The 245135-nt window shown below is 41.0% G+C and overlaps 3 protein-coding genes and 1 gene segment (V, D, J or C); 3 read left to right on the top strand and 1 right to left on the bottom strand.

Annotated features, from left to right (window-relative positions):
- Positions 1-14183: 14183 nt before the first annotated feature.
- Positions 14184-15276, top strand: LOC141803471 (Ig kappa-b4 chain C region-like). The segment is given in 2 exon segments: positions 14184-14220; positions 14913-15276. A coding segment is annotated over 1 exon segment (249 nt).
- A 3160-nt stretch (positions 15277-18436) lies between these two features.
- Positions 18437-22895, top strand: LOC141803552 (uncharacterized). 2 transcript variants are annotated; one of them, XM_074687664.1, is made up of 3 exons: positions 18440-18481; positions 18586-18890; positions 20978-22895. In XM_074687664.1, coding segments are annotated over exons 1-3 (1197 nt in total). In that variant the 5' UTR covers positions 18440-18479; the 3' UTR covers positions 21868-22895. The 2 variants fall into 2 exon arrangements, with proteins under 2 accessions (XP_074543766.1, XP_074543765.1); XM_074687665.1 differs by having other exon boundaries at positions 18437-18890; positions 20978-22894.
- A 958-nt stretch (positions 22896-23853) lies between these two features.
- Positions 23854-27883, top strand: LOC141803553 (uncharacterized). Its single transcript, XM_074687667.1, has 2 exons — positions 23854-24128; positions 26416-27883. The coding sequence occupies exons 1-2, from the start codon at positions 23930-23932 to the stop codon at positions 27045-27047; spliced, it is 831 nt and encodes a 276-aa protein (XP_074543768.1). The 5' UTR covers positions 23854-23929; the 3' UTR covers positions 27048-27883.
- Positions 27884-33075: 5192 nt separating this feature from the next.
- Positions 33076-240657, bottom strand: LOC141802991 (semaphorin-6D-like). Of its 2 annotated transcripts, none has more exons than XM_074686839.1 (23): positions 240440-240657; positions 203547-203669; positions 135998-136118; positions 121002-121221; positions 118587-118701; positions 118174-118231; positions 114879-114935; positions 112329-112430; positions 102286-102376; positions 102087-102209; positions 99971-100059; positions 99757-99846; positions 99546-99673; positions 97546-97677; positions 97299-97454; positions 96032-96205; positions 95803-95943; positions 90833-90910; positions 66366-66424; positions 66111-66164; positions 39978-40228; positions 37303-37434; positions 33076-37227 (listed from the first exon to the last, which is right to left on the bottom strand). In XM_074686839.1, the coding sequence occupies exons 4-23, from the start codon at positions 121138-121140 to the stop codon at positions 35869-35871; spliced, it is 3528 nt and encodes a 1175-aa protein (XP_074542940.1). In that variant the 5' UTR covers positions 121141-121221; positions 135998-136118; positions 203547-203669; positions 240440-240657; the 3' UTR covers positions 33076-35868. The 2 variants fall into 2 exon arrangements, with proteins under 2 accessions (XP_074542940.1, XP_074542941.1); XM_074686840.1 differs by having other exon boundaries at positions 66111-66161.
- Between the last annotated feature and the right edge of the window lie 4478 nt (positions 240658-245135).

The raw sequence follows: 245135 nt of genomic DNA, 5'->3' as shown, positions 1-245135 counted from the left end.
TAAAAGATCAGGACATCATCTGTATAAAATCATATGTAATCCCAAACCAAAAAGAACTGGGACTTGTATAAAATGTAATCAGAGTTAGTATATAATGATTTTCGAATCTCATAAACTATTAATTTATTCACATTGAAGATTACAACATTTCAGATGTTTCAAGATTAACATTTTGTTATCTTGAGCAAAAAATTTTGCTCTTTTTAAATTTTAAATACTGGAAAACTTCTCAAAAAGAGCTGGGACAGGAGCAACAAGAGGCTGAAAAGGTGAGTGGTTCTTTTGAGGATGGTGGCGATAAAAAGATCATGTAAGACAGGCTGAGGTCCTCAGCAGAAAATTAGAAAGACTATAAACAACCCGACATCTGCACTTCATAACATCAACTAACAAATCAAACCATCTGGAGAAATCTCTGTGAGCAAGGAACAAGTACCAAAGGCTAAACTAAATGAGCATGACCTTCAGGTCCTCAGACAGCACCACCTTGAAAACAGACATGACTCTGCAGTGGAGATCACTGCATTCATAAAAACAGACAAGGCCTCGTAGTGGAGATCACTGCATTAATAGAAACAGACATGACTCTGTAGTGAAGATCACTGCATTCATAAGAACAGACCTGACTCTGTAGTGGAGATCACTGCATTAACAAAAACTGACATGACTCTGTAGTGGAGATCACTGCATTAAAAACAGACATGACTCTGTAGTGGAGATCACTGCATTCATAAAAACTGACATGACTCTGTAGTGGAGATCACTGCATTAACAAAAACTGACATGACTCTGTAGTGGAGATCACTGCATTTATAAAAACTGACATGACTCTGTAGTGGAGATCACTGCATTCATAAAAACAGACATGACTCTGTAGTGGAGATCACTGCATTCATAAAAACAGACATGACTCTGTAGTGGAGATCACTGCATTCATAAAAACAGACATGACTCTGTAGTGGAGATCACTGCATTCATAAAAACAGACATGACTCTGTAGTGGAGATCACTGCATTCATAAAAACAGACATGACTCTGTAGTGGAGATCACTGCATTCATAAAAACAGACATGACTCTGTAGTGGAGATCACTGCATTCATAAAAACAGACATGACTCTGTAGTGGAGATCACTGCATTCATAAAAACAGACATGACTCTGTAGTGGAGATCACTGCATTAAAAACAGACATGACTCTGTAGTGGAGATCACTGCATTAAAAACAGACATGACTCTGTAGTGGAGATCACTGCATTAAAAACAGACATGACTCTGTAATGGAGATCACTGCATTAAAAACAGACATGACTCTGTAGTGGAGATCACTGCATTAAAAACAGACATGACTCTGTAGTGGAGATCACTGCATTAAAAACAGACATGACTCTGTAGTGGAGATCACTGCATTAAAAACAGACATGACTCTGTAGTGGAGATCACTGCATTCATAAAAACAGACATGACTCTGTAGTGGAGATCACTGCATTAAAAACAGACATGACTCTGTAGTGGAGATCACTGCATTCATAAAAACAGACATGACTCTGTAGTGGAGATCACTGCATTCATAAAAACAGACATGACTCTGTAGTGGAGATCACTGCATTAAAAACAGACATGACTCTGTAGTGGAGATCACTGCATCCATAAAAACAGACATGACTCTGTAGTGGAGATCACTGCATTCATAAAAACAGACATGACTCTGTAGTGGAGATCACTGCATTCATAAAAACAGACATGACTCTGTAGTGGAGATCACTGCATTAAAAACAGACATGACTCTGTAGTGGAGATCACTGCATTCATAAAAACAGACATGACTCTGTAGTGGAGATGACTGCAAGTTCTCAGGAACTCTTCAAGTCACTGTCTTTGAACACAGCTCATGGTGCAATCAACAAATGTTAGTTAAAGCTCTATCAGACCAAGAAGAAGATTTGAGATCAGCGACATCTTCTTCAGGCCAAAACTGATCTGTGGTCAGACGAACTGAAATGTGAAATTCTTGATGGAAATCATGAATACTGTGTCCTCTGAACTGATCAGCAGAAAAACCTACAGGCCTGAGATCAGCACACTGTTCAAAGACCAGCATCTGGTCTGGGGGATGCATTAGTGCCAAAAGTATGAGCAGCTTTCACATCTGGAAAGGCTCAATCAGTATAAATGTTAAATGATAACATGTGTGCTCCATCAGACGACATCTTCTCAGGGCAGACCTGACGAAGTTCATCATGACAGTGCTAAACCAGAACTGTATCCATGACAACAGCATGTGTGGTGGACTAGACAAAACAAACTGGACTTTGTTTTACTCTGTTCTCCTTTGTAAGACTCAGATATTAAGATATTAAGAAATTATTTTGTTATTTAAGAGGTTGAGAGGATTTGTATAGATAATGTTTGACATTAAAAAATGTGTGTGTGTGTGTGTGTGTGTGTGTGTGTGTGTGTGTGTGTGTGTGTGTGTGTGTGTGTGTGTGTGTGTGTGTGTGTGTGTGTGTCCTCAGTGAAGTGTGTCAGTCTCTGCTGAAGCTTCCAGCTGCAGCTGTCAGTTCAGTTTCTGTTCAGTCTGACTGAAGGAGGTTTTTGTACGACGCTTTTTCACTGTGTGAACACTCCTCCACTGTGATGACTCTGACAGTAGTAAACTGCTGCATCTTCAGTCTGGACTCCACTGATGGTCAGAGCAAAGTTAGATCCAGATCCACTGCCTGAAAAACGACTTGATATCCCTGATTGTCGACTATTAGTGCACAACAGGAGCAATTTAGGAGTTTCTCCGTCCTTCTGTTGGTACCAGTGTAAGTAGTGGCCACAGCTGCTGTGATAATACACATTTGGGCTGCTGGTACATGGGATGGTGAGGGTCTCTCCTGGATTGGAGCTGACTGCTGCAGGCTGAGTCACTGTGACCTGTCCTCTGGACTCTGAGGATACAGAGACAAAAACAGAAAGCAGAGTCAGGCTTTTGTGGGCTTCATTTCAGAGGGACGGATGTTGATAGAGGAGAGGACTTTGATTCTCTGGACTTTACCTGTGAAGCAGCAGCAGAGGAGAGTCCAGATGAGAACGCAGCTCACAGTCATGCTTTGATGATGATGATGATGATAATGAGGAGGAGGAGGATTTGTCTGTCTTGTGTTGTGATGAAGGACAGCTGTCAGTCATCCAGTGTTCAACTCTCAGGACTATAAACTCTCCCAGAGCACTGGAGCATGCTGCTGCTGATGCAAACTCTCTCTATGGAAATGCTCTGACTGAGTCCAGTGAGGTATTTGATTACAGAGCTTTACGATTTTCCAGAAAGAAACACTCTGCTCATCTCTGGACAAACTGTGTCCTGGAGTCAAAACCAGCCAAAAAGAATCCACCAAGGCCATGGCTCTGAAGTTTCAAGAGAACAAAGAGGAGGACTCAGGACAGCAGAATTAAAGTGGCATAACCCCCAAGATCACACTGACGTGTCCTCCTACCAGCTAAACCTTGCATCCTCCACTTCCTGCCTACAGGCTGCACAGAAAGCCTCTGATCCAGCTGGAGCTGCTGGTCAGTCCTCTGTCCTACTTCCATGGATCTGTCTGCTGCCTTTGACTGTGAATCATCAAAGTCTCCTCTTCAGTATCTCTGAACTCAGAATCTCAGGATGTTTCCACTTCTGCTGATGGATTCAATATTTTCAAAGAATAAAGATTTGATCCTGTTGTCTCACCCTGAACAAGGAGCCACAGGATGAGCAGAAGCAGGACCAGTGACCTCCTCATGAAGCTGTGGCTGTGTCAGGGTCTCTGAAGGCCTGGAAACCTGATCGATAGGTCTGGGACGGTATGCTTTGCTCGTAATTCTATCATGATTTTTGGGGTGCCAATCCAACTTAAATTGTGATTCTTCAATATTTACAATTTTCACGATTTTCAGTTTGCTTTTTTTAACACCTGACCATGTGAAAAGGTTAAAAGATGATAATGTCGACAGACTATATCAGGAGCCATATTTTCCTATAAAATGCACATCACATGAGTCAGAGAAACATTTTGCCCCCTGCTGGAGAAAAGTGGTAACTTTTTTCCAATCTAGTTTATAAACAAAGACTGAAATGAAGAATTTGAATTGAAATAAATGACAAAGAATCCTTATTTTGATATTTTCAAACAAAAAATCGCCAAAAATAGTGTTTCTATTTTTTCTTCCACCCCTACTGATCAACACTGTCATCTTAAAGTCTGAGAGCAGAGGAAGGACGTGTATACAAACACACACCTTTTCACTATTTCTTTTTCTTCACTGTTCAAAACCTTCATGTGATATTTGCATTTTGTGTTGTTTCTCTTTAACCAGGAAGTCCAGCACAGTGAGACTTTGACGTGTGTATCTTTAGAACTGAAACCTGTCTGTTTTCACGGCTCAGCGGTGATGAGTTCAGTTTTATCTCATACGTGGTCAGACAAAACCAACAGCCTCCTCTGTTTGAGACAAACAAGTCTTATTACTCTTTAAGTTTTTATACAGCGTCAGTTTTTAATCCAGGATGACGTTAGCTAGAAACCAGATTCAATTTCATGAAACTAAACCCTGAAAAGCCCAACCCATCAAAAGACAGAAAAGTCTCATTCTTTGGAGCTGAGATTTTTACAAACCCTTTTAACAAAACCCACAAAAATATTGCTCCATCATTTTGTTTAGTCTTCAGTAAACCTGAATCTGTTCAATACAGAGAATACTTGTTTTGAAAAATGAGTTCAACATTTTTCCTTATAAGAAGTGTCTGGATGATTTCATGGAAGCATTTTGAAAAAGACCAAATTGCAACTTTACCTGCCTGTAGTGCTCTGAATACAGATTTATTAGTTTATTTACTTATTTTTATTTATTTATTTATTTAATTTATCTATTTATTTATTTACATATTAACTTATTTCTATTCATTTATTTGTTTTAATTTTAACAGGTTTTTAAGTTAAAAAAAATATTATTTTGATGAGTAAAAAAATGGTCTTTGAAACTTATGTAATAAATATGATATGTTAGGCAATATAAGGTTCAAGCATTCTCATGAATTTTGGAAAAAAGTGAAAATATCTCACTTTTCATTAACAAATGTCTGACTTTAAAGACCGCTATAACTGTGTCACAGAACTCGTAAACCAGATTTAATCAGAAACTAGAAGAAAATATTTATCTTAAACTTAATCAGAGAGCATGTCCAACAAAGTGTCATTGTATCATCTGTGAAGGAGGACTGGTTGTGTGTGTTAGCTTCTGTAGTTGCTGCTCTTTGCCTGGTATGATCCGTCTGTTAGTGTGGATCAGACACTGGGATCCTGATTGAGTCTTCTTATTATTGATCTTTTTTGTTCGATTGGGGAAAGAGCTCTTCACTGGACATATTTGAACTTTATTGGTATTCAAGTAAAATTATGATTTGAAAAAAAGAGCTGATAGGGTTGAAAGAACTATGATAATTCAGTGAAGTGTGTCAGTCTCTGCTGAAGCTTCCAGCTGCAGCTGTCAGTTCAGTTTCTGTTCAGTCTGACTGAGGGAGGTTTTTGTACGACACTTTTTCACTGTGTGAACACACCTCCACTGTGATAACTCTGACAGTAGTAAACTGCTGCATCTTCAATCTGGACTCCACTGATGGTCAGACCAAAGCTAGATCCAGATCCACTGCCTGAAAAACGACTTGATATCCCTGAGTGTCGAGTGCTAGCAAAGTAAATAAGCAGTTTGGGATTTTTTCCATCTTTCTGTTGGTACCAGTGTAAAAGCTGATGGTTGTTCCAAACACCAACATCCTGACTGACCCTACATGAGATGGTGACGGTTCCTCCTGGATTGGAGCTGACTGCTGCAGGCTGAGTCACTGTGACCTGTCCTCTGGACTCTGAGGATACAGAGACAAAAACAGAAAGCAGAGTCAGGCTTTTGTGGGCTTCATTTCAGAGGGACGGATGTTGATAGAGGAGAGGACTTTGATTCTCTGGACTTTACCTGTGAAGCAGCAGCAGAGGAGAGTCCAGATGAGGACGCAGCTCACAGTCATGCTTTGATGATGAAGAGGAGGAGGAGGAGGAGGAGGAGGAGGAATTTGTCTGTCTTGTGTTGTGATGAAGGACAGCTGTTAGTCATCCAGAGTTCAACTCTCAGGACTATAAACTCTCCCAGAGCACTGGAGCATGCTGCTGCTGATGCAAACTCTCTCTATGGAAATGATCTGACTGACTCCATCAGGGACTCAGATTATTCTGATGACGTTGATGAATTCTCTTTTCTGATCTGTTCATTTAACAATTCAGAACTCACAGCATTAGTCTCACCTGTAGAAAGTTGGTTGTTCTGTAGTGTTTAGAATGATTTTTTACTGTGAGTGAAAAGTCTGACTGTGAGAGGAGAGGGTGAGGCCAGCATCAGGACCAGGACATTCAAAGCAGAGCACAGGTCCAGACCTGCAGCAACCAGTCTCAGAACCAGGACATCAAACATCAGCAGAGGAAGACGTTTGTCTTCTTATAAATGAGAATCTGAATGATCTCATCACATGTCTCACATTATTTCCAAGACTGGTCGGCTTCTCAGCACATTGAAGATGATCACCTGATGAACCAGCCTATGCCCAATGGATCTCAACCCCAATGAGTTCTTGTTATTAATAATTAAGAGGATGATAGCAGCAATGCAGGTCAGGAAAACTCCTGACTTCTTACAGGCCTTACTTTGAAATGCTCTGCTTTGATGACTGAATGGAGAAATCATGGACAGAATCTGTGGTAATAAGGGTTTGATATGGGGAACACAGGAGAGAATCCCCTCAGTTTCTCAGTTTGTTAGATAAGCTCCAATCATAGAACCATTGAATCTATTACACAGGAACTTATGAAAGAGAAACCATACAGCTGCTCATTTTGGACCTCAAAAAAGAAAAGGTAGCTCTTTTTTACACTTGGTAGACTCATTTTAGTTTTCATTTCTGTGAGAGGAGATTTACCTGGATAGACTCTGAAAGACACAATTGTATCAATAAGAGCAGAAAACACAGAATTAGACTCCAGGAATATTCATCTTTCATCAGTCTAATACAGAAGAACTGGAACAATCACATTATTTCTGCATGTTTGTGTTTTTCTGTTGTTTTGAATCTCTAAACATTTATTCATGCTGCTCTGGTTTACTGACTAAGCTGGTTTAGTGCCTTTACACAGCTGCTGATTCAGATCACTTCCTCTTTATCTGAGGGAGGTTTTTGTACGACACTTTTTCTCTGTGTGAACACATACGGACTGTGATAACTCTGACAGTAGTAAACTGCTGCATCTTCAGTCTGGACTCCACTGATGGTCAGAGCAAAGTTAGATCCAGATCCACTGCCTGAAAAACGACTTGATATCCCTGATGCTCTATGATTAGCCCAGTAAATGAGCCGTTTCAGATTTCCCCCATCCTTCTGCTGGTACCAGGTTAAACAGTTGTATTTCTGGCTAAGATGAAGATGAACATCCTGACTGGTCCTACATGAGATGGTGACGGTCTCTCCTGGATTGGAGCTGACTGCTGCAGGCTGAGTCACTGTGACCTGTCCTCTGGACTCTGAGGATACAGAGACAAAAACAGAAAGCAGAGTCAGGCTTTTGTGGGCTTCATTTCAGAGGGACGGATGTTGATAGAGGAGAGGACTTTGATTCTCTGGACTTTACCTGTGAAGCAGCAGCAGAGGAGAGTCCAGATGAGGACGCAGCTCACAGTCATGCTTTGATGATGAAGACAAGGAGGAGGAGGAGGAGGAGGAGGAGGAGGAGGATTTGTCTGTCTTGTGTTGTGATGAAGGACAGCTGTCAGTCATCCAGTGTTCAACTCTCAGGACTATAAACTCTCCCAGAGCACTGGAGCATGCTGCTGCTGATGCAAACTCTCTCTATGGAAATGCTCTGACTCACTCCATTAAGGTATTTGATTACACTGAGTGTAATAAATTTCATTTGAGCAATTTCCTTAATGTGCTATTACGGAAAACAAAAAAGAAAAAAGGTTTACAATAAATTATTTAGGATTTTTCATTAAACCTTCCGTGGATAGCAGAGATGGTTGGGAGCTTTAAGATTTTCTAGACAGAAACAATCAGCTCCTCTCTGGACAAACTTTGTCCTGGTGTCAAAACCAGCCGAGAAAAATCCACCAAGTCTATGGCTCTGAAGTTCTAAGAGAACAAAGAGGAGGACCTGTTTCCTGCCTTTGAACCGTGAACCATCAAATTTTCCTCACCACACTCTCTGAGCTCAGCATTTCAGCTTCTGTCCTGTTGTGGTTCAAGTCCTGCCTCAGATTGATCCCTCAGAGTGTCATGGAGAGGAGGAGAGTCTAACTCACATGGTTTATCAACAGGGGTACCCCAGGGGTCAGAGCTTGGTCCCAGACTCCTCTTGTACACCACCTCACTTGGTGCAGTGATCTGCTGTCATGGCTTCTTCTACCACTGTTATGCTGACGACACTCAGCTTCTCCTCTTTACCACCTGACGACACAACTGTCTCAGCTCGGATCAGCTTGAGTCCAATCAACTTGTGCCAAGAACTCTGCCAGAAATCTGGGTGTCCTGATTGATGATCAGCTGACCTTTAAGGTTCATGTGACCTCGATGACTAGGTCTTGTGGATCTGCCCTCTATAACATCAGGAGGATCAGACCCTAACTGACACAACAGGACACACAGCTTCTGGTACAGACCCTTGTGATTTCATGCATCGACTCCTGCAGCTGTCTTCTAGCAGGCCTCCCTTCGTGTAAATTTAACCCTCTGCAGATTACCCAGAATGCAGCAGCACGTCTAGTCTTTAACCAGCCCAAAACAGCACATGTCACCCAGCTGTTAATCTCTCTTCACTGGCTTCCAGTGGCAGCTCAAATCAAATTCAAAACTTTTCTTCTGTCTCACAAAACAGAGACAACAGCAGCTCCTGCTGACCTGGGGTCCCTCATCCAGGTCTACACTCCTTCTGACCCACTACACTCTGCTTGGGAAAGACGCCTGGTGCTCCAATACTGTTGATGCTGAATTACTCGATATGGTTAGTCTAAATTCTTGTTGGTGTTGAACGTCTCTTGGGACCAAAGTGTTAAGTGAATTATATCAAAATCTTTAGGGAGGACTTAACAGGAGTAACAAAACTTTCGTCGTAGAAATCTCTGTTTGACTTGAATGACATGGATGTGGATACTGTTAATTCAATGAGGGGTAAGGGGGTTAATTTGGATAGTGTTTGAAATAACAAAGTGTGTGTGTGTGTGTGTGTGTGTGTGTGTGTGTGTGTGTGTGTGTGTGTGTGTGTGTGTGTGTGTGTGTGTGTGTGTGTGTGTGTGTGTGTGTGTGTGTGTGTGTTTGTGTGTGTGTGTGTGTGTCCTCAGTGAAGTGTGTCAGTCTCTGCTGAAGCTTCCAGCTGCAGCTGTCAGTTCAGTTTCTGTTCAGTCTGACTGAGGGAGGTTTTTGTACGACACTTTTTCACTGTGTGAGCACAACTTGACTGTTGATGTCATGACGACTCTGACAGTAGTAAACTGCTGCATCTTCAGTCTGGACTCCACTGATGGTCAAAGCAAAGTTTGATCCAGATCCACTGCCTGAAAAACGACCTGGAGTCCCTGAATATCGAGTGCTGGCATAGTAAATGAGCAGTTTGGGAGTTTGTCCATCCTTCTGTTGGTACCAGTGTAAAAACTGAAGGTTGTTCCAAACAAGAACATTCTGACTGACCCTACATGAGATGGTGATGGTTCCTCCTGGATTGGAGCTGACTGCTGCAGGCTGAGTCACTGTGACCTGTCCTCTGGACTCTGAGGATACAGAGACAAAAACAGAAAGCAGAGTCAGGCTTTTGTGGGCTTCATTTCAGAGGGACGGATGTTGATAGAGGAGAGGACTTTGATTCTCTGGACTTTACCTGTGAAGCAGCAGCAGAGGAGAGTCCAGATGAGGACGCAGCTCAGAGCCATGCTTTGATGATGAAGACGAGGAGGAGGAGGAGGAGGAGGAGGATTTGTCTGTCTTGTGTTGTGATGAAGGACAGCTGTCAGTCATCCAGTGTTCAACTCTCAGGACTATAAACTCTCCCAGAGCACTGGAGCATGCTGCTGCTGATGCAAACTCTCTCTATGGAAATGCTCTGACTGACTCCTGCAGGTTGTTTCATTTCACTGATATTGATGCTCATAGTTCGTCCCCTAAGGCATTACAAGTCAAACAGAATATAATCACAGTTACACCAGATTTTTTTTTTGTTTGTTTGTTTGATCTTCTTGAGAAAAACAGTTGGCTCAAACTTAGCACCAGAGCAGATAGAAATGACAATTTTGAGTCCCCCAAAGTTCCATCCTGGGGCCTCTTATGTCTAAGATCCATATGCCTCCACCTATTTAGATTATAGGAAACAACAAAGCCAGTTAGCCTGGATCTAAAAACACATGAAGACAGTTACAAAGTCAGTCTTCTATGACTTAAAGGCTGTGTGGAGGATTAAAGAACTGATGTACCAACAGGACCTGGAAAACCTGGTCCATGCGTTTATTGTCAGTAGACTTGAAGACTGTATCAGAGTCTTTACAGGTCTACCTACAAAACCAGACAGCTGCTGCTCCAGTCCTCATTAAGACCAAGAAAGAGGGTCACATCAGTCCAGGTCTGAGAGTGACACCCAGATTCAAAAACATTCATACAGGGCATCAGATGATCACTAAGCGACACCTGCTAATCCATCAGTGACACATGACAATGGCCCTGTGACATCTGCCATTCTGCAAATGACACATGCAGGTACAAAGTGACACCTGCCACTAGCACAATGACACTTGCCAACCTGTCAGCTAAACCTGCCATCACTCAGTGGTGGCTACTATTTTCACAGTGACACCTGCCAATCCTTGTGACACTTGTGCATTGTTTATTCCTCCTGTCATTCTGTCAGTGACACCTTCCAATTGTTCAGTGACTGGGGGGAAAATTACTGTAGATCGGTCATAAAGTGGCTGGCCTTTTGGAAGTTTCATGAACATGATCATAGTCCTTCTCTTTCCAAGTGATTAGAAGGTGTCACTATGTGGCTGGCAGTTGTTGCTGAGTGCAAGAAAAGATCAGGTTTACTGAAACTCTCAGCTCCTTTGAATCCAGGTTGAAGACTCATCGTTTCTCAGCTTCCTTTGATCAGAAGATTTGAACCGATTCTTTTGAAATATCTTTAACACACACAACTTCAACCGTAACTTGATCTGATTTGGAATCCTTACAGACAAAATCAATGGGAATGACGGTTTGATATGTGAAACTAAGTATTATCAATATACAGGATGACTCGTTGGAAGCCCCCATCCTCAGTGAAGTGTGTCAATCTCTGCTGAAGCTTCCAGCTGCAGCTGTCAGTTCAGTTTCTGTTCAGTCTGACTGAGGGAGGTTTTTGTACGATGATTTTTCACTGTGTGTACAGATCATACTTGGCCACATCAATATCTGCTTTACAGTAGTAAACTGCTGCATCTTCAGTCTGGACTCCACTGATGGTCAGAGCAAAGTTAGATCCAGATCCACTGCCTGAAAAACGACTTGATATCCCAGATTGTTGAGTGTGAGCATACTTAATGAGCAGTTTAGGCCTTTCTCCATCCTTCTGTTGGTACCAGAATAAGAAGTGGCCCACGCTGCTGTGATAATAAACATTCAGATTGGTCCTACATGAGATGGTAATGGTCTCTCCTGGATTGGAGCTGACTGCTGCAGGCTGAGTCACTGTGACCTGTCCTCTGGACTCTGAGGATACAGAGACAAAAACAGAAAGCAGAGTCAGGCTTTTGTGGGCTTCATTTCAGAGGGACAGATGTTGATAGAGGAGAGGACTTTGATTCTCTGGACTTTACCTGTGAAGCAGCAGCAGAGGAGAGTCCAGATGAGGACGCAGCTCACAGTCATGCTTAGATGATGAAGAAGAGGAGGAGGAGGAGGATTTCTGTGTCTTGTGTTGTGATGAAGGACAGCTGTCAGTCATCCAGTGTTCAACTCTCAGGACTATAAACTCTCCCAGAGCACTGGAGCATGCTGCTGCTGATGCAAACTCTCTCTATGGAAATGCTCTGACTGAGTCCATCAGGGACTCAGATTATTCTGATGATGTTGATGAATTCTCTTCTGTAATTCGTTCATTTAACATTTAAAAACTCACAGCATTTATCTCACCTGTAGAAAGTTGGTTGTTTTGGAGTGTTAAGATTGATTTTTTACTGTAGGAGCACCTGGTATTTCTACACAACACTGACTCATTGATTCATTTCAAACATGTTGAACATCTCTGCTCACATCATCCTGCACATTTGACCTTTGACCCAAAGGAAACTCTCAGCTCTCACAGGTTCAAACTGGAGGAGGGTTCAACAAATCAATATCTTCTCATTCTTTTCAACCAACTTCGACTGATTTTCACCAATTACACTTCAAACTTGTCTTATTTAGGACATGGGGGCTTTGACTTTTCACGACCTTTTCACAAATACTTTCAGAGATATTTCATGTTTTACGTCATTTCAGTCTCATAGAGATGAATGGGAAATTTTCCCCTTCAGGACATTTTTTTACCCTGCTTCAAACCCTTTTCTTTCAGTCATACATTCAGCTAGAAACTTCATTCAAACTTCAAAATATTCAGCGATCTTTTGGCTTTATTTGGTGGGTTTCAAAGTCTTCCAAGCATTCATAGTGTTTTCACAATGACCCTTTAAAGGTCATGATGCATTTCAGCCCTTCGAGCCATTTAACATTGGTGTGTGTTGGCCGGAATGTTCCAGATTAGAATGGGGAGAGGGGGAAACCTGTAAACTTTATGGGAAAACTTCCCCCTTAGCCACACATTTTGAGCTATCAACACATATGGGTAATAAAAATGTAGGAAATCTTGTCTTCCTTCTGACAAAGTGGTTTTTAAAGCAAAAGGACAGAACCCCTCATCACAAAATGGCCAACTAACAGGAAAACTCAGCAACAGCCCCCATCTACTCCAATGTTAATTCCTGAGCGTCTTTCTCAGAGATCAGTGGAGAATCACTCATTTGTATCTCGCTGTCATGTCCACATTTCTGGGTCTACTAACATGAAACTAACATGGACAGCTTCTTCAGGGTCTCAGAATTCAAACGGTCGAGTCCTTTTTCTGATCGCACCTATGGTTTAGTTACAATTGCAGGCAGTTTGAGACCATGTTTTCAGCGGTAAAGTATTGATAATCAACAGACTCAAACAGCTCTCTGATGGCAGTTGGTAAAAAGTGATCACTATGGCAACATCTGTCATTTTTGAATAAATTCAGCCATTTTAACATTTAAATTCATTCCATTTATTAATCCATTAATTTCTTTTCATCCAAGAGTTCATGACAGGCTCATTCAGCATTCTGCTTTCACAATGCAATTTTTTTTAGAGATTCCTTTATAGCTTCTGTTTCTTGTTTGGTTATTTAGAATGATGAATTTACTTATTGAACTGTTAAAAATACATGTTTTATTGACACTTTATTTCAACTTCTTTATTCAGGCCTCTGGTTGAAGTTTGAGAAATTTCTGTTTTGTTCATTCAAAGTTTGTCAAAGTAAATTAAAAAAATATATTTAAGTAAACTAATGCTTTTTTTCAGTTTAGTTTTGAAGTTTTCTAAAAACTCTTTGAGACAGAGAGTGATTGAGGAGACTTTGTTTGTGTCAGAGTCAGAGAGCCATGTCTCTCTACAGTCAGAGGTTTTTGTACGGCGCCTGAATGACTTTGTATCACTGTGGTACACGTTCGGTGGAGGAACCAGACTGCATGTTGGAAGTAAGTCAAATATTTGTCTTTTTAAACATCAGGACCTTCTTTTTCTTTCTCTTTTCTTCCTCTTGAAGACTGAGGATAACATCTGCTTTCATTTCTTTTTTCAAATCCATGTTTTCCAGATAAAGTAGACAAAAGGGAGTTGAAAGGATGCAGGTTTTTAGAAAGAACAAAATGTTTTTAAAGTCATATCTATGGAGAGAAAATGTGAATCAGTCCAACTTGTTTTCATTCTTCTGGTAGAGTTGTATCTTTAGGTGATGGTAGGTTTAGTTCAGTCAGAGTCAGAGAGCCGTGTCTCTCTACAGTCAGAGGTTTTTGTACGGCGCCTCAATGACTTTGTATCACTGTGGTGGACGTTCGGTGGAGGAACCAGACTGGATGTTGGAAGTAAGTTTCTATTTAAAGACTTCATCTTTAAGAGCAAAGAAATGTTTCCATTCTGTTTGCTAACTGAAGCTTTCTCTTCACTTTGGGCTCTTTAATCATTGATTTTTCAATCCTTCTTTCTGTGTCATGGAGCTTCATTCAGGACAGCTACACTGAGCCTATTTGGACTCATTCTCCTGATCAGTTGAAGAAAGTGAAAAAGCTTGAAGTTGATCCAAAGAATATTGACTTGTTTCTATGTTTCTCTCCCTTTTGGAGCCTGCAGTGAGAGCTTTGAAAAAGATTGATCTCATTTGGAGCTTTGAAGACTTTGAAGAAAGTGAAGAGGAAAAAAATCGGGGCTCTCCTTTTGCATTAATGTGACTTGAGATTAGATTTTTGAAGCAGATTGTCTTTTTGATTGACATCAAGTCCAGTTTTTCTCTGCTCTCTGTCATTGTCAGTGTAGTTTGCTGCGTTTGAGCTGCTTGTGTATGATGAGTGTCTCTGTGCTGATATGCATGAGAGGCTTCTTAAAGGGAAGTGAAACAATGTGTGAGTGAGTGAGTGAGTGCTGGAGCAGAAACAACATCTGACAGAAACTCCTTCAAGCACAAATTCCAGGTTGAACATTAAAGCTGTGTTAGTGTCTGCTGGCTGATTGACAGCTGTGTGCTCCCTGTCCTCTAAGCTGATTGCTTTGTCCCTCCTAGGTGATGTCCGTCCCACCCTGACGCTGCTGCCCCCCTCCACAGAGGAGCTGCAGCAGCAGGGGAAGGCCACGCTCATGTGCCTGGCCAACAAGGGCTTCCCCTCAGGCTGGAGTCTGGCCTGGAAGGTGGACGGCAGCAGCAGCATCAGCGGGGAGCAGAGCAGGAGCCCTGCTGTGCTGGAGAAGGATGGTGTATACAGCTGGAGCAGCACCCTGAGGCTCCCTGCAGACCAGTGGGAGAAGGTGACCTCAGTGACCTGTGAGGCCACCCAGGGCTGCCAGGCTCCGGTCTCAGAGACTCTGATCAGAGACCAGTGTCTCTAGTCCTGATGTGATGGACTGGGCCCTGATTCTGTTTGTGCTCTGCTCTCAGTCTAAACTCTCTGTCTCTGCTTCTCTCTTTCTATCATCACGTTTCATCTTTCAACATTTCAATGTTTCTCCTTCTGCTGATGGATTCAGTCTTTTCAGAGAATAAAGATTTGATCCTGTTGATCATTAAAGTGACCTGTGTTTTCACCTCATTTCATTCCTGTCAGATATTCAGAGCTTTAGTTAAATCAGGGAAACTTTTAAATTTAACAGCTTAAGCACCAAAACAAAGTGTTGGTTCATGTGTTGGGGGCTCTGATTGTTGGAGATGAACTTGTAAAGGAGCACTCTATGGGGCACTGCACTGTTCTTAGGATACGTTTCCTTCGTGGTGGAAAAGACAATCAGCTAAAGGGACGAAGGCAGTGGTGGTCATGTATGATAAGGAACCATCACATGACTCACTTTATTTCCAAGACTGGTCGGCTTCTCAGGACTTTAAAGATGATCATCTGATGAACCAGCCTATGCCCAATGGACCTCAACATTATTGAGTTTTTGTGATTAATGGTAAAGTTGATGATGCAATGCAGGTCAGAAAACATCTGACTTCTTCCAGACCTTACTTTGAAAAGATCTGCTTTGCTGAATGAATGTAGACATTTTGGAGAGGAACAGAGTAAATGAGGGTTTGATATAGGGAACTGAATATCATCAGCATACAAGATGATACTATGGTCTTTATGTAAATGAAAGTGTGTGTCCTCAGTGAAGTGTGTCAGTCTCTGCTGAAGCTTCCAGCTGCAGCTGTCAGTTCAGTTTCTGTTCAGTCTGACTGAGGGAGGTTTTTGTACGACGATTTTTCACTGTGTGAACACCCACTGACTGTTGATGACATGAACACCTTCACAGTAGTAAACTGCTGCATCTTCAGTCTGGACTCCACTGATGGTCAGAGCAAAGTTAGATCCAGATCCACTGCCTGAAAAACGACTTGATATCCCTGAATGTCGATTTTTGATGAAGTACATGAGGGGTTTAGGAGTTCCTTCGTCTTTCTGCTGATACCAGTGCAGATCGTGGTTATTAAAAACATTCTGACTGGTCCTACATGAGATGGTGATGGTCTCTCCTGGATTGGAGCTGACTGCTGCAGGCTGAGTCACTGTGACCTGTCCTCTGGACTCTGAGGATACAGAGACAAAAACAGAAAGCAGAGTCAGGCTTTTGTGGGCTTCATTTCAGAGGGACGGATGTTGATAGAGGAGAGGACTTTGATTCTCTGGACTTTACCTGTGAAGCAGCAGCAGAGGAGAGTCCAGATGAGGACGCAGCTCACAGTCATGCTTTGATGATGAAGACGAGGAGGAGGAGGAGGAGGAGGAGGAGGAGGATTTGTCTGTCTTGTGTTGTGATGAAGGACAGCCGTCAGTCATCCAGTGTTTAACTCTCAGGACTATAAACTCTCCCAGAGCACTGGAGCATGCTGCTGCTGATGCAAACTCTCTCTATGGAAATGCTCTGACATTGGTGGAACCTAAAATTCATCTGAAGAACTGAAACCTGTCTGCTGTCATGGTTCAGCAGTGATGTGTTTCTTCTGTCAGTAAGTCCAAAGGAGGAATTTAAAGATTTGAGACCAGGTTCATCTGCTCTGACAGAGACCAGCTCTACAAGCCTCTGCTGCCACCTACAGGACGCTGTTTAGTTTACCTCCCAACAAGAGTTCCCTCTCTTCTCATGTTAACACTAAATTTCTGTGATTTTTGAAAAAAAAAAAAAAAAAAAACTTAATCTAAATTTAACGGATGAAATAGGTCAAAATGGAAACAAAGTGTTATGGTGTAGTGATTTTAATTTGCATACTACATTAGGGGGAGGGAACAGAACAGATGACAATAGAATGATGGTTGAGGATATAATGAATACAAATAATCTAATATGTTTCTATTATTGATAATCAACTAGATTCAGTTACAGAACATTATTTAACAGCTCTGGATTTAACATTGTTTTCACAGAACAGATACAACAGAACAGGTTGTGGAAAAAGAAGCCACTACTGACTGTGATCATTGTCCCCTTTAATTGAGGTAGGTTACGATAAGGTTAAAGGTGTAAATTATTGAGTAGAAAGACAGTGTGCATAACGTTGGAAGCCAAGTGTGGCAGCATAACTTCAGATCACCTGTTTGACTCTGCCGCCCCTCAGTGGTTGAATTAGGAAGTACAGTCAGAGCCATGTATTGAACTCTTAATTGCCCTTACTTACGTCCTGTCTGTAAATTCAAGTTAGAGGCTCATAAACAAAAGGAAATTTAATATAGTAAATAAAATAGGATCCACATAATAATAATTAAAAAAAAAAATCGTTTTTTTCGATTCATTCATTTATTTATTTATTCATTTATTTATTCATCGATTTATCTATGTTTTTATTCATTTATTTATTTACTTAATATCTATTTATCTATCTATTTATTTATTTATTTATTTATTTTTATTTATTTACTCTGGTTTCGGTTGTCATTTAAGACATTGACTAAAGCTCTGAACTTACAGAGCCAATTAAGTGGCCAAATTGTATCTTTAATTGTAATAATAATAATAATAATAATAATAATAATAATAATAATAATAATAATAATAATAATAATAATAATGATAATGATAATAATCATAATAATCATAATAATAAAAAATAATGAAAGACAAAACACACTAAATAGATTATTTTATCAAATACATTTTTTATAAGGATGACATAAAATGTTATTTTTTGATGTTTGGGAAAAGTACAATGTAGAAAATAAAATATTCTGATTTTATTTTTCAAGACTGAATACAGTCCTTTTTTTTTCTCAACAAACGATCAAAAAGTCAGAGTTGTTCTTACTGTTACTTCTCTCTACACCTGTGAGTTAAAATTGATCAAAATTGTTTTAAAGTTACAGAAACAATCTAATCTTTAATGTATTTGACAGTGCTCTTTGTTAAATTACAACTGATTAAATGTTGAAAATGTTACTGTTTCTACATGACGCAGAAGTAAATGTTTATCTTTTTGAAAAAATGCCGAGAAATGTTTCACAGACTTTGTTCTTGATATTGTAATGAATTTTAAAAAGTTATAACCTCAGGTTGAACGTTTTCTAAGCCCGGAACCTTTCATTGTAATCTCGTTCCCCCCGACTTCTCAACAGGTCGGACCTTCACTTTGTTTACATTTCTTCAAACATCCGTTAAAGTCGCCCTGATGTGTGTGTGTGTGATGACTTTATGACACATTTTCACTCATTTTTATGACATTACCTGAAGTTTTATAATTTATTTTTTATTTTTGTTTACCCCGCCTGTTGAAGGGAAGCGAACATGTCCCTGGAGCCGCAGATGTGCCCCCCGCCCTCCTCTTTGTTCCCTCCCGGAGCACTGGACGGTTTCTCGGCTGTGTCCTCCCAGGTCAGCCCGCCGTCAGAGATGGAGACCCTGAAGATGTTCGTGAATGATCGGTTGACTGCGGCGGTGGAGGACGTCCTGGAGGCGATTGGGAAAACGGTGTCACGATACCGGGAGCAGATCGAGGTCCAGCAGCGGCAGCTGGACGCTATGAGGTCCGAGGAGAGCAGCTGGAAGCGGGCGGTTGGTCGGTGTGACTCCCCTGCGCAAGGTGATGGAAGAAATATCAAAACATTTTTTACAAACAAGATTGTATGTATTAAAACAACATCTTTGACATTTAAACTTTTTTTAATTTATTATTATTATTATTTTAGATTTTTAGATTTTAATTGAACCAGCTTCATAAAGCAACATAAACACAGCATAATGGCTAAATGTGAAAATACAAAAAAAAAAAAAAGGTACAAAACAAATCAAGTGTTGAGGAAAATAATATTTGTGATTTCTTTAAAGTATCAACAGAAATGTAGGTGCCCTCTACCCGCAACACCTCATTCACCTGAAACTCCACAGTAGAAGAAAGTACCTTGTATTAATGACTTATATAATAAATTAATGATTTGTATTAAATCCTGTGTCCAAAGTTTAAGTCTGCAACTCAGTGTTTGTCAAAAAAAAATAAAAAAAGAAAAACCCTATAGCCACAAAAATGAATTCCTCTGCTGCTATGATTAGCAAATGTTTAATGTGTCCTGGTTCAGGAAAAGAAACTGAACATATACTAAACCAACACACTGTAAATGCTGTGTAGACCCGAAGGGCTCTAATTTTGTAGACCAGGCGTAGGCGCACCTGCCCTGCGCCGGCCTTCGCCATGTGCACAGGGCATGACCGGCGCACTTTGCAAGTTTCCTGCAGTGCCACGAGAGGTGCAGTCAAGGCGCAGAGGAGCGCAGAGCTGCACGTCCACGCCTCCCTCCGCGCAAATGGCAGAGAGGGAGGAGAAAAGCCGTGAGTGGGTTTAACACAGCCGAGCGCTGTTTTCACCAATCAAATGAGCGCCTCTCCTCGCCTTTAAATGCCCTGCGGCTGAGGCGCAGAGTCTGATTGGTCTGAGTGATCTCCAGCACCGCCGAGAGAGTGCTGGTAGCGGAGACGGTCAGAGCCGCTGTGCCTGCAGCAGGACAATGGACAGCGGGGCACATCGGAGGACACGAAGCGCGTCACCGTGTGGGCCAGCTCCAGGGACAGATTTAATCCGTTCCTTTGTCATTAATAGGAGTACAAAATGAAGAGACAGTTACACAGCTGGCTTATCCATTCAGAATACTTTTGATCCACCTGCACACCTGGTTTGTCATCGCCAAATAGCAGAACCTTTGGTGATATACTGTATACTCTCCCAGTGTCTCCACCTCATCCTCCTTACAATAATGTACTCCATCTTTTTAGATCAGGTTAAAAATAAAGACTAAAACAGAGAAATATGGGAAAAAACGGGTAAATCCTGAGTGACATACATTTATTTTTTCTCTTTTTTTCTTCATCTTTTCTCTCCATCTTTTCTTTCAATTAAATGAAATGAGAGAATCAGATATATACTCAGTATCAGATGTTAAGGCTGTTTATTGTTTAATTGTGAGATGTGCATCAAACTTCCAGCTGCCGTCAGGTTAACTTTCCATTATGACAAACGGCTTTAATCTGACATCAGATGCGACGGGAAAATTAATATAGATACAAATGTATATGCTGGTTCAGACAGTTATATTAAATAGCGATTACTGTGATTGTTTACTGCATTAAAATGTGCTTGACTCTCTGGAAACCTGCCTCTGGGGCTTTGGTGACATGTGCGCACATGTGCCGCTGTCACCAAATTAAAGCTGCGTGGGGTGCGCTCTGCCTTGCGCCAAGGATAGACCAGGTTGGAGCTGGTGAGCTTTCAGCGCACTTTTTTGGCACAAAGTTGTCACTGCGCCAACATGAATCTGCTGACACCTCCCCCTGGTGCGCCGTCAACTCCCCCTGGCGCACAGTCACACCCATCTCTGTGCAGACTGTCTACCAAATTGTCAAATTGGCAGCGCACGGTGGTGCGCCGCACGAAATTAGCACTGCCCAGGCTGCGCCAGGCTTGCGCCACCCTGCGCTGCGCCACGAAATTAGAGCCCAAAATGTTCCCTCTCCGAATTATCTTTATAACTCAGAAGTAGCAGAAATGTTTCAGCTTTATGCTCTGCCTTTTTTAGCTTAAATGTCAGTTTTTATACACTTTTCAATTTACACTTTTTAAACTGACTCCTGGTTTGTTCCTAGCAGTGTCTGATTTCTCTGGGTTCTTTCCTCCCTCAGACCCTCTGCCAGTGTCCTCCTGGATAAAACACTGCCCTGATGAGCAGATGGTGAGCGTCCAGCTGGAGCCTGTGGATGAGACAGACACCAGCGCCTCAGCCGCTCAGATTAAAACAGAGGCTGGAGCTGAGGACTGTGGATCATCAGAGCCAAACGGTGTCTTTGCTCCTGCTGGTGGTTCAGAAGGAGTAAGTGAAGGCCGACTCCTTGTCGACTGCTCTGAGACTGACGACAGCGGAGACTACTGGAGAGATTCAGCAGGACTCTGGAAACCTGAGGAGGAGAAAGTCACAGAGGGACAGAGATCATGTCAGAACAGTGGGATGATGAGCTCCTCTGATCTCTGCCTTGAGCCTGAGGCGTCCTGTCAGCCTGTGCCGATCTCCACCTGTAAAGTTTGTGGAGAGTCTTATCAGAGGACGAGTCATCTCATCACTCACGCGACAGCTCACCTCAGAGACTGCGGCCTGTGCGGCAAACACCTGGAGGAGACGGAGAACCTGAAGCATCACCTCAAAGTTCACAGAGAATCAACGTTCCGCTGCAGGGTCTGCGGTCAGAGCTTCACCCTGCGGGGGAATCTGAGGATCCACATGATGATCCACTCTGGCGAGCGTCCGTACGCCTGCACCTTCTGCGGGAAGAGCTTTGGCAGGAGGGCCACGCTGGTGCGACACGTCCGCAGCCACACGGGGGAGAAACCATTCATCTGTACATACTGCGGGCACAGCTTCGTGGAAAAGGGAAACCTGACTGTTCACCTGAGGACGCACACCGGAGAGAAACCGTACTGGTGCTCCAACTGTGACAGACGCTTCAGTCAGCTGTCCAGCTTCCAGAAACACCCGTGTCAGAGGAGAGGCCTGACCTCAGACTGCTCCAGCACGTGACACGGTTTATGGTCCAAGACAAAACTCTTCAACCACTCAAGACATTCCTCTCTTTCTTGAACATGAAGACACGGCTCAGGAGGAATCATAACCAGTCAGCTGTCAAACAAAAAAAATCTTTAATGAAGAAAAAGGTAGAAATCAGCAAGTCATGAGTCTGAACAGCACAAAAACTCAAACTGTGATCCTACAAAGCCCCTGAAAGTGTTGCTCAGTGGGAGTTTTCTTTTAGTTTATGTTGGCCATTAAACACGTACTGATATTTTCTGCAAATACCGTCCTTGAGAAGCCCTGATGAAAACAGAAAAATGCTTAAAAAGTGATTCAGAGTAATGTAGAGAAACAGGCGTCTGACGTTTTTTTCGAATATATCTTACACTAGATCACAATGAAAGCTGCTCGAAAACTGTTCAACCTGAGCAAAACATTGATTACACTGTTGAGTTAGGTCTGATAGCTGTTTTTAACTGAATCCAAAACTGATCTCAGTTTTTTTCAATCACGTCAAGTTTTTGAACTGCAGGATCCCCTTTTCTTAAAAAAGATATGAAAAATACTTAAACAGATCTGTGCTTGTTTTATAGAAATCTTCAGTTATTGACATGTAGTAAAATATGAGAGAAACAGGCATGACTGTAATGTTTATTTAACACTATTATGTTTTCACAAAGGGTATGGCTACTGGAGGAGCTACAGGAGCAGACATGATCTGGAACAAAGCAAATAACCCTGTGTAAATGAAACACTAAGATGGAATAGTCACAAGGTTTGTGAACTAAAACAAAAAAAATTGTGGAGAAAAAAACTTGACGTGCTAGAAAAAAAACTGACTGCAATTTCGAAATCAGCGTGCCAGTTTTAGTTTTAATCAGAATAAAAATATAACTCAACCAATTTTTTTTAATTGTCCCGCAGTGTTATCTTTTGACTCCAACTCATGTTTACATTTTCTGATGTTTGTTTTCTGTCTCTGCTGAATTTTACACTTAAGATTGTTGAATCAATAAAAATGATAACAGTGAGTCCTTGTTGAGTCACTTTTTCCCTTGTTGAGCTGAATCAAGATCTTCAGACAGCGCTCTGAGTTCATGAAATGTCTGGGGTATGTCTCATCAGGGCTTCCATACTTTTTTTTCCCCACACCAAGCCTCTTTCAAATTCAAACTTCCTGTCACCAAACACTTTTCTTTTTGCTCATTTTTTAAAAAAATATTGTTTGCTTTTTTCATCATTACTGCTATTCCCAGCTTTAATATGTTTCATTTTTTGTGTCTTTGTTTCTGTAAAATTAAAGAGGGGTATTCTCCTTTCCATATTTTAAACATGGATTGTTTTCAAACCACTTCATATTCGTATGTTGGAGGAATCCCTGAATCTGTCAGTCAACTGATTAAATCTTTACAAGACTTACTGGAAAAATGAAGTTAAGACATGTTGGAAGGGAGGGCCTCAAACACCAAGGTCTGTTCAATTTTATTTCATTTTATCATAATTGTTTTTTTTCACTAGTTCATAGTTTATGCTGCAACAAACGAATTCCTCCTGAGGATTATTAAAACTTTATCTTAGCTTCACCCTTGATAAGCATTTGGTGGGTTAGCCAATCAGAGGGAAGGGGGTTTGTGGAGATGAGGAACTTAAAAGAGACAGCAGCTAAAATAGAGTGTTTCAGACACTAAAATTAGGGTTTTCCAAAATACTAGTCTCAGAAAAATATTTATTTATTGGAGCCAGAAGGGACAGAAAAGGCCCCAAAAAGGCACAATAGCCCCGCTTTAAAGTATTTTCTACAGCAAAAATCTCATATGAGTGAAAAACATCTACAACAGTGAACAAAGAAAACACTAATGTCCTGTCAGTAGCTGTAATTGTTAACATGTAGCAAGACACCCACTCCAGGAGATGGCGCGAAATCAGAACGCTTCCCTTAAGAGAGAAACTCACGGCGCATGCGCGAGACTGATAACCTGGAAGTGCAGCGTGTAAACAACTTTCCATCGTGCTGTGGAGGAGAGGAATCCTCCTGTTTTCACCCTCTCTGCGCCCTCACTCCGCCGTTCAGATGTCTAAGATCGAGATGCTGAGGCTGCTCATCAACCAGCGGCTCACCGCGGCCGCGGAGGAGATCTTCGGGGTGTTCGGGAGAGCCATAGCCGAGTACGAGGAGGAGATCTCCCGCTCCAAGCTGGAGATCGACCGCCAGCGCCGGCTGCTGGAGCTCTCCAAGAAGCCGCTGGTGTCCGTGGAGTTCAGCGGCTCAGGTGAGGAAAAACCAACAAAAAACATTATTTAGTCAAAGTAACTGTTGATGGAGATGTGTCTAACTTTTGTTGATGTTTTCTCTTAATCATGACCCCTGTCTCTGATTATTTCCTTCAAAAAGTGTCAGAATATTTGGATTTCTGCGTCTGAGGAAGTCCACTTTAAGTTTTTCCTTATATGAACTTCTTCACTGCAAAAAACATAAATGTTTTCAAGTGTTTTTGTCTTATCTTTAGTAGGAAATAACAAGTAAAAAAATCTGCCAATGGAACAAGAGAAAAGTTACTTGTATGGAGACATTGTTCTAGTTTCAAGGAAATTTTTGTGCAAATCTCTCTTGTTCCATTGGTAGATTTTTTTGTACTTGTTACAAGCAATTCAGTCCTCATTTTTGCTTTTAAATAACTCGAAACAATACATTTTTTTGGACTGATAAGTGGCTCATATCAAGCAAAACAAGACAAATTTTATTTAAAATAAAACAGAAACACTTGATAAGAGTAAAGTTTTAAGCAGTATTTATGCTTAACATGTTTATTTTGTTTGGGCCTGAGCCTGCCGACCAACAGCTGGGCGAGAGCCCTATTGAAATCCTTGTGATTATAATACTTTACGCACCTAGCCCCAAAATTCAAACTTGGCGAAAAATGTATGATTCCACTGCTCGCCCAAAAATTAATGCTGCATAGCGCCCCCTATGGGCTTAAAATTTGAGCCCCTTTAGCTACTTTGAGCTACAGCCCTGAAATTTGGTGTACCAAACAAGCATGCGTGGCTCTACGAAAAAGTTTCTTACGACTATTGTGATTTCCAAACACAAACTTCGCTCTTTGGACCTTGAAGTGATACTCCGGGATGGAACAAGTTGGGTTCTGTCATAAGGTTTAGGGCAGAAATTACCCCTACAGCAGTGATTTTGTGCAGCAGAAGCCCAGGGCGCTCGCACCAAACGCCCCCTCCCTGCTCCTCTGCCGGTTTCCTCTGCACTCAGACAGGGCCATATATTACTTGACCAAAAACACAAATAAACGGACTCCCACCGAAAAAATCTGATATCGGTCTGCATTCAGGCTTTATTTAGAGAATTTTCAGCGCGTTACTTTCACACAAAAACACCGCTAAATAAGGCTCCAGTTCTCATCGTGTCTCTTCGTCCTGGCAGACTACCTGCGTTTGTTTATATCTGGCACGCCGTGCGCGTGGACTGATACACTAAGCGGTGAGCGCCTTGTAGCCAGCTGTGGCTCTGCAGCGGAGGTAGCGCCGTTTTACGACACAATGAGAACTAGAGCCTTATTAAGCGGTGATTTTGTGTGAAAGTAACGTGCTGAAAATTCTCTAAATAAAGCGTGAATGCAGACCGATATTAGATTTTACGTCGGTTTATTTGTGTTTTTGGTCAAGTAAAATATGGCCCCGTCTGAGTGCAGAGGAAACCGGCAGAGGAGCAGGGAGGGGGTGTTTGGTGCGAGCGCTCTGGGCTTCTGCTGCACAAAAACACTGCTGTAGGGGTAATTTCTGCCCTAAACCTTGTGATAGGACCCAACTTGTTCCATCCCGGAGTATCACTTTGCCGATTTATAGACTACGTATTTGAACAAACTAGTCCTAGGTTTTTTCTCTGCACCAAAATGGACACACATGTTCAGTGTTGCACCCGGATGCAGCCATGTCATTATTTTCCCCAGAAAGTACAGCGCCCCCTCATGGCAATGGCCTGAAATTGGGAAAACTTTCGTTCATAGGGTACGTATTTAAACAAACTAGTCCAAGGTTTTTTCTCAGATCAACTCCAAACTTGCCATGCGTGTATTAGACACATTGTAGATTAATACAATTTTGTAGGGTGTGGCCAAAAATGACCGCCAAAATTCACCATTTTACCGCTTTTGAAAAATCTTCATAGCTGTCCTGTACATTGAAGGATCAGGGCCAAAATGCACACAGAGGTTCAGCGTCACAGCCTCAGACCATTTCTATCACTGCTTGCCCTAACATTAATGCTCCATAGCGCCACCCAGGGGCTCAAAACTGCAGCCTGTCCAGCTACTTTGAGCTATGGGCATGAAATGTTTTTGCCATAACTATCACGCCTGGACCTATGGCTTTTGGCTGAGCCCCATTTTGCTGCACATGTGGCGGCCAGGACATGCTCCGATTGGCTAGCACCAGGCGAGGGCCCGCTCATCGCTGCTTGCAGCTTTAATTCTCCATATTTTTGAAAATCTAAAGACACAACTTTACAGTTTCAGTTTTCGTGTTCTCTCTTTTCTCCTCTGGTTGCAGCTCTCCCAGAGCTCCAGGAGTGGTGTCCGAGTCTGAACCCGAAACAGATCGAGCCTCCTGTTGTCAAAGCCGAAGAGGAGGAGGAGGAGGAGGAGGAGGTGAAAGATGAGGAGGAGGCTGATGGGGGGAAGATGTTATTCAGTAACAGCAGTATAAAAAGTGAGGACACAGACCACATGACCTCCTCACTTTCAAAGTTCTTGGACCTGGACCCCCAGCCAGGCACCTCGGTTTTGCACAGCTCCTCAGACCTTGACGGGGAAGCCAACGAGGCGTCTTCAGATCCGGCCTCAGGTAACGGTCTGCTGGACTGTTTGGACATGGAGCAGCAGACATCCGAGGTAGTGGACTCGTACATTTGCACCATCTGCGGCCGAGCCTTCGCGCAGCGCTGTCACTGGGCCAAACATGTGCAGGTGCACCGGAAAGTGGGCTCCAAAGCGGACCGCTCCTTCACCTGTGACATCTGCGGGAAGAGACTGACGCGGTTTGACGGCTATCAGAAACACATGAGGGTGCACACGGGGGAGAAACCGTACAGCTGTCAGCACTGCGGTCGAAGATTCAGCGACAACTCCAACTACAAGCGGCACATTCGCATACACATGGGTCGGAAAGACCATCAGAGCTGAGGCTGACAAACGCACTGAGGACAGACCTGAGGGGACAAATCAGAGGGGACAGACCTGAGGGGAGAGTGATGCTGCTTTTACTGAAAGGATATTTGTTTGAACAGAGCTTTTAAAGGGGCTGTGAGGAGTTTTTAAGTCGTTGTGAAAAGGTCTCCCTTCTAGCTATATGCCTGATTGTAATCCACACTTTAAAAGTAGATTATCAGCACCAATATAAGTTATTCCTAAATGCTATTTTTTGGCTTCCTGATCGCTGGATTGATTTACGGCATGTCTAAGTCTCCATGGCAACACCACGCGGCTGATGAAGTTTAGTCATGAGAAGAGAGATCTGTGAGATAGAGGACGAGTTAAAGGCTAATGGTGCGGCCACACCAAACGCGAATTTGCGGCGCGATTACATACAAAGTCAATGCAAAGACGCGTTTAGCCGCCGATTCGCCTCGGGCGGAGCGATTCGTGCGTTTGGCGCGGCGAGTTTGGAGCGTTCACGCGTTTGGGCGGTAGACGCGAATTCGCTCGAGTTCAAAATATTCCCCCACGACGTCATTGTTTTGACGACGTTGGGGGGCAACTGCCGCCTGCTCCGGCTCCAACTCCGCCGGAGGATGGAGGAGAAAACAATCTGTGCGGTGTGTCATCATCCAGAGTTATACGATACGACGTGTGTACTCTACAGAGACCAGAAAAAAAGGAGCAGGCTTGGTTAAAAGTCTCTGAGGAGACAGGTTTTGAATGTAAGTTCTGAAAACATTCGTTCCCAGCTGGATCTGCCTGTACGGGCTATCACTGAGTCCGACTGTGTTTTCCTCAGCGGAGTTTTGAGCCTGATAGAGAGGAGGAAGGAGTGGGGCAGGGGCAGAGCGAGGGAAAAGATGGAAGTTCTCTGTGCTCCTCTCTTTCCTCCACCCCTTCATTATCCCCAGGGAGACCTCCAGGAACATGGGTCGGGGGTTCGGGTGGTCGGGGGTACGGGGATCGGAGGTTCGGGGGATCGGGGATGAGATCGCAGGGAACAGCCAGGCAGGGCTGGTGGATTACCAGGGAGAGGCAGCAGGCATTGATTGTGATCTCCAAAGCTTTCACACACTCTCCTGTCATGCTTTGAAAACCACAGCTCATTGTTTTTCAGCTGCTCTTTTGGACTTTCGGTCTTTAAATGAACGAGCTCTCTACTCCGCATGCGCAGTAGCGCGCATTAGCGTGTTCGCGTGTTCGCGCCTCAGCTTGTCAAAAAAGTCCAGCGGCGAGACTCGGGCGTTCACGCGGCGCGTGACAGGCCATTCGCGCGAGTAAATTCGCGTGTTCGCGTTTGGTGTGGCCGCGGCATAAAAGTCGTTCCCAAGAGCTAAAATAGACACAAAGGTTCAATGAATCACACATTATGTGGTTAAGATATAACTACCTGTAATTATACATCTGGCCAGCAGGGGGTTTCATGTGCAAATGAAGCTTCAAGAGATGAATCTTTACCTGAACCACTTGGTTTAAGTGGTTCGATGCCCCATGAGGCTTCATCTCACCATCTGGAACAAAGAAAATTTGTTTTGATCCGATCTCCATTCATTTCCAAAACAAACACAAGTCTTGTTAAAGTCTCATCTTCATGATCGTGTGTGAAACCAAAGGGTGGCGCTAAAACAGATCCTCCTCACAGCCTCTTTAAATATATGTCACCAGATCAGATCCCAGTTTTGTTTCTCTGACTCATCCTGGATCCATTAGAACAAACAAACTCTCTTTCAGTCATTTCTCTCAGAGCTTTGGGATAAAGTTTACTGCAAAGTCCTCACAGGTGAAATGTTCCTGCAGAAAAACAAAACCAAACGACTTCTTTTTCCTGGTTATTGTTCCTGGATCCAGAACGTTCTGGTTTTGTTTCCTGTTTCAGAGCGAGGACAGAAAGACAATAATATAAAAACAGTGATACTTCAGTGTTTTCACGACCACAAACCCAGACAACAGAGAGGAAGCATACTCTGTATTTTTATACATATTATATTTTAACAGACAGAAATGGTGCAATAGAAAAACCTGACGCTCACACAGCTTCAGTTTTTTATTTGCTCTGTTGAGGTTTTATTTTTATAAAAATGGTTTAGAATAAAAATCTGTTCAGGAAAGTTCATCAGTGAGGCTTTAACAGCTGTTTGACTTTTCTGAGGAAATAAAGTTAAAGACTCGAGATCATTCAGTCCTGATGACTGCTTCTTTTAACTCTTTATTTGGATTCAATGAAGCACTTTTGATCCAGCTGTGACACAGACTCAGAGCTGGCTCTTCTTTATTCTTAAAGCGGTTCTGTCAGAGCTCGGACTGATGTTTGAGCTCATTGATGTAGGATGATCCCTTACTGCAGGGGGCGCTGCAGAAACTTCAAGAGTCACATGACCAAACCACACTTCAGCACAGTGGCTTGACAAACCTAACACGTGTGTGTCATATCATCAGGTGTCAGAGGACCATGACATGTTTTTAGAGAATTTGGACAAAATTATTTTTTCAAAAGAAACATAAAACTGTACTTACCCCATGTTTTTTGCAGGATTTTGACAAAAAAAAAAAAAAACAAGCAAAAACACAGTGACGCCTTGCGACGCTCCTTGGGCTCTTATCCCTTGTTAATTTTTTGTGCTTTTAAAACTTTTAAAAAATAATAAAGAAAAAAAAAAAACAAGGGCTGACCCCTGATGTTGTTTTCAGAATTTGACCAAAAGTAAAATACCAAAAAACACGCTGGGGAGACACGCATTGACCTCTGATAAAAACACCCAAGGGTAACAAAGCTCTCAAGGTTTGTTTGTTTGTTGTTTTCGCATGCTTCGTCTGTTCCTCTAACTTTGAAAAAAATAAAAAACACAGTCTAAGGCAATTTTTTTTTTTTTTAAAGGACTTTGATCAAATAGAATGGTGAAAAAACACATATGGGACACTCCTAAGGCAGTGTCCTATCCTGAAGGTTTAGAAAAATAACCTAGGGTTCATTTTTTGGTGCTGTAAAAAAATTAAAATTACTTTCTTTATTTGTATTTTTTATTAATCTATTTTTTTTGTTGGGGGAATCGTACCTCCAGGTTTTTAAAGACGCCCCAGAGGGCCGGTTAGCTCTTGGGGATAATTTTTGGTGTGTCTCAAACTTTAGAAAAATGTTCAAGAAAAAAAAGATTAAAAAAAATACCCCCCCCCCCCCTAAAAAAATAATAATAATGAAAAAAATAAAATAAATAAATAAAAGAATTATAATAATAATGATAATAATAATGATTAAAATAATAATAATAATAATAATAATAATAAAAAATAAAAAAAAACAACAACACTAACAGCCAGAAAAAAAAAGAAAAAAAACCCCACATATTATTACCCCTTATGTTTCTCAGTAATCGCAATGTCAAAGTGTTTCAACCAATCAGATCAAAGTATTTAACACAGCTGGGTAATGATACAAGTCTTAACATTTCCAACTTTACTTCATTACACACTGGCTAATATCATGATAGTTTTTAAAAAGAGCTTCAGTCCAAGGATTAGCTGCTTTTTCTCACCAGCAGATGGCAGCACAGCACCGTCTTTATGCTTTCTCAACCCATTCACCCATTCTTTATAAAAACATAATCTTTTTCTAATTTTCAGGAGATTTTACCTTAAAAACTCAAAAATCCAGATTAAAAAATATCATGAATGACTTTTTTGAACCGTGGATGAAGAAGCTAAAATCTGCTGTTGGTGTTTGTGTTCACCCTGCAGAAACAAAAATCACACCCGTCTGAGTTTTATTCCACAGTTTCCTTTATTTACACCGTCATCCACATTGTTAATTCATAGCAGTCAGGTAAACATAATAGCTTTTGACATTATTACACTGTCATTCTGGTGTGGCCCAGCGGGAGGCGCTGTGAGTCCATCAGTCTCTGCGGCTGCCTCCAGTGAGCTCGCTCGGAGGAAACCGCCAAATGAATAAACAAACCATGTTTTCAAGGTTACAAGTGCATCCTAATACAAAAAGCTTTTTTATAAAAGAGCCGTGGAGTTTGTTCAGCGTCTCTCTGCAGCAGTCAGTCCTTAAGGACACGACGGGAGGGGAAGCCGGCCTCAGCTCCCTCTTCTTTTTGGATTCAGACTCTCCTTCAGCCAGTCTGAGATCAGACCTGTTAGGTCTCATTAAAGGTTCCCACTCCTGTTTTAATTTTCACCATTTTCTGAGAAGGTTTGGACCAGGTAGCAGCCCAGGACTGTGTATTAACCATCAACTGTTTCCTTGGCCGTTTCAAATCTTATTTTCTTGCATCAGTGAAGTATACGTGTGTATTTGGCATTGTTTATAACCCTCTTAGCATTGTCAAGACATCAGAAGTTACAAAAAACTTTTCAAAATAAAATACCTTCAAAAGTACGTTTTTTTTTTTCTCTGGTAAAAACATCTCAAATGATGCTTCAAAAAGTTTGATATTGAAGCAAACATGGAATACAGTCAACGTGTGAGTTTGTAAACACACAAAAAACAATCAGAACTCAAGATCTTTCTACATTTTTTCCTCGTCTCCACTTACGTACACAACTTGTTGATTCATAAATAAGCAAATGAGCCCCCTAGTGTCCAATGAGAGGAAGTGTACGCCTTCACAAAAGCAGAGAAACCACAGAAACTACCACAGAACAAACTCATCTGACAATCAACACAGGACGTCGAGGTGTTAGCTAACTAGCAGCCTGTTAGCTTAGCTAGAACATTTGTACGGTTTCTCCCAAATCTGTGAGAAAAGTTGATTTTCTGAAGAGACGATTCCAGATGGCAGAGAGGAATCTTCCATGAAATGTGATCAAGGAGAGAAGCTGCAGATTTCTCAGAGGTCAGAGGTCAAATTGAGTTATTTTAGTTTGCTTTCAAAGGTTTAGGAACTCAAAAGTTAAATCTTTAGAACTAAACGAAAACAGCTGGTTCATGACTTTGATGCCACCAAGGCTCAGAAAAACGTCAAATCTTCCTCTGTAGATTCACAGGTTTTAACCTCACGTCTGTCTCTCTCAAGTGAACACGGCTGTTCAACGTCACCTTTAATTCTCGCTGCAGTGTCTTCCACCTGGTCTGTGCGGAGAATCGCAGCTGCAGTCAGGGAAAAGATGAAAAGGGATGACGTAACTTCTTCAGAAACAAACTGTGACATGAAACAGAAATCAATATCAAGCTGCTGCTTTGTCCTCTCCTATTAACTCTGAGCTACAGCTCAGCCTCTCCTGCTGCAGCGGGAAGTCTCAGCTCGTCTCCTCTGGCAGTCGTTCCACATCACAGACCCCTTCCTCCTCCCTCCTCCTCCTCCTCCTCTCTACGCCCACCCCTGAACCGTCTGCTGCTGGCGGACTCAAAGTTGCATCATTTGGTGCAGAGCTCGCTGTGTCGTCAGCAGACGGGGATCCCTCACTGATGCTGTTATTATTGCTAATGTGAGCTGGGTAGATGAAAGAGAAACCAGACGGATGCTTTCCAGGAATCAAACAAACACAAACTTTAAGACTTAGAGGAAAAAGTTAGTTCCAAAAACTGAAACCAAGCTGTGACCGTTTGGAGATTTCACTCCATTCAACTCGTTTTTCTGTTTCAGTAATTCAGAGGAGAGTCAAAGAGGTCAGGTTACGATGATCAATCACAGCAAAAAAAAATAAATAAATAAATAAAAAAATAAACCGAGCAGTTTGCATGATGTAGCCCAGAAATTGAAATTTTTTTCAGACTTAAATTCTATCATTTTTTTAGGTCTGGAAGTTTACCCTTAATGTAGGGGAGAACAGGGTAACACTAACAAAAAAATAAAATAAAATAATAATAATAATAATAATAATAATAATAATAATAATAATAATAATAATAATCAAAAAAATAATAATCAAAATAATAATAATAATAATATAATAAAAATGAGAGTAATTCCAACAAAAAATAAAAATAAAATAAAATTAAAAATGTCCAAACCAAGAAGTTGACATTTTATGTGTTATTAAAGTTTAAAACATAAATTCTTAGAAAATTAATAGTTTTTCAAAACCCATCAATAAAAAGTCAGCTGAAATGTTCAAATATCTTCATCAAATACTTCCTATAAAAGCTTCTTGAAATTTCTAAAACCTTTTATTTTTATCTTTCAGGTTTCCACAGAATTTTTTTTTCCAAAACAAAGAAAAACCTTCTGAAGACTCTCAGGGATTTAGTCAAAACTGCCAAAAAGTTTTCATCCAAACATTTAAAAAACTCTCTTCAGCCTCTAAAACTTTTTGATAACTCTTCTCAGAAATTTCCCAAAGTTTTCAGAAAACCTTGATTGAAACCATTTTAATCAACTGTCATTCAAAGCTTTCAGAGCTTACAGGAGTTTAGAAAAGTTCCAAATAAAAGAATTGTTTTTTTTTTGTCAGTTTTCAAGTGTTGAGAAAGTTTTGAAACTTCCTTTTTGAAATCTGCAGTTTATAGACACATCAAAGGGCCTTTACAAGGAGTTTTGGATGAACCTTTTCTGAATTTGTTGAACTTTTTATTGGGTGTTTTTTGGAAACATTCAAGGCTGTCCGTTGCATTTTTATTAACTTTTTTTTTTTTCAAGAATTTACGTTGAAAACTTTTAACAACTTACAAGACTGTTTAGTACTAACTTCAGGAAAGTTTCAGGAATATTTTATTTATTTATTTAATTTTAGACAAAAAAAAAACACTGTGCCTTTCTGTAACCCTAAATTTTGGTTTTTAAACAGTTTTAAACTCAATTTGCTCTGTATTCTCAAGATGTAAAAGAAGCTTTAATGCAAACACAGATTGTCTCTCAAATTAAAAAATCTTTTTATGGGTTCTTTCAAAAAATATTTTCTAACTGCTAATAAAGTTTTAAGGCAAAATAACTTTTCATGTTTATATTTATCACCTTTTAAATCATTTATTTATTTTATTTATTTATTTTATTTTAACGTTCAGCCTGTCATTGTCTTTTTCTTCGGATGCGATGGATGATGTACCCGTGACAGCTCGGTGTGCAGATCTTAACCTTCCTCCAAAGAAAAACAGAACTGATACAAAACGATTTGGACAATGGTTGTAAGGAAAAAGATTTGAGGAGCTGAAACTTCCAGAACAAACTGACGACAGTGTGATTATTCACCCTCTCACATTTCATTAACAGGTATTTGGCCCTGGCCTTAAACCTTGGTTGCCGTCACAGGTGGTGTTTCAAACTCATCTAAATCAAATGGTTGTTCTAAGCTCTGCATCTGTTTGGTTTCTCTTTTCATTCCAGCTGCGATCCAAGTGCTGAAGAAACAACTGGAAGATTCAAAAACTCAAATCTTATCAAGTGTTTTTTTTTGTCTTATTTTAGTAGAAAGTGCCTTTTAAGACTTAAAAGTTACTTTTTTGAGACATTATTCCAGTTTTAAGCAAATTTTCTCGTAATTTTTTCCTTGTTCTGTTGGAAGATTTTTTTTTTAATTGTTAAGAGCAATTCAGAACTTATTTTTGTCTTTGAATAACTTAAAAGACATTTTTCTGGACTGAAAAGTTGAATCTGGCTCTCATAAAGTGTGATGAGAAAATTTTACTTCAAATAAGACAAAAAAACTTGATAAAATTTCTGTTTTTTTGCAGTGCAGGGAATACTCAAGGGGAATAAATGTGAAGCAAACTGTGGCCTTGAATCAGACAAATGAACTTATTATACATTCTTTTTAATACTCTGCCAAACTTTTTTTTTTTTAAATAAAACTGAAGTCTTGTTGGATGGGATGAATTTTAGCTGACAGACTCAAGTTTTGGTGATCTTACAGCTTCTGTTACAAACTTTAACTTTGTATCGTTTTTGGCGCCCCCTCTGGAGACAAAGTGGTACCTCTTCCTGGGGTTTGAACTCTTATGGATGGTCTAAAACAGGCTGGACTGAAGGAGTCTTAAGGTGTCCTGGGTTTCGGCGCTGTCGCTCCTACGACTCTTCGTTAATGCTGGGTTTGCGTCTCGGATACCAATATGGTATAAAAACAGGAAACATTCACCTGGTTTGTTCGTTCTGTCGTTCTGTCGCTGCTCCGATCGGAGACATTCATCCCTCAAAAACCTGCTGATGTGTTGATTAAAACTCTCCGTCTCAACCGAGGGCGCTCCACTTAGCAACAAAAACATCTCTCTGTGTGTGAGTGTGTGTTTTTTCTCAGTGTGTGTGAAGAACCGTCTGGTTTATTCGGTGACAGGCTTCCAGAGAAGCGGCTCCTCCTCTGGGCGTTTAACGTGGTTTCTATTTATTCTCCTGTGGAAAGAAAAGTCGTCATTAGACCCGGCTCGTGGTGTCAGTAGTTTGATTCCCTGCCTTTCTAAATCTTGCACAGAAAACTCCGGGCTCGGTGCCAAAGTGCAACATCCAGGGACGTCAGATCAAAGCGCTCAGACGAAAAAACTGCATTAATCCAGAATTTTCCAGGCCACCTCCGGCCCGTGGGACGCCTCCTGCGTCATTAACATCCGTCGCCCCACTTTCTGTGTCTGAGCCTCGCCTGAGCCCGCTCTGATCCGCGGTCTGCGAGGCGCCGTGAGCGGCTGGAGAAATGAGTCAGAGCTCGTGTTTATTCGAGGATCCTCTGAGTGTTTGAGTCTGCGGGGCCAGCTGAGCGGCCGTGACTCAGACGGCGTCCTCTCAGCGGCGGGGGGGAAAATAACCTCTGAAGGGTCGTGACGAAGAGTGACGGGGACAAAAAGCTCTCCAGTCTCTTTTGTGTTCTCACCGTGTCAGTTCGCTGCAACTCTTTGCAGAGACGTCAGCCGCCATGTTGGATTGGTGCCACTTCCCCCTTGCTCTCAGTACTTGTACGTTCCCGCCTCAGCGACAGGTGACCTCGCCGTGTTCGGGAGGAAAAGCGGTTTAGGTGGAACTTGCGGTTTGAGCGACGCCGTTCTCCGCACGATGGCGGCCCGCTGCGCGTGCGGCCCTTCGCTGTAGCTGTGCTGCCGGGTCAGACACGTGCTGGCGATGGACGGCCTCTGGTTGGCGCCGCTGTTGTTGTTGGCGTTCGTGTTGGCCGCCCCACTGGCGCCCGTTGGCGGGCCGTTGCTGCTGCTGTTGGTGTTCATCCTGGCGAGGAAGTGCGCATGCGGCGGCTGTGGCGCCCCCCGCTGGTTGAAGCTGTGGTGTCGCGGCACGGCGCCGCCCCCGCTGCCCATCTTGATGAGAGAGTGGCGCTGGGAGTGGTGGCGGCTCACGGAGACGCCGCTGCCTCCGGGTCTCTCTGGGATGACCTGCTGCTGGAGCGGGGTGGAGGAGGAGGAGGAGGAAGAGGAGGGGATGGAGGTGGAGGAGGTGGGGTTGTTGGAGGACGAGGAGGAGGAGGAGGAGGAGGAGGAGGTGGCAGATGAGGTGTTTTGAGGAGGTGGGTCCATGCACTTGGGGAGGCCGTCCCTGGGGAGGGTGGAGGTGTTGTAGTACGGCGAGGACTCTGTCTCCGGGATCTGCTGCTGGTGATGCTGACCGCCGCTGCTTCCACCGCCACCGCCGCCGCCGCCGCTGCTGCTGTTGTTGTTGTTGTGGTGGTTGCTGTGGTGCAGGCTGTGGTTGTAGTGGTGGGTGCGGGTCTGGCTGTGCTGGTTGGGGTGGAGAGGATGATGAAGGTTGTGATGATGACCTTTGGACCCGGGGAACAGCGAGGAGGAGGAGGTGGAGGTGAGGACCTTGATGCCTCCTGTCCCTGACGCGCTGACCTCATGGATGTGCTTGAGGAGCTCGTCCAGCGCCGACACGTCCACCACGGTCTGAGGGAGCGACTGCTGGGAGTGATGGTGATGGGCTCCTCCTCCTCCACTTCCTGCTGCTGCTGCCGCCGCCGCTCGCTCATCGTTGGAGATCTTCCTCTCCTCAGGGAGGTGGAGAGACGTCGACGACGCCCCGGCTCCGTGCGCCGCCCCGTTGCTCAGGCTGTTGCTGTGGTGATGGGAGAACGGAAACACCTGCTGCGTCATCGAGTTCCCCACGACGGCCATGAAACCCAGACTGGTCCCCGAGCAGCTGGGTCCAGATTTGGGGTGGTTGTCCTTGGCGTTGTTGCAGTTCTGGTTCTTCTCGTACTGATGGTGCCGCAGAGCCTTCATGTTCTTGATGGGGAGCTCGGGGGTGGAGTCAGGCGTGGGGAGGCCGGACAGCTCGCCGTCCCCCTGCGACAGAGACTGAAGAGAGACCAGACCGCGTGTTACCAAAGAGTCATGACGCTCATCATCAGTAGATTGTCGAGGAGGTCGTACCTGTGACAGGTTGAGGTCGGGGTCTCCCAGCTGCAGACCCTGGTGGACCGGCGTGTGAAGATGAGGCTCTGCGCGCCCGTTGGGGATGAAGGAGCTGTACATCTTCGGCGTGGACATGTCCAGTTTCTCCTCCTGACGGAAACAACAGAAAGAAAACAAGAGGAGTTAAATCTTCTGAGAGCTGATTGGTCTATTTGAATCATGTGACGGCGAGACTTAAAGAAACTTCTCCTCCACATGTTTCAAGGAGCTTTTCAATTACCACACTCCCCACAGGATAATGAGACACTCATATAGATTTGATCAGAGGGGTCAGAGGTCAGCAGGAAGCCGGCAGAGACCAGGATTTAAGCTCAAGGACACGTTGGAAGAGGACGGCGCTGGTAATGAAACAGTCGATGTAATGACTGAATAAAAGACCGAAGTGAAGCTGTTAACTTCTCTCGGCCCCGGAGGGACGATGAATATTAAAGCCGCTGCTCAGGATTCTGCTGAATGTGTCCGTCTCTGCCTCGCAGCTCCTCTCTGACAACCTGCTGCAGGTGCGTGAAATACAGAAGAGGGCGAGTATCGACCTCACTTTCTGAGATCCTGCTTCCCTGGAAAGTCTGAAACCTTCACTAATGAGCCTGAGGTTTCCTGACAGAAATCCAGCAGCACAACACATCCAAAAATCATCATCATCATCATCAGCATCATCATCATCGCTGCAATAAACACATCATGAAGCTCAGCAAGCAGCCTCAAAACCTCAGATTGTTAAATGTAATTTTGTTTTAGTTTTCTCATGGCTACTTGATATTAAGATGTGCTCATGAGAATATTTCCCACATGTATTAAAAAAGTTTCCTGAGTTTATTTATTTATTTTTTTTGCCAATTTAAAAGTTTCCACACCTTTTGTAAAATCCTCACTTTTTCTTTTAAAAGTTTCTTATTTCATGAGAAAGTTTCCTGTGATGATAAAGAAACTAAAAGCATGCTCCAAAAACATTACTTGTGTTAATGTGAAAGTTTTCTGAGCTTAAACTAACATTTTCTTTGCATATGAGAAACTTTCTACAGTTTTCAAGAAATTTTCAATCTTCTCATATTCTTATGATAAAAATTTCTAATGGTTATAAGACCTTATGGTGTGCTCATAAGAAACTTTTGTATGTGCATGAGAATGTTTTTCTTGATCACTAAAAGGTTTCCTGAGCTTACATTGACATTTTTTGCCTATGAGAAAGTTTCCATGGCTTTTGAAAAAGCTTCACTTTGTCCTTAGAAAGTTTCACATTCTTATGAGAAAGTTTTCTGTGATGATGAATAAACTAAAAGCATGCTCATGAGAACATTTCCTGTGTTCATAAGAAAGTTTCATATGCTCATGAGAAAATCTGTCATGGCTGGGAGGTATTTTGATGTGCCAATGAGAAACATGTGCATGTTCATGAGAATATTTTTCATGTTTTTTTAAAAAAAGTCTTACATTGTTTGACTCAGAGAAAGTTTCCACAGCTTCTGTGGCAACTAAATATTTTCTTTATAAAGTTTCACATTCTTATGAGAAAGTTTTCTGTGATGACGAGAGAACTAAAAAAAAAAAAGGCTCATACGGAAGTTTCCTGAGACTGGTGTTCATGAGAAAGTTTACAATGTTCACAAGACAATTTCACATTTTTATGAAAATATTTGCCTTGCTCATGAGAGTTTCCTAAGCAAACAAGATATTTATCCTCTTTACGTAAAATATTCTCAGCTTTCATAAAAGGGTTTCCCATGTTAATGAGAAAATCTCATGTGTCCCTGAGAAAGTTTCCTGTGTCAATGCAAAAGTGTAATGTGCCAGTGAGAAAGCTTAATGTCTTAGTAGAAAAACTTCCCTTTTTCTTAGTGAAGTTTTTGATGCCCATGAGAATGTTTCTTGTGGTCATGAGAAAGTTTCTCATGTTAAGGCAAAATTTCCCATGTTCATGAGAATCTTATGCCACTGGCAAAGTTTTCTGCGATCACGAGAAAAACTTTGGTGTGAATGAGAAAGTTTCTTATGCTCATGAAAGAACTCCCCAATTTTCAAAAGTAAGTTTCTCTTGTTCATGAAAAAGATTCATGAGCAAATGAGAAAGTTGAGTGTGGTAATGTGAAAGATTCCAGGTTTTATGAGAAAATTCCTCATGCTCTTGAGCAAAGTTTCTGTGTTAATGGACAATTTTCTTGAGATTCTGATGCCCATGAGAATGTTTCCTGTGTTGATGAGAAAGTTTTTCTGTTGATGAGAAAGTCTCCAGTGCCAATGATAAAATTTGCCAAGTTTCTTAAATGGTGAGCACGTTTCCTGTGTTCATGAGAAAATTTCTCATTTTTTGGCAAAATTTCTAATGTCAATGAGAAAGTTTCATGTGCTAATGAGAAAGCTTAATGTTTAAAAGGGAAAATTTTCTCATAAGTATGAAAATGTGGCCACACTCATGAGAAAAAAATGATATTTTATGAGAATGGAAAACTTCCTGTGAGTACAAACAAGTTTTTTTTGTCATCACAAACTAAAGTCAAAAAGTTTTCTCATGGCCCTGTTTTGGTATATGGTGTGATTTTAACCTGAAGTTATCAAAAAAGAAGCCCTTCAAAATAAAAGCCTGTCCTGCAGCTTTCAGAGATCAGTGTTTGACGACGTTTGAAGGCTCCTCCCACCTTTGGCTGTCCGTCCAAGAGTCCGTTGAGTTTGGCGAGTGACCTCAGCGATAAGGCGTGTGGCAGTGACGCCTCGGGGTCTTTGCCCAGCTTCCTCGCCCTCTGAGCGGCGCTGCGGCTGCAGTAGCACGACACCAGGAAACCTGACAAGATGGCGCCCAGGAAGAAGGCCACGAGCACGCAGGCGATCAGCAGCGTGTAGTGGACGTTAGCACCCGGACGCTGGTCCAGCTCGGGGAGACGCCGGACACCTGGAGGACACGGGAAGAAGGAGGAAACTGAGAGTTAGACTCAGAGACGGAGCAAAGATCAGAAACCGAGGACGAGGAGCAGAAGAAAGGAAGACAGAGACAGAGACGAGGATTGGACTTAACGAGAGAAGAGGTTCACAGGTGAGAAAACAGATCTGAGAAGAAGGGAGAGAAGAGAGGAGGATAAGAAAGAGGAGAGAGATGGGTGAGGAGAGGAGGAGGATGACAAAAGGATGGAAGGAGGAGAGGAGGAGCGATGGAGACGAGAGGAGATGAAAGAGAAAGAGTTTTTTGTTTGGCAGTTTTCACCTCATCAGATCAAAGCTTCACAGATTCATGAGTCATCACAGACACACACACACACACACACACACACACACACACACACACACACACACACACACACACACACATACACACAGGTTAGTGCTGCAGTCATCAATACTAGGATGCACAAATGCTGCTTGTGTTGCGTTCAGGTTTCAAGATGGAATCAGTCAAAAGAGTTCTCCATTCCTTCCTGATTTAATCCTTTTTTTAACTTTCTGTTTTTCTTTTGTGGTTTTTAAAACCTAAAACTTATTTGTTTTATCTGTAAATTTAAAGATTTGATTTGTTGAACTGTTCATTTTCCAGCTTATCAAAAATTAACTCCGTGCTCAGATCATAATTTGCAAAGCCGACAGTTTCCCCATAGGAAAACCAGAACTGATGAAAAAAAACTCCCGCTCTGTTTACGTGTTTCTTGATGACTGCCAAAGCTGCTCTCCCGTTTTTTCCTGACAGCCCCTGAATGCATCATCAGGCGCTGAGTCACCGCTGCAGCTCCGTGTCCATGTGATGAAGCACTTTAACAAATGAAAGCTGCGACTTTCAGGGAGCATTTGTTTGTCTTCAGCACCTCAGCAGCTCTTTTCATTAACACCGTCCTGCTTCACATTCACCAACACACACACTGTTACACACACTGTAACACACACACACTCTCCTGGCAGCTTCCCAGACCTGAGAGTGACAGGTTGATTTACCTGCACACACTCGCAGGGCATTTTACAAATTTTACAGCTCACTTTGAACGTCTCTGCTGCAGGGGGGAAACGTATCCTGTCTTCCTGATCCAGCTCTGAACTCAACGTGAGAGCGGGAACGTCGAGATGATTATTCAGCTAAAGTCAGTCACTGGATCCGTCTAACAAGCAGTGTTGGGAATAATGGTGTCAAAACTAATGCCGTTAATCCTACCAGTAACAGGCAATCTAATCAATCACTATTTCAAACGTTATGACGCCAAAGATCTGATGCTAAAGTAAACTTTTCAGCAACAAATATCACACAGCTACCTGTGTCTGTGTAACCTGCAGTCAGAGAGGATCTCATGCAGCGTATTTGGATCAAACCAACTCCAGGGAGAGGTGGGGATGCTTTTCCAGGTTTGAATGTAAGGCTTAAGTAGCCGACTTGTTTTTAAAACAACTATGTTTGATAACTATGTTTTTAAAAAATAGCAAAAGTGAAAAAAAAAAAAAACTCACACTGTCAGAGTTTTTTTTTAATCAAAATTAAACTGGAGTGCAAAATAAAACAGTTAAACATTTCACTTCCTTTATTCATGTTGTCTAAACGGGACCTGAAGCATATTTGCTGTGGTGTCAAACCGCAGCAATGTAGCGCCAGCTACTGGCAGGAAGACTTACTGGATGTAAGATATTTTTGCTCTGAGTATCAGCTGCTGAAAGCGGCAGCATTTACGGCATTTAAATCAGGCTGTAATGGTCAGATATCAATACTTGGTATCCCTAGTTTTCAGGATAGGAGTAAAGAGACACCGCTTCAACGTTAAAGATGTTAAAGTCAAGAACAGACTTCCCAGAGAAAAACCTACTCAAAAACTGAATTCTTTCTTCTTTACCCAGTAACTAATTACATTTTTAGTGATGATCCTCTCCTGGTTCATATTGGGCTGTAAAACCTCAAACCTGTTGACTCCTGGCTCTGCTCACATTATCTCTGTTTGTTGGTGTAGGTAAGATAAACACCACCTGGTCTGGACAAACTTTGTTTTATCCAGAAAGTCACTGGCGATTTTATGTTTCAATCATTTTTTTTAGCATGGTCTCCAGGAGCCGAATATGCTTCATGTCTATATTACTTTTCAAGGCTAAAAAGAGAAACCAGAATTCCTTTCTCAAACCCCAAGGTGTTATACTCAGATTCACAAGAAAAGGGTTAAAAACAATGTTACATTTCTAAAAGAATTCCGGGTACAGAGTTTTCAAAAATTAGGCCTGAACCACACGTATATGGATATATTCCTAAACGCGCATTTTCCTGTCCGATTGGGCCTCCCAACCACACGAACACGGAGATTTCACCCACGTAAACGGAGATTTTTAAAAATGGATAAAAAAGTGAAGAAATAAAAAAATATCCGGTTGAGTGGATCCGTGTAGCGGTGTTAAACGGAGCTGGTGTTGACATGATGACGTCAAGCGCCCAGCAACAAGTCACTGTGTTTGACTGCGCATGCTCATAACGTTCTTCTTCTATGGTTTTCACATTTTGCTAACCTGCCACTTATCGGCCAGGCATGGCCTTGCAGGCTTCAGAGGTGATCGTTTTCAGTTTGGCCTCTTCGTATGGACAGAGATATTTCTGTGGTGTGGACAGAGATTTTTTGTTTAAACGAGGGAAAAGATATCCGATCAAAAAAATATCCATAAACGTGTGGTTCAGGCCTTAATCCAGCTGCTAAATGGTTCTGTTATCAAATTAAGGTACCTGATTGTTCAAATTCCCATTTCCATCCAGCATTAAAAATAAAATAAAATACAGACCTTTTACCACATCATCATAGTACTCATAGTTCATTGTCAAGTGCTGATCCTTGTACTTATTTGTTTTGATGTAAATATGTAAATAGTAATATTTTTCTACTTTCCTGTACTTCTTTAAATTTGTGATGTCATATCATTATTCTTATTATTTTTATCATTATTAAAGCCCCCCCCCCAAAAAAAAAAAAAAAAAAAAAAAAAAGAAATCGCGAACAAAATTCAATCTCGGTGAGAAATGTATGATTACGTGAGATAAATACACTGGCCAAAAAATGAATGCTGCATAGCGCCCCCTAGGGGCTTAAAACTGCAGCCCTGCAGGCTACTTTGAGTTACAGCCCTGAAACTTGGTGTACATAACTACCACGCATAGCTCTACAAAAAAGTCTCTTACAGCTATTGTGATTTCCAAACACAAACTTCGCTATTTGGACCTAAACATCGGATTTTGACGATTTATAGGCTATGTATTTCAATGAACTAGTCCTACGTTATTTCTCACATCAACTCCAAACTTGGCTTGTGTACACCAAACACATTGAAGATCAATAATCATGATAGGATTTACAGATTATTAATGGGCGTGGCCACAAATGACCACCAAAGTTGACCATTTTGCGCTGACATTAATGCTCACAGCGCCACCCAGGGGCTCAAAACTGCAGCCCGTCCAGCTACTATGAGCTACAGGCTTGAAATGTTTTGGGCATAATTATCATGCTTGGACCTATGGCTTTTGGTTAAGCCACATGTTGCTGCGCATCTGGCGACCAGGACATGCCTGAACGGGGACATGTGGGCCAATAGGCAAGGGCTCGATATTTCTGCTTGCAGCTTCATTTATTATTATTATTATTATTATTATTATTATTATTATTATTATTATTATTATTATTGCATTAATTGCACTTTTTTTCTGTGAGCTGCTGAGGCAAAAAAAACCCCCATAAGTATCAATTCTATCCCAGACTGTTTGTGCGTTTCAACATTTAAACACTGATTAATAAGCTGCACCAATCATTTCAAACTACCTCCAGGATGTTTGTTTAAGCCCCGCCCACACGCTCCGACTGACAGGTGATTGTGTGGCACACACAGCAGTCTCAAAGTAAGGAGTCTTTTTCCTGCCTGGTAGTTCACCTTCTGCAGAGAAACAGCTTCATTCTTATTCCACACACACACATCCACACCTGTCACATGTGTGTAAGTGTGTGTAAGTGTGTGTAAGGTGTGAGTCGCCTGACCTTTAAAAAGAGAGGATGGTGTGTGTTACAGCGTTTTTCCTGGCGAAACGAAAAAGTCAAACTTGACAAGGTTTCTTTTTTTTTTCCTTCTCACTTGCTCTCACTACCCACACACACACACACACACACACACACACACACACACACACACACACACACACACTTACACACACACTATCATTTTAATTTCTAACATTCCTCTCCCTCCTCTTTAATCCTCGTCTGTCACTCCTCTCTCCTTCCTCTTTTCTTTCCTCTCTCTTCGTCTTCGTCTTCGTCTCTTTCTCTCCTTCGCTCTGTCACCGCCGTCTTCCTCCTCCTGAATACCAATGGATCTGGAGGAGAACGGGTGGGCGAAGGAGAAGTGGAGAGAGGGAGCATGCTAATGAGGCAGAAGTTTCTGGAGCTTGACTCCAGTGTCGGAGCGTCGGCCTTAAAGCGACAGTTGGTGTTGAGTGAGCGGCTGAACTCAGACACAGCTGGTGCAAATGTCAGACGGTAATGGAGGGTGAGCATCACACCGTGCTGAAGACTTAAACTAGAGACTAAGACCAGAAATTCACCAGGAAAATATTTACTGAGTATTCAGACTTATTCAGTGACCAGCAGAGTCGCCCCCTGCTGGACAAACAGGGGAGTTCAGCACAAGCTTTCCCTCTAAAACCAGTGGCTTTGTTGAATTTGAAAACGGCCTGTGTTTTCCTTGTGACATCACACATATGTCTTTGTTCCAGTGGTTTCCATGGTGATGGTAAATCTCCATTCATCTAAATGGGAGGGAAATAAAGGAATCCATTCAATTGCTCTGAAACTGACTTCAGATATTATTTCTGTGAACTTTAACTATATATTGTTCATTTATCATGAGCAGAGCTTCCGTTATAACCTTACAGTGACTATGTTGCAAAACTGAAAAAAAAAATGCCTCCAAACTGGCAACCCCCCCTCAAAAAAATAAATAAATAAATAAGAATAAATAAATAAATATATAAATAAATAAAAACCCTTAAAAAACACCCAAAGTGGCAGCCGTCTTGAATTTGAAGGTTAAAATAAGGTCAAACAGTTATGTTACCTAGAAATATGTGTTCCTTAACAAAAGTACAGTAAGTTTGTAATACACCACTTTGGTTTTCAGTTTCGGAAAATGGAGCTACAGCCGATGGATTCACCTCTATGTCGTTAATTATATCATGGGAGAATCATCATATTTGATTTTAAATCTTACACCAAAAGTTAAATCGTTTACTAAAAATAAGCTGGGGGGAAAAAAATAAACGACCTTCTATACAGGGCTTGACATTGACTTTTTTGCTCACCAGCTACTGTGGCTAGTGGTTTCTCAGAGTTACTAGTCACTCAGAATTTTCACTAGCCACAATTTTGTTGTTAGATAATTATGTTTAATATGGTTAAAGCTAATGAAGACATGCTAAAGTTTACTTGAAATAGATTTACAACCTTTTTAAATATAAATGACCCCTGTACACACTCAAATAAAGACTATATAAATTAGGTATTCAGCTCTGAAATGGTTGTGCTCCTTAAATAAATATGCAGACTATTGAAACAAAGTAATAAAAGGAGGACTTTATTACTGTATTGAATGAAAGTTGTGACGGTCGAAGATTAACTGAAAAGATATAAACTAATCTGAAAAATCTAGCAAGAAACACTGTCTGCTTAAATATTTATTTACAACAGGAAATTTACAGTAATAAACTAAGTACCATACTTTCTGGACCATAAGTCACTCTGGAGTATAATCATATGTTTTTTTGAAGTCATATCAGTCAAAAAATGTGTCATGAAGACGAAAACAACAGACATGAGTCACACTGTACCATAAGTTTCATTAATTTAGAATGATTTGGTTTGTTTACTTTATTTTCAGAGTGAACTTTTTAAATATAACTTTGATAAATGTTTGTATATTAGGAGGTTTAAATATTGTTTCTTCAGCTCCTCATATCTGTGACCAGTTTCTCTTCTCTCCTCCTCCCCTCTCCCCTGCTCTAGGTGAGTGTTGCTGGTGATATTGGTGCAGGCGCTAGTTTGTGACTTAAACCCCAGAATCTGTTTACAATAGAGAGTGAAAAAGACGCGTCTGAACTTTTAAATCATGTTTTCAAGGCGCTAAACACGGGAGCTGTCACAGCGTCCAAGACGGAGGCTGGTGACGAGCGCGTCTGAGTGCCTGTCAGTAGAAGCCTTCGCAAATGGACCAATGAGCAAACACTGTGCGCAGGCAGTGCCCATGGGAGTTGTAGTGTCATCGTCTCATAATGCAATGGGTTTAGTATTTCAGATGCTGTTTTAGAAAACTACAATTAAATAATTCAACCTGCCAAAGTGGCGAGTAGGAGTGATGGTGTTACCCATCACAGCTGGAATTCACTTCCATTTGGCAGGTTGGCGGGTGTTAAAGTCAAGCCCTGCTTCAATATAATCCACGGAGGGTTTACCTACTACATACTGAATTTCAGCCAAAATAGTAGGCACTGCTAGTGTCGTAGGGGGTTTGGAACACAGCCAGAATCTCTGTGATGTCATGCATCTGTTACACATACTGAGTTTTGAACCCTATCATTGTGTGACACCAAGTGTTTAAGTTTAGACTCAATCTAGCTTTTTTTTATGTTCAGTTTGAGGTATGGACTTTAGGCTTTTCGCAGACAGCTACAGGGTAGCTCTATATGGCTACCTAGCGCTATTTAGAGTTTAAATATCAATATTTTATCACAGGTCAAAATATCACAACATATAGAATAGAATAGAATAGAATAGAATAGAAAATACTTTATTTATCCCCGAGGGGAAATTCAGGAGTCACCGCAGCATTTAAGAAAACAAAAGTAAGAAAGAGTATAGAAAGTGCAAAAAGGTCCATAAGAAATTAGATGACGACTTCCCGTCCACCACTCGTCCACCACTCTCCAGCCCAGCCAGTCTCCACCTCCACAGGGTCCAGGACTGAGCCTCCCCAGAAGTCTGTTCAGTCTCTGTCTCCTGGATCCTGTCTGCTCACAGCAGGCGAAGCTCCTCCGATGTGTTGCCGGCGTCCGATGTCAGCTCCGTCAGCCACGTCCGTGAACAGCACGATGCCGCTGGGTTAGCACAGCTAGCTCGTCCATCCCCCGGAGCTAGATCCCACGTTCCCAACGATGGATGGAAGGACAGGTCCACGTTGTCATCTCCCAGCTCACATCCGAGAACCAGCACGTCGTCCTCACCTCCTCTTCCTCAGCTCGAGGGAAATCATCAAGCCCTACACTAGTTACAGGCTGCTAACAGCTGAGTTCGCATGTAAACAATGCAGCCATGGTTACATGTAGGATCTCCAGACAAACACAGGAGAAAAGTAGTAAAAAATATCGCCGAAGCCACAAAAAGTTTGGTGTCCGTGACCGACAATGAACCATACAAAGTGATGATCCACTCCAAATACAAAGATTACGAAAAAGAGACAAAAAAAATTACAAGAAACGGACAAAGACGAGAGAGCTGCTGCAACAGGCAGTTACTTGGGCAGCGCCTGTTAGTTATGATTGTTATTGTTGGATCAATATTTTTTCTGGGCCATCTGCCCTCCTTTAACCCTCGTGTTTCAAATAGTTCGAAGGTGGGCGAGACAAACTTCAACAACTACTCCAAAGATTGAATCTTTTTAAATAAACTACAGCTTTATTCACACTGACATGAATTTAGCTCCACATGTGGTGTTTGTTATTCTGAATCATTCCATGCTCTTCTCACTGAATAAACAGTTCATTTCTACATTTCAGATTCAGCAGGAGAGTGACGAGGAAATAAAAACGCAGCCAGATGAAAGAGGAAGGAGATGAAGGGTCGAGCCAGCGCTGAAGGACAGGCGGAGCGTGAGTGAAAGCGTACAGTAAGTCTGAGACTGACAGGAAACACAGAGCCGCGACAGAAGAGCGAGAGAGACTTCACCCAGAAGATTTCAGCCTCGATCCGTAAAAACTTTTACAATCCAGAGTGACAGCAGAGAGAAAAGAGAAAGTGGCAGAGAGGTGGAGGAGAAGGAGAAACAAAGAGGGGGAGAGGAAGACTTCTTCATGTCGGGCTGTAATTAGCATAATGTTTTTCTCACTGCGTCTCCATCATCCTATTTATAACTGTCAGAGTGAAGGACGGAGATGAAAGAGGGGAAATAACGAACATGAAATCGTCTCTGTTAAACACAGGGGGCTGCGTATGTGTGTATGTGTGTGTGTGTGTGTGTGTGTTAATCCTGTGGACGTGTAATGACTGCTTGTTCTACTTCAACACTATTTAGCATAAAAGACACATTTGTTCCGTGCCGTCTCGTATCAAAGCCGGGCCTCGGAGGCCTCGAGGCGACGCCTGCTTTGAGGTTAGACTCAGTTGCCAGTTCGAGTCCCGGGCCGGCGGGAAGCTGGGAATCAAACCCCTGGACGGCTGACAGTGCAAGGCGTGAAATTAGCTTTTTGTTTCTGGGGGTATTTTTGGCGCTTTGATCAGGTTTTCAGGGACATGCTGCTCCTTCTGTGCATGTTTGACTCAGCTTGGCAAACGCATCAGGGAGCTTGCACGCTTTAAAGTATTACTCAGCGTCCTTTAAGTTCAAAAACTCAACTTCTGAGCAAGGATTAACCAACTGAGGCTCAGCTGGCTTTTTTTTTTCTTGTTTGATGGATGTGACGAGTTATCCAAGAGCTCAAATCTACAAGTCTTAGCTCAGACGACAGCAGCTCTACTTGAAGACTGGTGTTTCGTTTGTAGTCTAAGTAGTGTCGACCAATCAGGTGTCAGCTGGAAGAACAGTCAGTATGGAGAGCAACAGCAGGCTGTCTGTGATCGCCGAGTTACGGAACTTCTACAGGCTTACAGTTCTACAGTTTCATTTAGCAGACGCTTTTGTCCAAAGCGACACGCAACACAAGCAAGAATTTTGACAGAAGAGAAAACTTTTGTAAGCGCGACAAAGTGCCACAAATTATTTGGCTGCAGGTGCTACCTTTAAGATCAAGATTTTTTTTCCACATAGAATAATGTGTCTGTAACTAAACAAAATTAAAGCTGCAAGCAGCATCAGAGGGGTCTTTGGGCTCCTGTCGGTCCCTTCTGCCGGTCTGTCATACCTGTTTCCACTTCATCCCTTTCTGTCCCTCTTAATGCTATAACAGTTGATACCATGGCTGTGTCCGAAATGGCATACCAACATACTACATACTACATGGTCGTTGTGTATATACTGTATACTACATACTATAAGTATGATTAGAGTGCCAACCGTTTACACTGTAGTATACTACTCGGTTTCCCATGATACATTTCAAAACCTCCGACGACAAAAATTGGAAGCACACATAAGTCTATGGAAGCACACCAGGCTATCAAATATCTCAGCTGATTCGCCATATTTGAAAGTTTTAAGAACATTTTAGGCGAGAAAGTCATCACGCAGAATACCAAAATGTGGTCATTTGGGCCACAAAACGCACGGATATAAATTTAATTTCGACATTTCGGACATTCTGTTAAGAGCGCCAATATGCTATCGAAGAAACTTCCGGTCCGCTCCAAAACAAGAGCCCAATTTACAAAAGCGTTAAAGAACTTAAAGGAGATAAACGGGTGCTTTTATTTTGAAAACGGGAAGTTCGCTAGTGGATGATTTTTAGCTAACACCGGTCTCAAGACGAATTCATCTCTCTTCAAAAAATTAAAAAATGTTTACTGCTCGCAGACACTTAAGACGATCCGTCCGTCGCCTCAGGCACTTTATTTCTTTGTCCTTACGTTTAGGTTTCCCTGTAGAGCTAAGTCCATTTTAGTCACTTCTCATCTTGTCATCTCATTCTGTATTTACGTTTATAAATACGGGGCTCGCAATGCATTATGGGGCGTGTCAGTGCGACTAGTATGCCCACCTCCCATACTTAAAATTTTTACCAATATAGTATACATCTGGGTATTTCTCGCGCACACAATCTTTTCATACTATTTAATGTGAACGCACTACATACTATTTTTGACGTCACACTTAGTATGAGTAGTACGTTAGTATGCCATTTCGGACACAGCCCATGTATTATTTCCTCTGCTAAGTCCCATGACCAGCTGCACGGAACTCCTAATCAGTGTGTGACATCATCACACAACTGCAGCAGAGTGAAGGGTGAAATTTATTCACACAAATTGTGGAAACAACTCCTCACAGAGGCCACAATTTTACCAAAATCTGTGTAGAAATGTGATATTTCTGTAGGAAATTTTGTCAGGAATCCATTAATGTCATTTTTAGAGCTGTAAGAGTTTCACTTTTTTGTCTAGAGGCCCAAATGTGGAAGCCTGGTGGAGGCTCCAAACCAATGTATTTACATGGAGGGAGCTGAGAGGGCTTCATTGGGGTTTGGCGACTTTGAAGGCTCACCATTTGAAATCCGGCTCTGAAATAAGAACTTCCACAAGAACTTTTGTAGAGCAGGGTCTAGTCTGTAATGTGGGTGATTTTGGAGTCAATACCACTTAAAGTTTCGGCTCCAAGGTTAAAAATGCAGCGAAATCTTTTTTTGAAATGCAAAAATGCCTGCTTCCTGTTTGAGATACGTAAAAAAATACCAGCGTCTCAATTAAATGAACATTGTAACATTGGTTTCATATCTCTACAACCTTCCTACCACCTGCTAGGCGCGTTTTAGTGTGTTTTTTAGTGCCTAGGTGGCGCTAGAGGGTATATTATAGGATGTTGGGGGTTATGTTTGGTATCACATCAAAATTCTTTGCGATTGTGGGGTGTGTGTGTGCCAGATTTGGTGAGTTTTTGAGCATGTTTAGTGGGTCTTGTTAGAGCTCAAAAATCTGACGGAATAATAGAGATCACGTCACACTCCGACATGTGAGCCGTCCCCTGAAGGTGAAATCCAAACTTTAACATGATGCGGCGTCTTTCTGCCTGAGGACACCCCAGAGGGACAGATGTTTGCTGACAGGCAGCTTTATTAACCTCCAAGGTCTTTGCATAATAAAAATCATAAATGGAAACCGTCTCTTGAAGTCTTCATTAAGAGGAAAGGGAACACAGGAAACCTTGAGGAGGACGCCTCACGTCAGACACGCTCGTCCTGCAGGTGACGGTCAGGTGAGTAATTAATATGAGGGAACAGATGCTCATACCTCCGAAGGACGGACGGTGCATTCATGAGCTGTGGGAAATGTGAGTATTTGCATCTCTGTGTGTAGTTACAGTACTGGGGACCATCGCGTCCCTGATGGAGGAGGGTTTGTGTGCGATAAGCTCCACACAGAGCGCTGATTTTAGGATAATGATGATGATGATGGGAGTAAAGACGTCCTTAAACGCTCCCTGGCTGGTGTTAATGGAGTGTTCACCCGACCTTTTAATGCTGCCACTCAGTCATCAGTGAGTTTTTATATCTGTGAGTGTGCTTAATTCAACAGACCGCCTCCGGGATGGGAGAGTTTAACGGCACATAATGTTTAAAGTGTTTTTCTGGAGCTGTTTGCACAAAGCTTCTTTATCCCCCAGCGCCAAATATTCAGAAAAGAGCAAATGAAGCAGCCAGAGGAAAGAAAACCAAGGCTGTGGCACATCATTTTTTAAATTCCCAGATTAATCTAACAGGTTATTATGCATTTAGAGCCAATTCATGCTGCGAAGTTGTAAAAAGTGCTCATCAGAAAAGATTTAAAACCCTGCGTGGGCTCTATCTTTGCTTCCAAAGCAAGAGTCGGATTGAGACTGAGTTTCTGATACGAGACCTCATCTTTTAGACTTAATAATGAAGCAACAAATGCCTGAAACACTCTGTTTGACTGACAGAAAACACATAAAATAAAGCTTAAACACAAGCTTATCAGATCAACTCATGTCTGTAAGTCTCCACTAACATCCCCGACGTTTAATCTCATAAGTTTCCAGAGCTGCAGGCGGACAAAGGAGGATACAAGTTAAACAGAGTGTGTTCTTCATCCAAAACTAAAGCAATTATAATGCATTGTGCTGCACACACACACACTTCTCTGCATGTGTTTGTTTCTCTCTGTAATCCTCCGTACATCTGCAGCACTCTCAGGCTGGATTTAAAAGCAGCCATTTAGCTCTGCATTATCCAGATGCACATAATGGGAGCTGAGGGAGACGCATTAAATGCACTCAGAGGTGGAAATTCACTTAACTTCATGACGTTTTTATTCACAGCGTTCAGAGGGAGCGGGTGTTTAAGTTCAATGTTCTCCTTGGGTTTAACGTCTGCGCTGTAATTTGAGAAACACAATGTGTGCTCTCAGAAACAGAACAAAGTGTTTTTTTTATCGGGGACGTGAACTTTTCAGCACATCTGCAATTTAAATGATGAAGACTGCAGCTCAGGTATCGACCGCTGATGTTTCACCCATCACTTAAAGAAACTCTAACTGCTGACTCTGATTTCAAAGATTTAGTTAAAGGGGCTGTGAGAACTATTGGGGAAAGTTAGAATAAAATAGAATAGAAAATACTTTATTTATCCCCGAGGGGAAATTCAGGAGTCACCGCAGCATTTAAGAAAACAAAAGTAAGAAAGAGTATAGAAAGTGCAAAAAAAGTCCATAAGAAATTAGATGACGACATCCCGTCCACCACTCGTCCACCACTCTCCAGCCCAGCCAGTCTCCACCTCCACAGGGTCCAGGACTGAGCCTCCCCAGAAGTCTGTTCAGTCTCTGTCTGCTCACAGCAAGCGAAGCTCCTCCAATGTGGCGCCGGCGTCCGATGTCAGCTCCGTCAGCCACGTCCGTGAACAGCACGATGCCGCTGGGTTAGCACAGCTAGCTCGTCCATCCCCCGGAGCGAGATCCCATGTTCCCAACAACAATGGATAGAAGGACAGGTCCACGTCGTCACCTCCCAGCTCACATCCGAGAACCAGCACGTCGTCCTCACCTCCTCCTCCTCAGCTCGAGGGAAATCATCAAGCCCTACACTAGTTAGCATTGACATGCTACAGGCTGCTAACAGCTAATTTTGGATGTAAACAATGTAGCCATGGTTACATGTAGGATCTCCAGACAAACACAGGAGAAAAGTAGTGAAAAATACCGCCGAAGCCACAAAAAGTTTGGTGTCCGTGACCGACAATGAACCATACAAAGTGATGATCCACTCCAAATACAAAGATGACGAAAAAGAGACGAAAAAATTACAAGAAACGGACAAAGACGAGAGAGCTGCTGCAACAGGCAGCTACTTGGGTAGCGCCTAGCGAGTTAGTGTTTTTCTCAGATAAAGACTGCATTTCCCATGAGCACTCACACCCACTGTTGTGAGGACATGACTGTTAATAAGGTGTGTGTTTGTTTTGAAAAAGTCCTGGGGACAATAAAGCTCCTTTGAGTTAGCTTGTGCAGAATTTAGCATCTCCCATGGACAAAATAGTTCATCCAATCTCTTTCCCGGTTCAATCAATCAGTAAATCACAAAAAATGTTATCTCTGGACACTTTCCATTAACATAAACAGGTCTAAACAAGTTCCATTGAAGAGGAACAACTTGCCTTTGTTTGTCCTAGTGTCACCTCCATCTTTATATTATTTATATTTCTCGTTGCTAGGCGCTGCCTGATTGTCTGCTCTTCACAGCAGTTGGTTACATCTGTAGCGGTGTTTTTACTAATTTTGCTCCCATATGTGTCCAGGGATCCCCTGTGTCAACATTGTTAAATTTTTTTACACACGAGATCAGCTTTTAAGCAACCTGTAGCATGTCAATGCTAAGTGGTGCTAGGCCCAATGTTCCCCATGAGCTGAGGAGAAGGAGGTGAGGACGACGTGCTGAGGAGAAACTGTCCTTCCATCCATTGTTATGGGGAATGTAGAATGTATTTCTGATAAGATGGACAAGCTAGCCGTGCTAACTCAGGACCGGAGGGGACACCAGAAGGCAAGGTAGCATCAAGCTAATCACAGAGACATGGCTAATAAAGCGAAACACTGGACACAAACACAACACACTGGAGGATTTCACCGTCAATGAAGAGACTGAACAGACTGAGGAAGAGAGCCAGCTCAGTCCTGGGCCCTATCTAGGGAGACCAGGTGTCCCGTTTTGTGTGGGACTGCACAGCACTTTAACCACTTTTCCCACGTCAAATTGAGACACTGTCCTGCATTTGATTGGCTCTTGCTCGAGTCCCCAAAGTGCGGCAGTCTCTTTTCCAAAATCTTAATTTTCATCCAATAGCTGAAAGAGGACTGATGCCATTACATTTGTCCACTGTCAGTCAAACATACATGTGGCGTCAGGAGTTTATCGACCTGTCACCTGCGTTCTCCTGCGTCCACTGACACGAAATACAAAGGTAAAAGCCTCAGACACCAAATTGCAGATTTTGGACAAGAAACATAAAATTCCTGGGAGAAAAAGGAGCTGCTAATATATTTATTTAAGGCTGAAACCATAGACTGTATATAGAGTGGACAGCCTGGCTCTGCCATTTATCATTGTACGGTTATGAAGCAAAATTTCCCCTGTCACAGGCGCAGCCATTTTAGCAGTTTTGCAGCCAGAGTCTGCGCAGTAGAGACGATGAGGGATTTGAGTGGAGCTGGGTGACAGAAAGATTTTTTTTTTCTTTCGAGAGTCTGATCACTTCCTGACTCTACCTCCCAACATATTTTACAATCACCAAAAAAAATACACGAGAATGTCAGCTGTCAGTCATTGTTAAACGTGACGTAAAGCCTTGTTTTTAACCTCTAATAACTAATGAAAACAAAACTTTTCAGAAGAAAAGAGGACCTGAATACAAGGCAGCCAAATGATATCTTCAAATCACCACAACAATTGGATGTGAGAAACGTTTCTACCAGGTGTGTTCATTTTTTAAAGTTTCACTTCACTAAAGTTTCAGTTTCACTAAAGTTCCACTGAGACCACAGCCCATATAGAATGGCTGAGGAGATGGATTTTTTGACCTATACTGCAGCCAGCCACCAGGAGGAGCAGTTTTTGTAAAGACCTCACTTCGAGCCGAGCAAGATGACGTCCATTTTTTTTACAGTCTATGGCTGAAACCAGTGCAGGGTGATTCACAGCCAGTGTTAAAGGATCTTGATTAGTTATTTCTCAGCTCCACATGGAGGAGAGTGCGATGCAAAGCGACACACGTCGTGATGTAAAACCTACAGAAACGGCCTGCGCAGAAAGTTAAAATGTCATCGCCCTTGCCTTGTTGTTTCATTGCACACAAACTAGTTGACCTTTATGAGCTGTGAAAAGTCGATTTATTAACAGTTTTTTATGAGTATCATTTTCCTGTGACAAATGCAATTCTTTGTCTTTTGAATAGGAAAACTTTAATGCCTTGTCAGAAGACTTATTACCTTCATGTAATCAATCTGTGCAATACTCCTTCACTGATTTCTTTCTTTGCACTTTTTACTGTCTTGTTTGCTGCTGTAACTTGGTAAGACTATCTTATCTCACTCAGCCTCTTGCATGTCCTTCTCCTGGGTCCACATCAGTCGGTTGTTGTTATCGAATGTTGTCAACACCCTGCTGACTCTTGGGTAAATTTCCCTGTGAGTATTTTCTGCATCAGATCACTAGAAGAGGAAACAGTGTGGGTGAAACTGGCTGAAGATTTAGGCTATTCACGTTCACGGGGGCTGCTCACCTTGAACTTTTCAGGAAGTTTTCAGGTGTTGTACACTTGTGAACACACCTTCTTTCTCTATCTTTCCCACACACACACACACAGGTGAACAGAACACCTCCAGCTGTGGGCTTCCTTGTAGCTGATTGATTCCCACTGAGCTCCATGTTGTGTTTTTATCGACCAGGTCAATCAGTGTGGGGTCCCACAGCGTGTGTGTGTGTGAGTGTGTGTGTGTGTGTGTGTGTGTGTGGGAGGTGATGGGCTCTTGTTTGGTTGAGCAAATCAAGACTGATGAAGGAAGGTCAGCAAAGAGACACCTCCCACCCACACACCCACACACACATAAAGATCAGCTCTCAGTGTGTGCAGATCAAATGTCACCTTGCTAACATCATGCCGCTAATGCTAATTAGCATGCTAATTTAATAAGAAAGTGTTGGCTCTCTTTTTGAACGCTCTCTCTGGAACAATCCGTTTGTTTAATGTGTTTTCGTTGGACCCGGGCTGGATGCTCCCAAACAACACCTTCACCACTGAGGCAGCTTTTATTCCTCCTTTGTTCGGCTCAGCGCGGGGAGAAGATGTAGATAATTAGTGTCAATACAACTGCTTTTGGCTGCTTTCTACCCCCGCCCCACCTGACACCCCCTCCTCCTCCTCCTCCTCCTGTTCAGCATGGGCCACACAACACACTCAGTCCATTTGTACGAGCTCCAGCTCATTAAAAAACACTTTAACTGGCTATGATGGCTCTTTTGCCCGCTCAATGATCATCACACACACAATAACACACACGGATGAGACAAATCTCACTTTCATTCCGCACACACACACTCACACTCGCACACACGCTCTCCTGGTGTTGAGGGAGGCCGTCAGAAACAGTGGTGTGCTGTAATCACACTCCCTGTCTCTCTGACAGACACACACTGTAATTAGGAAACATCTCAGCAGAGAGGGGAGCTGAAAGTGAGCCGCTTGATTTCAGCCACAGAGATAAACATCGTTTGTTAGCCAGTGTCACAAACACACACCACACACAGGTAGACATGTTTGCTTTAGAGGTGTAGATTTGAGCTCGAGTCAATATTGTGGATCACTGATCTCAGTAAAATGTCTGAGTGAAGTCAGGATGAACTCAGGTGTGAGAGCTGCAGGTAAAAGCTCCAACGCTGCAGGCCTCAACTCCCCGTAAAATGTCAACTCTGGACTCCAGGATCTGAGTTTCAGGGTGTCAATTGTCAAGTTTCTCTTTAGTTTCCAACCAATCAGGTGTCTGTAAATCAGTCTGTATGGAGAGCAAAAGCAGGAAGAAATAAATCCAGTTAAAGCTTGCCTCATGACTCTTATTTAAGCAAACTTAAAGAGGGGGTATTCTTCCTTCCTGTTTTAAACATGAATCTAAAGTAATAATCTAAACGACAGGTTAAGACTTGCTGAAACAAAAGGATCTGGGGCTGGCCTCAAACACCAAGGTCTGCCTATAGCTCCGCCCCAAACAGGCCTCCAGGGGACTAGCCAATCAGAGGAAAGGGGGGTTTATGAAGCAGGGAGCCTTAAACAGACAGAGGCCGAAATAAGTGTTTTCTAAAACAGCCAGGAGAGAAAAATATATATTTTTTATTTGAGCTGTAAATCATGTAGAGATTCTACAAGAACACCAAAGGGAAAAAATTAAGACTAAAAAAGCCCCTCTTTAAGATGCTTTAGTCACAGGAAAATATGTTTCTATTTCAGAGCCATACCCCTGAAGGAAGAGTGATGATGCTGTTTGAAAATGTTTTCAAGGTCAAGTGTGGATGAATTGATCAATTTGTTCCTCAGTATGTTCTGGAATAATAAAATTACAAGATCACATAAGTTTGCATCATTGATGATTATTTCCTGCCCTGTCAGGATGTAAGGGGGAAAAATGAGTGTTTATTTCTTTGTTGTGAACCTTTTACCTTATCGCTCTTGTTACTGAAGCAGAGGATGACAAATGTTACAATGTAAAGAAAGATGTTGACATTTTCAGGAACCCTCCAGAGCTCTGAGATGATTTTCTTCTTCCTATGTAATCCATTATGAGTTCTCCGAAGAGGTCGAGTCTGATTTGAAGCGCTGCTCTATTTAATTCAAATGTCATGCTGGCTGTTGCTGTTGAGCGATAAGAAGCTCGACACTTGAATTTATCGAGCTGTTTAGTATCCTTTAAATGTCAGGGTCTCATTTTAGTGTCATTAAACACAGAGAAGGTTGTTGTGCCAAGCATGATGAGAGTCACACCATCGACTCCCTGCAGCGTCAGAAAGCCCCCGAACGTCTGCGGAGGAGCTCAGGGACCAATGGAGGTCACTCTGAGGGAGTTTGTCCTTCATGATGTTAAAACTGAAAGTTTGCTCATATTCAAGACACAAAACTGCAGGGACAGGAGACAATTAAAGACAGACTTCTACATATTTGATAAAGAACTATAGATTTTCATCACATTAAAGAATACGGTCAAAGTTCAAGATTTGATATTCACAGGATTCTAGAATTTTTTAAAACAAATCAAAATTGAATGTATGAAATGAATTACAGAACTCTAGAATTCTGGGGATGAAGTCAGAGTACTTTTAACATCATCAAGTTCTAGAATTTTTACACTGAGTCACAGTTCCAGATTTAATAACATGATTCTAGAATTCCCTTAATGATGTAGAAACAACAGAATTCCAGACCTTTCCTTTTTTTTAATTAAAAGTCAGAATTTGAATTTTTTATCATACAGTTTTGACTTAAATCTCAGAATTCTTTAAAAACCTGATGTCTGACTTGACATCAAATTCCAGGGAAAAGGTTAGAATTTCATAATACAAGAATGTTGAATTTAATCTTGAAATTAAAAATAAAATCAAATTTGTTTTTTAAATAATGAATAAATTAAATCTAATATCATTTACTTTTTATGTTTTATGTTTAACAACAATGCTTTTTTTTCTTTAACTGGCCTAACCTTAAAAAAAAAGAAAAAAAAAGTGTTCCTTTCTTTTCCAAAGTGCTTTGTTTTCTTTGTTCCAGTTTTAAGGCTGTGAAATGTTGTAAAACTACCCCACCCGACAAACACACAAAACTGTCAAACCCATAAACTGTAAAAAAAAAAAATAAAAAAAATAAAAATGGACGTCATCGTGCTCGGTTCAAAGTGAGGTTGCCATGAAAACTGCTCCCCCTGGTGGCTGGCTGCAGTAGAGGTCAAAAACTCCATCTCCCTAGTCATTCCAGATGGGCTGTGGTCAAACTTTAAAAAAATAATACACCTGGTAGAAATGTTTCTCACGTCTGATTGTTGTGGGGATTTAAAGACATTATTTGGCTGCCTTGAATGCAAGTCCTCTTTTTTCTGAAAAGCTTCTCTGTCATTAGTTATAAGAGGTTAAAAACAAGGTTTCACGCCACATTTAACAATGATTGACAGTTGCCGTTCTTGTTTTTTTTATTTTTTTCAGGGATAGTACATTTGTTAAGAGGTAGATTCAAGAAGTCAAGCATAGACTCTGGCTGCAACCGCTTCAATGGCTGCGCCTGTGACGGGGGAATTTTGGCTTCAAAACGGAACCATGCTGTCCACTCTATGCACAGTTGATGGTCTTTATTACAAGATTTTTGATTTTTAGGGGACCGTTCACACCACCACTACTGTTTCAGAATGAAATGCAAAAGTATTTTGAGTTTTGGCCTCTCATTTAATCGAAAACATCACAACACTACTGCACTTCTCCTGTTTTGTTTGTTAGTAGCAGGTTGGACTTCTTCTGCACGTCTGTTGGGTGTGTGTGAGTGTCTCTACGGTTGTATCGCCAACTACAGGCCTGGCATGCAAAGTACAGCATTTTCAATCTCAGTGTTTCCATGTTAGCACAGATCTTTTTTCAATGTGTTTTTTATGTTTTTAGGTGAAAAGTTGTGTAAATGGGGCCTTAGTTTTGACTAAGAGTCTGCCCTTAATTTGTGTCCTTCTTCTTGGTTTTAGTTGGTTATTTGTTTTTGCAAAAGCATTTCCTTTCTGTTTCTAAGAAGAGCAAACTTGTGCAAACTCCCAGTGGTGAGCAAAAAACAAAATCACAGGGCATGAAAAAGTTTCAGAGTTTGAAAAAGTTTTAAAAATGGAGTCAGTCAAATCTCATGTTTGATGTTCCAGTGAGAACGATAAAAACTCATGAATCTGACCAGCGTTCGAGAACACACAGAGAAGACGTCTTTCTCTTCCACAGTGAGGATCTCGTCAGTCTGAGAGTAGGAGAAGACTGTCTTAACTTCCTCAGAAGTTGACTTCGAGGACATAAAACCCATTTTAATTGCTCATTACGAAGCCGACACTCAGCTGCAGAACAAACTTCATTTCCTGGATCAGCTGCAGTACAATCAGTAATGTAAAGGTCACGGACAGACAGCGCTGGTGTCATCCAGGAACCATCATCATTTGCATCAGCAGAACTCATTCTGCACAATGTCAACTCTCATCTCATAGAAAACTACCCTGTAATGGTGCGCTGCAGCATAATGGCCAATTTATGTCCATTCAGAGCCAAACTAAACCCACCGGGGCCTCCTTTGCACTGCATTAAATAACCAATTTGCAGCGAAAACGTCATTACAGGAACAGTTCCTCGCCAAACGATGTCATTACAGTAACGGCAGCCACTCCAGCGAGGCGCGGCGGATAGATACGCCAACTGAAACATCACTCACTCTTTGTGTTCGGAGCCCTTCATGCCCGACTGACCGACAGCGGCGAGTTAATGCTGCAGACGCCATTATGCAGGAAGTGCCTGCTGCCAGTCCCACTGTATAATCTGAGCGGCAGCATTCACTGCAGGCTTAATCGCTGCATATTAAAGCTGCAGATTCACAATAAAACATGATGCTGCCAATTGGTGCAAACGCTACCTGACGCCGGCGCTGAGTTACAGAGCCATTAACTCTGCGGGTGTTCCCCGCGGGCGTCAATAAAATGTGAAAGTTAAACGACACGGTTAATCAGGAGAGAATTAGAGTGAGTTTAAAGATGAATATGAGGAGGAATGTTAATGAAGCTGCCAGCATCTTTAAAAAGTCCCGCTGCTTCCCATCTGCCGGGGCAGGAATCCCGTCAGTCAGTCGAGGCTAATCACCGCACGGCGAGGGGGCGGCTCTGTCTGCACCGGCTTTATTTATGGAGGCAGGAAGTCATTGTTTTATCAAATTACACTTCCTGCTGCTGCTGCTTCGGTGATTAACCAACAAATTAGGGGTTCAGGTGAAGCAGCAACGTATAAAAACAGCCCAGCTCCATCTGTGGAGGTTAATGTTTCTGTCCTCTGCTCTGCCAGCGGCAAGTGTGCGAATCCTGAAAGGGATGCTACAGAGAGGGAGCTGCGTTAGCATTAAGGGCTCAGTCTGCGTGTTCAGACTGAGCGTGTGCAGATTTACAAACCTCTACTTATTCATATGTTGTAGAAATCCCTGAATCTGTCTGTAAATGGATCAAAACGCTCTGTTATAAAAATAGCACCATGTTAATGAGGTCATCACATAAGGATTGCCTCTCTGGTTTATCTATCTATCTATCTATCTATCTATCTATCTATCTATCTATCTATCTATCTATCTATCTATCTATCTATCTATCTATCTATCTATCTATCTATCTATTTATTTTTGTCCTGATCTCTTCCTTACGACCAAAGCCAACTGATCGTCTGATGTTGCAAACTTCATGGTGTGTGATTTTCCTGTGGTGTGGGGTGTCTTAATTGTGATTTTGTCAAGTCCGAGCCACTCTGAAGGCCTCTGATTGAGCGATCATAGATAATAAACACATTTTCCATAATTGTTTTTTTCTATTTAATGTCACCGTCATTGCTTTTGTCCATTTGTCAGTCTTGTTTGTTTACACCAAAGTCACGTTTCAGTTAGTGTGTGGCGTGTGGTGTCCTCTGGAATGTGCACCCATAAGCTGCGTTTTCACCAAGCAGTCTGGTTCGGCTCAGTACGGTTTGGCACGGTTTGGTACAGTGAAGCCTGATCCCATTTGCGTTTCCACAGCAAACTGTGCCCTCTTGTGGTAGGCGGTGTTTAAGTCACATGCCGAAAGCTGCAGCTGTTAAATAATAGTGTGACGCCCTAGCAGCGTGACACAGGTTACCCCACCAATAAATCCAACGAAGAAGAAAAAAGCGACACAGTAAACAGAGAGCAAAGACGGAAGACATGCAGCATTTCGTTCTCTCTGTGATTGGCATGTAGCTCTTTGATACAAAGAACAATCAAGCTTGTTTCAGAGAAGTCTGTGTGCTGCCAGGAGAAATGCAGCTGCTGTCGCACAGGAAGTGATGATTCTTTCACCAATCAACAGTCTGCAGTGTTGTAGCTCCACCTTCAGAGAGCGGATCGATTTAGTCTGGCACCCATACGAAAGGGTCAACAAACGTGGGATGGCTGGTCTCGGTTATTTGGGGATCTGTGCCAGGATAAGTCAGTGGAAACGCTGTAAAATGCACGCCGAACCGAGACGAACCGAACTGGTCTGCTTGATGGGGACGTGGCTATAGACTGTACATAGAGTGGACAGTGTGGTTCCGCCATTTCCCATTGTACGGTTTTAAAGCCAAAATACCGCCGTCACAGGCGTAGCCATTGTAGCATTTGTGCAGCTAGAGTCTGCGCAGTAGAGACTGTGAGGGATTCTGGGAGAATCTGAGTGAAGCCAAGTGACAAAAATAATAAATATTTTTCTTATGTGAGTCCAGTCACTTCTTGACTCTACCTCCCCACATATTTTACAATCCCCCAAAAAATACACAAGGACGTCAGCTGTCAATCATCATTAAACGTGACGTAAAACCTTGTTTTTAACCTCTTATGACTAATGAAATGAAACTCTTCAGAAAAAAGAGGACTTGAATACAAGGCAGCCAAATGATATCTTCAAATAACCACAACAATCAGACGTGAGAAACATTTCAACCAGGTGTATTAATTTTTTGAAGTTCGACCACGGCCCATCTGGAATGACTGGGGAGATAGATTTTTTGACCTATACTGCAGCCAGCCACCAGGGGGAGCAGTTTTTGTCATCCAGTGTGCTCTCTGAATGTGTGAAGGTTTGAAGAACCCTAAAATGTGTGCTAGCCTTAAGCTAACATAAATGTTGGCTAATGCTAACATAGCAATACAATGTGAAACACATTTTTTTGTTTTGTTTCGTTTAATGTACAATAAAAAAAGTTTTTTATGTTGAGATAATGTCATAAAATCTGTTATCATGAGAAAATCTTTGTTGTATCGAGACAGGATAATTAGTCGTTATCATGAGTTAACAGTGTACTTTAGCTTCTGTAAGGGATTTTGAGCTAAAGTTTTACCCAACCAGCGGACGACTTTTAGCTCTGAGTCTGTCAGCGATACACTTTCTGGAAAGACTCGCAGCTTCTAATAAAACTTCTCTAAAAGGATCTGAGGGAGACTGACTTCCTTTGATTTGATCTGAAAGGCGTCAGCAGCAGCTCTCTCTGTCTTTCTTCTCTCGTCTGTTTTTATTCAGATACTTCTCATTCCAGTCGTCTATCCGAGCCTCATTTAGATGCCAGGTGAACGCAATTAACTCACCTGGCAGAATACAAAACGAGCCGGTCTCTAAGCTCCCAGGACTCTGAGATCCTCTGCTGGAAAAAGAAGCTGCAGCTTTTCTGATCTGATACGAGACGTGAGGCTGAGCGATGACTGATACAAGACAACAGACCGTCAGACTCGTGTTTGTATACGTGCTGAAAAGAGCATCAGAAATCCTCTTGAATCCTATTTTTCACACTGCAGTGACCCTGAACCGCTCACTTCCCTCCTCTTTATCACAGCTGACGTGGAACAGCCTCTCCAGCTTTCTGAGAGTTCTCAAAAAGAGGTTTGAGCTCATGTGAAGTGGTCCACGTATCAGAGAGTGGCTGTATCTGCGCGCCCTCACCGCCTGTAATCACAGAGATGCAGCTTACGCAGCCTTAATGGATTCACCGCATGGGTCTGCTGTCGCCCCGTGAATGACAAACCCGCCGCTGGTTTACAAGCAGGAGTCCTGACAGGCAGGAGCGGCCGTGAATACAGAGCAGGCGGCGCAGAGAGGCGGCGCTTTCATCCGCTGAATCGTAATCTGGAGGAGGGTAATGATGTCAAACTGAGCGGCGAGATACTGGGCGTCAACACGAGCCAATCAGGTCCTGATAATCTGGTATCTCATGCGCCTGGGAGGAAGAGGTCCAGAGCAAAACAAAAACAGTGTCAGGATTGATGGGGCTCTTCAGATAGCCCTCAGGGAGTGATTGAAGCTTTCTGACAGGACTGTCCAAACAGCCCGAAAGCTGAGTGACACATCCCCAGCTTTATGGCGCTTTACGGGGCTTCGTGGTGAATTTCAGCTCGTCGTTCAGCCTCTCAGCCCACAGTGGATGGCTCACTTTCCCACAGGAAGCAGAGCCACTCATACATCTGTGAGATTTGTGTTGAAACACTTCAGCTGCCGCACAGATCGCTCTCCTCTGCGCTGATCTGGTTCAAGGTTTAAAGATTTCTGCCAGATTGATTCCCTGAGTTTAGGATTTCTCTGGACTCCCACGCACTTTATTCTTTGTCCTCAGCCACAGAAAACACAGCTTCATTTCCTCCAACACTGCTCGCAGTGGAGCAAACACTTTAGAGTAATGAAATGTCTTGTTTTGTAATGTCTTTTCTATGCATAGAGGGTATTATATACACTCACCGGCCACTTTATTAGGTAGACCTTGCTAGTACTGGGTCAGAACTGCTTTAATCCTTGGTGGCATAGATTCAACAAGTTTGCTTCATATTGACATGATAGCATCACACAGTTGCTGCAGATTTGTCGTCTGAACATCCATGATGAGAATCTCCCGTTCCACCACATCCCAAAGGTGCTCTATTGGATTGAGATCTGGGGACTGTGGAGGACATTTGAGTACAGGGAACTCATTGTCATGTTGAAGAAAGCAGTCTGAGATGATTCCAGCTTTATGACATGGAGCATTATCCTGCTGGAAGTAGCCATCAGAAGATGGGTACACTGTGCTCATAAAGGGATGGACATGGTCAGCAACAATACTCAGGTAGGCTGTGGACTTTAAACCATGCTCAGTTGGTACTAAGGGGCCCAAAGTGAGCCAAGAAAATATCCCCCACACCATTACACCAGCAGCAGCAGCCTGAACTGTTGATACAAGGCAGGATGGATCCATGCTTTCATGTTGTTTGAGGCCAAATTCTGACCCTACCATCTGAATGTGGAGCAGAAATCCAGACTCATCAGACCAGGCAACGTTTTTCCAATCTTCTATTGTCCAGTTTTGGTGTTGCTGTGTGAATTGTAGCCTCAGTTTCCTGTTCTTAGCTGACAGGAGGGTCACCCGGTGTGGTCTTCTGCTGCTGTAGCCCATCTGCCTCAAGGTTGGACGTGTTGTGTGTTCAGAGATGCTCTTCTGCAGACCTCGGTTGTAACCAGTGGTTATTTGAGTTACTGTTGCCTTTCTATCAGCTCCAACCAGTCTGTCCATTCTCCTCTGACCTCTGGCATCAACAAGGCATTTTGTCCCACAGAACTGCTGCTCACTGGATATTTTCTCTTTTTGGGACCATTCTCTGTAAACCCTAGAGATGGTTGTGGGTTAAAATCCCAGTAGATCAGCAGTTTCTGAAATACTCAGACCAACAACCATGCCACGTTCAAAGTCCCTTAAATCACCTTTCTTCCCCATTCTGATGCTCGCTTTGAACTGCAGCAGATTGTCTTGACCATGTCTACAGGCCTAAATGCATTGAGCTGCTGCCATGTGATTGGCTGATTAGACATTTGTGTTAACGAGCAGTTGGACAGTTGTCCTGGAACCTAGCATTTGTTACGTTCTGCATTCTTTTCCACCATTCGGTCAGCATATTGTTGTGTTTAAATTTCTCTAAACATAAATTTGGATTTGGATCTTATCTCAGTGTAGTACCCCTCATGTCCAGTGGTGGTGCTGTTGAGTCACATTCCCTATTTGTTTTTGGTTTTTTTTGCACAAAGAAGTGCCTGTGTTTGTTTCCCATGAGCCTCTGCTGCTGTGCTTGAAAAAAGACCCAAGCAGAGCTGATATTAAGCAGATTTTCTCACCGTAAGCTGAGTCGGCCGCAGACTCCTGGTTCCGTGTAGTCGCCAAAACATCTGCTGCGAAGAAAAACGACACAGGAACAATCAAACCCCAGAATGCATCCGTGGTGTTAAAATTCATGGTCTGTATTTATGATTCTAGTTTACTGCGTGTATCACTGCTGCTCTTTTCCAACCCACTGGCTCTTTCAGTGTTTACACCTCTTATTATATCTGCTATCATTGTTATTGCTGCTGTAGATTGATAGTTTATCTCACCGTGGCAGCTGTCTGGGTGAAACGAGTGGTCGCCCTCGATATCCTGTTCAAACCCGGCCCTGCAGAGACACACACACACACACACACACACACACACACACACACACACACACACACACACACACACACACACACACACACACACAGGAGGGATTTAAACAAACAGAAGAATAAAACACTGATCGAAGGACAGAAACAGACCCGCAGCCTTCTCTCACGCTGCTGGTTTCTGTGGGTAACTGTTGCCTGGGAAGATGATCGATGTGGACCAGATCAGGCCTTCAGACAGCAGACAGATTATATAACCGGCATTTTCAGCAGCTCATGAATAACTGAGACATATTATGATTTCCCAGGGTGTAAACATGTATATGGAGAAACAATAGATGAACAGACCAAGCCGCAGATTTCTAAACCACTTTTCAAAATGGTCCGATCTAAAAACCAGCTCACGATCTTCATGAGAGTAAATAGTTGTAAATAGTTCAACAAAACGCCTGGGGATTTCTTCATCTTATGTAAAAGTTGTATCAAACTGTTTTTTTGTTGTTGTTGTTTTTTTGCCACAGTATTATTATTGTTATTATTTTTAAAATCTGCAATTAGATTTTGTATTCTAAGTTAGGAACGTGTTTTGTTCCATGTGTTTCTGGTTTTCTTGGTAAAAATTAATGTATAAATAAATGAATAAATAAATAAATGAAACAATAAAAAAATTTAAAAATAAAAAAATAAGAAATAAGAAATTATAAAAAAAAATAAAAATAATTAAAAAAAAACTGATTTTTTTTTTTTTTTTTTTTTTGCAGTTTTTCATCCAATTCTTAAATTTTATAAAAAAAAACAAATAAATACTTTTTAAAATCACACCAGTGAGGTTGTGCTAAAATAATGAATTCCAAGGAAGCCATGGCAAGGTAAACAGTTTTTAAGGTGTAAATATGAAGGGGGGAAAAAAAAATCAAGCTGTCACAAAAGCCCAATTGACCCCTTGACCCCAGAGTGTTAAAGAGACAGCAGCTAAAATGAACCTAAAATAAAATGTTCACTGAAAGATGCTATAAGGAGGATGTGTTTTAATTGGGCAGCTACTGCCACCTCCTGGCCCGGAGTCTCAGGCACACTGTCGTAAAAATGTGATTTTTGACCACATAGCAGTTTGAAACGTGGCTACAAGCAAACACTGTGTATCTTTGTACAGCCAGTCAGCCAGTTATATGTAGTGCTATTGGTAGCCCAGTGCTACAACGTATCTGTAGACTGATGTGACAACAATCAATCAATCAATCAATCAATCAATCGATCTTTATTTGTATAGCGCCAAATCACAACAAATGTTATTTCAAGACACTTTACAAAAACGTTCACAGACCTGTAAATGTTAATAAAATTTTATTAGCAGAAACCCAACATCAAGACAAGATAAGGAGTCTTATCTTATCTTAATCCACCATGAGTACAGGACTTTGCAGCATTTAGCAAGTTAACAAGCTAACTGTCAGTTCGTACAGTTTAGTAGCCGTCCAAGTAAGGAGTGTGCAAAGACACAATGACATATGACACTCCCAACAATGAAAAAGAGAAGAGGAGAAATATGGCCGCAAAGGGTGGCAACACCACAAGCATGTTCCACCACTTAAAGCTGAAACACACAACGGAATACAACCAGGATTTGAAGACACGTGAGGAGACGTGAAAGCTACGTTAGTATTGGTGGATTTTTTTGCTTCTACGACAGACGAGCGGTTCGGCTGAACGTCTGAACCCTTTATCAGCATTTCCCCTGATTCACACATAAAACGTGAGCGCTGCGCAGCACAGATCCACAAATTCTGGTCGCGTGCCAATTTATACTATATGCGTATCTGGAGCGCCGTGCAGCACAGCACAGCGCAGAGCAGCGCAGAGCAGCGCAGAGCAGCGCCCGTAGCAGCTGGATACCTGAGATCGCAGGAGAACCACATGTTCCTGCAGGAATCCACCCATGACAACAAACTTTCATGGTAATTGATTAGAATGTTAAGCTCATCTGGTCCTCCCTAAACTTCAGCTCCTTCAGTCCATGTCTTCTCCTTTCTGTTGGTGTCCTTAGAAAGAATGCGTTGTGTCATAGAGAATTATGAAGTTTTTCACCTGCAAGATTAACTTATCCTCGGATTACCTCTGGATCTGACCTACTGACTATGTTTACATTTCAAGCTTGTGTAGTAGTAGTTAATGATTGGAAGGGTAGCTTCCATACTGTGTGTGCAAAAAAATGCTGTTATTCAGAAGCAGCAACCACCAATAACAATTTTTTTTTTCATATCAACATAAATATCATTATCTCAAATTTCCTTAAAATATCAGGATATAATTTTGAGGCTATATCGCCCACCCCTAGTCAAATGTAGCATTACTAGCAGCCCGGTGCTCTAAGATGTGTCTGTAATGTGTAACGTTAGTGAATCCTGGTTATGTCCTGCCAGTCATCTACCAAGCAGAGCAAACGTAACCTCACTCTTCATTTTATTGATAGACTCTCAAGTTTGAACAGACCACTGCAGAATAACTGCTGACTGTGGGTTGGAATGAACGTTAGCACAAACAGATTAGCCCTTTTAGCCTTTAGCTTGTGCTCTATCTTTCTCCTGTTTATCTTTCTTCTACTCTTCTGTGCTTTTTCTGTCTGACAGTTAGGCTCCAGTGTCCACCATCACTACAAAATTAATCACAGAAATCGTATCTAGAAGGGAGACTTTTTTAGGATCCCTTTAAAACTCCTCACAGCCCCTTTAAACGTTAGGGAGAGAAAAATACGATATTTTTACGAGCTGTAAAAAGCACAGTAGCCCCTCTTTAAAGGTCAGAGGGAGAGAAAATTGACAGCCATGTGACAAACACACACACGCTGAGACTCGGTGAAGTCTCTTCCTCTGCAGCTCTCGGCAAACCAAACAGTTTACCTTCCTCTCGGTGTGTCCGCACACGCTCAGTTTGTGTCCCCGCTGTTTACTGCCCTCTCCCCTTTTATCTCTTAAACTTCATCTGACCTTCAAATCAGTTTTAAAGAGGCTGCAAACCAGCCTTTACTGCCACACACACACACACTCTCACACACAGAGTAGCAGAGATGTCAGAGATGATGATTTGCCCGCTGAAGTTTCTGCAGAATAATCTAGGTGATCATTTAAGGTGTTAAAGAAAACACAGCAAACTCTCCGTTAATGGATTCATCTACCTGAGCGGTGGAGAAACTCAAACTTTAATTTCCCTGATGCAACTTAAAAATAAATAAACACATCATAAATGGATTTTGTAGGCGTGCAGAGGTTTTATAATAACTTTTGTTCCAACAACTCTTTGCCGAGAAATACTGTGATATGAGCACATCATGCTCACTCAGACTCAGGGTAATAAAAGTCTGTTTGTGCTGCAGTTTAAACCTCTTGATATTCTCCAGGTTTTGTGACTAAACTCCGAGCTAGCAAACTCGACAGGTGTGACTTTTTATAGACGACAGATTCGCTCCCCAAACCGTGACACAAAGCGACGCCTTCGCATGAACAGGAGTCTGGTTTCTCTCAGAGAGGATCCAGTCTGAGCTGTCAGAGTCTGACTCCTCCATCTGAAGTCATCATCAAACGAGGAACATTTGGCGCTGTTTAATGAACTAACTTCCTGTCACAAACTATCAGCAGTGAAGGGAGATGATTTAATATTTCAGGAGGTGTATGTTTTTATATTTTTCTGTCTCAGGAACATTCGGAGGGAAATAAAAGGTGCTTTGTTTTCCGAAGCGCGGCGCACAGAGACAGACTCATTCATCAGTCTGATCATGCTCAGCCCACGTTCTCACTTATTTGGCACAAAGTGTTTCCAGCTCTGTTTATCATGTTTTGTCTGAACGGGCGGAAATGCTCCCCTCCCGACTGATGGATCAAGAGAAGAAACGTTTATTCAAACTTTGTGCTTCGGAGATTTTTAGCTGCTCACTGTTTGTCCTCACCTGCCCCTTTGTTTTTGTTCAGGCCTTATTTTTCTTTTCCTTTCTGTCTCTTTGTGCTGATTCTGTTTCCAATTTTCAATTTTATTCTCCATCCCCCTGTTCTCTTCTCCATCTCTTCTTTTGATCTCTATTTTTCTCTGTCGTGATAAGATGGATTGATGTGATGCTCTTATGAAACATGGCTCTGAGTCCAGCTGAACAAAGAGCCAAACTCTGGGATTGTGGAAGATGAACCCAATGTTCCACTGCAAAAACTAAACTCTAGGAAAGTCTTCACAGCTTATTCTTTGTAAAAATGCCTCCCTATAGTTTTTAAGAGCCACATTCACCTGGAAAGTCTAGGAAGTGTTGTATTTAGAGATAATAAAAGACGAACAAGACACAGGAACTGCTTAAATAATCTGCCAATGGAGTAAAACCCAAAAATCTAAGAAGCAATGCAATTAAGGCAACATTTTTATCTTTTGATATCTTGAAATAAGACTCTTTATAACTGCCCCTCTCATTAGCCAGCAAGATGATGACAGGAAGCAGTGCTGTTTGTTTATTTTCAGCTCAATATCAGAGTTTGGTTTCATAAAATGATGGCTATAAAGTAATTGAGTTCTTTACTGAATTACTCATTGATAAATATATTTAGTTACCAGGGAAAGTAATTATTGGGAGACATTTTTTTTTCTTTAAAAACCTTTAACTTTGCTAAAGAATTCAGTTTTTGAGCAGTTTTTGCTCTGGAGTATAATGTTCACTGGAGGTGTGAAAAAAAATGACCATACAATATTGATATCACTACTCTCAACATCAAGTTTTTGTAAAATAAAAATCTAAATCTTTATTTTAGCCGAGTTGGAAGTAAGTGACGACTTCTGCACTTCTACTGCAATAGATGGCGCCAAAGAGCTTCTACCCTGTATGTTGCCAATAGATCAAATAATAAATATTATCTTAAAGTATATTTAAAATTCTTAATTTCCAAACTTGATAATGTGGCTTTTTGTTGTACTGAGCAATGCAGCATGCCATAGACATCAATGTTATCCTTGGTCCTTTTAATTTTGAGTAATACATCTACATCATCTCCATTTTCGACTTACTTATCTGCGTAGAATATTTAAATGTATTACGATATTGTGATATATCGTGATATTATCGTGATATTATCGTATTGTGACCTAAGTATCTTGATGATGTGTACCGTATCTAAAGGTTCTTGCCAATACTCACCCCTGTATGTTTTTGGCTTTTTCATCTATGACCTTGAAGTGGTGTCTGTTTATCTCCATCCTAAAAAACTAGGGACGCACTGATATGAAAATTTGGGCCAATACAGATATCTGATATTAATATTGTGGATATGGCCGATAATTACAGATATCAATATTGGAAAAGAAAAAAAAAACAATTTGAGATGATGTGTTGCGGGAGTTCACAGAGAAAGAGCGGTGAAATCATGAGGAAAGTCGACCATGGAGAGGATCAAAGGATGTAGCGCCTGAGATGAACATGATCAAAAAAGTATGTTTTGTCTGATTTTTGGATCAAAAACAGGAAGTGAGGCATAAAAAAAGAGAGTCCACTCTTCTTAGGTAGTTTTGGTGTTTACATAGTCAGAAAAAACAATATTATTTAGGTCTTGAAAGATCGTTCATAATGCGCTAAAAATGGCTGGCAGCCAATGAGTAAATATCGACCGATCCAGATACCGATATATCGTGCATGAAAACGCCAGTTTTAACCCCACAGACCGCCCGGCGCTTACGCATATTAAATCTGCAGCTCCTGTCCTGTGTCTGTCCGAGCGAACCAGGTCGGACAGGCCTACCAACACTTCTAATTCAAGAGGGATTCTCCCACTTTTAGAGTCTGTCTCTTGACTTGTAATTTCTCTAAATTAACCCCTTATTTTAAGTCTGGTCCTGTCATCTGTTTTTTTTTTTTTTTCAAGTCAAAACAAGTCATCAACTTGCCTTACATTCAATTTGAAATAGTACCCACCCCTCTCCCTGGAGTTGGTTTGATCCAAAGACGCTGCAGGAGATCCTCTCTGACTGCAGGTTACACAGACACACACGTGTAGATGTGTGATATTTGTTGCTGAAAAGTTGACTTTAACATCAGCTCTTTGTTAAAGACGTGTCAACATGATTGTTATCATGCTTACGTGTATGTCTGACGCTTTTCCCCACATTTTATTTACAGCTCCTCTTTTTGTGCCTGGCTGAGCGAGTCAGGTCAGATGCAGAGTAACGCACCACTTTCACTGCTGGTAAGGGTCTTATAACGTTTGAAATAGTAATTAATTATGCTGTAAGTTTTAACGATGTTAGTTTTAATGCCATTATTACTGAAACTGTGTATGAGACCGTGCTTAATCCGAACAAACTGGACCACAGACGGCTGATCGAGCTCATCTCCAGGTTGGGGTGGTTCAGATTCAGGTAAAACCTTTTGACTTGATTTGGTCCAAAAACTTTTGAATCTTGTGAAGCCACTTCCTAAAACACATCAACAGCTGAGTAATAATTTTGTTTCTGTATGCCGTCTCTCTGCAGTCACCTTCATGAGCGCAGACACACCTTTCCTCCAGAGGATGAAATCATCACCCAGCTGAGCAGCGGCCGTTTAATGATGTTTGGATTTATTATGAAACCATTATGCTTTCCTCTCCTCACTCCTTCTATATTTACCTCTCTCCACCTCACTTATTTGCTAACTCCTCCGCCCCCGCAGTCACTCAATATTTATCTCCCTTATCACTCATTCCCTCCCTCCATCACCATCCATCCTCTGTCTCTGGAGCTACATTTACACCAGCGTGGGCCGAGCTGTAAATGAGGAGAGCGAACGGGAGGAGGTCGTTGCGATGGCGGGCGGCTATAAATCCCCAACCCTCTCGAGCACCTAAACGCCTCGTTCATCTCGCGGGGAGCGGCTCGGAGGAGGGGATGGAAATAGACTCCGTTATAAAATACAGCCGGGTTCGCAGACGCTGCTGTTGCAGTGTGTGTTTTTGTTTCCTGCACACTAAAGCTCCAAAGTGGACACCTTCACGGCGGGCATCTAAATGAGCAATCACAGGTTCACTGCACTCCCATGATGCATTTCTGCTGATGACATATGGGTTTTAATGAACAGTTGGTTTGTTGTGATCTCAGCTCTCCTATTAATAGACCCTCCTCACTTTAAGGGCTATAAAGAGTCTGTAAAACTAACTGAACGGAGACTGGAGACCTGCTCTGGACTCTCTCTAAAACCCCTCAGAGTCCAGAACCATAACACACACACACACACACACTCACACACACACACTGAGTAAACAAACACACAGACGTCTCGGCATAAAACAAGTCCACAAACCTGATGCTGAGGCTCTGCTGGAGCCACTTTATTTCTAATGCTTCTATAAAGACCAGTCAGACACTGAAACAGCAGACCTGCCACTTCAGACAGGTATGTGTGTGAGTGTCAGTTTGTGTGTTTGAGTGTGTGTGTGTGTGTTTCTGACACATTCAAACAACAACAGTGTGACTCACTCTTCAGCAAAACCCAGAAATGAGACGGGAAAGTTTGACTGGTGAGGACCTCAGGGGAGGAAGTGAATCATAATAGAATGATAAAAATAAAGTAATGAACAGAATTAAGCTCAATTATTCTCACATTTGTGCTTATAGTAAATACTCAGACAAAAACAGCTGCCTTAATTACCCACAATGCAACTTCATGACTGGTCACCAGGTGGGGGATCAGTCTATAACACTGTAAGGAGCTGGAGGTTAAAGTCCTGGTAAAAGGGATCATCATCAGTGAGATCAGCTAGCTTTGGGATAGCATGGCTACTACACAACATTAAGCTAGAATATGATTGATAAAGCATCATGGGATACTAGAGTTAAAATACTGTCAAACATTCCCTATGGATAACACAAAAACAGAAATAAAAACAGCCTAATTTGACTTTTTTAAGTGGAGCCCATTTCATATCAACACAACATGGGGCGCACCCATTAACTGCCCAGTAGAGGGTGATTCTATCAGATTTATCACATGGTCCACTTTGACTGGGTCGTCCAGTCTTCCGGTATTTGAGCCTTTGACCCTTACTTTAGCCTCATGTTTGAGCCTGTAGTCCGTTTTTTAGCTTTTGGCTCATGTTTTAGCCGTAAGCTAGTCGCTTTGCCTTTAGCTCATGATTTAGCCTTTAGATCTAGTTTAAACTTATTGTGCTAGTTCTAAACTTTATCTCTAGTTTTAACATTCAGTTCATGTTTAAGCCTTAAGCTTGTGTTTTAGCCTTAAGCTGATGATTTAGCCTTAAGCGTGTATTAAGTTTGCATTTTATTCTTGGCAAATGTTATAGCCTTAGCCTTTTTTTAGCCTTTACCTCATATTTTAGCTATAGTTCATGCTTTAGCCTTAGCCCTATTTGGGGTCTTTAGCCCACATTTTAGTCTTTAGCTTGTATTTTTTGCCTTTGGCTCATGTTTCAGCCTTTGGCTTGTGTTTTAACTTTTGGCTCATATTTTTGCCTTTAGCTTGTGTTTTAACTTTTAGCTTGTATTTTTACCTTTAGCTAATGTTTTTACTTCTGGCTTGTGTTTTAACTTTTGGCTCTTGTTTTTGCTTTTGGCTTGTGTTTTTGCTTTTGGCTTGTGTTTTAGCCTATAGCCTAATTTGTAATAAGCCTCTAGCCCTTTTATTTGCCCTGAGTCTGTGTTTAGCCTTTAGCCTGTGTTTTAGCCATAAGATCTTGTTTAAACCTTTCGCTCTAGTTTTAACTTTTATCTCTATTTTAAACATTCAGTTCATGTTTTGGCCTTTAGCTTGTGTTTGAGCCTTTAGCTCATGTTTAAGCCCTATGCTGGTGTTTCAACTTTGGTCTGTGTTTTAGCCTTTAGTCTATATTCTTGGTGGAAGCTTGCACTTTAGTTTTAGCCCATGATAATGCCTTAGTCTTTGTTCTAGCCTTTACCTCATGTTTTTGCTTTGGTTTGTGTTTAAGTGTTAGCCCATGTTTTAGTCTTTAGCCTGTCTTTAGCCCGTAGCTTGTATTTTTGCCTTTAGCTTGTGTTTTAATTTTAGTTCTGGTGTTTTAGCCATTAGTCTTTGTTTTAGCTGTTGCTTTTGTTTTTACCTTTAGCTCGGTATAAGCCATAAAAGGAAGGTTTTTTGTTGTATCCATCATGACAAAACATTTTGTCTGCTTTTGTTTGTTTACATCGCTTCAGGCCTGTTTGTTTGGCAGCTGCCTTTTAAATAAAGTTGAGTGGAATTGAAGAGTTGAAGACTCGCTTCAGCTATCCATCAATCAGAGCAGGATCCTCATTTTAGGGACAAATGTCTTTGTTTGGAAACAGATGCTGCAGTGTGTGTGTGTGTGTGTGTGTGTGTGTGTGTGTGTGTGTGTGTGTGTGTGTGTGTGTGTGTGTGTGTGTGGCTGAAGCAGATGTCGCTCTCCATTCCGATCAACTTAAACAGTAGAGACACACACTCCCTGACAAACACACACCAACAGACTGTCTCCTGGGAAACGGCTGACTGGCTGCCACGGCGACGGAGTCCATCTGGTGTTCATCTCCTCTGGAACCTGTCTGTTTGTTTCTCCTCTCCATCCTCGTTTTGTTGCTCCCTCCTCTTGTTTTCTGAATTCCTGCTCCTCTCTGTCCTCAGCTGGAGTTATGTAAGCTCTTAAACTTTTCTTTTCTCTCCAACTTCCCTCCATCCCTCCTTCGCTCTCCATCTCTCTCTGCCTCTCCCTGGAGGAAGTCTCGCTCCCCTCATCAGCAGAAGTTGGAGAGGCTGCCCTCACTTGAGCGCAGAGGTTTTCAGTTGAGTGAAGCTCTGAATAATAGCTCTGTCTCTGTGTTTATGCTGTGACTGGCTGAGCTGAGGTCAGGCTGGGCTGCTTTTCAACACTCGGTTTGGTTTCCAGAGAGAAAACTTTGGTTTGATTGGCTCCCCAAACCCCACATATGCTCTGCAGCGGCTCAGATATCGTTCTAATGGAGACCTTTTATCATAAACTTCTCAAGTTGTGCACAATTCTATTCATAATGAAAACACCAGCAAGGTGCAGTTTTACTTTATCATAACTCAGAATATCATTTTTATTTTGTGAAAAGGTTTGATGGTGGTGTGAAGCTTCATCATCTGCTCTGCAGGGCAAACAACATCTCAGTGTGTCAGGGTTTACTTCATGCAGTTTGAAATCGGACCCTTTTCTCTTACTGCTCTTTGACTGGATAAAATGACCCCCCTATTACTCTCCACTGTGCACACCACTGGACCTTAATGAGGAAACACTGCAGATGTTTAAACTCAAGATAAGAAAAAAACTAATTAAAAAAAAAATAAAAAAAAATCAGATATTGAAATACCAAAAGACTTGGGCTGTAAAAGATAAAAGAAGCACAAAAAAAAGTAAAGTAAAGTACAGAATTAAAAGCTGATGGTAGCGGGTAAGTAAATTACTACAAAAAAAAAAAAAGAACAAATTAGTTTAAAGAGATAAATAAAAATATATTTAACTATGAATGATTAAAATTATATGACTTTAAATACATTAAAATTTAAACTTTTCAGATATATATATAAAAAGATATAATAAAATAAATTATTTAACAATACTACCAAAAGCCTAAACAAAAAAGCAAAACAAAACAAAAAAAGACAAATTTGTTTAAACAGATAAATAAAAATATATTTAACAATAAACGATAAAAAATGATTTGGCTCTAAATACAAAAATATTATAAATTTTTAGATATATAAAAAAAGATAAATAAATAAATCTGCCTCAGTTAAAATAAAGACTTAAACATAGGTTTTTGGTTTGCTATAATGTTAACATACTGGTAAAAATTTTTTAATGAACTAGAAATAGAAGAGATATGGGAGTAGCGTAAATTAATATACAAAAATTGTACCGCAGTGTAGAAAAATGTTAGAATATGTCCCGACAGAAACACAATGGATTATAAATGGTCAAAGACATTATAAGTTTAAAAAAAAAAAACAGCCTGATTTGCTTTTTATTAATGAAAAAAAATCTGCCTAAGGGATTAATTGTTTTTTAAATTTCTTGAATTGGGATGATTAAAACCATCATCAGCTTTTATTATTATTCCATTTGAATACTTTTCTAAATTTTTCTTTTTTCCTTTTTTGACATCTATTATCTGACAATATTTCTTATTTGGTCTTGTTGGGTGACTGTGACATAAATTTATTTAAAATTTTCTTTTTGTACTTTGCTCAGTATTCCAAAAAAAAAAAAAAATCTCCAAAGGGGATTAGATAACTGTTATTAAATTCAATCTGGTAATTTAACTTATTTCAATTTTCCTTTTTTTCCTTTTTCACTTCTTTTGCATCTAATGTCTGACAATATGACTTGTTTGGACTTGTTGGGTGGTTGTGTTATAAATTTCTTTTTGTTCTATGTTCTGTTAAAAAAAGAGGATTTGGAAGTTGTGCAAACATTCTGCCATAAAACAAAGTATTGAGCATGTTTGAGTCATTTTGAGAGATTAAACTTGGGCCCTGCTCACAAATATTCATTACAGAGATAATTCCTGCAGAGATATTAGTTAAGATCAGACTCCAAATTTTTCTCAAATTAGTTCTCCTTTTGTATCAGTTGGTGCAATTTTTTTTTTTTTTTGTCAACCTTTGTGTTGATACCTGATTGGACATCAAAGTAACACAATAAAGCAAAGTCACCACCTCAGTCAGAAATAGACCAAACAGGTTGTGTTCTGCAGACTGAAACTGACATTTGTCGATAGAGTTTGGTGTTTTTTCAGTTCAATCTGGTTATAAAGAGCTATTCCCCTGTAACAAAAAGCTTAATCTCTAACAGGATCCTTTTTAAATATAGTTTAAGACATTTAGATGAAAAAACTAATCCTGTCAGGGACAAACAAAATGTTCAGAGGATGGACTCTGATTTATTCAACCATTAAATCTCAGCCAAAGCGAAACTAAGGGCTCAGATTCAGAAATATCAGAGATCTTTTTTTATATATTGACCTGTAAATGGCTCAAAATGAAACGTTTTGAATCACAAAGACTATTTAAATTCTTCTGAGCAGTGAAGATGAATATTTGATAAAGATTTCATGACAAGCTGTAGAAGGAGGGGACATAAATGTGACAGTAGAGTGATCACATGACGATAAGAAGCAAGAAGAAAAGAGACCATCAAATATAAAAAGTGTCTGAGTAGGGAGAGAGGAATTATTTATATCCGTATATACATTATACAGGAAGTAGGGCAGAACGATTTCAGAGAAGAAGAAGGTGACAGAGACGTGAACGACATCTCTGAAATATTTTTAGCAGGAGATCACATCACTCCTTTTTCTTCCTCTGTGAGCAGCACACTGACCTGCTACCAGACTCCAGGTCCCCTTTAATTCATCAGCACACATCATTGCCTTTAATAAACATCATCATTTGTTAGATCGCGTCAGAGAAACCGGTGTTTGTTGCATCCCAGAGGCTGATGGGAAAGCGCAGAGTGTTTGTCCTGAGAGCGCCGCGCTCGAGTGGAGGAGAAGTTTGAACAAGTTTGGTGATTATTCTCAATTAGTGTCAGTGAAGATCTCATCAGAGGGATCAGGGTGGAAACAGCCTCTACTCCTGATTCTGTTTGGACCAAATACTCTGAGCGGGGACGAGTCCAAGCACCAGTCCAGGCACAAGTCCCTGACCTGTGAGTTGGAAAGTAAAGGAGGTCTTCTGCAGGGCTGTCAACATTAACTCATCAAGGTTTGTTTGCAATTAGAGAGTGGAAAATGTTCGGTTTTTAAAGAGTCTGTAAAAACTACACCTGTCTCTCTCCTGGTTGAGCTCTGGACCAGGTTTTAGTTTTTACTCAATATGTAGCCTCTTGTAAAAAGAATAAAATGTTTTTACTATTTTTGTTCCTGTGCCTGTCAAGAGATCCTACATGCAACCATGGTCACATTGTTTACATGTGAGATCAGCTGTTAGCATCTTGTTGCATGTCGATGCTAACCGGTGCTAGGCCCAATGTTCCCCGTGAGCTGAGAAGAAGGAGGTAAGGATGATGTGCTGCTGCTGGGGTGTGAGCTAACAAGGGATGATGTCGAGGATGTAAGATCAATCTCCAATAAGATGGATGAGCTAGCCTTGCTAACCAAGCAGCAACCTTTGATCTAAGAATCTGAGACAGTGCTGAAGTACTAAAACCTGCTGTTTCTCGAGTCTGCTGTTTATTGCTTTTCAACCAATCAACGGTCTGCAGTGTTGTACCTCCACCTTCCAGCATCAAATCAGTTTAGTGTGGCATCCCAACAGAGGGGCTCCAAAAAGTCAGGGGAAACACCATAATATCTGTGCCGTGCAGAGACTGAGTGAGGCATTGAGAGTTTACTAAATCCCCAGAAAGAGAAAAAAAGATTCTTTTTGAGCAGCAAATTATTAAAAAAAAGAACTACCAAGATAAATTACTGAAAAGTATGCCTAAACGTTTGAATATGACTCACAGAGCTGGCCCGAGGCACAAGCGACATAAGCAGCTGCTCAGGGCCCCGTCACCTCCAGGGGGCCCCCAAGAGCAAGAGCTACGGTGCATGAACTTGTATGTGTCACTTTTATAAGCACTGAGAAGTACATTGTGATCCAAATAATCTGTGTGTCTTTTTCATGACAGAGGGTGAACCTGTGGCGTTGTGCCGCTCTGCTGTCACGGAACTCTTTAGTTTCAGTGTGGGCTCTGACGATGGCCGTAAGAAAGTGGAGGATAGAACCGTGACCCAGTGCTTCTAAAGAAATGTTAAAGAGACGTTAAATGACTTTTCAGACCCCTCTGGTGAGTTTTTTTTAAAGACAACAATTATTGCGACTTTCCTGGAGTTTGGAGAATCTGAGGTTACAGCATGTTTTGATCTCCTATATAGTCGGCATGTGTGAGTCCGCCCCCTATCCAAACACACAGACAGCCCTCCTCACAGCAGTCTCCTCCTGCTGCTCCAGAGCAGACAACTGCATTCACATGAATCACGCAGGTGTGTGTCTCATTATGGTCACTTCTGCTGGTCCCCAGCCCAGATTAAGAGGGAGGGTTGATATTTAGACATTAAAAAACCAAGAACGGAGAAGAAAGTTAATTTGTAGCTGTAAACATATTTATGATGTTGTGTTTTACCTGTTTTCTGTCTCTCTTACGTTTTTTAACTTTTCTACAGAGTCCATGACAATCGCATGCAAATGGATTATTCTGCAGATGAGACAGTAGCATCATTTAGTGGCTTTTAGTGACTTCTGGGTCAGATTATAGCAACTTTCCTTACTGAGGAGCTGGCATGTTGAAACTAGCAATGTTTAACTCAGCTTTAATGTTGTTTGAAATGGGAAGCAGCCTCATTCTTTCAGGTTTTTCAGGAATATACATGACAGAATTGATAAACAGTAGTGCTGACAGGCGATTAAAAAAAATAATCTAATTAATTACAGGATTTGTAATTAATTAATCTAATTAATCACATTTTAATCTCATATCTGCTTAAGGTCCCAAAATAAAGATTTTGAATTCCAGGACATTAAAACTACATTAAAAGACACTAAAAAAGACCATTTATAAAAAAGGTGGGAATATATACAACACATTTTTAGGTACCCTGAGGCATAAGGAACACATGAAGAAAGTTTTATGGTTCTATCTTTACAAAATCTACACAGTCCTGCACCTAAGATAAGCTGATTTGATTTTTAGGACGTTTTTTGCTTTTACTCAATGTTGACTTGATTTTCACTGAAATATGAACTTCTATACTTCTATGAGGTCAGGAGAACCAGGGCTAAAGGCTAAAAACTGTGGGGAACTATGTACTTAACACTTAATTCAAGTCTTGGATCAAAGAAAAGTGAAGTATTTTCAGTTTTACATGCTCTGAACACACAAACTGTTGCTCATTGGTGCAGAGCAGCCCCAAGCTGAAACATGACACCAGGAAGATGGAAGGACATTTTCAAAGAATTCTTTAGATTTAAATACAGGATATATATCGATCATTCAGGGCTTGTTTAAAGCAGTAAAGAGTGTAGAATTATCTGTTTTTTACAGAATTGAGCTAGAACAAACGGTTGATTTTCTGCAGATTTTCAAAAAGGACGTGCGAATAAACGCAATGTGGAAGGCAGTCACAAATCACTCTCGCTTCCCTCCCTCCGGTTTTTTCACGTGTGATACATTCAGGGACTGTCGGAAATTTGAAAATCTGACGAGAACGCCTCTTTTTCCAAGTAGGACACACGGTTCGTAAATGCCAGACATTTAAAAATAAGTGCGTCTTAGAACGCCCCGCGAGTTTTGGATCCAGATTAATCTGCGTTAATATTTATAACGCGTTGATATGTGGTGTAATTAATTAATCTAATTAACGTATTAAAATGACAGCCCTAATAAAAAGCAATGTGTTAATGGCGGATTATTTGGGTATATGGTAACCTGGGTTGTTAAAAACAACAACAATGTATATCGAACTGAACCGAAAACCGTGACTCCAAAACCGTGATCATAACCGAACCATGGATGCTTTGAACTGTTCCATTCCTACTCAGTCACACACTTTGGGGAGAGCTGCCTGTCTCTTATGGAGCTCCGTAGTGCTGTAAGTGTGTGATGAAATTTTCAGTTTGCAAAACCACATCTCCAACAAAGACATAAAAATTATGAGTGCTTAGCGTTATATTGAAGAATTAAAGTGTAGTTTATAGTGGATGTGAGAGATTTAGTGTTGGTGAACGATAACTATGTGAATAATAAAGCATTCACAAACAGTAGTCTCTGCTTCAGTGGAAGGGGGCCTCCGAATGAAATTGCTTAGGGCCCCATAACCGCTTGGGCCGGCTCTGGTGACATGACTCGTGCTGAAAATACTGAACTGTGTTGGTTTTTTAAAGAAAACAGAGACCGTCTGGATTGAAACGTGTCATTAGAGGACCTTATTTGTGTAAACATGTTTGGGATGTTTAGTAAGAGAAGAAGAAACACTTCAGCTGTTTGTTCAAAGCTCCTGACAATCTCTGTTTACATCAACCTCCCTGAGTGTCTCAGCCGCCAGAAACCAACGTGAGGAGCAGGAGGAAGTGATCCTTGGTCTGTTTTTGTCTTTCAAACATATTCAGAAAAACACAATAAAAGCATTTGGTGAGACAGGGTCGGCATTTTGATAATGAGAAGCGAGAGAGGAGTATAAACAGAAAACAAACAAAGCTTTAAAAGCTCTGAATCTGATCAGAGGTGCTTCATCAAAGCCTGAGCCAGGGAAAGTGGTATAAATCAAATCAACGTCTCAGACTGAAATTCAACATCCCAAACCTGTCGACGCAAAAACGACTCACTTTATTTATCCGTCTCCGTGCTTGTCTTACTTCCTCTTCCTCCCTGACACAGATATCTCTATCTCACCTGTTTTCTCTGACTGTATCTTCATCTTTATTCTTTTTTTACTCCTTACTACCTCTTGCATCACATCTTCTCCTCCCTCTCCTCGCCTTTCTTGTCTCTCTTCATCTCCACCGGCTCTTCCTGTCTCTTTCAATCTCCCTGTAGCGTCTCCTCTCTGCTGCCGTTTGTATTAAACCTGCCAGCTGTGTCTGCCGCCGCCGCTGATCGTATTATTGTTTTTCCGAGCGTGTGTTTGAAGGTGGAGATGTGTGCTCACAGCCTCCCACCTGAGACGAGACATCAGGGTCCGAGAGTAAATGAAACAGACCAGAAAAGGAGACGTCTCCTCAATCAGTCAAACAAAAAGGGTCCAACAGGAGGGGAGGCGGATTTTCAGGGAGTGGATTTTTCTCCTTTTTCTGCTCCTGTCCTCTTTTAGTCAGAATCTGAATCAGGTTTTATTGCCAAGTACATTTGCACATACAATCTGACTTAGTGTATAAGTCGCTGTATACTTTAAACATTTAGCACTTCGCTGTCCTGTTATTTTAAATTTCACAAACTTTGCTCAAAAGTTTGTTCTTTCACAGAAAAGACACTCGACCCCCCCTGAGGCTCGCTGACTCACAGATCGATGCAGAAAGACACATCAGGAGGAGACGGGCGAATGTCGGCGCTGTCAGCCGAGCAGAGCGACACTCTCACACTGAGACCTGATCTGTGGAGGGATCATGTGTGCCTGCAGGAATATTTCAGTCTGACATTGACTGAGTTTGTATTTGGTGGAAGTGCTGGAGCGCAAAGACAGGCTCCATTTGTTAAACGCAAGCCAGGGACTGAAACTGAGAAGTTACAACCCCAGAGAGAGACTTTGTGTGGATTTGTTCGGCTGAAACTGATCTGCATGTCGACGCTTCCCTGAAGTTTACAAAATCATGTCTCATGAGAGCAGAAATAAGAGACTGAAGCAGGAAAAATACTGAACTACATCAGTCCTGAAGGGGAAACAAGCAATTTAACTCCAGAGCTTGGAATAAAGAAGCTAGCAAGAAGTCCCCAAAACTGCAGTTCCTCCAGTGTCCACTAGAGGCTGCTCCCAAAAGTAGTCCAGTCACCCATAAGGCCCAATGTTAAAATTTCAAACTTTAACTCTGAATTTAACACATTTACAACCTGCTTCAAAATCTCTCTCTTAGCTGATTTCAGCATTCAAAGGAGGGAGAATTGGGGGCGTGGCCTCTTTGAGTGACAGGTGGGACATGCTAGCTGTCTGCTATCTGTCCCCTTTTGGCCAGAACACACCAGATGTGTCATGGCACCTCGTAAGACAGGTTTCTAATCAAGTCAGTGTCTCAATCCACAGCACTCATCCACTCTGTTGTGGTCGAGCTGCGTCCCTGCTCCAGCAAGTCGCAGCAGATATGTAAGCCTCCAAATTTTTCATGTAAGTCACATGAGCTAAGCTGCGCCTCTGATTGGTTGAACTCCTGATCTGAATATCTTCAAAACTACTGAGTTAGAAAAAGAAATAGCGAGTCAGACCTGGTTTTTGAACCAGGCTCTGAATATGTTTTTTAATGCTGTAAAGTCCGTTTTTTTTTTTTTTTTTCATTTTAGTGTGTATGTGGTAGGGATGGGCAATGAATTTTGAATATTTAAAAAGTCATTAACATAAAAAAATTGAAACCTACATGTGAAGATGGTTTTGTCTTGTCATCAGATCTCAGTTTTATGCGTGATACAGGGGCTGTTAAGCGTCAATTACACAAAAAAGCAAGACGAGTGTGACAGGAAGTTGTGCATAGAAACTATCTAAAATTCCCAATGACTTTCAAAATAAAATAAACCATGGCCAAACCAACTTGAACGGACGATCTTCAAATAATTTATAAACAGTTATAGCATACATCAAATACATGTTTCGCTTGAAGTGCCCATCCTTGTTCGTGGTTTTTGGTCTTCCTACAGCCAGCCTTAAGTGGATCCTCGATCAGCAACTTTTATCACTTCCACATTGGCTTCATTTTTCTAAAAAGGATGTTGCCCCTTAGTCAAAACCAAATGGAGACACATCTATTGTTTCTCCGGCATCACACTACATTCCAGCTACCGTTTTTTTAAGATACTTTAAAGCACTCTGGAACTCAACATTCCGGAACCTTACATTCTGGAATGTTCTTCTACAGGTTAAATGGCTTTGATTGGGTAGACATTCACCATTCATTGACATCACAATTTGAGTAAATCGTGCTACCCTCGAGTGACTTTTGAACACAGTTAACTCACAGTTTGTATGTTTTTCAACGTTTAGTCAAAGAATTCATTTTTACATTTGTGTTTTGAAAACTTATTTTATTTCATTTTATTTGTTTTACTCATGTTCTTACTTGATTTTTATTCTGCAGCACTTTGGGAAAACTTGATAGTTTATAAAAAAAAATATGCTGTATAAATAAAGTGAATGTTGTATGAATCCCCATTTTATGGGGTACAGTTGTGGAATGACCCTGCCTTCTTTTGGGACTTAGATGTTGAAAAACTCCGCCCATTTTTTGACTTAGATGACTTAGCCTACTTGGCTAAGTTTTTTCTGGTTTTGAGTGAAAGTTTTTACAGAAAATAAACGGTGTTCAAACCAACTTGTATTCAACTTGACCACAGCAACAAACTGATGCTCTTCCCTTGGTCAAAACCGTAATGGAGACACATCTATTGTTTCCGGGAATCACACTACATTTCAGTTACTGTCTCTTTAAGATACTCCGAAGCACTACGGAACTCAACATTCCGGAACCTTGCATTCTGGAATGTACCTCCACGAACTAAATGGCTTTGATTGGGTAGACATTCACCATTCAGTAGCATCACGAGTTGAGCAAATCCTGCTACCTTTGAGTGACTTTTGAACACAGTTAGCTAACACGTTGAACATTGTTTTACATTAAGTTACAGAATCCATCTTCATGTTTGTGTTTTGAAAAAATAAAAATCACAGCTCCTCTTTTTTAGCTCATTTATAGCAGGTAGTCAGTATTTATGTTGGTCTATTTCCTGCAGAGACGATGGGTATAGTCCAGTCTGTCACACGTGAATCACTGATGCTAATGATGTAGCCCTCCAGCTAAAGATGAATCAGCACAAAAATCACAGTGTGCTGATCGCTAAGCTTTTCTCCTCCTCAAAGTTCACCTTCTGCTGTCACAAAAACAGACTGTCGGTGTCCAAAAGGCAAAACGTTCAGTATTTGTTCTGCGGATTAATCCGACCCTGACCTTGATTTACTCCCCGAGTATCATCAGCAGACAAGTGCCCCTCCGCCAGAGGAACTAAAGATGGATAAACCGGTGTCCAACCCCAAGTATGAGCTTAAATGTGATGCATTTGGGAGGAACATCTTGAGTAATTTAAAGTGTCGGTGGTTTGTATTTTAATCCTGCAGAGACTCTTCTTTAAATCTCCCCCAAGCTTTTAGTCTGACTCCAAATTCAAGACACGAAAGTGGAGCCCGAAGATGAAATCCCTCGTGTTTCTGTGCTCCAGTCCATCAATATGCTCAGACGAGATGAGATTTTAGTGGCACTCACACAAACACACACACAGACACACACATACAACAAAGAGCAGCACACACACACACTGCAGAGAGTGGCTGGAGAAATTAAACGTGTTTCCCTGCACCATCTTCCAATCAATACCTCCAAAGTGTCAGGTAGCTCGCGCCCACTCCACAACACTTCATGACGATCGATCTGCGGCCAAACGTGGGTTACCCCGCCATCCCTCCGCTCGCCTCACTAATCGAAGAGATATTATTTTCATATTTACCCCTCGGGGGAGGAGTTCTTTTAATCCTCTGCAGAGCTGTAGAGCGTCTGCAGCCTCCTCATTTGTAAATATCATCAGATAGAAACTCAGGGACACTCAGGGATGCTTTTCTGCAAAACTAACCATCACAGTCCCTTCGTAATGGCTGAATTCAGAAGTTTACTGGCCCAGATTTCAGCCAAAGCTTCTGATAATAACAACAGAGGTGGTTAAGGTATTAGTCGAATCCCAGCAGGAGGCTTTTCAGTCCAAAAAACTGCAGGTTATCTTCCCCGATGACTGCATCTCCAGCTGGTGTGCTGAGTGTTTGTCTGGACTGCCTCCAGTCCCCAAATCTGCTTGATGCTGTGTCACTGAAGCCAAAATTTAGATTTCCTGACTCCCCTGAATGTATCAGAAATGAGCTGTCAGTCTGGACCCCCTCCAGTCCCTGCAGCCCACACAAAAACTGGAGGAGCTACATTTGGCTCTTCATAATGCAACTGCTGGAGACCTTTCCCTGCTCGTCCTTAAGGATGACAGCTGCACCTGTGCTCGCTAACCAATCATACTTAACCTTTCATTCTGATGTCTGTAGCTTTAAAATTTAAAGACCCCTTTTGTTTTTTTGTTTTTAGCTTTAGCTGAAGTCAATAACTGGAGTTTAGAGGCTTATCCACCACTGCATCACAATCCTCTGAATTAATCAGGGGCAGGTTGGACCAGGATGGATACGCCCCATGTGCAGCTGTGACACAATCAGTCTCTCCTCAGAAGCAGTCCCTGGATCTGGACTGCAGCTGTGGGGTTACATTAGACCACAGCTAGCATTTAGCTAATCTGATTCCTGCCTCTTCTGAGCAAACAAACTCTATTCAGGGAGGTTTAAATAGGCCTTTTAAACAACAAAAACTGTTTTTCTTCAAGGCTTTAGAAAAGAAAAATGACGACTAAGTTAATCCACGGTTTCAGAAAATAACGCTGATATTCATTTGGAGCAGTTGGGGGAAATACTCAACTACAAAGCCAGCGTATCACTCATGAACACTTACTAGACTAAGGCCTAGTAATAAAGTAACTCAACAACTCAGTCTGGTCCGGGAGAAGATGGACATAATCATTCACATGGAGGTGCCCAAGAAGAAGGCAGATTTACTCAGCAGGAACAGTTCATCAACTAAAACTTGATGCATGATATTGATGTTGAGGGATTTCATCTTCGGGCGTCCACTTTCGTGTCTTGAATTTGGAGTCAGACTAAAAGCTTGGGGGAGATTTAAAGAAGAGTCTCTGCAGGATTAAAATACAAACCACCGACACTTTAAAATACTCAAGATGTTCCTCCCAAATGCATCACCTTTAAGCTCATACTTGGGGTTGGACACCGGTTTATCTGTCTTTAGTTGCTCTGGCGGAGGGGCACTTGTCTGCTGATGATACTCAGGGAGTAAATCAAGGTCAGGGTCGGATTAATTCGCAGAACAAATACTGAACGTTTTGCCTTTTGGACACCACCCGTCTGTTTTTGTGACAGCAGAAGGTGCACGTTGAAGAGGAGGAAAGCTTAGCGATCAGCAAACTGTGATTTTTGTGCTGATTCATCTTTAGCTGGAGGGCTACATCATTAGCATCAGTGATTCACATGTGACAGACTGGACTATACCCATCGTCTCTGCAGGAAATAGACCAACATAAATCCTGACTACCTGCTTCAAATGAGCTAAAAAAGAGGAGCTGTGATTTTTCAATTTTTCAAAACACAAATGTAAAGATGAATTCTTTGACTCAACGTAGAAAAACATTCAAAGTGTGAGTTAACTGTGTTCAAAAGTCACTCAAGGGTAGCGGGGTTTGCTCAACTTGTGATGTCACTGATTGGTAAATGTCTACCCAATCAAAGCCATTTGATCTGTGGAGGTACATTCCAGAATGCAAGGTTCCGGAATGTTGAGTTCCGGAGTGCTTTGGAGTATCTTAAAGAGACAGTAACTGAAATGCAGTGTGACGCCACGGACACAACAGATACGTCTCCATTAGGTTTTCACCAAGGGAAGATCGTCAGTTTGTTGCTGTGGTCAAGTTGAATACAAGTTGTTTTGGACATGGTTTATTTCTGTAAAAACTTCCACTCAAAAGTGTCAAAAACTTATCCAAGTAGGCTGAGTTAAATGACAACTGAGGCTAAAAAGTGAGCAGGGTAATAAAACAACAAAGGCCAAAAATAAGGCAGATTATTTTTGACATCTAAGTCCAAAAAATGGGCGGAGTTTTTCAACATCTAAGTCCCAAAAGAAGGCAGGTTTTTTCCACAACTGTACCCGTAACTATGGTGGATTCACTCAACATTCACTTTATTTACACAGCACATTCAAGTTTCCCAAAGTGCTGCACAGTTAATTAAAAATAAATCAAAACAACACATAGAAGCCAGTAAGAGCCATAAAAAAACAGTGGTTAAGACCACAATGGACATAAAAGGACAGAGGTCATGCAAGGTGGGTTTTACAGTTGGCTAAACAAAAACTCAGATATTTAACAACTAATTCCCTAAAAGTAGAAGTAGCTATAACACATCTGAATCCCATGACAGGGTCGATTTGAATAGAATCTAAATCAAAGTTTTTCTACAAAAAAATCCTAAAAGAAGGCTGTCCACTTTGAAAAAATCGTCCTAAAACCCATTTTTATTTTTGGGCTTTTAACTTTGGCGAAACTTAGTTTCTTTGCCCGGTCTTATTCCCTTTTACTTTCTTTTATACCATCTGTTTTTATGTGCTTTTATTTTTTTTTTTACTATCTTTTCTTTTATGTGTCTGTTTTTCTTACCTGTTTTTATCTTTTTATTTTAATCTACCTGTACAGCACTTTGTTTACAGCTGTGGTTGTTTTCAAAAGTGCTTAAAAAATAAAGTTGGAATGGTATGGAAATATTTGACATCTTAGTCCTTGAAGTAGGTGGAGTTAAACCACATCTGAAACCAGCAATACGGTGGATTCATACAACGCATAAACTACAAGTGTGGGCGGAGTTTTCCAACATTAAAATCCCAAAAGAAGGCAGAATTATGTCACACCTGAAACGTAAATTTCGGTTGGTTCTTTGTTTGACAACTAAGTCCCGGAAAGTAAGTCCACATCTAAAATCCACAAAATGTTAAATATTTAAAAGTTATTATTGTCAGATTAAAATAAGTTGTTTGATATTTAAGTCCCCAAAGTGGGCGGAGCTTACAAACTACACATTTTCAAAAGTAGTTCAACACTTTCGGCTCAAATGAAGTCTGATTTTTTATAAAACGTAAGGATTGAAAGTTGCTAAATTGAATGAACAGCTGAATTTAAAAAGTGGATCTGGTTATTTAAGAATAAAAGGAGCCGAATAGCGTAGCAAATTAAACAATATCATCCACAATAAAGCTGTTTAAAAGATGGGAGAAGTTTCCTTCAACTGAGGCCCGAAAGTGGGCGAAGTTATCAAGAAACTGGGGCTCGAAAAATAAGCAAAGCTTTTCAGCTACTGAGTCTCAAAGGTGGGAAGATCTACTGAACAGCTGAGGCTGATATTAAATAACAGTTATTAACACAGCCGTCCGAAATAAAGTGAGTCACAGAGTCTAATCCTTGAAATGTGAGCCCAAAGAGAGCTCTCTGAATGAGTGTGAGGATGTGAAGCAGGTCTCACTGTGTCCTCTTGATGAGGAGCTGCAGCAGAGCAACATAAAAACATCATCTGAGCCTCGGAGAGCGTTTGATGAATTTAAGACCAGGAGAAAAATCTGCAGCCAGAGTGTAATGCTCTGTTGTTAAATTGACGTGTCAGAGAGTAGCAAACAAAGAGGCTTTCTCCTAAATGATACTGTCAGACGGTGGAAATAAAGTAACTCTGGAGGTACTTTAGAGAAGATTTAAGGTGGAATTGTCACAAACACAAACTCTTAATGTTTACTGCACTCTGAACTCACTGAGCTGCCTTCTGATTCAAAGTTTATAACAGAAGATTTATGTCCTTAAAGTGGCTGCAGTACATTCCCGCTGACACCCATTTTAACATTAGTTCCCATTGTGTTTCTCCATCCATCCTGCGGCTCTGGCTGCAGCGTGAAAGGCATCATGGATTTACATCTCTCAGATATACGAGCCGTCGCTCGCCGCGGCAGATATACGAGCCCAGCTGTCAGAGCTTTATTAGCTGTCGGATTGATGTCGGCTGAGAGGGGAAAAAAGGAAAAGGAAGACAGAGAAAGGGGAAGTGACACGTACTTGTAACCTGGCGCCATGTTGGCACAGCTCCCGGTCCGCAGCCAGATGCAGTAGGGGTCACGAGAGGCCAGGCAGGCTCTGGAGGAGAGGAAGGAGAGAGGAGTTTCTCATTATCAGGTATCGACTCTTCTCTGGATCTGAAGGAAGAAACTCTCAAACAATTCTCAAAGAGGAGAAAACTGATAAAACGGACAGAGAGAGGAAGAGGAGGAAGAGGAGGAAGATAAGACGAGGAGTCAGTCTGCTGCCACGTGCGACTTTGAATGAACAAGAGTCTGCAACACACACACACACTTCAAAACACACACACAGTGGTTTTGGCTGGCCTGACTGTGAACTGTGTGTTTGGCATGAGGAGTGTGTGTGTGTGTTTGTGTGTGTGTGACTGGCCGGGTGTGAACAAAATGAGCTGGAAACGGGTGACAAGCTCAGAGACTGAATGAATGAAGTGTTGGTGACAAGGGGAGAATGGGGGGTACAAGGGAATCAGAAAGGTCTCCTCAGGTCCTTAAACCCGCTTTAATTCTAACATCCAGCAGGGGGCGCCTTCCCTGGTTAGTCTGAGTGTACATCAGTCTGTGAGTTCTCAGCTGATTCATTCCCACAGTAAACATTCTCCTGAAGATGGTCTTCATCGCTGGCTTGAAGTCTTCTTTATCTCAACAGGATGATCATTCAGTGAACTATGGTCCATTTAGAGCCACACAGACTAAAACGTAGGAGAGGAGTTGGGAAACCAGCAGGACCAAGAGCCAAAAGTGGCTAATGGTATGCCACTGTTCCCTCAGTGACTCCTGGCAATCACTCAGCGACTTCCACCATTCCCTTAGTGACTCATGCTGCTGAGTGATTGCCATGAGTCACTGAGCAATTGGCACAGGTCACTGAGGGATTGCCATGAGTCACAGGGGGACTGGCACCAGTTGCTAAGTGATTGCCACAAGTCACTTAAGGTTTTGGCACTACTCACTGAAGGATTGGCAAATCACCAAGGGATGGCCAGAAGTCACCTAAAGGATTGCTATTGGTCACTAAGGAATTGGCATGAGTCACTAAGCAATTGGCACAGGTCACTGAGGGATTGCCATTAATCACTGGGGAATTGCCACAAGTCACTGAGCAAATGGCATTAGTTCCTGAGTAATTGCCACAAGTTACCAAGGGGTTTGACACAAGTTGTGAGGGATTGCAAAGAGTCACTGAAGGATTACCATGAGTCACTGAGCAAATGGAATGAGTCCCTGAATCATTGCCAAAAATCACTTAGGGACTGCCACGAGTCACTGAGCAACTGGCACAAGTCACCGTTCCCTTCATGACTCATGCCGCTGAGTGATCACTAGCGTTACTTATGGATTGGCACAAGTCACAGAGGGATGGCACAACCACTAAGGGATTGCCATGAGTCACTAAGTGATTGTCACAAATCACTTAGGGTGATTGCCATGAGTCACTAAGGGATTGGTATGAGTCACTAAGCAATTGGCACAGGTCACTGAGGGATGCCATGAGTCACCAATTGATCACTACAAGTCAATGAAGGATTGCCATTAGTCACTGAGCAAATGGCATTAGTTCCAGAGTAAATATCAAAAGTCACTGAGTAATTGCCACAAGTTACCAAATGGTTTGGCACAAGTTGTGAGGGATCATAATAAGTCACTGGAGGATTACCATGAGTCACTGAGCTAATGGCATGATTCCCTGAGTGACTGCCACAAATTACTTAGGGACTGCCACGAGTCACTGAGCAACTGGCACAAGCCACTGTACGGTTAGTGACTTGTGCTGCTGAGGGATTGCCATGAGTCACTAAAGGTTTTGGCACCAGTCAATGAAGGAATGGCATGAGTTGCTGAGTGATTGCCATTTATTACCTAGGGACTGCCATGAGTCACTGAGAAATTAGCACTAGTCACTTAGCAATTGGCACAAGCCACCGCTCCCTTAGTGACTCCTGATGCTGAGCAATTGGCACAAGTCACTAAAGTAATGGCACCCGTCACTAATTTATTGCCACAAGTCACTAAAAAGGTTTTGGCACCAGTTAATGAGGGGTTGCCACAAGTCACTGAGGGATTGGCATGAGTCGCTGAGTAATTGGCACAAGTCACTAAAGTATTGGCACTAGTCACTGAGAAACTGGCACAAGCCACCATTCCCTTAGTGACTTGTGCTGCTGAATGATTGCCAAGAGCCACTGAGGGATTGGCATCAGTCGCTGAGTGACTGCCACAAGTCATTAAAGATTCTGGCACAAGTCACTGAAGGATTGCCACGAGTTACTAAGTGATTGGTATAAGTCACTGCTAGACTGCCACGAGTCACTGAGCAATTTGCATGAGTCGCTGAGCCATCAATAGCACACCATTGGCCGTGTTTGGATTTTGCTGCACTCGAGACATATGACACTAAGAAGCTTTTTAAAATCAAAACAGCAATATCAAAGGCTCCTTAGTAAACAAACTGACTCTGTGATAGCTTCATTTCCTTGAAATTCCCATTCGGATAAACAAAGTATTTTTGTTTCTGATGACTTCAGGATTTTTATTTGCCTCCAACACAAGACTTCCTGTCGCTCTGTAGAGCATAAATGAGTTATCATATAGTTATAACTCTGCAGCCTTCGACAAATTGTTCCTCATTTTTATTTTTTGACGACACCAGCAGAAACCCGAGTCCTGTGGTCCTGTTTGAGTCCCTGTTGTTTCCTCTCTGCAGATCTGTCCTTGGATTAAAACAGCCTCAGAGATGCAGATCTGTCCTGTTGTCTGATGGAGACACAGCTGTTGGCAGCTTCTCTGAACCTCTGCAGCTGTGTTACTCATCGGCTGGCATTCACTGCGTAATTAACATGACTCTGATTGGTGTGTGTGTGTGTGTGTGCATGTGTGTGTGCGATGATGAATGCGCTCTAATTTTGGCGGAAAGCTCAGCTCAGTTTAATGACGTCTAAAATTGATATTTTTTCTGCTCGTATTTAACGATTCACACTCGGCATCCCCATTTCCCCCCTGGCACAAGCTCGTTGCTCTAATTTTGATTATGTTGCCAAATTAAGCTCAACACATTAACATTTAAAAAGATTCCCCCCAATTCTGATTCTTGGACGTGTCCCAGAAATAACTCGAACTCGTCTTGTGCTGATTTCTGAGCTGCTGCTTTTCAGAGGAGTGGAGCTTCTCCTGCTGAAAGCTGAATTATTCCCACTCTGAGAGGCCTCTTTAGAAAATCTTCAACCCTTTAAAACCTGCAGTAGCACGAACCGTCAGGGCTCACACTGGTGTTGTTTGTCAAATCCTGAGAGTTTCTAACCTTACCTCAGAGACTGTGGAAATAACTGAATGCCATTTTTTGAAACTGAATTTGTTTGTGCTGATTTTTTTTTTAACCTATTTGAAAACCCTGTATATTCCTTAAATTAAAGATGCTATGAGGAGGATCTGTTTTAATTGCACTCCCTCACCACCTTGTAGCCCGGGGTCTCCGCATACAGTCGTAAATTACTTTTAGCAAGGTGTGTGTTTTGGAATTATTTGTAGCAGTCAGCTGCTTGTAGTGCTATCGTCAGCCTTGTGCTCCGATGTTACTGTGGGCTAATGTGACAACAAGTAAACACTATCAGTTTGTAAATACTTTAGCAGCTGTCCATATGTAGCGCTATCGGTAGCCCGGTGCTCTAAGACATGTCTGTAATGTGTAACGTTAGTGAATCCTGGTTATGTCCTGCCAGTCATCTACCAATCAGAGCTAACGTAACCTCACTCTTCATTTTATTGGTAGACTCTCAAGTTTGAACAGACCGCCAGAATTTACCGCCATGAATTATTTACCACTCGGTTATCACAGTTATCTCTGTGTGAAGAGTCATACAGATGCCTGTATTTCTGCACTTGGACCACTAGGGGTTCCTGTTCTTCTGACATCTTGTCTGCACGTCTCTGACAGGGTAGAAAAAATTTTTGAGGGTGCGCATCGCAGAAATCTTCCATGTGAGAAGAACTGCGTGGGCTGCTTGGACGCATCAAGGATAAATCAGCTTTTTGGCTCCAGTGTCTACCATCACTATAAAATTAATCACAAAAGTCATTTTCAGCAGTTCAAAAATCTTTTTTTTTTTTTTTTCAAATTTTAATTCTTAATTTAAGTCTTTGTTTATAAGCTGGGTTAGAAAAAGTTGAGATGTCAGATCCCTTAAAAAAAATTCAAAAAAACGGACTCACATTTTTGGGAAAGTATGATATAGCTTGTTGAATCGAATCTGCACCCCAAAAATAGTTAAAGAATTGATCAGGAGAAAAGCGTATTATGGTGGAAATGTTCTATGTAATTAAAACCTAGTTCATGAATAACTGAATAATAAATAGATCAATAATACTCTGACTCTCCTCTTGGGTTTTCTGTATGTGAAACTTCTCTACCTGGCAACCCCAGGCTTCTTGAGAGCTGTCAATCAAAGACCCGCCTCAAAAGTGCCAAATTGTTACCCTGCGCCAGCAGAGAGCACTCCACAAGCGAGTGGAAGCTGAGCGCAGAAACAACCCTCGAGCAAGAAAAGCTTCTACTCCACGAGCGAGGGCAGAACCTCTTGAGCTTGCGGGATTCAAATCTGCGCGCGGTAGTCAATTACCGCAGTCCTATTGGTGCTGATAATTTCATTTTAAAGTGAGGATTATGATCAGGGATATATCTAGAAGGGAGACTTTTTCAAGATCACATAGAAACTCCTCACAGCTCCTTTAACTCTGGAGTTGGAAAACCTTTACATGTTGGTGTCAGTCTTTAGTTAAAATTATTTCTTGAAAAACCAAAAAGTGCAGAGCCAATTTTCTTCAAATGCACCATTTTTTCCTCCCTTTGTAACATGAGTCATGTCATCATCCGCGTATGTCTAACACCGTAAAGACTGAGGGATGATGAAGAGTCTGGATTTAATGATCTGACATGAACAGGAGGATTTAAAGTCGTACTTTTTACAGGCTCCGTGTAGAGGACAGCGGCTCAGCGGCACTCTGATGACACAGCTGGTGAACGCCACAAACAAAGCATGATGGTCCTTATCCAGCTCCAGTCCCAGGACCCTCCTGTCCTCCTGTCCCTGAACGTTACACCTGCAAAAACACACCTGTTTTCTAAAAACAGCAGCAATGATTTAATGTGTAGAAGAAGAAGAGGAGGAAGAGGAGGTCTGGTTCTGACTTTGATGGATTGTAGACGTCGATGTCCTCCAGCAGTTTGGATCCGAAGCTGTCGTTAGGATGCGTGCTCGCCAGAACCTTCAGGACTCTGCCGTCGTCTGACCCCAGGAACATCACAGTCCGGTCTTTGTTTGGACCAGCAGAGACGTCCACCACGATCTGAGTCAGCTTGGACCTGATGACAGAAGACGGTTTCACATCTTTAAACTTTAAAACAAAGTCAAACACCATGAGTATGAAAACAAATCAGACATTTTTTTAACATTTAAGAACTCAGCGTGTTCTTATTTACGACACAGGTCATACACAAAGGGCATGCTGGGAAATGTAGGCAGTGTAATAAGTGCAGAGGGGAGCTGAGACTTTGGGAGCAGAACACCTGAGTGTGACTCAGTGAGCGGATCCTCAGCCCTGAGGACGAGGACTCATCATTACCAGGGTCACCTCGGTCCTCTCGGAGCGAGGGATAATTCCAATACGGAGTAAAGAGTCTCAGACTGATAATTAGACTCCATCAGAAACTCATCTCAAACCTGCAGACGTGGATTATTAAAGGTCAGAGATTCTCCGAGACAGTTTCCTGCCAGCAGACGACCAATCACAATGATTATCCTCAGGTCGGCACGCTGCGTTCACTGACTCTTCCAGCTGCTGGAACTTTCAAACTCTTCAGGGCACAGGTGACATTTCACGCTTTCTTCTTGACATCTCAGATCTTTTTCTCAATCTTTTCAAACTCCCAGGATCTGAGGAGTAAAGACTCGGCCCCGGCTGCAGCCGGTTGAGGATATTAAACCTCACTGCGGTTAAAACTCACATCAGTTCGGGCTAATTTTCACATTTAGATGCAGAGATGCGTTGAAATTCCCGTCACAGAGCAGGCGCTCGTGAAGATGGCTCCACAGATCAGCGGCTCTGACATTTGACGAAGGAGATAATTTAAGTGCAGCTTGTAAATCATGTAACAGAGCCATTTGTGGACGTCGACAAACACAGAAAGCAGGCGTAATGATCCATCAAGGTTCAGCCGAGCAGGAAGAGAGGCTTCGTCTTTGTGACGAGTAAATCTGCTCATCTGACACAAACTCAACCAAGAAATTCTCAGCAGTGATTTTGTTTTTAACAAGTGGGGGAGAATATGTGACGATCGAAATACGACTGAAGAGGATTTCTTCAACAACTCTGATCCAATGTCCTGCTGAGAGGGATTAAGCCAGACCTTGAAACATCATCACTGAGGAGTCAGAGAGTCTGTGTTGGCGTGTTACCTGCTGGAGGTCCTGGTGAAGACGGGCCGGTCGTTGACGGAAGGAACGGCCTCATCCATCAGAGGATACGACTTTATGAACGTCAGAGTCTCATCGGGGAACTGGACTGAGGACTTGTAGTCTGCAGCGGGGCCATCGCCGGCACACGAACCAGGTCTGAGGATGACAAAACAAAAGTAAAAAAAATAACCCTGGTTTAAAATACTTCCAGCTTCTCAGAGCCCCATCAACCTGCTGGGAGTCTCACCTTGGTCTGGGGACTTGCTCGTCAGGAACCGGCGTCCAGGATGAGTCACTGGTCCGCTGCTCCTTGAACTTCCCGTTGAAGACTTTCTCGATGTCATCCATGTAGAAAGCACAGACTGCAGAGCCCGGGATGCTGCAAAGACGGACAAAGAGTTTTTTTATAAAAAATCATCAGTGCACAGATGTTCTAAGCGGTCTATGTCGCACCCACCATTTATCATAGTATGGTTTTGAATCATCTTTGAACGTGACGCAAAGCCTAATTTTTAACCTCCTATAACTAATGAAAACTAAACTTTTCACATCTGTACTGCAGCCAACCACCAGGGGGAGCAGTTTTTGTGGCGACCTCACTTCAAGCTGAGCAAGATGACGTCCATTTCTTTTACAGTCTATAGTCCTGCCCCATGAAGTTCGTCCCCAAGAGGTGGGGCCAGTTTGTCCCGCATGTCATTCCCCGCTCTCACCCTGTTTCCCACAAGCTATTTCTACACCCGTCCACTGTCCTCTCCCCACTGAGTGAAAAGCATGGAAAGCACAAGAACATAACTAAGAAAAACAAACATATTGATCCATCAAGAATGGGGATGGGTACCTTTCACATTTAAAACAATAGGATACGGAGGCCCGGTACCTGGCAATCAGTGTCTGTACTCAACGGTAGCATTTTTTGGTACTTTTTTGTGTTTATGTGGTATTTTTTTCCATGTAACATGGTTATTCTTCAATATATAACTTTACAATGCTGTGTTCATGTCCAGCATAGAAAATCGCCTCTTTCACTCCCTCTCAGTCACAAGGATGGGTTTAAGTACCAAAACATGGTACCTTTTGATTTTATGTGAATTTGGTTGGTACCTATAAAAGTACCTAATTCGATACCCATCCCCAGTTCAGAGAAAGTTTGAGTGGATGAAAATGTAGAGCTGGAGGAGTTACAAGGTGAAAAGAAAATAAGTGACCAGGAACTAGGGGTGCAGGACATATCGGTATCAATATGGGTATCGGCCAATGTTGGTCATTTTTTCTAACATATCGGTATTGGCTGAAGAGTAAAAGTGGACCGATATTTACTCATTAGCTGCCAGCCATTTTCAGTGCATCTTTAGCTAGGGATGGGTACCTTTCACATTTGAAATGATACAGTACAGATGCTGGTACCCGGCAATCGGTACCTGTACTCAACGGTACCAATTGCCAGGTACTTGTTTGTGTTTTTGTGGTAAAATATATCAATTTGTTCAATAATAGAACTTAAAAAAAATTCAATTTAACATATTTATTCTTCAATATATAACCTTGCAATGCTGTGTTCACGTTCAGCATGGAAAATTGCCTACTGTTCCTCTCCCTCACAGTCACAAGGATGCATTTAGGTACCTCAACATGGTACCTTTCGATTTTCCATGAATCGGTACTTCCGACCGAATTTGGTCGGTACCTATTTAAGTACCTTAATTCGATACCCATCCCTATCTTTAACGATCTTTCAAGACCCGAAAAATCTTGTTTTCTATGACTATGTAAACACTCAAACTACCTAAAAAGAGTGAACTCTCTTCTTTTATGTCTCTCTTCTTGTTTTTGGTCCAAAAAACAGACAAATCATACTTTTTTTGACAGTGTTCATCTCAGGTGCTCCATCCTTTGATCCTCTCCATGGTCATCTTTTCTTACGATCATGCCACTTTTTATCTCTAAACTACCTTGACACACCATCTGTGTCTACATTGTTTTTATTTTTTTTCACCAATATTGATATCGGTTGAAATTGGTTATTGGCCATAACAGCAATATTAATATCGGATATCGGAATTGGCCAAAGTTTTCATATCTACGAATCCCAACCAGGAACCAAAACGAACGCAATCCAGCATCTAAAGACGTCAAATTCCTGTAGCGGTACTAAAACTTTGGAGAAAGGAGGAGAAACCATACAACTGCCCGGAGGAAAACACAAGGATAATGATCAGGGCCTGTATGCACTGATCTTCTGTGTACCTGTTGGCCTGAGTGGTGAAAACCCCAACCACAGCCGGTCTCTGGTTGATCTGCAGCACGTTGGTGAGCGACTGAAGAACGTCAAAGTAGAAGAAGGAGTCTCCAGGAACCGAACAGTTCAGACGAGCCTGAAAAACACAGAATGAACATGTGAAGAGAGGCTTTCAGAAATAAGGTTCAGAGTCAGGGTGTGATGAGTGATGGGTGTTACTTTGAGGAAGGAGGTCCAGTATCTCTCCAGGACTCTGGGTGATCCACCGTTATCATTCTTACAAACGCGGGCCACTCGAGAGAACACCACCTGAAGACAGAGAGAGTGTTTAGACTCTCAGACAGCGAGGAGGAGGAGCTTAGTCCTCCTGGTTAACTAGAGGTTAGAGTCCCCTCTTTACTCTACACACACACACACACACACAGGCCGTCACCTTGCCCAGGGCGGTGTACTCCACAGCGATCTCACTGAGAAAGAAGTAGACGTAGTTGCCGTAGTCGATGGCGTGCAGAAAATGTGGCTCTGCAGGAAGGAAGAGAGGGATGAGGAGTTTATCATCAGTCTGTTTCAGGTCAAGACTCTCCTCACATCTCCTCTCTGTAACACTTCACCTGCAGTGTGAGGTTTTAACACGTACCAGCACTTACTGGGTGATAAAACACCTGCAACCACAACTTCACTTCAACTAGCCAAACTAAAAACCTCACGGACAAAAAGCCCTAGAGGTTTATAGAGGGCTGAGCATCTCTATGAGTAAAATAATGATAAACTGGATCTGATTGAAGGCAGAGTTTTGAGTCAAAAATCTTTGATATATAATCTGTCCTATCTTATCATACCGCATCAGTGAAATTAAATCATATCATATCATATCATATCGCATGGTACCATATGATATGGTACCATATCATATGGTACCATATGATATGGTACCATATGATATGGTACCATGTCATATGGTACCATATCATATCGTATCATATCATATCATATTATATTGTATCGTATGATATGATATCATATCATATCATACATATCATATCGTATCATATCATATTTTATTGTATTGTATCGTATCATATCGTATCATATCGTATCATATCATATCATACCGTATCATACCGTATCGTATCGTATCGTATCGTATCGTATCGTATCGTATCGTATCGTATCGTATCGTATCATATCATATCATAAGATATTATTCTGTTGTATGAAATCAATTCATATTTAAAAGGCTGGTAGGTGTCAGCCAATTTGCAAACGCTAAAACACAAACGCTAAGGCCACGAAACAATGGAAGTACAGTCAAAACAGAAGTTAGGAGGACTGGTTTCCCAACAGACACAAAACAATTGTTAAAGTAAGCAAATGGTTGTTTTCTTTTTTAACCTTCAGCTTAAATAAATATAGCTTGTAATGCTAACGTTATGACATGACTAATTCATAAAGCTAAGTATAAAATGACATATTTTTCGGGTAAATAAAGAAACGAGTACTATGAAGGATATTACAAGGTGAAACCCCTACAAAGCTTCATCAAAGATAAAGTGATGAAATGAAAAGAAAATAGTTTAGCTACTTTCACAACTTTTCTGTGTTTGTTGGGATTACTATCCTCTTTTAGCTTCTGCTGTATTCTCACTTTTGCATTTGTATTATAGCTTTTGCAAATGGTCTAACATCAACCAGCTACTGTACATAAAGTTTGTATAATATCAAATCAAACATTTTGTTCTGTATCTTAAAATTTTGTTTTGTATCATTTCATATCCCATCATTACTAGGGGTGGGAGAAAAAAAATCAAAGGTCGATAAATCGGGGAACATTTGTTTGACAATATTGAAATCAAGATTCTTTGTCAAAAAAATGTTTTCTTTTTTAATTTAAATTCTTCTTTTTTTGTTTATAGACTGGATCAGAAAAAAAGTTACCACTTTTCTCCAGCAGAGGGTGAAATTTTTCTCACTGACTCACATGATGTGCATTTTATGAGAAAATATGGCTCCTGATATAGTCTGTAAACATCATTATCATTGAACTTTTTCACATGGTGTGGTGTAAAAAAGAAACAAACTTAAAACTGCAAAAATCGTAAATATCAAAGATTTGCAATTTAAATCAAATCAGCACCCCAAATGTGTTTTGTTACATTTCATATCAGCTCATACTCTACAGTTAGATAATGTATCATTCATTACACATTTTATCGTATCCAAAAAATTGATTTCATTTTTATTTTTAATTTATCCTTTCATATTGTTTCATATTTTATCCGGTCATACATGATCAAAACGAAAACATTTTACCATTACTTGTTGCATTTTTTCATAACTTTCCATTTTTTAACATAGTGTTTGGCGCTATATTATTTCAAATTGCAGCGTATCTTACTATATTGCGTCTCATCACAACTTATCCTATTATACCATGTCATTTGGAAGTCTTACTGCATCTTACCACATCAAAACAATTGTAAGGGATTATACAGTATATCCCGTCCTGTCTTGTGTTGTATCGTTGCATCACGTGGTGTCTGAGGACTCACCTCTGAGCCACTTGGAGTCGTACTTGACGGTCCTCAGGACGGGTCGTCCGTCTCCCAGACTTCTGTAGATGACGGCGTCACTGGCCAGGAAGTCTGTCATGGTGGCTGAGTAGAAATCTCCTCCTGAAAGATGATCAGGTGTTAAAAAAGGACAAAAAAAAGGTGTTTGTAGAGATAAATGTTTTCACTTTTTACTCACCGGCAAACAGTCCAACATTGGACTGACCAGACTCAAAGGGGCACCGAGCCTGACCGACCACCTCCTCCCCAACCCGCTCCAAGCCTGTCATCTGAGAGAAGACGGAAAAAAAAAACATAAATTTCTTTACAGGTTTGAATTGTCTCTTCCTCTCCCTGAATCAGTAAATAAGAAATAATCTCGTCCTCTCTGCTCTGCCTGTATTTTAAGCGTCATGCCATAACCTTTGCTGTGATAAGGGAGCTTTATAAATAACACTCAGGCTTCACACCTGTCTCCTCCTCACCTTCATTCTGTCTGAGGCGTATAGCTTGATAATTTGTGGATAATGCGTGGTAATGTTCTTCCCAGCGTGGCAGCAGAGGGGATAATAACGCTGCCTATCAGCTGGTGTCAGTCGGCGCTCTGCTCTGCAGGAGGACTTGTACAGTGCCTGCGCTAAGAATACCAGCCACAGATCTACAGACGGCACAGGTGAGCGTGATATCAGCTCAGAGAATCACAGACTGACCCGTTCACCTGCTGTCTGAGGCTGTCACCAGCCTGAGCACAAAGAGATGTTTTTCTCCTGTTTACTGTGTGACAGAAATCAGAGCATTACTCTCTGTGACACTTTTAAAAACACACAAATTAAAAATAAAACACATAATCTCTTCCAGGCGATGACAGACGCTCTCACGGCTTGTTTTAAGGCTGATCTCTGCTCCGTCATGACGCTACGCCGCAGTCACTTCTCTCTGAGCTGCCAGGGAGGCTAACTATAGATGCATGAAGCGCAGACAGGATGACGGAGTACACACCGGTCCCCTGACTACACCAGGCACCTTCTCCCAGGTCTGTAAACAACATGGCTTCCAAATGCTGGTCTGGATGCCAGCTCATTGAAGTGGGGCCTGTAGCAGCGTCAGTCGGTTGGGTGGGCTCTAATTGAGTGTGGGCTCGGAGTGGGACTTTAGGTTGGCCTGATTCAAACAAGGCCTGAAGCTCAGGAAGTGGTTTCAGGAACAACAACACAGCAATGAGATAAGAGCAGAGAGTTTATGGTAAGGCAGAGCCAGTAATATGTCAACTATCAGTGTTTTCCTTGGGGAAACTTCATAACAGTTTCCCAAGAAAACTCTGATTCAGGATTTTCAGCTTGAAGTTTCACTGAAGAAGTGATCACGCAAAGAAATGTAAATCACTCTCTCACAACAGATTTCTATTTAATAAACTCAACATGGTATAACTCCTTATTTACCAAAATTGATATAAACAAAATAGTGCTAGCTTGATGCTAACGCGTATGGGAAATTGCACTGGTATGCTAGCGATTAGCATACATTGGTATAACAGGGCTTCAGACTAACATTTTGCATTAGTTGCACCAGTGCACCTACCTTTTTATTTTAGGTGCACCTAAATATAAACAAGAATAAGTTGTAGTGAAATGTTTTTTGAAGCACAATTATAAAGAAAAAGTGTTTAAAGTGCTTCACTAAGCTGAAATTGAACATTTTAAACCCAAACATGAAGAAAAATAAAACATTTCCAAAACAAAGTGCCTGCACTGCAGAAAGACAGGCCCGGTGAACAATAGTAAATAAAATATGAATCCTCTCTTCAATGAATCTCACATTAAATTAAGTGCAAAAATGTGAATAATCACACCAGATCTCCGGCTCAACCACTGAAATATGTCAACATGTAGAATGCAAGTTTTATAAAATGAAAAGAAACCCTGCGTGAACAGAACTATAAATATCAAAATCTTACTGATCTCTCAGTAACGAAACACAAAATAAACTAAATGCACTTTAAAGTTATTATTATTCTATAATTGCAGCCTTTGCAATTTGAAAATTGCACTCTATTTCATTGTGATGTTGGTTTAAATTTGATTAATTGTTCAGCCCTAATTCATTCACCATTTGGGAACAACAGAAGAGAAGAGTCTGGCTAGAGATTTGGAGCCGCGCTGGGCTGGGAGCACCAGGCGTCTTTTACAAGCAGAGCGTAGTGGACCAGAAAGAGTGAAGACCTAGAAGAGGGACCAGGCGATGTCTTGAAGACATCTCTCATGAGCTGTTGTCTACAAAGTTATGAGGTATTTACTGTGGTGGATGATTCAAGCTTGATTAAGGGGCTGTTTACACAACAACAGTTTTATGATGAGACACAAAAGTTTTGTTGCGTTTCAGCTTTGCGTTTACATGGAAACAGAGTTTTAGCTGACCTAAAACAATAACTTTTGAAAACGGCCACCAGAGTGGGATTTTTCTGAAGATTTTCAGATTGTCGTGGTCTATCATGTTGTGCTTGTGCTGCTCAATCTGCTGAATCTACTGGCTGCCTTTAACAAAATATGCATCTGTTGCTCCACTTCTGCTCTTAGTTTTTACCAAAACACCATATGATTGGGTCAACTCTACTCTAGTGGAGATCTTCCAAAAGCGACTTCTGGAGAAGACAGTTACAGGGCCAACTACAGGCCTGGCATGCTTACTACAGCGTTTTCAGTCCCTCTGTGTTTCTGATTTTTTTCACAGCGTTTTAGTGCTTTCAGATAAAACGCTGTCATGCAAACAGGGCCTGATAATAAATAAATAAATTTTGAAAAGTCAGCATGCATCACAGTAATCAGGCTGAATTATTACAGAGGCCTTTGATGGAGAAACCATAACACTGTCTGGGTGAACGGATTCAGAGAGCTTCTCTTAAAGAAGTCAAATTTACCCACTTTCATTCATCCACAGTGCTGTACGTGGGTTAATTATTCAGCTGGTGATGCGTTTGTGGGCTGAGCTGATCAGACCATGATAACGCCTCATCGTCAGTGTGGAAGCTCTGCTGATAACCCCATGCTAATGTGGCTAACTCAGGCCTGAGGCTGTGGGAGCGTTTAGCCTCCTGTAAAGGCTCATAAATACACCTGTCTGTGTTTTTTCACCCTCAGGGAGACGAGTCTGTTTATAGCTGCGAGCTCTGCTCTCTCTGACCTCGCTCCCTCCCAGAAGACCTCTCTCCCTTTCTCTCTGTAAGTCTTTATCTAGCTCGGTCTCCCTGGCTGTGTTTGAATTCATCATTAAATAGGACAAAGTGGAGGCTTGTCTTCACCTTGGCCCCGTCCATTATTCACATCAAATGTGTCCTAATTTATGACACATGATGAGCAGAGCATCACCACAGCACATCCTTTGTCTATGACACAGTTTGACTGAATGTTTCATCTTTCTACCGACGCTTTAATCCATGAGATTAACAGAAACGCACTCACAAGTATCAGATTAATTTGGCCGATACCAGGCTGTGAGGAAAATCTGTTTGACGTGACTTTTAACAAGGAGTGTGTTTGTTTTAGAAATAAATGGAGATCAGATCTTTTATTCTAACTTTACTTTTCTTTGTTCAAGACACCTTTTTACCCTGATGAGGTAAGGTTTTCATCAACAGTTAGGTAGAGCTACAGTTTGAAACGTGACGACAAGCAAACATTGTCAGTTTGTACCATAGTTTAGTAGCTAGCTATCTTAGTGTAATGTTAGTGAATCCTGGTCATGTCCTGCCAGTCATCTACCAATCAGAGCTAACGTAACCTCACTCTTCATTTCATTGATAGACTCTCAAGTTTGAACAGACCACTGCAGAATAACTGCTGACTGTGGGTTGGAATCAACATTAGCACAAACAGTTTAGCCCTTTTAGCCTTTGACTCAAGTTGATGTTGTAGCCAGTGTTTTAGCCTTCACTCGAGTTGTAGTTATAGCTTATGTTCTAACCTTTGGCCAATGTTTTAGCCTTTAGCTTGTGTTTAAGCTTTTAGCCTGTGTTTTAACCTTAAGCTTGTATTTTAGCCTATAGCTTGAGTTTTAGCTTATGTTCTAGTCTTTGGCCCATGTTTCAGTTTTTGGCTCTTGTTTTAGCATTTAGTCTGTTTCTTAGCCTCCAGCTTGTGTTTTAGCCTTAAACTTGAGTTTAAGCTCATGTTCTAGCCTTTGGCCCATGTTTCAGCCTTAAGCTCATGTTTAAGCTTTCAGCTTGTATTTTACCTTTAGTTTGAGTTTTAGCATATGTTCTTGCCTTTGACCAGTGTTTTAACCCTTAGCTCTAGCTTTAGCCTTTAGCTTGTGTTTTAGCCTTTAGCTTGTGTTTTAGCTTATGCTCTGGCCTTTAGTCCATGTTTTGGTTTTCAGCTCATGTTTTAGCCTTTAGCTTGTTGTTGTTGATTTATCTTTCTTCTGCTCTGCTGTCCTTTTTCTGTCTGATGGTTAGGCTCCAGTGTCCACCATCACTACAAAATTAATCACATAAATCATTTTCAGCAGAGAAAAAAAAAACAGATCTCTCTTTTCTCTACTAAACTTCGTCAGCTGGCTTGGTGTTGTTACAGAGACTTGGACATGCTGTTTAATATTGTCTCGCCTGATCTGATCCAGAAGCTTAGAAATAGCATTTAGGAATAACTTTTATTGGTGCTGATAATCTCATTTTAAAGTGTGGATTACGATCAGGCAAATATCTAGAAGGGAGAAAGAGAAATACATCACAGTATCATCTGCAAACTGACTGATATTAGGGACAGTTTCAGCCTGAACTGTTGTTTGGATGCAGCTCAGATTACAGACTCTGGAGAACAAAATGCAATCAAGTCAAACAGTGGAAAGAGCAGCATCTTAAAGGTATATTTCAACCATTTTTATGCCTAAAATTTTTCCACAGAAACCAATGGGTGACGTCACAGAGACACAGGACGGTTAGGTTCATACTGGGTCTTCACTTGTTGGTGGTGTAGCTTTCTTTAAGCAAACAAGTTAGCTTTGACCTCTGTGATGTGTTCACATACTGTGACAATTTCCAGTTTTGAAAATATCTGTAAAATAGGTGAAAATTCCTGTCATCAGAAATCAGCAGACTGAAAAAATGTGAGGCCTCTTTTTTAAGGATGAGTTCACTGTTAAAGTGGGACAAAGTGACATATCAGTTTTTCCATCCAGCTTGTGTCTGAGGAGACACGTGGGTTGGTTTTTACTCGTGACACAGAACCTCCTCAGGTTTTCTGCCTTCGTGTTAAATGATGCGAAAGTTCTTTTGTCTCTTTAGTCCCCGCAGCCTGACTCGCTGAGAGCAGAGATCAGAGAGTAACGATGTCCTTCTGAATGTCAACTAAGCCCACGGATAATTAGAAACAATTCATCACAGCAGTTTGACAAGAAAATATCAGCCTCGGCTGCGGTTAGTCCACAGGTTTTATCAGCAGTTGTCTTTAAAACTGCTGCAACCTGGAGTCGCTCCACTTCACTTTCTATTCAGATTTTATTTTGCAGCATCAAAAACAAAAAGACGGAGCAACAACTTTTTTTGTTTGCAGCCGTATCTGGATTTAGCTCCAGCTTTTCTTCTTCAGGTAAATGTGTTGTTTCCCCGCCGCTGGAGGTTTCAAAGCTCAGGAAGCTTCCACAAAAAAGGGTCAGCGCCTGTCAATCAAACCTGCAGCGCTCAGCAGGGTGAGCGAACAAAGAGGAACAGGAGTTTGGATTGACACCTGAAATTGTGGCTTTTGTGAAGGTGTTTTGTTTGGTTGTGACGAGGCCTCTAAAGCTGCTGACACTTTCAATTAGCAGAGGGTGAAGCTGAACGAGAAGGGGGGGGCAGGCGCCGTTAGAATGAAAGTCCCCACGTCCTCCACGTCTTCCACTTCTCGCTCTGCTCATTAACCCAACATCAGGTTCGTGTGTGTGTGTGTGTGTGTGTGTGTGTGGAAATTCAACAGCTGGGAGCAAAGTTGGCAGGTTGGTGAAAACACACACACACACACTCACACCTGAGGTGACTCTAAAACTGCAGCCACCGAGTTCATGATAAAAACATATATTCACTCCTCATGAAAAGTCAAAACTAGGAACCAAGTTTTCCCGTGTCTCAGACTCTGTTTGGTCCCGCGGGTCCTCATTTATGTTCTGCAGACCTCTGATAAGCTGCTATTTCTGGAGAACGGACCACGGCGAGGGAAACAGTCCTGATAGGAGACCGCAGAGGGCCGGTTCAATCATGTAGTTCTGGCGAGAAGTGCGGTGGGTTTAAGGTCAGCTCATTACTCGAGTATGCACCCTGCTATTACAGCCGCGGCGAGGGGAAAAACGAACAGTAAGTGAAGGTTACGTTGATTTAAATGGCTATTTGAGCCTTAAATTGGCGGATCAGTGGCTGATATATAAAACAGTGATGTAATCACGAAACATGCATCATTGCAATCACACTCCCGTTAAAGATACACAGAAATATTTTTTTTCCACCTACTCGTTACTTTCCCAAAAAGTATTTTAATCAAAAACAGAATTCCTCCTTCATAAATGTAATTAGTTACCTGGGAAAGTAATTTTTGCACTACTTTTTTGAAAAAAAAACCTTTAATTTTGCTAAAGAATTCAGGTTTGAGCAGTTTTTTTTATGTTGACATGTATGTTTTTGCCTTTTCTATCTGTAACGTTGACGTGGTCTCTGTTAACTCCCATCCTAAAAACGCCACTTTTAACCCCACAGACCACTACAGACTGGGCATATTAAATCTGCAGCTCCTGTCCTGTGTCTAGCTGAGTGATTCAGGTCAGATAGACCAAATTTGGAAGGATTCTCCTGCTTTTTAACCCTGTCTCTAGCTCCACCCCTGACTTGTAATTTCTCCAGATTTAACCCTTATTTTAAAGTCTGGTCCCGTCGTCTGTTATATTTTTTCGAGTCAAAACAAGTTGGATACTTGTGTCTCACATTCAAACCTCAAAAAGCATCCACCCCTCTTCCTGAAATTGGTTTGATCGAAATGCAGGTTACACAGACACATTCAGGAAGCTGTGCGATATTTGTTGCTGAAAAGTTGACTTTAGCATCAGCTCTTTGTGAAAGATGTGTCAACATGATTGTTCTCATTGTTACCTGTGTGTGTGATGCTTTTCCGCACATTTTAATTGCAGCTCCTCTTTTTGTGCCTGGCTGAGCCAAAGCTTAACATTATACCTCGTGAGCAATCGATCAATGGCTTTTCAAACCCTCTGGATCCCGAACCTGAGGGCGGGTTGAAAACGCACTTAATTTCAAATGACTGGCATTTAAATTTAAAGCTGTAAAAACTGGTGTTGTCATCAGATTCTCAAGTTTCTGACGGTCCCTGAATGTATCACATGTGACGTCGAAAGAACAATGATTTTTGTGAGAGTGCCGTCCACATCATGTTTATTCACAAGCCCTCTTTAAAAATCAGCAGAAAATCAACTGTTTCTCCAGCTCAATTATGTAAAAAAAAATTAATTCTACACTCTTTACTGCTTCGAACAAGCCCTGAATAATCGATATTTGTCCTGTATTAAAATTCAAAATACTCATTGAAAATTTCCTTTCATTTTCCTGGTTTCATGTTTCAGCTTGGAGCTGCTCTGCACCAATGAGCAACAGTTTGTGTGTTCAGAGCTTGTAAAAATGACAATACTTCACTCTTCTGTGATCCAAGACTTAAAAAAAGTGTTTTTTATATAGTTATTCACTGTTTTCATTGTTTTAGAGTAAATATTCAATGTCCACCTGTCTTTATTGAATAGTTTCTTGCATTCTGGTTCTGTTATGTTGTTGAGACATTGTTGAGTTACATCTGTCTTTAGCCCTGGTTCTCCTGACCGCATATAAGTGTAGAACTTCATATTGCAGTGAAAAATGAGTCCACAGTGAGTAAAAATGTGACAGAAGCAAAAAAACGCTCAGAAAGTGCTTGGGATACAGGCTTTTCAAAAATCATCAATTAAGCCAGAGAAAAAGTACAGCACGGTATCATCTGCATAACGAGTGATACACATAGCAGCCAGTTTTAGATCAAACTACTGTTTAGATGAAGAGTGTATAAATTATCTTCAAAAATGTCTAATTCCCCAAGAGAATTTTTTTTTGTGTCTGAAGTCAGACTCAAGCTTTTCCCTCAATCTAGTCAAAGTTTAAAATGAAAAACACATAAAATCACTCTAACAATTATTACTATTTATCACTCTTGATGTAGAGGTGTGACATGAATTAAGGGTGTTCCAAGACAGTGTTTCCCAAACTTTTTTCCAGGTGACCCACTCTTTTGGTGGAACAAGCCACGGCGACCCAATCCAAAATATGTCATCCGTAAACCAACTGACAGGATAACTGTGCAAAGATAAAAGGGTTCTTTAATCATGGTTCTGCATTATCTTATGTCTTCTGTACCAGCTAGCAGGCCTAACACATTTGACAAATGCATTTCAGCTTTGTTAGGCTTACGCTTTGAAAATACTTGCATTTTTTAACTGTGACAAGTTAGCCTGCTTGCTTTTCAGGATTGTATCCCATTCATGTGATATTAAGATGAGATGTTCATCCAGAGTTAACGCAACAGCATCCTTCAATGCCTAGTTTTCAGTGTGACATCACTGCACAGCTGTAACAAGCTGTAACAGCCTATTTCTGCAGCTGGTGCCTGTCCAAGATCCAGCGGTGACTTTGGACTTTTAAACTCAAAGGGGTCCGACTTTAATGTTATACTCTCTTTAATGACTGTCTGCTACAATTTGGTGTCAGCTGCAGGTTTGTACGATAATTTGTTTCCTGACAGTGTTAAAAATTATGATGACCCAGCATAAATTTCGTATTCTGGATTTTAGTATCCAGAATATTGCCAGGATCTGGATCGTACTTTTACATTTGTCAGAAATTATGGTGACCTTGTCTTGTTCACAGACAAAAAACAACATGTTAACACTTTTCCAGTTACAGTAAATGTTGTGGTGATGTCCCTTTACAATGAAAACCCAACCAGCTATGACAGTGTGAGGAGCTAATCATCAGTAAACAAATTGGCGAGGGGAGATTTCTTTTGGTTAAGGAAAGTATGAATTTTGTGTAAATATTCTAAAAACTAATTTGGTGACCCAAAAAAGTTTATAAATAAAGTTTTTGGGTGATGGAAAAGTTAGCAAAGGAAAGTTAATTGTGACTTTGTGACCGAAAATCACAGAGCGGTATCGTCTGCGTAACGATTGATGTTACAGTCAGGTACTTACAGCTGGAGCTAATGCATGTGAGACACCTCATGCTAAGTGTTAGGATATAATCAGATTATCATCCTGATACCACTTTCCAGTCTTTGGTGTCACACTGACTTGATGTTTCATTATCTTGTGACATTTTACAAACCAGAATCATTCAGATCCAGAATCTCTGGGCCACAGTCGTACTGCTGAATGCTAATTCACTGACTGATCTATCTTCCGGTTGTTTCCGTCTGATGCTCTCTCTGCTGCTGCTCGGCTGTGAATCTTCTCTGAACATGATTATGTATCAGTGGGAACATTTCTGGTCAAATAAAAGTTCAACAGATAAAATAAACTGATCCGATATCTCAGAGCGTGATCCGCTGTATCAAAAGCTTTTTCCTTGTCAGTTCAAACAGCAGCGCTGAGCCTCTCCGTGTCCACGCTCGAACAATATTACAGCTAATGTTACATCAGAGACGCTGCTGTGCATAAATCAGCCGACTGAGCTGCAGAGAGTTTTATATAACACCGCCCAGTTTTCCAGACTCAGGAGAGAAATCCAGGAAGATTCTCTGTGAGGTTGTTGGGTCGTCTTAGAGTGAGAGCCCCTGGCTGGAGGTGCCGTCCGGGGGGAGGCAGAGCCACGCTGGAGTGATTCTCAGAATATGTAAAAGAGGTGCGGTCGAGCCTGACAGGGTGTTAAGTTGCACTTCAACTTCTGCATTAAGCCACTTCCCACAACTGCTGCCTCAGGAAGTCAGAAATCGATATGTAAAGGAGTGAACAGAGGACTTCATTAATGCGAGGGGACACGTAGGAAACAAAGGTGGTTCTCTGAGAAAGACTACAGTAGATCAAAAACCCTCCACACACCCCCTGATTCATCTCAAGGTCACTCTTAAAGTTCTGCTCAGACTCAAACTTCTGTTAGCATCTTCACTCATTCAGCTTCTTCTTCATGTACAGAAGCTAAAAACTGCACAGAAGTCATGAAACAACCTTTTCCAAGGCCCAGGTGTGCATTACCTTGTAGTTCCTGCAGGTGGGGTTGAACGCATTTGTCCCGCAGGCGAAAAGTGTCTCGTCGTTTCGAGGTACCAGGACTTTGACGTAGTTGTAGCACTCATCCTGAGAGATAACACACAGGGGAAAAAAGTGAACGTTTGAAGACAGAAAAGAAAGGAAAGCACAATCCATGTTGGTAACATCGCTACCCACTTTTCAAAGAAAGATAAATACCTTTTGAAGATTTTATTAGCAGCTAATAAAAAAGCTGTAACATGAAAATGGCTGCAAATCAATCCTCCAACAAAGACTGATTGGATAAGCATTGTGCCTCAAATTGAAAAGTATGGAAATAATGAATGGATAAACCACTGTTGTCTGAGCTGACTGTTTATTTCACCATTGTAACAAAAAGGAACATATTGATGACCTATTGTTCATTATTTCTAAACTGTGCTGTTGTCTTCTGTAAATTAAAAAAAAACAATGAACATAAAGTAAAAAAAAAAAGAAAGTAAAGAAAGGACTGAATAATGTGGATTAACAGATCTTTAGGTGTTTAAAGAGGAGGTTAGACTTTATTCTTTCCATCTGGTGCCTCAGTAATATCGTTACATTATTTATATATAAAAAAAAAATAAAAAAAAAAAAAGCAAACACATTTTCACTTTTAAAATTAAAGTAATATGATGTATATTTAATTTTTAAATCCTTTATTTGGAAAAGAAAATCATGTGTTTTTGTTTTATTTTCAGTAAGAAAAATTCTTTCGAGACCAAATGTACCTCTTTAACCTGACCAGTCCAGAAAAATGTCTTATTTCATGTTATTTAAAGACAAATATGAGGCCTGAATTGCTTAAAACAAGTAAAAAAAAAAATCCACTCATATAATAAGAGAAAATTCACTTGTACTAAGACATTTTTCCAGTTTCAAGCAAATTTTTTGGAAAATGTTTTTTATTCCTTGGCAGATTTTTTTTTTTACTTGTGACAAGCAATTTAGACCTATTTTTTGTCTATAAACACCTTGAAACAAGACATTTTTCTGCACTAATAAGTTGATTGTGGCTCATATCAAGTATAACATGACATTTTTTACTTAAAATAAGACAAAAACACTTGATATAATTTCAGTTTTTTGCAGTGTAATGTCCCATTCCACAAAATAATTAATTAAATTTTATATATATATACATATGAATAAAAAAATATTTCATTGTATCTAAATGCTTTTTGAGCATAAAGGTACAATAACATACCACAACATTCAGTGAAAATGAAAAAATAAAAATAAATCAATTCAAATGTAATTATTTACAATTATTTTCATTCTTTTACTAGAAATAGGACAAAAACACTTGATATGGTTTCAGGTTTTTGCAGTGTAATGTTCCATTTATATATATATATATATATATATATATATATATATATATATATATATATATATATATATATATATATATGTATATATATACATATATATATATATATATATATATATATATATATATATATATATATATATATATATATATATATATATATATATATATATATATATATGAGCATAAAGATACAATAAAATGCCACAAAATTAGGATAAATTATATATATATATATATATATATATATATATATATATATATATATATATATATATATATATATATATAAATATGAGCTGAAAGATGCAATGAAATGCCACAAAATTAAGATAAATTAAAAAAATATATATATATAAATAAATTTGTAGAGATGACCCAATCAGATGTTACTGGGTTGAACATGTTTTACTGAAAAAAAAAACAAAATGTTTTACCGAAAGATTAAGAAGAAATGGTTAAAAAAGCTCTTATTTCAGCCTCTGTCTGAAATGCTTCTGTCTCTTTAAGGACCCTGCTCTTCAAACCCCCCTTCTTTCTGATTGGCCAGCCCTCTGAAGGCCTGTCCGGGTCGGAGTTAGGCACAGACTTCGGTGTTTGAGGTCCAGCTACTCTGACTCTCCATGAACCATGAGATTCTTATGTGATGATCTCATCATTTAGTTTAGTTTAATTTGTCTTTATTTCATTCATCTTGATGGAAAAAAATATCTGTACAATAATAATAATACAAATATAGTATCTCAAACGACTGAAAAGAAGCAGAAGGAAGAAACAGTCTTATCGTATCAGCCCGTTCACTTACAAAATGTTAAATAAGCACATGACATCATGAGAATGGAGCATTTTCATCAATTTACAGACAGATTCAGGGATTTCTAGAAAGTATGAATATGTCATATCAATTATATTTGAAATAAAGGAAAGTAAAATACCCCCTCTTTAAGAAAACTCTTTAAGAAAGCGTCTCAAGGATGTCTGATGCCTTTTGAATCTTTTTCATTTCAGTGAACTTACCAGGAAAATACAGATGGTCAGGAATGAAACTTTTCACCCTCCAATGAGAGCTTTAACCGTGTCTCAGCTCACTTCACATTTAAAAGCTGAACACAACATGTGGGAAACACAATAAGAGCAAAGACAGTGAGTCAAGGATTCACAGGAAGAGGGGGAAGGAGACTCACGCTGTTCTTTCCTCTGACCGTGCACTTGCTGACGTCTTTGGATTTCCACGTCAGCTTCTGAAACACAGAGAGAGGGATTATAAAGAGTAATCTGGTGTGAAGCTCCAGCCTGAAAGGTGTAATTTTCTCACTGCTTGAGCATCGAGGAACAGCGCTTTGGACGAGATCTGAACACAATCATGCAGGTGAGGAGGAGTATGAGTCACATCTGATTGCAGGTGGATGAGTGAGCTGTTACAGAGGCTGGGTATAATACAGGAGCTGTTTGCATCAAAGGAACAAACCCTGACGCCGTGTCATTCATGACTCTGAGGTTTTGTTTCTCTTTCAGAGACTCCGCCCTCAGTCTGAGCGTCCGACGCGAGTTAAACCGAAGAACACAAGTTCATAATTAAAAATAAGATCTTTAAAAACACGCTGAAGCCCAGTGAGGTGCGCAGGTTTTGATGTGGTCCTCTTTCCCCCCAGCCGAGCTCGGATCACAGATAACGAGAGTAACAGCTCACATCAAAGAGCTTCTGCGGGCCTTCCCACAATGCACCGGGAGGCCTATTACAGCCAGGAGCCACCCTGTAACCCTCTCGCTTTGATGAGGAGGAGGTGTTCAGATCAAAGGAAGCGTGTCTTTTGTGCCGCCGCGAACATTACGAGCTGCTGCAGGTTTGTCCGGCCTCTCTGCGACTGCTTTTCAGAAAGTGAGTGGACGCGTCGCTGCGTCGCCTGCCGTTGGGTTCGATGCTCCTCGCCACACTTTTAAGAAAGAGATTACAACATGAGCATAATGCTGAGGCTCAGAGGAGTCTGTGAGACGGTCTGAGCCCATCTGGTGTGCACTTATCAAACACTAGGGGGCGGCAGGCAGAGTTTACGGCTCAGGTTTTTCGCCCTGTGACAGTAGACTGCTCTGGACTGACAGGGGAACAGGATTTTTAGTAATCCAGTTTATAATGTTGAGCAAAACCAGATTATCAGCGACCAGATCTGTTTTTTTTTTATTCCAAATTTTAACACTTCTGTCTGACTTTGGAGCAGGATGATTTCTGTTGACGTTTCCTTCAAAACAGAGAAGCTCGTCTGTGACCAGGACTGAACGTTAACAATGTCTGAGTGTTTCACTGATCTTTGATGTTCACAGACATTTATTTGAACTAAGCTCCCATCATGCACTTGGGCTGTGACGCTAACAGTAAACCTAAACAGTGTGGTTTGTGAAAATACTAAAGAGACTGTTCTGTTCTGTCTGCTTAATGCCTTATTTTTTCATCACTCACTGATGTGGCTGCATGCTTGTTGCCAATTCAAGTTGCCATTTGATGGTTTGTTGCTGTTGCTTGATTGTGTGTTGCTTGCTCGATGCTTCCTGCTAGTTGCCTTTTTCTTGTTGTGACTTGTTTGTATGTTCCTTTCAAGTTGCCTCTGGCTAGTTGCCTTTTGCTTGGGGTCACTTGTTTTTTTCTGTTGCTTGGTTTTGTTGCCTTTTGCAAGTTGCCTCTTGTTAGCTGCCTCTTGCTAGTTGCCAATTGCTTGTTGCCACTTGTTAGTTGCCTTTTGCTTGAAGTCACTTCTTTTTTGTTGATTTCTAGTTGCCTCTTGCTAGTAGCCTCTTTTTAGTTGCCTATTGCTAGTTGTCTCTTGCTAGTTGCCTCCTGCTCGTTGCCTCTTGCATGTTGCCTTTTGCTAGTTGCCTCTTGCTAGTTGCCTCTTGCTAGTTGCCTCCTGCTAGTTTCCCTTCTGCTAGTTGCCTCTTGTAAGTTGCCCTTTGCTCGTTCCCTCTGGCATGTTGCCTCTTGCTAGTTGCCAATTGCTTGTTGCCACTTGTTAGTTGCCTCTTGCTAGTTACCTCCTGCTAGTTGCCTCCTGCTAGTTGCCTTTTGCTAGTTGCCTCTTGTTGTTTGCCTCTTGCTAGTTGCCAATTGCTTGTTTCCACTTGTTAGTTGCCTTTTGCTTGTAGTAACTTCTTTTTGTTGGTTTCTAGTTGCCTCTTGCTAGTAGCGCCTTTTTTGTTGCCTCTTGCTAGTTGCCTTCTTCTTGTTTCCCTCCTGCTAGTTGCCTCTTGTAAGTTGCCCTTTGCTCGTTCCCTCTTGCATGTTGCCTCTTGCTAGTTGCCAATTGCTTGTTGCCACTTGTTAGTTGCCTTTTGCTTGAAGTCTCTTCTTTTTGTTGATTTCTAGTTGCCTCTTGCTAGTAGCCTCTTTTTAGTTGCCTATTGCTAGTTGTCTCTTGCTTGTTGCCTCCTGCTCGTTGCCTCTTGCATGTTGCCTTTTGCTAGTTGCCTCTTGCTAGTTGCCTCTTGCTAGTTGCCTCCTGCTCGTTGCCTCTTGCTAGTTGCCTCTTGCTAGTTACCTCCTGCTAGTTGCCTCCTGCTAGTTGCCTTTTGCTAGTTGCCTCTTGTTGTTTGCCTCTTGCTAGTTGCCAATTGCTTGTTGCCACTTGTTAGTTGCCTTTTGCTTGTAGTCACTTCTTTTTGTTGGTTTCTAGTTGCCTTTTGCTAGTAGCGCCTTTTTTGTTGCCTCTTGCTAGTTGCCTTCTACTTGTTTCCCTTCTGCTAGTTGCCTCTTGTAAGTTGCCCTTTGCTCGTTCCCTCTTGCACGTTGCCTCTTGCATGTTGCCTCTTGCATGTGGCCTCTTGCATGTTGCCTCTTGCTAGTTGCCTCCTGCTAGTTGCCTTGTGCTAGTTGTTCCTTGCTTGTTGTCACTTGTTTTTGTTGCTTTCTAGTTGCCTTCTGCTTGTCGCTCTCTGCTATTTGCCTCTTGATTGTTGCTTCCTGTTAGTTGCCTCTTGCTTGTTGTCCTTTGTTAGTTGCCTCTTTTTAGTTGCCTTTTGCTTGTTGTCACTTGTTTTTGTTGCTTTTTAGTTGCCTCCTGCTTGTTTCTTGCTGTCTTTGTTATTGTTTTTTGTTGCTTATCTGTTGCTTGTTTGTTGCCGTTGTATGAGTGAGTTTGATTCTAATAAAATCTGATCAGATCTGTTTTCTTTATTTACTTTGAAAAAAAAATGACACACATTGTTACCACAGAGGGTGCTGGTGCTCATGGGAAATGAAGTCCCCATCCTATGGAAACACTGCTGATGTCATCCAGAGGGGGCGCCAAATTCAACACAACAAAAATCAGGGTTTGACCTCAGAGCTTGTGGTATTTCATGCTGCACATACGCAGTTTGGCGTTTCTGCGTTCAGTGATGTCACCATCGGGGCTCAGTGATGGACTCTGAGGTGATTACAGAGTGCTGCAGTTGATAGGACTCAAAGGTGTTACCTGTGTTTCTACCTGGAGTCAGTTTCCTCTTACTCACCAGCTGAGGTACAAACTTCTCTGAAGCTGTCGTCAGATTGACGGCGAACACGTGATCCCTGAAGAGGAAGACAGGACCAGAGTTGAAACAGATTCTTTTTGAATGGAGCGTTAAAAATTCAATCACAAACACATCTCTTCATTTTTTTTTACAATGAATATTGTAAGAAAATGTTTTTCACTCCATCCTTTATGCAGCTCTCTAAAATCATTTCATCAGTTTTTGTTTTTCTGCCTGTGTCTCTGAAGTGTTTTTCTTTCTGTTTCTTTGTTGATAACTGTTGAACTACAGGAACTTTAATCTGAACGCTGCTTGTTTTGCTGTTAGAGGACTCTGGATCTGATTTGGATATGACTCATGTAATTCTGCCCGTAGAGAGCATGTGTGCACGTGTGCTTGTGTGCATGTCTGACCTTGCGGCGATGTACAACATGTGGTTGATGCGTAACATCCTCTGGAAGTCCAGGCCCAGGCGCAGTGTGTCATTGTCCTGGAGGAGACCTTGAAATCCTGGAAACTGGTACGACTCTGCACAGAGAAAGAGAAAAGCAGTGAGGATGGCGCTGTGTGTGAGAGACGCCTCATTTTCTCCTCTTATTCATCAAACCTGCAGCACGAGGAGCAGAAGCTGGGAGTCAGGTTTGTATGAAGCTTCAGGACAGCTGTGAGAGTTGTAACGTCACACAGAGATGGTTGTGTGTTTGCTTTTGTTGAGCCAAACTACAAGTTTAATAAGAGGTTTAAATGACTCAGGGAAAATAGCCTTTAAAGCTAGTTCAAATAAAATAGAAGTAAGTAAGAAAGTAGCTCATTAATGTGTTTTTTTTTAATTCAGTAAGTTTTGATTCAATAAAAACAATCTTGTGCAGTTATGTAGATGAATAAAAAAATAAATAAATGAGGATTTTTTAAACACCAATGATATCATAATGTTAACTAGGGGAAATAAGGAATATTTTAAATAAAAAACTGATAAATAATCAGCATCTTTTGTCTCTTAAAAGTGCAGTTCTCCTTCTGGTAGGGTTTGACCGACTTTCGTATTACCTGAGCCAGGTGAGGAACGCATGTCTGCTAAATAGCATTCGCTGAAAGATTCAAAACTGAAAAATCGGAGCTATGTAGACACAATAAAACAGGGCCTGTACTCTTAATGTAATAAAGAAACGTTGATAAAATACTAACAGTATGTAAAGGAGTCATAAACGAATAAATATTTGATCATTTTGAAACTATTGTTTCAGTTAAAGCGAAGCAAAACCTACTTTAGTGTTAAACTCAGGATTGCTAAAGTTTAAAGGAAATAGTCCAGTTATTTGTAAGAAAAACATAACAACTGTAGCTAAGTTAAGTCATTTTGAAATTGCTTAAACTTCTTGCTTACTTTCATAATTTAAATGATTACTTAACGCTGGTGTGTTTGGTCTGTTTACTTTATTTATTTAGTTTTTTTTTTTTTTTTTTACCTTGAAACAGAAAAAAAGAAAAAATCTAAGAAGAATCTGTCTCATCATGCTTCACGAGTAAAATCCAGTCAACTTTGAAAAGTTTACTCTTCTTTTTTGAGTTTGGAGACTGCACAGCTGAAAAAAGGAAAAAAAACTTGACTGTTTGTGAGAATCTGTTAAAGAAAACTCTGCAGGATGAAGCGTCATGACTCTGATTTCTCCTTTTCTGTGATAATCAACATTTGTTTTATAAGAAAAACAAGAAGCATGCAGTTAAATCTTTTCAACATGCAGCCATGACTGCATGTAGACTGTACCTTTAATACACATTGAATCTATATTGGCTGCATGTTAAGTGCAGGTTTCCTGCATGTTAGATGCAGGTCGACTCTATGTTGACTGGATGTTTTTTTGCATGTTTTTTGCATGTTTGATGCATGTTAGCTACGTGAATGCTGCATGTTGGCAGCGATATTGCTGCATGGCGTTAGCTGCACCGTGTTTGCATTTCTGTTGCATGTTTGCTGAATGTAAGGTGCGTGTTGGCAGCAGTATTGCAGCATGTTTGCAGCATGTTGGTTCTATATCAGCTGCATGTTGTTTGCATGTTGGCTTCACATTAGCTGCATGTTTGCTGCACATTTGCAGTTTGCAAGCTGCTTGTAAGCTGTGTGTTGGCAGCAGTATTGCAGCATGTTGGCTGCATGTTTGGTGCTTCTAAGCTACATGCTGTCAGCAGTATTGCTGCATGTTTGTTGCACATTGGCTCTATATTTGCTGCTTTTTTGCTTCATGGTGTTTGCATATTGCCTGCATGTTTGCTTCATGTTGGCTACATATTTGCTGCTTGTAAGCTGTGTGTTGGCAGCAGTTTTACTGCATGGGTGTTGCATATTGGCTCTATATTTGCTGCATGCTTTTGCATGTTTGCTGCTTGTTAGCTGCATGGTGGTTGCATTTCTGTTGCATGATGGCTTCATGTTTGCTTTACATTGGCTTAATGTTTGCTGCATTTAAGCTGCACATTGGCAGCAGTATTGCTGCATTTTTGTTGCATTCAGGCTCTATATTTGTTGCATGTTTTGCATGTTCGCTGCTTGTTGGCTGCATGTTTGCTGCATGTTTGCTTCTTGTAAGCTGCTTATAAGGTTTGTGTTGGAAGCAGTATTGCTGCATATTTGCTGCATGTTGGCTCTTTATTTGCTGCATGTTTTTGCATGTTTGCTGCTGGTGTTGGCATTATTGCAGCATGTTAGCTGCATGTTGTTTGCATGTTGACTGCCTGTTTGTTTCCCCTTTGCTGCATGTTGTTTATTTCTTGTTGTTTTTGTCAGAGTTGAGTGTGGACAGAAACGGACCAATCAGAGGATCTGAACTCACGGTCTGAGCTGACCACGCTGATCGGCTCCAGGTCTTTGGGGAAAGGTGTGGTGGACACGGCCTCTGACAGGAAACACGAGGTGAGGATGAGCAGAAGCAGCTGTGGCCGCCAGGGAGACAGCCAATCAGCTGGAGCCATTTTGAAGGAGGCAGACAGGAGGGGAGGAGGAGGAGGAGGGGGCTGGGTTTGGTGACGTCAGCAGGTCATGGTCGGCACCAGCTGTGGGAGAAGAGAAAGAGAAGTTTGAGTTCGCTGTCTGTGTGTGTGTGTGTGTGTGTGTGTGTGTGATTGGGTTTTATCCTCCGAGGTCACCCTCTCTGTCTGCTGCTGCTATAAATCATTAGGGATTAGCATTTAGCCTAGCGGTTAGCCGTGCATTAACCTGTCAGGTCACAGAGCAAAAACCTGCAATCAATTACACGGATTAGCATTAGCTTAACGACGGCTCATCTGAGATGATGTTGAGACACACACACACACACGCACTAAACAAAATGCACATTAAACATGCAGCAAAACTTCCTTTGACTCGCCTCTCTTTTTTTTTGTTTTTCAGCTGAAAGTTTAGACATTTTGGTTTCAAATCTCTGTGCCAGACAAAAACAAAGAGCTGAGTTTGATTCAGCAGCCAAGAGTTAAATTAGTCATGTGAAAATATCAGAACATCATCTGCATAAAGCCGGAGTTAAACCTGTAAACATCACTCGACTTGATCCCATCAGCAGAGACGGACCGTGTTTGCTGCTCCGCCGCCTTCTTTAAAATGCAACATCTTATATAAAGTGTAAATCAAACTGCGCTGAATCATGTCTGAACCAAAGCCCAGTTTAATTTTGAGCAGGTATTTTCACCTGCACCGTCCCACTGTTTGTTACATCATCACAACACCAGAGACGGGACACGACTTCTTATGAAATGTCTCAAACAGGTCTAAATACAGACACCTTTCCTCACAGGAAGACTATGTGTGTGTGTGTGTGTGTGTGTGTGTGTGTGTGTGTGTGTGTGTGTGTGTGTGTCAGTATACTCTCATTAGACCGGGCAGTTTGTCTCGGCCTCGTCTCGGTGAATGAGAATTGACATCAGGGCTGCTTTTGCTCCGAGCAGCAAATTAATGATTTAAGGGAATAAAACACACACACACTCACACACACACTCTCACACACACTTCAGAGGCTTCTAATGGTCTAAGTGAAGGACGTGCAGTTGAATCTAAAATAAAAAGTCTACCGCTTCTCCCCCTGAAGACGGACCAATCATAACTCATAAACCGACGATGGTTTCATAACCTGTGTTCACTTTTCTGTTCAGTTCTCTCCTGTATTACTTTTACACACACAGGGGGCGCTACAGGGATCAGATGTTTGAAGCCTTTTTCCCTCTGAATACATTCATTTAATCCAAACTGTAACTTCAAGTCTTAAAATTGAAGCTGACATTTTAAAAGTTGCAGTTCCTTAAGTGTCCACTAAAGGCTGGCTCTAAAAGCGCCAAGCCACATACACACCCATTCAAAAACACAGATCTCTACAGCAGAAATAAAAATGTTAACAGCCTGGTTCAAAATAATTTTTGGCCTGACTTCTCTCAGTGTGTGCTGGTTTTTCTATCAGCACACACTGAGAGAAGATTTTCTTTTAACTCTGCATTATCAGGCAGTGGTTCCCAAAGTGGAGGCTGCAAAACGCCTTTCAAAATCTAAAAGCATATTAAGTTGCACATTTCATCCTTTATTGTAAAATTCTAAAAAAAAAAAAAAAAAAAAAAAAAAAAAAATTGATATAAAAGCATACAAACAGAAAATACTTAATCTGTTTTTCTTTGTTAAAGATCATGAGGTGGCTAAACCAGGACACACTGGTCTTTGGTGCCACTATTTAACGAGTTGCAAGCTGAAAAATTTGAGGCCTAATAGTTCAAAAGCAGTGTTGGGAATAGCAGTATAACAATAACGGCATTGATTATGCTGTCACTTTTTCCAGTAAAGGATAATCTAACTTTTCAGCAACAAATATCACACAGCTACCTGTGTGTGTCTGTGTGACCTGCAGTCAGAGAGGATCTCATGAACCGTCTTTGGATCAAACCAACTCCAGGGAGAGGGGGGATGCTTTTTGAGGTTTGAATGTAAGGCTCAAGTAGCCGACTCATTTTAAATCTGAAAAACTATTAGAGGTGACAGGACCAGACTTGAAAATAAGGGGTCAATCTGGAGAAATTACAGGCAACAAAATCTAGTTTATCTCAGGCCTGGACCACACAAATATGGATATATTCCTAAACACATTTTTCTGTCCAGTTGGGCCTCTCTACCACACAATCACGGCGATTTCACCGACATATACAGAGATTTTTTGAAACAGAAAAAAAAGTGAAGAATAAAAAATATTAGATCAAGCTGGTGTTGACGCAATGACGTCATTGCGTTTAACAGCAGTGTAGCAACAGTTGCCAATAACAAGAACGATGGCCGATATTTACCGCACCATTTCCATACAGCTCTACAGATGAATGTAATGTATTTATTTATTTTGCCATCTCCTTACTTCGTTGACTGCTTCTTTTTCCTGTTTTGACTGCGCATGCTTGTAACATTCTTCTTCTGTGGTTTTCATTTTTTGCTAACCCGCCACTTATCGGCCAGATGTGGTGTTGCAGCCTTCAGAGGCGATCGTTTTTAGTTTTGCCTCTTTGTATGGACAGAGATATTTCTGTGGTGTGCACAAAGATTTTTTTTTTTTTAAATAGTGACAAAGATATCCAGATATCCTTTTCTTGAGGAATGAAGTCTTGCGAGCTGAGCGTCCATAAAGGCCATGGTGGTGGAGTGCATTGCCTATTGTTTTCTCTGTAACAATTGTACCTGCTGCCTCCAAGTCTTTCTGGAGCACTGTGTCGTATTTAACTGCTTGGTGAAAAAACAACCTTTTTTATAGGATCATCAATTTGCTCTAGCCCAGCTGATGTTGGTTTGCACTAATTGGAAGTTCAAGTAATAATTACTGACAGATTTCAGGTGGTATGGTGCATTTCCTGTCCAAAGTATACAGCCTTTCCATGGTGTGTTCAATACTTTTTTCCTGTGTTATCGTACTTAATTCCACATAACCATCATTTATGGACCTGAACGTTGTGATTTCTTTTCATGTGTGGATTATTTGAGTTAATATCAATGTCTGGTAGAAATTTTGTTTGAATTGCAGCTTTGTAAATAAATGCAATGAGAAAAAAGTTGACGCGTTAAATACGTATTTTCCCCACTGTATATTTGAAAAATAACTAAACTTTAGGATTTATTGATTGATTTTTAACTGCACTTTTTTGCACAGTTTAAAACTTAGGATATAAGGGTAAAAATGATGTGAAGCACATAAAAATACTCCCAAAAAGTTGACTGTGCTGGATCCTAAAGGGTTAATTTAAAATATTACAATCACTCCACGCTCCTCTTTAACCTTTGCCTGTTTTGCCCTCCTGGCAGAAGTTGTTTAAGTCGTTTGATCATTTTTATTCACTGACTTTTGATTTAAAGGGTTAAACCCACACTCTGTTTTAAAACCGGCTCTGAATAAGGTTTCGTTTCACTTTGACGCCTTGTCCTCCTTAAATTCAGCGTTATAATCCAAGAAGCTTTTAGATCAATGTGAGAGCTGCGGTCAGTAAACACTGCTCACCCCTGTGTGTGTGTTTATATGTGTGTGTGAGTGTTAGCTTAGAGCTCTTAGCACTAATGTAGCTCCTGCATGCTTCACCTCCTCCTCTCACACCTCGGTAACAGAGGAGAGAACGTGAAACAGAGAGGAGTCTCACAGGCACAGGAGGACAGGAGGACAGGACTCCTCGTTTTTCTTGACGACGTCTGTTCTGATCAGTGGTTTTAGTTCTGAGGCTGCACGAAATGTGAGGAAAGGAAACAAGGAAGCTTGAAGAGGAGGAAGGAAGGGACAAAGCTTTTCTCCATGTCAGCTCATTTCTAGGCTGCAGACGAAGACAGAGAGGAGGAGGAGGAGAAGGAGGAGGAGGAGGAGGAGGAGGAAGGCTCCTCACCTGTGGGACTGCCTTCGTTTCATTTGTCACTTGTTATGACAGAAGGAGGCAGAGAGAGGAGGCCAGAGGGAGGTGAGTGATGGGAAAAGAAATGAGAGGGGAGCGTGTCACCTTCATGCTGAGCTCCTTCTTTTCTGCTTTGTCACTGTGATATAACAGGAGAGGAGGAGGAGGAGGAGGAGGAGGTAACAGGTAAGCCTGAAGGAGGAGAGGAACAGATTCTGGATTCTGTGCTGCGTTTCTGTTTCTGTCTGTCACGTAGTTTCCTCTGAAAACACGAAATCATCATTCTGCTCCCGTTTGTTTCAGGGAGACGGAGAGGTGGAGAAGGAGGGAGGAGGAGATAAGAAAGGATGGAGGAAAGAGGGGGAAAGAGATACAGAAGGGAGGGAGAGAGAATTTAAAAGGGGAAAAGAGGAGGTAGGAGAGAGGAGATGAATAGGAAAAAAAGAATGTGTGCGAAAAGGATGGTAGAGAAGAAGGCAACAAAAATAGAGAGGAGGGGGAAAGAAGGGAAGAAAGGATGACAGCAAATAAGAAAAGACAAAGAGAGACCAGAGGGAGAAGAAGAAGGGGAAGAAAAAGTGGGAAAGAGGAAAGGAAGAAAGGCAGAAAACCAGGAAGAGTGAGGAGAGAAAAACTGGATGTGTGAAAATAAGATGACAGCAAAGGATATATAACAAAAAGAGAAGAAAGATGGAAAACAAGGTGGACTGAGGAGAAGAAAAAAAGGTTGAAAAAAGGAAGAAAACAAAAGATTGGGGAAGAGAAACCAAGGAGGGAGGACAGAGAACAGAAAGAGCAGATGTATGAAAGAAGGAGAAAGGGGAAGTAAAGGATTGGGGGTGCGTCTCAAAGCGATAAACTGCAGTCTCCTCTCTCCTCTCTCCTCTCACCCGGAGAACTTTCTTTGTCCCCATTTTGAAGACTGTCCCAATGTGAAAATGGGCTCTATGCACGGATGGCTTACAGATTGGCTTGTGGTGGCATGGGCATTTCCAGTTACTGACAGAAGCAGTAGAAAGTTACAGTTATGATGGCAGAGATCAAATAAACACGGTGTCTGCTGGAGTTGCCTAGAGTGTCTGTTAATGATATACGGAGAATCATCCAGGTATCTAGTTCAACACCATGTAGCAAGTCGTATAAAGGCTTTATAATGTTTTTGTTTGGAGCTTTAAAGGTAATTTGCTAACACCAGCTAGCCTGAGCAAGAAGACTTACTTTCATGTTTAAATTTGAGAGGTACCTATACCTCTGACTTCATGTGTTTGTAATTTTGTAAAAGCATAAAGTAAAAACGTGGCTACGAGAGATCTCCCTGAGAGTGACTAATACAGAACTCTCTAACAAGATATATGCTAGCGGGTAGCATACATAGATAAAAATTTGTTTTTCCAGCAAAATAGCAACTTTCATCCTAAAACACACAAACAAGTGTAGTAATCTTGCACAGGTAAGTCATTTTTATTCCACTCAACATAAATCTAAAGCTCTAAATCTACCAAAAATGATATAGCGCGCGAGCTTGATGCTAACGTACAACGAGAATTCTATTAATATGCTAGCACTTAGCATACATCGATAAAACTTTTTCGAACAGATATATATATATATATATATATATATATATATATATATATATATATATATATATATATATATATATATATATATATATATAGTTTAATTTGTTTATTTTAGCTTGGGAATTTAATAAAAAGTCATTATTTTAAAATGTTTGAATTTGTTAAAATAATAATTTTGAAATATTTAATAAAAATAATTTAATTAAAAATATAATAAAACATATTTCATAATAGCATTGCCTTTTTTAAGATTTAATGGCTATATTATATTTTTTCAGCTATTCATCAAAATGCTATTAATTTAAAATGTTCTTTTTATTAATTTAGCTCAGTTCACGTGAAAGACAGGTGCCCTATAGCTGTACACAAAGCTCTTGCCACTTCCAATATGGCCGCTATAGCTGATGTGCATCTCAAGTGTGTGTATCTCAATGCTTCATTATGTCCTTTTTCTTTTATCCACACCATGTCTTTTCCACATCTAACTTTGTTTCCAAGTTTCAAACCTTCCAGCAGACGTGTTTCATCTTCTGTTTTCCACAGAGGAGCAAAGTTTTTGCAACTTTCTTTCTGCAGGAGTCTTTAAAGTCCTGTTCATTTTCCCTCAGACGACTTCACACGCGTCACAGTGGAAGCTGTGGAGTCTGAAACTGTGTAGCTTGGATCAGCAGAGCTAGAAATGAAGAATGACGATGTGAAACATCTGATTCTTTGCTATGAACCTCTGAGTGTCTCAATGAGCCCAGTGTTTCTTCACTCTGCTCTTTTTAATCACATTACCCGTCATCAGCCTTCATAATAAACACCTCTGTGAGCCGCTGCGACCTCGCTGACATCAATCCCATTAAACCCTCACAGTCGTCCTGACGTTCTCCAATAACAGTTAATCCAGCAGCACCGGGTCGGAGAGGTGATCCAGCCGCTCGCTCTGTCTCACTCTCAGTGATTTGTGGTTTAAACTGTCTGGCGTACAAACAGGAAGCTGATTTCTATCAATTATCCAAATGAAAGCAGCAGCAGCAGCAGCAATATTTCAGACAGCAAGCTGCGGTTTGTTGGAGGAAAACAGATGGTCCACTTAGTGTTTGTGGTTTATTAGAGGAGGAGGCAGGCTGATGGATGGAGGGATGGATGGATGGATGGATGGATGGGGGCAGAGACGCACACATCAGGACAATTCAAGGCCAAAAATTAGAGTGGAGAGGGTTTAAAGTTAGAAACATCTATCAGTGAAATGTGGTTTCCTTACAGTGAAGTTAACGGCAAACTGTCTTAGACCTGCATTCTTTAAGATGTCCATCAGGGGGCAACACCACAGGCTGTTAATATGAGGATGATTGCTCAGAGGTCTACAAGAAAATATTCCTCCTACTCATCTGATTTTTTTTCGCCACACACCACAAGGTAAGGTATTTATCAGTACAGTTACGTAGCGCTATGGTGACACGGTAGGCTAACCTGACAACAAGCTAACTGTCAGTTCATGCAGTAGTTCAGTAGTCATCCATATGTAGTGCTGTGAGAAGTGTTGGTGAGAATGTGTTACGTTAGTGGACATAGTAACTGCTGCATGTGGGATGGAATGAACATTAGCACAAACAGTTTAGCCCTGTCTAAAGCAGATGGAAAATTTTCAGTGAGTCTGCCTGATCCAAACAATCTTTATCCCCCTTTGGCTCCTCCTCCGTGTCGGCCCTTGTAGGCTGATGACGATCTCCTCTCCTGGATGGTATGCACACAGATGCTCTACCCCCTCCCATCCCCCACCTTTCTCCTGTGAACTTAACTCTGGTTCAGACCTTCGAGGTCACCATCAGACGGCTCAAACATTGTTGAGTCTGGGCGGGGGTGGAGTCCATGGACTTACACATACTCACATAAAGTCATATGGCACACACAACCTTGAGTTCAACGCTTTCTTTGGCTCCGTTACAGTTCAGAGGGTTGATGCAAGTAAGGTTGCGTGCGCGCCCCCCTGTGGCTGAGCAGTGACATTTGTGCAAGTCTTCGAGTTTTTGTCTGTTGTTATCATGTGCTTATATGCTGTGGTGTTTTTTTCTTGATCTCAAACTACGCCCCCCTCTCTTCTCCCAATGTTGTTTTTTTCATATCTATTGCAAAGGGGCGCTGGGTAACTGGCTGCTCCTAGGTTCATCCCATTTCTGTCTTTCCCCATGTTTGTCTTCTTATATTTCTTGGAAGGGATGTAACTGAAATGAAATTTTCTCACAGGGATCAATAAAGTATTCTGATTCCGATTTTTTTAGCCTGTAGCTCGTGCTCTATCCCTCTCCTGTTTAGTTTTCTTCTGCTCTTCTACAAAATTAATTACAAGAATTGTTTTAAGCAGAGAAAAACACGTCTCACAGTTAAACTTCATCATAGAGATTTGGACGTGCCGTGAGTCAATCTGGTCCTGCTCAACCACAGCTACGAAGTAGCATTGGGAAACAACCTGGATCTGGCGATCTAGTTATAAAGCATGGATTACGATCAGGCACGCAAGTCAAAGGGAGAGTTTTTCTAGATCACTTAGAAACTCCTCACAGCCGCTTTAATGTCATTCGTCTTCTTTGAGTTACTTAAATCTCATTCTGTGTTTAATCTCATTTTTTCTTTGATCTCATTCTGATTTTTTTCTTCTTTCTTTGATATTGTTTTGTCACTTTATTTTCTGCTATTTTTCGAGCTTTTACAGTCACTTAAATCTTGTTTTTTTTCTGTTTCTGTTTCTGTTTTCTGCTTATTTGATATCTTTCCACTTTTTTAATCTCAGTCTATTGCTTCAATTTCAGTTTATGGCTTCGATATAATTCCACTTCATTGATCTAATTCTGCTTCTTTAATCTCATAATGTCATTCTTTATTTACAGTCAGAGTTTGTTGAGTCGCGCTGACCTGAGCTCTCATCCTGAGAAACTGTAGAGATGTTTTTGTTCATAACAAGCAGCTCTGCCTCTACTTAAGGAGGTAATATCTCACAAATTGACTGTTACATCTCCACTTGTCGGCTGGTTACGGCTTTTATTGGTGTGATGAAACACAGGGTGAGGTTGTAGCAGTTTTTCTTATAAATATATCTCCTCTGTTCGCTCGTCTCAGTTCAGCAGATGCAGAGCGTGTAACAGAACGGGAAGCACGAAAAACAACTTTTACTTTTGGGAAAGCACAAAATCATAAAGACTATAACTTTTTATTTCTGCACTGATCAGATCTGGAGGTGGATGTTGCTGAAGCTGGTCAGGAAAGGGTTAAACGTGTCCAGGCTGATGTGTGGCCTCCCACGGCGAGCTGTGTGTATCGATTAATCCAGCCCGTAATGTGAAATCAATCAAACTCCATCCTCTCCGTCAGGTGAGGGGATGAAGCAGATCAGATTTATGATCCAATCTGAAAATCTGCCTTTTCAATAAATCAGAGTAAGCCTCCACTTCCTGTTTCAGCCCCGTGTGACAGATCAGCCTCGCCGTTTAAATGACAGATCGTTCCCGCCGGCAGGAAGATCATGTTCAGGCAGCAAGAAACACGCGACGACGAGGAGGAGAACAAGATGTTTCAATTATCTTAATGAGTCCTCGCTGACTGACGGGACCGCAGCGAGCTCCTCGGTTTGTTCTCTTTGAGACGTGTTAAGGTTTTTCTGCTGAGGCGGAGACGCCTGATTGTTTTCAGCGGCGTCTGCACAATCTGAGGCACGTGGGTGAGACAAAGAAACCCAAAGAGAGTTCGGAAAACAACCCAGGAGACGACAGAGACATAAAGGTTTCTGACAGAGAGAGACGGAGGTGAAACAGGAAATCAAACAGCTTCAGAAGGCGAGAGTCGGCGTGATGATGAAGAAACAAACGCAGGTTTAAAGACGGCGGTGGAGTCAGAGAGTTTATTTCAGTCAGAGGAGGAGCGTTTGAAGAAGAATCATTTTATCAGAGATTATAACTCTGAATGTCTAAAATCTTCTCTTTGAATGAAGCTTCAGCTGCAAAGAGTCAAACGCAGAGCACAGCTTGTTCCCGTTTCACGCTCAGTCTGTGGTCGATGGGTCTAATTCCTGTCACTCACATGGTCCGAGTCAAGTCAATTAGAGCTCCAAGAGGAGATATCGACGTTTACTCGAGGAGATAAACAGGATCCTGCCTGAGGAGGAGGAGTTGGAGGGATTCAGGTTTAACTCACTGACCTGAGAAGAGGACGAGTCAAAGTTGAACGACCTCAACCCCTCTCCTCTACCTGAACGTTGATGTTTTGGTTGTGTCAGGATGCCCTTTGTGAGTTTCTAGGCGGAGAGTAGGCGTGATTACATCAGCCAATCACAGTGCGCCCAGAGCACAGGTGGCTTTGCGTGTTGATAGCAGGTGGACGTAGCACGGAAAAAGAAAAACACAACCAAAGCTTTTACTGGGGATATACTGATCCAACTTTCTGTTACAGATACAGATACAGACACAGATATCTGGGCTTTGGGTATGGACTGATACTGATACCAATCAGATACCAGTGCAAAATAACAACTGCGGGATAAGACTGGTAATGTTTTGAGGAAAAGGCAAAAAATGAGGGACAATGGAATGGTTCACAAAATCCACACTTTGGTCCGGTGTACATTGTTGTTGTTTCTAACACCTTTGTTTTTACCATATACCCTGATCATTAGGGCTGAACAATTAATCAAATTCAAACCAACGTCACAATGTAACAGAATGCAATTTTCAAATTGTAAAGGCGGCAATTAAAGGAAAAGTTCTGAGGTTCATATAAAAAAATGCAATCCACACGTTTCCATATTTCAGTGGTTGAGCTACTAAACAAGGGTGAAGCTTGGCTTTCAGGAACCTGGAGAGCAGCACGGGTCGAAAAGCAACGCATATTAGCTTTTTGCTAACCAGGTACCATAGACTGTATAAAACATGGTAGTCTCGCTGACGTCACCCGTCTGTTTCTGAAACAAAAAATGAAGCACATCGGCTATAGCGGCCATATTGGTAGTGGCAAGGGCTTCGCCTACAGCTATTTAGCGCCTGCCGGTCAGGTGACCTTCAGCTGTGTCTCTTATTGGGGGAGCTCACGATCTTAATATTCTCTGAACTGCTGAGTTTGAAAAAAAATCACTCCCCGCACAGTGGGTGTGATGGTAGTAAAAATTAGTGACTCAGACAGGCGATGTTTTTTGAACCAGGTTGTAAATAGGTTAATTTCTGCTTTGAAAACTGCTCTTTTTGGCTTTGTGTATATGTGACTTACGCCACTTCTGGAGCCAGCCTCAAGCGGACACTCAAGAAACAGCAGATTTTAGCACTTCCGCATTATCTCATATTCTTAGACAAAAGGTTGCTGCTTGCCAGGTACGTGTCAAATACCTGTGATTAGCTTATGCTAACATAACAAGTGAGGTGCACGGCTCTCCAGTGTCTCCCATGTAGAAACGTGATGCTACAGTTGGTTGCTGGGCTAGTGAGTGTGTTCACGTAGTCTCAGTCAGAGGCTGTGGGTGTGTGCTGCCGCTGGCACTGAGCCAAGGAGGAGGAGCCCAGTTTGAAAATAGGAAGTAAAATAACAGAGAGAAGAGCAGAAAACCCTTCTTAGTCAATGGGAACAAGGTGCCACTATTTTACTATTTTTCCCACAATCCTTTGCTGTAAACAATAATTTACCATAAAGATCTTTACCTCTTAGTTCCTGCAGATCTTACATACTGCAGCTGAGACTACTGCATGAGTACTGGACCTAATGTTAACACACACACACACACACACACACACACACACACACACACACACACACACACACACACGCACACACACACACACACACACACTCACACACACACACACACACACACACACACACACACACACACATCTTAGTGTAATGCATGTACCCACCCCTGCAAGTGCGTCATCTGAGTGTGTGTGGGTCTGCGGCAGACTGTGCCACCCCAGAGAGTGTGTTTAAGCTAAGCGTGTGTGTGTGTGTGTGTGTGTGTGTGTGTGTGTGTGTGTGTGTGTGTGTGTGTGTGTGTGTGTGTGTGTGTGTGTGTGTGTGTGTGTGTGTGTGTGTTTTGGCCTTGGATGGGCACTCAGGGTGCCAGACTGAGAAAGTGGAATCAGTTTTCATCCTGACAGGCAATCCACCAGCTTCTACCACCGAGTGTGTGTCTGCATGTGCATGTGTGTGAGTGTGTGTATGTGTGTGTGTGACTGAAGGACAAACTCTAAAACACTCTGAGGGAGAGGGAGCAGCTAAAGGAGTGAGGAGCCCTGCAGAGAGAGGGATACACAGCTCCTCCTTGGTGTTGCTTTAAAGGAGGATGGTTTGGTTTTTAATGAAAGTGAAAAATGAAAAAGAGAAAAAATGAGCCCTGATCAGACCCGGGAGTGATCTGAGCTCTAATGCGAGCCACAATCAATCCGAGCGCTCAGTCAGAGGAGGTGCAGACACGTTTTTAAGCCCTGTGAAATCCTGATTTCATGCAGCTTTCTGTGTTTCTTTTGGTTTTGGATCACAGACTCGCAGCCGAGAGGACGCTCGCCAAAATATTCCTGGCTTCATTTCATATCAGCTTCCTGTGATTTTCACAGCGAGGCACTCTAAGGTGATTAAAAAAGCTTAAATGATCTGTTGTCTTGTCTTAACTTGGGGCTGATTGAGGATTCAAGAGTCAAACATGCTTGAGCAGACTTTAGAGCGTGTTATTTCTAATTATGACTTTTGATTTTCCCCTCCCTGCTTCGTTTATTTCATTCGACTTCTTTTCACGGCCTCTGATCTCTTCTCCTGAGTTTTTCTTGTTTTGTCTCAAACTTGCTTTTGCAGATCCCCTTGAATGGCTAAACTTCCTGACTCAGACTGTTGCTGTATGTGTCTGACAGCCTCACAGAAAGGATCATCACCTTTAGCTGTTCAGAAATATGGATGTCACACCTCCCCCTCCTTCCATTGGATAAAGAAGGAGGCTCCAGTTGCTAAAGCTAACGCTAAGGTGTCAAAGCTCCCTCAGGTGGGTCCAGTCTACAGCCGAACAGAGTCTCTGTCTGGGTTTGAAGCTAACTCTTACAGTTACAAAAAGGTTGAATGACTCGGGTTTGTAACATTTCCTCTCAGCACTCCTCCCTGCTCAGGTAATCAGGGAACGCAGCGATGAAGGAGCCTCATTTGTCAACGTGGCTGCCCGTTAAAGATCAAAGGGGAAATTTAATGAGCGGAAGCAGAATGCTAAGGTCAAGGCCACATTCTTAGAGATCAAAGGTGGAATTCTAAAATCAAGCATGGAGAAAGAGCAGAACTCTAAAAGGTCAAAGGTGGAATTTCAAGATCAAAGAGAGGGTTCTAAGATCAAGGTCAAAATCTTAAAGGTCAGTGGCAGAGTTCAAAGACCAAAGAGATTTCTAAAATCTAATGAAATTCTACGGCGTAAAAGAGAAACCTACAATAACAGAGAATTCTACAAAATCGAAGGGAATTCTAAGATCAAAGAGAATACTACAAGATCAAAGGTGGACTTTTAAGATCAATGATAATTTCAAGGTGAAAAAATAATTCTGAGATTAACGACTGAATTTCAAAATAAAAAGAATTGGGTTCTACAAGGTCAAAGGGAATTCTAAGATTAAAGACTGGATTCTAAGGTCAAAGCCTGGATTCTACAAAATCAGAGGTGGAATTCTTAGATCAAAGAGAAATTTCTAAAATAGAAAGTTCTAAAATCAAAATAATAGAACACGATCAAAGGTGGAATTCTAAGATCTTAGACTGGATTCTACAAGATCAAAGATAATTCTAAGATTAAAGAGAATTCTACGGAGGGAATTTAAGGTCAAAGTGATTTCTGAGATCAGTGAAAAATAAATGGTCAAAGAGAATTTTAACGTCAAAGACAGGATCCAATTTCAAAAAACAGGGTTCTAAAAAGGTCAAAGACTTTACTCTAGAAGATCAAAGGTGGAATTCTAAGATCAAAGAGAAATTTAAGGTCAAAGTTAATTCTAAGATCAAAGACTGGATTCTGCAAGATCAAAGGCGAAATATAAGACCTAAGAGAATTCTAGAATCAAGGAGAACTCTGAGATCAAAGAGAATATTACCACATCAAAGTTGGAATTCTTAGATCAAAAAGAATTTTAAGGTCAAAGGGAATTCTAAGATCAAGGACTGGAACTTAAGATCAAAGTGGAATCTAAGACCAAAGAGAAATTTGAGGTAAAAGTGAATTCTTAGTTCAAAGACTGGATTTTCAAGATCAAAGGTTCAATTCTTAGATCAAAAGCAGAATTCTGGCTCTGACCTGAGTATTTTAAGAGAAATGTCAAAATTCTAAGCTTCCTATTTTCCTTTGAGGGTTTCTTATTTTATAACTTTTTTGTCCAACATAATATTACTAATTCAAAGTAAAATTTCCATAAAAATGAGCACTGATAGAAACCAGCCTAAGAACTACCTATGACAGAAACGATGATTTACAAGGATTTATCTGACCCAAATTCTAGAGTTTGACCCATGTCCTCTCTTCGTAAGACCGAGTAGGTGAAGTTTATGATAGGGCCAAACGATTCTACAAAATAATCCTATTGCTATTTTTTTGGACCAATATGGGGAATTAGCATGTATTTTTTTGGGAGAGGACATTTATATTCTGCATTAACCTCTGAACAAGCAATACATAATAATAATAATAATAATAATAATAATAATAATAATAATAATAATATAAGTAATTATAATAATAATAATAATAATAATAATAATAATAATAATAATAATAATAATAATAAAAGTAATAATAATAACAATAATAATAATAATAATAATAATAATAACATTGCTGAGTTACTATTTTCCCCACAGGTCTGAGTACATGAAACTTTTTTTTTTTTTTTTTAATTGCAGCCTTTACAATTTGAAAATTGTATTCTATTACATTGAAATGTTGGTTTCAATTGGATTAATTGTTCAGCCCCAGTTAGTGACCTGCAGGGGGAGCTCAAAATGCTTTGGCTTCACTTTGGAGGAGCAGTCGTATCATCCATTTCCTTTAAACAGTCTAAGACCTCTGCAGAAACACACCTTTCTGATAGAAATAAAAGCAGATTTTGACCTTTTTGAGTTACTGAAATGACATTTTGTCCAACATTTTCTGTCTTTTCCTGTGTGTGTTTGTGTGTGGGTGTTTTTATGTTTCATGGCCTTCATCCACTGCCCCTCTCCCCTGTGAACAAAGTGTTGTCATGCAGAAACACTTAAAAGGAAGTGTGTTCAACTGTGTGTGTCTCGGGGTCAGCTGTAAGCAAAGCAAACGGAGGTAAACAACTGAGACTCCGACTTCTAGAAAACAAAGAGAAGAAAAACTGAGCCTCAGTGAAACTTACAGAGTGAAAATCTGCTGATGGACAGGTGGAGCCTCCAGCAGGTCAGGTGACAGGATGTGCTCACTGTGATCCAGGAAGTAAGCAGGAAGTCAGAAGGCGGGGGTGGACCCCCTCAGAAATCCTGGAGGAGCAGAAAAACAGACGATCAGAGAAACATCCAAACTTTGCTGAACCTTTATTTTCATTCGACACTGTCGTTAAGATATTCTGATTCTAAGGCTGCGCTGGGGAGAAGAAACGGTTCAAACATCGAACTAGTCGCTTGTTTTGTTTGGAAATTTGGTTAGATTTCAATCTTTGGTGGGAAAAAAAATTCAAAAGAAGCCAATTGGGAAATTTGTGTAAAATCTGGATGTGGGAAAGATTCCATTTGATCAGCTTATCCACATAAATAAAACATAAAGTCTGATGTTTGCCTTTAATTTCAGGGGAATTTCCTTCTAACTCCATCAGGATGCTGCGATGAGATCAGAGCGAGCTTCATGTGTTGAACAAAGACGCGCCTCTTGTTGCTGAACGGGGTAATTGGATTTCTCCACCCGCAGGTTTGGATCCAGAGTCTCTGAAGGTTTGAGAGCTCCACTGCTGGCTGAACTCCAAACCAGCAAAATCTAATCAGCTGTTCTTTTGGCCTTCAGCCGATCAGTCCGACTGATTTCATTCATCGAAGAGGCAGCGAGCCAAGGCTTGGATAAACACACAAACATGAGATTAACATGCAGAGGGAGCCATGTTTCCCTGCTTCCTCCCTTTGGATCCTCAGAGCGATGTGACGTTCAGAGCGAGAAGAAGAAGAAGAAGAGTTCAGTCACAGTCACAGTTTCTTTATTGGGACATCCATCTCCTCTAAATAAAACCCTGACAAACGCTAACTGGCGAACTGCTCCAGAGTGTTAGCGAGGTGTTTACAGGAAGTGGTGCATGAGTTAACCTTCCCTAATGAGAGTCACTTACACCAGTGGTGTCCAATAAGAGGTGACCTTCAGGTCAAGCAGAGCAGCACACGAGGAGCTGACACTGACGCCGAGTGTAACTGTGACAAGAGCCAATCGGATCCCGCCACCACAGAGCAGCAATTTCATGAGGAACTGATTCTACACCCCAAGCATGCACTGGAGCAACAAATGTGGATTCATCCGCCACTGAAAGTAGTCCATGGCAGTATGGATGTTCGATACCACTTTTTTCAGTACAAATGTCTGTCTGAGCATAACATATTTTTTAAATACATCAACAAAAGCATAAAATGAATCTGTCAGATTTTTTTTTTTTTTTTTAAATAAACTGAAGTGTGAAATAAACCAGTTCACTCTCCCTTGTTTGTTCATGTTGTCTGAACAAGACCTGACGCATATTTGCTGTGGTGTTTAACCACAGCAAGTGGCAGCAACTACTGGCGAGGAGGATTTACTCGACTAGGGCTGCAGCTATCGGATATTTTAGTATTCGAGTATTCTACTGAAAATCCTATCGATTAATCGAGTAATCGGATAAAATACATTTTTGTTTAGTTAAAGAGCAGTTATTTTCAAATGAAATGTTTTCTCTTTAAGAAAAAGAACTTTCTGATACAGCATATCACTACGAACACTTGCTTTGGTAGCTCCTAAAAACACACTTTGACACATTTTTTGTGCCTTGTACATCTCATCAAATGTTGCGGACCCAAATGGCACCCGTTTCGTAGAATGACCCATTAGTCTCCAAACTCCAGAAAAGAAGCTAGATTTGTTGCTAGTTGCTATTTTGTATAAGAGGTAGCTTTAGGGGTCTGAAAACTCTCTTAATATGGCCTCAGCTCTATTTGAAATACCACTCTTTGATCTTTTTTAAAATTAAACGATTCCTCAAGGCGGAGAAAATTACTCAAGTAATTTTTGTAATCGAGTACCTCGAATCATTCGAGGAATCGTTTCAGCTCTATACTCGACACAAGTTTCTTTTTCTTTGAGTATTGGCTGCTGGTATCAGCGGCCTCTGCGAGTACAGACATCTTGGAAAAAAAACTTGATCCTTGTAATCGTGCTGACCCGTTGTGAAGCAGCACTTTCAGCAACCAAACAGTTTGGAGCCGACCCAAAGTTGACGCTAATCAAAACGGAAAAGAGGGTCTGAAATACTGAAATCCAAACAGAAACATATCACACCACTTTGGGGTTATAGAAACCAAAATGAAAGTGAATCCTCACTTTAGTTTTCACCAAATTCGGTTTGTCTTGGTACGGCACACATTTTGTGGTGTTAAACCAGAACAGGTCCCCTGATTACAGACATTATTTTTTGTATCCCAGAAGGAGGGGCTAGAAACACTGCAGTTCATTGATTGGTGGAAAGAATCATCACTTCCTGTGCAACAGCCTTACTTAAGAAACACAGCTTGATTGTTCTTTGTAACAAAGAGCCACATGCCAATCACAAAGAAGACGAATCACTGGAAGTCTTTCCCCATCGCTCTTTGTTTACTGCATCAAGTTTTTCTTCTTTGTTGGATTTATAAGCAACGTCTGGAACGTCAAAATTGTGTACAGAGTTAAAAATTTTGAGTGTGGTTACACCCCGAACAACCCAGAATAAGATTAATTTGACTTAATTTAACTTAATTTCAGTTCTCAAAATGAGCAGCTGAAGTTCAATCCCAACCTGTGGTCCTTTGGCAGCATGTCGACCCTTATGAACAGCATAAAAAGGTGCAACAAGAACAACTGGACTCTAAACTTCAGAGAAACCAAAGAGTTCCTGGGGAGAACCATGTCTAGCTAACACCAAACTGCAAGCTAAAAAGTTCCCTGCAGGGACTTTTTCCAGACACGCAGATGTAGAAGTTAGTGCTGACTTTCTTCTTTCTGGTTTCAGTGCGGTTTGCCGGCTGCAGATCAGGGAAGAGCCTCCAGGGGGCGATAAAGACAGTGGAGAAAAACATTAGATGTTTCCTCCTTTCTCTTGAGAGCTTTTTAAACTTACGGTGTCTCAAGAAGCCAAAATATTGTAACAAAGCTAAAACTAATCCAGGAAGTGAGCTGTTCTGCCCTCTGGGTGGCGCTACAGGAGCTTAAGAAGCAGAACACACAGAGTTAAAACAGCAAAGCGCTCCTTTAATCTCTAATATAAGAGATAATAAATATCATGTCAGATTAATCAGAAGCCCGACCCTCTGGGAGGTGGGAGGTCTCCACGGTGGCACGCTTTAAGCTTGATGTCTGACAGATTTGATTTGTTTTTGTTGATCCCTCTGTCCTGATTTCATTACACGTCATTCAACATATTAAACCTTTCAAAGACTAAATCTGATCCTGTCCCAAACTAATCCCTCCTGTGATCGTTTTCAGAGGTTAATCCTCTGTGACAGTCTCTCCCTCTGTCTCTTCTGACTTTTATCATCACGCTGACGTCTACTTCACTCCTTCATCCCTCTCCGTCTCCTCTCCTCCTCCTCCTATCTGTTCAGCCATCCATCTCCTTCAGCTCCCTCTCCTCCAGCCTCATTCTGACTGCATGTAATCTCTGAAATCCAAACAGCCCCGGGCTTTATTGGCAGGAACAGTGAGTCTGTACTGCCAGAGTTCTCAATAACAGCATAAGTGATAAATAATAACAAACCAAACGCCACAAAGAAGACATGAAGTCAGCAAACAGTGCTGCAGCTTTAAAGTGGGCTCAGAGGGAACTTTACAGTCTGAAGTCTAGAAACAGTCGACAAATGCATCCAGGTTCATCCAAGAGTTCTGGTTTACTCAGGTAACTGGTCCTAACTGGTCCCAAGCGTGGACAGCATGGCTTCACCATTTACCACTGTACGGTTTTAAAGCCAAACTACCACGTCACAGGCGCCGCCATTGGCAATCAGAGCCTGTGCAGTAGAGTGGGTGAGTGAGTTTTTTGAGTCTAATCATGTTTTGACTCTACCTCACGACATATTTTACAATCCCTAAAAAAAAATACACAAGAGCGTCAGCTGTCAATCATCGTTAAACGTTACATAAAAACCTCGTTTTTAACCTCGTATCATTATTGAAAATGAAACTTTTCAGAAAAAAAGAGGACCTGAATACAAGACAGCAAAATGATATCTTCAAATCACCACAACAATCGGACGTGAGAAACATTTCTATGAGGTGTTTTAATTTTTCAAAGTTTGACCACAGCCCATCTGGAATGACTGGAGAAATGGATTTTTTGACCTATGGTGCAGCCAGCCACCAGGGGGAGCAAGATGACGTCCACTTTTTTTTTTTTGTTATTTTCTATGCTCCCAAGACATAAATGGATGTTTCCATGGTTAAAAAAATGATTTATTGGCTAAGTGTGTTTTTTTGTGTCTTGTATTTTTATTTCCTTATTACCTCCGCCAAGGAGGTTATGTTTTTGGGAGAGTTTGTTTGTTTGTCTGTGAGCAACACAACTCAACAAGTAACAAAAAGATCTTGATGAAATTTTCAGGAAATGTTCAAAACAAGATAAGGAAAAAATGATTACATTTCGAAGGTGATCTGGATCACTGTCTGGATCCAGGATCTTTTTAAAAGGACTCTTTATCGTTGTGAGATAGGGCCTTTTTCACCATATGTGTATATAACTCCACCATAAATGGTCGGATTGCTTTGCAAAACAATACAAGACAAGGTCACCATCATTTCTGACAGATGTAAAAGTACGATCCAGATCCTGACAATATTCTGGATACTAAGATCCAGAATATGAAATATGTACTGGGTTATCACCATTTTCAACTCTGTCAGGAAACAAATTATTGTACAAACCTGCAACTAACACCAAATTGTAACAGACAGTTTTTAGTTTAGTTTAGTTTATTTCGGTCACATCAACATGAATCTCACCCACAAACACCAAAGTGAAAGTGACACAGCAAACAAGTGTTACATTTGTGCTGGCCCGCATTAACCCCATACAATCAACAAAATAAAGCAAACTAACAAAACAAGACCGAAAAAGGTGAAGGCTGAAGCCTTTGCTTATTTTGCCTACCCTTTTCAAATTCATAATTTACTCAGCTTCCTTTAGGTTGATGTGAAACAATCAGAAATTCACATGTATCTAAAATGTAAGCACATTTTAGTTCTGTACTTTACAATCATTTTTTGTTTAAGCACCTTTTTGAACCTACCATGTGTTTGACATTCTTTCATTTCTCTGTCTAATCCATTCCATAGACTGACTCCATACACTGAAACACATCTTAGTTTAACATTTGTCTTGCTCTTTGTTTTTGTGAACATACAACTCCCCCTCAGTTCATACTCACACACCCTAATCTGGAACAATCTCTGGATACAGTCTGGTAACATTTTATGGTATGCCTTGTACATCAGTGAAGCTATACTCAGATCCACAAGTTCACAGAATTTTAGAGCTTGCACACAGTCTGCTGAAAGGGAGTATAACATTAAAGTAGGACTAAAGTGATGGTGACAATCACAATATGGTTGGCAGAGGTCTGTGCTCTCTAGTTTGTTTCTTTCTTTCATTTTTTTTTTTTTTTCAATCATTTGGACCACAAACTTTTGTTTACAAGGTCCATAGTCCCCCTTTTAGTTTTACAGGTCTGCATGTGTGTGAGAGAAAAAAAAAGTTTTTCTTGAGCTCTTAATGTTTGATGCTGAATATTAACGTCAAAGGTTTCCTGATGAGACATTTTGTGCACAAATTCCGAACAGGAAGTGTTTGTGAAAGGGCGACAGAAACTTCCACGGTCTGAAAATTGCAACACCAAAGTCTAGATTATAACTTGAATTAGCATTTCAGCCACTGGCTTTGGTTCGAATTCCACCTTTTCGAACATGTCAAAATGGTTTCAGTTGTTTTGGGGGTTCTTTATGTTGTTGCTGTCGTTTTGTTTTCCCTGGTTGTTGTTTTTTTTTTTTTCCCTCTATTGTTTGTTTATTGTTTCCTCGTTTACTTTTGTGTTTTTATTTGTTCTTTTCTCTGTTGATTGTCTTTTTTTTCTCTTTGTATCATTTTCACATATTCAAAATAAAAATAAAAAAAAACATTAAAAAAAACATGAAGCATAAATATTTGGCCTTTTTTTCTGCTTCTTTCAAACTCTATGGCTTTAATCCAGTTCTAAGTGTGACGTCCAGCAGGGGGCAGCTCTCCTAAATAAAAAATGACTTAATCTATGTGACAATGTTTCTCCTTCTCAGCTCAGCTACACCATAAGAAAACATTTTCTAAAAGAGGTTTTGGTGTAAGGGTTACTCAAGTTCTGAGTCTTCTTCAGAGCATTTAGTGAAACCTGGTCACATTTTAAACCACACAGGCCGTGATTTTACTTGCCATACTGCTTTAATCTTACTTAAAGCTACTGTATGTTTATTTATTCCAGCTTTCATCTTAAAAACTTGCAAAGCTTTAGTTTTTGTTTTTTTTAACCTCTTTTCTTTTTTTTTCTTTTTTTTTTAAATATATTTTTTTATTTATTCTATTTTATTTTTTACCTTTTTTATCTTATTTTGGGATTAACAATATTGGATGAGGTTATTTATTTATTTATTTATTTTTATTTTTTTTAATTAAGTTTTATCCTGCATAAAATATTTTTAAAATGATCCCTTCATTTTCTTATTAATTAGCTAATACCAACATACCTAATTTTACTGTGTGAAATTGTGTCTCTTAAATACTGTAAAATTTAAAAACAGAGATACTCAGTTAAGGATTTCCGTGTACAGCGAAGGGCTGACAGATTAATAGTCCTGATTTATTTCCCGCTCAGTAAATCTTAGATTTCAGACACACTGAGCAGGTTGGAGGTGGAGGATCTCAGTCAGGAGGACACCGCCCTCCACGTCCGCCTCGATCAATAACAGATCAATAAAGATGAATCAAACCGTGTCATATGTACAATATGAACATAAAGGTCATCCTGTGTGTGATGTAACCCTGTCATCCATCAACTTCACCTCTCCACATACACATTTCCTGTCCCGTTGCCATAGCAACATGGAGACGAGTTAACGAGCTCCATCCTCGTTAGGTCATGAACCCTCTCCTCCGTCAGTTTGATGTCGTCCTCTCTTTAATCAGACTGCGTCGGTCTCCGTCTCTGAGATGGCGACACTTTCCTTTTGTCTCTTTCTTCTTTGTGTCAAACTTTGATGAAGATTCAACCACGGACTCATCCTCCATTGTTTTCATCCAGATCTATGAATCTTTGTTTATCTAATATTTTTTTCTCCTGATGAAGAGAGAAGGAGACCCGTCCTTCCTCATCCTCGCCTCGTCTCCATCTTCATCCTCCATCACTCTGTCTCATTAGACGGGTCAGATAATGATCCAGCTGTTATCATCATCACGTGTCCATCCGTCCCTCTCTTAACGCAGTAATTGTAAAGCAGTTCACGCTTTAATTCAGTTTTCTCTGAGCTGCTTTGCATTATGGGAAATGAAATTACTGGATAACAAATCTCTGCTTCTGCAGCATCGATTGTGAGACCTCTTCAGAAGTGTTTTCCTGACACTTCTTCAATAACGTGGAAAAAAAAAAGAAATAATCAGCCAGACAGCTGGAGGAGGTTTCAGTGGAGGTTTCTCTGGATTTCTGCCTTCCACTTCCTCGACTCTGTTTTTGCTCTTAAAGTTTTTTTTCTTTTCTTCAGTTTGGAGGAGAAACAGGGCATTTCCTGAAGTTATTTTAAAGAACACTCTTAAAAAAGAATTTCGAGGAGTGTCCGAGGTCGAGCAGGTCACAGACGGAGACAGTCATTACCCACAACAAACAACACTTAATTGGTGCTTTACGCCCAGCCTGGAGGTCAAAGGTCAGATCTGACCGGAGAACACACCCTGTGTTGTGGGGCGGACTGCAAACTAGGCCAGATCTCCTCCCTGCAGCGTCAGGTCGAGGGTTCAGGGTCTGTAAGGTCAAGCGATGCCCGACACAGCAGCTTAACGCCATCAAGGGAGGCGGACAGACGGGCTGGGCTGCTGCACTCTGATTGGTGGAGAGGGTGAGGAGCTGGAATCTGTGTGAACTTTTGTCCTCCACTTTATCCGAGCTGGGACAGATGGTCAGGAGAGTGGTGCATGCTGGGAGGTTTAAGGAGAGAGGTTTTTGAATATGAAGAAGGTGAATTATGGCGTTGGTATGACTGTGATCATGTTGTTGAAGAAGTTGTTAAGGTTTACAGGTGCCGACTCTGATTTGTTGGTTTCATGAATGACTCCAGAATGCCGTCAGCGCCCTCTCTTGTCACCTCTACTAATCATCACAAAGTGCTGGTCTCTTGTTGTGCTCCAATAAAAGCAGTGAAACAAGTTGGTTTTCGTCCAACTTCACTTTCAGACAGTTTTTGTGACAGGGTGGTACAAATAATGGGAAAAACTGACAGAAATTGAAGCAAAGCCAATAAAAATTGAGGCATTTTTCACTTTTAGTCTTTATTCTGTCCCCATGGTGCCCATAGCTAAAAAATAATCTATACTTTTTATCTCAGAGGTGTTTTGGAAAACTCTATAGTTCTGAAGCAGGTGCGGTAAATGGCGTGCTCCCAAAACGAAACCTAGGTTAGTGTTATATTCAGGATTGCCAAAGATTACAGAAAAACGATCCAGTTATTTGTGAACAAAACTTAAAGGTCCCATATTCTGCTCCTTTTCTGCAGTTTAATCTGGATCATTGATGCCTTCGTGAAATGGTAGTAACATGTTTTGGTCCAAAAAGCCAATAAATCAAGCACAGCAGCATTGTTTCCAGGCTCTCATAGCCCCTCTGTTCAGAACGCTCTGATTTAGTGGGCGTGGCCTTCATATGTAAATGAGCCACCGCTGATACCGCCCCGCTCTTCAGCGTCACTGAGAGCGGCGCCACAACTCCGACTGCACAATGTGTAGAAAACAGCGAAGCTCGTTTACTGTAACATTACAGGCTAAAACAACAGGATAACTGCAGCTAAAGTTAGCATCCTGAAGCTAACACAGAGACAGGGGGGGCACTGAGGAAAAGCTCTTACATCTGCTCCACAGCACACAGCATTTAAAATACTCACATTTCCAGGGTCCCAGGTTTGTTGGTGGATGGTTGGTAATGCGCCTGGATTCAGGACCAGTCTATTGGCTAGCCCTCTGTTGGACTGTCCAAAGCTGGAAAAGCAGTCGGCCGTGAAGTGACTAGCACACACATGCACAGTTTTACTGAGTGTAGCTGGAACATTTCCTTGATAAATGAACTCTCGACACTTAGTCTGTCTTCTTCTGAGATGGGAAGCTTGAGCATGGAACTATGTGGCTGTTTACAGCCAAAAACAGAGCAGTGATGGCTCTTCAACTTCAGCATTATCTTCCCTCCTTTGCTGGAGAGGAATCTCCTCAAGCAGCAGGGAGAGGAGTAGGCGGGGAGGGGGTTTGAGGGTATCTGCTTAGGTGGGCCAATCAGGTCAGACTTGCTCCTGATTGGTCAAAAAAGGGAATCGCTGACGTCAGCAAATCCCCAAAATCCAAACAGCTCGTTTTAGGTCAGGATTTTACATTCACAAGCACTACTGAGTACCGGTTTTGTCATTAAATATCACATTTTGTGGGCTGGGAGGAAAGCTAAAGACCCACAAATTTCACTGAAGGACTTAATAAAGTGATTTTTGCATAATATGGGACCTTTAAATTTTAGTTGTAGTCAAATTTAATTTGTTTAGATTTATAAGTTTGAAAGGAATGATGTTTTTTTCTTTCTTTTTTTTTTTTTTTTTTTTTTTTTTTTTTAACCTTGAAACAGCATTTCAAGACAAATCTAAGATGAATCTTTCCTGTCATGCTTAATGAGTGAAATCCAATCTACTTTGGGCAGTTTATTATTTTTTAAGTTAAGAAACTGCACAGCTCAAGAAAACCTTGCCAATGTGAAGATGTAGAGCTCTGAAAATTTGCACATGCTCAGTCTGAACATCCAGCATTCTTGCTTTATAGCCATGTTCCAAATATGGGGAAGCAAAATACCTCCGCTTTAAAGCTGAATACCCCTCTTTAAGTTCACTTCAACCTGTAAGTTCATGTTCAATTTCTATCCCGTTCACAGAAAAATCATGCCGATCTGTGGGGATGTTTGCATCTTGAATGCACCAATGTGTAAATGTTGAGCATATTAAATCTTGTTGGCACCACTTTGAGCTGCAGAATGATGTTTTTTTCAGACAGTTAGACAACAGAGCGCTCTGTCCCTGAGCGCGCTCATCTGTACAGACTGTTTCACTGGGCTGTGATAAATAATTACAGTGACTAACGGAGAACAGCTCGGCCTGCAGCGGCTTTCAGATCTCTGTTAAACCCTCTGATTTGGTCACTTTCCAGCAGGACTGAACCGCAGCAGCCGAGCGTCTCCTCCATCTGTCGCTGCTTCTTTCTCTCTCGGCAGAGCTGGCGTCAGCTCGCAGCCTCGCATCCACCGCCAAGGAGACACGACCTCGGCACGGCGGGTCAGGAAATTATCATGAAGCTATTTTTAAGAGCGATAAACTACTTCAATAACGCCATCTGAAGCAAGAAGAGGAGCACAGAAACATCCTCATTAGCTGCAGAGAGAAGCTTCAACTCCAACACCACAGAAGAAGAAGAGCTGTCGTCTGATTGGAGGCGATGATACACACTCTGTCCACAGGGGGTGCTAGAGAGTCTTATCATTGTTGGGCCTGGATGATAGGGACTGGAGATGACAGGATTAAAGCTGGCGTGTGTGTTTGTGAGTGAGTGTTCAGGAAATGGGTTTTGTAAGCGCTCAGAATTGGCAGTATGCAGACGATGTGTGTGTGTGTGTGTGTGTGTGTGTGTGTGTGTGTGTGTGTGTGTGTGTGTGTGTGTGTCAACCTGCTGCTCTCTGACCTTCTGTTATTTCCTGATATAATCCTGTGAGCGTGTCCATGTCTGTGGGATTACGTGGCTGATTGTGCACTTTATGATTTATGTGTCTTTGTGTGTGTGTGAGTGTGTGTGTGTGTGTGTGTGTGTGTGTGTGTGTGTGTGTGTGTGTGTGTGTGTGTGTGTGTGTGTGTGTGTGTGTGTGTGTGTGTATGAATTCACAGAGGAGTGTTTTATCCACATGCAGAGGTTTCAGTTTGCTGTCGTCGATTCAATTTTCACTTTTAAAATGTCAGCTAAATTACTCTCAGATTTTAGTTAACCCTAAAACTAACACGTGTCTTTAATCAAGATTTTTTTTTTTTTTTTTCGTTTTTACTTCTGAACAATGATTTAAAAAGACTTCAAGTTGTGTTGAGTGAGTGTGTTGAAAAATGAGTACAACATTAGAAAAACCTTAGAGGGTAAATTTCAGCATCAAACATTAAGAAAAAAAAATTCCTGCTCTTTCTTTCTTTCACAAAAAGGAACACAGAAAAAAGTATCATAAGTAGATTAGTTTGTGGTCCAAAAGAAAAGGAGAAATTGAAATGAAAGAAAGAAACAAGGAAAAATTGAAAGAAGGTAACAAATATGGAACGAAAAGTAAAAGAAAGGAAAACATTTAGAACAACAACAAAAAAAAAAAAAACTACAACTACAAACAAAAAGGAATACACAGGAAAGCAAGAAGACAGGAAAAAAGCAAACATCAAAAAAAAAAAAATGAACAAAAACGAACGAGAAACAAAGAAAGGAGAAAAATGGGGGGAAAACAAAGACAGATGAAAAGAAAGGAAAGAAGAACAAACAAATTCAAAAAGGGTTGAAACAAAAAAGAACTAGGAAAGAAAAAAACTGGAAAAGAAAGAAAAACAAAGACACAAACAAGGAAAGACAAGAAGAAATAAAGAAGAAATAAACAAAAATACATGGATAAAAAAGAAGAAGAGTAAAGGAAAATTAAATAAGAAATAAAAAAAATAAAATTGTTGGAAAAGAAACAAAGAAAAAAGGTAAAAATAACAGAAGAATAGGAGAGAAGCAAAGAAAGATGGAAATAAAGAAAATGACTCCAAAACAAAGGAAAGATAAAAGACACAAAAATGACAAGAAAGATATAGAGAAAAATGAAGGAACAAAGAAAACAAAACTAAGAAAGAAGTAAAGAAAACAAAGGAACAATCACAGTAAAGAGAAGGATGAAAAGAAACAAAGAAAAAGACTAATAAAGCAACAAAAAACAAAGACAGACACACAAAGAAGGAAGAGATAAACAAAGTGATGAACACAAAAAAAAGAGGAGTGCAAGAAAGAAACTAAGGTTTTTGGTCTTGTGAAACTAAAGAAAGGGAGAAAAAAGAAATGTTTTTCCACAAAGAAAAATTTACTTGCTTGCTTGCTTTCTGACGACACTCACACTTGTTTTCCTTGTTTCAGGACGAACAGTCTTCCTCATCTTCCTCACAAACCAAAAGTCTGAATTTGATCATTTACGACTCCTCGTGTTTTGTTTTCATTCTGAGAGTTTCTCGGTACCTGTTGGAGCGTGTGTGGCACACCCAGCTTCATCTCAGCTCCTCTGATGCTGGTTTCCATGGAGACGTGTTTCGCCCCTCCTCCCTTGTCGATTGCATCCCTCCAGGTAGCTCAAAAAATGACCAATGGGAGCACAGCTGTAAGTCTGGGGTTATTTATAACCTCTCTTAAAGAGACGGATGGACACACAGGTGGAGCAGGTGTGAGGTCGAGATGTTCAGAGCGAACGCACTGACAGCACACCTCACACACACCTCACACACACCTCACACACACCTCACAAACACACACACACTGTAACCCGTTAATGACTGATGATGACATCACTCTTCAGGTGGTGACACGTCTGAGCTCTCAGAAACCGAACAGCTGAGAGACTTCATTTCCACGTGAAGCTCGAGGGATCACAGTGAGATTCTGCTTTTACACTTTTCAGCCGCAGGAACAGAAACCTGAGAAAACAACGCCGACACACTTAAAGAGCAGGTGTTCTGCTTTCCTTACTTCCTGTTCGGCCTAAAAATGTCCGTCCGTCACCTTGAAGACGACGCTGCAGCACTAATAAAGCATTTCCTGCTCTGACTTTATCTCTGCGGCTTTCTGTGAGCGATCCTAAAACAGGACTTTCCTCCACTCTCCCCTCTAAACACCCGTCCCGCTGAGTGATTTAGGACCCAATCGTTTCTGGGTTTTGGTCCCATTTCCGAAGCTTTCCAGGCGTGACGAGTTCCTCTCTTGTCCTGAGCACATCAGCAGCTTCTCGCTCACAGATTTAATCCCTCAGGTGTGTCGTCCTCCTGTCAGCTGGAGCCGCAGAGGGATGATTCCCCGGCTGTGAAACTTCTGACAGAGCATCTTTTTCAGCTCCTCGCAGCTTTTCCTCCGTGTGTTTCCGAATCACTCGGCCCGTCTGGGAGCTGCGGGACGGTCTGTGGAGGAAAATTGGCCACTTCAGCTCCGTGAAAATCTCCCGGACCTGCTGTCAGGCCGTTATTTAAGATGATAGGATACAACCGGGCTGTGTTTAGCGCGGCGGAGAGGAGCAGCTGGGCCGTGATGTGGGGAGAAATGCCCGAGCCGAGCTGAACGCTGCTGTCACCAAACGTTTTTACTGCACTTTGACAAAACACCTGGTTTTACCTTCAGATCTCGGGCTCTCATTTATCGCCCTAACAGGCTGTTATCAAGAGGAGCGTTTCAGCATCCTGCCGGACAGTTTATCCCTGTTTCCAGACTCTGCTGAAGCTCACAGAGACACGCTCAGACACACAGACAGCTCATGTCTGCATAAAGATCCTCCACTTTTAACCTGACTAAACCCACCTATGGCTAAGTCCCGCCTTCAACCATGATGAGCCAATCACAGTGGGTATAGCCATTACCATTCATTCCAACATTCTCTGCCCATACATCCATTAAAATGCACGGCGGAAAGTCAGTTTTATGAAGTTTTTCTGAGATTTTAAGTTTAAAAAGAGTCTAACAGTGTTCATGGGGGACATGCAACTGTGATACATCCATCCTGAAAGACTGGGTGGATCTTTCATCCTTTCCTCAGACACACCTCAACCAAGAAAGACCACAACATCAACTCAACATGATTCAAATGAAGGAAGATGTCTCCATCTGTTCTGGGGTAAGCTGACATCGTATTCGAGGCAGCAGATTGTAACTTTCATAGACGTCATTTGCCTCAGCTCACCTGGATTGAAAGTATCAACAAAGTCAATAAAGTCCTAACAAAGTATTTTTTTTTTTTTTTAAATTTGTGAAATTGTACATGTGATGTCTAAGTTTTTAATTTTTTGATAAATTTGCAAAACTTAAAAAAATGAAATCTCAAAAATTTGCAAAATTATTAAAAAAATATATATTTTAAAAAAATGTTAATTCTAAATTTCCTAAATTGTTGAAATGTATAAAAAATGTATCTAAAAAATTTCAAAAAATGGGCAAAATAAAAAGATAATAAATAATATAAATATTTTTTTTTCCAAAATTCTAAAGAAAAAATTTCAAAGAATACTTGATTTTGATAACATATTGATAATATCACTCAACTCATTGCTTTTTAATTCTTTGTCAATGTTTTGCCACATATCACCTCAAGCGCATATATTAAGCCAGGATGTTGTCAGTTAAGTGAAGGCAGCAGATTGTGACTTTGCTGTAAAGTAATATTAAGTTATCTTTAAAACTAGAACAGGGGTCTGCAACATGTACTTTACAAGGAACCATTTGCCTCAGCTCACCTGGATTAAAGTCATTCAGAAGCCACAAAGTCATTAAAGTGCTTACAAAGTTAAAATCTAGTAAAAAATGATCTCATGATCAAAATGATCTTTTTTTTATTTTTATTTATTTTTTTTTTTAATTTATGAAATTGTACATGCGATGTCTAAGCTTTTTTTTAATTATTTCTAATTAATTTGCAAAAAGTTCAAAAAAATTGAAATTTCAAAAATTTGCAAAAATTAATTAAAAATTTATATTTGTCAAAATGTAAATTAAAAAATTACCAAAGTTTAAAAAAAAAAAAATGCAAATAAAAAAATTGCAAAATAATTTAAAAAAAAAAAAGATTTTTTTTTTTTCCATTCTTCTAAATTTCTTTTTGAAACAATACTTGATTTTGATAACATGCATTGATAATCACTGAACTCATGGCTTTTTTGTTCTCTGCCAATGTTTTGCCACATATCACACCACCATGTATATAAAGCCAGCACGTTGTCAGTTAAATAAATCCATCCACGCAGAATTAAAAACTGTATTTTCTTCCAGATTAGTCTTTTTCTAGGTGCAGTTTTCTTCCCAGGGCTGTAAAACTTGAGGTCAGCTACAGGTGCATGGAAAGTTGGTCAAAGAAGTCAAAGAGCTCTAACGTTAGCTAAAGTTAGCCTAGCATTAGCTCCCAGCTGCATTGTTAATCTTGTCTCTTTGTTTGTTGGGACTTCATTTGCCTGTTTCAATCTTGTTTTTGTTCTTTGGTGATCGTACATCATTGTTAGCTGTTGTCGATAGAGCTCTAGTAAAGCTGACGTTAGCTTCTGGAGCTTAGCTTCATTAGCTTCAGCAGAGGACTGAAGTCCTCTTTCACCCTTTTCCAGATGTTATTAAATATCACAGCAGACTTTTGTCTTAACGCCATGAGGGGAAAAATTGGGTTATAAACTGTGTGTGTCCTCTGCAGCCCTGTGTGTGTGTGTGTGTGTGTGTGTGTGTGTGTGTGTGTGTGTGTGTGTGTGTGTGTGTGTGTGTGTGTGTGTGTGTGTGTGTGTGTGTGTGTGTGTCCTTTGCAGCTCTGTGTGGACTTAAACGCTTCATTCTCACACACATTACTGTCTTACCTGAGCCTCTGCAGACGTGTCCACATTTTTTATTTATAAATTAATTCTGTGTGTGTTTGAGACCCTGCAGAACACATACAGTGGTCAACACACACACACGCACACACACACACACACACATACACACACACACTCACACACCTTCACAGTGTGACATTTCCTGCTGGGCGACATCTCTCAAACTAACAAGCTGAGGGAGAGCAGCTCTAACAAAGACAGATCGACAACACACTGAATGTCACCGTGTGTGTGTGTGTGTGTGTGTGTGTGTGTGTGTGTGTGTGTGTGTGTGTGTGTGTGTGTGTGTGTGTGTGTGTGTGTGTGTGTGTGTGTGTGTGTGTGTGTGACTCACTCAGCTGTCTGGAGAAAATGACTTTTTGTCCATTTCGAGGAGATTTATTGTGTTTTCGTCCGTGGCTCTAAATGCTGCTCAAACATGGAGAGCGTCGTTTTCATCAGTTTTCAAGCGGCAGACGCCGTGGAGCTGCGTTCAATAACCTCGCTCCTTTAGAGAGCGCTTTATCTGACTCACACAGACCTTTATTCCCTCCAACGTTTCAAAGGATTCATCATTTAGTCTCATAATCTGACGAAGGCTGCTTTACGTCTGTGTCAGAGGAGCCATTAAAATAAGATACTGTATTTATGTTTTTCAATAGGAACAAAAACACAACGGCAGGAAAAAGAAAAGTCATCCCTTTGGAGGGGAACAAATGGGTCTGGATTAAGTCCTTTGAGGATTTTGTGATGAGAATGGAGCCAAATCTGGATTTCGGGGAATTCAATGTGAGTCAGACTCCCCTGGTTCATCTTTAACTCTCAATTATGTCTCTTGATGTCATAAATTTGCTTAAAGAGGAGGTACTGTGCTAATTTTTAGTCTTTATTCTGTCACTCCGGGGCTCCTGTAGTATGTTCATATGATTTAAAGCTCTAAAAAACTCATTTTTGTATGTTGACTTTGTTTTGGCTGCTGTCTCTTTAAGGATACTTCCTACACAAACCCCCTTCACTCTGATTGGCCAGCTGTCTGGAGGGGCGGAACTTTGGAAGCCCTCACACGTGTCATGAAGTTAAATCCCTATGCAACAACCTCATCATCCTGTGAAGATCTTGTGATTTTTTTTTGAAGACAGATTCAGGGATTTCTCCAACATATGAACATGTAGATGTTAGAAAATCTGCACACGCTCAGTCTGAACATCTGACGTTGTTATCAAAAAGAGAGAAGAACAGTCAGGTGTGTCCTCTCTGGACTTTTGTTACCTGAGTGAGCCCGCAGAGATCTGGTTTCAGCATCATCGACAAACTGAAAACACTGTGCTCTTAGAGCTGAGAGGACTCTGAGGCAGCATCCTTCATCTGCACAAATTGACTCCATATACCACAAGAAAGTACACACACACACACACACACACACACATGCAATCACACACTCCTCCTCGCTCAAATTGACTTCAGCCCAGTGCAGCCGAGCGAAGAACCGAGAACACATCAGATCTGAGCTCCATTAATTTGTCCTTCCAATAACGCTCGACACATCGCCAGCTCTTAACTACTGGACTCACAAGAGAGCGGCGACGCTGGGTGGTGTGTGTGTATGTGTAAGTGTGTGGCTATCCATTTGCACACACACACACACACACACACACACACACACACAAACGCCCACACAGTCACAGAAGCACAAACATAATAAAGGCCACACATGGGCAGGCAGGTAGGCACGAAGCAGGAATAATAAAACTGCCTGCCAATGTGTCTGAAACACACACACACACACACACACACACACACACACACACACACACACACACACACACACACACACACAAACACACACAGTATAATATGGCAGTGTCTTTCTGCAGAGCTGCTGAGGATCTGAAAGCACAAACGTCGCCGTCGGTGGAAAACGGCCTCCGCAGAGAACCTGTCAATCACCTTCAACTCGGTCTGAGCTCCAGCGCTGATCCACTGATTCCCTTTTTACACGTTCAGCCTCTGAGGCCAAGATAGGAGCAGAGAGGTTGTAATACTTCATCCTGCAGCACGTAAACAGGCTACAATGGCTGAAATGTGATCCTAAATGGAACAGAGTGTATCCAAGAAACCAGGACTACTCATCCCATGGCCCGTTGTCTGTTTCCAACAAGCCCTAAAGTCCTGTAAAGATTATCCAAACCGGTCTAATGACATGGAAAATAAAATAAAACTAACTGCAATACACCACCAGACCAGTAGAGGGCAGTAAGATGTGACGAAGGCCAGTCAGGCTGGCATCCTTGTGTTTGACGCAACAGCTAAGCCCCGTTTCCATCAAGTGATTTAGACCAGAACAGTTCAGTCCAGGTTGGCTCAGTTAAGCCTCATCCTATGCATTTCAACAGCAAACTGTGCCCCCTTGTGGTAGTCAGGGTGTAAGCTTTATGGTGATAGCCGCATAGCGTGACACCATGGCAGCCCAACACGGTGTACCCCGCTAATAAATCCAACGAAGAAGAAGAAAAACACGACACAATCAACAAGGAACAGTGATGGAAAACATCCAGCAAATTGTTGTCTTTGTGATCGGCATGTGGTTCTTTGTTACAAAAAACAATCAAAAGCATGTTTCCACCAAGAGGTTCAGTTCAGTTCCCCACAGCACGGCACACATTTTGTGGCATTTCCATTGACTAATCCCTGGACAGATCCCCAAATAAGCAAGACGAGCCGTCCCACTTTTGGGGACTCTTCCGTTGGGGTACCAGACTAAACCGATCTGATCCTTCAGACAAGGGATGGGTACTAAATTAGGTACTTTGATAGGTACCCACTGTATTCTGTCAAAAGTACCGGGTACCAAGATCGAAAGGTACTAAGTTTAGGTACTTAAATGCATCCTTGTGATTGTGAGGGAATGGAAGAGAGGGTGATTTTGCATGCTGGACATAAGCACAGCGTTGCAAGGTTATATATTGAAAAATAAATATGTTAAATTGAAAAAAAGAGATTTTATTATTTAAAAAATTGAGCTTTTTTACCACATGAACACAAAAAAGTACCGAAAATTGATACCCTTGAGTACCTTTACTGATTGCCAGGTACTGGGCATCGGTACCGTATTGTTTCAAACGTGAAAGGTACCCATCCCCACTGCAGACCATTGATTGGTCAAAAGAATCATCACTTGCTGGCAGCACACAGACTTCTTTGAAACAAAGCTTGATTGTTCTTTGTAACAAAGAGCTACATGGAAATCACAGGGAAGACGAAATGCTGGATGTCTTCCATCGTTGCTCTTTGTTGACTGTGTCATTTTTCTTCTTTGTTGGACTTATTAGTGGGGTACACTGTGTTGCGCTGCTATGGCGTCACTCCATCATGTATCTGATGCGACTATTGGCATCCGTCTTATATTTCGCCTACCACAAAGGGGCATGGTTTGCTGTGGGAACGCAAACTGGATCAGGCTAAACCGAGCCAACCTGTACCAAAACTTACTGATCTAAACCAGACCGCTTGTTTTATAAGCCACTGTTGCACAGGAAGTGATGTTTCTTTTGACCAGTTGACGGTCTGCAGTGTTGTAGCTCCATTGTCTGGGATCAGATCGGTTTAGCCAGGTACCCCAATGGAAGGGTCCCAAAAAGTGGGACGGCTTGTCTCGGTTATTTGGGGATCTGTACCGGGATTCGTCAGCGGAAACGCCATGTGTTCCGTACCGAGACGAACCAAACTGAAGTTACTGATTTTGATCAGGGTAGACCAACATCAAACACCATCTGATGAAATTTGGACAAAGTGCAGAAACTGACACCCTCACTGTAACTAGTTCCTGATGGATAATTACTCCTTGTTTGATGTTAATTTATTGCTGATGTGATTCTCTTTGATATAGTCCCAAGCCCCCAGAGTCCTGATCTAAAAGTCCAGCTCATTCAGGTCTGGAACGAACCGTCTGAGCCCCTCAGCTGTTCAAAGAAAACAACTCTCAACTCATTTTTGGAGAAACTGTGTGTTTGAGAGTCCTAACCTCTGACTGAACTCTGCAGATAGTCTGATTGTGTTTGTTTTTCCTCCTCTCCTCTTTGCTCTCCTACCTGCATGACGCAGATCCACAAAGCCTCAGGACCAGTTCTGCATTTTCAACCTCTGATGCATGAAACAGAGAGAAGAGTGTAGTGTTCCTGGAAGAGCTTTGGTCACTGAAATACGTCAGTGTCTAGACTCAGAGACAAGGTGATTACAGGAGGTGATGAGTTTTAATTTGGAAACTCATCAGATTAAATCTTTAGACAAGAATCTTCAACACTTAAGTCTCGATTTTATCCTTTCAAACACTTTTTTTTAATGAGCTTGAACAAAAAGTCTCTGATGTTTACAATGAAACATTTAAGGAAATTTGGTCACGTCCAAATATGAACCTCCAGTTTTAAAAATGAAGCTAAAGTCCTTGTTCTTAAAACTGCAGTACCTCACGTGTCCACTTGGGGCTCTAAAACCCAAGAAAAGCCTTTTGTTTGAGCAACAGCAGAAAGAAACTGGTCTTCAGCCTGACACAAAACCAGTTTGTCTCTAAAAAAGTGGAAAAGCTTCTGAAACACAGAACTAAATCCATCCAGAAGGACTCGATGACCTCCAGGGTTTAATCTCCACCTTCATCGTCACCTCTCCACTTCCTCTGACTCTGCATCGTCTGTTCTTCCTCAAACTACACGCTCTGATTCTCTGCGGTCCATAACCCAGACGCTCGTCCACTGGACAGTCTGATCCCCCCCGCTGAGCATGCTGGGAGTCTGAGGCTGCTGTGGCTGCCCAGAGATGGAGTTTGTGAAGCCAGAGGAAAAAGGGAGGAAAGAAGAGGAGGAAGGAAGGAAAAGATAGAGGATGAAGGGATGAGACAGAGATGAGACGGCGATTCTCAGTCTAAACCTGGAGGTAATCAGATTTACAGAGATCTGAAGACACAGCAGGACACACACACTCACACACACACACACACACATAGGCTCTCTCCCGTTGGTTAATCCGCTCTGCATCCCCCTCCCTGAGATTAAAACATCGACGGACCCCCACCCTTCTGCTTCACAGAGATCAGGACTACTCTTTAGCCGACACCTTCAGAGACCGAGACCTCCACAGCCAAAACAGACCAAAGACTGAGACCAAGCATCAACCCTTTCTCTAAAAACCTAAAGTCTAGGTGAAAGTGTTAAAAAACTGCAGTTCCTGAACTGCAGATGGCCAAGTGGTCTAGGTGTGCTCCATGAGGTTCTCCTCTATGCAGGTGTCCTGGGTTTGAATCCAGTCTGAGGCCTCTTTAGCCGCGTTTCCACCAAGCAGTCCGGGTCGGTTCGTCTCGGTACGGTGCGCTTTTAGCAGCGTTTCCACAGACTCATCCCGGGACGGATCCCTAAAAACCGAGACGAGCCGTCCCACTTTTTTGGGACCCTTTCGTATGGGTTCCAGACTGAACCGATCCGCTCTCGGGAGGTGGAGCAACACACTGCAGACGGATGATTGGTCAAAAGAATCGTCACTTACCCCGACAGCGGCTGCATTTCTCCTGGCGGCTCACACACTTCTCTGAAACGAAGCTTGACTTTACTTTGTAACAGAGAGTTTCATGAAAATCACAGAGAGGACGAAATGCTGCATGTCTTCCATCCGTGCTCTTTGTTTACTGTGTCGCGTTTTCTTCTTTGTTGGATTTAATCGCGGGGTAAGCTGCTACGGCGTCGCGCTATTGTTTACTAGCTGTGCCTTCCGGCATGTGGCTTACACGCCGCCCACCATGAGAGGGCACAGTTTGCTGTGGAAACGCAAACGGGATGAGACTTAACTGTCCCAAACCGTCCCAAACCGTTCTGAACCGACCCGTACTGCTTGGTGGAAACGCAGCTTTTTACTCCATGTCATTCCCCACTCTTGTCTCCCACTTTTTTTCCTCCTCAAAAGCCCCAAAAAACAAAAACAAAAACAAAAACAAGAAAAAACAGTTCCTGGTGTGTCCACCAGAGGGTGGCTGCAGAAGCACCAGAAACCACATACACACCCATTCAAAAAGCACATCTTAGCTGCACAAATGCACAGTCACAGCCTGGTCTGAGTAGATCATTTTCTTAGAAACATACACTGCACAGAGGTAATTTGGTGATTACATGAAGCTCACTGCCCCCTTGTGTTCTGGAGGGGTACTGCAGAACGGCATCACCTCATCTTGCTGGCTGGTCAGTTACATTCTGAATATATGATGAAAATGAGAAAAGACAGAGGATCTGTTTGAGTGTAAAGCCGGCAGGAAGTGTTGCCTGTGTTGTGATCATAGACTGTATATAGAGTCCAGCCATTGCCAGCAATTACAACCAGACTCTAAAGAGAGTGTGGCTGCAATTGGATGAGGGATTCTGGGAGAATCTGAGTGGAGCTGGGTGACAAAAATATTATTATTTTTTTTTCTTTTGAGAGTCTAAACACTTCCTGACTCTACCTCCCAACATATTTAACGATCCCCGGAAAAAATACACGAGAACGGCAGCTGTCAATCATCGTTAAACCTTACATAAAGCCTCGTTTTTAACCTCGTATAACCGATGAAAAAAAAACTTTTCAGAAAAAGAGGACTTGAATACAAGACAGCCAAATGATATCCTCAAACCACCACAACAATTGGACGTAAGTTTGACCACAGCCCATGTGGAATGGCTGGGGAGTCCAATTTTTTTACCTTTACTGCAGTCAGCCACCAGGGGGAGCAGTTTTTGTCGAGACCCCACGTCGAGCCGAGCAAGATGACATCCATTCTTTTTACAGTCTATAGTCATGATTAGGGATAGACTCCTTATCGGCCGGGCCAATTATTGGGGCCGATATTTGGCATTTTGGGGCATATCGGCATCAGCCCTTTTTTTTAAATCCGACGGCCAATATGAAACCCATTCAAAACTGTGTTGTTGTGGCTCGGATGCTTCTCTGCACAGAATTTCTCCCTGTCCACACTATGGAAGCCCTGGATGGTCATTTAAAATCAGTCATGTAAAACCAAACAGAAAATTAATTCAACTGCATTACATGCCTGAAAAAGGCAGCACAAACTCAATTCTGTCCAGTTTCAAAGAAATTTTGGAAAAACTTTATTTACTGTAGAAAACTTGCTATTTATTTTTTACGTTTGTATTTAACTTTATAAAGCATGCTGCTATGCATGGGAGCTGTTAATAAGCATATGCTTAAAGGAATTTTAATGCAGTTAAGTGTTGAAGTATGTATTGTTCAAATTTTCTAACGACAATATTTTCAATTTGATTGCAAATGAATATAGGCTTCAAATATCGGTTATCAGCCTCCATGCCTACCGATAATCAGTATCGGTATCGGCCCAAAATATTCATATCGGTCGATCTCTAGTCGTGATTTCTGGACGGGCCCAGAAAAAGAAACCAAACTTCTGCGGGACCCTTAAAACACCACAAATCAAAAATGCAAACAAACCCCAGAGGATGATGGAGACAGGAAGTTAAAGAGGCCTTGGATGAAATCGAAAGTCTAAATCCTCCTCTTAATCTCCAAACATCGATTTCATATCATTTCTCTGCGGTCGGGAGGTCTGCGATGGGGCCGGCCGCTGCTTTAAGAGAAAAATCAAATCCTGTCAGTATCAATCGCTCGTCTGAAGGAGTCAAACGTCGGGGCTGACACTAGCGTTTAGGAGACAGTTTTGTGGAACAGTTGATCATTTCTTACAGTTTGAAGCAGGAAACGGCGCTCTGTGGGCTCCGTTTTCGTCCCAGAGGCGTCCCTCGCTCAGACGCAGTAAAGCCTCCCACCTGTCTGTGCTGTCTGCTGGCCGCTTTTCTTTTTGGGTCGTGTTCAGACAAGTTAACCTGGGAATTTCTCCATCTCGGCTCGGGTTCAGCTCACCATCTGGCAGATTAGCTGTTAAAGCTCAGTGAAGTGAAGTTAAGCGGCGCTGGCAGCCACACCGCTGTCGCACTGTACATTTTGAGGAAACGACAAAGACGGGGAGGTGTTTTATTTGCTCCCAGAAGTTTATTATTCACAGGAGCTCTGAGGCGTGTAGAGGAGGTCGGACTATGATTACTTCATGGTGTGAGAAAATGACGATGTTTCCGAGTCTGTCTGCTGCTTCACAAATCATCCACCGTTAAAAAGAGCAGACTAAATCTGCACCCAGTGCCACGACTCAGCTCTGTATTCATCTTCAGTCTGAATCCGACCGTATTCAGAAAATAAACCCTGCAGAGCGTCTCTGATTGGAAACACTCACAGTTAAAGTTTGGTGTAATTTAAGGGCGAAACCCAGAAGTGAATCTCTCAAACACACAGCAGAAAAATATCTCCTTCATATCCCTGGTGATAAACTCTAACAGAGGCAGATTACAGGTGTCCTGCTCTCAGCACAAAATAAAAAAATGATGCTCCTGAGCGCACCAACAGGATTTGAAGGTTAAGAGAAGTCTGAGAAAGACTTCAAAGCTTTGAGGCGCGGGAAACAGAAAGAGATTAAAGAGGTTTTTTGTTAAACGTACCTGGAGAGGAGGGACAGCCAAGGAGAGGATACACATGGAAAGAAAAACAGAGAGAGGAATATTAGTTCATGTTGAAGATCAAAGGTTTTAAACGTTCAGAGAAATGATGAACAGTAATGATTTAACACGGATTCACATCAAGAAAAACAGCATTCAGGGGCGCTGTGGGCCTCGAGGCTGAGCCCAGATACAGGTCTCTCTTCTGCTGTCCTATCAAAGACCCATCAACAATATATAACTTAAAGAAGAGAGTTTTTGGGTTGTGTTCAGCTGCTCAGGGAGTACAGAAAGAAAAATGATTACATAAAAGAGGATTCAAGAGAGCTGGAGAAGACACAGGAAGAGCTGCACAGACTTTACAATCAGAGGTCAGGAGAAGAAAATGTCGACAGAAGAGTAACCGTGAAGTCACAGAGTTACTGCCATTACTGTTGAAGATTGCTACCGACAGAAACAATAGGGAGCTGGATGCTTTAGAGACCCAACTGTCCTGTTTGTGCCAGATGCTGGAGCAGTGACGCATCAATTTGCAAAACTCAGATTGAACAGGGCAGGAAGATGTGCATGGAAACCTTCAAAAAACATCAAGTGACTTCCAAAATCAAACTAAGTGTATCCAAACTGATTGTATATAGAGTGGACAGCGTGGCTCCGCCATTAACCATTGTACGGTTTTGAAGCCAAGATACCCCCATCACAGGCGCTGCTATTGGTCCAAAAATATCGTAATTAGTTTATTTTCCAAAATCGTTCAGCCCTATATTTTACAATCCCCAATAAAGTTGGACAAGAATGTCAGTTGTCGTTAAACGTGGCATAAAGACTGTTTTTTTTTACCTCTTATTACTGATGAAAATGAAATTTTTCATGAAAAAAAAAACTGAATACAAAGCAGCCAAATGATATCTTCAAATCACCACAACAATCAGATGTGACAAACATTTCTACCAGGTGTATTAATTTTTTTAAGTTTGACTACAGCTAGGGATGGGTACCTTTCACATTTGAAATGATACGGTACCGATACCCAGTACTTGGCAATTGGTACAGGTGCTCAACGGTACCAATTTTCTTTACTTTTTTATGTTAATGTGGTGAAAAATGCCATGTTTTTTTTGAAAAGATAAAGTATGAAAGTTCTTCAATTTAACATATTTTTTTTTGATATATAACCTTGCAATGCTGTTCATGTCTAGAATGGAAAATCACCTACTCTTCCACTTCCTCACAGTCACAAGGATGCGTTTAGGTACCTTAACATGGTACCTTTTGATTTTATGTGAATTGGTACTCGGTACTTTTGACAGAATTCTGTCGTTACCTATAAAAGTACCTAATTTGGTACCCATTCCTTACCACAGCCCATCCGAAATTACTGTATTTTTTTTGTCTTTTTTAAAATTTTTTTAACCTATACTGCAGCCAGTCACCAGGGGGAGTAGTAATTGTGGCGACCTTACTTGAAGCTGAGCAAGATGACCATTTTTTTACAGTCTATGGTCCAAACCAGATGGTATTTATATTGACTACAACAACAAAAACTACATAATGAGTGGAACCAAACCAGGAGTCAACAGGTTTGAGGTTTTCCAGCCCAACATGAACCAGGAGAGGATCATCGTTAGGGCGGGAATCCAGGGAACTCCTCGGTCTGTCTGGAGGTCCCATTACAGCCTGGACTGAACACACAGCTGGTGTGAGATGGATCTATTAAGTGTCTTAGAGGGACAGTAGCTGAAATACATCATGAGGGGACACCTAGCAGTCACTCAAAGAAGCCACGCCCATAATTCTCCCTCTGTTTACTTATTTATCTACTGTAAACAAGTATAAAAATGTTTATTTCTGCTGTAAAGGTGAGTATTCTGTATTTTTACATGGGACTCTATAGGGATGATCTCAATCCTCTAGTGGACACTTCAGGAACTGCAGTTACAATGTATCTCAGGACAGATGTAGTTTGGAGTTTTGCAGTTTTGGTGTATAATTTGTGCATTAAATTGACGTTTGTTTTTTAAACTTGCAGCATGACAGACCGAGCATTTCCCCTATTGGTTATTTAAAGGTATTTTACTGCTATTGCTTCTCATTGGTCAGTTGTGTCATGTGACAGTGCTTGGTCATTCCACCCATTCACAAAAGCTGATCTGTGCCTTCTTGTTGCTTTCTTTTGGATTAAGAACATTGAAATATAAATGATATGTTGAGCTACAATCAAAAAGCCAAAATGTACAATCGTGGTGACACCAGTTATCAACCATTATGCAGATGATACACTGATAAATGTTCCTAGATGTTCCTGAAAAATAAAGCTTATCAACAAAATGTTGTGAAATTAGTTGATAAAGAGCAGAAATTCTGCTGCTATTGCTGTTGTTGTCAACATCACTAGACAAGGGTTAGATATCTAAAACCGTTAACGTAATTAGGGCCCGACCTGACCGTTGACACCCTCAACGATTACTATTGATATGTGCATTTGGTTCAGTTAAAAAGCACAAACATAATCCTTAATTCACTTTTCAAAGGAGTTTGTTAATGGCCTTTCATCAGATTTAAGCTGTTTGGAGTCTGAACAGAAATTAAAAATTAAACTGCAGTTCCTCCAGTGTCCACTAGAGGCTGTCTCCAAGTGAGTCTGGCCCCATAGAGCCCCATGTTAAACTGATGATAGCAGAAACAAACACGTTTGGTATGAAAACAGGCTCCTGGGAATAATTGGTGAGGAATGATAAGGGGGCGTGGCTAATTTGAGTGACAGGTGAGTGGATTTTTTGTTTAAGCTCCGCCCCTTTACTTGTTTCTAGCTTTAAAAATGAGGCTGAGTCATCGCTGAGGGCGTCTCTGAACAGACTCTAATGATGAACACGTTTCATTCCCCCCGCTAACGGAGCAGCACGCAGGATAACACCGTTCTCCACCATCCTGACCACAGCAGACTGTTCTGAACACACACTCTCACACTCACACACACCTGACGGGATCACAGATATCAGTAAGGACAGTGTGTGTTAAAGATCTGATGCGAGGAACAAATCAGATTCACCTGCAGTCTGAACGCAGGCTGCGCCCGAACATCGAGCTGTCACAACACATTCACACCGACAACACGTCAACGGGGATGACTGACAGCTCCGCGTCTGGAGGACATCCTTCAGTTTGGAGGGTTTTTACCAGGAGGAGGTGGATCTGCACACACACACACACACACACACACACACACACACACGCTCTAAATGTATGCAGCTGGTGTATCTGCTGCCTGTCAGAGCTGAATGTTTTTCTGACAGATACAGCTCTAAAACACTCCGATACCCAGCCGTCACTGACTCCCTCCACACACACACTGCAGAGTGTGTGTGTGTGCGATCACTTACTCTCAGACAGATGTTTTAAAAGCCCAACAAATGTAAACCTTAAAAGGCGCAGGCTGTGAGAGCCACCACTTTGACCCTGACGCCATGTTTCACTCCCGCTGCCCTCAAAGACAAGGAGGATAAGATCAGGTCGATCGATTCATGGGGTTCAGGTGAGGAGTCACCTGTGGAGCACTTCCTTCCTTGCTCCTGTTTCACTCAGAGGTTATGTAACACAGAGCTAGCGGTGCGTTGAAATAAATCCATATGTCTGACTGAAGTGCTGTGCTTTGACTCATGTCAACACCCAGCTGTCTGCTTTATCTGTTTACGAAGTGCAAACCGAGGAGGATGGGAAACATTCTGTCACCTTAGACGTCTCCAGCTGGTCTCCAGCGCACAGCTGACAGACGTGGAGTTTGATTTATCCCATAGCTGCAGAGCGGACCGTGAGCGCCAACATGAGGGGACTTGATGTTGTTATAAAGGTCTGATGAAATGCAGAGCAACAAGTCACTGAGCTGATCTGTGTGTAGGGCTGGCCGATATGGCATTTTATCCATATCTCAATATTTTTAGGCCGTGTCACGATATACGATATATCTCGATATTTTGACTCGGCCTTGGGCTGTTGCTTTGATGAATACAATCCGGATGTTAGTGATGATGAAGGAAGTGCTTCCCTTCATGCTACAAACTAGCTCACAGCGCTGCTCCTACCTCAGGACTTTAACCCAGGAGGACAGAGGACTGGAGGCTGACTGACAGGATCTGGCTGAAGCCACTGACTTCAAGGTGAATATAACTTTGTTTAAATTATTTTCTAAAGCATGCTTTTTTTGTTTTTACTTTACTTTAGTTTGTTTTATTCTTTTTGAAAAGTCTTAGTTTCAGAGTTAGTTTAGTCTTTTTGTAACATAGGTTGGTATGAGTGAAGAGATTCAGATAAAAAAAAAAAAAGTTTTTACTTAACTACACTGACCTGATACTACATGTTACTTTTTGGATTCATAATTAAAGTTAATAAAAACGTCAGATTTCTATATGTTGAAATTAAGGATAAACCAATCATCAGCCAAGCCAATAATCAGCGCCAATATTAAGCATTTGAGGCATATCGGTATTGGCTTTTTATTTTATTTTATTTATTTTTTTTTGATTGGGCGGCCGATAAGAAATTTTAGAGTAGGAATAGACCTATTATCAGGGCCGATATTTGGCATTTTGAGGCATATAGGTATTGGCTTTCTTAAATCTGACGGCCAATAAGAAACAAATTTAAAACTGCGTTATTGTGGCTCTGCTGTCTGCAGTCACTACTCAGTTCCCAGCACTGTCCCACCCACAGCTTCATCTGATTGGTTACAAGCAGAGCCATGGCTTGGGAAACAGCCAATCAGCAGTGCAGTTATTACAGTTATTACAGTTACATTGAACTTTTGGAAAACTTTATTTACTGTAAAAAACTTTATCTATTTATCTTTTAAGTCTTCATTTAACTGTATAAAACATGCTGCTGAGCGTGAGAGCTGTTTAATAAACTCATGCTTAAAGGGATTTGAATGAAGTTAAGTGTTGGAATTTGTATTGTTCAAAATTTTGACACAAGTATCTTCACTTTGACTGGAAATTAAAATCAGCTTCAAATATCGGTTATCAGCCTCCTTGACTACAAATAATCGGTATCGGCTCGGAAAAATCCATATCAGTCCATCTCTATTTCAGAGTGTGTTATCTTGGTATTTAGGTATTTCTTTCTTTTTTTTAAATTTCATGTTATTTTATGAGACAAGCTGCTGAGCCTGGGAGCTGTTTAATAAACATACATAAGCGATGGAGTTTGTGTTATCCCAACTCTTGTCTCCAATGTTTTCACTTTTGCGACAAATGAATATCTGCCCTCAATATTAGTTATCGACTTCCTTAACTACTGATAATCCATATCGGCCCTGAAAAAGAAACAAAAACATATCAGTCCATCTCCAATTAAAATGCTCAGAATTTCAACATAATATATGAAATTATTCAATATAAATGAGATTTTCTCAGCTCAGATATTTTAGTTGGCTGCATTTTATTTGAACTAGATTTATATTGGAGAAAGTGAAAGTATAGGATATGGTTGTTTAAGAACAAAGTTGTTGTTGTTGTTTTTTTTTTTTTTTCCAATTAACAGACATTTCAGGTGACCCAATTTAAACTCTGGGCAACCTCACTAAAAACACTGCTGTACTCCATCATCCCAGCCTGTTGTGTTGCTGTGATCGTGTCTTGTTGTTATGTATAATGTCATTTCATTCAGTTTGACATCAAATCGTATCACGTTGGGACAACATTTCACGTTTCTGTAAGAGCAGTTATATTTTAGTCTAACATCCTCCTTCAGATTGAGACAAGCTGCACGTCAGTCTGACATTAAGAATTAAACTGATGATGATGGTGTTTCAAATAAATCATCAATCAGCTCCAAAAGGAAACGAGGTTTGAAACATTTCTGTGGCAGTTTACTCATTAATGTGCGTCTGTGTTTGGTTTTAATGTCTGAGAAGTATTTATTAACACACACACTCAAACACATTTGTCTTGGCTCTGCAATTCATGACACTACAACTCACTATTATATACAATCCTGACCATAGTCAAGTGTGTGAGTGTGTGTGTGTGTGTGTGTCTGTTTCTTTCTGCCTCATTTCAGATAAACAGACACATCAGACACACAATTAACTCTGATGGAGCGACAGAGACAGACAGACAGAGAGATGATTGAAAAACTAAAAATAAATCGTCCGTTAAAAACAAAGAAGAAGATGATGAGGAAGAAAAAAAGATGGAGAAGCTGACGGGCTGTAAATCTCTGAGTGAAAAGTGTCTCCACTCAGTTTCTGATTCATTAACTCTGAACTCTGTCAAATTGATTAAAACCAAAAGTGTTTCTTTTTTTAAGCTAAATCTACACGTTCTGTCCCACGGCGCTCTGAACGTGTGAACTGGATGGTTCTGACGTTGGGTTCTGTGTGTTTGAAGCATTAAATCTTTACAATTTGCTCATCCTCAGCCGTGTCGTCATGAATAAACAAACTCACAGCGGGGGATTTGTTGATCTGCTGATGTGAAGACAAACAGTTCAGATGTCTCCCCTCCTTGTTCTCTGATCCTCGTATCTATATTTTATTTGTTGTTCTGAACAGAAATTCAAAGACAAAGTGAGATTTATTTTATCTTAAAGGTCCCATAAAATGATATCTGTAGCTGAAAACACGTCTTTTCTTTGGATGATCTGCAGCCTCGGAGTTTCTGACCTCTTTATCAGTGCAGTGGTGCCGATAGATGCAGAGGTGGAAAAACACCAACGCAGACTTGGAGAGCGCTGAACTTCACCACGGAGGTCACAGCAGTATGTCTCAGAGTTACTACGTGTGGTCAGTCTTTGATGCTGAAGCAGTGTGAGGTGAAATGGTTATATCAACCACAGCCCTGGGCGCTGGGACAGAACACAGATCACTCAGCACGAACGTTGCTAACTTCTGACATCTCGACTCTAAAACACGAGACGAACCAAAACTGTCGAAGGAAGTAACAAATTCCCCTGATTGTCAGTGTCATCTGCTCAGGATCGGTAAAGTACTACTTCTATGACTTCATCTTTTGCTGTTTGATGCAACCACCGTTCTTCTTCTGTGGTTAGCAAACAGGTTTGACAACCTCTACAGCCACCATCTGGCGGGTAAATGGTATTACATCCATGGACTGGTAAAGAAAATGAAAATATTCATTTTCGGTTAAGATGAGATTTGTATTGAGTCTTCGTTTTTCTATTCTGTTATTTTTACACCTCAAACAGGAGAGGACACAGGGTGTAGACTTGGGGGTGAAACTCAGAGGGTGGTTAGCATTTCATCTTCAGTTTTCTACAGAATAATGAGTATTCGCTGATTTGAAGATTGTGACCCATTTCCTATGACCAGTCCAGAAAAAAAAGTCTTATTTTCAGATGTTAAAAGTAGGGATGGGTACTTTTCATACAGTACTTTCATACAGTTCACAATACAGTACTAATGCCTGGCACTCAGTATCGATACTCAACGGTACCAATTTTTGGTACTTTTGTTTGTCAGTGTGATAATAAATATAAATTTGTTTAATTACAAACTTAATAAACTTAACTTACAAACTTGTAATACTGCGTTCATGTCCTGCATGGAAAATTGCCTACTCTTCTATTATCTCTGAGTCACAAGGATGCCTTTAGATTCTGCAACCTGGTATTGTTTGATTTGACATGAATCAATGCTTAGTACTACAGCCCGATTTCAGGAGGTACCTAAAAAAGTAAAAAAAAAAAAAAAAAAAAAAAAATATATATATATATATATATATATAGATAAATATATAATAAAAATTATCTTAATAATATGACATAATGTGATTAAATTAAATTAGATTATATATAATGTTTATCTAGTTATATAAATATATAAAATATAAATCTTGTACCCTTCCCTTATTTAAAGACCTAAATAAGGCCTGAATTGCAAGTAAGCAAATCTTCCAATAGGTCAAATAAACCTAAATATAATAAAAAATATATAAAAATATAATAAAATAAAATTATTTATATACATATATATATATATATATATATATATATATATATATATATATATATATATATATATATATATATAGGCTTGTATAGATGTATATATGTGTATATAGATGTAATCAAAAATTATATATTTAGGTATGTATGAAGTACGTCCAGCTCACACTGAATGTATTACATTGTCCTTGTGTACATATATATGCATAAGTCTTGTCTTATATATTCATATATAAATATATTTATTTGCTTATATAGTTGTATGTATGTGTATATAGATGTAAACTAAACAAATCTATATAGGTACTTATATTAGAGGTATTATATTGTATCCGTGAAGGAACGAGGGAGAGAGTATATATATATATGATTTTTTTTTTACTTACTACATGATTAGGGTAGGCGATATAAGCTCTGCTTCAGCCTACACCTTTTCAGTCAGTCCCTGTTTAGATGGTACCTTATTTTCTATTTGCTTTGCTTTTTTATTTTTCTTTCCTTCTGTATTTATCTTTCTATTGTCAAATTGACCGAAATAAAAAATCAAACCAATCTAAATCAATTTAAGATTTTCTTGTAAGTTTTTAAATGTCTTGACAATCTTGGACCATCTTAACTTTCAGACCTGCCTTGAGGTTTTCTAGGCCTTTTAACCACACCACGAGTTAAAAAAAAGCCCACAGTGATGCTGCCTTGTTTTTTTTTTCAATTCTATTTATATTATTTTAAGTCTTGTGCATTTTATTATCCAAAACCGCACATTTCCAGACATGTAATCCACTGGACTGGAGGAGGCTCTGCACCACGTGTGGAGACTGTCCTGGTCTGTCCAGGCTGTGGGGGAACGTCTCTGTGGCAAATGCACTTTGCGTTACATCTTAATATGTATGAAAAGTGCTATATAAATAAAGTTTGAGTCGATTTGAAGTTAGATTTTTTCTGGACTGACCAAACACTTGCTTAGATTTCAGCTTTTGCCGTGCAGGCTCTCTGGTAATTCACAACGCCTCAGGAGAAACAAAACATTAATGAAAAAATACCAAAAGCTGATCATAATTAGTCAGTTTTTGCCAAATAACTAATGTCTTGTTGGGGTGGGAGAGAAATAACGATGTAGCAGTCTTTGTTTATAAGCTTGGTTGGAAAAAAGTTGAGATTTCTGACCCCCTGAATAAATCTTAAAAACTGTCTTGCATGTGATGTGCATTTTTGGGGAAAATATGGCTCCAGATAGAGTCTGTAGACATCATAATCATCATAATCATCATCATCATTCAACTGTTTTTCATGGCTTGCTGTTACAAACTGAAAATCGCAAAAATCAGAACTATCAGAGACTCGCAATTTTAGTCAAAAGATTATAAAAGAGTCAAATTAGGAGAAAAGCACTTTGTCCCAGCCCAAGTGTCTTAATCCTGGAAAAACGCTGCTGATTTCAGCCACAGGTGTCACAGCAACCAGTGGCTGAGGAGTTTCCTCACAGTTAGCTTTACGAGCTGTTGCTTTACTGTGAATGAACACAGGAAAATCAAAGAACACCGTCTTTTCAATGAAACAACAATCCCATACGATGCCGCAGATGATAATTCATTTAATTCTCAGACAAGGAAATGTTCATTTCTCTTCTGTTCTTGCACATTCTTCCTCAAACGATCTTTTTTTAATGAGAGGGAAAATCTGCTCCCTGAAAGAGAAACGCCTCGAGGACATGTTGCTCTAAAAAGGAAACAGAGGAAAAGTTTGGGACTTTGAGAAAAGTGTGTGTGTGTGTGTTTGGATTAATCCCCCCTCCAGCAGCCAAATTAGATAAGCACCAATCAGATCTACCCACAATCCCCTACGGCTTCTCCACTGAATGAATTTTGGGTAAATGAGGGACAGAAAGTCAACAGTAGCACACACAAACTTCTCCAGCACGCCCCAAGTTTTAATCAGGTGTGTGTGTCTGTGAGCGTGTGTGTGTGTGTGTGTGTGTCTCCAACGTTTTAATCTAATCAGAGTTTCGGGTCGCTGCGGGCCGACTTTCTTCCTCTGAAACAAACTTTGAGTTGAAATTCCTGCAGTCATATTTACTCTAAACTCTCTGAGGAGTTTTTTATTGGATTTTTTAAATGAACCTCTGAACAGCAGATAGAGCTCCAGGAGACGTTCGCTTAACTAAATATGTCACGCTTTATTTTATCTGCTCAGATTTAAACACAAAGGCTCGGAGGATCAGAAACTTCCTGTTCTGTCAAATTTGTATTCAGTTTCACATTGAAGTCAGAGATTTTGCTGAAGTTTACACGTTAAAGCAGCTTAAACTGTGTCCAAACTCACTGGTCGGCTAAAGGACGTGAAAACAAACTGCTTTCCTACATTACTCTTTTTTTAACCCAGAGGCTAAGCTAAGCTAAGCTAACATACAGAAATTAGAGGTCAACCGATATGGGTTTTTTGGGGGCCGATGCCGATGCCGATGCTTTGCAAATTTGGGCAGCCGATGCCGATATGCATAGCCGATTTTTCCAATTTGATATTCAGGCCGATTGTTAAATAAATATATATTTATCACATTTTTGTGAAACGCAGCAATTTCTGAGCAACTAAAAGAAATCTATTACAACAAGTCGTGTCCAGTCCTCTGAACATTTATTCAGCTTTCAAAACAATGAAATATTTTGTCTGAGTAAACACACAATGTAACAAGCAGTAGTAAACATTCACACTCTTCTTAAAATGTCAAAAAAGAAATTTAAACTTATTAATATAATTTGAACAAAAGTATGTAATGTATCCAAGTGGTTCCACAAGTTTGAGGTGCTCATCTTTTTTGTGCCTGATCAAAAATTGCGTCATTTTATACAACGGATCAAAAATCGGCTTTTTAAAAGAAAATACGGCCGATGGCCGATAGAGACAAATGTCCAAATATCGGCCCGATATATCGGTCTACCTCTAACAGAAATATCAACTAAAAGATGCTTTAGCTGATTAAATGATGTCTGAAACAGTTGTTGCAGAAACATTCCAGAACACCGGGTCCCAGAGTGCTTTAAAGTGTCTTAAAGAGACAGTACCTAAAATGTAGCATTAGGGGACACCTGGGAGTCATGCCCCTGTCACTCAAAAAGGCCACGCCCCAAACACTCCTTTCCTTTAATCCTTAATCTGTTGAAAAAAGGTGAGTTGGAGATAAATTATTTAAGAAGAAAATAAGAAGCCCGGTTTCTGCCAAGTGGTCGGGTATGGATCAGTACCAGTGGCGGTTGCTGGTCAGTCAAGGAGGAGAAGCTCATTTTTTCCGGCCTACATCATAAATTTGTTTATTTATTTAACGTAAATTCTACCCTCCATTCCTTTGTGAAAATGATCTATGACCATGTCGTACCAACCAGGTGTTTTTTCCAGGGATTTTTCCAGTGTTCTCTCAATGGCCAGCAGAGCTAGACTGCTTAAACGGCCTTGGCCCACTGTGTTTTCGGTGTAAGACCTGAGCAGCTTTAAACAGGAGAAGCTCCTCTCTACAGAAGATTCTCTGGTGGAGGGTTATACTTCAAGATTGCTGACGGGCTCATTTCACTGTCAATCAAAAAGGGATTCGGCCTCAGACAGATCATCCAATCATCATGCAGAAGCCCAGCGTCCAGGCCAGCCCACTGCCTCATAGACCCCCAGAGACGCTAAGCGTCTGATGGGCGGGACAAAGCCTAGCGTGTATCCAATGACCGTCCAGTTTCCACAGTGGAACAACCCACTCTACGCTTCCCCGCTGAAGTCAGAAGACGCTCAGCGTCCGACTGTGTCAAAGCGCTGAGACGCTGCGGGGATGAATGAGGAGGATGTCGGACCAGTTACCTGTGATAGGAGCTGATTCTGAACAAAAGATGAAGGAATTCTAGCTCAGATTTTGTCAATGAAATGTACACACAGCAGAACATATCACCACATTTTTGGGGGACATTTTAGGGGAAGCTGAGCTTCCCTTGCAGTCTTAGAGCAATCACCACTGGTAAGTAAAGTCTGGTACGGGTTGCATCAGTAAAGCCTGATCCTGTTTGCGTTTCCATAGCCAACCGTGCCCCTCTTGGAAGGTGGCGTGTAAGCTGGATGCTAATAGCTGTGTCAGCTATGTAAGAGTGTGATATCACCAAAAAGTGGGACCGTATGGGTCAATAATTTGGGGACCTGTAATGGTTTTAGTCAAAGGAAATGGGAAATGCCACGATTATGACAAACCAAACTAAACGAATTGGTGGAGCTAAGCCAATAGGGGCTTTAGAGAGACAAACTGGGGGATCATGGGAACTGTGGTTTCTTATTTATGCTTTTTTATGACATTTGTATTTGTAAACTTTAGGAGACTAACACACAAACTTAACTTACTTAAAAGAAACATACATCATCAACATCCTGACAAGAGTGTAACAGGCTGTAATCATGTTTAGTTTTACTGTAAACAAAACCTTTTAACATGGGGCTCTATGGAGACAAGGGAAGGGTATCGAAAAACGGTTCTTGTTGAACTCATAAAAAATGTTTCAATCCATTGATATCATTAGCCTTTACGCTCAACAATTCCCTTATTGATTTTTTACACTATACTGGAGCTGCAAGACCTTACGTCAACTGGTCTGCCGCGGCTTTCTTAGCTTAGCAGTTAGGTAACAGTTACCCAAGAAAACTCTGATTCAGGATTTTCAGCTTAAAGTTTTACTGAAGAACTGATGCAACACCAGATTCCTATTCAATACATTCAACATGGTGTACATCTCCCTATTTACCAAAAACAATGTACACAAAATAGTGCTAGCTTGATGCTGAAGTATCTGGGAAATTGAACTGATATGCTAGCGGTCAGCATACATTGGTATCTCCCAGTTTGGTATAACTTAACATATCACAGTAAGTCTTTGTAAACAATACTGAGAACTGCAAATGTCAAAATAATTTCAGGAAATTTAAAGAAAAGTTATATAAGTAATGCTATAACGACTTCCAGACACTAGATGGCCTACTTGAAGCAATAACGTAACAAAACAGTACATCAAAGTCACATGATATGCAAGTTTTACTCTTTTCGATATATTTACGACCAGAGATTTCAAGATCCGGTGACCAATGTCATATTTAGTCACTTATAAAGTCAGTTAAATGTTAGCACAGAAAACCTGTAAAGCTCATTTTTGTGCAGCGAGGAAGTGATTAAGGCATTAGTAACAATAAAGTCCTATTGATGCCCAGCCCTAATGGAGATGGAGCTAATTTTGGGAACAGCCTCTAGTGGTCGCTCAAGGAACTGCAGTTTTGAGGATGGAATACTTCAGGTGTTATGAAAACTCCTGCCTCATGTAATTTATTTCCTTCTGCTCTTGCTACTGTCCTGCAGTCCACTCTGCCCTGGATCCGTCAACAGCCTCTGTCACAGGTGAGTCATTGAGGTCACCTGTCGAGAGGCATGCACGGGGCTTCATGCACAGATCACAAATCGTGCGCCTTGTAAGAGCATCATCTTTTTCCAAACCAGAGAACAATCAAACCTTTAACCCGTCGCAGCAGCAGGAGGAGAAGAAGAGGCTGAAGTGTCTCAGTGTTTAAATGACAGCGGCTCCATCATGCTGTCACTCTCCACTGCTTCACCTGGCTGTAAATGTCAAATGATTCTCCGTCTGCACTGATGCTCAGCCCGGCGCGGCAGGGTCACAAAAAAATAAAAAACAAGAAACCACTTACAGCTGCAGTGAAAGAGCCAGTTTGAGCAAAATACTTCAGAGAAATGACAAATTACAGCACAGAGCGCTTATTCCAGAGATAAAAGATGAGGTTTTTATGAAACAACAGCCGTTATAGAGACACACACTGACACACACACCTGACAGGAAGGTGTGTATGAATTATTGATCGGAGGCCTGAGGCTGGTTCAGTATGAATAATACAATAATAGAGAAAGCCCCGTTAGCCAGGCCCTGTCACAGCTAGCTGCCGCAGGCTGAACATGAAAGCCTGCGTGTGACAGAAGCTAACGGCTAAAGCTAAAAAAAGGGTTCTGAACCAGGAGGCTCTGGATGTTTGGGGTTAAGACCCAAGTCAGGCAGAGCAGCAGGTCTCAGGAACACTCGGTATTGTCTTAAAGGAAGCTTCTAGAAGGATGCTCTAACATAACATTTTCTTTTTTTTATTATTATTATTTTTTTATTATTTATTTATCTATTTCTTTATTTCATTCTATTTTATCTTATTTTATTTTATTTTATTTTTTCATAAGATTTTTTTTATAAATAAATAAACAAATTAAAGCTGCAAGCAGCGTTAGACGGGTCCTCGGGCTCCTGCCGGTTTTTTCCCCACTGTCACGGTATTGGCCCCAATGTGTCTGACAGAATAAGACGAACATTTTGGTGTTTGTTTCATCTGTCTAGGACATTCCTAGCCCCTATTAGGGCCATTTTAGTGTGCCTAGGTGGCACTGCAGAGCATATTATGGGATATTGGGGGTCGTGTTAAGTATCATATGGGAATTTAGGGCGCTCATAATGTGTGTGCCAATTTTGGTGAGTTTCTGAGCATGCTTGGGGGTGTTATAAGCACTGAAAAATTGTAGAAGGGGTAAAAATGTCTGGAAATTGTATTTTTAAAGAGAAAGAGCCAACTTCCTGTCTGGGAAAGGTCAGGGTGTCAGCAAATAATTTGTTCGTCTTAATGAGATGGACATTTTGATGTTGGTTTGATCTCTCTAGGACATTCCTACTGGCTGCTATGGCTGTTTGAATGTTGTAGATGTGGACAGAGGGAATATTATGGGATGTTTGGTATTATATTGAAGAGTTTGATGCTTGAAATGTGTGTGCCAATTTTGGTGAGTTTTTGAGCATGTTGAGGGGGTCTAATAAGCACTTTAATGGAGGAGAGAGTCATTGTTACCTCTGCTGAGTCATGTGACCAGCTGCAAGGAATTCCTAATCAGTGTGTGACAGTATCACAGGTATGCAGCAGGAATGGTTTCATCTCTCTAGGACATTCCTAGCCCCAGTTAGGGCTATTTTGCTGTGCATAGGTGAAAGTGAGCCTAATGGCTCTGAGAGAATATTATGGGATGTCAGGGAGTCAGTTGATACCATGGCAACGTATCCTCTGCTATGCTGAAGAGAAATAGCCAACTTCCTGTCTGGGAAAGGTCAGGGTGTTAGCAAATAATTTGTTCGTCTTAATGAGATGAACATTTTGATGTTGGTTTGATCTCTCTAGGACATTCCTACTGGCTGCTATGGCTGTTTTAATGTGTCAGAATGTGGACAGAGGGAATATTATGGGATGTTTGGTATTATATTGAAGAGTTTGACGACTGTAATGTGTCTGCCAATTTTGGTGAGTTTTTGAGCATGTTCAGGGGGTCTAATAAGCACTTTAATGGAGGAGAGAGTCATTGTTGCCTCTGCTGAGTCATGTGACCAGCTGTGTGGAACTACTAATCAGTGTGTGACATCATCACAGAAGTGCAGGAGGATCAAATTCCCCAAAGGACAAACTTCTCATCCTGTAGGCCAGAATGTTGACCTAATCTGTGTAAAAAATATGATTTTCTTGAAGAGCGTTTTGTGAGGAATCCAACCATGTCATTTTTAAAGCTGTGCGACTTTTACTTTTTTGTCTAGAGGCCCAACTGCTTCACTGAAGCTCCTCTCCCATCTGTTAACATTGCGTGGTCGGCGAATTTGAGGGCTCGCCATTCGAAAACCGGGCCCGAAACAACGAATTCCCCCACAACTTTTGTAGAACAGGGTCTGGTCTGTCATGTGAGCCAATTTTCATGCCGGTACCATTTTTGGTTATTGACAAGTTAATGTTTGTAGAGAGGCTTAAATTTCAGAAAACTCTTATTTTGGCGGGCAAATTGCTGGCTTCCTGTTGGAGCTACGCAAAAATACCTCCTATATTTTTTGTGTGTCTCAATGAGATGAACGTTTTGGTGTTGGTTTCATCTCTCTACCACATTCCTGGGCCGAGCTAGAGCCATTTTTGTGTGTTTTTGAGTGGTTTTTAGAGGTTTTTAGGCTCTAGAGAGATTATTATGGGATGTAGGGGGTCATGTTTGGTATTTTTTCGAATTTTTCCGCGATCTTGATGTGCGTGCCAATTTTGGTGAGTTTTTGAGCATGTTTAGGGGGTCAAATTAGCGTTCATTGACGGGGCGGAATAATAAGAAAAAATTAAAGCTGCAAGCAGCGTTAGACGGGTCCTCGGGCTCCTGCCGGTTTTCCCTCCAATGTGTCCAACAGAATAAGACGAACATTTTGGTGGTGGTTTCATCTCTCTAGGACATTCCTAGCCCCAGTTAGGGCTATTTTGCTGTGCATAGGTGGAAGTGAGCCTAATGGCTCTGAGAGAATATTATGGGATGTCAGGGAGTCACTTGATACCATGGCAACGTATCCTCTGCTATGCTGAATGACATCACCAGCAGCTGCATGCGTGGAATTCTAATTAGCGTGACACTAGTGTGATCAGAGTGAAGAGGTGGAGTTTATCAGCCATCTAATGTAAAGAAATCCTCACAGAGTCCACAATTTTACCCCAATCTGTGTCAAAAATATCATGTTTGATAGTAGAGCTTGTGAGGAATCCATTTTTGGCATTTTTAAAGCTGTACGAGTTTTACTTTTTTGTCTAGAAGCTCAAATGCGTCACAAGACAGATGGAAGAGTGCTGGAAATGGATTTTTTATTTATGAGAAACATCCGAACTACTTGTCCTGTAGGCCACAATGTTGGCTTAATCTGTGTTAAAATATCATGTTGTTGTAGGGGATTTTGTCAGGAATCCAACCATGTAATTTTTAAAGCTCTATGACTTTTAGTTTTTTGTCTAGAGGCCCAAATGCGGCACTAGTAGAATGTGTGTTTTGACCTGAAATCTCTTCTCCTCATCTGCTAACATGGAGAAATCCTAAATCGGCCAAAAGCGGTCGGCGGCTTTGAGGGCTCGCCATTCGAAAACCGGGCCAGAAACAACAACTTCCTTCACAACTTTTGGAGAGCAGGGTCTAGTCTGTCATGTGATGGTAGTCTCAAACCTGTACCATTTTTGGTTTCAGAGGAGAAAATTTTTGCAGAAAGGGTTAAAAAAATTTTTTTTTAATTTTGTGAGGCAAATAGCCGGCTTCCTGTTGGAGATAGGTCCAGGGTAGCAGCATATGATTTTTGCGGCTCGATGACACGAGCGTTTTGGTGTTGGTTTCATCTCTCTACGACATTCCTAGCCCGAGCTAGGGCCCTTAGCGTGTGCCTAGGTGGCGCTATTGAGCTAATTATGGGATGTCGGGGGTCATGTTTGGTATTAAACGAAAATCTTTCACGATTCTGGGGTGCGTGCCAATTTTGGTGAGTTTTTGAGCATGTTTAGGGGGTCTAATTAGCGTTCAAAGCGCGGACGGAATAATAAGAAAAAATTAAAGCTGCAAGCAGCATTAGACGGGTCCTCGGGCTCCTGCCGGTTTTCCCTCCAATGTGTCCAACAAAATAAGACGAACATTTCGGCGTTGGTTTCATCTGTCTACGACATTCCTAGCCCCAGTTAGGGCTGTTTTGGTGTGTGTAGGCTTGAAGTGAGCCTTATGGCTCTGAGAGAATATTATGGGATGTCAGGGAGTCAGTTGATACCATGGCAACGTATCCTCTGCTGTGCTGAATGACATCACCTGCTGCATGCTTGGAATTCTAATTAGCGTGACAGAACCCCAAACAGAGTGGAGACTGAGAGTTTATCAGGCATGTAATGTAAAGAAGTCCTCACAGAGTCCATAATTTTACCCCAATCTGTGTCAAAAATATCATATTTGATAGTAGAGCTTGTCAGGAATCCATTTTTGGCATTTTTAAAGCTGTACGAGTTATACTTTTTTGTCTAGAAGCCCTAATGCGTCACAAAAACGCTGGAAAAGCGCTGGAAAAGTGCTAGAAATGGATTTTTTACTTTAGAGAAATGGCCAAACTACTTGTCCTGTAGGTCACAATGTTGGCTTAATCTGTGTAAAAATATCATATGGTTGTAGGGGATTTTGTCAGGAATCCAACCATGTAATTTTTAAAGCTCTATGACTTGTAGTTTTTTGTCTAGAGGCCCAAATGCGGCACTAGTAGAATGTGTGTTTTGACCTGAAATCTTTTCTCCTCATCTGCTAACATGGAGAAATCCTGAATCGGCCAAAAGCGGTCGGCGGCTTTGAGGGCTCGCCATTCGAAAACCGGGCCAGAAACAACAACTTCCTTCACAACTTTTGTAGAGCAGGGTCTAGTCTGTCATGTGATGGTAGTCTCAAACCTGTACCATTTTTGGTTTCAGAGGGGAAAATTTTAGCAGAAATTGTTAAAAAAAATTTTTTTTAATTTTGTGAGGCAAATAGCCGGCTTCCTGTTGGAGATAGGTCCAGGGTAGCAGCGTATGATTTTTGCGTCTCGATGACACGAACATTTTGGTGTTGGTTTCATCTCTCTACGACATTCCTAGCCCGAGCTAGGTCCCTTAGCGTGTGCCTAGGTGGCGCTATTGAGCTTATTATGGGATGTCGGGGGTCATGTTTGGTATCAAATCGCAATTTCACGCGATCCTGATGTGCGTGCCAATTTTGGTGAGTTTTGGAGCATGTTTAGGGGGTGTAATTTGCGTTCTCGGGGCGGGTGGAATAATAATAAGAAAAAAAAAAAAGAAACGCAGCAGGAACAATAGTGCCCTCGGCCTTCGGCCGAGGGCACCTTCTAGCTCTTGCTAGAAGGTGCCCTGGCTCAGGCCGAGGACCCTAAAAAAAAGAAACGGACGGAAAACAATAGTGCCCTCGGCCTTCGGCCGAGGGCACCTTCTAGCTCCTGCTAGAAGGTGCCCTGGCTCAGGCCGAGGACCCTAATAAATAAAAATAAATAAATAAAATAAAAACATAACATTTGCAGCTATGTTTACAAAAACTTGAGAGTACACGTGTGGAAAAATGAGTTCTGGAGGCCTCAAACACTAAGGTCCACCAGAGGGCTGGCCAATCAGAGTGAAGGGGGTTTGTGGAATAGTTTGCCTTAAAGAGACAGAAGCTAAATTAAAGTGGACAGAGGCTTAAACAAGTGTTTTTTAAAGCACCAGAGAGAGAAAAATGAATATAAAATTGTATGTAAATCATGTAACTATACTACGGGAGAACCAGAGGGACAAAATGAAGACTTTAAAAAGCCCAATACCCCCTCTTTAAGGGATTTAGCAACAGTTCATTGGGTTAATGCTCTCTTATGTTTCTCTGCATTGACACAAAACTCACTAAAAATAAGGCAAAAACATCCTAATTCATAAAAATTTTGCAAACCAAAAAGACACTACACATCGAGGGGAGCATAAGAGCTCCATGCCTGCAGGGGGCGCTAGAAAACGTAGCTCCACTGTCCCGTTTGCTTTTGGCTAAGGAGCAAAATTTGACATTTTTGGCCTGAAATCATAAAACTGTTAAAAATAGTTTTATTTTCTTCTTGTTATTGTTCACAGTTTTGTTGAGTTATTTTTCCTGAAGATGTTTCCTGATAAAAACATGAACTTTCAGAAATTGTTTCCTGTGTGCACGGAGAAATGTCCTGCAGCCAGTACGTTTCGCTGTGCAAGGATTCTGTTTGTGGAAAAACAAGTTTAAAATGTAATCTCAGTTTGTGGGAAATAAATCATGATCTGCTGATACTTTTGGAATAAAAACAAGTTGTGTTCCTTTTTTTTTTTTTTTCTTTTTGTTTGGACCTGAAGCGCTGAAATGTGTGTGTGTCTAAGAAAGGATGAAGAGCAGGAGAGAAAATTCTCGAAGGATGAGCAGAGGGTAGAAGGAGAAGAGGAGAGCTGACAGGAGAAATTAGAGGACATAAGGTTTAAATATGAGAAGGAAAGGAAGCAAGGAGACAAAGGGATAAAGTGATGAAAGAGCAAAAAACGGAGGTAGATCCAGAGAAGAAGAAACAGCAAGAACAATGATTTCCTGTTTTTATGAGCTCAGAGGCTGATTTAAATAAGGATGATCAGTGTTGATTTTCCTTGTTAGTCAACTAAAAACACACCTGTGTGTGTGAGTGTGACCTGCCTCTTAAGAGTGGCGACTGCAGACGCTGACTCATGGATTGTTGATCATAATCAGAAGCCAAACAATGAGTCAGCAAATCGCTGTCCGTGGTGCTGAAAAAGATCTTTTTATTTGTTCTCCTCCTGCGAACATAAACCTACAGACAAGGATCAGGGCCTCAGTTAATGTATTCTCAGGGTTGGACCAACAAGAAATCTTACTAATGTCTTTAATATTCAGGCTTCACTCTCAGAATTCCCTCAGCTATAGGGTGACCCAATCTGTTTTTGAACCAGGCTGTAAACATGTTTTTTAATGCTGTAACAGTCTGTTTTTCGGCTTTCTGTGTACGTGGTTTCCAGTGTTTAGATGAACTGAAATAGTGGTGTAATGGTCGTGCTAACAGCTACAGCGCTGCCAACACGTCTAATTTGTTTAAGCATCTCAAGAGGCACCACGTGAACATTAACTTAACTGAAACTAGGAGAAAGGAGATTGTGGAGCAAACTTGATTTTTTTGGCAAAAAACATGAACATCAAATGAAGCTAATCAGACATTCAAGCTGGAACTGAACCGTCAATGCTACCCTTGGGACTATGTGTAAAGTTCCTTTCCCTAAAGAAGGAAAGACAATATCTTAGTTTGTAAGCCAATAGGCTTGAACTGTTCATTTTGCTCTGCCCACACCTCCCTCCCCACTAACAAGGAGAAGAAGAGCCATCACTGCTCTGTTTTTGGCCGTAAACAGCCACATGGTTCCATGCACAAGCTTCCCATCTCAGAAGAAGACAGACTAAGTGGCTAGAGCTCATTTATCAAGGAAATGTTCCAGCTACACTCAGTAAAACTGTGCATGTGTGAGCTAGTCACTTCACGGCCGACTGCTTTTCCAACTTTGGACAGTACAACAGAGGGCTAGCCAATAGACTGGTCCTGAATCCAGGCGCATTACCAACCATCGGCCAACAAACCTGGGACCCTGGAAATGTAGGTATTTTAAATGATGTGTGCTGTGGAGCAGATGGAAGAGCTTTTCCTCAGTGTCCCTCCTGTCTCTGTGTTAGCTTCAGGATGCTAACTTTATCTGCAGTTAGCCTGTTGTTTTAGCCTGTAATGTTATAGTAAACGAGCTTCGCTGTTTTCTAAACATTGTGCACTCAGAGCTTGTGGCGCCGCTCTCAGTGACGCTGAAGAGCGGGGCGGTATCAGCGGTGGCTCATTTACATATGAAGGCCACGCCCACTAAATCAGAGCGTTCTGAACAGAGGGGCTATGAGAGCCTGGAAACAATGCTGCTGCGCTTGATTTATTGGCTTTTTGGACCAAATCATGTTACTACCATTTCATGAAGACATCAATGATCCATATTAAACTGCAGAAAATGAGCAGAATATGGGACCTTGAAAACTGAGAACCGTACAGAACCGATATTTTTGTGTACTGTGACACTCCTAGCTTGAAGTATTGCAACTTTCACATAGGCTTCATTTTCCCCAACCTTTCTCTAAGCTCTGTCCAGGTTTGGGCAGCAGGGCTCTGAGTGGTGACTGTGAGTGAAAATACTGCAATATATTTGAGGACGTTTCCCCTCCACGGATTCACACAGGTATAAAACATCACTTCATCTGTAAAAAGTGTGAACCAGGCTCTGACTTTACGGAGACCTTCACCAACAGAGGCTGACAGGAAGTCCAGATACAGTCATAGAGGATGGAGTTTCCACCAACAGAGTTCAGCTGTGTGTGTGTGTGTGTGTGTGTGTGTGTGTGTGTGTGTGTGTGTGTGTGTGTGTGTGTGTGTGTGTGTGTGTGTGTGTGTGTGTGTGTGATAAGCTGACTTGTAGGAATGCCCTGGCTCGTTTTTCTTCACTGACTTGATAAACTCTGTTCCTGCGTCCTGCACTTTCCCAGCATTCCTCAGTGATGAATGCTGCACTTTCACACACATTAGACTCTCTCTGTCTGGATGGTAAACACTGACTTCACCCACCCTGGGTTCAGCTACAGCGGGGTGTGTTATTGTCCCTCACACACACACACACAGTTTAAGGTAAAGCTGGATTTTTTATTTACACTAACGAACGGACACATTTCAGACGTAAAGCCTGATCCTGCTGTTTCCCTTTTGTTGTTGACCTCTCCGCCTCCCTCTGTGTCCCCCCGTCTGCCCCTGGGCCTCGTGTTGAGCACCGTCCCACTGCGTACCGCATTCCGCCTCACTAATAATCGCTCTGCCGGCGTCTTCTGAAGCAGAGATAAAGGAAAATCCCCCGAGGCCAAATCCCTCACAGCGGCTGCTGTTGAGTTTCCCCCGAAACGCAGAGGCTGCCAATCACACACCAAACACACACAGAGGAGGTCGAGGGGCGGAGTCAAGGTTCTGCTAACCCCCACCTGCTTGCCGTAGAGCCACTTTAAAGGATAAATGCAGGAATTAGGCAGGAAAAGCTGGAAACTCGCCTGGAAACCTCTCAGCGAGGAAGAGATGTGTGACGATGTTTCTCAAACTTCATCCGACAAAACGAAATAAATCACTCGGCTGCTAATGAGAGTTTGTGACCGCAGGAGAAACACATTGACAGGGAGGAAGGATTGATGTTCAGAGCTGTTGTTTTCCAGGAAGAGGGGGAGGAAACAGAGGAGGAAAGAGAGGAAGAATAGACGGGAGGAGGAAGAGGAAGCCTGAGGGTCCACTTAAGCTAATTAATGGATCCGCGTGTACGCGTGGCGGCCGTGCACGTTGTGTTTTAAGGGGGCTTAAGTCTTCATCCATTAGACAAATGAGAGGGCAGGAGGGGGGCTTCAAGTGGGGGACTAATGGGCAGCAACACACACAGACCCCCCACACACTCACACACACCCACACACACACACAGGGGTAGGAGAGTAATCAGTCTCCTGGACTAATCAGGATTTTTTTAATGAACACGCAATCTCTCACTCCAAGGCTACGAAACGCTGTGATTGAATTAGAGCAGAGCTGGATCTGCGGCCGCAGGCGGAGAGACAGAGAGGAGCAGGTGATTCAGCCTCAGATTCGGTTTCAGAGAGAAAGCAAACATCTGTCAGCATGTTTTTTTTTTTTTTAATAATGCTGAGTCTATCAAGTAAAACCATGCGATCTTCTTCTTTCTGTGATTAAAAACAGATACTTCTCGTACGTTGATAAAACCTGAAAGCAGCTTCTTTAAGATACTTCAAAACATTAATTCAGACCCTCAAGATGGTCTAGAGCAGGGATGTCAAACTCGTGCCATGGAGGGCCAAGAGGCTGCAGGTTTTCTTTCCAACCAAGAACTCCACCAGCTGATTCCACTGATTACCTCACCTTCAAGCAGAGAGCAGGGACTAATTGGTGAAATCAGCTGGTAGTTCTCGGTTGGAAGGAAAACCTGCAGCCTCTTGGCCCTTCATGGCACGAGTTTGACATCCCTGGTCTAGAGGAACCTTTAAAGAGGCTGTGAGGAGTTTGAAAGTGACCTTGAGGAAAAAGAACAGAAGAGCAGGAGAAAGATAAACAGGAGAGAGATAGAGCACGAGCTAAAGGCTAAAAGAGCTAATCTATTTGTGCTAATGTTGATTCCAACCCACAGTCAGCAGTTATTCTGCAGTGGTCTGTTCAAACTTGAGAGTCTATCAATAAAATGAAGAGTGAGGTTACATTAGATCTGATTGGTAGATGACTGGCAGGACATAACCAGGATTCACTGACGTTACTGACATGTCTTAGAGCACCGGGCTGCCGATAGCACTACATATGAACGGCTACTGAACTACATATTTGGTGCTCGTCTTTTAAAACCCTCAAATATAGGTCCAAAGGTACTATTAGCATCTTTTTTAAGTTCTCCCATTTCTAATCTGTCTCAAGGTACCCTAAAGCAATGGTCCCCAACCCCCGGGCCACAGACCAGTACCGGTCCGTGGGTCAAATGGTACTGGGCCGCTCATAAAAAATACTCAACTAACATTATTTTAGTTTGATTTAATATCTGATTCTGTACAAGTTTTATTTTGAAAAATGACCACATTCTCTCTCGTTGACTGCTTCTTCTGCTTGTTTTTGACTCTGCATGCTTATAATGTTCTTCTTCTATGGTTTTCACATTTTACTAACCTGCCACCTATCAGCCAGGTGTGGCATTGCAGGCTTCAGAGGTGATAGTTTTCAGTTTTGCCTCTTCGTGAGGCCTGAGATTTTTTTTTAAACAAGGACAAAGATATCCAGTCAAAAAAATATCCATATACATGTAGTCCAGGCCTTAGTCTTGGGGGCTGTTTTTGGGTGTCTATTTTAAGGAACCCTGACACATATGTTTTACTGAAATCTTCTCAGTAATTGTTAAACTCCAAGTTGTTTGTTTCACAGTACCCATAAACACTCAGCTTCACTGAATCTTCAAAACTCAGTTTTAAGAAACTCATATTTACTGTTGAAGGTACCATTTGCGTCACTCCTCTAATAAGTGTTCTGATACACTAACTCACCTACCCTAAGGTACCCTAAATCATCAGTTCAGAGCCTGAGCAACCAAAATGAGGAAAATCTTGGTAGCAGTTTTGTGGTACCCTCAAGGGTACTGTTTGCCAAGGAACTTCATCCATTTACATCTATCTTTTAAGGTACTCTAAAGCATTTCTTTCACTTCCATAAACAGGCAGTTTTAGGGTTCAGGGTACCTTTTTATGTCTGTTTGGGTGTTTCATTAGAATTGGTTCAATCATAGCATGGGAGGCCGTCCGTTTTAAGGGACCCTGGACCCAAAAGCATTTGTTTTACAGTCCTCATGGCCATCCAGTGTTACTGCATCCCCCAAAAGTCTGTCTCAGGAAACTCTCATTTACTGTTTTAAGGTACCTCATTTCATCAAAGTAATGAAAGCATCAAAATAGTCTGGGAGTAAAACTGAAGCATCTGTTTTGAGTTACCCCATGGTACTACTTTTATTGGAGCCCGAAGATAGCTCTTCGGGGTACCCTAAAACACCTGACTTACGAGGGCTGCTGAACCCTCAAATACTTATTCAAGGGTACTTAAAGCATTGTTTTCTTGGCAATATCAAAATTGAGATTCTTTGTACAAAAACATGTTTGTTTGTTTTTTTTTCAAATTCAAATTCATCATTTCATTCTTTGTTTATAAACTAGATTGAAAAAAGTTACCACTTTTCTCCAGCAGAGGGCGAATTGTTTCTCTCTGATTCATGTGATGTGCATTTTATGGGAAAATATGGCTCCTGATATAGTCTGTAGACATTATCATCATCATTTAACTTTTTCGCATGGTCTGGTGATAAAAAAAAAAAAAAGTAAAACTTTACAAAAATCTGAGAATTGCAATTTAAATCGAATCGGCACTCCACGAATAAAATCAACTTCCTGTTCTGATTGCGGCGTCTTGGTCCCATGCTGCTGTGTTATGTAAGGTCATCCAGGTGATCCAGGAACATGAATTTCTCATCCCTCATGTTTGATTCCAAACTGCAGCAGACTTTAAATCCTGACTCTGTGTGAGCTCAGAGCAGTCTGCAGCTTGATTTCCATATGATTTAAATATCGCTCCCCTCAGTCCTCCCTGACTGATATCTGAATCTGATCAAACCAGAATAGCATCTCCAAGAATGTCTCTGAGCGGTTTCTCAACTTACCTACCCACAATGCACTGCTCTAAACACAGAAACTGAAATATCTGGAAACTTACAACCCTCCAGTTTGGGTTAAGGTACAGAGAGGAGTCTGACTTCATCTCACTGCAGAGTCTAAAGGAAAAAGGCCCATCATTCCCAGCTTTTACGTCCTCGTTTGACAAAATGAGATCGCGTTAACAGACCGGGCCCTCCAGCCTTCAGAGACGCCCAAAGATCACCTTCAGGTAATGATCTCTCCAGTTTTTATTAAGCTCCCAAATGAGCCCAAACAGGTCTGACATTTGCAGTTTAGCCTCAGCTGTAGTTTTCTGGGGCAGACAGAAGGAACCTCACGATGTGGGACACAGTTTATGAAAAAACAAATGACTACCTGCTGTAAAGTGGGTCACCTCCAAGACCAGGTGACCAAAACCTCTCCCCAAACTCTAAATCTGCCTCTTTTCTGTTTCCACGCTGTCAGACAGGAGCAGCTGACGGGTGACGTGAGCGGGTTTTTGTTTCTGAGCTGCTTAAGAAACCAGGTCAAAGAACCAAAACTTCCAGGGTGGAAAAAAAAACGTCCAGATCTGGGACGAGAACAAAGACATATCAAAGAGTTCCCAAGCTTTTTCAAGCTCCTGATGCAACGCTGGAATAAAAACAAAGGTGCAAGCATTAGCATGTTTGTTAGCAGTTTCCTCCCCTCAGACTGGACCACTTAAAGCCCGGGCCCTGGTTTTTAAATATTCTTTGTTTTCACACATTTTACCCGACTGAGACAGACCTCCCTGAGCGGTCGCAGGAGATAAGTACTCCTTAATCCTGCTTCTACTGCTTTAAAAACCAAAATAGCTTATCGTATAGAGATTACAGAGGGCTGTTCAGATTTCAGGGATGTAAAACATTCAGAGACATCCCGCTAAACCACATCAAAATATCAAAATAAACCCTGCAGACGTTTCAGCACTGCAGATAAAACCATTCAGACATGAAACCAAGGATATGTCAAAAACAGAAAGAGTGATGGTGCTTAAAGAGACTGAGATAACTTCATTTACTTCAAGCTTGAAAATAAATGAACAATTCAGAGTCTAAGATACAAAAAAAAAGAAGAAAATGAAAGCAGTGAGCAGTTTTTCAGTTTGTGAAAGTGAGATATCAGTGAATACTCTGGTTTCCATTTTGTTAAATTATGAAACATAAGATATGAACACACTTCATTTCAAAACTATAAAATAACATTTTCTTGGTAAAACAAGAAGTGCTTTTTGTCCTGCTGTTTCAAAAGAAAGAGGATTGAGGAGAGAGGAGGCGAATACCGTAATAACAGAGACATAAAACTGACCTTTTAGTCTAGCCTAAGTTGTGAAGTTATTCAGAATCAATCACATGGCAGCAACTCATGGTCAAGACGATCTGCTGCAATTCAAACCGAGCATTAGAATGGGGAAAAAAGGCGATTTAGGGACTTTGAACGTGGCATGGTTGTTGGTCTGAGTATTTCAGAAACTGCTGATCTACTGGGATTTTAACCCACAACCATCTCTAGGGTTTACAGAGAATGGTCCCAAAAAGAGAAAATATCCAGTGAGCAGCAGTTCTGTGGGACAAAATGCCTTGTTGATGCCAGAGGTCAGAGGAGAATGGACAGACTGGTTGGAGCTGATAGAAAGGCAACAGTAACTCAAATAACCACTGGTTACAACCGAGGTCTGCAGAAGAGCATCTCTGAACACACAACACGTCCAACCTTGAGGCAGATGGGCTACAGCAGCAGAAGACCACACCGGGTGACCCTCCTGTCAGCTAAGAACAGGAAACTGAGGCTACAATTCACACAGCAACACCAAAACTGGACAATAGAAGATTGGAAAAACGTTGCCTGGTCTGATGAGTCTGGATTTCTGCTCCACATTCAGATGGTAGGGTCAGAATTTGGCCTCAACAACATGAAAGCATGGATCCATCCTGCCTTGTATCAACGGTTCAGGCTGCTGCTGCTGGTGTGATGGTGTGGGGGATATTTTCTTGGCTCACTTTGGGCCCCTTAGTACCAACTGAGCATGGTTTAAAGTCCACAGCCTACCTGAGTATTGTTGCTGACCATGTCCATCCCTTTATGAGCACAGTGTACCCATCTTCTGATGGCTACTTCCAGCAGGATAACGCTCCATGTCATAAAGCTGGAATCATCTCAGACTGCTTTCTTCAACATGATAATGAGTTCCCTGTACTCAAAAGTCCTCCACAGTCCCCAGATCTCAATCCAATAGAGCACCTTTGGGATGTGGTGGAACAGGAGATTCTCATCATGGATGTTCAGACCACAAATCTGCAGCAACTGTGTGATGCTATCATGTCAATATGGAGCAAACTCTCTGAGGAATGTTTCCAAGACCTTGTTGAATCTATGCCACCAAGGATTAAGGCAGTTCTGACCCGGTACTAGCAAGGTCTACCTAATAAATTGGCCGGTGGGTGAGCTGATACACTCCCCTTAATATTTTCAAGGTAACTGGAACAGAGTCTAATAAATGTCCTTGTAATAAAGCATGATGATAATTAGCACTGACAGACGCTCTGTCGTAGCTTTCTTAAGGTTACATCTCTCCAAGAAAAACATCAGGGACACGTAAACAATCTGTTTACGATGTTAGAAGAACGGATACATCTGAAGGTTAAAAGGGATTTGTTTGTTTGTTTGTTGTGTTAAATGGTTGCTGAGTAAGAAGTGATTTATGACGTCCATTAAACAATCAGTCATTGTGCTCATGGCCTCAATTCTGAGACTTTAAAAGGCTGAAGGGTTAATCTCCTAATGTGTGTGTGTGTGTGTGTGTGTGTGTGTGTGTGTATGGGTGTGCGTGTGTGTGTTGTTGGGTCTGTGCGAGTGTCCTTGAGCAGTTGGCGGGCAGGGAGGGAGGGCGTATATTCGTCTGTCTTTGGATTAAATCCGATAAGATTTGACCTCCTCCCCGTTTCCCTCCAGTCTTGATCCCCCGGGTGGAAAATGCCCAAACCCTCCTGACTCCCCCCACCCCCACCTCTTAAATACTACTGTGCATGTGTGTGTGTGTGTGTGTGTGTGTGTGTGTGTGTGTGTGTGTGTGTGTGTGTGTGTGTGTGTGTGTGTGTGTGTGTGTGTGTGTGTGTGTGTGTGTGTGTGTAAGTGATAAAATGCCTTACCCTCCCCTTTCAACACAAACAGCAGCACATGATGCCTGCTGCCGTGTGACGGTATTTCAACGTTCCCCATGCTACTGCTTCTGCCACTGCTAATGCTAAGGCTAATGCTGAGAATTCAGCAGCTTTCAGTCTGCATAAAAAGAAGCTAACAATCTTTTCAAACATTTACACTGTGACACAAATCTGTTTGATGCTGAGTCACTTCAGACAATCAGAGTTTAAATTTCCTGATCCCTGAATGCAGCAGAAATGATGGATCATGTCAGTGAAACTGACATTTACCAGAAAAAGATTAAGAGTAAGTCAGAGTAAAATCTCTGGACTTAAGATTTACTGTGAAACTAGGACCCACCAAGTTCAGTCCCCTAGAGTTATTAAGTTAACTTCCTGTTCAGGTTGCTTTCACCACAAAACTAAGACCAATCAAGTTGATAAGACAGAATTAAGTCCGAAAAACTATCCACATAGTTTGTTTTCTACCTTGAAACTGAGACTCCCTGGGTTCATTAGCTAGAAGTAAGTCAGGGTGACGTTTCCGCGTCACGTACTGTTTACAGCAAAACTTGGACATGCTGGAGTCACAACCCAAGAGTTAGTCAGCACAAACTAATATTTGGGCTGCTTTTTACAATGAAGGTGAGACTTAACCAATTTATTACCCCTGAAACAGGACTGATTAAAGTGTCTGTAAATCACTATTGGCCACTGAACTGAGACTCACCAGAAACATATGAACAGCCAGCACAAAGCCTCTGTGGAACATACTACTTACTGTGGAACTGAGACTCTTATGAATCACAAACCCAAAGCAAGTTGAAGTAAAGTCTCTATGTAGCCTATTTACAATGAAACAAAGACTTATCAGACCCAAAAGTCTAAAGGTAGTCAGAGTTTACACATGATGTTGACTGCTTTCAACAATGAAACTAACACCTACCAGGTTCATAAACCTAATGTCAATTGAAGTCACGCCTCTAAGTTAACTATAATTTATAGTTAAGCTAGAACTCAACAGGTTTACAAAGCTGAAGTTAGTCAGTTAACTCACTACATGGGTTGATATTAACAATGAAACTGAGACCATCCCAGGTTCAATCACCAGGTTCCATTCCTGTAAAACTGAGACTTACTGAGTTAATTACCCTGAAATTGCTCTGGTTACAGCCTATGTGTAAGAATTTACAGTGAAACTGAGTAAGTTAAGTCTCTGCATGGCTTGAATTTTACAGTGAAACTGAGATTCCCCAAATCCATTTGCTGTAAATGATGCAGTGAAATCTATTTCTAGCTTTTCATTTACTCTGAAACTAAGCCTTACCAAGCCTGAAATAGGTCTGATGACAGTTTATTTGCAATTTGCTTTAAAACTTGAAAAACAGTGAAACTGTGACTCTCCCTGACTCATTACCCTGAGTTTAGTCAGAGTGAAGCGCAAATTTGGCCTTTTACACTGAAACTGGGATTCACCACTTTCCTAACCCTTTATTTAGTCCAGCTAAGGTCTGTGTGATTAACTATTTACAATGAAACTGAGACTCCCCACAAACAGGAGCTCTAATTTGATCTGAATACTGTCTCTTCTCAAGTTTCTGGACTGTAAATAAAGCAGGGCATAGGAAAGAAACATCTAGATAGGGTTTGTCAGTAACTGATGGGTACACCACAGTGTCAGTGTCAGTGACTTTTATTCTGAGAGATGTTTCGTGATACGGGTCGGTCTGTAACTGATGAAAGGCCAGAGATGAGCAGCCAGATTCTGCCCGTGGTGACATGTTTGCAGAGCTGCTCTCTGAGTGTCTCAGAGTTTAACTTTCAGATCAGGTCCTCCATGTTGTCAAGGATCTGTGCCGCTGCAGCGGGGCGTCTCTGGTTTTCAGCAGGCCTGAGATCAGATAATCCCTGCTGTCCTTAATCCCTGACCTGAGAGACGAGCCCCCTCCCAGGCCCCCCTTCACCTCTTATCTGTTTGGGGTCCAGCCAGGCCCATCAGATCATCAGACGACGTGTTGGAGCCGAGGGTTTGTCTGTGAAAGCTGCCGCCCCTCTGGGAACAACACAGCGATTCTCTCTGACTGAACATTAAACTCATTGATGAAGAACTGAATGAAACCTCACGCTCATAATACCGTTCAGGAAAACAACCTAAACATCTTCAATCTGCCAAAAAAGAGAGGTGGAAAGAAGGAGGGGGGCTCTCCCCACAGAAATAAACAGCAGCTCATCTTTTCGTTAAGTAAGCATCACATTTTATTTCAAGGATAATGCGAGGAGAGCCTTGGAGTGATGGACTCTTATTCTTCGATAATGTTTTGGGGGAATCACATGAGACGGCTCACAAGCAGAATTATAAAAAGGAGGATAGTATCCTTCATGATGTTTCTGGACTCCTCTGAGCTCCTCTGAGGCTTCAGGAAGTCATGTGCTGCAGAGGAGGACTGATGTTCACCTTTCCTAATAAATCCATTTAACAGCGACCGAAACCGGCTGAGAACTCAGAGTTCAACCGAACCCTGAACAGCAGAGGTGACCGACAGAGACACAGCTTCAGGCGCCACTTTCAAACACACTGTTTGTGCTTCTCTTGGATCCCCCTGTGTGTCTCTAGACTCCAGCATCAGTCGGCTAAAGCTGGAAGGGTTAGAGGAGGCCAGAGGGGGAGATGCAAGACTCATTTTTTCCAGGTTTTGCAAAGATATTAATAAAACATGTTTGTCAATAAAACACTGACGTCAAATAGAAAGAAAGCTGTATTTCTTTGGACGATTCTCTGAAAGGTTCGAAGTATGAAAGTTTAAAGAGGAGGTTTTATGCTTTATTTTAAGACTTTATTCTGCCCCACTAGCGCCCCTGAAGGATGTTTACATGATTAGCAGCTATAAAAAAAAACATTTATCCCTCCCTGGGGTTTCAGGAAACACTTATTCGAGCACAGAAAACACACATTTCCCTCTGACTGGCTAAAGTCTGTTGGGGACGGAGCTGTGTGCAGACCTTGGTGTTTAAGGCCCGGGCCTCCAACACATCATTAACCAGTCAAGGCTCATTTATACTTCCTCGACATACAAGATTGTTTACGTCCTCTTTAGGCTTGGGCGATAAACCAAAAATTTCCCGTTACTAAAATTTACACCGATAACCGACATCATTTTGTGTCAAAGAGAGCTCACAGTGCTGCAACTTATGAAAACACGTGAAAAAAGACAAAAATCAAGGAAATTCAGAAAAAATTTTCATCAATTTGACAACACATGCGCAGCATTTAGAAAAACGTGCCGCAAACACACTGCAACACAACAGAAGTGTTTCCAGAGCACACGCTTGTTGTTCTCACAGGTTTTCAGTCACAGCTCTGTTATGGTTTTCTTGCCGTCAGTTGTATTTTCCAATACAACTGACGGCAAGAAAACCATGAGGTAAAAAGTATATGTTTCAGATTTTTTTTAGCATCATATTAACTGAAGACCGACATTTTTAATCTGGCTTTTAGCTTATTGTATTTATTATTATTTTACGTTATATTTTAATTTATTTTAACACTTGTATTTTGTTTCATTTCTACATTTAAGTTCAGATTTTTTAATTTGAATCTTATTATTTGTTTAATGCTTTACCTTTCATTATCCTATTTGAGCTGATTTTACAATGCACTTGACATTACACTTTATCATTTTACCATATGATTTATCCAACTATTATTTAACATTGTTATATATTATTTATTTATGTATTAACACGTTAAGTAATCTTACCCTCCTGTATTTTTTTATTTATTTATCTATTTTATTTATTTATTTACACATTCACTTATCTTAAACTCTAGTATTTTGAGTATTATTATTTTATTTTTTTTGTATATGTTAATATTTTTTGTTAATTTCTATTTTTTTTATTATTGATTTTTTATCTATTAATTTATTTATTTATTTATCTATCTATTTATCTATTTACTTTAATCGATTACTATTTTAGTTTAAGCTCCTGTGTTTCCTCAGGCCTCTAATTCTAATTCTGTTAATTGTTAAAATGTATTTTTTGTGTCTTTTTGTGTGTGCATATTAAATGTGGTTTGGGGAGGGGGGATTGCAGGGGTCTTATGTTGTCATTTTATTTAATTGTGCAATTTTCTGCTTTTATTCCAGTTCTTGATATTTCATTTATTTTATTTTATTTTATTATTGTTTATATATATATATAAATATATATATATATATATATATATATATATATTTTTTTTTTTTTTTTTTTTTTTTAATTTAAAGCACTTTGTATTACAAAGTCCTGTATGAAAAGTGCTATACAAATAAAGTTTGATTGATTGATATTAAAACATATGTAACAGGGCCATGACTGAAAATTCACGGCAACTTCAAGCCTGTCTGCACATGTGCATCACTTTTAAGTGTCGTCTGGAAACACTTCCGTTGTGTTGTTGTCTTAGCAGTGAGTTTTCTAAATGCACGTGTTGTCAAATGATAAAGATGTTTTCTCAAATTGCTTGTGTTTTGTCCTTTTGCATGTGTTTTCTCAATTTGCAGCACTGTGAGCTTTCAGGGCCACCGTACTTTGAGGCTCTTTAATAGTTCCTCAAAGTGATTATTTAGATGAAGAGATGATCGATCTTAACCTCTCTTGTTTACGAGTTAAAAAGCTTTATTACCTGCTGCTGCACACAAACACACACAGATCTGATCTCCTTTTCTTATAAACAACAGTTTGAACAGTTTGTCTTAAAGATCTGATCAGAGACACAAATCTAATTTACCTGATGCTTAAATCTCTCAAATGGACTTGATGATAAATCTATTAACGCTGCTGCAAACAATCTGGATGAGCTTTAGGAAAGTAAACAGATTACTCACGACGGTCTTTCTCCTTTTCCGTGAGTTCAGTGTGTTTTAGTTTGGGTTTGAGACTCTATTCAGAGCTGGATTTTTGTCTGCACCTGTTTCACAACAAACAATGAATTCTTCCCACACAAACTTCCAACAAACCTGTAAAACGTCAGACTGATGCTCCAGTATTTGTTTTAAAAACAAGAGAGGAACAGGAAATATTGACTCCTCAGACGGATCTGTAAAGAGCCTGAGTTTGTGACAGCAGAGACGCTCGCTTTCTTCTTCTTTTTCTTCTTTTTTTATTTATTTATTTTTTATTTTTACAGCTGACCCTTCTGGCTGGAGAAGCTGCCGACAGATAAAACCGTTTCCTGCCAAATTTTGCTTTAATGACAGCTTTAAATCTCACTCTTCAGCCTGCCAAATAAAAACACAGCTCTGCTACCAAAACACCAAATGCTGCTTCTATGATCCTCCTCCTCCTCCTTCTCCTCTTCTTCCTCTTCCTCCTCTTCCTCCTCCTCTGTATGATGGAGACACTGTTGCCAAGCAGCACCTTCATCTGACGGGTCAAGGGTCACCAAACACCCCAAAAAAATCACCCATGAAATCCATTTCACACCAACTCCCACAGAGGAGTCTGAGCAGCTTCTGGTTCCTGACTTTCATGAACGTTTTTGCGGCGAATCCAGGAAAAAACCAGGACACAATCAACAAAGGATGTTTACGCTGCCAATACCTTTTTAAACCACTAATGCAAAATAATTTGCATTGTTTTTTCAGTTTAATGAAATAAACATTTGTAGAAAACAACAAAAAATACATTAATATTCCTACTTTTCCTGCTCCTTTGACTAGAGGACCTGGCTAATACCTGCAACATCAACTTGTCCGCTTATCCATAATCTCAAATCTTACATATGTTTAACCCTTGGCCCCAATCAGAGATCTCTCTAAAATGAACCAATCAGAGCCCAGCAGGTATATGAATGAGCCAATCACAGAGCAGAGTGTTTGACTTCACCCAGTTCTTCCTCAAAAGAAGCAGCTGCAGATCCTCGATTTTAAGTCCGATAATCAGATCACGGAGGTCATGGGGGGTAAGGGGGGTGCTGGTCTGGGTAGGGCGGGGGAGGGATGGGGGTCTGCATTACAGAGACAGATTAACAGGTTCACCAGCTTCCTGTCAGCAGCTTCACCACCACCACGTCAACTTTTTTCTCTTCACATTTATTTCCAAAGTTTCAATTCAACAAAATTTCTCCCAGACATTGGTATTAACTCAAATAATCCACACATGAAAAGAAATCACAACGTTCAGGTCCATAAATAATGATTATGGTGAATTAAGTACGATAACACAGGAAAGAAGTGTTGAAGACGCTAACTGAGACTCATCTAATACTTAGTGGAGAAGCCTTTGTTTGCAATGACAGCTTCCAGAAGCTTCTTGTATGTTTGAACTAATGGCCCACACTGCTCAGGTGTGATTTTGGCCCATTCCTCTGCACAGATTGTCTTTAAATCTGGAATATTCTTTGGTGCCCTCTGGTGAACCCTTTTCTTTACTTCTTTCCACAAATGTTCAGTTGGATTGAAGTCAGGTGATTGACTAGGCCATTCTAACAGATTGATTTTCTTTTTCTGAAACCATTTGAGAGTCAACTTTGCCGTGTGCTTTGGATGGTTGTCCTGCTGGAAGGTCCAGCCACGTCTCATCTTCATCATCCTGGTGGATGGCAGCAGATTCAGATCAAGAATTTCCCCATACATGGCTCCATTCATTGCTCCTTCAATTATATGAAGTTTGCCAACACCATGAGATGAGAAACAACCCCATGCCATGATGCTTCCACCTCCAAACTTCACTGTTGGTGTAGTGTTTTTTGGCTGATGTGCAGAGCCATTTCTCCTCCAAACATGGTCTGTAGTATGACAGCCCAAAAGTTCAATTTTGGTCTCATCTGACCAGACAACATTCTCCCAGTATTCTACAGGCTTGTCAAGATGCTGTTTAGCAAACTTTAAACCAGCTTCAACATGCCTTTTCTTGAGGAATGGAGTCTTGCGGGCTGAGTGTCCATAGAGGCCATGGTGGTGGAGTGCATTGTCTATTGTTTTCTCTGTAACAATTGTACCTGCTGCCTCCAAGTCTTTCTGGAGCACTTTCAGGGTGGTCCTTGGCTCGTTGAGTACTCTTCTGACTATCTTTCTGACTCCCTGGTCAGAAATCTTCAAGGAGCTCCTGTGCGTGGCCTGTTGATGGTAAGGTGGTGCTTCTTCCACTTGTGAATAATGGCCCCAACGGTGCTGACTGGAATATTCAGGTGCTTTGATATAAGTCTGTAACCAGTTCCATTCTGATGCTGAGCAACAATCAGGTTGTGAATGTCTTCAGAGAGCTCTTTGCCTTTACCCATCATAAGGTGTGTGATATTTAACTGCTTGGTGATAAAACAACCTTTTTTATAGGACCATCAATTTGCTCTAGCCCAGCTGATGTTGGTTTGCACTAATTGGAAGTTCAAGTAATAATTACTGACAGATTTCAGGTGGTATGGTGCATTTCCTTGCCAAAGTATTCAGCCTTTCCATGGTGTGTTCAACACTTTTTTCCTGTGTTATCATACTTAATTCCACATAATCATTATCTATGGACTTGAACGTTGTGATTTCTTTTCATGTGTGGATTATTTGAGTTAATACCAATTTCTGGTAGAGCCAAAACAACACAGTTTAAATTGGTTTCATATTGGCTGTCGAATTAAAAAAACGGGCAATGCCATTGTGCCCCAAAATGCCAAATATTGGCCTGATAATGGGCGAGGCTGATAATCAGTCTATCCCTAGTCTGTAGTTCAGTTGAGCCTATTTTGCTCAGATTAAAAGTCGTATATTTAGTTTGCTGAATTCTCCTCTTTGAAAAAGTCTCTGTGAAGTCGTGAACTTGAAGTTTTTTGTTTCAGTGTTCTGCTTCTTTTACACCAACAGACTCTCAGTCACACTATTTCTGCTGCTCCTCTCAGTGTTTTAAAATTATTCCAAGTGTTTTCACACGTTCCTCTTCTTCTCGCGATAAGCAGCCGCGCGTTTCATCGTTCTAATCTGCGCCCGTGTGTCGAAGCATTCCTGCAAAGACCTTAATCCTGCTTCAGCGTCGTCACCTCCTCGGATTAAAATGAACAATTATTCAGCAGATATAACATGGAGAAACGAGAGGTGTGGAGAGAACGATGACTAATTACCCAGAAGGCTTTGACAGAAAGAGAGCGCTTTGTGGTGATAACAGGAGAGCAGACGAGTGACAGACATGAGGAGGGAGACAGAGACTGTTAATGAGAATTAGAGACGCTCAGATGAGAGGAGGAGATGGTTCCAGGTTTTTCTTTTGGGCTGTGACCTAAACATAACGTGCAGCATGGATTATCTAACGTGCAGAGCATCATTTGCAGGAAACATTTTGTTTTCCGTGGATGTCTGAGTGTCGCTCAGTTAAAGTGATTTTAAATCTAGATGCAGATCTCAGAAAATCAACAAAGACTTTCTATTCTGTTCCCTGAAGCCCCCACATCTCCTCAGCTCCACCCTCCACGGCTCCTCGGTTCCTCCTGCTCAGGAACTTGGAGACAGAAGAAAGAGTTTTTGACTCAAACCTCGTCATCTCTCCGACTCTAACATGTCTTCATCTTTCTCCGCAGCTCACTGCAGCTCCTCGGCTGTCACTCTGATAAAGCGCAGATAAACCGAGGAGACAAACGGACGCAGACAGACACAGGCAGCGCAGACGTTCAGCAGAGGGGAGAAGAAGAAAGCGGAGTGAGGAGCAGATATCAAAGCGGCTCTCAGCGGGCGTCTGACGAGCTCACGTTAAAAATAGGAGGCAGGTCGCTGTTAAGACGAGGAGACGCTGCTCCCGTCAAACTGGATTCTCCTCCTGAGGGAGAACAAAGGGAGCTGACGTGCTGTTTCATTAAAGTGTCTGTTTCAGGAAGAGGAGCAACACTTCCTGTCCACAGAGGGGGGCAGAGACAGGTGAAGGTGAGGTGGTTCAAACCCTCTGTGTGACCCGCCTCAGAGGAAGTCAGAAGATTATCATCCCAGTTAGGGCCTCGCCAGGAACCAGGAAACAGGGAGGAGTCAGACACCCAGGGTGATCCAGTACGACATGAACTTAAAAACACTTTGAGGAGTCGCACTTTGAAGTTTCTCCTCGTCTGTTTTAAAGAAGTCTGAGTTACAATCTTAAATCTACAACAGCCTGGGCAGGGGGTCTGCCCCTCATGGTCCAGTTGTTGCAAAACACATGCTAAAGAGCCCTCTTGGGTCAATACTCAAGCCAAAGTGTCCTATTGAGTTAAAACACATACTCTAGTGTCCTCTTTGGTCAAACTGTGTGCCCAAGTGTTATCTCAGGTCAAAGCACATGCTTAAGTGTTTTCTTGTGTTGAAATGTGTGCTCAAGTGTCCTCTTCAGTCAAAAAATGTGCTGAAGTGTCCTCTTGGGTCAAAGCACTTTCTAAAGTCTCTTGGGTCAAAACAGGTGGTGAAGTGTCATTTGGGGTCATAAAGTGTGCCAAAATGTTTCATTGGGAGTTACGATGCGTGCTTCAGTGTCCTCTCAAGTGAAAACATGGGCTAAACTTCTTGGATCAAAATAAGTGCTAGAGTGTCTCCAGGGTCAAAGCATGTGCTTAAGTGTCCTCTGGGGTCAAAGGCTGTGCTTAAGTGTCCTCTTGGGTCTAAACACATGCTAAAGGGACATCTTGGGTCAAAAAGTGTACCACAGTGTTTTTTTTTTTGGTTTTTTTGTTTTTTTTTGGGGGGGGGGGGGGTCAAACATGTGCTAGAGTGTAGAGGTAGACTGATATATCGGGCCGATTTTTGATCCGTTGTATAAAATTACGCAATTTTTGATCAGGCACAAAAAAGATGAGCACCTCAAACTTGTGGAACCCCTTGAATACATTACATACTTTTGTTCAAATTAAATTAATAAGTTTAAATTTCTTTTTTGACATTTTAAGAAGAGTGTGAATGTTTACTGCTGCTTGTTACATTGTGTGTTTACTCAGACAAATATTTCATTGTTTTGAAAGCTGAATAAATGTTCAGAGGACTGGACACGACTTGTTGCAATAGATTTCTCTTAGTTGCTCAGAAATTGCTGCGTTTCACAAAAATGTGATAAATATATATTTATTTAACAATTGGCCTGAATATCAAATTGGAAAAATCGGCTATGCATATCGGCATCGGCTGCCCAAATTTGGAAAGCATCGGCCCCAAAAAATCCATATCGGTTGACCTCTAGTAGAGTGTTCACAAGGGTCAAAGCATGTGCTTAATTTTCCCCTTGGATGAAAAATTGTGCTAGAGTGTTATTTTGGGGGGCAAAACCCATGCTAAAGTGTCCTCTTGGGTCAAAAAGTGTGCAACAGTGTTCTCTTGGGTCAAAAAGTGAGCCACAGTATTCTCTTGGGTCAAAACAGGTGTTCAACTGTCCATTTTAGTCAAACTTATTCTAAAGTGTTTTCTTGGGTCAAAACACTTTCTAAAGTCTCCTCTTGGGTCAAAACAGGTGCTCAAGTGTCGTCTTGGGTCATAAAGTGTGCCAAAGTGTTTTCTTGGGAGTTATGACACATGCTTAAATATCATCGTAAGTGAAAACTCGTGCTAAAGCTCTTGGGTCAAAATGAGTGCTAGAGTGTCCTCCTGTGTCAAAATGCATGCTAAAGTGTCCTTTTGGGTCAAAATTGTGCTTAAGTGTTATGTTGGGAGCCTAAACACATGCCAGAGTTTCCTATTGGGTCAAAACGGGTGGTAAAGTGTTCTCTTGGGTCAATATTTGTGCCAAAGTGTTATTTTGGGGGCCATAATGCATGCTTTAGTGTCCTCTTGGGTTAAAGCACCTGCTCAAGTGACCTCTTGGGTCAAAAAGTGTGCAACAGTGTTTTCTTGGGTCAAAATGCACTTTCTGAACAATTATTACATCGATTCTCAACGAATTGTGAACATCCAAAAGCACAGAAATTCATCAGAGTAAAAAAAAAGGTGGATTCAAGTGAACAAGTTTACAATGTGAATATTAAGGAAGACAACCTGAATATGACCCCAGAGTAGCTCAACATCAGTTTACTCAGTATGAGAAAAGCTTTTCTCCAACCCCAGCTTGTAAACAAAGATTAAAATTATATATATATTATATATATATATCATAAAAATGATTTTATTACTTTTATTATTATTATAATTTTTTTAATTAGGATACTTATGTGAATCGACGCTAGTTCATTCCTTTGCACGAGGATTCTTTGATGAACACTTTTCATGATTTCAGGTAAGAAATAATCATTATGGTCTCAAGATGGCCTAAATTCTCCAAGCATCAAATCTATTTTACTTCATAAAAACATGACCGGTCTCTAAAAAAATCCTCTTTTTATTCTGAAAACTGGAGTTAGAGAGAAATTTCTCACTCTGAAAATCTTCCTTGATTTTCCCCTGAGTGTCCTTCCTCTGAGTATCAGTCTGCCTTTGCAAAACTATCCACTTTTTCAACTTTCAAATGTCTATCTTTTTCTGACTTTGGACCACTTTGACTATTTTGCATGTTTATTGCTACTTTTGCAAATCAAAAAGTTAAAGTAAAAGTATTTCAACGCCTTCATAGATGTTCCTCCTTTTGCACGACTGTCCTCACTCTTTAACCCCTCCCTCCCCCTCTCACAGGTGATGTATGCTGTTTCTAACATGTATGTTATGATGTGAAGTGTCCCATTATTAGCAGCAGGAGGCAGCAGCATCTGATCGTGTATCACACTCAACCTGCTCTGCTAACAAGCTCGTTAGGGCCGTTAATTAATGAGCTGATTAAAGAATGTTCCTGCGTTAGCGCCAGAGTGTCAGCCTGCCCACCGCCAAGCATCATGGGAGCTCTGCCGCTGATTCACTTTACATGTGAAACGATGCAGCGGCAGACTCCATCAGCCAAACTTCAGAGACAACAGAGAGGAAGCGGGTTAACACGTCTGATCGAATAACACAATAAAACCCACTCATAAATTTTAAAAGAAAGACTCAGATTTGAAATAACAAACTGCTGGATCGAATCATTTTTCTCTGATTTGTTTTCTTTGGCCACTTTTTCCCACAGAGCTTCAAACTGAGGATGTTTTTGTTGGAGCTGTGGCATCTGAAGAGGAGTTTCCTGCTGGAAACTTTAACTGATATAAAGACCCCTTCATCGGACACACACTGTGGGTTTGTTACTGAACATTGAGAGCAGTATTGAAGAACATAATAACATGTTGTCTGCGGGAGCCTGGGAGAGATCTGTTTGTTAGTTATTGTTGCTCGGACTGAGAGGGTCTTTTGTGAGGTCTGCTGATAGGGATCAAAGTCCTCGCATTGAGACTGGAAGAGGAAACTACAACAGAGAGGATCGGCTGCTGTGTCCTTTGAGTGTTTTAAGAGGTTTGTCAATATCTGAGGAAAAAAGCAGAATAAAGTTCCTCTCATCTTTTATCTGCCACTACAGACGAGTCACAAGGTCTGATTCAGCTCAGGGTACCGAGGAAGCATCATATTTTCACTGCTCTGATTCTTTTAAGCAGCACTTTGAAACTATTCAGCGGAAAAAAAACAGTCTGAGTTGATATTCAACGAGTTGTTTCTAAATATAAATGGATCTGATTGTTACCTTTACCTGAACCTCAGATATCATCAACTGTCCTCTGCTTTAAATGTGACAGAAAACTTTTTTTTTCCCCTGACAGTGAAGCTAAAACTGAAGCTTACAGTGAAGCTAGCAGCGGGCACAAGAGAGGGTTAGGGCAAGAGGTACGGAGAGTGTAATCAGACAAAGTTCAGAGTCATGAACATGTTTGGTCTTAGTTTCATCATAAAAAGCAGCACCTCTAGACTTCAAGGACGTGAACTTAGGGAGTCTCAGTTTCACTGTAAACATTAGGAGGTAAAGAGACGTCATCAGACCTGCTGTGAGGATCTTGATCCTCGACATGTTCAGTCTGAGTTCTATTGCAAAAAGCAGCTCAAAGATAGAGAATACTCCTCCAGAGGATGTGTACCTGGTGAGTCTGAGTTTCACTGTAAATCGTAAGTTTCATAGAAACTTGAATAAGATTAATTTCAGGAACTTGACCCTGGTAAGTCGCAGTTTCAATGTAAAAAGTACCACTCACACAATGATAATACTCTTATTAACTTCAAGGTTGTAAACCTGGAGAGTCCTAGTTTCACTGTAAAAGGTAAGTTACACAAATAATTCTACTACTCAAGGCTTTTGAGGCTTTTAGTGTGATTTTTACTTTTAAAACTAAGTCACACAATCTTTACTATGACTCACTTCAGGATTTGGACCCTGTAAGTCTCAGTTTCACTGTAATAGTAAGTTACAGACACTTTTATCAGGCAAATTTCAGAACAATCATCCTTATACATCCCAACTTCATTGTGAAAAGCAACCGACACAGTGTTCATTCTGACTGACTTTAAGGCGGGAAACAAATAAGTCCCAGTTTCACTGTTGATAAGAGGTTACACAGATATTTCAGAATCAGAAATACTTGATTTATCCCCGAGGGGAATTACATTTCAGTTTCATCCCTTCCAAGACACATAAAACATACAGTGACCTATGGCTTTGGAACGTGTAAGTCTTAGTTTCACTGTTAAAGAAGACATGTTTTGTCTGTACTTGAGAAGAGAAGGAAACTACTTCAAAGATGTTTGTTGGACTGAGGAGTTCTAGAATTCTGTCCTTGATCTCAGAATTCTAGAACTCCTGTTGCTCTTCACACAGACTGTTGATTTCTGCTGACACCTGATTGGTCGATACCACTCAGACCTCAAACAGAAGCTGGAACACTTTCATCATCTTTGATGCGTTCAAGGACATCAGGAAATGCTGATATGATGTGTGTGGGTGTGTGTGTATGTGGGCTTGCATTTAAAAGTTCAAGCACATCTTTAACCTTAACTCTTCCCGTGAGATCCCAGCATCGCCCTGAGGCATCCTGGGAAACCTCCAACAGACACACACACACATACACATTTGCACTAATGCACAAATTCCATGGAGCGCACACGCAGCATGCATCCTCGAGCATTAATTCATCACTGCATTTTTGATGTCAGAAAACCAAACACACACACACACACACACACAAACACACACACACACAGACACACACACACCAGGAGCTCCCTAGACTCTGTTTTTCTCTGTCTGTGCTGAATCTGTGTTATCAGCTTTTATTGTGAAGTTCACTCTGAGTTTTGTTCTGACAAAACTTTTATCGGACTGTTATAAATAATCACTTCCTGTGCGCCGGCTTCGAGCCTCGCTGGTTGGATCTCTGTGATTAGTCGGAGCGCGTGCAGAGGAAGCAGGCCAGCAGGGCCGTTAGTCAGACTGTCACAGTAAATATATTACAGCAGGGTGAACTCCTCTATCGCACTCTGACTCTGTGTTTCTTAAAGTGTGAAACCAGGGGCAGGAGTTCGATCCATCAAATAAAACATCTAGATAAAAATCAGGCAAATAGAGACAGAAAAAATCACACCTACCTCTAAATTTGGGCAAATAAAGCTAGAAATAACTCCTTACCTTGAATCCAATGCTGTCCAATCACAAAGCAGCTTCACAAGAGAGCCAATCAGAGAGCTAGAAATCCAAACTCCCAAAGTTCCAGTCCTGATTATTTCCTCCGTTGAGTTTTTTTTTTTTACCCTGCAGGAAAAAAAAACAGAAGAGATGGAGAAAGTGAGTCGAGGTGGAGAGGCTCTACTTTGATCTTTATCCAGGTGCATTGTGGGATAGGTGCAGGTTTCCCTGAGAACTGGGACATGCAGAGATCAGACTACAGCAGACTGGAAGATCGGGTTGATATAAGAGTCTGAACACACACACACACACAAATCTTGACGAACACGCTCACATATTGGTATTTTAGGTTGGTGGAGTCATTTTTAAAAACATTTCCGGGGTTTTCGTCTCATTTTTATGCACATTGAGGCCGACGATGTGCACAAATTAAGCATTTAAGAAATAAACAAGCTCCCTTTGCATGAATGAGAGAATCCTTTGTTGCTGGGGATAAAGTGAGAGTCTGATTTCTTCAGGCGTCTGCAGCCTGAACATCTCTGACAGCTCTTGTGAGTCGGCTCTGTCTGTCAGTCATGAATCACTCTGGCTCAGAAGATTGGCTGTGAAATGGACGGTCGGCTGTGAGGAGGCCGACTTGATGAGTTTTAAGTATTCCTGCCGCTCGATCCGTGAGCCTCAGTGAAGAGCTTTGAAGTCCCAAACATGAAGAGAGAAGAAAATCCACAAAGTCAGGAGCAGAATTAAACGAGGGCCGAGGCCTGGGGCTGTGACCCAGGACTCAAACGGATCCTGAGTTTATTCAGCTCAGACTGGGTCTGCGCGAAGGTTATTACCTCAGGAATCAAACCTCTGTCGCTGCCCCCGTTTCCTCTTATTGCACGTTTATTTCATAAAGCTTGCGTGATGTTTCGGCTGCCGTTTCTCGCCACAAAGCAGGCGTTGGGTTTCTCTCAGAGCTCTAATTGGCTGCTTAATGAGGAAATGAGAGCGCTCTGTTTGTTCCTCTGCACAGCTCTGAGCGATGATGGCTCACACAGAGCCGAGGCGTCAAGTCGACTGAAATTCATTATTATTTAACTCTTCTTACAGCCAGCCTTCACAACACACACCATCTCAGCACACACACATGAAGGAGTGAGTTTGGCAGCTTGGAACAGTGGATGAAGAGAGCTAGCCTCAGAGTTAGCCTCAGATTAGTGGAGACAGTGAAGATTTCCTTCTAATCATCATAATCTCATCTCTGAACAAGTTAACGACTAATCATCAAATATTTCAGTCAACAAAAAAAAAAATTGCAGATTTTAAAACATGACAATGGCTTTATTTGGACGGGTGAACTGGAACTAAAGCTTCAAAACAAGCTTCACTTCAAGTTCAGTCCCTGTATCTGAAGCTGAAGGTCTTTGAGGAAACAAAACTGTGTTTTTAAAAGTGCTAGAAACATATATTTTTAATGTTTCTTTATTATTTTTTTACCCCAGAATTTTCCAATAGTGATTTAATATACTTCCTAAGGATCCAAAAAGTTCCGGAGTGTTTTGTTTCAGAATATAAAGAAGCGTGGAATCAGGTTCCTGTGTGTTCTGGAATGTTACAAAATGTTCCACTGCGTGTGTGAGTGTTCCAGGGTTCCGTGAAATGTTCCAGAATGTTGAAAAGATTCCGGAAAGTTTCTAAATGCGACCAAGTGTTTAAGAAAGTTTGGGAGTGTTGAGCTCCCTAAAATGTTTCTATGTAAAACACAGAGGGATTATTTGTTTATCAACAAAGCCGGATGCACGCGCAACTTGGGTGCAGAAGCACTGCGGAGTATAATGGTTTGTCAACTGACGTGGAGGAGTAAACCACAAATGGCTCCCAGGTTTGTGAAATAGCAGTGAGTGGATAGAGGTGATCAGCAAGTGGACAGATATTAGGTGGACAGACGTTTTTAGCGGAGAAATCCGGCGTGTACCCAGAGAGGGATGTAAACACACAACTGTCACTCGATGCTCATGATTGCATTATCAGTGGACCCTTACCAGACTGTGACAGACCAGGACATAAACATGTGTCAATAAATCAGAAACCCCCCCTGACCAAAAAGAAAAGAAAGCACACAGTCTGCTGAGTCTGAGACCCGGTTCATAATAGAAGAAAAAAACGACGTCCAGAGTAAATTATTCACCCGCAGACGTTGCTGGTGTTTCAGTGTAAAGTGTGACCCTGTTAATTTGTGACTCTTGGCCATTATTTACTCATACTGTTGGCTGAGAGCCACCAGTTAGCATGGTCGCTATTAACTCCAAAACACTGGTTGCTCTATGACAGTCAAAACTTGACAGACGTTGTCTCTGTTGTAAAATATTGCTTCTAAAAACTGCCCACAGAACAACCGTACATTTTGATACTGATAACAGGTTGAATTAAGTGTTTAAAAAATGCTAACTTGTCTGAATGAATGGAGCTAAACGCTGCTTCTGCGGTCAAGATGCGTGCGCATCTTAATGACGACGCAGACGGATAATCCCTCTATACTTAAACTGGAGATTCCTAAATGTTCTAGAATGTTTCAAAATGTTGGAAACATTCCAGAATGTTCTTTGAATGGTTCATTTTGTTCCAGAATGTTTCCAAATGTTGTTTTAGAACATTATTAGCTTCACAGTATAATTCCCTTAGTCAAAGAAAATTGAATTAACCATAATATGAACATAATATCATAAATAGTAATTAAAATAACAAACTTACATTAAAATTGTGTGTTGAGGCGTCATTCTTCAATTTTGAAAACTTTGTAATATGAGTAAGCTATAACACTATGAGGCTTGCATTATTCAAAATCATGGCATGATGTTCAGCTGTGTTTTGAAATGTCTCTGAATGTTATTGTGGTGGGGTTTTTTTTACATTCCGGAACATGTCAGTGTTCCAGAGTATCTCTAAATGTTCAAGAATGTATGGAAGGGTTGATCCATTCTGTCTGTTGTTTACTATTCAGAAGATTCTGAAGCGTTACCAAATGTTTCTAAACATTTCAAAATGTTCTAGAATGTTCTCAGATAACTCACAATCCCCTTTAGGATCAGAGAATGTTTCAAAGTATTCATGAATAGTCTGTATTTTTCAGACTGTTTCTAATAGTTATCGTGTTTACTTAGGCCAAAGTGTGACATCATGTTTCAGAGTGCTCAAGAAAGTTCCACTATGTGACAATCTGTGTTACAAAGTGTTTCAGAATTTTCCTGAAAGTTTATAAATATTTCATACTGTTATTGTGTTCGTTGATGTTTTAGAATATTCACATTCATTATTCATTTAACCAAGTTGGGTCCATTAAGAATGAACATCTCTTTTTGGGGAGACGAGGCCGAGACAGTCTGCAGCAGAAGAACACAAAGTTACAGACACAGAGAACCAAAGTAGAGCATTCAAATTTTCAAGAACAGATCAACAAAAAGTCAGTGGTGTAACAATAAGATTCACAGTAGTGACTTGTTAACATAATAAAAATTTAGTGACACCAGCTTGTTGAGCGTCAAGACCTTCCCTAACCCTTTTCCCAATTTTCATCAAGCTTTCTGTAAATTAGGAATTTTTGTAGTTCACAGGGTTCCTAACATTTCTAGAGGGGAATTTGTCACCTTATGTTTTATATTACTCCAGAAAATTCAAACATTCTGAAATATGTGATCATTTTTCTGTGAATTTCAGGGGTGATCCAGACTGTTACTGTTCTGGTTCTCCTCTGACCCTGTTCTTTCTCCAAACTGGACCCAGAGTCTGATCTCTGATCCATTTTGTTCTCTTCATCCTTAAGGAGGATTTTCACGGTCTGCAGCTCGGAGACAAAACTTCAGCCGGCGTAAATAAAACAACGGAGCGCTCACTCCTCTGCTGCACGCTGATACTCCGAGACTGTTTAGACCTCTTATTCAAATCACAGCTGAAACACACACACACACACACACACAGAGTCTCCACACCCCGTTACCCAGCAGCCCCTGCAGTGAGCAGGTTGACTCGTTAACAAACTGAACAACACTTCATGTTTCTAAATGAAACGCACCTCAGAGGAGAGCAGAGTGATGTGTTTGTCTCCATTAACAAAAGGCTCTCACACACACACACACACACACACACACACACACACACTCACACTCACACACACTCAGTGTCCTGTTGACTTTCTGATTGGCTGGAGCTCGCTGAGCTTTCACACACAGTGAGGAGAAACTTCACACTGAGCCTCTGATGCCTGATCATATTTGTTTCTTTAGGCCTTATCTACACTCACACAGACACTCACACACACAAGCTGACACACACCGCCTGAACGAGTGTGTCCTGAAGTCACCTGTCTGGGTGAACTTTCTTTTAAATAAAAGTCATTCTTCTTTACGTTTGGGAGTCGCTGGTTAAATGACCATGATGCTAAGAGGTTTGGACCTGAACCCTGGAGAGAATTCATGAGGAAGATGAGAGACCACACTCCTCAGAGGGTCAACGTGTGTGAAACCTGCTCTGTGGCGAGGCTGGCGGAGGTGTGGGGCGTCCGTCTGATGAAATGTTTACCGTCTATAAATCCGAGCTTTCATGACAGGGACTTAACAAAACTCTTCACGCTGAAGAAGAAACAGTAAATCAGCGTGAACATGATAAAACTCCTCACAGCTGGATGGAGAGCGGAGAGGAGGAGGCACACACACTCTCTCCATCAGCAGAACGCCGGCAGCGTTCAGCTCGATGAGGCGTTCAAGAGCCTCATCATCGGAGCAGAGAAGAGAATGAAGAGCTGCTGTCATTACGTGTGCATATGAAGCTGTTATCCAACACCAGGAGAGAGCAGCTCCCTCCCTCTTTCTGCCTCTTCTCAGACGGATCATGGCTCAGAGCTGCAGGGAGGAGGCCGTCTGCTGCAGCTGTCATTTAAATAAAAAAGACAGGAGAGTCTGCCGCCGCTGGGTGGCCAGGATGAGGCGAGGGGGAGACGAAGGCCGGCAGGTTCCAACAAATGAGCCGAGGAGAGGCGAGAGTCTGAGCAGCCAGGGAGAAAATTAAAGAACGGAGAAACGGGTGAGCGGCAGAGGAACTGCAGAGTGTGTGAAAATGTGTGTGTCACTGTCCTGCTCCATGCAAATGTCAGTCAGATCAGATTTGGGTGAGATTTGTTTGCTGGCGTGCAGACGAGGGAATCAGATCCTCCTCAAACTGAGTCATCAGGATTCAGGAGTCCAGCAACCAGGAGGTCAAACAGGAGAAATAAAAGTCTGTTGTGACATTTCTTCACCCGCGTCCTGCTGCAGCATCAGGATCAGAATCAGGATCAGCGGCCCAGATCTAATCTGGAGCTAGTCAGGCGAGAGGATCTGCAGAGTTACACTGGTCCCGCTTCACGCTCACACACCCCGCAGCATCCGCGGTTAAAAAGTGTAAATCTGCTGCAGGAAGCTGTCAGACGTGTCACCTCATGCAGATTAACCACAGCTGCATTAAACCCAGCGGGTTCTGCACGTGCAACGCACTCTACAGGCTGTGGCTTCAAACCCCAGAGCTGACCTTCATCATATATCACACACACACACACACACACACTGTTAATGACTGTTTGATACAGCTGGATGAGAGCAGAGCTGCAGGGAGGATGAAACATGAGAGTGGTGGTCTCAAACGGTACCTGGTGGTCTTTGTGACACACTTTTCACGCTGATAGCATACCAGCATGCTAGCTGAAGTTAACACTGGTGATATTTAATGGAATTCATTCATCTGCTAATAAATAAACAGATTTTGTCCACAGATTTAGCGATAAATGCTCGCTAAGATTTCACAGAGCCTTGCAAAAAAAATTGTCAGAAACAACCAGTTTGTATCCTCCTGTGATGACAATGACACAAATGTAAAAGTAAAAAAGAAAAAGAATGCAGTACCTCAACTGTCCAATTGAAACTGTAAAAAAAAAAAGACATTTTTGGAAAAAATTGAAATGTCAAAATTAAAAAAAAAAATTGTGCATTACAGTTTTTTAAGTTTTAATTTTTTTTTATTTTTGACATTTTTAAATGTGCAGATTTATTTCAATTCTTTTCAAACTTCAACATTGTTTGAAATTTTGCATTTTTTCTACATTTCAAAACCTTCTGAAATTCTTTTTGCAAATAATACAAATTTCAAAATTGACTAAAATTTTTCGATAACATTTTTTTTCAGTTTTTTTAGTTTTCAAAATGTGCAGAATTATTTTAATTTTGTTCAAATGTTCAAAATTCATGACAATTTTTCCATTTTTTTCTACATTTGAAACCCCTTTGAAATCATTCCAAATTTATAAAAATTTTTGCATTTTTTGTTTATATTGGCAAATTTTGAAAAAATTTTAAGAAAATGTTCAGAATTATTTTGATTTTTTCCAGCTTTCAATATTGTTTGAAATTTTGAATTTTTCTACATTTCAAAACCTTTCGAAATTTGCAAATTTATTAAAATTTTTGCATTTTTTTATTTGCTTATCTATGCAACATTTTGGCAAACTTTTAAAAAAATTTTTGCAGATTTTGAAAAATTGGTTGCAATGTTTTCTTAAATTTGTTCAAATTAAAGTTAATGTGTAGAATTGTTTTGAATTTTTCTAATTTTCAATATTGTTTGAAATTTTCCATTTTTTTACATTTCAAAACCTTTTGAAATTTTTGCAAATTTATTACAATTTTTGCTTTTTTTGTATTTGCAAATTTATGCAAAATTTTGCAAACATAAAAAATTTGTGCAAATTTTTAGAAATTGGTTGCAATTTTTTTTTTTAATTTCAAAACTTTTTGAAAAGTTTGCAAATTAATAAAAACTATGTTGTCACATGTGTTTAAAAGTTATCATTTAGATTTTTTTTCCAGATTTAACTATGTATAAAATTTTATACACCTAGTTTTTTTTGTGAAGGTAAAGTAGATTTTGTGGCTTCAGGATGCCTTTAATCTGAGGCAAAATGGCTCCTATGAAATGCTGCGGACTCCTGTTCTAGACCAAAGCTCTTCCTTGCTCCCACTTTTTGTTGGCTAAGTGTCGGCTTTCTTCGAGGACAAGAAGCCCCAGTGAAGTTTGATTAGTATGATCCTGAACAACATCAATTTTAAGAATTGCTCCTCTTTCACTGCTCCTATCACAAGGTGTCTCACAGGGTTCACTGCTTGGCCCTTTTATCTTTATTTTCGACTCCTACCCTTCTGTACTACTACACACAAACCTCTTCTTCCTCTTAACAGTGCATTTTTTGAGGCTGTGTATACAGTGAATACATTTAATTCTTTATTTCTTAATTGTTTTACTTGTGTATAACCTTTATTTTACCAGGAATATTCCTGTTGAGCTGCAGAATCTAGTTTAAAAATCTGACGCACATCTTTAACCATCCTTTTAGATATAGAGGTACATAACTTAAGTTTTTGTTGGCATTTAGAGCTGTTTTACATTCAATTTTTCAATTCTAACCCTTTATGCAGTACCCTATTACTCCAGATATTGCCTTAAAGCTTGTCACCATTAGAATTTTATCACTAGCCCAAATGGTTGAGGAGTTCGGTAATAGGAGTTCAGTTATCGAGAAGGCGCCGAGTGTGAATTTCAATCTAAAAGCCTCATCTGTTCACTTTGTTGACAGAAGCTCAATTTCTCACAATGTTTTCATTCAGAATTCTTGTCACGGACGGTTATGAAGTGAAAGATGTCACTTTCAAAGCTCTTTATTTGATGTTTTTAATGAAAAACCGTCTGTAAGCACAATCTGTTTATGAAGATATAATATCACTGCTGATGTTTCCTCCTGTGCATTCTTCCTCTCTTCCTCCTCTGATCAATGAGTCTGCAGAGACTTTGAGGTGATTTCACACTCACTGATGTTTCAGAGGTCAGACAGATTCCTCCTATAGAAATTTTTCATTCAGGTAAACGACCTCCAACACAGAATGAGGTTTCTTTATGCTCCTTTCATCCTGTTTAATTATTGAACCAGCTGATGCTGAAATATGAAATTCAAAAGAAGGGATAAAGCTCTTTTCTCAGCCTCTAAATACCTGAACGGTGTTATTAATGAGCTGCGATTAGTATGAATACGACCATTAACAACAACAAGTAGCGCTGTGTTTGCTGCAGTATAAACAGGTTAATCTGCGGCTCATTAACACAGCAGATTAGGGCTAAACGGGCTAATCCACACATTGTTCTGTGTGTGTGTGTTTATGTGTTCGTGTGTGTGTGTGTGTGTCTGAATGACTGGATGAAAGGTCATGAAAGTAAACGACACAAGCCAGAGGACGAGTAGAGGAATGACAAGAGCAGAGAGGTTATAAACACACACACGCACACACATACACACACACACAGCTGGAGTGAGAAATGCTCTGCAGCCGCTCTGCACATGTTTGGCAGAGAGGTGATCCTGGTAGCTTGGAGGTCAGCCAATACACACACACACACACACACACACACACACACACACACACATGCAGGTCAGATTGATGGTTTTTATGCATTCCTGACACCGAGCGTGGAGCCAGCAGAACGAGTTGAAACAAACTCAGGAGGTTCGTAGCTCGCTGACAGAAAACAGAACAACGATGAGCGCTTTACATTCCTGAACATAACACTGCTGAGAAAAAAAAAACACACCCGTCTTATCAGCGTCTGGACACCTGTGAGCAGGTGAAGGTGTCTGAAGAAGGTGGTGATACAGTTCATTAGCGTGGCCGCCTGCAGACGTCTCTGATCAGCAGGAAACAGAAGCTGCTGACGAAGCCAAACACACCGAGCAAACAGAGAAGAAACGACACGACGAATACTAAACGCATCCTGCTTCTGAAGTGAACCGCTGACTCCTCACTGAACCCGATCTGATCCAACGTGGAGAGTCTCAGTTTAGCTGTAAATTGCACAGAGACCTCACTATGACCAACTGGAGGGCTCTGAACCCAGTGAGCAACAGTTTCACTGTTAACAGTTAGTTCAACAGTCTGAAACTTGATTCAGTGTAACTAACTTAGAAAGTTACGCAGAGACTGTATTTAGACCAATTTCAGGGCCGGGCAGATGAAAAAAGTCTCAGTTTTGCTGTAGAAAGCAACTAACAATGAGTTAACTCCGACTAACTTTGGGGTGTGAACCTGGCAAGTCCTTGCTTCACTAGTAAAAGTAAGTTACACAGATATTTCACTCACAATTTGAAATCTGGTGGGTCTGAGTTTCACTTATCAAGTTAGACGGAGGCTCTACTCTAAGATTTTGTACCTGGGAAGTCTCAGTTTCATTGTAAACAAACAACTTCATAGGGACTTTAATATGTCTAACTTCAGTTTTCTCAGTTTCAAAGTAAAAAGTAAGTTAAAAGGGACTTCATCATGTCTTACTTGGAAGTGTGCACCAATTGAGTCCCAGTTTCAGAGTTAATTTGAAGCTTGCAGGCTCATTCAACAAGAGAGTCTCAGTTTCACTGTAAATTTTAAAATATACTTAGACTTTAATGAGACCAATTCCAAGGTTGTGAACCTGATATATCTCACTTTCATTGTTAAAAGAAAACCAAAAACTGAGTGTACTATGACTAAATTTTGAGTGTGAGCCTGCTAAGTCTCTGTTTCGCTGTTAACAGTGGTTTAAACCAATATTTCACTAAGTCTTTCATCAGATTTTTACATCCACTGAGTCTAACCTCACTTCTAATATCAAGTAACACAGAAAATTTACTTGAACTCACTTCACACTTGTGTACCTGGTAAGTCTCAGTTTTACTGTAAATAGAAAGTTTCAAAGAGACTTTGAAATGTGTAATTTGGGGGTAATAAAAAGCAGTTTTACAGCTAATCATAAGTCAAACTGAGAATTTAATCAGAAAAAAATTCAAGACTGTGAACCTGGTTAGTCATAGTTTCACAGTAAACAGCAGTCTACACAGTGAGATCAACCCAGCTAACTCTTAGATCTGAAACTGACAAGTTTCAGTTTCACTTCAGGCATATATCTGTTGAGTACTGTTTTTTTTTTACTTAGTTAAGCAAAGACTTTACCATAGACTACTTGTGGGTCATAAAATGTGAAGTCTCAGTTTGACAGTAAATTGAGGTTACATAAACACCTCACAATTACTATGTCAAGAGATCTGAACCTGGTGAGTGTCAGTTTACCAGTTATCAGTAAGATACACAAAGAGTTGTTTTCAGGGTTATAAACTGGAGAGTCTTGGTTTCACTGTAAATAGTTGTTGCTCAGAGACTTTATTTTGACAAATTATAGGATATGAACCCATTGAGTCCCTGTTTCACTGTTACAAGTGGGTTTCAGAGATATTTCAATATAACTCATGACAGACATATGTACCTGATAAGTCCCAGTTTCACTGTAAATAGTCAGGTTGTCGGTTTTATAAAATTACTTACATTTTTAGGTCTGCTTTTGTTTTTTAAAATAGAATTCCATTTTTTCCCCAGAATTCTAGAACTCCTGCTGTTCTGTTCCATACAGACTGTTTTTTTCCCTCTTTTTTTCTGACACCTGATTGGTCGATGCCCTTCAAACTGCAGAACTTGAAGCACTTCTTATACAAAATGTATACCCTGACCTTCACATTCTACATCTCTATGTCAGATCTGGTTTCCTGTTGGAGCTGTGAGTGTGATGGCATTTTTGTGTTTCCACAGTCACTTCACGGATGAGGTTTCAGAGATGAGACCGGAAAAACCTCGAGTCTCCTGGAACAACAGTGGAGCTGTGCGGCTGTCAGACACAGACCGCTGCTGCTGGCCATGCTCTCTGTCTGCGCTCTGATGGATGGATTCCCCCTACACACACACTCAAACACACACACACACACATGTAAAGGTCAGACAAATGAAATCAAAGAGAGCTGCAGGCCACATGTCTGATGGTCACACAGCAGTAGCACCAGCACCGGCCTCTGACTCGCTGCAAAGAAATTTCATCTGTCTTCATCTCACAGACACAATTTACCAGAGCCCTCTGTGACACCGAGCGGGGCGGGGGAGAGATGGAGAGGGAATGAGAGAAAAAGGGAGAAGAGGAGGCGGGGGACTGTGCAGGGAACCAGAACGAGCACAAAAACAAGACAGCAAGACAGAAAAAGACAGAAAAAGTGAGGATGGATGTGTGTGTCTGTGTGAGAGCAGACAGGCAGAACATGAAAACACCAAAGGAGGTTCTACCTTTCAGAATCACACATTCAGACACAGACTCCTGGATTTTCATCCTATTCCTCCTGCACGAAACCAACAACAGGCACAAAAATAATCTTAAAAACATCAGATCAACACATCTTTTGTTGTCTCCTTTTATCGTCCTATTTCTCTGGAGAGCTACGGGAGAAATCAAGACACCAAAGGCAAACGATAAAAACATCGAGACATAACAAAAACACACGAAAACACCAAAGAAGAGGCTGAAAAAATGTCTCATAAAGCAGCGTAACAATGAGACGGCTTTTAGAAACACTGCATGTGTTTTTGTGAGCCACTCAAATAAAACATCACATCGTCAGCGAATGGCTTTACCTTCTGTCATGTTTTGCACCTTTTATTCTTCCTCTATGACAGGAGACAGGTATTTTAAAAGTATTTAAGCTCTATAAAGGTCATCAAAGTGACAGAGAATCAGCTGACACTTTCAGACAGCGCGTTTCTTTGACTTTCACAATCATCCTCCCTCATCCAAAAGCTTCTGCATGTGTGAATTTGATGGTTTGGTTTCAGGTCTGCAGCTTTTTGTCTCTGGTCTTCTTTTTTATTACAGGAGACAGCTCCAACAAAAGAGCAGGAAGTAAAAATTTGTAGAAGTTTCATTATTCACACCTCGCCTGTTATTTTTTCACACCCCTCCCACGGCTCTCACATCAACACGAGACGATTCAGACCGAACAGCGTTTGAAGTTCTCACAGCAGGAAGCGGACCAGCTGTCCCGATTCAGACAACAAATATGGTTTCCTCTCTGATTCTCTGAGCACAGACTTTTATTCTGAAAGCCTCTGGATCCAAGTGAAGAAGACCAGGTCGTGACCTGCGACCTTTAGCCAGAGGTTAATACACAGAGAGATGTGTTTATACCTCAGAGCAGACAGATTTCTACATTTTACAGCCTGTGGCTCAGAGACAGAGAGGAGCAGAAACAGGCACAGAGAGCAGGCGATGAGCTGAGAACATCTCCACTGGAGAGATTATTTTTAACAAGATTTCAGCAAAACCTCACAGAGTTGATGCTTAGATTCATAATGCTGGGTCTACAGAATAGTATGCTCTGGGTATTGTTCTAGATCAGGGGTGGCCAACCTGTGGCTCGTGAGCCGCATTTGGCTCTTTGCCTTTGGGTGTGTGGCTCTTCGATCCATTCATAAAACTGATTTAATGTTGCAAACGTTGGGAACAGCACTGAGCATAACTTAGGTGATGAGATTGATACTTAGGTTTCAGTTTCTCTTCTCTAAAGGTGCTTCTCTCAATCGTTCATGTGCTCATAGATAGATAGATAGATAGATAGATAGATAGATAGATAGATAGATAGATAGATAGATAGATAGATAGATAGATAGATAGATAGATAGATAGAACTTTGTTTTTGACATGTTTCCAAGTACAAATTTAAAACACACTTACAAACAGTAAATCTAGCTTTAAAAATTGCAAATAAATTGATTTTCATTTTATACTTTTAGAGCAAAAGTGGAGCAACAGACCCAGAAAAAAAATCCAGTCTGGAGGCTGTTCTTGAAATTTTGTGTTTTGTTAGCTTAAATGCTGTTTCCGTGTAAACAAGAGGCCGAAACGCAACAAATCCTTTTTTTTTCCATCATAAAGCTGTTATCGTGTGAACAGCCCCCACCCCCCACTCCCCACCCCACACCCCAATATATTCTATATTTCTCACTGAATACAAGCAATACACCGTTCTACAGTATGACCAACACAACAAAGTATACTGTAAACATACAAATAATTCTTTCCTTTAGACCAGGCCTACATGTTGTGATGGAATGAGATGAATTAAACCTTAATTGATACAATTAACATATCTTGATTTAACTGTTTAAATCACAGTAGAATACCGACTGATGGATTTGACTTCAAGCGTTGAAGACGTGTAATAAAGTTTTCGTTAATTACCTTAAATAAAATCAGAGAAAGGAACAAAGCACTGCAGACAGACAGGCCTGGTATGAACAATGATATATAAAATATGAATCCTCTTGTTTATGAATCTCACCTTAAATAAAGTGCAGAAATGTAAATAATCAGACCAAATCTCTGGCTCAACCACGGAAATATGTCAATTTGTGAAAGGCACATTCTATAAAAATAATAATAAATATTAAAATCTTACTTATCTCTCATTAGTAACAAAACACAAATTAAAGTAAATGCACTTTAAAATTCTTTTTTTTTTTAATTACTGCCTTCATGATTTGAAAATTGCACTTTATTACATTGCAATGTCAGTTTAAATTCGATTAATTTTTTAGCCCTAATTTCAAACATGGATGTATATGGATTTTTGACATTTCTACCATTTGTACACAAAAGAAGAAGTAGTCCCATTAAACTGTCAAATGGTGTAACCACAAAAGCTTGAGAAGCATATAATTCACCTTCCTGGAAGTTATGCAAGTGTTCAGATGAAAGAAGTTATTTGTTATGAATAAGGATGCTGTTGAGTACTCACCGATACCACTAATGCTTCTGATACATGAATAACAGTGGCAGATCATTTTGAACAAAGACAGCACAGTCGCTCTGCTGTTAAGTCCACAATAAAACACAAACAACTCTCTGAGTTTACCATTTATTTTTGATAAATTTACTAAAGGGCCATCTCAAACTGAAAACTAAAATGAAGTGCAAAATAAAACAGTTTAACTGTTAACTCTCCCTGGTTCATTCATGATGTCTGAACAGGACCTGACGCACATTTGCAGGGTTTGTGTTTGTTTGTTGAAACGTCTGCGGATCCTTCACTAAAATGTTTCCTGATGAAGTCAACCCTCAGAGACGAGCTTCATTTTTACCACTAAGATCAGAAAATATGAGCTGGCCAAAGCTGCTCGTCTCAGTAATTTGTGTCTGGAGAAGTGAAACGCTTTCTGAGAAAGTCTGATTTAAACCTGTCATCAGCTGACCTGACTCCCCTCTCCTGATTGGTCATTTATCGTGAAACAGTTAAAAAGTGATGGAGAATAAAAGCCTCTGAGTTAATGTCTCTGCTCTGTCATCTCTCCTCCTCTTCCTCCTCTTCCTCATCATTTTCTTGTCTCCGGCCCTCATAATTTCCACTTTCCTGTCTGAGCGGGAGACGCTTTTCTCCGACTGTCAGAACGCCTTAACACAAAAACTTCTGAGCGACGGCAGAAAATTACATGGAAACGACTTTTTTTCAAATTCTTTCAGCAGGTTTTTGCATGAAATGAAAAAAAAAGCATCAGCTCTCTCTGCAAAAAAAAAAAATCTGCAGATAGTGAAAAACCGAACGGATGCTCCTGTGGGCGTGAGGATGTGTCTAGAGCTGCACGAACAGAAATGAGTCTAATGAGAAAAGAAAAGGCTGCTGATTTTTAACACCCGGCAAAATAAAATACCAGTTTGTATATTTTTCAGAGTAAAGTTAATAATGGCGGCTGACCTGGACCTTTAAATAGTCTGAGTCTTTGGCCCCTCAGACATCGACTATCACAGCCCTGCAGCTTGGAGGAGCTGTGTATCTGTGTGTGTCTGTGTGTGTGTGTGTGTGTGTGTGTGTGTGTGTTTAAACCGAAAACAGCAGACTGTTGCAGGAACTTATCTCTATATTTGGAGTTATAAATGTCCACAGTTTTAAACATTATGGTTCATGTAATGTTCTCTTCTCTCAGCATCTCCAGCAGGCACCAGCGAGCACCAGCGAGCGCCAGCGAGCGGCTCACAGTGGGGTTCAGAGAGCGTCTGTTTAGTGCGAGCAGAAAAGGAATGCAGAGCGAGCAAACACAACGTACAGATGAATAAATAACACACAGTGTCAGGGTCGGAAGTTCAACTCCCACTAACACTTCAAATACCAGCTGAGGATTTATTTGGAGGCTCACACAAACACACACACACACACACACACTCTCTCTATCGCAGTTAAGAACTTTATCCAGGAACAGGAGACTCTTGAAGGAACTCAAAAGCAAAAACAAGAGACTAGATTTAATTTCTGGGTTGGTAATCTGCCTCCGGCAAAAGTTCCTGCTTAGCATCAACGTTTCACCATAATTGCTGCACTGTGCTGCGTCATTACTGTGTTAGTTTTTTTAGTTTTATTTGTCTTCTTCCTTTTTGTTGGATTATTTAGCGCTTGGCAACTAGCTGAAGGTGCATTACTGCCACCTACTGGACTGGGGTGTAGATGACCTGGGCCGTGGGCCTGTATGTGTCTTATGTAAACAGATCAGCGTGGCTGAGGAGAAGCCGAGCCGACAGGTGAGGGAAACAAGTAAACACGTGAATAATGGCAGAGCCGGAGAAGCCGTTTGTCCAAAAAACTCCAGATTTTGGGAGAATTTCACGCATCACTTTTTATACTTTATAAATGTAGCATCTGGTCAGTTTAATTGTGTTCAAATATGTTGTTTCTTTGTATATATCATTACGAAAACAATAGTCATCATTTAAAATAACAACACGTTTGGTTTTGCGAATTGTACTATAATGCATTCTTATTCTTTTTTTTCCGATTCATCGATTAATCGTCACAGTAATCAATTACTGAAATAATCATTAGATGCAGCCTTAGTTTGAACTAACTCTCTTCCATGCTAACAGGCTAACTGTTGAGTCACACATGACTAGGTATGGGTACCGAATTAGGTACTGACCAAAATCTGTCAAAAGTACAGAGTATCAATTCAGTTTAAATCAAAAGGTTCCATGTTTAGGTACCTAAACACATCCTTGTGACTGTGAGAGAGTGGAAGGTGGAAGAGTAGGAGATTTTCCATGCTGAATGTGAACACAACTTTACAAGGCTGTATATTGAAGAATAAATATGTTAAATTAAATTTTTATAAAAAAAATAAAATAAAATTATGATTACACAAATTGATATTTTTACCACATAAACACAAAAAAGTACTGAAAATTGGTACTGTTGAGTACCAGTACCAATTGTCGGGTACTGGGCATCAGTACAGAATCGTTTCAAAAGTGAAAGGTACCCATCCCTACACATGACGTCCGCTTGTTTGTCTTTTGTTTTTCTCCATACGTCACTTCCCTGATGTGTAAAATCTTCAAAGGACAACAATGAACCACAAGAACCATTTAGGGCAGAGGTCCAAGGAACTTTTAGGTCCTGAAGTTACTCTTCCAGACACTTAACTGTTCCCATGTGGTCTTTGTTTCTACTGAAGTCCACTAAAGACTTTGCAAAAACAGCTCAGGACATGAAAGTAATTGCACTACACAGCCAGACTAGTAAAAATTACACCATAGGAGGCAAAAACTGGCTGATCTCCATGTGCAACACTGCAGTTAGCCTGTTAGCATGGAGGATATCCATACTGTGCTGGTTTTGATGGCGTTTTATTTCACTGGAGATAGATTTGCTAAATTCACAATTCAAAGAGATGAGCACTAAACACAAATTGTTTCAAAACATCCAAAACTCTTGAATGAAAGCATGAAGACTGCAGAGTGTGTCCGGTGTTTCAGCTCAAAGAGCGACCCTGTTGATTAAGGTCTTTGAGCAGAATGCATCCTTCTCAAACAGCTTTAGATCGTCATTAAATCCTGATCTGATGAGCATATTTTGATATATTCCTAATTTGTGTTTGAACAGCTGTTTTAAACTGGATCTCTGCTGACATGTTCAGCTAAAGGTCTCCAGTTACCAGGGTCACTGTTTAAAGTGGAACACCAGGAGCTGACAGAGACACATTCACACCATTAGTCTCATAGCAGATCATTGTTTAGGAGGTACTAAACCAAGACCATCACAGCTGGGGGTCATACTATCGTGGACAGGAGGACGGAAGGAGAGAGGGCTGCTACACCAATCAGAAATAATCAGGTCACAGGCCCCGCCCCCTAAAGTTCCTGAGCGTCTGGAGACTGAAACTCTGAGAACTAAAGATAGACTCTAGTTCCTGTGGTTGAAAAGCACTTTAGGTTCCTTTATAAAGGAGCTCCTGGTACTTCTGGTGTAAAAGCATCATACATCAGTGTGTGTGTGTGTGTATGTGTGTGAGAGAGTGTGTGTGTCTCTCTGTGACAGTTGTGCAGCAGATGTTGGACTGCAGACAAACACAGCTGTGGCTCAGTTTACTGTGAAACTCGTCTGTTGTTTGTCTCCGTCAAACTGTGGCTGAGTGTTAACCAGGCTCCTGTCACACACACACACACACACACACACACACACACACTCACACACACACACACATATATATATATAGAGTCTTTATTTACTCATATTTCTCCTCATCAGGACGAATATAAAGCTTTGCATCATCTTTGCTCAAAAACTCGACTCGTCTCCAGAAGTGGATTTATTCTCCCGAACAAAGACGTCAGAAACCAGCAGCAGCTTGTGAAACTCCGAGCTTCGCCCTCACTCCCTCACCCCCTCACCCCCTCACCCCCTCAACCCGCCGTTTGTTTGACTTTCAGAGTAAAAGCTCTTTATCACATTCCTGCTGTCTGCTGCAGGATTTATCAGCCGAAGATGGAGAATCTCTTACTTTGGAGACAGAAATGTGCAGGATAACATCTTTTCTGCTGCCTCTGCGTCTCTGTTTGTGTCTCAACATGAAGCAGAAAACAACAAACACAGGCAGACTTTAGATGCAGACTCAGTTTGGATGCTCTGCACAGCCTCGTTTCAGTGGCAGCCGCTGATATTGTGACGCTTTTAGAATCACAAAAACAGAACGAATGTGTCGGACCTTTGGAAAATAAATCATCTGTTTGCTTCCAACCAGCAGCAGCTCCTTCCCTTCAGATATCCTCTTATCTCATCAGCAAGTCCTTCAGTTTCTTCTTCATGCTTTCAGCTTCCTGCTACAAGGTGCTGCTATCTCAAATCCTATCGCATAAATGATCGTCTGTTGAGTCATTTTGGCTTCGGACAGTGGTCTCCTCTCTGTGCTTACCTTGCTTGATCCGTTTCGATACTATTGCTCATCACTAGGGGTGTGCCGTATCATACCATCTACGATAATACCGGTAAAAAAATTTTAATGATATAAATTTCCCACCCATGACAACAAACTTTAATTAACGTGATTAATTAGCATGTTAAGCTCATCTGGCCCTCCCAAAACTTCAGCTCCTTCAGTCCATGCCTTCTCCTTCCTTTTGATGTCCGTATAGAAAGATGGTTGTGTGGTAGGTTTATGAAGTTTTTCACCTGCAAGATTAAATTTTCCTCCTTCAATACTTCATCTGACCTACTGACTGCGTTTACATTTCAAGCTTGTGAAGTAGTAGTAAATGATAGGTGTCTTCCATACTGTGTGTGCAATAAAAATGCTGTTATTCAGAAGCAGCAACCACTGATAACTTGTTTTTTTCCCCCATATCATTGTAAATATTATCACAAATTTCCTTAAAATACCGCGTTATAATTTTAAAGCTATATCGCCCACCTCTTCTCATCTCATCTTTCTGCAGAGATCAGAGTGTTTCCTTTCTGTTTCAGGAACTGCTTTAGCTTGGTTTAGTTTGTTTCTGTCAGACTGATATCAGTGTGTTCACTGATTCATTTTCTGAACCATTCTTCAGGTAGCTGGAGCCTATCCCAGCTGTCATTGGGCGTGAGGGGTACAGGGGTACACTCTGGACTAGTCCCCAGCCAATCACAGGGCTGACACATAGACAGACAACCATATACTCACCAGTTTGTTCATGTGAACAATATATCTTCTTTGCACACCAGGGTGCGTTATGGAGTTCCTCAAGGTTCAGTGCTCAGACCACTTCTTTTCATCTTGTGTTGTTGCATTTTGGCCTCTCAATTAGACGAAAACGGCCTCAAAAGTGGAATTTTTCTGAAATGCTGCCCTCACCAGGGCCATGGAAACAGTAAGCTGGAGTTTTCAGTGGAAACAATGACATCACGCACTGATTCACGCATGTTCATACAGCAGTAAAACAGTACCATTGTCACAATAATCGCGGACTACTAAGTTGAGCTCAATCTGCTGAATCTGCTGACTGTCTCTCAACAAATGTGCATCTGTTTCTCCACTTCTGCTCTTAGTTTGGACCAAAACACAAGATAGTGGAGATCTTTTTAAAGCTGGTTCTGGATAAGACAGTTATAGCGCCATGTACAGGCCTGGCATGCTTAGTACAGCGTTTTAAGTGTTTCTGTGTGAACACTTCTTATCAATTATCTACCGGTTGGGGTCCAGAGGGCAGACACAGTCTCTTTTAGGAGTAGACTTCAAACAAGATACTGTTTATTATGATTTACACCACATCAATAGAGATTGACTGATTGCTTCAGTGAGTGATTGAGAAAGATGGGTTAGCGTCTACAAAGCTCTGGTATAAAGCTTGTTTGCGTCTCAGACACAGACATCAGGAGTTTCTTCATTCAGTCGTACGTTTCAGCTTGAAAAACCTCCACTCAACTTTTTTTTTATTTATCTTTATTGATTCTAAGTTTCAGGTTCATGAATTTATGATTTCCTTGATTTTTCTGTAAACGACTCCGAGCTAAAACACAAACAGAAAACGTCTTCGTCTGCCAAAGCATCGATCGTTCCTCTGCAGGCAAGAGTCTCACACACACACACACATACACACACACATACACTGAGCTCCCTCTTCGTGTGTTTCGATGCCAGCAGCAGATCAATAAAGCAGGAAAGAAGCTTTATAGACACACAGAGGTCACCTGTGAGTGTGTGTGTGTGTGTGTGTGAGTGTGTGTGTGTGTGTGGGCATCAAACCAGCTGAAGAAAAATGGGAGTTTAACTGTTTTCAAGTTTGGAGTCAGAAAAGTTTCACTGAGTGACACATAAAGAGTGTTTTAGTGTGTGTGAGTGTGTGTGTGTGTGTGTGTGTGTGTGTGTGTGTGTTTCTTTGTTCCTGGTTGGGTGTTCTTGTGTGTGTGTGCAGGAAGGTGTCTCTGGGCCTGTAGCTCTTCTTACGCTGACGTTCGATCAAACCACTCTTCGTCATCCTCATGAATCATTCCTCCAGGTGGAACCCGACACCTGCTGTCACACCTGTCAATTAGATACCAGAACCCAAAAAGTACTGGTTCCTGGTACCAATCCTGTGACAAGGCAGCGCTCTAAATGATGAATTATTTCTGCTCATTAATAATGCACAACATTAGCTTTCTGCCTGACTTCTTTCAACCTGTCCCTCTGCTCAGATCATCTTTGTGTTCTTCTTCTTCTTTAACGTCACCAGACTGAATAAACCAGGGAGGACAAACTATGAGGAAAACGCAGAACCACACACGAGGTCTGACACTCTGAGTGTCATCTGCTTAACGCCAGCAGAAACTACAGGAAGTGAGATGATCCCTTCCCAGCAGCCTCTGGAGAGGAAGCGGCAGATCTCCCAACACGTCGGACCGGAGCTTGGCGGTAAAATATGCATGTGAGTGTTTCATGTATTATGCAGCGCTTGTTTAACATTCATGCATGATTCAGACAGTACAAACACACAGTGTGATAACCTGAGGCGAGAATTAATCAACACGCTGAGGAAGAAGCTAGAAATCTAAATTCATGCCAGTGAAGCTCAGGAGATGCAAACACGAGGGAACGAGCAAAGTGAAGGAGTAACACGTCGGTACAATTTAATTTCACTGATCTGCACGTTTCTGCGTTTAAACTCACAAGTAGATAAAAAAAAAACCACTAGACTATGAGAAAACGAGACAAAATCACAGCTCCACAAAAGTGAAGACAAAATATATGGAGCTCCCCCTGGTGGCTGCTGCAGGACAGGTTAAAGAAATGTTTGTCAAACGTGGCTTCTATCTGTACAGTTGGTCCTGGTTCTGGTTTCCGTCAGAGTTCATCGACTTCAAAGGTTGTATTGGAGGAAGAGATGTCAACTGGGAAAGAGAATTCTGAGATCAAAGGCAGGTTTTTGTCTTTAAATTCTGCTTTGGAAAAAACAAATACATCCTGGTTCTGTCCTTTGGTCTTAAGGCCTTTGCACACCAACGGCAAAAGAACTGAGTGCTGGGACAAGAACAAAATCAAGCGATCCGCCGTGTTGAATGTTTTGGTATGTGACTTGTCAACAACAAGTATTTTGATTGGTCAGATGTGCACTTGTCACAAGTCAAACTTTAGAAAATTATCTCGGTCCGAAAAAAATAAAGCCACAATTTCACTCTTCAAAACAGCATTGCTGGTGTGAAAACTTGGATTGAAAAACAGTAGGTTAAAATAAATGAATAATTTGTAAATAATACTGACGCAAAACATATGCCTCTAGTGTGCAAAGGGCTTTAGAATACTACCTTTGCACCCTGAATTTCTTCCGTGATCTTAGTAATCATTCTTCCTTTAATTCTAGAATGCTTTCTTAAATCATACAATTCCATCCTATGATCTCCAGATTCTATCCTTTGATCCTAGAATTCTGTCTTTTGATTTAAGAATCCTGCCTTAAATCTAAGAATTCCATCCTATGGTTAAAGGATTCTTTCTTTGAAGGAAGAAATCTGTCTTTAGTCTTAAAATAACATCCTTTGTTCCTAGAAATTCTGACAGTGATCTCAGAATACTTTTTTTTAATCTTAAAATTCCATCCTATTATCTCAGAATTACATCCTTTGATCTTAGAATTCCATCCTATGGCTTTAGGATTCTTTCTTTGAATGTAGATGTCTGTCTTTAGTCTCAGAATAACATCCTTTGTTTTCCAGAATTCTGTCTGTGATCTCAGAATTCTTTCTTTAATCTCAGAATTCCATCCTTTGATCTCAGAATGACATCCTTTGATCTTAGAATTACATCCTTTGATCTCAGAATGACATCCTTTGATCTTAGAATTACAACCCTATGAGCTCAGAATTCCATCCTTTGATCTCAGAATGACATCATTTGATCTTATAATTCCATCATTTGATCTTAGAATTACAACCCTATGAGCTCAGATTGACATCCTATAATCACAAAATTACATCCCATGATCCTAGAATTCCATCCTATGATCTCAGAATAACATCCTTTGATCTTCAATTCTGTCCTTTGATCTCAGAATTACATCATTTGATCCGGGAATTCTGTCTTTAGTCTCTGAATTACATCCTTTGATCCTAAAATTCTGTCCTCTGATCTCAGAATTACATCCTTTGATCCTAGAATTCCACCTTATGATCTCTGAATAACATCCTTTGATCCTAGAATTCAATCATTTGATTGTAGAATTACATCCTTAATCCTAGAATTATATCCTTTGCTCTCTGAATTACATCCTTTAATCTTAGAATTATGTCTTATGATCTCAGAATTACATCCATTTATCCTGATATTGTGCCTTTAATCTTAGAGTTTGAGATTATCGATGCCTTAAATTCCTATCTTTAACTCACACCTTGATTGACAGCTTTGTTGACTGTGAGGTGCTGGTCTCACTCCGTTTCAGACAGTAATAGCGGTTGGCATTACCAACACTCTGTTCTTATATTGTATCTTATCTGGTCAGTACATTTTTATTCAGGCAAAGACAGAAGAGATGTAATGGCGTGCGACAAGAACAGACAGCGCCCTCTGATGTTACCTCTATTCATTCATTCATCACATCAGTTTGAATCGTCATCATCACATCTCCAAGTTTCTTTTCCTTTGTATAAAAACCAAACTTCCCCTGAAACAGGACTGTCTCTGCTCCTCTGAGTTCCTCTTTAGTAAAAACTGAGCTCAGACTGAGTTTTCTGACCTTCTTACAACAAACCATCTCAACAATGTGAGCTCTTTAACTCCTGGAGACTCTCCGTGGTTCATTCTGACATTTGAAAACTGTCTCTGACGGAGAATTTGCTTAAAAGGTCATTTGGTTTTTGGTGGTATTAGCGTCTCTGGAGTTTCTCCGAATCAGAAATTACTGTTAGACAGAGGCTGTCTGTGTGTGTGTGTGTGCGTGTCAGGAGGACTTTCTGTTTCTTGGAAAGTGGACCTTAGTCTGAGTTTTTAACAGAACAAGGTTTAAAATGAGGTTTGAAATGCAGCGAGGGAGAAGGCAGCGTGAGCAAACTAACACTTTAAGTGACTTGATGCGTTGTTATTAAGATTAAACTCTGATATCATATCCCAGCACACCACAAACCTTCTCTGAAGCGTGCACGCAGCCGTGCAGCCGCCCCAGCTTTCATCCCGTTGCGTCACAGTTACACCGAATTTTATCCCAGAAGTGTCAAAATGAGAGGAAGAGAGGAGGCAAGGAAGGAAAGGAAAAGAGCAGAGGACCAGGCATCCCTTCCAGGTATGTTTGATTCATCATTCACAGACCTACACACACACACACACACACACACATGCTTGCACACGAACACACACAGATTACAAGGTCTGAGAACTTCCTGTCTTCCTGATTCCCTCGTTTTGTATCGCTGAGCGCTACAAAAACATCACACACACACATTTGCTCTCTGAATGTGTGTGTCAGGATGCTCTGCTTTTCCCAACATGACCTCAGCACTGTGCGTGAGTGTGTGCGTGTGCGTGTGCGTGTGCGTGTGTGTGTGTGTTTATAATGTGTGTGTGTGTGGGGGTGTGTGTGTGCCTGATGCAACTCAGTGAAGTTCCTAACATCAGCGGTTCCCTGGCTCTCTGAACTAATGAAGCAGGAGGAGGACGGAGAGCGAAAACGAGTGCAACACGAATCCACAGCCTCAGCAGTCTGACTTACACCGATCTGATTAATTAATTTACGCTCAGCGGCTCGATACCAGATCTGAAGCTGGAGGAGGAACAAACAGGACAGGAAGTATCTGAGCAGAGCAGAGTCCATCTGTGAGGATCATGGTGTAGACACAAAAACTGCAAAATTATCTCAAACTAAGAGAGCTAGGGTCTAACTGAAGGGGGCGGGCCTTAAGGGCTGGACGTTTCTGATTGGTGGAGCAGCCACAGTGTTTAATACTAAACAATGGTCTTCTTTGAGCCATTTCAAGTTACAGGGATATGGTGATATCCAATATGCTGATATTTCGCGACTCATTTCGCAGATACTAATACCATTTTACATTATGCAAAGGTCATTAACTCTCTTTTGTATTGGGAGTAGCATATTGTATTATAATGCATACTCATATCACCTGTGTTATTGACATTAACTGTAATAAAAACGGACGTCATCTTGCTCAGCTCAAGGTGAGGTCACCACAAAAACTGCTCCCCCTGGTGGCTGGCTGCAGTACAGGTCAAAAAATCCATCTCTCCAGTCATTCCAGATGGGCTGTGGTCAAACTTTAAAAAATTAATACACCTCATAGAAATGTTTTCCATGTCTGATTGTTTTGGTGATTTTAAGATTTTATTTGGCTTCCTTGTATTCAGGTCAAAGTTTTGTTTTCATTAGTTATAAGAGGTTAAAAAACAAGGCTTTACGTCACGTTTAACGACGATTGACAGCTGCCATTCTTATGTATTTTTTTCAGGGATTGTAAAATATGTCAGGAGGTAGAGTCAAGCAGTGATTAGACTTTCGAGAGAAAAGAGAAAAAATATTATTTTTGTCACCTGGCTCCACTCAGATTCTACCAGAATCCCTCACAGTCTCTACTTTGCAACCAATGGCTGCGCCATTGACGGGGAATTTTGGCCTCAAAACCGTACAACAGTAAAAGGCGGAGCCAGGCTGTCCACTCCATATAAAGTCAACAATTATGTATCATTCATTTCTTGTACAGAATAAGAAAAATACTGAAAACTGTATACTAATTTATGACGACTGCTTGGAAAAAAACAAAAGATACTAAAAGATAAATCCTACTTAAACATTGGATGATGCTCTCCCTGAAAAAGAAAACACAACATTTTCCACAGCCAGGGACAATTTGGCCAATTTCACACATTTGACAGTCAGTAAACAGAATTTTTGTTTCCAAACATATGAGAAGTGCAACTGAGCAGCAATTAAACCCAAATTAAACAGAATGGTTTAATCTTTGACAATAAATGTGCCTAAAGCAGTCAGCTGCATGTACCTCGAAGACTACTGCATGAAATTAAATGTAACTTAAACAGGAGCCACATATAGCCAAAACCACAAAAAGTGTAAAAACTTGATGAGGACATAAATAATAGTTAAATCTTCAATAGTAAATTATATAGGTGGACTTTGGTGAGTTGGCTGATATCATATATTTGATTTATAAGCCAATTTCGGCCGATGCTGATAACTTTATGGATAATATCGTGCAACCATCTAAGGTATTTTTTGACCAGAAGTTCCAGGAACTATTCTTCCAAGCACTACCTGGTTTCTGTTAGGGGTGGGCAATGTTTTTCGGATACTCGAATAGTCATACACATTAAAAAAAATGAATAGTCCATGTGGTGATGGTTTTGTCCTGTCTGCGGCAGGTTTTATGCCCGATACTGGAGATGTTACACGTCAATTTCACATAAAACCCGGTTGAGGGGGACAGGAAGTTGTCCTGTGAACCACATAAAAAGCCCAAGGACTTTCAAAATAAAACAAAATATGTCCAAACCAGATTGTATTTCACTTGACTTCAGCAACAAACTGACATAATGAACAGAGTCAGACGAGGGGTCAACAGGTTGGAAGACGTAGAGCCAAAACAAGAATGAGGAGTCGTTAAAAAATGGATTGGGAAGTGTGGGAACTCCTTTGAAAAAATAAAACATTGATGATGATGGTGATATCTAATAGCTTTTTTGCTTGAAATGCCCATCACTGGTTGCTGTGGCCCATCATTGTTTTTTTTGTTTTTTTTTCCACAGAGATAGCATATGGAGACAAAATAAAAGTAACTGCACCACACCACCAGACCAGTAGAGGGCAGTAGGCTATTTAATGATAATTGAAAAAGGTTGTCTTTTTGTCTTTTGTTTCAACCAGCACATGCTCAATATTCTCCATGCTAACAGGCTAACTGGTGTTTTGCACCTTTCTTGTTGCCACACTTGCTGAATGGTCTTCGTTATCTCCCTCTACTGGCCCCGTGGTGAAGTGCAGTTACTTTTATTTCCTCTCCGTTCATCCCTGGCCTGGTGTAATCTTCTGGAGTCTTCCCGATCAGCTGCTTGGACCTCTTCGATGTGAGGGTGTCTCAGCTCCTTCTCTGGATGTCTGAGCTCCTCACCTTATCTGTGAGTCTGAGCCCGGCTGCTCTTCACAGAAAACTCATTCCAGCTGCTTGTATCTGCGATCTCGTACTTTCATTTCAGCAAAGCTCATGACCACAGGTGAGGGCTGCGGTGTAGATGAACAGGTGGATAAAGCTCCAGCTTCAGGCTCAGCGCTGGTCCTGAAGTGATGATATTTAACAGCAAAGAAGCACTTTCTGTCAAACTACGTTCTGCAAAATCAGTTGAACATTTGAGCCTTCACTGCATGGATTAAAACCTGGAAAACTAAAGGAACAGAAGTGTTTCACACACCTGATACACACACTCACACATACCTCACACTGCTGAGAGCGACAGAGAGGTATTCTGTCAAAGCCTCTGAGATTTCACACACACACACACACACCCTAATTATCCCTCAGCTAATTAACACTTCTCTGACATCTCTGTGTGTATTCTCATGTGTGTGTGACTGAGAGTCCCATAAAGAGGTCATAAAGTCACAGCCCACACACACACACTCAGAGTTGTTCTTCCATTTTTTGTGAGCTCCCTCAGTTACATAAAACCATTAACGTGAAACTGAACCACAGGAAACCTGAGGAGAGTCTGAACTCTCAGAAATTATTTTCCCCCCATGCTATCAGAGACAAACTTTAAAATGTCAGTGTGTTACAGCAGGATTCAGGGCTTTTATTTTGTAGGGGCGGTCTGTTTATAAGCAACAGTTGATGGCTGAAGCGATTAATCAAATAATCGAGTGAGTCTTTTCTTTCATTAAGTATTTTATTCCTCCTAATTTTAAAGTCATCAGTTATTCTAGCAATTAATTAAGTAAACTGAGATTTTTTATTATTATTTCATTCTGATGGACATTACTTAATAAAATAATATAGTGTTCTACTATTCTCTTGATTAATCGATTAATGAGGTCAATTAATCAATTAATCCATATAGAATTTTTTTTTTTGTTTAAATATGTGTTGCCAATACCTTTTTTTCTGTAATCTGGTATTCTGTCAATCATTCTGGGGATAGTTCATGTCATCTGATATGATTTATTTTCATTAAAAATGTTGCTTCCATTAATCATTTAGTGATCGAGTAATTTCTAGATCAGGAGTTTGCAACGTTCACTTTCACAGGAGCCATTTTGCCTCAGCTCACCTGGATTAAACTTGTTGTGGAGCCACAAAATCTACTTTATCTTTGCAATGAAGACTAAGAAGACTTATCCAAAGAAACAAATATTAACTTTGTAAAATTGTACATGTGATTTCTTATTTTTTATTTTAAACAAGTTGAAAAAAATAAAATGAAAATCTGTTTTAAAAAATTAACAAAAACTTAAAAATCTTTGTTAATTGTTTGAAAATTTCCAAAAAATGAAAAAAAAAAAAAAAAAATGCAATTTGGAAACTTTGCAAAAATGTCAAAAAATTTGGAATATTAAAAAATTTCAAAAATCTATTTAGAAAAAAAAACACTTGAATACATATATTAATAATGATCCTCAACTCATCATTTTTTTGTTGTTTGCTAATGTCTTGCCACTTATCAAGCATGGACAGCTGTTGTGAGTTAAATGAATCCATCCACACAGAATTAAAACCAGTATTTTCTTCCAGATTAGTCTTTTTGTAGATGTAGTTATCTTCCCAGGGCTGTAAAACTTGAGATTAGCCACAGGTGCATGGAAAGTTGGAGGGCTATTTTTTTACTTCAATATGTTTCAATATGCTTTCACTTTCCTGGTTATCTAGTATTGTATTGAATATTCTGTAAAATGATCTACTAAACTTTTACAATCATAAAACATACCACTGACATTTACTTTTTAACTGTGCGTATTCTATTGATCAATCTGGCGATTAATTGTGTAATCCAATACAATTTATTTCCATTTAATGTTATTGTCATTAATTATAAGGTGGCCAAGTATTTTCTCCATTATTCTGATGATTAATCTAGAAATCATATAAGAATTTAATTTTGTTGTTTTTTTATTTTTGCTAATACTTTTGTAGTAATCCATTAATTTATGGATTACCCAGTCTGTATAAATCGACTAAGCTTTTTTTTCACTAAATATATTACTAACACTTGTTTAGTTGTTAATATTCTCTTAGTTATTTTGGCCTTTGATCAAGTAACCCAATGTTATTACTTTTCTCAAATATGTTATCCCCATCACCTTATTGATAATCCAGTATTCTGGCGATTATTCTAGAAATTAATCAAGTAATAAATGCGTCAGTGTTTATTTTATAATTGATTTACTTCAGCCCTGATATCAACAGTCTGCTACCTGAGCCGACAAAGGATGTGAAATCACTACCCCCCTCTTCCTCTCTCCTGCAGAAACACTCAGAAAGCTCCAGACGGAAAATAAAACTCATTTGATGGATTAAACACGAGAGCGGAAACAAGACAACAGTTTGAACACAAAGACATCACCTGAGGCCAGAAGACAATCTGCTGTTAAACAGACTCCTCACCTGTCAGAGCTTCTGTCAAATACTATTACAGCCTGCTGTCACGGTGGGGGAGGCAGAGGGGAGGCAGAGGGGGGAGGCAGGAGAGTGAGGCCGGAGGTCGGCCTTCATATTTTAAGGCTGATTAAAGCAGAAATTTGGACTCCACGCCTGAATCTGAGAGATCATAAAAACACCTCTGAGGATTCATCAAACGCTTGTAACGCTTTAAGAGACCAACCATTAAAGGACAATTCTGCTGTTTTTTCAACCAGAGTCTCATTTTGAGACATTCCAGGGTCTAAATAACTACAGTTTCATGCCAGCACAGAGTGTGACCACACACACGTGATCAGAACAAAAGGCGAGTCCCGCGGCTCGGGTCTGAACAGAGAACATAATAGCTGATGACATGTGGCAGTTTGGAGGCTTTCACAGCGATGTGACTAATCTTCCTCCTCTGGAATAACATCATTCTCCCCCTCCTCCTCGCCGTCTGCCCTCCACCCACCTGGGACTCACAGGTTATTGTGTCTAAACGCACTCCAAGGTTAACACACACACGCACACAATGGGCTGGCGGCGGTGAGCGGCTGCTGACAGACTTGTGAGGCAGGTGTTCGCTCAGAGCAAGCGTCAAAAGCAGGGAGACAGTTCGGATCATAACACCATCACACGCTGAGGGATTGAACAAAAGGGGTCAGACTGACGGGGGGAGGGCTGTTTGACCTTCTTGTGACCTTTGACCTTTGAATTATGATCACACAGGAAAACATCTCACGAGGAATGATGTTTTGAACGGTTCTGTGTCATCACTGACCGAAAGCAGATCTGTCTTTAGATCAACCAATGAAATAAAAACAAAGTAAAGACAAGCTCACAAAGGGGAGCCTAGATTACCTCACAGAGGGGTTGAATAAAAATATTTCCCAGGGTAATATTTATCCTCTGAGAATCGTTAAACTAGAAGAAAACAACCAAGGATCAGTCAAAGTCTCACAAATTGTCCGTTCAAACACACCATTTTTTAGGCCACAACATGATTGGTTATGAAAGAAAAGATCAGCATGTGATGAGATATGATACAGTGTGATCCTCTGGATACATCACGGTTTGATGTGATAGGATACGGTATAAAGTAGTGGCCAAAATTATTAGAACACTGGGAAAATTTAAGAGGTTTCAGTTGAATTTGTTGGATTGGGCATTAAAATACCCAAAACACGAATAAGGTTTCTGCAAAATCATCACATGCCCAGCAAAACACGGGGAAAACAGTAGAGGTCGACCGATATGGGTTTTTTGGGGGCCGATGCCGATGCCGATGCTTTCCAAATTTGGGCAGCCGATGCCGATATGCATAGCCGATTTTTCCAATTTGATATTCAGGCCGGTTGTTAAATAAGTATATATTTATCACATTTTTGTGAAACCCAGCAATTTCTAAGCAACTAAAAGAAATCTATTGCAACAAGTCATGTCCAGTCCTCTGAACATTTATTCAGCTTTCAAAACAATGACATATTTTGTCTGAGTAAACACACAATGTAACAAGCAGTAGTAAACATTCACACTCTTCTTAAAATGTCAGAAAAGAAATATAAACTTATTAATATAATTTGAACAAAAGTATGTAATGTATCCAAGTGGTTCCACAAGTTTGAGGTGCTAATCTTTTTTGTGCCTGATCAAAAATTGCGTAATTTTATACAACGGATCAAAAATCGGCTTTTTAAAAGAAAATACGGCTGATGGCGGATAGAGTCAAATGTCCAAGTATCGGCCCGATATATCGGCCGCCCGATATATCGGTCTACCTCTAGAAAACAGCAAATTTGCAAAACCCCCAAGACATCCAGACAACGTCCGGGCAAAAGAAGATGCATGGTCATCCTACTTTACATAACTTTACCTTACCTAAACATGTTATATTACCATGTGATGCAGAACATTACAATACTTTGGTTATGAACCAGTACAGTTTGATCACTTACAATCTGAAACTGTACAGTGTAGTATGATTTTTTAAGATATGTACAATATCGTTAAATTGCGGTGGGTTTCAATGCCGTACAAAGCGATATGGTAAAATACAATCAGATGCAATGCAGCAAGATAGGGTACTATTTATGATGTCATACCTTACGTTACAATGCAAGCATTAACTGTGATGTGATACAGTACCGTCAAACAAATAGGGCTGGGTACCTTTCACTTTTGAAACAATACTGTGATTGATTTTACTCAGTGGTACCAATTTGGTATTTTTGTGTGTGTTTATTAAAGATATAAATGATATCCATACTGCGATATATCCCAATACTTTGACCTCTGATACAATATTAATATTTTAACTCTCAATATTGATATTTTTGTTAAAAAAAAAAAAAAAATGTTTTAGCCGATATGGAAATGCAGTAGATGGCGCCTTAGAGCTACTCCTCTGTATACTGCCCATAGAGTGTGTAAAAAATCTAATCTCACAGTATATTTGAAACATTTTATTTCTAAAGTTTCATTTTAACAGTGTAATAAAAAAAATGATAAAATGGTATTCACAGGAACTTTTTAGGCAATATCAGATTTTGTATGAGAAACATTGTTTACCCCAATTGACATCTACAAGTTTTACCAACTGGCCACATCTTTTATCCAATAATTTCTCTGTGACATTATTTTAATGTAACAGCAGTTTAAGCGAAAAGCTTTACACTCTTTATTTGTCAAATTAAGTGTATGAATTTATTTTGACTTTCAGTATTTCAAAAACAAAAAAAAAATAGAAAAGTTGCTTCCAATTAAATAGTTTTGACTTAATTTTTCCTTTCAAATTTGAGTAACATTGTGTATTTTACATAAACATGATCCTATTTTTTATCTAATTGACTGCGTAGAATATCGCATTTTTTTTACAATATTGTGATATTATCGTATCGTCACCCAAGTATCAGGTTGAGTTCCGTGTGAGGTTTTTGCCACTACTTACCACTAGTTTTTATGTGGTAATAAAAAATATATGATATATGAATATCAATTTTTAAACTTGCAATGCTGTGTTCATGTTCAGCATGGAAAATCTCACTCTTCCACTCCCTCACAGTTACAAGGATGCATTAAGGTATCATAACATGATACCTATTGATTTTACGTGACTCAGTACTACGTACTACAGACAGAATTCAGTCGGTACCTGTAAAAGTATCTAATGTGGTACCCATCCCTAGATACAACAGTATACATAACAGTGCGATACCATGGCGATTCGATACTTTACAATCAGATAAACTGGGATACGATGATTTGATAGGTCATTGTACCAAAACACGTTCTAAAACAATACGGAACAATATTTGAAAAAATATCCTAGAACCCATTTCACATGTGTCCAAACTGCTGAGCCCTTTCACAATAAAAGCACAGAAACATTCTTAATGTTGAATATTCAAACTGACTGAATTTTGTTGCCACTCTTTGCACTCATCAGATCAGCTCAGCCAAGAAGACCACGTTAAATACTGACATCCTAAATCCCCTCCACATAGGCAGCACCTCCCCACCAGGTGTGGAGAGGATTCAGGTAAAGGAAAGGAAAAGGTGTTACATAACTTCTCCTACACTTACAGAGAGGTAGAGAGGTAGAGAGAGCTCTTTCTGTTTTAAAAAGCATTATCGCAGCAGCTGAATATAAATGAGCGCAGCGTTCAGAAGCAGCCGAGCGTTTTACAACCTTTATGATTCTTTCTCCAGGAATAATCTTTTTATGCTTTCACCTCTGAACCGGCTCATAAACATTAATGTGGGGCTTTAAAAACAGGTAACACACGCTGTGAAAACACTCTTTAACCTCTATAGCGTCTGGTCACTTTACCCCGAACATAAAGACGTCTTATTTAAAGCTCGTTTGTGATCACATGACGGGAGCAGGAACAGCATCTCTGACTCTATCCTCATCATAAACACAGTAATGAGTTTTCCTGCTCCTTTAATCAGCAGAAACACGTCCTCCTGACATGTTTCTGTGACTCCTCTTTGTTTTATTCCACACTGATGATAAAGAAATAAACAAGCAGCAGCCGAAAGTCGACCTTCAGACACTGAGAGACATAAATTAAGCATTCCGACTTATTAAAGAGGAAGATAGATGCTTAATGAGAGGCCAATAAAAACCACTTACTGCTGTTTACTCTGAGAATGTACCATTAAATCCTCCATCAGAGTCCAATCAGAGGGTCTCAACGGGTCAGAAAACCCCAGGGCGTCTTATCCTCTGGAGTTTTCTCTCAACAACATGACGGTTTGCTTCTGAAAGTCACAGCTTTTTCTTAATTACAGCTTTTTACTCTCTATCCTGACAGGAGGACACAGCTTGAAGTCCAGATCCACTTCTGGTCTCAGGATTTACTTTTCAAGGGGCTAAAAAGACCTTCAGTGGTTCAATCCAGGTAAAGGTAGAGACGCTAGAGATGTACTTGTTGACATTCCCATGGCGATAACACTTTTTCCCATCCCAGGGCTCAATCTAAAAAGAAAAATCTGTTGTAACTTCTAAAACAATGCAGTTTAATGTTGCTTCTGACATGAATATCATCCCCTTATCCCTTAAAAACACATCACTTGCTAAGATAACCCTTTCTTTAAGACCATAATGTAATGAACAGATGGGTATTTTATTATTCTACTGTTGCATTTTATCAAAAATATCTGGGCTTTTACTGTAACTTTTAACTTCCTGACACTTTGGCAGCCTTATTTCTTATTTTGAAAACGGACGTGCTTTTATTTTGAAAGAATGCAAGTACTTCCTTTTGTATTTTAAGTGAAAAGAAGGTGAAAAAAACAGGACCAACAGTAAAAGTGTCGGATGTGTTAGCGCCCCCCTGTGGTGACATAAGCTCTCTGGGGTGAAGGGAGTCAGAAAATCACTTTTTACATATTTTAGACGTAAAATCATCGAATGGCAACAAGCGTCATCTTGGTATAGAAAACTGGTATTCTGCAAACTCTTTACCCACAGTTATTTAGTATAAAAGTTCCTGTATTTTGTGTTTTACACATTAAACTTTTTTTTTTCTTCTTTAAATCTTTTATTTGAGTCTTTGTTTATGAGCTATATTGAAAAAAAAGTTCAAATTTTTCTCCAGCAGATGGCGAATTGTTTTTCTTGAACTTTCCAGCAACATGTCAGATCCCCTAGATAGATCCTAAAGTGGATGGATGGATGGATGATTAGATGGATGATAGGATGGATAGATGGACGGATGGATGGATGGACGGATGGATGGACGGATGGATGGATATATGGATGGATGGACGGATGGATGGATGGATGGATGGATGGATGGATATATGTATGGATGGACAGATGGACAGATGGATGGATGGATGGATGGATGGATGGATGGATGGATGGATGGATGGATGGATATATGGATGGATGGATTGAGGGATAGATGGATGGACGGATGGACGGATGGATGGATGGATGGATGGACGGATGGATGGATGGACAGATGGATGGACGGATGGATGGATGGATGGATGGATGGATGGATGGAATGAGGGATAGATGGATGGATGGATGGATAGATGGATGGAATGATGGATAGATGGATGGATGGATGGATGGAATGAGGGATAGATGGATGGATGGATAGAGGTATGGACTGATGGATAGATGGATGGAATGATGGATAGATGGATGGATGAATGGATGGATGGATGTTTGGATGGATGAATGGATGGATTAAAGGAAGAAATAAAGATGGATGGATGGATGGATGGATGGATGGATGGATGGATGAAAGGAAAAAATAACGATGGATGGAATGATGGATAGATGGATGGATGGATAGATGGATGGATGAATGGATGGATGGATGTTTGGATGGATGAATGGATGGATTAAAGGAAGAAATAATGATGGATGGATGGATGGATGGATGGATGGATGGATGGATGGATGGATGGATGAATGGATTGATGGCTGGATGAAAGGAAAAAATAACGATGGATGGATGGATGGATGGATGGATGGATGGATGGATGGATGGATGGATGAACAGTCCATGGGAAAAAGGATGGACTCTAGTGATGTGCATTTTATGGGAAAATATGGCTCCTGATATAGTCTGTAGACATTATCATCATCATTTAACTTTCATATTGTCTGGTGTTAAAAAACAAACTTAAAAATTCCAAAAAATCGTAAATATTGAAGAATCGCAATATAAATCAAACTGGCAACCCCAAAAGGTAAAAGAATCAGAAGGAAAGAAAAAGGGAGGTCAGACGGAGGCAGAGCCATCTGCTGTTACTAAATGGTATCACTGTTAAGTTTTCATATCACTGATTTGATTTTTCTTCCATAGCAGTGCATCCCTGTGCTTCAGGGTAATAACAATGCAGGAGCAGGAACCTTTATGATCCAGGTATCATAAGTGAGATGCACACAGTTCCTGGTCCCTGGGGTCACTTCCTGCAGTGGAAACATCTCTTTTGTTTCCAGTGTCTCCATATCGAACATCACAAAATCTGTCAGCTCCAAATCTTTTTTTATCTATTTCTTTTTTTCCCATTTTTCAGCTTCACAGCAGGAACCCAGAGCGTTTCAATAACAACATGGATTCCTCATTCAGGCTTCATTATAACATTAAGAAAGCAGGTAATCACAGGGTAACTGCTTCCTCTGAAAGTCATCCTGAAAATTTAACTCATAACGGCACAAAATTACTGATTCTGCCTCTTCAAATGTCACTGATTCACCCTGAGGGAAGGAGAAAACATCAATCATCATCACAGATCTTAATATCAGGAACCAGTGAGCCAGGACATCATCTGCACCTGCAGCCAGGAACTTTCCCCTGGGACCAGGAAGTGTCCGCAGGGAGCAGGGTCAGAGGGAAGTCATGAGTTCATTATTTCACGCTTCAAAGAGTCCCTGATGAGGGGAGATGGATTCATTATCTCACACGAGAGCTTGAATCTGCACAGATCTCCACATAAATAATCACACAGCATGAGTGAAACCTCTGCTAACTCACACGCACAAGCCCTTTTTTTTAAAGACGTCAGCAGAATGCTTTACCTAAAGCGCTCAGGGAGATGCAGACGACAACAAACTGAAAGAGCTTTTCCTGAAAATGAGCCCTGAGCTCTCAAAGTTCCCTACATCACAAGGATTATCTGCTGACAGGTTGGAGGAGGGATTCAGGATTTCAGCTCTTTCAGGGCAGAGATGTCGGGGTAAAGGGCTCCAGATGTGATGCGTGCTGCTCCTCTCCAATGGGAATCTGAAGACCCAGATTAATGGGTGAACTGGCACCTTGTTGCAGCCTTTTGATGAGGTGCACAGATTAGAAAATGTGGCACATCTGCAAGTTTCAGCTCCTCACTGTCACATTTAAAGCTTCATTTTTACAGTTAAGGTCCAATAAATAAGATTTTTGCAATGCAAGATATTTGTGTTTGCAAAATTAATCTGAGTCAGAAGGTTTTTCTTTGTGCTCGGATTAAATCTGGGAATGCAAACTGTTCCCAGACTGCATGGATCCGGATCCAGAGCAGAATCCTGTTTGTGATCCATTAAGAGTCTCTCCGTCAAAATTAACCCTTCAAACCTGCAGAGGAGACAAAGACAACCCTCCATGGGCTCACGGAGATGTGTGTGTGCGTGTGTGTGTGTGTGTGTGTGTGTGGGAGAGGGGGGGCATCACGCTGATGCCCGGAGAGAAGCGTTATTAGGGGGGAAGGAAGAGAGGTGAAGCCCCCCGTGAGCACTGGAGCGCCCGTCAGCACAAAGCTCAACTCAGACCATCCGGATGCAGGGAGGAAGGTGACACACACACACACACAAACACTGACACACACACACACACACACACACACCTTTGCTTCATGCACAGACCAGTTGATTGACAGCCATCAATCAAGGATGCAAAAAAAAAACACACCCCAAAAAAGATATGAGGGGCTCTAAAACGCACGTAGCCGGTGCATCCTGCTGCTCCATGCATGCACACACACACACGCACACACTTCCTAGATACACACTCGGGCAGTAGGCACGCACACACACTCATTTGCCAGCAGAATAGGAGCCGCGGGGCTTCCTGCAGGAAACGAAGAAGAAGAAGAAGAAGAAACTCACCTCTCTGTGTCCACATCTCCTCAGAGACACAAGAGTCAGAGTCCAGCCCGAACACACACTCACAGTAATCCACAACAGCTCCGCTAAGATCCAAATAACGGGACCGAACCGGCGGGAAAATCCTCCTCCAGCAGCCACGAGCCGCTTCAGGTATAAATCCAGCGCGAGCGAGCTGACAGACACGCGCAGACACGCAGACAGAGAGACGGTGTGTCCAGTCCGGGTCCAACGACACAATGAGGCGGCTCACAGCAGCCGAGCCTCTCCCGCTGCAGGCCACGCCCTCCTCATTATCATAATAGACACGCGCAGCCAATCAGAGGGCGATACTGCTTCCGCGTGACTCCACCCCTTTTAATTTAAAGTCACTGTAATAGAAACAGGTCTGTCTGTAAAAAGCGGACGAATCATGACAATAAATATAAATGAAACGTAAAAAAATTATTTTTGAGTATAAATAATGGTAAAATAATCAAAAACATCATCTGCTTTCTGACATTATCCATTTTTTTAAATAAATGAATAAAATAAATTAATTTAATTATTTTCAAACTTCTTGTTAGGAGAATAAAGCCTTTGAATTTTGACATTAAAGGCAAAATGTTACAAAACTAAGGCTGTAGTGTTACTAGACTGTAGTCTTAACATTATAAGAACGCAGTTGTTATGTTACGATATTCAAGTTGTAGTATCCTGAAATTAAAATTTTCAGTGTTATTAAATTTAATGTTATGAGACTAAGGATAAAATAAATGAATTTTAATGTTGTAAAAACAAAGTCTTATATGCCAATTGAATAAAGACATGATGTAAAAAGAATAAAGTCATAGCAGTTTGAGCTTTGAAGTGGCAATGCAACAGATTAAATAGTAATTTTTGTTGTATTGCAAGAATAAAGTATCATCGCTAAAGTACTTAAAGTTGGTGTTTTCAGGATTAAAGGAGTATTTACGTCTGAAAGTGATAATTACAGGAAATGGAGGTTGTGATGTTACAAAAATGCAATCGTTGCATTGCCTGATCTACTTAAGGTTTGTGTGTATAAAAACAAGTGCAAACTCGATAGCGTGTGCAAAGCTGATCTACTAACCAGGTGTCAAATGAGCAAAATAGCACGCACTAACTATTAAGTGTGTTTGTCTGCATGAATACACAGAATATATGCTGCTTAACAGAATGCGAAAAATTCTGGGAGGAGGAGATGCAAATGTAATCAGAGTGATTTATCAAACTTGGAACTGCTTCTGTAGGTTTTTGTGTCTGTATTTGGCACGTTAAAGAGGCAGGTGCAAACTGGGTAGCGTTACACACTAATAGCTGAGGTCATTGTGACCAGAAGGAGGCATGGATGCAATCTTCCATGTGTGTGTCAACATATTTGGACTGTCTGAAATGATATCTGATTACAAACTATCTTCTCTTTAATTCATGGGCAGATCTTCTGGTTTTGCTGGCAGTATTGAACTTTTAAAAGAGGGTTTCCCAAACCATATTTCTTCTGCTGGAGTTTCCCAGTGTGTTTCTTTGCCTCACCCATTAAGACCTCCAACTCCATGGCTTCAAATTTTATTTTGTTTACTATCCCGAACTCTCCATGGTGACAGCCAGTAGCACATTTAATTATGGCAGTCTGCACCACTTTTGCACCCATTATCATACATAGATTGCCTGCAACATGCCCACTAATAGCATGTGTAAGTTTTTGGTTTGCACATGTAAATTTATGCTCATTACTTGGGATCTTAAGAGTTAAGTCATGTTGAAAACTGGCTTTACGGCATTAAAAAACAAATTTACATAAACAAAATGGAAACGACTACAGCATGTGTTTATCAGAAATTGGAACTTTTTGACTTAAGCTGGGAAAACTGGGTAAACTACGTAAAGCCTCTCAGGCCAGACTTGTTACTTTTTTCTAAGTTTTGGATTTTCCTTTTTAAAGACATGATCGTTCCCCACCTTTCTTCCCTTTGTTCTGGTTCTTGTGTCCTTTATGTTTAAAAAAAAAATAAAGGAAAAATTAATGTGACATTTAAGGCAAGTAAATAGATGATGTTTATGTGGGTTTGTTTACAAGTGTCAATAAAAAAAAGGTTAATTAAAAAACAAAATGAAACAAAACAAAACAAAACAAAACAAAATTACAGCCTGGTTCAAATATGGCCCCCACCAACGATCAGCTTCATTTCACTGTTTCGGGAACAGACAGGTGACATCACAGAGACAAAGCCCATATTTCATTCAGTCTGTGTATGAAATTAAATCATAGTATGCAAATGTTAAAGTCTTAATGTGACAAAATAAAGGTCATTATACAAAAATAAATAAAGTTGTCAGGTTTAAAATCCAAAAGTCATGAAATCAAGGCTGTATTGATACGAGACTTCATTTGATTTGTTACAGTAGATTAGTGTTGTTTTGAAGAGAACAAAGTTGAAGTTTTTCAAAATAAAGTTGTGGTGTTACAAAGTCAGGGTATTTTGAGATTAAGGGTTAGAAACGCTATAAGATTCAATCTTTTAATTATGTAACGTGATTCAATTTGATGTATAATAATTAGTGCTGGGCAAGTTAATGCGTTATTTTCGCGTTAACCTGTCAATCTATTAACGCCGTTGAATATTTTATCGCACATCAGTGCATGTTGCTCAAATGCTTTTATTTTGTAAATGTCTGTTGCTGACCGTGGTGGAACCAGAAGTGAAATTGGCTGAAAAACACGATGAGTAAACAAATCAAGCATGGAGAAGAGGGGCAACGCCACGGAACTTAAAGGCGCTCGCCGCTTAGTGTATCAGTCCACGTGCACGGCGTGCCAGATATAAATAAACGCAGGTAGTCTGCCAGGACGAAGAGACACGATGAGAACTAAAGCCTTATTTAGCGGTGTTTTCGTGTGAAAGTAACGCGCTGAAAATTCTCTAAATAAAGCGTGAATGCAGACCGATATCAGATTTTTTGGGTGGGAGTCCGTTTATTTGTGTTTTTGGTCAAGTAAAATATGGCCCCGTCTGAGTGCAGAGGAAACTGGCAGAGGAGCAGGGAGGAGGTGTTTGGTGCGTGGGCTCTGGGCTTCTGCTGCACAAAAACACTGCTGTAGGGGTAATTTCTGCCCTAAACCTTGTGATAGGACCCAACTTGTTCCATCCCGGAGAATCACTTTAAGTCCTGACAGTGGCAATAAGCTTTAATTTTGTATTTACATTTTGTAAATTTGATTTGCACTAAACATGTGATTTTACTATTACTGTATAACAAGTACTGATTTAGTGTTTGCATGACAGATGTTATGGCACTTTCACAATGCGATTAATTATGATTAATCAGGGAAATCATGCGATTAATCACAATTGAAAGTTTTAATCATTGCCCAGCCCTAATAATAATATTGAGTATTCTGAGACTTGACATGTAGTATTTTAAGATTTAAGGAGTCAGGAGTACAGTGTGAAGAATAAAGTCATGCCAAAGAAAAATGAAGCAATAGTATTGTGGGATTAAAGCTGTACTGTTCGAAAATGAAGGAGACTATCTATATTCTCTTCACATTTTAATTAAAACTAGGATTTTTTTTATTTCAAACTCCAGGTCTCATTTTGTAGTATATCTGGATTATTATTATTATTATTATTGGTAATTTTCTTTTCTTGTATTCACTATGAGACCACACTGCAAAAAAAAACCGAAATCTTATCAAGAGTTTTTGTCTTATTTTCTGTAGAAAATGTCTTTTAAGGACGCGGTCACATTGGCCAACCGTGCCGTGCCTAAGCACGTTTCAGCCGTAAAGCACGTTTGGAATGGCCAGTGTGACCGCAACTGTGCCGTTCTCAAGCACGATTCCCTTCCGTGCTTTCGGCACGCTTCGAAGAGGTGGGCTTCGGCACGGTTTACTTCATGCACGAGCACAAGCACGCAGACAGCACGTGCGATCCATTACGTATAATCACCGCGAGCGCACCTCTCGACAGTCATTTTAAACAAAGCGGGCGTGTTAAAGGGCTGTGTCGGGCGAAAACGACTCAATATAAGTCCAAAAGTCTCTAGAGTTGCAGCAGTGCTCTGGGTGTCTCACTGTACTGACTCTGATGAGATCACGCGTCATGTAAACAGACGCTTCACGATGACGTAGGAGGGCTGTGCGCGTGTCTGATACCCGCTAAAGTCTGGTTCATATTAGGGTAGTGTGACCGCCGGCCATACTCTCCAGCTGGGGATCGGCGCCGCAGGGGGGCAATCGTGCTTAAGCACGGCACGTTTTGCAGGGCCAGTGTGACCGCGTCCTGAGACTTGATATGAGCCACATTTACCTGACCAGTCCAGAAAAATGTCTTGTTTCAAGTTGTTAAAGACAAAACTGAGGTCTGAATTGCTTGTAACAAGTAAAAAGAAAATTCGCCAGTGGAAAAAGATAAAAGTTTCTCGTATTAAGACCTGATTTTTGTCTTTAAACAACTTAAAACAGGACATTTTTCTGGACTGATCAGGTGAATGTGGCTCATATCAAGTATAACAAGACAATTTTCACTCAAAATAAGACAAAAACACTTGATATGATTTCCATTTTTTGCAGTGTGGTCTCATGGTGAAAACTGCAGCCATGTTCCTGACACTGAAAGCTCAATAAAAACATGAAGGTGAGATCACGTTGCGTTTTTTTCCGTACCTCACCGTCTGTTTCCTCACGCAGTCTGTA

Source organism: Halichoeres trimaculatus, unplaced genomic scaffold (genome assembly GCF_033239565.1).
Source record: "Halichoeres trimaculatus isolate MK-OKI-2021-1 unplaced genomic scaffold, fHalTri1.1 fHalTri1_scaffold_14, whole genome shotgun sequence".
Lineage (NCBI taxonomy): Eukaryota > Metazoa > Chordata > Actinopteri > Labriformes > Labridae > Halichoeres > Halichoeres trimaculatus.
Note: the sequence above shows the minus strand (reverse complement) of the source record. Positions and strands in the feature narration are given on the sequence as shown.

Bases quoted from the DNA above. Each gene is read 5' to 3' on its own strand.
- LOC141803552 (XM_074687664.1), top strand. The intron at 18,891-20,977 runs GTGATGGAAGAA...TTCCTCCCTCAG, and splicing joins GTGTGACTCCCCTGCGCAAG to ACCCTCTGCCAGTGTCCTCC.
- LOC141802991 (XM_074686839.1), bottom strand. From the start codon at position 121,140: ATGGCTCCAGCTGATTGGCTGTCTCCCTGGCGGCCACAGCTGCTTCTG. The intron at 102,377-112,328 runs GTAATGCACACC...GTCTTCTCTCAG, and splicing joins CCACCTGCAGGAACTACAAG to ATGACAGGCTTGGAGCGGGT. The intron at 66,165-66,365 runs GTGAGATAAACT...TTTTCTTCGCAG, and splicing joins TCACCCAGACAGCTGCCACG to CAGATGTTTTGGCGACTACA.
- LOC141803553 (XM_074687667.1), top strand. From the start codon at position 23,930: ATGTCTAAGATCGAGATGCTGAGGCTGCTCATCAACCAGCGGCTCACC. The intron at 24,129-26,415 runs GTGAGGAAAAAC...CTCTGGTTGCAG, and splicing joins CGTGGAGTTCAGCGGCTCAG to CTCTCCCAGAGCTCCAGGAG.